This window comes from Jaculus jaculus, chromosome 3 (assembly GCF_020740685.1).
Source record: "Jaculus jaculus isolate mJacJac1 chromosome 3, mJacJac1.mat.Y.cur, whole genome shotgun sequence".
In the NCBI taxonomy this organism is placed as follows: domain Eukaryota; kingdom Metazoa; phylum Chordata; class Mammalia; order Rodentia; family Dipodidae; genus Jaculus; species Jaculus jaculus.
This window is the reverse complement of record NC_059104.1, coordinates 93,848,170-94,077,635: the sequence shown is the minus strand read 5'-3', so window position 1 is coordinate 94,077,635 and position 229,466 is coordinate 93,848,170. Positions and strand designations below refer to the sequence as shown.

Here is a 229,466-nt window from a genome sequence, read left to right as displayed (position 1 = left end):
AGGCCACCCTGAGATTACCTAGTGAATTCCAGGTCAGCCTGGACTAGAGTGAAACCCTACCTCAAGAAACAACAACAACAACAACAACAACAAAGCAGAGATCAGTGAAATGGGGGGAAAAAATGAGAGAAATAGAAAAGTTCAAGAAAACCCAAACTCGTTCTTTGGAAAGAGTTTCTTCCTGGCAGTATTTCAGTTGTCTCCTGTCCTCCCAGATGGAGGGATTCCTGGGGTAAGGCTGAGTGGCTAAATACACAAAACCCACCTCTGGGTAGATGAGATTCCAGCAGTTTGTCAGTCACAGGTATTAACAGGCAGGGGCAGGAGGGCATAATGAATTAGATAGAAGCACTGTACTTAGACACACAGATGAACACCATGTGGGGAGGTGGCACTTGGCGACGGAGTTAACAACCAAAGGTTGTGAGTGACTGTGCCTAGAAGATGCGGTGCCCGTGGTCCCTGCAAGAGGATATGTCTAGATTTGGGTGTAGTGGTGCAAACCTTTAGTCCCAGCACTCAGGAGGCAGAAGTAGGGAGCTAGGAGGATCGCCATAAGTTCAAGGCCACCCTGAGACTACAGAGTGAATTCCAAGTCAGCCCGGGCTAAAGCAAGACCCTACCTAACCAAAAAAAAAAAAAAAAAAAAAAAAGAGGGTATGACTGGCTTGTTTAAATAATTCCATGGCTTGGCATGATACTAAAATTTGCTCTTCATAAACACACAAGAACTGCACCTGGTCATCTTTGGAGAATGGAATTGTCCTGGAGTCGAGGATCACAGGAGCAAGGAGAGGAAGGGTTAAGATATACAAGGCTCTCTTGGTTTCACCAGATACCAAGGCAGCACATAATACTGGACTTAATCTTGGGCCTTACACAATAGGAAGATTAATGTCATTGATAATATTCTGACCCAACTTATCAAAAAGAAGAGAGAGGAATGGCACAGGATATCAATATCAGGGATGAAACAGAGCATGCCACTATGGACTCACAGCCAGGGAAGAAACCTGCAGGAGCATCATGAACAAGTACATGCCAATACACCCCTCAACTTAACTGACACAGATAAACCTGCCAAAAGAAGTAAATGACTGGGATATGCTATAGCTGTGAAAATAATTAAATTCATAATTACAAAGAAAACAATCTTCCTGTGAAGAAAATTCTAAGGTCAGCTGGCTTCACTAGTGCATGTTTTACACTTGAATCCTGGAGGAAAAGTTCCACGTGCTGTGGCATTTTCCAATTCCCACAGTGTAACTATATTCCCGTCTTAGTAAAGTTCAGAGGACCAGTATGATGCCACTGGCCATGGAGTTAGGAAGAGATATAATAGAAGGCTAGGTTCATGAAACAGTCTTGAATATCCCAACATCACTGATATTAATATAATGTAGCAAAAAAAATTTAAGAAGTGGTTATACAGTATTTATATTTTTTGTTTTAAAGATAAGTTTTAAAATTTAAACATTATTTTTGGTACTGGACATCAAGCCCAGCACCTTGTGACTGCTAGGCAAATTAGCTACCACTAAAAATTTCCTTTTTAGGTGTATCTAAAAGTTCTGTTAGGGTATTTTTTATATTATTCATTTCTCTCTTCGTGTGCTTATGGGTCACTCTGTTCTTTACTCTATGAAGCTTATTCGTAATTCTCTTAACATTCTTTGTTGCTGATTTTATGAGATCTGTTTTTCTATTGGTTGATTTAGCTACTTATTAGGAGTCATATTTTCCTAATTTTTAAAAAATTGTTTCTTTCTACATATTATTTGTGCATGGACATATGTCCACTGTGCACGTGGGTGCACACACAAAGGTTTCTTGTCACTGCAAAAACCAGATGCATGCATCACTTCGTTTTAGAAAGAGGGAGAGAGAGAGAGAGAATGGGCACACCAGGGCCTTCAGCCACTAAGACCAAACTCCAGACGTGTGTGCCCCCTTGTGGCACGTATGGAACATTGCATGCTTGCATCACTTTGCATCTGGCTATGTGGGACCTGGAGATTTGAACATGAGTTCTTAGGCTTCACAGGCAAGCGCCTTAACTGCTAAGCCATCTCTCCAGCCTGTATGCATCACTTTTGCATCTAGCTTTATATGGGTGCTGGAGAATTGAAGCCAGGCCACAGACTTTGCAAGCAAATGCCTTTAGCTGTTAAGCCATTGCCCCAGTTCTTTCCTGATTTTTTTAATACAGGATTTTTTTTATTATAAGCTAGCCACTGCAAACTTTATGTCATTTGTGATATAGTCCTTTTGGTAGTATTGACCTTTATTTTGCACATGTTAAATTGGATCCTTCCAGCACTGTGTTTTACAGTAGGCCCAGAACAGCCTTTCCCCTAGAATTTGTTTAGCCCTACTCCCAAGGTAATACTTTTCTGAGCATTCTATCTGGTACCCCATCTCTCTACCCTCCAGCTGGCAGAAACATAGGTTCAAAATTCTGTGTGAGCTATGAATCTCAGGACTTCTCTTTGGTCCTCTCCCCTGCAAGTTCCAGCAGCTTGGCTTCCAATCTTCCACTCACCTTCCCAGCTCAATGAGACCACCAGGGGTGCTTTGTTGCTCTTCTCCTGATGTGACCTAGAAACTTCTCCAGGAAGTGCCTCTTTCCATTCTCTCAAGGATCATAGCCCAGCACTGGCTGTTGTTTAATACCTGAAAACTTCATTTCATTCCTGATGTCCAGTTTTCTAGTTTTTAAAATGGCAAGGTAATACTTTTCTGATCTTTCTGTCCAATGCCCCATAAATTGTAAGTTCTCCATCCTCCAGCTGGCAGGAACACAGGCTCAAAATTCAAAAATATGTTCCTATACTTGTTTTGTAAAACTTTCTAATTTTGCCAAGCATGGTGGCACATGCCTTTAATCCCAGCACTCAGGAGGCAGAGGTAGGAGGATTGCTGAGAGTTCAAGGGCACCCTGAGACTGCATAGTGAATTCCAGGTCAGCCTGAGCTACAGTGAGACCTACCTTGAAAAACAAAACAAAACACAAAAGAAAACTTTATAATTTAGGCTGCTGTGTTCTAATTTTACAACACAACACTAATTTTTTGAAATATGGTAGTAGGGTTTGGAGACCCAAGTTTCTTTTTTTCTTTTGAGACACAAATTTATGTATCCAAGGCTAGCCTTAAACTCTCTTTATAGTCTGAGATGACCCTGACCACCTGATCCTCCTGCCTTCATCTCCTCCAGTACTTGGATTACACACATGTGCCCTATACCTGGTATATGTGGTACTGGAGATCAAATCCAGGATGCTACGTGCTAGGCTGGGCAAGCATTCTACCAACTCTAGCTTCCTGCCTTTCTTCCTTCCTTCCTTCCTTCCTTTCTTTCTTTCTTTCTTTCTTTCTTTATTTATTTATTTATTTATTTATTTATTTATTTATTTTATTTTTTTCATTTGAGAGAGAGAGAAGCTAGCCTGGAATTTGTAGCAATCTTTCTGTCTCGCCTTCCCAAATACTGAGTTTATAGGTGTGAGCCACCATACCCAGCCAAGTTTTATTTTTATTTTTTATTTCTTATTTTTTGAGGCAGGGTCACGCTTTAGGCCAGGCTGACCTGGAACTCACTCTGTAGCTCCAGCCTATCCTCCAACTCACGTGATCCTCCTACCTCTGCCTCCCAAGTGCTGGGGTTAAAGGCATGCACCACCATACCTCTGCCAAGTTTTATTTTTATCTGTATAAAAATGTTAAGTTATTTCTGAGGCACTTGTTGAAAGATTTTCTTTTCTCCACAGAAGTGCTTTGACACCTCTGTTCAAAATCAATTAACTGTGTTTAGTGTGAGCCTGTTTCTAGAATCTCTATTGTGTTTCATTGATCTGCTTGTCTATCCATATGCCGATACAACACCATCTTAATTGCTGTAGCTTTGTAGTAAAATCTGAAAGCAATTGGGTACAAATTCCTCAGATCTGTTTTTCTTTCGCAGGATTATTTCAGGATGAGCTTATAAAATGCTACCAGAAAAACTTGTGGGATTATGACTAGAATTAAAGGTAAGTTTGGCAAAAGGTTATCTAATCAAGGTTGTGTCTTCCCACTTAGAAGTATAGTATAGCTCTCCAGTTACTTAGATCATCTTCAAAATCACTCAGCAAGTTTTATAAATTTTTTGGCATGTGTGTATGTAATGTAGTATGTATGTACATGTACATTATATGCGCATATATGTATAGATGCATGCACCCCTTGCAACACAAACAGAGGTCAAAGGAGAACGTGAGGTATGCCCCTCTATCCTCTGTGTTTCGTTAAGGCAGTCTCACAGTTTCTAGAGCTGCATCTTGGGGCAGACTGGCTAACCAGCAAGCTCTACACATCCCACAGAACTGGGATTATAGGTGTTCATGGCCACACCCAGCTTTTTCCATGGGTGCTGGGGATCAAACCTAGGCTGTCTCAGGCCCTTGGGCTTGCACAGCAGGAGCTCTTACCCACTAAGACATTTCCCTAGCCTCGGTTTTGTAATTTTTTTACTGACAGCTTCTATACTTATAGACAATAAACCATAATAATTCCTCCCCTCCCCTGCTTTCCCCTTCACAAATCCACACTCTATCATATACTCTCCCCCATTTTCCATCAGTCTCTCTTTAATTTTAATGTCATCATCTTTTTCTCCTATTATGAGGGTCTTGTGATGGTATTGCTAGGCATTGTGAGGTCCTAGAGTTCAACGCCAGTTTCTGTCTGTACGGTTGCATTGTGATCAGTCCTACCCTTCCTTCGGCTCTTACATTCCTTCTGCCACTTCTTCAGCAATGGATCTGAGCCGGGGAAGGTGTAATAGAGATATTTCAGTGCTGAACATCCCTCCATCATGCATTCTCAGCACTATGGTGCCTTTTGAAAGACATATCTTTTGTTACAGACCTTCCTGAGTATTTGCTATTTAAAATGCTATTGTAATTGAAATGTTTCTTTTCCAATTGCTTTTCCACTTGCTGGCATGCAGACATAATTTAACTTATTAGTTCTAGAGAGATTTTTATCCACATAAACTATCACATCATCTCTAAATACATACCATTTTAAATTTTTTTTCATTTTACTTTTCCTTTCAAATATTTATGTTGCCTATTTCTTTTTCTTGCCTTGTTGTAGTGGCTATGATCTCTAGTACTGTCTTCACCTGCAGTAGTGAAAGTAAACATCTGGACCCTTTGCTCTGATCTAAGGAGGAAGTGTTCAGCCTTTCACAAGTAAGGACAACTTTAGCTATATTTTCTTCACAGATGCCCTTTAGTCAGACTGAGAAAGTCTTTCATTTCTCTAGCTTTCTGAAAGTTTTGTTTGGTTTTTTGTTGTTGTTGTTGTTTGGTTTTTTTTTTTGTTTTGTTTTGTTTTTTTAATTTTTATTTATTTATTTATTTGAGAGTGACAGACACAGAGAAAAGGACAGATGGAGGGAGAGAGAGAGAATGGGCGCGCCAGGGCTTCCAGCCTCTGCAAACGAACTCCAGACGCATGCGCCCCCTTGTGCATCTGGCTAACGTGGGACCTGGGGAACCGAGCCTCGAACCGGGGTCCTTAGGCATCACAGGCAAGCGCTTAACCACTAAGCCATCTCTCCAGCCCTTGTTTGTTTGGATAGAAATTTTTCAAATGAGTTTTGGGCACATACTAATATAATAATGTTAGGATCCAGCTTAACCTGACTACAGCTATCTTGGTTGCAACTACAATTGTGCCTGCCAATAACCTTGGCATCCATTTCAAATGCTGTAAGATTAACAAAGTCATTAAGATAAGCATTTTCTGCCATGCCTAGATTGTTTCTTAACTGATGTGTGACATAGTAATAGCTTCTGAGAAAGCCTAGGCATATTTCAGTTGGCTGAGGTCCTACTTTGTCCCTCTCAGTATACAAACCCCTGCCTGATCTCTTGAGATGCAGGAGCCCTATTGTTTGCTATCACTCAAGACACTTCAATCGTGTGTCCATAAGTCCCTAATGGGTTGTGTTTGCAGAATCCTGGATTTGTCCACTCTTTCTTCACTCTCTCAAAGCCATCTGCCTTTGATACCTGGTTCTTATATACAGTTTTTCCAAAACAAATAATAATAAGAATGTCTGCCTTTGTTCTGGAAGAGATATGAATTATAACAAGTGATTTATAAATATGAAGTGGATAAACCCCATTTAGTCAGATGTGTGATTTTTTTAAATATACAGATAATCCCCTATGTATGAAGGTTTGACTTGTGTTTTTGTTTGGGGGGGTGTAGTAGTGTGTGTGTGTGTGTGTGTGTGTGTGTGTGTGTGTATGATGTATGTACATATAGTATATGCACCTGTGTGCAGATGTGTCCACACTACATGAGGAGGATATCAGATGTCCTCCTCTGTCCCTCTTCCATGTTACTTCTTTTCTGAGGTGGACTCTCTCACTGAACTTGGATCTGCCATTTTTTGGTCAGACTGGCTGACCAGTGAGGCCCAGCAATCCTCCCATCTCTGCCCTCCATAGGATTGGAGGTACAGGCATGTGAGACCAAACCTAGCTTTCTACGTGGGTGCTAAGGACTAAACTTTAGGCCATCCTTCTTGTGTGGCAAGTGTTTTTACTCATGGACCCATTTACTCAGACCGCCTCATGATTTTTTTTTAAATATTTTTACTTATTTGTGAACAGAGAGAGGTAGAGAGAAGGGAGACAGACAGAGAAAATGGGGGCACTAGGGCCTCAAGCTGTTGTAAACAAACCCCTGATGCATGTGCCACTTTGTGCATCTGGCTTTACATGGGTACTGGGGAATCAAACTCAGGTTGTTAGACTTTGCAAGCAAGTGCCTTAACCACTGAGCCATCTCACCAGCCCCAGACTTGAGCTTTTTATATATATATGATAATGATAGCAAAGTGATACACATGAGAAACCATATTTCTTACTTTGAATGCTGGTCTTTTCCTGAGCTAACAGTGTGTAATACAATACTCTCCCATGCTGATGGGCAGTAGTCACAAGCCACGCTTCTCCATCAGCCACAAGATCACAAGGATCAGTAATCAATGTTCTAACACGCATGTACTGTGTTATGGAGCCACAGTGGTCAGCAGGTTAGTGGTATCAAATTCATTTTTGCTTGGCTTGATTTTGGTGCTTTTTTAAGGGGGGCGGGGGGCTTGTTTTTCAATGCTAGGAATTGAGGTTAGGGCCTCAAGTTTGCTAGGTAAATGCTCTACCACTAAGCCCAGCTCAAATGCACTTTTGATTTATGGTGTTTCCAAGTATTCACGGCTTTATTGGACAACGCTCTATTGTAAATTGAGAACCATCTGTATAATGTTGAATTTAGCTGGAAGTTAAGCAATACAGCTTCAAATAGCTCAGGAAGCAAATAGCTCATTAGTCAAATACTAAGACAAATTTTAAATTATTTTTAACTAAAGAATGAAAATATAGCATCAAAATTTTCTAATATCTTATAGACCTCTAGTTAATTCAATTTTAGTCAGTAAACACAATCTATAATAATTCAATCTTTTGAGAGGTTTTGTTGAATTTTGATTTGGTTTTGGGATTTTAGATAGGGTCTCTGTAACTCAGGCTGGCCCCAAGATCAAGGCAATCCCCTTATCTCAGCACACACATACTCTGAGTGCTAGGATTATAGATGTGGGCCACATGCCCGGCTGGTGCTTCAATCTGTTGAAATTTGTTGAGACTTTGTATTTTACCTGACAGATTACTCATCATGGTGAGTGTTCCAGGTACACTGGGGGAAGAGGAGTCATCAGCACTTGTATGTATTTCTAGAAATGTCAATTCAGTCAAGAAAGCTGGTAGTACTATTCAGGTCTTCTGTATTCTGACTGAAGTTTTGTCCAATTATACCATCAATTACGGAGAGAAGTGAGATGAAATCTGCAGCTGTGGGTTGTAAGTTCTTCTGTTCTGCTCTTTGTTCTATCAGGTTTTGCTTCATGTATTTTGCAGCTCTGTTATTAGATTCAGTATGGATTATAATAATTATTGCTACTAGACTTCAGAACACATTTATAATTATGATGATTCCTTAATGTATTGACCCTTTTATCATTATGAAATATCACTTTCATTTCTGGTAACATTCTGTGTCTTAAAATCTATTTTGTCTGATATGAATGTGGTAACTGTAGCCTTTTGATGAATTGTGTTTAAGTGGTTTATCAGAGTACCTCCAAAAAAGGGATGTATTTATTTACAAAAGTGTGTGTGTGTATGTGTGTGTGTGTGTGAGAGAGAGAGAGAGAGAAGGAGGGAGGGAAGGAGGGAGGGAGGGAGAGAGAGAGAGGGAGAGAGAGTTTTAAGGAAGTGGCTAGTATGACAAGGAGGGCAAGCTACTATCATCCACAGGCAGAATTTCTTTTTTTTCTTTTTCTTTTTTTTTTTAAATTTATTTATTTATTTGAGAGCGACAGACACAGAGAGAAAGACAGATAGAGGGAGAGAGAGAGAATGGGCACGCCAGGGCTTCCAGCCTCTGCAAACAAACTCCAGACGCGTGCGCCCCCTTGTGCATCTGGATAACGTGGGACCTGGGGAACCGAGCCTCGAACCGGGGTCCTTAGGCTTCACAGGCAAGCGCTTAACCTCTAAGCCATCTCTCCAGCCCCAGAATTTCTTATTTCTAGAAAATCTGTTAGCTTTTTCAGGCCTTTTAACTGATTAGGTGAGATCCGCCCAGACTGTGGATGCCCTCTGCGACTTAAAGTCAAGCTAGTATATTCGTCACATCTGTATTTGTCATCAGGCTTGGCATCACTGTGAGGAACACTTGAGAGGAACAATGTAAGGGGAGAAGGATTTATTTGGTTCACAGTTTGGGAGGTTGCAGGCTGTGGCCTTGGCTCCATTGATTCAGGGCCCATGGGGAACACAGTGGCAGAGCAGCAGGAATGAGGAGGAGGCTGTTTGCCTTGGGGCGGGCAGGAAGCGGGTAGTATCTGCACTAACAGGCTTTCTCCTTTTCTCTATTTTACTCTACCTGGTATAGGAGTTGGTGTCACCCTCATTCAAGGCAGGTCTTCCTCCTTTAGCTCAGCCTTTTTGGAAATGGCCTCACGGACCCACCCAGAGGTGTGCTTTATTAATCCCCTTTACTAATCTCAGTGCAATCAAGCTGAAATCCATGACTAACCATCATGACTTCTACAGTATGTTTTCACAGGACCACACATTAATGTCTACTTGGGTAATTGAGTACTATAGCCCAGCCAAGTAGACATATTAACAAATATACATTGTATGAAATCTTCCAACCTTTAGCTTTCAAATTGTTTTTGTAGTCAAGTATATCTCTTAAAGTCAGTACATATTTAATATTGCTTCTAACTCCAGCCAGATAATCCATATCTTTTAAAGTGTCTAATCCATCCATTTTGTAGCACCAAACTTAATTTGACGTTGTTATTGATAAACTTGCACTGACGTCTGCTGTTTCCTACTTGTTTACTGAGATTTTATGGTTGTTGGTTTGTTGTCTGTTTTCTGGCTTGTTTTGAGGCAGGGTTTAATGTAGCCCAGGCTGGTCTCTTGCAGCTCACAACATAGCTGAAGATGGCTTTGAATTTCTGAATCGCTTGTGCCTGCCCTCCAAGTGCTGAGATTATAGACATATGTCACCACACCCAATGTGTACTACACGGGGGTCAAACCCAGAACTGTGTACAATAGCAAGCTTTGCACCAACTGAGTCGTATCTCCAGCCCTGCCCTGAACTCTTGGCATTTGAAAGGTGTTGCTCAGTTGTGTGGTTGCTGCCATCAGTTCTTGTAAGCAAGAAGTGCATCCTTTTCATTTGAAGTTCAGCAGTTTGGCCATCAGCTGCGTAGGTCTGATTTCCTGGTGTTTATCTAGGTTGCTGAGCTGCTTGGACCTGAAACCTGGTGTCCTTCAACAACTTTATGAATGTTTTGGCATTATTTCTTTTTTTTTTTTTTTTAATTTTTTATTTATTTATTTGAGAGCAACAGACACAGAGAGAAAGACAGAGGGAGAGAGAGAGAATGGGCGCGCCAGGGCTTCCAGCCTCTGCAAACGAACTCCAGACGCGTGCGCCCCCTTGTGCATCTGGTTAACGTGGGATGTGGGGAACCGAGCCTAGAACCAGGGTCCTTAGGCTTCACAGGCAAGCGCTTAACCGCTAATCCATCTCTCCAGCCCTGGCATTATTTCTTTAAACATTTGTCTTGTTTACCTCCTCTTTCTCCTTTCCTTAGCTCCAGTTGCGCTCATCTGAGACTGTTTGGTATTATCCATGGATCTCCAAAGTGACCTCCACATTTCTTTAATAGTTTTCTCTTTGCCCTTTGTATATAATCATTGCTAATGGTCTGTCTACAATTTGACTAGGTCTGTCGCCTGATACCTCCAATCTGTTATTAAGCTTGTCCACTGGAGGTTTGATTTCATTTTTTCTTCAGTTAATTTTAGATCTAGAATTTCCATTTGTTTCTCTTAGATAGTCTTTGTTTTTCTGACAAGATACCTAAATGTTCATTCATAAGCCACGTCTTTTTCTTTAAGTTCTCCAATAGGTAGCCCAGACTGGCCTCAAACTCAGACATCCAGCCTCAGCATTCAGCTGGGATTACAGGTGTGTGTACCATGCACAGCTCCCAGACATGTTTTAACAGCTGTCTTACAATCTTTATCTGCTAACAACAACAAGCAGGTATCTCAGGAATGAGGTCAACTCTGTCTTCCCTGTGTTGAGCAGCACGTGAAATCTTGGTGCCGTTCCTTTAGCTTCCTCCTGCCATGTGTGTGTATGTGTGTGCATGCGTGTGGGGGGAGGGGTGTGTATGCATGTGTGTGTGTGTGTGTGTGTGTATGTGCATGCGTGTGGGGGGGTGTGGGTATCTGTCTGTCTGCCTGGGGTCTTCCTCATGCTTAATAGTTTAGCTAAATAACTTAGTAGACAGCCAAGGACCGCAGCCATTTTTTTTTTACAGGTTTTATCTTTATTTTAGGGTTCACTCCTTTCCTTTCAACCCACTCCCCAGTTTTCTGATCATTCTGTCTTACCACCCCAAAACTAGAAGGCGCCATTTGTGGCTGAGCCCACCTTTCAAGCCGTTTAAACTCAGCACGGCAGTAGCTGATGGCCTTGGCACAGGTTGCTCTGACCCAGGTGTGCCTGCCACATGTCCCCGTAACTGGGACCATATTCCACAACAACTCTGTAAGAACTTTATAAATTCTGCTTTTGTTACACAGTTGATTATAAATTATGCTTTCTTTTATTATTATTGCTATTGTGTGTGTGCCACAGCACATATGTGAGGTCAGGAGACACCCTTGGGGTATTGAACCTTGGGGTGTTGGTCTTCTCCTCCCACCTTATTTAAGATAGGGTCTTGACAGGCATGATGGCGCACACCTTTAATCCTCGCACTCAGGAGGCAGAGGTAGGAGGGTTGCTGTGCGTTTGAAGCCAGCCTGGGACCACTGAGTAAGGAGGGTCTCTCTTGTTTAGCCATTGAGAAGGCTAAACTAACTGGACCACAAGCTTCAATTCTCCTCACTCTCCCTCCCATTGCCTTAGATGCATTGGGATTACAGACTTTGGGCTAATTTGCATCTATTTTCACATGGGTGCTGGAGGTCCAAATTCTAGTCAGCAGGCTTGCAAAGCAAGTGCCTATAACCACTGGTCCATCTCCCCAGCCCACATTATGCCATCTTGTTCGGGCTTCTAGAGTTGTGTGAATTATGAAGAAGTTTTCCGGGGATGGACTACCTCTGACTCTGCCTCAAATTCAAAAAGTAAGAGACATATTACAAGTTGTGATTACCTTGCCCCCTATCTGCATATTAAGTGTGTTAGCCCTTTGGGGACCTGACATGGGGGCCTTATAGGCACCCAGTTGTGAGCTTGGTGAGCAGGGTTGCGATCCTAGCTTAGTACAGCAATTTGGACACAGTCTCAGGACAGGCATACATCTGGGGTTGGGGAAGGGCCCTCTGGCAGGGAAGCGAGGATTTGTGGTGTCTTCTGGGAATGAGGAGTGGCTTCAATGAAGCCTGACTCCCACAAACATGTGTGATCTTTGGTTTCTTTGTTGGGTTGGTTGTGCTTTGTTTTATTTTTCTCCCATGGACCCAACTGTGGTAAGCGTAGGGGGTGGGGGATGGGGGGATGGTAAGGGCTCTCACCAAGCAGAGAAGACAGCTCCGTGTCTGGTGCATGGGAACAACCTTGAAGCCCAGTGTGAGGTGATGAAGTGGAAACGGGAGAAAAAGGAAACAAGGAGCGTGTGCCGCAGGCTGATCAGCGTCCTGCAGCCTCCCCTTGGAACCTGGTCCTGTGCAGACACAGAAACAACCTTAGTCGTGTCTTCCAAATATCATCATTATTAGTGAATGTTGTTCTTTGCTATAAAAAGTGTGAAAAAGCCAGGTGTGGTGGTGAACATCTTTAATCCCCTTAATCACTCGGGAGGCACAGATAGGAGGATTGCCGAGAGTTCAAGGCTGCCCTGAGACTACATAGTGAATTCCAGGTCAGCCTGAGCTAGTGTGAGATCTTACCTCAAAAAACAAAACAAGAAAAAAGTGTGGAAAGCCTTGGCTTGGGCTCATGTCTTCTAGGGGTTACTCCGCTTGCATCTTAGCTGGTTAATAAAATGTTTTCTTGTTCTCTCGGTGCCTTGGTCTTTACTCTCTTTCTCTACAGACTTTTTTTTTTTTAATTTTTATTTATTTATTTGAGAGCGACAGACATAGAGAGAAAGACAGATAGAGGGAGAGAGAGAATGGGCACGCCAGGGCTTCCAGCCTCTGCAAACGAACTCCAGACGCGTGCGCCCCCTTGTGCATCTGGCTAACGTGGGACCTGGGGAACCGAGCCTCGAACCGGGGTCCTTAGGCTTCACAGGCAAGCGCTTAACCGCTAAGCCATCTCTCCAGCCCCAGACTTTTATTTAATGACAGTAGAAAATGGTCAGATCTGAAGCAAAAGAGAAAGAAAACTCCAGAACTTACATGAACCTTCAGTCTTGGACTAAGAATACAGGCATGTCAAGCTAGTGTTTGGGTGGAGTGGGGGAGGGTGCTGTTGTTTGGGGGCGTTGAGATAGGGTCTTGCTATGTAGCCCAGGCTAACCTTGAACTTTAGTGATCCTCTTGCCTTAGTCTCCCGAATACTGGGATAACCAGCACGCCCAGATTAACCCACTGGATTCAGCTTGAGTGTGACCCTATCACCATCACCTCTGTGACCTCTCCAGCCTTGGCTCTTCTCCTCACATCCATTCTGGTGCATTCGGATCCTTCTCCACAAGCAGCCAGAGGAATGGATCAGAAACAAATCTGCTGTGTCCTCTACCTTCCTCCAGCTTCCTACTGCTCTCAGGATGCAGACTCACATCCCTAAGACGTCCAAAGCCCAGCAAAGCGGGGCCTGCCATGGCACCCTCAGAGCTTATCACTGGGTTGCTTGGCACTTAGTGAATGGGTGAAGCCCAGTGACTTGGCTCTCAACCGCATCCTTGGGCCTCCTAAGTTGCAGATCAACCGAAGTGAGAATGTTCACGAAAGCTGCAGAGCACTGGCGTCTTTCTCCCTAAGGGGCAGACAGGTAGGATAGAGGTTTCTTTCTTTTTTTCTTTTCTTCTGGTTTTTTGAGGTAGAGTCTCACTCTAGGTCAGGCTGACCTGGAGTTCACTATGTAGTCTCAGGGTGGCCTCGAACTCGTGGCGATCCTCCTACCTGTGCCTCTTCCCGAGTGCTGGGGTTAAATACGAGCGCCACCAGGGCCAGCGGGTGGAGATTTTAAAGAGCAAAGGGGGGTTGGAGGGGCTGAGGGGCGCGGAAGGACGGGCGCCCCCGTGCGGCAGGACCCGGCGCTGCGGCTCAGCGGCAGCCTCCTGTCCGGTCCCGGGAGCGGTGGGAAGCCAGCGGCGCCCGGGCTCCCAGCGCAGCCTGGCCTGCCCCGGCTCGCTCAGCTTTGATGACGGCTCCCGCCACCCCCCACCACCACCACCCACAAAGGCCTGTTTCACGGCCAGCTCCGGGATGCGCTTTATGACCGCCCTCTGTGCCCTGTAACCGACAGAAGGCTGCTCTCCAATCCACTGTCCGGCCAAGTCACTGGTGGTTCTTGTCCTAAAAGGAAGTCCGTCGTGTGTACGAGCTGGGATGGAGCTTCGCCCTGGGCTCTGCTCTGAGCTTTCCTCCCGCGGCATCGCGGTTTCGGTCACTAGATCTGTGTCCGCCCCTTAGAGAGGAGGCCCCCTCCTCTGTTTCAGTAGGTTGCATTCATTCATTTCCTGTCACTTAACACCTGCAGTGTCTGCGGCAAACAGGCAGCAAAGGCGGTGAACGGGCACAAGAACTAGTTTACTGCCACCAAGTGCCCTCTGGGTGGACGATTATCCATCTCATCAGCCTGGTGAGGACCCTAGGGCCAGGGAGGTCACCTGCCTAGGGTCCAGCAGCTTGCGAGGAAGCAGGTGCAGGGTTGATAAATAACCACAGTGAGTTCCTCACACGTGATAGACACCCTGAGCTAAGGGGTCTTCAGAGTGAACACCCCCACAGCCGGGCCTGGTCTACCCACAGAGCTCCAGAGCAATGGCTGGCCTGTGCCTGACACCCTTGGGTGGTGGCATCTGCTACACTTGGTACCTAACACACTGAGTGACACTTTCCAGTGACCCCCCCCCACACACACACACACACACACTTCTCTAAGGAAAACCTTCCTGACCTTATCAGACAGAGAAACAGTAGTCCATGACACACAGAGCAAGGTGATGGGCTACTCTCTGCGAAGGAGGATGGGGACCTGTGGGCCACTGTAGGACTGACAAAACAGTCTGTCTTGACTATGGACTTTTATAACCTTGGTCGTGGTCGTGCATGTACCATGCCCCGAGCAGGACTCTGCTCTTTGGAAGCAGAACTTACAGCCTCTGGTCAGGAGCTCTTAGCTCCACATCAATGCTGGTTCGCCTTTCCTCTCTCTCTAAGCCCCCACCTCCCACCAGGACCTGGAGTCCCCTTCCCTTTCCCAGTTGTCCCTCCACTGAGCCCATAGCCCCACTTTCCATTAAGGTCAACCAGGCAGACCATCATATGCAGGGGTGATAAGTACGGGCCCTGGACTCAATGGGCCTGGGTTCACATTTCACCTCTATCATTCTTGGTTATTCAGGGGCCTTCCAGTTGGCCTTTTCTCAAGGATAAGGAGTCTGGCACCCATGTGGATGCCTGTATTTCAGACTGATCAGCCCTCGATGTGAGCAATCGAGGTTGGTGGTCTGACACACAGTGGCCATGTCTGTACTCCTTTGCCCATCGCAGATGAACATAAACACTAGACAAGCCCTGCCAATATCAGCCTGCAGAGTCCCAGGCCCGGGAGGCGGTGGGGCAGGGAGGTAGCTGGAATCTGAGATCTAAGACATTGGCCCGGAGGCCTGGGTTCCTAGGGATGACTCTGGACTGTTCCAAGGAGAGGTCCACCCTGGTTCTAGAGAGGATCCCAGCCCAGGAGGCCCCCCTACCCCTAGGCACCTTAATAATGCTAGGACACATCCAGTGACCACTCAATCTGCTCAGCTCATTCCTCGCCTCTGTGGTCCTTTTAGGCAGGGATAAAGGGAGGAAATGAGGGCTTGTGGTAGGGCCAGCTCTCCTGCTGGAGTGCCGTAGCAGGGCCACAGATGCACAAGACCACTCCTGTCCTCTTTTCTCCAACAATTTCCTTGTGATCTTCCTTGAAGAGCCAAGACTGTGGGAAAAGAAAGCCACCCATAAACCCCCAGTCTCCCGCAGGAGACAGGGAGGAAGAGCCTCAAAGGAGTGAAAGTGACTGGCACGGTGTTGGCTGTTTGGCAATAGGGCACTTTGTGCAGTTTGGGAGCTTTCGTCTCACAGCTCCAGCTCAGTTCTTCCTGTGCCGTTCACCTTGCCCTGGCTCCTGGCATCACCAAAGCTCACAATCTCCTCTTCAGAAGGGAAGGAAACAGTCTGTCTCCACCCTGGGTGCCAGGTCCTGCAGGAATGTAGGGAACAGAGCCACCAGGAAGGAAACTGAGAGAGGTACCTTCACCTCTTGCCATCTGCCACAAATCCTGCTCCCTCATTGGCTGAAAACCAGGCGTGGCCAATCAGTTCTTCTACTACGCCTGAGATGGGATGTATCTCCCTTCATCGCAAGAACCAGTGTGGCCTCGTGGTTCAAACCTTGCTTTCTGCGGGGCAGAGCCGATTTCTTACTGGAGATGTCTCCTCTCTAACAATGGCCAACCTTCCTTTGGCTTTTGTTCCATACCAGACACTGGGCCTAGCACCTGCCTTCTCCCCTACAACAACCAACCCCGTGGAGCGTCCCATAACATGGGTGAGAAAAGGGAGCTAGGCTGCTGGTGGAGCTGGCCTGTGTCACTGCTGTACCCCAGGAGGCCTTCATCTGTAGAGCTCCCAGAGCCACGGCGAGGCTCCCTACCAGGCTCCTGTTCTAACCACACGGTGGCTCCACACCACTGCTCAGCCAGGCACCCAGGGCGGCTCCCCCAGCCTTCTCTCGGTCCTGGGTCTGACAGCTACTGTAAGGCAGACTGCCACACAGCCCTGCTTTGTTGGAGACCCTTGAATGGCCTGCAACAGAACTGTTGTCTTTCCTTGTGGGCCACCACCCAAGTTCCCCTGGCCTTTTTGTGTGTGTCTTGCTGTAAGTCTCAGATAAAACTGAAGTCCTCAAAAGTTGTTGTAAGAGAACTTCAAAGCAAGCTGGTAGCTCATACCTGTAATCCCAGCACTAGGGAGGCAGAGGCCAAAGGGGTTCATGAGTTCAAGGCCAGTCAAGGATATATAGTGAGCTCGCTCCAGGAGAGCCTGGGCTACAGAGGGAACTGTGTCTCAGAAAACTGAAACAAAAAAGGGAAAAGAAGGGCTGGAGAGATGGCTTAGCGGTTGAGCGCTTGCCTGTGAAGCCTAAAGACCCCAGTTCAAGGCTCGATTCCCCAGGACCCACGTTAGCCAGATGCACAAGGGAGCGCATGCTTCTGGAGTTCATTTGTAGTGGCTAGAAGCCCTGGCGTGTCCACTCTCCTCTCTCTCTTTCTGCCTCTCTCTCTCTCTGTCTCTCACTCTCAAATAAATAAATAAATAAATATTTTAAAAAAGGGGGGGCAGAAAAGAGGAGAAGCCAGGCAGGGAAGCTCAAACCCATAATACTGGCTCATGGGAGGCTAAGGCAGAAGGATTGCCCAGCATTCAAGGCCAGCCAAGGCTATATAGCAAGACTCTGTCTTTAAAAGGAAAAGAAAGAAAAAAGAAAGAGAAGGAGAGGAAGGAAGAAGAAAAGAAAGGGAGGGGGCAAGAGAAAGAAAGAGCTTAAAGCCTGATGCAATAGTTTATGCCTGTAAACCCAGAATTTGAAAGCTACGTGGAAACTTGCCTCAAAAAAAAAAAAAAAATCAAACAAAAATAAATACAAAAGAAAGTAAAATAAATTTCCAGCTGTGGGTGTAGCTCAGTGGGAGAGTGCTTGCCTAGCATCTGCCGGGTCCTGGGCTCCCTCTTTGGTGGTGGCGGGGGTTGGGGGGGGACACAGTTCTATGCCTTATATGCATCTCTTGTCTTTCTTTTGGGCCATAAACAGGAACATGTTCTATACACTCTCTCATCTGTATATGGCCATCCTTACTCTTAATATATCTTAGCCGGGAGCTGCGGTGCACGCCTTTAATCCCAGCACACGGGAGGCAGAGGTAGGCTGATCACAGTGAGTTCGAGGCCACCCTGAGAATACAAAGTGAATTCCAGGTCAGCCTGGGCTAGAGTGAGACCCTATCTCGGAAAACAAACAAACAAACAACCATCTTAGAGCTCATCATGTAATGGTACTTTATTTACATACACAAACTCATTTATATACGCATTCAAATGGACCTCATTTTTTGCCGCGTAGTATAGAACATGAGTGCTTTAGTCTAGATCCTTCTCCACTTAATGACAGGCCAGCCTTCCTTAAATGGAGAGGGAGCTCACCTGTGTGCTTTCCAGGAGAGGAACTGTGCCACAGGGATGTGCCTTAAGATGGATAGGCTTAAGGTGTCTTCTGACAAGCCAACACTGTACCAGAAGTGGTGGGGGATTGTTTGGTGATCCTCCCTCCCTGCTCCCTCGATGATGCCTGCACCCCCACCCCGCCAAGATGTGAAGCAACAGAGTGAGTAATTTCCTCCCACCCTGGAAGATTGCAAATCATTTCTGTGAGTCTTTGGGATACATGAAAAGAGAGATGTCTTGCAGAATAATTCATCCTTTTAACAATGTTAAGATGTTTGCTCAGCACCGTTTGCATGTTTGCTCTGGCTGGGCCCAGTTTGTATCCCTGAGCAGAGCTTCTGGCCCGCTCCCGAGGAACTCTGTGGGCTTCCCGCTCTGATACGCTGAGGCCTCGATCACTTGAATTGTAGGTTTAATTTTTCAAAGTCTTTTGCAACCAATACTTTATTCTATTGCAGCTGTGAGGGAGGCCAAACAGCTGTTGTTGTTTAGATAAGGAAACCAAGACTTGGAGAGACTGTGTGATGAAGGGCTGTGGTTATGAGAAAGTATAGCCCAAAAGTTAGGAGTCTAGGGCTCAACTTCAGCAAAGAGTTCAGTTAGCTCTATAGCCCTGAGCTTCTGGGCAAGTATTTGGTCAGGAATATCACCAAGCCCCTTACCATTAAGAATGTGGCTTGTTTTGCATGTGAATATGTATTGTGGGGGGCAGAAGATGACATTGAGTGTCTTCCTTGATTACTCTCCTCTTTATTTTACTGACACTGTCTCTCCGTTGAGCCTAGAGCTTGTTGATTCACATAGCCTCTACACTTGCATGCAAAATGCTTTATACTGAGCCCTCTCCCCAGCCAAACTGCTGCCGTGAGATTGGGTTCTTATGAGACAATCCATGCTTAACTGGCTGGCTGTTCTCATGATTCAATAGCCAGGTTTTTGTTAGGCCATTGTAGGATGGCTCCCAGCTCATTTGATCGTCTTGACATGGCTCTTGTTGAGATAGTAGAGGATCAGTCTCTCCTTGGAGTGATGAGCTATCCTTCTCTCATATTCCAGAGGTGGTTTTGGTGAGGTGATTCCGCTGGTTGGGAAGTACGGTGGTGGTTAGGACCAATGGGATTGGTCCAGGCTGCTAGGGAAGAAGTCCCCTACTACAACCATTTCAGCGGCCCTCCTCTGCCCATGAAAGGCCCTATAATTCATGCCATCTGTCCCCCGTGAAACCAACCAACCTCCAGAGTCAGATTCTCCAGATGGCCTTGGGGGACTAATCAAAGCCAGTCCTCTTCCTGGCTTCCTTTTCCAGTACTGGCCTCTCAGTAGCCTTCAGCCACCCTGCCTCCAGGCCCCCTTAACCCCTGCATCCCTGGCTTGTCTGCCTCTCCACAGCCTCATAGCCACAGACTTCTTAATGCCCTGAGAAGGTCCTACAGAGCAGGCCATCCCAAAGCCAAGTGTGATCTCTTAGCAGAATGATTGGAATCGGGAGGCCTGGGCCTTTTTCCTAGGGCCATCACTGATTTGCTGTGTGGCTTTGGGAGAGCTATTCAACCTATCAGGACCTCAGTTTCCCTGTTTTTGACAATCACATTTATATTGCAATAAAGAGCTTATGAAATGTTTTTCATTTATATAGCCTCATTGAATCTTCCAAAAGGAGCTAATTATGCCTCTTGTGAGTACATCACAGGGGGCCGATCAGGAGAACGTGGGTTGAGAAAGCAGGAAGAGTACAGAAGGACAGTTGTTACTATGCTAAGTGGGAAGGGCCCTTGGGCAGGGGCCTGAGCCTGTCTCCAGGCTGACCATGGCTCCTCTTTGAGGTCTAGGATTTCTTGAAGCTCTTTCTTCCCTTATTCCTCATGTCTTTTCCTCTTCCCTTTCCCCTCGCTCCCTCCCCTACTTTTCCCTCTTTCCAGGATCTTAGGTAGGCTAGGCTGGTCTCGAACTTATTCTTATAACAGAGTCTAGCCTTGAACTCCTGTAGCTACCTTCAAAGTACTGGATCACAGATACATGCCAACATAGGCGATTTTTTTTTGGGGGGGGGTTATGTTTTGAAACAGGGTCTCTGTATGTAGCACAGGCTTGCCTCAAACTCATAGCAATCTGTTGCAATCAGGTTCACGTTGCTGGCAGAAAAATACCTGACCAAGAGCAGCTTGTGGGAGAAAAAAGGTTTTTGGGTTTTTTTTTTGTTTGTTTGTTTTGTTTTTTTTGGCTTACAGACTCGAACCTCCATGATGGCAGAGTAAAATGATAGTATGAGCAGAGGGTGGACATCATCTCCTGGCCAAAATTAGGTGGACAACAGCAACAGCAGAGTGTGCCAAACACTGGCAAAGGGAAGCTGGCTATAACACCCATAATCCCACCCCCCCCCAACAATACACTGCCTCCAGGAGGATTCAATTCCCAAATCTCCATCAGCTGGGAACCTAGTATTCAGAACATCTAGGTTTATGGGGGAACCTGAAGCAAACCACCACGTAATCCTCCTACCTCATCCTTCTAAATGCTGTGATGACAGGCACGTACCACCAAAGCTGACTAGAAATAGTTCAGGAATGCTGTCCACAGTGTAGCCTGCAGTTGGGAGATGGATGGCCTGCAGTAAAGGGGCGTTTCCTTTTCATTATATTCCCACTCCAGCGTGTGAATGGATGTTACTTGTAGCCGAGTACCAGAAGAGGGGGAAGAAGGGGCAGAACCAGAGAAATAATTGCTAGAAGCTGGAGAGATGGCTCAGCAGTTAAAGGCACTTGCTTGCAAAGCCTGATGGCCCTAGTTCAAATCCCCAGTACCCACGTAAAGCCTGGTGCACAAAATGGTGCCTGCATCTGGAATGTGTTTGCAGAGGAATTCTCATTTCCTTTCATTCTCTTTCAATCTCTTTATCCTTGTAAATAAGTAATTTTTTTTTAAAGACAAGAAAAATAACCACACGTGCTTAACCACATTTCTCAGGGCCATCCACCTCCCAACTTCCAAACCTTTCTCCAGCTGTGACCCACTCTAGCCTGTAAGACTTTTTCCACCCCAACTTTAACCCCTGGGGGTAGCTCCTCTCGGTTCTGGAAGACCAAAGCCTCCCTTTCATGCCCAGCCACAGCAGCATCAATGGTCCCCACAGGAGAACCTCAATGCGTGTCAGGAGGAGGAGGAGGCCCAGGTGGAGCCCTGTGAGCAAGCCCAGGGGCTTGGGTTCCCATTAAGTGAGTGGAAGGAGTGGCAGTTTAAGACCAAGCTTCAAAGAGTGTAGCATTTTCAAAAATCGCTTTTGGGGAATATGCAGCTTTTATTGGAGGTGTGAGCCGTTAATGAGGGTTCTGGATCTTTCCCAGCCTATGAGTGCCCTCACCCTCTCCTTCCGCCCCCACTCATTCTAACATCCAGCCAACCCCCCCCCTTTGATGAGTCAAGAGAGGGAGAGAGTTCAAGGGCCATCCCTCTTCCTCTCCTCAGCCCACCTCCTCCTCCTCGCTTCAGAAGCTGAGAGGACCCCAAGGGAGGCAGTGGCAACGCAAGAAGAGGGCTGGGTTCAAACAGGGTGACGTGGCCTGGCCTACTACCTGATGCTCTACAGAGCTTTCATGGTAACGAGTTAGGAATTTTGGGGTCTGCCTTTTGCCAGTAGGGATATCACACTCAGCATGCGGTTGCTTCTCTGGGAAATGATCATATTCTTGGGTATGCTCACATCTGTGTGCAGGAGCTGGAGACTATGCTGTCCAAAGACATCATTACAAAAGAGAGGGTCTCGTCAGGTGTGGTGTTGCTGATTATAATCCCAGCATGAGGGAGGCTGAGGCAGGAGGCTCACATGAGTTTCAGTCCAGCCTGAGCTATATAAAAAAGAAAACCCTGACCCCCTCCCCACCAAAAAAGTTTTTGTTTTGTTTTGAGACACAATCCAGCTATGTAGTCCAGGCTGACCTTGAACTTGTGATCCTCTTGTTTAATTTCCCAAGTGCTGAGCCTGCAGATGCATGCCACCATATTCAGTTCAAATAAGGTTTTGTTTTAGTTTTATTTGTTTCTTTCATAGTTATGGTGGAGTTGGTGTTATTAGTGATGGTGGTGATGATGATGGTAGTGATGGTGATGGTGGTGATGGTGGTGATAGTGGTGATGATGATGGTGGTGATGGTGTTATTAGTGATGGTGGTGCTGGTGATGGTGGTGAAGATAATGGTGGCGATGGTGTTATTAGTGATGGTGGTGAAGATGACGGTAGTGATGGTGGTGGTGGTGATGGTGGTGAAGATGATGGTGGTGATGATGATGGTAGTGGTGGTGGTGGTGGTGGTGGTGATGGTGGTGAAGATGATGGTGGTGATGATGATGGTAGTGGTGGTGGTGGTGGTGGTGGTGATGGTGGTGAAGATGATGGTGGTGATGATGATGGTAGTGGTGGTGGTGGTGGTGGTGGTGATGGTGGTGAAGATGATGGTGGTGATGATGATGGTAGTGGTGGTGGTGGTGGTGGTGGTGGTGATGATGATGGTAGTGATGGTGGTGGTGGTGGTGAAGATGATGGTGGTGATGATGATGGTAGTGGTGGTGGTGGTGGTGGTGGTGGTGATGGTGGTGAAGATGATGGTGGTGATGATGATGGTAGTGGTGGTGGTGGTGGTGGTGGTGGTGGTGGTGAAGATGATGGTGGTGATGATGATGGTAGTGGTGGTGGTGGTGGTGGTGGTGGTGGTGAAGATGATGGTGGTGGTGGTGGTGGTGGTGGTGGTGGTGAAGATGATGGTGGTGATGATGATGGTAGTGGTGGTGGTGGTGGTGGTGGTGATGGTGGTGAAGATGATGGTGGTGATGATGATGGTAGTGGTGGTGGTGATGGTAGTGGTGGTGGTGGTGGTGGTGGTGATGGTGGTGAAGATGGTGGTGAACATGATGGTGGTGATGATGATGGTGGTGGTGGTGGTGGTGGTGGTGGTGGTGATGGTAGTGGTGGTGGTGATGGTGGTGAAGATGGTGGTGAACATGATGGTGGTGATGATGATGGTGGTGGTGGTGGTGGTGGTGGTGGTGGTGATGGTGGTGAACATGATGGTGGTGATGATGATGGTGGTGGTGGTGGTGGTGGTGGTGATGGTGGTGAACATGATGGTGGTAGCACACAGTAGTGGAGAAGGGATTGGTGAGTAATGGATGAATTCACTCTCTAGGCCACAGTAGAAAGAAACCAAGTCTATTTGATACGCTTCAAGAGGCTGTGCAATAACTGCTACTTGTGCTTTTTATTGTTGTTGTCACTTTTTTTTGTTGTTGTTGTTGAGGCAGGGTCTCACTCTAGCCCAGGCTGACCTAGAACTCACTCTGCAGCCCTGACTGGCCTTGAACTCAAAGCAATCCTTCTACCTCAGCACCCTGGAATTAGAGTGCTGGAATTACAGGCATGCGCCGCCATACCTGGCTCTTAGTTGTTTTTAAAAACATTTTTAGAGGGACTGAAGAAATGGCTTAGTGGTTAAGCCCTTGCCTGTGAAGCCTAACAACACTGGTTCGTGCCTCAATTCCCCAGGTGCCATGTAAGCCAGAAGCACAAGGTGGCGCATGTATCTGGAGTTATTTGCAGTGGCTGGAGACCCTGGTGCACCCATTCTCTCTCTCTCTGCCTCTTTCTCTCTCTGTCTGTCACTCTCAAATAAATAAATAAAAACAAACAATTTTTTTTAAAAAAAAGAACATTTTTAGAGCTAGAGAGATGGCTCAGTAGTTAAGGCACTTGCCTGAAAAGCCTAAGGACACAAGTTCAAGTTCCCAGTATCCACATAAGCCAGATGCACAAGGTGTGGCATATGCATCTGGAGTTTGTTTGCAGTGGTTAGAGGTCTTGGTGCACCATTCTCTCTCTGCCTCTTTCTCTTAAATAAATAAATTTTAAAACCTCATTTTTAATGATGGTGCATTTTCCAGTGGATTTTAAAAGTCAACTAAGAGTCAGATGTGGTGGCTCACACCTCTGAGCCCAGCACTCAGGGGGCTGCCGATACCCTCCAGACCTCATTTTCTGTCTCATCCTTTGATTTTGATTTGTATTTATTTGCAAGCAGAGAGAGAATGTGGGCACATCAGGGCCTCTTCCCTCTGCAAACAAACTCCAAGCACCACTTTGTGCATCCAGTTTTACATGGGCACTGAGGAATCGAACCTGGGTCATTAGGTTTTGCAGACAAGTGCCTTAACCACTGAGCAATCTTTCCAGTCCTTTATCCTTTGATTTCTTACCCTTTTCCTTAAGTTTCTTGTTCCCAACTTCCCGTCCCAGTGTCCTTGCCAACCCCTTCCTAACAGAGCCCCTTCTCTCTGGCCCAGAAGTTGTCCAGTTGCCCATGGAGACATCCTTGGCAGCACCTGCTGACTCAGAAGAACAGTGATAGCACCCTCAAGCCCATGGGCTCCTGCCGGAGATCAGTGGCCGGTGAACAACATTCCTTCACCAGCCCAGTAACAAGTGTGTCTCTAACCATGATGAGTTCTAGTGCTTTTTGCCCCTGGGCCAACAGTCTGGTTCTCATCAGAAGGCTTAACTAAGCTTTGAGTTGGCCTCTTATAAAGCAATAACCCAGGATATTTCCCTTAAGGAGCATCACCCATCCCTGAGCTTCCTTATAGTAGCAGAGGCACCAAGTTCATCATGTAGTGTCCTTAGCATTTGGAAGGACTAATTCAGTTCCAACTAATTCCCGAAATGCCCTTGATGCGAGGTCGGGAGGAGGCTACCATGAGAAGTGTCTGTGAGAATGGTCCCTGAGATCGCACCCTCCCAAGAGAGAGAGATGACGATACTGTCCTCATGCAGTCCTGGTGAAAGCTAGTGGGGAGTATATCCAAACCTCCCTGCTTCCACAGTGGACATCTGTGAGTGGCTTGACCCTGTAGTCTACCAAGGATGTTCCTGTCCTTTATGTCTTCTAACCCAATCCCTGGGAGGTCAATAACATTTTCCCATTAAGGAAACTGAAATCCAGACAGATGTGCCCAAGGTCTCATAAGTAAGCGGAAAAAAAGTCAAGCCAAATCGCAGGCTCCCTGACCCACTTCTTTCTTCACTTCATGTTTCTAAAACCCATTTATAATGTCACTTAGAAGCCACCTGGATGCCGTGACTGCTAGGATGCCAGGTGAGGATTTTGAAGCTGGTTTCCTCCACCCAGTCAGGGTTCACTGTGAACAGCCACAGGGGCATCCAGAAACGGGGGTCCTGAGGCTGCAGAAGAAGGACTAGTGTTTCAGATCTTCTAAGCAAAGCAAGAAAAATAAAAAACATCATGAACGAAGAGAGCCTAGTGTATGATCTAGGGGCAGAGAGAGAAGAGGAATGGGAAGGAAGAAAAAGAGAGAAAGGAGGCAAGTAGAAGAAAAGGGCAGGGAAGAGAGACACTTGTGCACACACACACACACACACACACTTGCACACTTGTACAAACATAAGCTTCCGTGTGTCCGAAGGACCAGCTTGGTTTCCCAGCTAACATCACTGGCTGTAAGGAAATCACCAGATCTCTGAGTCTCCATTTTTTCATCTGCAAAATGAGGGACTTAACACTCATCTGAAGACCTCAAAAAGCTCAAGAAAAATACTGAGCCAGAGGCAGGAGGAAACAATTGGAAAATGCGAGCCCTGAGAAGCAGAGGAAGTGTCTGGGAACCTCTGGCAATGATCTGTGAAACCAGAACGAAGAGATGGTTCTCTAGGATCCAAACTCCCGAGAAAATTCAACTTCTTTTCTCCTTACGATCTGGATGGTGAGCCCAGTTTCCCTCCCTCTGAAGAGTACTCCCCATCCATCTCCACCCTAATGTGCCTTCCAGACTTGACCAGAAGATGCTCCCAGATCCTCTGTCAGGCCAGGCTTCCTAGTCTCCCTATGTGGGCTCCTGCGCCTGAATCAAGCAGCCACCCACCTTCAGGCAGACTGAAGACAGACTACACCTTCTGGGCCTGGGAAGGACACACTGCAGCTGAGGAAAATCAGCACTTCCAGAGGCAAGTGGAGGATTGGAAGGTTCAATCCAGAACTAAGATTTTTTTTTTTTTTTATAAAGATCCAGGATGGAGAGAGGACCAGGCCCCTGGCACACACTTTGCTGAGCTATGCGAAGGGATCAGGAAACACTGAAAGTCAGATGCAGAAGTTGGGGGAACAGATAAGCTTAACTGAGTTGATAGCCAAAGGGAAAAAGATGGGGGTGTTGAGATGTGAAAGCCACCAAGGGCCACAGAGAAGCCTAGGGTTAATGAGATGGGCAGTCTGCGGCCACAGGCGCCCCTGGACATCAATGCAGTGGACTGAGTCAGCCACCCAAGCTGGAGGCGTGAGGAACAAACTGGGCTGGAACCAGCCTCTTCAGAAAGGAGCGGGGGTGGTAAGTTGGGCATGAGGGAAACCCAGACAGCAGCCCCCGCGAGAAGCTAAGCATTCGCAGGGCCAGCACTGGTACTTGTTCCCAGGGCCGGGCCGGACAGCCTAGGCAGACTTTGATCTTGCAGCAGCAGCAGCAGCAACATGGGGGCAGGCTGCCCTGGGTCCTCTCAGGCACCTCCTCCTCCGTAGCTCTTCCTGGTGCAACATCCAGAACTTTCTTTGGTCCCCTTCCCCAGGACCAGGGCACCTCCCTTGCACACCGCCTCTCCCATTGCAGCCCCCTGAGATCAAGAGCTCAGCCTCTCTGTCCTCTGAGGCAGGAAGGCTGCCTTGCCCGGAAAGACAGGGACACACTCCCCTGAAGAACTCAGTCCCTCCCTGGCTGCATGGCCCAAGTGTGTCAAGTTTACTTCTCTGTCCCCAGTTCTCTGGGAAGTGGAGGCCTCGCATGGGGTACTAGTAAGAGCATTCTCTTGCCATCTAGACTCTGAGCCAAAGAGGTTTTGAGGCAGATGAAGTTCAGAGAGGTTGACTGTGCAGCCACGCAGTGCCCAAGCCAGCACTCTGCTGTTTGCCCCAGGTGGGGTACCCCTAGCCCTAATGATGTTCCGGGATGGACTCCCTGGGCCTGGCTAGGTGTCCTTCCAGACTCAGCTTCCTGCCCTTCTCTCTCTGCACTGTATAGTTCCTCACTAGCAACAACAATTAGGGTGAAGAGAGGGGACCCACTGAGCTGCCCTGTGAGAAATCCCAGCACACAAATGCCCCTTCCCATGCTCGGGGAGGACCTTGAACTGCCTTCGTGGACGCGGGGCAGCAGCGCAGCCTGCTCCCCCTCTTCCCAGCAGCAGGCCCCGCGGAACGAGGTGCGAGGTGCGGTGCGGGAGCCTTGGCCGTGGGGAGATCCTGGCCGCCCCCCCCCCCCCCGCACCAGCCTTCAGGCGGAATTCCAAGGAAAGAAGGAAAGTGGCTCCCACCACCAGCCGGGGCCCCAGCTTTCTCCAGTTAATTGAGATAATGACACAACTCTCAGGGCCGCTTCCAGCTTGAAAGGGGCTTTGAGATGCTGGGATGAAAGGAACCGGGCTGAGAACAAAGGGCAGGGCAAGCTTTCCAGGGAGCGAGCGGGGAGGCTGCTGCGGGGCCTCCCCCAGCCCGGTGCTGAGTCACTTCCTCCCTCCTAGCAGCTTTTCGCCTAGCAATCCCTCCACACAACTCTCCCTTCAGGATGCTTAGGCTTCTGAAAGCCTGTAGTGCCCCGGTCCCGGCTACCAGAGGTCCCCCACCTAAGGAGGGGGAGGGAAGTGGAGCTGGCCTTGATTGCGGCAGGGACTTTGTCTAGCACTTATGGCTTCACAGCTCTCCTCTCTTGCCATGTTTGGGAGAGCAAGACAGCTCAGCTATGAGCACCCTTTGTTACCCTTGAAAAAGAGGAGGAACAAAGAGGTGAGGCGACCAGAGAGCACATCAGAGGGGCAGATCTAAGCCTTTGGGATCCTTCCCTAGGGCAGGCCGACTTCAGGCTACTTGCTCACTTAAGGGCTCTCTGCTGTGAGTATCAGCACTGCACTGTGGTTACTAAGGGTGTGACAAAAGCATAGATGTGGTCTTGGCCTTTAAGGAATGTATCTCTTTCGTACTTAGAAGGATCAGTAGATATTTCAGACTTTGAGAAAAGAAACTGGGGTTTGAGGATGGCAATGAGGTCTTCAAGAGGTCAAAGGTGAGTGCTGCCAAGGACAGGGTCCTGCTGCCCATGGACTAGAATTACAACTTCCCAAAACCAGGCTCCTGGAAGTGTCTTGACCGGAGGGAGGGCCTCAAATCTTCCACCGCCCAAGGAACTAGGGTCCCGTACATTTAGCATTCAAACATTAAGTTAATAGCAACTCAGAGCCTACTTTGGGACAGGACCTATACTGTAGACAAAATCCATCCAGGTCCCTGCCCTTTGGGGAGAGAGGGCTCAAGTGCAGCAGACCGGGCAGAAGATGACACGTGCTGACAAGGAAGCTTGCTTGCAGAGCACTGAAGGCTGCCTGCTTGTGCTTTGGAATTGACACCTTTCCCCTTTCTGGTTTTCAGGCATCTGTCCCCAGTTCAAGGTTTGCTCTGTCATCCCATAAACCAGCCAGTTCCTTCTACTAGGGGCTACCTCACCCCTGGGAACCCACAAAGTGAGGGTGACTAGTGTGGGGAGCAAACACGCACCCATGAAGAAGTCTTTGAGGTATTTGTTGCTTCCTTCCTGGTACTTGCAAATCCATGTTTACTAGAAAGCAATGGAAGGCTTGATGTGAACCATCAAGAACGCGCCACAGCAGGGGTGGTTAAACCCCAGAACCGCAGCTCAAGGAGATTGTGTAACATCTTTAAAACGGAGATGATGCTGGCTGCTCAGCTGTTTGAGGTGGCTAGGTGGAGTCTGGCCTGCAGGCAGGGGGCTGGCCGCAGTGACCTAGCTGGTTAACTTTGGGCTTGGGCAGATCTGAAGGGGTAGGGGTGTGAGCAGCTCACGGGGGTTGTTTTTCCTATTTTTTTGGGCCAGGGGGCTCCCTCCTCCTGGCACTGGTCCGTGCTGGGGCGCCTGGCTCTAGCTTGTTAGTTTTAACTGGTGTAATTTCCTTTGAACTCAGCTTGAATTAGCATCACCATGGTGATGGATCAGGGTTTTCACAAGTCGACCTGGTCTTCACCTCTTAAGCAATTAGTTGGATAGAGAAAAAGAGGAGGAGGAGGAGGAAAAGGAGAGAAGGCAAAAGGTAGGGGGAGAAAATGAAGAAGAAGAAAATAAAGGAAGGGGAGAGAAAGAGGAGTGGGAAAGGAGCCAGAAAGTAATAGAGTAATAAAGGGTTATGAAAGATGGGGGTGTGGGATGTGAGAAGACTGGAGACGAAGGGAGGAAGGTGTGGAGGGAGGAGGGAGAAGACATAGTAGTGAAAGAGGAGCATCAAGCAAGACCAGGATCCTCGACTACCCCAGTCTACTCTCTCAGCCCTTCCCTTGGGCCCGCCTATTGGGAGAATGGAGAAAAGCAACAAAGAGTGGGATATTTAACCTGGTAAGCAGGGACAAGGTACAATGGTTTTTCTCTCTTTCTATAAGAAGAATTATATCGGAATGGTGTTTTGCTTTTGCTTCTTGAGAAAGAGGTTCTCTGTGTAGCCCAGGCTGCCCTCAAACTTATGATCCTCTTATCTCAGCCTCCTGAACGCTAGAATCATGGGACTGTACCACACATCCAGCTAACACTGGAGTTTTGATAGGGATGCATAAGTCTGCAGACTGCTTTCAGCATTATAGACACTTTCGTGTTAATTCTTCTACTCCATGAACATGGTATATCTTTCCAATTATTCGTGTCTCCTTCAATTCCTTTATCTATGTTTTATAATTTTCAGAGTTCCAGTCTCTCACTTCCTTGGTTAAACGTGTTCCTAAATATATTTTCTCTTTCTTTTAATTTTTTTTGTTCATTTTTTATTTATTTATTTGAGAGCGACAGACATAGAGAGAAAGACAGATAGAGGGAGAGAGAGAGAATGGGCGCGCCAGGGCTTCCAGCCTCTGCAAACGAACTCCAGACGCGTGCGCCCCCTTGTGCTTCTGGCTAACGTGGGACCTGGGGAACCGAGCCTCGAACCGGGGTCCTTAGGCTTCACAGGCAAGTGCTTAACTGCTAAGCCATCTCTCCAGCCCCTAAATATATTTTCTTTGTAGCTATTGTAAATGGTGGTGTTCTCTTAACAGCTCTGCATTTCTTTTTTTACATAATTCATTATCAGCATACAGAAGCACTACTGATTGTGTATGTGTGTGTGTACACACGTGCATCTGTGGTGGCAGTAATCAAATACAGGGCCAAGTGCTCTCCCACTGAGCTAGCTATAGCCTCAACCCCTGGATTTTGGAAACGGGGTGTTGCTACGTAGCCCAGGCTAGCTGTGAGCTCACCATCGTCCTGCTTCAGCCTCTCTAGAGCTGTGGTCATAAACAGGAGCTACCATGTCTGGACGTTATGGATTTTTGTATGTAGAGCTTATATCCTAAACTTGACTATTCTTTTATTACTTCAAGCAATTTTTTTTTATGAGTTCCTTAGGGTTTCCTATATGTAAGGTCTTGCCATCAGTGGCGATAATTCCCTTCTTCCTTCCCTATTTGTGTACTTTTCATTTCTGTCTCTTGCTAATTGTCCACTATTGAGGCAGTGACAGTATCTTCAATTACTTTCTTCTGCTAAAAGCAGGCATGTAAGAGAAGAAGGCAGAATACTGAGAATGAAGAGAGCTCTTGCTCCCCTTGTGTACTTGTCCTTTGACCTTGGGCAAGCCACCTGCCTCTACAAAATGTACCAGAGTTGGCCTCTCCTCCTCCGGTTCAGGGAGCCAGTCTCTTTGGGGTCACTGTTTGCCTACTCATCATCTCTCGTTTGTTCTGGGGGTTGCAGTAAGGCAGCAAAAAGGTCTTGTGTAATCCCTTTGTAACTGTGCAATTCCTAAGCAGTGTCTGGCACATGGTGCACAGGACAATAGGTATTTTTCAAGTGAGTGAATGAATGAATGACACTCATTTTTCCCAAAACTGCATTAACAGTGGAGAAAGAGGGATGGTAAATCAGAAATCTGCAAAATGTGATGGACGGCACATCACTCCTTCTTTCTTTAAGACTTAGTCTATCTCCACCTCCTCCACAGAACTCTTCAGGACTCACCACTCCCCCCACACATGCACCCCAGGCTGTTCACAGCAGGCTGCTCTGGGTGGTGTCCTTCCCTCTGCTCTGCCACGCCTGCAGTCATCCAAACCTCCACGCAGTGGACTCCTTGCTCGGCTCATCCATCGCCCCAGCGCCGTCAGGGTCTATGACAGCAGCGTCCGGCCTCTAGAGAGGCAGGTGAATGCGTGAGCCTTGATTGTCCAGCTCTGCCCCACTAAGACAGGCAGTTCCTGGGACTCAAAAGCAATGCAGTAAGCTGAGTGGAAGACGGGCTGTGAGAGGAGGAGCACAGGAACAGGGCCTACAGAGAGCCTCGTATGGCTACTCCCAGTCCAAAAGCAGAGAGGTGAGGGATGAAGAGATGGCTTAGTGGTCAAGGCACTTGCCTACAAAGCCAAAAGACCCAGGTTCAGTTTCCCCAGTACCCACATAAAGCCTGCTACGCAAGGTGGCACATACGTCTGGAGTTCGTTTATAGCAGCTGGAGGCCCTGGTGTGCCCATCCTCTATATATATCTGCCTCTTTCTCTCTCAAATAAATAAATAAAGTATTTTTAATTTTTTTTTATTTTGTAGACAAGGAGGTTGAAGCTGAACAAAAGAAGTTTCACAGCAAATCAAGAATCTTTTTATATTTTATTTTTATTTATTGGAGAGAGAGAAAGAGGCAGAGAGAGAGAACGGGTGTGCCAGGGCCTCCAGGCACTGCAAACAACTCCAGACACATGTGTCACTTTGTGTATCTGGCTTTATATGGGTACTGGGGAATTAAACTTGGGTCCTTTGGCTTTGCAGGCGAGCACCTTAATCACTAAGCCATCCCTCAAGTCCAAATAAAATATTTTTCAAAAGACAGAGAGGTGGGCTGGAGAGATAGCTTAGCTGTTAAGGCATTTGCCTGCAAAGCCAAAGGACCCAGGTTCAATTCCCCAGGGCCCCCATTAGCCAGATGCACAAGGGGGCACACAAGTCTGGAGTTCGTTTGCAGTAGCTGGAAGCCCTGGTGTGACTATTCTCTCTCCCTCTCTCTCTCTCCCTCTTTCTCTATCAGGTAAATAAAAATAAAATATTTTTAAAAAAACAGAGAGGTTAGGCTTCTCCTGGGTTGCTAACCAGCCCTGTGGCTACAGAAGACATAGGACATTAAGGAAAACCAGCTTTTCTATTCTCACAAAGTGTCAGCTGCTGTCAGTAATGGCTCTGGGCTGAAGGGAGATCAAGTATCCTACCATCTAAGCAAATCTCAAAGGCAAGACCTAGGTTTGGCGCTATAGCTAGGAAACATTACTGTCCCCAAAGCAACGTCTCCTCTTGGCATTCTCCGCTGTTGGATGCTTTTGTGATTTCCTTTGGTCTTGCCTACCAGCATGATGAGCCAAGACAGGAGACCTACGAGCGAGCTCAACACCAGCTCACACTTCTCAGCTCTCAGTGGCTGGTATCCTGTTCGGGGTCAGCAGAAGCCCGAGCTTCTGCATGCATCTCAAGATCTGTGCCGTGTGATAGTCCTTGCCCTCACGTGGCTGTTGTGATGATTAAATTAGGTCCTGTTGCAAAGACTTAACATCAAGGTGACAGATAGTCTGCATTAGCTGTTACCATCTGCATCCTCTATCCAATCAGAGTGTTCCCACATGTAAAATGGAAGAAAAACAAACAGCAGGGAAGAGGTAGGCACATAATCCCAGCTGGTCTGCAGGCTGAGGCAGGAGGTTCTAAAGTTCAAGGCCATCATGGTCTACAGAGTGAGTTCAAACCCAGCCTGGGCAATCTTATGAGACCCTGTCTGAAAAATAAACTGTAAAAAGAGGGCTTGAGGATGTAACTCAATGGCAGAGTACTTGCCTAGCATGTAGAAAAGAAAAAAATTAGGGAAATAAAATTCTTTATTGGTGCCTCCATTTGTTTCATTTATTATTAACACTGAGGATCGAACCCAGTATGTTAATATGTTAGGTTAAACCCTCTACCACTGAGGCACACCCCAGCCCTCTTTTTATTGATTGATTCATTTATTTTGTTTGTTTTCACTTTTGGACAAGGTCTCATAAGCTGCCCTGGCTAGCCTGGATTGCATTTGGTATGTAGCTGGAGCAGGGCTTAAACTTGCTATCCTCCTGCCTCAGCCTACCATGTACCTGAGCTTATGGGCCTGTACCACCAAGTCCAGCTTCATCTCCTTCCATCTACCCCTCCACATAAGTGCGTAACATTTCTCTCCCAAATATCTCCACACATGTGACCCCACTAGCTCCATGTGTCCTAGAATCCCCGGCCTTTCCCTCTCTGGCTCTTTTCCCATGTCTCCTTTTGCTCTTATTACTGCTCTTTCCAGCCCTTACCCCTGCCCCTGCCTCTTTTCCTCAGTCCAGCTTTTGGACGCTCTGTCTGTCCCCCTCTCTCCTTTCCTCCTCCACTGCTCATTATAAAAAAGAAATCTTTTTAAATACGCCAAAAATGCACTCATCCCCAAGAACCCTGCTGCAGCACAAAGAGCTGGTTCTTTGGGGCTGTTCTGTGGCCTCCTCCTTGCCCACTGCCTTTGAATCGCGGCCTCATTCGCATGACTGGAAGGGCTAAGAGGATATTTTCCCACCCTGGCTGGGTGGGGTGGAAGGCTGGGGAAGTGGGTGAGCTGGATGGCGAGACAAGCAGCTTAGTATCTTCTCAAATACTGGCTCATCCGCAGGCGGCAAAACAAACTGCTGGCTCAATATCATGAGTAATTCCTTGGAACCTGAAGGATTCTATTAGATTTATGGGAAAGATTCAGATTAGACATTAGGAAGGCATGTAGACCAGAGGGACAGCCACCAAGTGCAAGGGCGGGTCTCAAGGCCACCAACATTTGCCTCCTTCTAGGGAGGGCTGAGATCTCACAGGTATGGAAGGGCAGGAGGGGCTTCATGACCCCTGGGAGCTGGGAGCATTCTTGCTGAAGTGCAGGGCCCCCAACCTCCATGCCCCTGCTCGGCGCACTCCCGCCAAGTCTCTGATCTAGAAGCGCTGACCAACTGCATGTGGAGCTCCTCCCCAGATGACCTTGCTCCCGCTGTGTCCAGCAGAAAACACCCTCTGACGCACCATCCCAGCGCTTGGCTGGAGGGAGGGAGCTGGGACAGAGGAGGGGTTCTCCCGTGGCCGTGAAGTCCCAAAAAGACTCCCACCTCCACACAGAGGGTGAGGAATAAGGGGTGGAGCCAGCCCAGGCCTCCGGACAGCTCTGCCTCTCTGCTGTGGAGTCTCCCAGGTAGAGCAAGGCCATCTCAGAAGGCCTTGACCTCAGCATTCACCTACCCTCTTATCTTCATGTTCTGCATTGCTCAGCCTCTCTCTTGCATTGCATTTTCAACAACCAGACTCCCTTTCCCACCCCACCCCACCCCACAGCAGCTGGGCCTCTGGAAGCCTGTAGTGTTGTGGTGTTTCCAAGTTAATCAAAAACTCCTGCACTTTGCTCTCGAGTTGAAGCCATCATTCCTTTGTGCTGGGGCAATGGGGTCAATTTGTTCTTTCCTAGCTCAAAGTCGTATTCAGTAGAGTTAAAAGGGAAAAGTGGGGGAAGGAAAAGGGAATTCGCATCTAGCATTATCTAGCAAGGGCCCCTGATAAGTGACTGGGCCCTGGGCAGACGCTGGCTGTCACACTCCCAGCTATTCCAGTGGCTGGACTCTTCCATTTAGCATCAGGAGATTGAGGTGCTGCTTAGAAACAATGTGCCCCTAGTATTATACATAGGAAATGAAGGACAGAGAAAGCTTTGAGGCTTCCGGTGAAATGTGAAGATGTTCCTACGCCCGGATCGGGTTAGACAATCCCACAGCCATCACAGAATATGAACAGAACTTGGAGAAAAGCCACGATGGTTCTGCCTGGAAAGAGGCGGTGGGAAGGGTTGCGGGATGCAGGGTCTGTCGTGGCCTGCTTGCCAGAAGGAGTGCCCCAGGAGGACTGGGAATGCCTGAGAGAGTGGAAGCTCCTTTGGCCTAGAGGCCATCACCAGACAGGCCAGTGTAAGGACAGAGGGGGTTAGAAGAGGAGGCCCAGAACTGGGGTCCTGGGGAATCCTGGCATGGACTGGGAAGATTGGGAGTTTGGGATGCATTGCTGGAGAGGACAAAGAACTTGTCATTATGTGGGCTAAGTGTAACCTTTGTGGGTTCCCAGCAAAGCAACAAAGGTCTATATAGCACAGATCTCCTCCTGCCCCCCTAAAACCTGTTCCCCCTGGCCTCCCACAAACTGGGTCTCAGACAGTGATGTTCAAAGTCAACTTCCTTCCCCTCTGTATCTCTCCCTCTCCTGTTTCCTTTTCCTCTCCGTGGCTCAGCCTGCCCCTCCTCCAGATGCCCTAAACAGCAAATTCCTCGCCTGCTTTGCTGGAATCCGGGAGGCCTGAGACTGAAGAAGGGGCCCATGGAATGAGACAGAGGCAAAAGAAGGGTCACTGTGGGAACCAAAAGAGAAGTTAAGTCCTGGCCAGTGGGGGTAAGGATAACACCAGTAAGATGAGCGGCCCCAGAACCTTTGAATCTTCAGAAAATATGTGGGGGGCAGATTAAAAGGGGAAGAGGCAGATAAGAATTGCAATGTCCTCAAGTGCCCTGTCCTCCCTTATCCTACAGAGGTACACCAGGTAGCACTGAGGGCAGCCTTTGTTAGGAAAAGGGCACAGTGGGGAAGACCAGGGAGATTTCCAGTCTGGGGAGTACCCAAGTCTCCCAGGGGAGGGCAGGCCTTACCTGATATTGGACATCAGGGCATGGCTTGGGTGGGTTTCTGTGGGTGGCTGGAAGTGATTCATACCATTTTGTGTGTTGTATGTTTATGTGTGGGTGTGCTGAGTCAGCATGTGCTGTCCTGCGTTTCTGGGACTGGATGTGTTACATGTGGGTGACTGGTCCAGGGGATTACTCTTGTGCCCCCTACGGGGCTCCTAGAGCACAGGAGTCATGCATGTGCTTGCTATTCAAAGGTGGCGGCGTGCCAGTGTGCTGGGTACCCATCCTTCTGGGTATCTCTGTATGCCCTACTGAAACCAAGTGTGGGCAGGAGTGTGTCTGCACATGCTGGGGTGTGCCCCCAGGGGCAGTCAGGGGTTATCTGTAGAAACCCAATCCAGCTGGTATGACAATCCTGCCGACAGGGAAGGAAGCACTTTTGGGGAGGGGCGGGTACTGTGGGTGCCAGAGTGCTCCAAATTCCCACAAACTCCAGTTCCTGGGTTTCCAGCTCTCCCAGCTAAACGTGCACAGATGTGTGGTGCTTTGCTCCAGCCATAAACAGACCTCCCAGGATTTTTCCAAAGGAAATGCACAAGTCTTTTGGTGTCTGCTCTGGGCAGTAGGAAAGGGAGTGGGGATGGGGCTTAACCTGAGGAAGCTGAGGAGGCAAAACCTTCTCCCAGTGACCGGAGCGGGCAGGGTTCTGATGGCTGCCAGCTACAGGGCCTCACTGAGGCCCCAGCTACCAGCCAGGAGAGAAAAGACCCAGCTGCCAGGGCAGGGCTGCTGCCTCCATCCCCACAATCTGCGACGCATGGTTCTGCCTTCCCCTGCCCGCCCCTTGCACACCACAGACCGCACATATTGGCACGCACCACGTGAACACAAGCATCCCAGCCGCCAATGCACAACACTCACGCTGAACACACTGCCAACCCCACATGCGTTTCGTCGCTACCACGTTCACATACGTGTACATGCACACACACACACACACACTCACTCCAGTTCAGCCTTTATGCCTCCAGTTCAGAACGGCGGTCACAGTCGCTGCACGCCCCCCCACATGCTCCAAACCGTGGCTCATGTCACCATCACCACATCCCCCCCCACCCACCCCCACACCGCATCCAAGGACAGACTCCTTTCATACAGTTCCAGGCTGGGTTAAGCTAAGACATGGGCATGGGATTGTGCTCAGACAACTCATCAAACCAGTATTTAAAGGTTTAAACGAATTTGACACTTACCTATGCTAGTTTATGTAGGTTAGCTTCATCTACTCATCACGAGGAGTGGAGGGGGGAGTTTTCCCAGGCCTCTGTACCCCTTCCTCAAGGCTCGCCAGACCCAGAACAGTTCTTTCTTATAAATGGCCCTGGGCTCCGTCCCAGTTGCACTCTAACCCTAGAGGTAGGAAGTTTGCAGTTTCCCAACAAGCGCTCTTTCTTTTTTAATATTTTTTTTAAATTATTTGTTTATTTATTTGAGAGCGACAGACACAGAGAGAAAGACAGATACAGGGAGAGAGAGAGAGAATGGGCGCGCCAGGGCTTCCAGCCTCTGCAAACGAACTCCAGACGTGTGCGCCCCCCTGTGCATCTGGCTAACGTGGGACCTGGGGAACCGAGCCTCGAACCGGGGTCCTTTGGCTTCACAGGCAAGCGCTTAACCGCTAAGCCATCTCTCCAGCCCAAGCTCTCTTTCTTATATGGGGTCTCTCTAGGTAGGCCAGACTTACCTCAAATTTGTAATCCTCCTGTCTCAGCCTTTCAAGGGCTTGGATCATGGGCATGTGTTGCAACGTTGCTCTGCAAACTCTTGTTGACCAGTTATTCTCTGGGACGCATGGGCTGAAGAGATCTTTTTCCAGACCTGACAGCTTACAGCTCAGCTATGCCCTTCCTTCCCAGGAAGTTAGAAAAAAAGTTCTAGGAGGTCCAGTGCTAAGAGGGAACCCTGCCAGCCCTAGAAGTGAAGTGCATGGGATTCCCTGAGGAGGTGACAGGGGGCCTTGACCAATGGACATCACTTACCTGCACAGGTCATGCAATAGGGGGAACTGGATATGTCTCCCACCCCACAGAACACTCTAGCACATCAGCCTGTTTTATTGTATTTGCAACATATCTGAATTCATGGTGTTTATCTGGAGATGTTTTTACCCGGCTCTGCCCCTAGGAAAAAAAAAAAAAAAGCAAAGGCCTTGTATGTCCTGTCTGTTGCACTTAGTGGCTGTCCCCAGCTCTTAAAATTGTGTCAAGGGCTCTGCCAGTGGAAGGCATGAATGAATAGCTGGCTGGGGCTCTTTTGCTCTGCCTGGCTAGAAATTTCAGAGATTACAGAGCTTTGGGCTTGGCTTCCAAACCAAAAGCTTTTAGCTCTAAGCCCTGAGAACCAGAGACTATAGACTGTCAAAGCCAGAGGTTGACTGCTCCAGGTATTCAAGGCCCTTGCTGCTTTTGTCGTCAGCATAGAGTGTCAACACTCAGCAGCCAGAGTTACAGCTCCTGAACTTTGGGTGGCAGGACCCTCAGCTATTCATTCCTCGGTAGCTCTCTTCTCTCAAACTCTCCTAGAAACCAGGACTTGCAGCCCTCGAAGCCTTGGCTCCTGCCTTCAGCTTGTCAAAGCCTCTTACCTGTCATGCTTTCAGCTTCTCTGCCATCTCACACCTTTCCAATACTCCAGCTATCCTTAGAACTCTAGCCTCCGCTTCTGGTTGCGCTCTAGAATACTTCAGCCATCTCTGAGCATGACAGCTCTGAGCGTCAGGTGTCGGAGCCCTTAGCTCTTGGAAGCTCTCTGGAATTCTCAGCCATCTTTCTGTGTTCTGGGTATGAGAACACTTAGTTCCTGGTGTCGCTCTGTCATTCTCGTTCACTTCCTCCCTGACACTATTGTTACTGTTAGAAGTACTCAATTTTTTTCCTGCTCTTCATGCAACCAGCACAGCTTGCTCTACCAGTGATAAAGACCACAGTAAGTGTGGCAGTCGGGTTTGCACTGGTGGCAGAAATCACCCAACCAAGAACAGTTTGTGGGGGGGGAAATGGTTTATTTTGGTTTACAGACTCGAGGGGAAGCTCCATGATGGCAGGGGAACATGATGGCATGAGCAGAGGGTGGACATCACCTTCTAGCCAACATCAGGTGGACACCAGGAACTGGAGAGTGTGCCAAACACTGGCAAGAGGAAGCTGGCTATGATACACTGCTTCCAGGAGGCATTAATTCCCAAATCTCCATCAGCTGGGAACCTAGCATTCAGAATACCCAAGTTTATGGGAATATCTGAATCAAACCACCACAGTAAGCAAAAGACCATTCAAAAGAAGCCTTATGTTGCAATAATACCAAGGGGCCAGTGAGAAAGAGAGAAGCTTTCTAGACTACCCTGAAAAGAGTAGAAATGGCCTACTTACGTAGCCAGAAGAAGGATATGGCATGCTTGCATAAAGACTGTAATTGCCTCGGGAGGCAGAGGTAGGTGGATCACTGTGAGTTCGAGGCCACCCTGAGACTCCATAGTGAATTCCAGTTCAGCCTGGGCCAGAAGTGAGACCCTACTTCAAAAAAAAACAAAAAAAAAAACAAAAAAAAAAGATTGTAATTGCAGGGGCTAGAGATATGGCTTAGTGGTTAAGGCTAAGGTTCAGTTCCCCAGAACCCATGTTAGCCAGATACACAAGGCGGCACATGCATCTGGAGTTCGTTTGCAGTGGCTGGAGGTCCTGGGGTGCCCATTTTCTCTCTCTCTCTCTATCTATCCATCTATCTATCCATCTATCTATCTATCTATCTATCTATCTATCTATCTATCAGCCTCTCTCTCTCTTTCTCTCTCAAGTAAATAAATAAAAATTGAAAAATAAAAATGACCGTAATTCCACCAATCACAGGCTTGCATATACACAGCTTCCAATTCCACCAATCACAAGCCTTACGTAAGGATCAAGCACGGGCTTTTTGCTGAGTCTCTGGGGAGATGCTCCCCTCCTGTCCTGAGTGAGAACTGCTGCAGGGCCATGTGGCTCACCCAGGCTTATCTTGCCAGAGTCTTCCAAAGCCTGTGCAAGTTGCCTGAAGTGGTCATGACTGGAACAAGGCCTCCAGAAGCACAAGTCGTGGCTTCCGCAGCACTGGGTTTCAGGGCTGCTTGCAGATGGAGTGCAATGTTCTCAGAGCATCTGTGAAATGCCCAAAGTAGCCAGGACGCCATGATGACAGTCCAGCCAGTCACCAAAGGACAAGCTGTTTGGTTGACAGCTCCCACCTACCAGGCAGCAAAGAATGAGGGAAGAGTCTCTCAGCTATAATTCAAGGGCCAAGCGACCCACTCCTGACAGCTTTGTTCATTCATAGGAAGAAAATCAATTCAAGAGTGCTTACAATAAAGACCTGGAAAATTAATATGCTTAACAATATTTAAGAATATCTTGGGCTGGAGAGATGGCTTAGCGGTTAAGGCGCTTGCCTGCAAAGCAAAAGGACCTCAGTTCGATTCCCCAGGACCCACGTAAGCCAGATGCACAAGGTGGTACATTGGAGTTCATTTGCAGTGGCTGGAGGCCCTGGCGTGCCCATTCTCTCTCTGTGTCTGACTCTTTCTCTTTTTCTGCCTTGTTCTCTCTCTCAAATAAATAAATAAAAATAAAATATTAAAAAAGAATATCTTGCCAGGCATGGTGTCACATGCCTTTAGTCCCAGCACTCAGGAGGCAGAGGCAGGAGGATTGCCATGAGTTGGAGGCCACTTTGACTCCATAGTGAATTCCAGGTCAGCCTGGGCTAGAGTGAGACCCTACCTCAAAAAAAAAAAAAAAAAAAGAATATCTTAACCAAATATCTTTAGGAAAGGGGGAGGTACAAAGAGAGGGAAGGAGGAAGAGAGGGATGGAGAAAGAGGGAGAAAACTTCCAACGTATAGGGGGAGTTGGGGGTAATTCTGGCAGGTCTTGAAGGTCAGGCTGAGGAATGGCAGGCAACACTGAGCAATTGGGAGCTATTGTGATGCACACAAACCAATGGGTCTTGGCCTAGAGATTAGAGTGTAAAATCTCTATAATAAGAGGACTCATCTGTATGACTTGGAGCATTGACACTATGTGATTTACAACCAGTGGGAACTCATGAAATTACAAAGCTTTTGTACAGCAAAGGACACTGTGAATAGAGCAAAGAGGCAACCTACAGGATGGGAGAATATCTTTGCCAGCTATATATCTGACAGAGGATTAATATGCAGCATATACAAAGAACTCAATAAACTAAATAATAAGAAATCAAACAACCCAATTAAAAAATGGGCTACAGAATGAAATAGAGAGTTCTCAAAGGAAAAAATACAGGTGACATATAAGCATCTAAAAAAAAAAATGTTCTACAACCTTAGCCATCAGGGAAATGCAAATTAAAACTACTCTGAGATTCCATCTCACTCCTGTCAGAATGGCTATCATCAAGAAAACAAATGACCATAAATGCTGACAAGGATATGGGAAAAAAGAACATGCCTACACTGTTGACAGGAATGTAAACTGGTCCAGCCATTGTGAAAATCAGTGTGGAGGTCCCTGAGTCAGCTAACAATAGATTCACCATATGATCCAGCTACATCACTCCAGGCATCTATCCTAAGGACGCTTCTCACTACCTTAGAGATACTTGCACATCCATGTTTATTGCCGCTCTATTCACAGTAGCTAGGAAATGGAACCAGCCTAGATGTCCCTCAACTGATGAAAATGAAGATGTGGTAACTTTATGCAATTAAATTCTATTCAACAATACAGAAATATGAAATTTGCAGGGAAATGGATGTATCTGGAAAGGATTATAGTATGTGAGGTAACCCAGGCCCTGAAAGACAAATGTCACATGTTCTGTCATAGGTGGGTCCTAGCTACAAATGTTTAGACTTCTGTGTGAGTTGGAGTAAAAATCAGTAGCAGAGGCTAAATGTGTGTACAATGCTTAACAAACTGCCCAGTAAGCACTTCTGTTTATGTTCATACCCTTATATTAATGCTACTCTCACTTTTGGTTGAGAATCTTCTCTTTTCAGATGGCAGTGACCTTGGGACAACTCAGAAGGTATCATGGTGATACCTTCAGTACTGCAATATCTCTATCACACCTTCCAAGGCTCAGGGTCTAATGCAGAAGATGTGGCAGAAAAAATGTAAGAGCCAAAGGAAGGGCAGGACTCCATACAACATGCTCCCTCCAGACACAAAATGGCCTGGATATCCATGACCTCACAGTGCCTGACACAACCTGCATAAGACCATCGTAAGAGGAGGAAAAAATCATGACATCAAAAGTAAAAGAGAGGGCTGCAGAGATGGCTTAGCGGTTAAGCGCTTGCCTGTGAAGCCTAAGGACCCCGGTTTGAGGCTCGATTCCCCAGGACCCACGTTAGCCAGATGCACAAGGGGGCGCACACATCTGGAGTTCATTTGCAGTGGCTGGAGGCCCCATTCTCTCTCTCTCTCTCTCTCTCTCTCTCTCTCTGTCTGTTGCTCTCAAATAAATAAATAAATATTTAAAAAGGAGTACTTTAAAAAAAAAAGTAAAAGAGAGACTGATTGAGATGGGGAGGGGGTATGATGGAGAAGAGTTTCAAAGGGAAAAGTGGGGGAAGGGAGGGTGTTACCATGGGGTATTTTTTATAATCATGGAAGTTGTTAATAAAATAATAATAATAATAATAATGCTGTTCAATAGAAAGTCACACAAAAAATTGGCAGCAGAGGCCGGTAAGCTTGAAAGGGGGCTATAAGGGAGGGAGGAGAGGGAAGGACTTAAGGAGATGGTATTGTATATATGTAAGTAGATGAACAGATTACTGGGGGTGCAATGGCCTAAGTGAGGTCAGGGGAAGAAAGTGAGTAAAAGAAGGGTGGGGGAGGGCTAAGCAAAATTTGAGATGTTATGAATAAGCCATAGGGAAACCTACTTTTTTGGATAATGGCACACACAGAAGCCATAGATTGTTACTAGAAAAAATGCCAGGAATGGAATACCTTCCAATGAGTTGTTGGCCAGGGAGGTCCCTGATGCCCCCAGAACATTACAGGCCATTGTTGCCAAGGCTCTTGGTTTCCCACCAGAAATAGAAGGTAAGACCCTATTGCTGAAGACTCCACATGCTTTGGTTGCAAGCTCACTGAGCAATCAAGCTGGAGCTGAGCTCGAAACCTCCTCCCTATTGACCAGCTGACAGAAAGCTGGGAAAAGCTATGCTGCATGCAGCCCTATGGGAGAGAGAAGTCACCAGTGGTGAGAAACAACAGTGGACACTGCAAACTTTAAGTTTGGCCAGCCAGGCCAAATGAGCCAATGAGTGCAATAGTGGCATGTCTGTTGGGGTGGGGGGGGACAACAGTTCTCTAATTGGACTGGAGGCCTGCTTCACAGGAGGGACTATATGCCTGGTAATGAAAACCTAATCAAAAGCCTATGGTGGGGTGGTCATGAGCCTTAGGAGTGTAACATCTGCCCTTATCTAGCTAAATGTATATATTATGCCCACCAAACTGCCCTGTACATACTTAATGCTCATACCCACATATTAATGCTCTCACTTTTGGTTAGAGAAGCTTCTCTTTACAGATGGTGATGACCAGTGGGATGACTCAAAAGGCACCATTGTGCTGAGAAAAGTGACAGAGGAGGATTCAGCACTGAAATATTTCTATCACACCTTCCAAGGCTCAGGGTCCACTGCAGAAGAGATGGCAGAAAGAATGTCAGAGCCAAAGGATGGGTAGGACTGCTTACAATGCAATCATTGAGGAACAAATTGGCCTCAATACCTGTAACCTTGCAGCACCTGGCACTGCTTACCCAAGACCTTCATAACAGGAGGAAAAGAAGATGACATCAAAATAAAAGAAACACTGATTGAGAGAGGAAGGGGATATGGTTGAAAGAAGATTTGTGAAGGGGAGAGTGAGGGAGGGGATGGAATTACGGTTTATTGTCTATAATTATGGAAGTTGTCATATAAAAGAAGTTTACAAAAAAGAAACTATGTGATTTCTATGTGAATCTATTATGGCATTATAGCTTAGAGCATAGGGGCAGGGACAGATAAAAAAAAGATGTTCAGGAAAACAGGATAGATATACCTTCTTTTCTTAGCTTCACCCTCAGATTAGCAAATGACAACCGGTCCTAAGTGGAGAGATACAGGGACAGGCGTAAATGAGGCGTGGATTCAGCCCCAGCTGCACTCTAGCTTAAAGGTAGGAAGGATCCTTCCACAATTTCTCAACAAACTCTCTTCTTGGGTAGGTTCTCACTTTGAGCCCAGGCTGGCCTCCAAGTGGAGAAGACACACTGATAGGAAACAGGAGCAGGCAGTAATTCTGTCTTTATGTAAAGTACTCTGGGGGCTGGAGAGATAGCTTAGCGGTTAAGGCGCTTGCTTGCAAAGCCACAGGACCTAGGTTTGATTCCCCAGGACCTACGTAAGCCAGATGCACAAGGTGGTGCATTTGTCTGGAGTTCCTTTGCAGCTGCTGGAGGCCCTGACATGCTCATTCTCTCTCTACTTTTTTTTTCTGTTTCTCTCAAATAAATAAATAAAAATAAAGTACACTGGAAGGGTGAGGATTCAAATGTATGTGGGAAGTACCTTGACCACCAGTCTTTTCCTAGTATCATCATTTACCCCTGGGTGTTTCACCCTTTCTAGAGAGTTGCTCACTTTGCCTTTAGGGTCACAGAACTGGTGGTTTTGATGGAGCCAGGCAGGGATGAATGAACCTGTTTTTTTTTTAATTATTTATTTATTTATTTGAGAGTGACAGACACAGAGAGAAAGACAGATAGAGGGAGAGAGAGGGAATGGGCACGCCAGGGCTTCCAGCCTCTGCAAACGAACTCTGGCTAACGTGGGACCTGGGGAATCGAGCCTCGAACCGGGGTCCTTAGGCTGAATGAACCTGTTTTCTATGAACTAGGCAGGAAGAATGCTGTGGAGAGGCTTCATTTTAAACTTTCCCAGCTGGAGGAGAGCTTTTACCTTAGCAGACACATATGGGAAGACCCAGAGGTCCCTGGTCAGAAGCTCCAGGGTGTATGTTGGACTTTTAGCAGGACTGTCCTGTATGTGCTAAACTGATAAAGCCCATTTGAAATTTCCCAACCCAAAGTGTGAGGCCCCCACAGAAAGGCTACCCTGTCTGCAGAGGCCTGGCCTGGGCAGAGAGGGGCCCAGGGCTCTGGTCTTCGCCCACTGACACTCTCTGGGGCAGGAACTGTTGGGGTCAGACACCTCAGGATCCCGGAGAAGGCACAGAGCAGCAGAAGACTCTGGCTGGATAGCACATGGTAGGTGGCGGATGAACCCTGCCCTCAGACCTGTAGCAGGACCCAGGCATTGTGGTACATGGGTGTAATCCCAGCATGTGGTGGGTGGAAATTGGAGGAGCCTCAGCTATGTAGTAAGACCCTGAATCAAGCAAATAAAACACAGGGCTGGGGAATGTGGCTCAGAGAGCACAGTGCCTGCACAGCATGCAGGGCACCCCTGGATTGGAGCCCCTGAACTTCATAACCTGGGCATGGAAGTGCACATCTGGAATCCCAACACTCAGAAGGCAGGGAGATCAGAAGATCAAAATCCCCCTCAGCTACTTGATAAGTTTGAGGCCTGCCTGCTTGGGCTACACAAAACCTGTCTTAACATAAATAAATGAATAAATACATTAAAAAAATAAAAATTAGGACTGGAGAGATGGCTTAGCAGTTAAACGCTTGCCTGTGAAGCCCAAAGACCCCGGTTCAAGGCTCGATTCCCCAAGACCCACGTTAACCAGATGCACAAGGGGGCTCACACGTCTGGAGTGCAGTGGTTAGAGGCCCTGGCGCGCCCATTCTCTCTCTATCTGCCTCTTTCTCTCTCTGTCTGTCGCTCTCAAATTAATAAATAAAATTAAAAAATAAGCCAGGCGTGGTGGCGAACACCTTTAATCCCAGCACTCGGAAGGCAGGAGGATTGCCATGCGTTCAAGGCCAACCTGAGACTACATTGTGAATTCCAGGTCAGCCTGAGCTAGAGTGAGACTCTACCTCAAAAAAAGCAAAAATAAATTTAAAAATAAGAAAAGAACTGCAGCCTGAACTCAGCCACTGGATGGCTCTGGCAGCTTGAGGACAACTAAGTGCCACATTTTGCGCCACTTGCTCATCTGCAAAACGGAGAACCTGTGAGCCACTCTCCTGCTCCAAAGGGCTGTTTTGGGATCACATAAGCACGGAGAAGGAAGCCGCCAGTGTTGCACAGATGGGGACAACGAGGCCACTCCCTCCTCACTGTGGCAACCAGTGTGGCAGCCAAAGGGACTAAAGAGGTCCCGAGTCAGAATTAAGAGGTTCCTACTTCTCAACAGCCAAAGCCTGAGTCCCATCTCTTCCGTTCTCCATGGAGGTGACGATGAATCAGCTGCGGGGCCTTTTCCGCCTTCTTCGAACTGGGAGGAGAGGGGAGAGGGGACCCCACTCAGTGACTGCTAAGGTGCTAGTCCTCTGCATGGGCTCCACCGGGTCTCTCCCTTTGCCCGTGGCGACAAAGGATGGGGCTCGTGAAGCGACAGGAATAGCAAAGGTCCAACCTGCATGTACAAGGCGCCCTACGTGAAAGGGCAAGAGATGATGCCAGGGTGCAAAGGGGAGCCTAAGCGGAGCCCAAGCCCCCAGGTGTACCTGTTTTTATGCAGTTCTCCGTTTTCATTCATTCATTCACCTGTGTAGCCAGAAAACCCTCAGACAGCGACGGCTGCATGCCAGACGCCGTCCTGGGTGTTGGGAATGCAGGCCGGGGCGCCTTCACAGCCTCCTGGGCGATCACAGCCGGTTCCCACACTGGGGAGAAGGGCTGGGGCGCATCCACGCCGAGGGGGGCGGAGGTGGGACCGCTCGCTCCTTAGCCGCTGCAGGCAGCTCGCCGAGACCGGGGGAAAACACAGAAATTGCTTGGTACCCCATGGCTTAGGGGTGGTAAGAACAAAATACCCAACAGAAAGGTTGCCGGGTGGGATAATTAATGTTTTGCTAAGGCGTAAAATATGAGTGTGTGCTGCTCAGCATGCAAACACCTCTCCAACTAACAAAAGGCTCAGAGAAAACAAGGGGCACTGTGGCATTCTTCTCACAGGGATTAAAAAAAGAAGAAGACAGAAGAAAAGATAGCAGTCGTAAGCACACTTTCTCTGTGGCCCAAAGAACACTCCCAACCAGGTGCAACAAGCAAAGTCGTGCCCAGGAAGGGGGCTCGCTGTAACATCTGCGCTGGCACACAGACCCGGCCCCTACTGTACCAAAGGGAACCCAAGGGTCTCATTGGTCCTGGACAAGCACTCTTCCACTGAGCCATGCCACATCCCCACACCAGCTCCAAGACGAGGCTTCCAATTAACTAAGGCCCATTCAGTAGCTGTCACTCAAGACATCTTGGTCTCATCTTCTCAAGGAAGGCTGCATGTCTCCAAGTCATGTCCCCAGTTGGAAGCTCCATGATGAGGGAAAAGGGGTTATTTTGAACTAGGAATGTAGTTCAATTGGTAGAGAGCTTGCCTAGCATGCATGAAGCCCTGGGTTCAATCCCCAACACGCATAAACTGGGCATGGTGGCTTATATCTGTAGTCTCAGCACTTGGGACTACTGAAGGCTACATTAGTGAACTCAAGGCTAGCCTGGGTTACATGAGCCCATATCTGAAAAAAGAGGGTATAGGGGGCTGGGGACACGGCTCAGCAGTTAAAATGTTGGCTTGCAAAGCCTAATGGGCCAGGTTTGATTTCCCCAGTACCCACATAAAGCCAGATGCACAAAGAGGCACATGCATCTGGAGTTCATTTACACTGGCAGGATTGCCACAAGTTTGAGGTCAGCCTGGCCCTACAGAGTGTCACACCATTCTGAGAGGTGTGGCTGGGAGCCTTCCCAGGCATCACCACGCAGCTCAGGCAGTGGCCGTCTTCATTGTGAAGAACATGCTAGATCAGGTATCCAGGCACCTGCTACACCCTTTCCTCTGCCTTCCTCAAACCCAAACCTAATACCAGTTTCCAAGAAGTGAGCTAAACTGGCGTGAACAGAGAAGCCAAATAAAAAGATGAGCATTCCAATTAGGGCCCAAACTCTTGGTTTAGATGTGTGGATTTGGACAAGTCTTTCACTTAATGTGACCCTCAGCTTGCCCATTTTTTGTTGTTATGTTTTGTTTGGTTGGTTTGAGGGTTTTTTTTTTTCTTTCAAATATTTAACTTTATTTATTTGAAAGAGAGAGGGAGAGGCAAATAGAGAATGGGCACACCAGGGCCTCCAGATGCTGCAAATGAACTCCAGATGCATGTGCCACCTTGTGCATCTGGCTTACATGGATCCTGGGGAACTGAATGTGGGTCCTTTGGCTTTGTAGGCAAACGTCTTAACCACTAAGCCATCCCTCCAGCCCTGGTTTGAGGTTATTTATTTATTTTTTGCTTTGGTTTGGGTCTCCTGTGGCCCAGACTGGCCTCAAATTCATGACAATCCTCCTCCTTCAACCTTCTGAGTTCTGGGGTTACTAGCATGTTACTAGCTTAACCTAATAAGGTCTTCATTTCCTTTTTATGCTGTAGAGAGAGTAAAATCCGTGATGCGAATTGTGAAGAACCTGGAACCCTGCCACATGATTAAAACAGGAAAGCCATATGTATGTAATGTGGACACGCCTGGTCCCCTAGCCTGGGCAGGATGCTGCCCTTGAGAACAACTGGGCTCAGATCTGGCCTTTACAAGAGATAGCGAGTATTGAGCGCTAAGGGAGGGGGCAGACCAGACATCCTAGAGTGATCCCTTCAAGTGTCTCATCTGACGGCTCGCCTTGGCCCGATGGGAAAGTAGCTGGCCCTCTGGCCGGCTTTCCTTCCCCCTCAGCTCTGCCCCGGGAAATCACAAGTGCCACATTCATCCCTGAGCGAGCCTGAGTGTCCTTTAAGTTGGCAGAGCTGCCTCCAGCCACATGTGCATCTATCTGGCCCACCCCAGACACCCCATCTTCCTCTGAACCCCCAGCTTCCTGGACACCATCTCTGGGTATTCCCGTGCCCACTTTCATTGCTTCCTTTCAGTTGGCTGTGCTGGGTCCCTCAATCTGGACCATCTCATCCAGATTAAATCCTGCTTCCTCCTCCTCCTCCTCCTCATCTTCCTGTTCCCTCTAAGCCTCTTTGGTGGCAGGAGAAAGAGGGACACTGAGAGAAAACAGTTTCACTTATTAAATACTGGGCTAGCTTCAAACTTGCTAAGTAGGTGAGGAAGGCTTTCAACTCCTGATTCTCCTGCCCATACCTGAGATTACAGGCTTATGCTGCCACACCCAAGTTCATGTAGTGCTAGAGATGGAACCAGGGCTGTGTTCATCCTAGCTAAGTTCTACAAACTACATCCCCAGCCCAGAAACTGAGTTTTAATACCAAAATCCCTCTATGGTAGAGGCTTCCAAAGAGGGGTGCTGGGGAATCACCTGGGAAGCTTGGTAAACATGCAGGTGACCATGCTCACCCTGGGAATTCATGTTTCGCCCCAGCTCTGCACACCTGTAGATGAACGAGGCCCCAGAGGGTCCCACTGACTTGTGTTCTGCACGCCAGCATCCTGGAGTGGGCCAGAGCCAAGAGAGTGCTGCAGAGGCAGGTCTGTGATGGAGGAGGACAGCGAGCCTGGATCCCGGGGGTCCCTCTAGGGCAGTGGTCCTCAGTGTGGCCTGGAGTCAGCTGTGTCGTCATTGCCTGGGAACTTAGCAGACCTTCACCTCCTCAGACCTCTCTCAAGCTTTCTGAAGCCGGGCTCTGGCAGTGGGGCTCAGCCTCACGAGACTTCGATTGCCCAGCTGACCCTCGCACTCTGAAGCCGAGCCAGCTTCCCTCCCCCAGCCCACGTGGCTCCATCTTTCTCACCTCAGGACATCATAGTTGGTCATGACCCTTCCTCAGAATGGGGTAGCCTCAGAGGCACAGAGCAAAAGTAGGAGGAAGGAATCCAAAATGCTCTCAAGGAAATGTTCTAGAATACAGGCTGCCTTGAGTTCACAGGGCTGTTATACAGTCCCCCCAGACAAAGGAATGGTGTTGCCAGGAGCATAGGCTCCTCCACCCTTAAGTCAGCCTCCAACAATTGCTCTATTTTTCAAAAACCCAAACAGCGACAACATTGGAAAGTTAAGTGACTTGTCCAAGGTCTATAGCAAATTTGTGGCTGACCCCAAACTCAGATAAAACAAAGTTGATCTAAAAAGAAATCTCAGCCTAGAATTAGAAAGGCTGGGGCTTGGAGGTTCTTTTAGTCATTTTACAAAAGGCACCTGCTACCTGCCAGACTCTACCTGGTGTCTGACCCTGTGGGTTGCGTGGCAGGGATAAACCCTTCCCTCCCTCATACTGTGGCTTAAACTCAGAGCCTTGCACTTTCTCTTTTTTTTAATTTTTTTGTTCATTTTTATTTATTTATTTGAGAGTGACAGACAGAAAGAGAATGGACGTGCCAGGGCCTCCAGCCACTGCAAACGAACTCCAGATGTGTGCGCCCCTTGTGCATCTGGCTAACATGGATTCTGGGGAATCGAGCCTCGAACCGGGGTCCTTAGGCTTCACAGGCAAGCGCTTAACCGCTAAGCCATCTCTCTAGCCCCTGCACTTTCTTTTAAAATTTTTTTTATTGACAACTTCCATAACTATAGACAGTAAACCATAATTCCCTTCTCTCCCCTACTTTTCCCTTCTCAAATGCACTCTCCATCATATCCCCTCCCTCTCTCAATTAGCAGCTTTTTAATTTTAATATCTTTATCTTTTCCTCCTATTATAAAGGTCTTATGCAGGTAGTGCTAGGCACTGGGAGGTCATGGATATTGAGGCCAATTTGCTCCTCAACGATTGCATTGTAAACAACCCTACCCTTCCTTTGGCTCTGACATTCTTCCTACCATCTCTTCTACAATGGACCCTGAGCCTTGGAAGGTGTGATAGAGATGTCTCAGTGCAGAACCCTCCTTTGTCACTTCTTCTCAGCACCATGGTGCCTTCTGCATCATCCCACTGGTCACTGCCATCTGAAAAGAGAAGCTTCTCTAACCAAAAGTGAGAGTAGCATTAACACATGGGTATGCATGTCAAGAAAAGTGCTTACAGAGCAGTTTGCTGAGCATAATATATGACTTAGCCAGACACCAGCAGGCGTTACAGTACTAGAGCACCTGACCTCCCCCACCATAGGCTTTTTATTAGGTTTTCAGTACCAGGCAGGTATTTCCTTCTGTGCAGTGGGCCTCTGGTCCAATCAGAGAGCAGCTGGTTTCCCCCACAACAGACATGCCACTATTGCACTCATTGGTTCATTTGGCCTGGCTAGCCACACTTAAGGCTTGCAGTAGCCACTGTTATTTCTCACCACTGGTGACTTCTCTCTCCCATGGGGCTGCATGCAGCATAGCTTTTCCCAGATTTCTGTCAGCTGGTCCATAGGGAGGAGGTTTTGAGCTCAGCTCCAGCTTGATTGCTCAGTGAGCTTGCAACCAAAGCATGTGGAGTCTTCAGCAATAGAGTCTTACCTTCTATTTCTGGTGGGAAACCAAGAGCCTTGGCAACAATGGCCTGTAATGTTCTGGGGGCATCAGGGACCTCCCTGGCCAACAACTCATTGGAAGGTATCCCATTCCTGGCATTGAAATTTTTCTAGTAACAATCTATGGCTTCTGTGTGTGCCATTATCCAAAAAAGTAGGTTTCCATTATGGCTTATTCATAACATCTCAAATTTTGCCTAGCCCTCCCCCACCCTTCTTTTACTCAAACTCTTCCCCTGACCTCACTTAGGCTATTGCACCCCCAGTAATCTGTTCATCTACTTACATATATACAATCCCATCTTCTTTAGTCCTCCACTTTCCCCCCTCCCTTATAGCCCCTTTCAAGCTTACAGGCCTCTGCTGCCGATTTTTACTCCAACTTACATACAAGTCTAAACATTTGTAGCTAGGATTGCACTCTCTAGGCAAATCTGCCACAACTGAGCCCCTTTTACTTTTTATTTTAAGACAAGGTCCCGCTAAATTGTCAAGATTGACTCTGAGGTTGCTCTGTAGCCTAGGCAAGCCATGAACCCATTATCCTCCTGCCTCAGCCTTCTGTAATTTGTAGGTGTGTGTCACAAGGTCCCGCTCCTTTCCTCCCTCTGCTAGAAGAAAACTAAAGGTTTCTAAGGCAAAACTATTCTCCCAAAGTCAATAGCTTGGAAGCAAGATGCAGAGTCAGAATTTTATTTATTTTTAATTTTTTGTTTATTTTTATTTATTTATTTGAGAATGGCAGACAGACAGAGAAAGAGGCAGAGAGAGAGAGAGAGAGAGAGAGAGAGAGAGAATGGACGCACCAGGGCCTCCAGCCACTGCAAATGAACTCCAGACACATGCGCCCCCTTGTGCATCTGACTAACGTAATGTGGGTCCTGGGGAATCGAGCCTCGAACCGGGATCCTTAGGCTTTACAGGCAAGTGTTTAACCACCAAGCCATCTCTCCAGCCCACAGTCAGAATTTTAACCCCTATAGGAGCTGAGCATGGTGGCATATGTCTATAATCTCAGCACTTGGGAAGCAGAGGCAGAAGGATCAGAAGTTCAAGGCCATCCTCAGCCATGTAAGTAGTTTAAGAACAGCATGGGCTATGTTAGACCCTGTCGAACAACAACAAAAAATAAATAAAACAGGACCCAGATGGCCAGCCAGCCATCAGCCTACAATTTGGCTCATAGCTGATTTCTCCCAGAAAAACTGACAAAATCCTAATAGCCAAAGCCAACAGCTCCTCTTGTTGCTGAAAAAGCCACGTTTCCAACTGTCCCCCTAGGGACACAAGCCAATTTTGCTCAGCCCAAGAGAATGTGCAAAAAGGACATAGGACTATGGTGGGGGGGGCTCAGGCTGTACCCCTTTAGTGCACTGGGCCCTGAGCCTGGCTGGAACCCGTCCCTGAGGCCTCTCTAACTCCCTCCCACTGCTGTTCAGCATGGCCTTGGGCAGGGAGGGCCCCACCATTAGTTCCAGACACCACGTCTCCTCTATTTAAGAGTTTTTTCTCTGCTTCTGCGGTTCTCCCTGGATGAATGCCCCCTTTCCCTGGATTTACAGCATCCTCCCACCGTGGGGTTGATGTCACTTTAATGAGAGTTACAGCTGCCTTCCACTGTGACTGCTGCATTCCAATTTATGGCCTGGCCTCTGGGAGCCCAGTGGGGCTTCTCCTCGGCAGGGAGGGGAGGCTGGACTCATAAGCCTTGGATCCAGAGGAGGGGCCACAACTGCAGTCTGTCCCTCCAGCCAGAGACACCCCACACCAGCTCTGACCTGGAGCTCAGATGTTCTGGTGGATGGGGAGCAACAGGGTTTTCTGAAAATCAAGAGAAGAGGCGGGGAGGGGTTTGGGAAAAGAGATCTTGAGCTTTTGGCTCCCCCTCCAACCCAACTTAATCCTCCCCTAGCCCACCACCCACCCCGTGAGAATCAACTTTCTGAAAAGCAGAAAAGGGGGGACATTCACAGAAAGGCTGTTGTTCCCTAGTTGAATCCAGATGTGGTGGCTGGAGAAGTTTGAGAGGGTGCAAAGGAGGGGGGTTGGAGGGAGGAAGGGAGGGGAGGAGGGGAACTGGGAAAACAGGACTCCCAGAATGAGCCACAGAGATCCCCTCAATCCTTTCTGTATTTCAGTGACCTCGTCTTGAGAGCACAAAGTAATGTCCCAAATTGCTCTCAGTTATCAGTGGTCAAGAAAAAAAAAAATCACCATGGAGGGCTGGCGAGATGGCTCAGCAGTTAAGGTGCTTGCCTGCAAAGCCTAATGAGCTGGGTTCAATTCCCCGGGACGCAAGTAAAGCCAGATGCACAAAGTGGTGCATGCATCTGGAGCTTGTTTTCAGTGGCTAGAGGCCCTAGTACACCAATTCCCTAAATAAGTAAATTTTTTACAATCCTATGCAATATTGCCAATGGAGCAAACGTGACTGGCAGTGTTGTGTTATTTCCAGAACGTTTTCCAGGCATGCTTGCTCTGCAGCCAAGCTATATGAACCTTTCTCTCCACCACAGGCCCAACTTTGGAAACTCATTGAGGCCCTGGCCAAGAGCTAGAGCTGCAAGACAGGAAACCTGGGATGCTGAACATGGTACCTTAGTTAATTCTCTCCATAACCCAAAGGCTACAATCATCACTTCCATTTCACCGACAATAATGTCAGGTGTGATGGCCGATGCCTGTAATCTCTCCCATGAGCAATAGACAGAGGAGCATCAGGGGTTCAAGGTAATTCTCATTTCAGGCCAGCCTGAACAACATGAGACCCTGTATCAAGAAACCAAATACAAACATTTTACCGACAATAGAACAGAAGCTTTAAGTCTTAGAGGTTTGTTAAATCACTGTTCCAAAGCCACCCAGCTGGAAAACGGCAACCACAGTTGAGCATTGGCCTGTGTCATTCCCCAGCTCTGACACATGCCCATTTTAGAACACTGGTACTCGACTGTCTATCTCTCTTTACAAAGACACCTGGAATTGGAGAAGGTTGACTGGTACCATCAGTGGCCTGAGGTCCAAAAATACAATTCAGTTCCTAAGAATCTGTTCTGATGTTTTTTTTGGGGGGGGGGGCAGGGGTGTTTGTTTGTTTTGAGACAGGGTCTCATACCCCAGGCTTTTATGACCCAGACGGGTCTGGAACTCATGACAATCTCCCTGCCTCAGCCTCTACAGTGCTGGGATAACAGTGGTGAGATGACAGATACGTGCCACCAAGCCCAGCCCCTAGAAATCTGCGTAGCTCCACAGCCATGCTGGAGAGAGGCCCCAGTGGCCCAGCCCAGCCCAGCCAACCCCCCCCACCCCCCACCCCCACCCCCCCACCCCCCCCCCGTGCCCTTGGAAGAATGTCCATGATGAAGAGCGCCCTGTGCGGGAGGGTGCAGGGGAGAAGGCTCTCCCAGAGGCTGAGAACACCCACACTGGAGAGGCAAGGCCCTTGCCCTGTCCCATGGTTTTAGCTCAGTGAGGACCAGGAAGTCCACAGTGAGAGAGAAATTCAAGGAGGGCTGCAGCCACGTGAACCCTGATGCTTCCAGCAGTTCTGTGGCACCCCATCTGGAGGCTAAAACCTGGGGACCCTGGGCAGTTTGGCGCAGCAGGCTCTGGATAGTAGAAATAGAAACTCAGCATTGGGAGTTAGGCGGCCTGGTGTGGCCTTTATTCTGTCAGAGTCACAGGTAACTGGCTTAAAGCCTAAAAGGGAGGAAATAGTGGTCCCACTTCCTGAAGCTTGCTGAGAATGATATGCCTTTCTTTGGGCATTCAGTCCAGTATCTACCATGAAGGAAATGCCAGCTATTGTTTCTCATTCCATTTTTTTTCTTTTTTTTGATTTTTGAGGTAGGGCCTCACCCTAGCCCAGGCTGACCTGGAATTCACTATGTAGTCTCAGGCTGGCCTCGAACTCACAGCAATCATCTTACCTCTACCTCCCGAGTGCTGGGATTAGAGGCCAGCACCACCACACCCAACTTTTTTTTTTTAAATATTTTATTTTATTTGCAAGCACACAGACAGAAAGAGATCGAGAAGAGAGATAGAGAGAGAATGGGCGCACCAGGGCCTCCAGCCACTGCAAACGAACTCCAGATGCGTGCGCCCCCTTGTGCATCTGGCTAACGTGGGTCCTGGGGAGTTGAGCCTCAAACCGGCGTCCTTTGGCTTCACAGGCAAGCACTTAACCGCTAAACCATCTCTCCAGGCCCACACCCAACTTTTTATTCCAGTTCTATCCCTGCTTATTCCAGGCCTCAGTCTCCTTATGTGTACTCTGGAAGGAAGAGCCTTTTGGATGAAACCATACAGTTCTCCCAAGTCTCCCAGACCTCTCATTCTAGGGACTCAAGGGACTATAGAGGTATTAATTAGCAAAGCCTCAAGACAGGTCCGGACGGAGAGGGAGCCTCGTTAACGATAATTGGTACCATCAAATCTTTGCCCAGTTAGGAGAGAGCAGTGCATGCTGGGACAGACTCTCTGCCCTGGGGGTTCACAATCTGCCCCATACTACAACCAGAGTGGCTGCAGTAGAGTGGACAGGCAGCCCCTCCCTTCTGCCCCTCACATGATTGGGGAGTCGAGAGAGGAGGAGGATAGAGTGCCATCTCCCATGGGAGGGAAGTGACCGTGTTCTTGTACCCCAGCACAACCGTGACGTGGGCACTCTGCTATACGTGGGAGTGCCAGTGCCGAGGAAGGGGTGCCAGCCTATCAGTGGCGCTCGGACTAAGTTAATGAGCCTGAGAACCTGTTTAAGATGCACAGTCTTGGGCTTGGTTCTATAGAATTTGAGTGAAGGATTCTGCCTTTTCCTTGGGCCTGATGGTGCACACCTATAATCCAAGCTGCTATGGGAACTGAGGCAAGGGGATTTTAAGTTCAAGGCCAGCCTGGACAACCTAATGAGAAATGGCCTCAATAAAAAAAAATAATAATAAAAAAAAAAAAACAGAAAAGGAAAGATGGTGTTGGGCATGGTGGTTTATGCCTATAATCCCTCTCTAGAGACTGAGGAGGGTCTCTATGAGTTCAAATCCAGCCTGGGCTACAGAGTGAGTTCTGGGTCAGCCTAGGCTATAGTGAGACCCTGTCTCAAAAGACAGAGAGAGAGAGAGAGCTGGGGTAGGGAGATGGCTCAGTGGATAGAGTGCTTGGCACACATGAGTACCTGGTTCAGATCCCCAGACTCCATGTTAAAATGGGAAGCTGTGTTTGGGCTGGAGAGATGGCTTAGCGGTTAAGCGCTTGCCTGTGAAGCCTAAGGACCCCGGTTCGAGGCTCGGTTCCCCAGGTCCCACGTTAGCCAGATGCACAAGGGGGCGCACGCGTCTGGAGTTCGTTTGCAGAGGCTGGAAGCCCTGGCGTGCCCATTCTCTCTCTCCCTCTGTCTTTCTCTCTGTGTCTGTCACTATCAAATAAATTAATTAATTAATTTAAACAAAAATTTAAATGGGAAGCTGTGGAATGGGTTTCTGTAGTCCCGGTTCCTGTACTCTCAGCTTCTGTAATGCCTAAGTCGAGATGAGTGGTGGGAAAGGGGAATTTCCTAGAAGCTAGTGGACCACACAGCCAGGTGAATGGAGTGATGGCCTGGATGGAGCTGTGAACAAGGAGAGACCTTGCTTCAACCGAGGAAGAAGGCAAGGACCCACACCTGAAAGGTGTCCTCTGACTTCCACACGTGTGACATGGCATGACCACAGCCACACTCACACACGTGAATGCACAGACACACACTTCATGCGTGCGCACTCACACTCACACGTGCACAAGCGCAAAGCGAGCTGGGCATGGCTCTGTGGTCGAGTCCTTGCCTAGCATTTGGGAGGTCCTAGGTTCAAGTGCTGAGAACAAAACAAAGCAAAACTTGCTTTCTCCCAGGAGGTCCCCTGAAGGACAAGGCAAGCCCTTCCTCCGTGGTGCTCTCGCTTGGGTGCTTGAGGGTGGATTTTTGTATTGCAGTTGCAAGTTTCCCGTCTAAGTTCCGAGAAAAGATCAGGTCCCTGCGAAACCCACAGACTTGCTCCCCACTTCCCATCTATCTGAGGACAGGGAACCCCTGAGAACTCTATTTGCAGAAAAATGCAAATAAATCCAAAGGTTTGCATCTGGTCGCTAGAGTTCTGGGCCCGGTAGCTCCCCATGGCCAAGGATGGTCCCTGAGCCCTTTGGTCTGTGAGTCACTGGGAGTAGCAGGGAGCTGGGCAAAGGTGAGGGGAAGCATGGAAGTGGGTGGGAGGATCTGTGTACAAGGGAAGGGCTGCCCAGGCTTTGCCCCAGGGGCAGTGAGCAAAGGTTGGCCTCACCCAAGGTTTGGGGTTTGAAAGTCTTTCTGGTCTCTGCATTTTTTTCAAGAGCAGCTGTGGCAACTGCTAGCATTCAAGAGGGACTCTAAAGGTTTCCACCTTTAAGGAGGAAACACGAAACTTTAAAAATAAAAACTTGGAGAGCTTGACTCCGCGTGGATAAGACATTAGGGAGGAAGGGCGTAGCAGTCAGAGCCTGAAGCCAAAAACCTTGGCGCTAGCCTGATGAGGTGATGCACTCCTCTAATCCCAGAATTTGGGAGGCAGAGGTAGGAGGATTGCTGTGAGTTTGAGGCCAGTCTGGGACTCCATAGTGAGTTCCAGGTCAGTCTAGGCCAGAGCAAGACCCTTCCTCAAAAATCCAAAGCAAACAAAAACCTGGCGTTAGACTTGGATTCAAGGTCAAGCCTTACCATTTGTGGGATGATATTGGGCAAGTCCTCTCACATCTCTGAGCTGCTGTACCCTAACCTGCCAAACACATCACAGAACCTGCACCTGAGCTTTATATGAATGAACAAAGTAAACGAGTCGAGAGTTTCCAGGCTCACAGTAAGCAATGGCTAAATATTAAAGTGATTTCTCACCATGTTGTTTTAAAATCATTAGGGTCTTTAGGGGGAGTAATTTAAAATTCCAAATAGGAGATACACACACACACACACACACACTTTCTTTCTTTCTTTTCAGTGCTGGGACTGAATCCAAGGCCTTGGACACACTAGGCAAGCACTCTACCTCAGAGCTATATACACCCTACCCTTTTATTTGTTTTGGGCCCTTTTATTTGTTTATTTATTTTGAAACAGGGTCTTCTCACTCACTTGCTTAGGCTGGCCTTTCACTCACTCTGTAATCCGAGCACTTGTGAGGCTGAAGTAGGAGGATCTCCACAAGTTCAAAGCCAGCTTGGGCTACAGAGTGAGTGAAAGGCCAGCCTAAGCAAGTGAGTGAGAAGCCCTTGGGCTATATAGTAAGTTCCTAGTAAGCCTAAGTAATGATAGTATGATACTTTATCTCCAAATAATAATTTTTAAAACTCTCTTAAAAGAAATAAATATTTAATTTTTTTCCTTCTTGGGATATTAACTGGAAATGCACTAAATATGTTTTTAATCAGATTTTTCTCCCATCAATAAATATGGTATACCTTTTCACTTGCTTAGAAAAACAAATCTTTTATTTTTTTATTCTTTTATTTTTTGAGGTAGAGCCTCACTCTAACCCAGGCTGATCTGGAACTCACTCTGCAGTCTCAGTCTAGACTCGAACTCACAGGATCCTCCGACCTCTGCCTCCCAAATTCTGGGATTAAAGGCACACACCAGTATGCCCAGCCAAATTTTTTTTTTAAGGAAAGATAACAACAGTAATTCTCAGATCCTGGTTTGGGAGAAGAAGTGGTTCCCTTTTTTAGGAGATAATGGAAGTAGACCCTGACACACACACCTGGGTAATGCCAGGCCCTAGACTCTTCCCTAACCCGATGATACCATTCACCAGATAGCCAGAGATTCTGAAATGCTAAGGAGACCCACGGAAACTGTGGCAGGAAGGAGACAAGCTGGTGGCTGTAGGCAGAAGTGGCCCCACTTTGGACCTGGCGTGCTCACACTCAGCTCTCTGATGAAGATGGGACCTCTTGTCCCAAGCACTAACACGTATATCCATCCATTTTGTAAGAGCAGCAAGCACTAAGCTAAAGATCCATTTAAAAAAAAAGTGATGAGGGCTGGAGAGATGGCTTAGCGGTTAAGCGCTTGCCTGTGAAGCCTAAGGATCCCGGTTCGAGGCTCGGTTCCCCAGGTCCCACGTTAGCCAGATGCACAAGGGGGCGCACGCGTCTGGAGTTCGTTTGCAGAGGCTGGAAGCCCTGGCACGCCCATTCTCTCTCTCTCCCTCTATCTGTCTTTCTCTCTGTGTCTGTCGCTCTCAAATAAATAAATAAATAAAATTTAAAAAAAAAGTGATGAATCTGCTCAGGACTTTGCATAAAGCATATTTATCTATTCAAAATATGACACAAGGTGCACACACCTTGCCAGGTCCACCCCCTCACCGCATGCAGCCTGTCCAAGGGCTCTGCTGGCACTGAGTGGTGACTCTGCTGAGCAGGGGGCAAGGCCTCTTCTCCTCTGAGGCCTCTGAGCATCCTGGTAACGGGATTGTCAGCGAGTGAGAGATGGGGTACCATCAGGGAGACACTTGTGTACACTGTGATCAGTAGGATAGTCTACATTTCTCGGGGACAGGAGGAACACTACAATCTGACAAAAGCCCAGAGTCTCCTGTTATGATGAGTCAGCCTAAGCTGTCATGGGAGGGCCCTAGTACCCAAGGACCTCATATTCAACAAGGTCATCAAGGGCAGACGTAGGGCCTTAGCTTCTTTCTCCCAAGCACAGTGCCAGTTCACTAGGAAAGGTACCCTGCATCACCTAGTATCCTCCAAAGAGGCCGCCATGCTGAACAGGATTGGGACAGGAAGAGGAGCCACATGTGGGATGCAGACCCTTCAAAGGAAGGGGAAGGAGGGGAAACAGAGCGGCTCAGAGGAGACTAGGCCTGGGTACAGGGTGGCACGCATCTGAGCAGTGCCACCAGCAGCTGGCCTCTGTTGTTGCGTACCCTCTGATTTCATACCCACAGGCTGTGGTGGTGTGACTATAGAAAGCAAGGGGTGATTAGTACCTTCAGAAATTCCAGCAACTTCAGGGCTCCTGCTGCCAGAGGGTCTCCCGAATGCCTGAGCCAGAACCAGCTGCTGTCCTTGACCCTTTCTTCTTATTTCTTTGTTGTTATTGTTGTTTTATTTTGTTTTTCGAGGTAGGGTCTCACTCTAGCCCAGGCTGACCTGGAATTCACTGTGTAGTCTCAGGGTGGCCTCAAACTCACAGCGATCCTCCTGCCTCTGCCTCCCGAGTGCTGGGATTAAAGGTGTGCGCCACCACACCCGGCCCTTCTTCTTATTGATAACTACATCCAAGGCTGAAGCCTGACACCTCTCCACACCCCTTGCTACCAACATGGCCCTGCCCATCACCACCTTCCATCTGGATGGCTACAGTCCATCTCCCAGAGATGTTCTACATCACAAGTCCAATCATGTCACCTCCTTGCTTCACGCCTTCCCATGACTTCCCACTGCTCTTAGGAGAACAAACCTGAGGCTAGCTATTGGCATTGCCTACAAGGCCTAGCACTTCTTTTCCCTGCAAAACTCCTCTGCATTAATCTGAGCAACTCTTCTCTCTCATCCTGCCTTAGCTATGTGACCAGATGTCTGAAAGCCCGGCAGACCCAAGGCCCATATACAAGTTGAGTTTCTGTCAAACATGGTAGCACTCATCTGTAATCCTAGCAGTGGAAAGAAGTACCACAAGTTCAAGACCAACCTGGTCCACATCGCCAGCTCCAGGCCAGCCAAGGCTACACAGCAAGGTCATATCTTAAGAAACACAAAAATTGAAAGAGGGGCTGGAGAGATGGCTTAGCGGTTAAGGCGTTTGCCTGCAAAGCCAAAGGATCCCTATTCGATTCCCCAGGACCCCTGTAAGCCAGATACACAAGGGGGCGCACGCATCTGGAGTTCGTTTGCAGTGGCTGGAGGCCCTGGCACACCCATTCTCTCTCTCTCTCTCTCTCTCTCTCTCTCTCTCTCTCTTCCTCTCTCCCTCCTCCCTCCCTCTTTCTCTCTCTCTCAAATAAATAAATAAAATATATATATATATTTTAATTGAAAGAAAAAAAGTTGAGTTGCTCACTTTATCTGAAGCATCATTTTTGCCCATCATCCCTAATTATTTTTTAAAATTGTATGTATTTATTTATTTGAGAGCCTGTGAGAGAATGGGAGAGAGAGAGAGAACGGGCATACCAGGGCTTCTAGCCATCACAATGCATGTACCACCTTGTGCATTTGGCTTATGTGGATATTGGGGAATCAAATCTGAGTCTGTAAGCTTCACTGGCCAGTGCCTTAACCGTTAAGCCATCTCTTCAGCAGCCCCTCCAAAAATTTTTTTTGGTTATGGTTGTTTTTTCAAAGTAGGGTCTTGCTCTAACCCAAGCTGACCTGAAATTCAGTCTCATGCTGACCTTAAACTCCCAGCAATCCTCCTACCTCAGCCTCCCAAGTCCTGGAATTAAAGGCGTAAACAACCATGTCCAGCCTAATTCTCCTTTTCTGTTTAAAGTATGGGCAAATTCCCAGCAAAGCCTTCCACAAAGGCCTCCCAGTGTAGGCCAGAATCTCCTTTTATTCTCCATGATAGCAGTTATGACAGTTAAAGATTTGTTTTGCTATAATTTTTTTAGATGCCTCTCGCAGCTGTAGGTTCGAGTCTCTGCACCTGCCTCAATCCCGTGCTGTCCTAGCTGCTAGTGGCACAGTGACTCACTCTGCACCAAGTGCCTGGCAGAGGAAGGAGCGAATAGGGAGACTGGCATGGATAGAGAGGCAGCTAAGTTGGGGACCTTCAAGAGTCCAGGGCCAACATCAATGAGCTGAGATCTGCCTTCCTTTGTAGCTGGGATCTTTCAGATCACCTTTTCCATGCACAAAGCCATAGATTCAGTTCAACTCCCTCTAAACCTCCTCTCTGCCTGGCTTTCCACCTGGGGACAACAGCTGTCCCATCCTGCATCCCCCTGCTCCCCATTGCCCCTCCCCCTCCCCATTCAGTCCTCTGTCCCTTTTCCACTCACCATTCTGCTGTTTCTCAGCCCTTTCCCACCACACCCTTTGTGAATGGAACAGTAATCAGGTGATGCCATAAACCCAATTTGCACTTCCGCCCAGGCAGTGGAGTCTCACTTGGCCTTGAGACGCAGAGGAGGGATTGCCCCACCCGGTCCTGGGCTTTCCCTCAGACTCAAGGCACAAGTGGCCAGCCAGATCTGCAAGGGCCAGGAGCAGAGGCTGCAATGCAATCCAAAGCCAACCACACAGGAAAGGAGGCTGGGAGAAAAGTCCTTCCATGTCACATGGACAAGCTCCCTTTCCCACTCTCTCCACTTAGAGGTCTTTGGTTCAGCTCCCCTTCACTGCCCCTCACCCTGGTGGCATCCGTTTACTGGTCACAGGCCAAGACTGCAACCACATGGCATTTCTCGTCATATCAGACCAGGTACAGACCCCACTCAGACCACAAGCAAAAGGAGGCGCCTGCCAGGGTCGTGATGCTCACTTCTTAGCTTCAAAGCTCTCGAGCAGTATGACATGAAAAAGATCTAAACGTGTTACAGATTAATACTGCTGAGTACCCAGGTGACCGTGTAGGTATGAGGCTGGGAGTCATGTACAGACAAACAGATTTAGCATTTGATACAATGAGAAAGCACACGCAGTATTAAACAATAATAATAATAACTACCTTTTAGTGGGCCTGTGCTATGCCAAACATATTGTGAGCTGTTTTGTACAGGGTTTGTCATTTAATTCTCAAAACAACACACTGAGCAAAGCATGTATGTACCCATTTCCCAGATGAAGAAAGAGGCTCATTGAATCACACAGCTCATATCATGAATGAGCTCTGAGAGCCTGATACCCTTGCTTTGAGTCGCTACTGAGGGCTTGGACACTGCTTTTCTTGGGCAGCAGATGAGAAAAGGATGAAGGGCGGAAATCTGTGCATGACACAGGGCTTGAGAGGAGACATAAAGAACTTTCCGACAATGGAGGCTGTTTGGTTGTAGTCAGGGTAATTAGGGTTGTAAGAGCTTCTCCTCCCCAGGGCCTTTGCATTTAAGATGAATGGATGCCTCTCTGCCTGGGTGGTTTGTGGAAAGCACTCTGTTCCCAGCACGAGGCTAGCCTGTTTGAACTAACTGACAGATTCTTGCCCACACAAACCGTTAGATAACAGGAAAAGATAGCACAGAGCATATGCTCAAATGGGATTGCAAGTAAGCAAGCGTTAAGACAGGCAGATGCTACTGTGGTTATAAGCAAGGGCTTTGTGGTCAGGCTGGCTTGTTTGAGTCCCTGCTAGCTCTACTGCCTGTGTGACCTTGGGTATATTACTTAACCTCTCTAAGCCCTGGTTTCTTAGTCAGTAAAATGAGACTAAGAATAGACTGTATTTCCATCCTTGTGCTTTGGAAGCTTATGCTGAAAATTAAATAGATGATCTTAGCACAGAACCTGGACATAAGACTCTAATGGAGCTAAGCATGGTGATATACACTAAGGTAGAAGGATCAGGAGTCCTGGGCTACATAGCAAGACCCTGTCTCCAAAAAAGAGAGAGAGAGAGAGGGAGAGGGAGAGAGAGAAAGGCCTACAATGAATAATTAGCTACTAAAATAATTACAGCTGTTGTTAGAATACACCGAGGGAAGCAAGACAGTATAGGTGCTACAGGTCAGTATGCAGTTCAAAAAAATCAAGTTGGGGGGCTGGAGAGATGGCGTAGCGGTTAAGCGCTTGCCCGTGAAGCCTAAGACCCGGGTTCGAGGCTCGGTTCCCCAGGTCCCACGTTAGCCAGATGCACAAGGGGGCGCACGCGTCTGGAGTTTGTTTGCAGAGGCTGGAAGCCCTGGCGTGCCCATTCCCTCTCTCTCCCTCTATCTGTCTTTCTCTCTGTGTCTGTCGCTCTCAAATAAATTAAAAAAAAAAAATTCAAGTTGGGAAACCTGGGTTTTGTCCTAATCTTAAAGAACTGGTCAGGTTCAGTGACCAGGAAGGACCAGGGACAGAATAAGGCAGGGTTCACAGAACAGAGATTTCAAACTGTTTATCAGGTTAAAAGGTCTAATTTGCTCCGTGGTAGAAGTCGAGGACAGAATAGATGACGATGGAAAGATGTGAGGAAAGAGCTGAGGGTTTTCATTCTTGTTTCCTAACCTGATGTTTGAATAGGTACATCCAGGGCTTCTTCGGTTACTTCGGGGTTCTTGTTGGGGTGGGAGTGGGAGATCAAGGGTGAGAACATGTCTGAGAAGAACCAGTGATGGATGGGATCTGAAACAGGGAAGTTAGGAAACGTGGGTGAGGCCCCTAATGACTGTGGAGCTCACTCCTGAGGGCAGACCTAGCTCTAAGGCTTCCTTGACACCTAGCATCCTGTTAGGCAGCTTTGAGACCCTGGAGATTTCTAATCTAATTTCTAAGCTCAGGCTGCAAGCCCCTAGAGAAACAATCCGGTTACTCTCAGTACTCTTCCACGACTCCCCAGGGTGAAGCTATCCTTAGGGTCCAGGTGACTCCCCAGGAAAGATGCTGTTCATTCTAAATCCTCTATGCCCAACCCTTTTCCAAGTACCCACTCCTTGCTCTGTGTCAAGCACCACATGGACCTGTTACCCAGGCTAGCTTCCTGTTTATTTGCCCTAGAGTCTGAATCAGTGGGGTTAAGAACCCAAGAAGGTGGGGGTTTTGTTTTTAAATATTTTATTTCTTAATTTCCAAGAAGAGAGAGAGAGAGAAAAAAAATGAAATGTGAGTGTGCCAGGGCCTCTTGCCCCTACAATGTAATTCCAGATGTATGAGACACTTTGTGCATGTGGCTTTCTGTAGATATCGGGGTATCAAGCCCAGGCTGTGAGGCTTTAAGTAAGCACTTTTTTTTTAAACCTCTGAGCCATCTCTCCAGCCTCTATCGTTTGTTTTTCTAAGCAAACATCCAGGTGATTTTTGAGATAAGGTAAATTTGGAAAACCCCAAGTTAGATAAATCTTGAGCTCAATATAGCAGAAAGATCCCATATTGATAGCAAGAGGTGGGTTTTGTGATGAGAACACTCTAGACTGGAAGGAGGTGCAAAGCCTGGAGGAGTTTCCACCAAGACCTCAGCGAGGACCGGGCACCTAGAGCAAACACAAGTGGGGGCTGGTATGAGCTGCCGGGTTCTGAGCATCTCCGTGGGCCCGTCTCTTGAATGGTCCTAGCAGCTCTCTCTGTACACCAGGGGACACTTAGGCACAAAGAACTTTTAAAACATGCCCAGATGGCACCGAGGACGCAACTCGCAGGAATCCAGACCTTCCAGTCTTCTTCACACAGTTAGTTCTTCGGTGAGCCTGACGGGGTAGGCGTGTCTTCTTGTGGCTTGCTGGACACGGGAGAACCGTGCACCTTATCCGGTGTCCAGAGTGGTCTGGAAGCTAACATTCCCCTGGATGTACTCGGGGGATTACTGGAAAGGGCGGGGGGCGGGGAGGCTGCGAAGAAGACCGAACTGGGAAAAGTGGGTGAAGGAGACCGGACTGGGAAGGAAAGCGCTAGAGGCACTCACGACGTGCCTGCGCCAGGAGGGTCGCGGGGAGATCGCTGGCCTGGCTTATCAAGCTTCCCCACCTGGGATGGGGGGGCGGGGACCAAGAACCCCAGCTCTGCTCGCAGACCTAGGAAAAGGCAGAAGGAGGCGAGGCGAGGTCTGAGTTTTGCAGACGCTCTTGAGAACTTCGCCGCGTCAGAGAAACTGAAAGACCAAACAAAACCCCTAAAAATCCAAGCCCGATTATTTCATCCACGTGGCACATGAACAAGCCAAAAAACGGAAAGAAAAGTGGGGGTGGGGGTGGGGGAAGGCAGAGTCACCCGTCCCGCCCCTGCGGAGGGGGACAGAGAGGGAGGGAGGCAGGGATTTGGCCGCAGCGCAGACGCGGGACGGCTCGGCGCGGACGGGCGCGGCGGGAGGGCGGCGGGAGGGCGGGACCGGGAGCCGGCCCTTTCCCACAAAGCCGCTGAGCAGCGGTCCCCGCTCCCCGCCCCGCCCCCGCCCGGGCCGCCGCGGGCCCTTTAAGGGCCGAGAGGTGCGCGGTCTCTTTAAGGCAGGTCCCGGAGGAAGTGACGGGGGGGTGGGATTGAATGAAAAGTGCCGCGCGGAGTCCCGAGCGCCGGAGTCGCGGCCGCCGGGTCCGCGGCGGGGCTGGCAGGGGGGACGGGCCCCGGGAGCGCCGTCTGCGACCCGCGAGCGTCGGCGACTGAGCCCGCCGCGTGCCCCCCTCCCCCGCCCCCGGGAGCCGCTGCCCCGCGCCCCGGACCCGCCCCCAACCTCGGGCCAACTTGGCCGGCGCCCCTCCCCCACGCGGCGCGGCGTGGCGTGTTCCCGGGGATGCGGCCCCCGGGGATGCGCCGCGACGTCCCCACGGCGCGCCCCGCGCTGCTGCTGCTGCTGCTGCTGCCGCTGCTGGGGGCGCCGCTCGGCTCGGGCACCGGCACCGGCACGCCCGCGGAGCTGCGGGTCCGCGTTCGGCTGCCCGACGGCCAGGTGACCGAGGAGAGCCTGCAGGCGGACAGCGACGCCGACAGCATCAGCCTCGAGCTGCGCAAGCCCGACGGGACCCTGGTCTCCTTTACAGCCGACTTCAAGAAGGTGAGGGACCCTCGCTCGCGGGGTCACCCCGCACCATCAAGCTCATGGACCAGCGCCCGGAAGGGGGGATGCGACTAGGCAGGCTCCTCACTACACCTCGCTGCCCCGGTGCCCTGACCTCGGTCCTCCGCCCTCGGGGGAACTGTCCCTTCCAGCCTTCCGCCCGCTTGCCTCTGGGTTCTCAAGGCCTCTTCTCGCATCCTCGCTAGCTCATGTCCTGTCTGCTGACTCAACCTTCCAAAAAGTTGGTGTTAATACCGGCCTCCCTTCTTGCAGTAGTAATTTGCCAGTGAGTAGAAGGGGAAATCCACAGGTGGTAACAGAGACAGGCTAAGGGTGTGGATCAAGTTCCCTTCCTTTTCTAATCAGGGCACCGGAGAGGGAGGTGGCTTCAAAGGTCTCCTACTCTGAAGCATCATTTCCCCATCACTTTCCCTAGTGGAAAACCGTGCCCCCTGTTACCCCCCAAGCCAAGGAGCAGGTCTGGTGTGTGGCCTGGAGGGCCAGGAAAGCTTGCGGCAGGGGGACCTGGAAGAGGCCCCAGATGTACCCCCTCTCCCCCGGAAAAGGTGCTGGTGTTTATTCTGCCTCACAGGGGGTTGACCAACTCCACGTGTTGGTCCAGATGGGAGGTGGGCCTCAGAGGAGTCTTTATGTGTGTATGTGGGGAGTGGGGAGGAGAGATCCGGCCTTGTGTGTGTCAGAGTGAGCCTGCACTACTCATTTAACCCAGGCCCACAACGTGTCACTGACACAGAACTAAGTTGGAGGGAGCAGTCCCTTCTCAACCCTGTAGGCCCAAGCTAGGTTCTCACATAATGGTAAGGGGAATGAGCCTGTGTGAAGAAAGGGAAGCTAGGCGCCCAGAACACCCCTGGCTGCCCATCTGAACTTGAGGCATTTTATCAACGGTGTTCTGGGCTTGGAAAAGCTACTTTAGTAACTGCATCCATCCAGAGTCAGGGATCTAATCTCTCCTCTAAGCCCTTTGACCTTAAAATGCAGCCATAGACAAGACTGTGAGTGTGGCACCCTCCTGCCCACTGGCCCTGTGCCATGGCTGCCCTGGAGCCCTAGAGGGAGACTTTGCTCATTCCTGGGCCAAACTGTCCTGACCAAAAAGCCCGGGTTAGACAGGGCGAGGTATGAAAGGCAGTGGACAAGGCTGAGCTCTTCTAGCCTCTGGGTATAGTGGGAAGGTTTTTATTGCTCTGCCTTGAGAGGAAAAGCCCACCCCACCCCCCCCCCCCACCCAGAAGGCAGCAGACTGGTGGTGGTAGCCGGTCCTGGAGGTGGGAGACTGGGGTTGGGCTGAGCATATGGAGGTGGGGACATCTGTCTGCCCAGTTAGAGGGAAATTTAGACCTGATGGCAGCCGCCTCACTTTAATCCCTATAGGAGCTCAAACCTCGCCTAGGTTTCCAAAGTCTGCTTTTCAGGTTAGCCACTGACCCAGAGCTGGCATTTCACACCCACCCCTGGCATCTCCAATTTCATCGGCAGGGGGTGGGGGAAATTGGGAGTGGAGAGCAGAGAAAGGGAACCAGCTCTCCAAGGTCGCTCTGACTCCCAAGTCTCCCAGTCTGTCAGGAAGGTGGAGCTGGGGTGCAGAGCAGCGGGCTCCTCAGTATAATGCCTCCATAGACCAGAGCAACTCTGAGGCTCCATTTCCAAAAAGTCCCCTGTTGCTCACTTCTCAAGGAGTCCTGCCTTGAAGCCTTTGGCAGATTTCCACCAGAAAGTTCTGCCTAGAAGTAATGATTTTTTTCCTGTAAAAAAAAAAAAAAAAAAAAAAGGCCTGGAAGTTATATGTGTGTTAGGGGAGGGGGAAGCCAGATCCCTCAGCAATGGGATTATATGCCAGATCCATTTAGGGCTGATTTGGGAAAAGTCCTGAATCCACTTGGGAATAGTAGTGTTTGCCATGTGATCACTGTTGGGGAGACAGTCCAGAAGCTGGTTAACCCTCGGCCAACTATTTGATCTTGGGGTCTTCATTTCTGTGAGTCGGGTAATAGTGCCTGTCCTGAGGTCAGGGAGAGAGAAGGACATGGAAGCAAAGCCTGTGTGGAATGTACCATGCCAAGAGCTAGGGAAAGCAATAAAGAAGGTCTTAACTTTAAAGGTCCAGGGCTGGAGAGATAGCTTGGTGGAAGGCATCTGCCTGCAAAACCAAGGGACCCAGATTTGAATCCCCAGGACACACATGAGCCAGCTGCAAAAGGTGGCATGTGTGTCTGGGGTTCATTTGCAGTGGCTGGAGGCCCTGGTGCACCCACTCTTTTTCTATCTGCCTTTTTCTCTCAAATAAATAAATAAAATATTATATATATATATATATATATATATATATATATATATATGTATTAAAGATGATGGTTCACACAGAATCTCAGCCAGCAACCTCCTGGTCATCTTACATTCCAAGAGGTTGAATGGTAGACAGGAAATCACTAAGAAAAGGCAACATTGGACTGGAGAGATGGCTTAGTGGTTAAGGCACTTGCCTGCAAAGCCAAAGGACCCAGATTCAATTCCCCAGGGCCCTCATAAGCTAGATGCACTTGGCACATGCATCTGGAGTTCATTTGCAGTGCTGGATGCCCTGGTATGCCCATTCTCTCTCTTCTTTCTCTCCCTCTCCCCCTCTCTCAAATAAATAATTTTTTTTTTTTTTTAAAAGAAAAGGTAACATCAAGCCTGGAGAAGCCTTGTGTCTGTCACTGTCACTTCTCAACTTCTTTCTTTTCTTTCTTTCTTTCTTTTTTTCTTTGAGACAGGGTCTTGATAGATAGCCTAGGCTAGCCTTGAACTTGAACTCACTATATAGCCCAGTCTAGCCTGGACCTCTTGGTCCTCTTGCCTCAGCCTCCCAAGTGCTGGGATCATAGCCACTCCATTCAGTTGTCACCTCCAGGAAGCTGCCAAATTGACAGCCAGCCAGCCCCCTGGGAGTCCTTGAACTGACCAAACGCAGGACCTCAGTGACTTACCCTGGGCTGGATGTGTCACAGCCCCTTCTCTCCTGCCCTTCCCACCCTCCCAGGTCACATTGAGCACCCACCTATTCTCCAGTCTCCCACTGTGGCCCTTCCCTAAAACCAGCCAGTCAGTCATCAGTGCACCATGGGACACTGAAGCCCAGGCTTGGCTGGCAAGATCCCATGAGCAGTGTGGAATGTCACATGGCTGTCCTTCCTTGCTTGGAGCCCTTGCTCATGCTGACACCCGCCCGGCTGACTGGGCTGTAGCTCTGAAAGAATGCCGGAAGGCCACGGCTCAGCGGCTCTATACAGTTTCCTGGGGAGCTCTACAGGCTCCCCACGCCAGGACTGACCACCATCCACACTGAACCAGGACTTCTGAGCACGGGAGCCACACAGAAGGCTCTTTAGATTGTGCCATGTAAGCAGTTGAGGAGATGGTTCACTGAGTATGAAGACCTGAGTTTGATCCCCACCACCACGTAAAAAGCAAGAGTGGCCACACATGCCTGCAATCCCAGTGCTAAGGGGAAAGAGAGAAGAGCATCACTGGGGCTCCCTCATCAGCCAGTCTGACTGACAAACAAGGAGCTCAGTGTTCTGTGAGCTCAGGAAAATCAGGCAAAAGAGTAATAGAGAAAACACTGATGCCTTCCTGTGCCTCTGCAGTCATGCACACAGGTACATACGTGAATTGCACACTTACACACGCATGTGTACACCATACGCACACGCCGAGCCAGTGTGGCACATGCCTGTAATCCCAGCATTTGAGGGGTGGAGGAGTTCAAATTCATCCTCAGACCGCGTGTGGTGTGCACACCTTTAATCCCGGCACTCAGGAGGCAGACATAGGAGGATCGCTACCCTGAGACTACATAGTGAAATCCAGGTCAGCCTCAAAAAAAACAAACAAAAATCATCCTCAGGATCCCACAGTAAATCCCATAATCCCACTGGCCCCAGGAAAACAGGAACAGGGGAGAGAGAATAAAAGAGTATAATCTGTTAATAAATAAATCATCCTTGATTACACAGTAAGTCTGAGGTCAACCTGGACGACATGAAACCCTACATCAAAGGAAGGAAGGGAGGGAGGGAAGAAGGGAGAAAAAGAGGGAGGGGGGAAAGAAGGAACAGAAATCTGTAATTGGTTTGGGTTTGGAATTGGTGCTGGAGACTGAACCCAGACCCTCATGTGTGCTGCCACTGAGTCACACCCTAGCCTCCCCTTCAGTGTGCTGTAAGAAGTGTTTATACTTTGTACTATGGTAGTATTTACATGTGTCCTCCGCACAAGAACTCTAATTTCTAATACTCACACTGAGCAATATTCCTTATTATCCAGACCTCATAGACGTAATTAGACGTGCACATTCATAACCACTGGGCATGGTAATAACAGACTTGCAGTGCTGCTTCCCCTGGCTGCCTGTCTGACAGCTCTCTTGGCCCCCCTCTTCCATGCTGGTGTCCCTGTTTGGGTTCTTTTCCCCTGTCCCCCCAGTCTGATGTCTAAAAGCTGGAGAAGGGATGAATCATGTTGCAGGCAGCCTGGTTTGGGGCTGGCTGGCTGGCCATGGTAGAGCCAGGAGATATAAAGAAAGTCATGTGTGATACATCAGGGCAGTGGGGACATGGGAGAGGGAGTCCCCCTTTAAAAGTACAGAAGGAAGGGATCATAGAGACCCTGGGGCTAAAACCATAGAGGGAATGACAAGCATCAAGAGCCACATAGGCTGTGGGTCAGCTTAGGATCACTACAAAAGAACAACAGCCCAGGGAAATTGGAAGTTTGTGCCCTGTCCTGGGTACCAACAGGTAAATGGGAAACACAGGAAGGAACTCTCCAGAGTTTCAGAGTCTCTGACCTGGCTCTGGGAATAGAGAGAGTCACAGGGCCCATGAGATGTAGTCAGTGAGGACAGGCAGTGGCAATGGCCACTGTCCCAAGGAATTGTCATATCACATAGATGTGGAACAGGAGATTTTAGGGTCCAGTGCCCCCACCATTTGTTAGGTCCCTCTATGATTTGGCATAGAGGCATGTGATGAGTTAGACGTCTTGGGTAGTAGAAGGCAATAGAAATACTCTCTCTTTTATTTATTTGAGAAAGAGAGATAGAAAGAATGGGCTTTAGCTACCAGAAAGGAACTCCAGATGCATGTGCCACCTTGTGCATCTGTCCACCTGGGAATGGAACCTGGGTCCTTAGGCTTCATAGGCAAGCCCTCTAATCGCTATGCCATCACTCCAGCCCCAGAAATACTTCTATGAAGGGGCTCAGGACATAAGAAGTACCCACTTCAGTTAAGGCAGCTGGACAAGGCCCTCTGTGCCACCTCTCCATTCCCATGCTGCTACGCATGTAATTCCATCTGCTCTGTTCTCTCTGTGGACTGAAACTTCATTAAGAGCCACTGTCCTTTTCAGTCTGCAAATGTTTAAGTGCTGCCATTGGGGATTGGGATAAAGAGCAGGGGACGCGGGAGGCAGCGGGCTGGGGTCTATGTGAGAGAGAAGCATGGAGCCCCATGGCAGGAGCCCTGAGTCAGCGGGACAGTGGGGTGCAGCTGATCCACATAAAGCCTCACATTGTTCCCTAGGGCAGTCGGGACAGTGGTGACCTTTGGGATTTGGCTGACAGGGCACAAGGAGATCTAGAGAGGGCTGGGGGCTGGCTATTAAGAGGGGACACCAGTCTTGGCTAGTGATTGCACTAACCCTGTAACAAGAAGCCTCTGTCCAAGCCTAGCCCCGAGGGTATATATCTTCTCAGGGTAGGGACCGTCTAAGTCTCTGGGCACTGGACTGCTCCTGGGTTGAGCCCATCCACCCTAATTTCTGCACCACAAGAGTTTGAGCCAGGTTGCTGGGGGGGGGGGGCTCCTGTGTCTGCCAGGGTCTGGGAAGGCAATGGCTCTCCAGTCCCCCTCCCTAGCACTGGAAAGCTTCCCCCCTCTCCAGGCATGAAGCAGTCCCCGCCAGGAACAGAGGAATAAATATTTAGATTGGCTCAGCCTGGGCCCCAGAGTCACGCGCTCTGGTGATGGAAAGGAGCCGGGGATGGCAGAGGACATTCAGAGACAGTGAGCCCTAGTGGGGCAGGGGTGCTGTTCCGGGTAGGCTCTGGAGCCCTAGGTAACGACCTGTGGCCTGGGCTGTGACCCACTGTGCAGTGGTGGACTGGAAGCAAAGCTCTGCCAGTGCCTTTAGGTTTTGGCTGCCCTGGGGTGGAAGGTGGAGTGGCAGCCCTGTCCCGAGAGGTTTTCTCGGGAAGGCACGGACAGACAGCCCCGTGACAGCATCAGGAAGCTGGGAGACGAGAACTAGAAGGGCTAGATGTGAGCCAGGGAGGGGCTGGAGCTGGAGAGAGGGGGGTTGAGAGAGCGTGTAAGACAGTTTGGGGGCTGTGAGTGAGCCAGGCCACGTGTGAGCCCAAGCCAGAGACACGGCATGAAACTTGAGGGCATTTGGAGAGGAAGGAGGGCACAGAAAACCGAGGAAAGTTGCATGAAGTGAGGCACAGGGTGTGGGGGAGAGAATGAGAGAAAGGCTAAGATGTCAGCTTCGTACTGCTGCAGACTGAGGAGGGTGGGAGAGAGCACAAGTGAGCGTGTGTGTGTGTGTGTGTGTGTGTGTGTGTGTGTGTGTGTGACGAGCGCCACAGAGTAGGGCACTGGGAGCCACTGTGTGAGAAAGGGAGATGGAGGAAACAGGTCTGTTTGAACAGTGATGGGCCTGTGGCTTGAGGGTGTGTATCAGCTAGGATTATACTTGGCTGTAACATAAAACCCCAAGTAACAGTGACCTGAGCAAAGCAATGTGTTACCCTCTTCTCCCATTAAGTCTGAGAGGCGGACACGGAGGGACATGCAGGTCCTGTCACGTCCTGTCATGGTTAAGGACGCCTTCTGCAGTGTTGCTTCCGCCCCAGCAGAAAGTTCTCCTGGAAGGCAACCTTGAGGGCCTGCACATGTGTCTGCTGTCATGGGTACTTTCCCAGGTCTACCATCTCCTCCGTACTCCTGTGGAGCTCCAGCATAGCTCAACCAAAGCACCCTTCTCTCCAGGAGCCACGGTGGGGCTCAGAAGGATGGAGCAGCAGGGGGAGAGTGTAGAGAGAAACCGAGTATCTGGATGGGATGGAGAGCTTGAAGAGGAAGCAGGCCTGGGGACTGAGAGCTGGCGGTCTGTGCCCGCTCTTGGCACTGGCCCTGCTGACATAGGACCCACGAGGGCCCTTCTCCCTCTGAACATACTGGCTGTGGACCTCACGATCTCCTAAGCCTTTCCCTATTTTCTATCTAGTTATTTTGTTTTTAAATCAGGGTCTCACTCTAGCCCAGGTTATCCTAGAACTCAATATGTAGCCTAGGTTGGCCTTGAACTCATGGTGATCCTCTAGTACAGCCTCCCAAGTGCTGGGATTAAAGATGTGTGCCACCCCTCCTGGCTTCTGTAAACCTTGTAGAAGGCAAAATTGCCACTGAGGCCAGCAGCCTGCAGGAGCACAGCTATAGATCAGGAAAGAAGGCCTGGGGATTGAGAAGACCCTGGAGCATCCATCTGCCCAACTAGTGAGTGTCAAGCTCTCGCTGGCCAGGGCATAAATAGGCTGGGCCTACAGCCAGGGCCAGATCTCACAGGGCCTAGGTGACTCGTTGCTCAGGCAGTAGATGTGGCATTGAGTTCAGAGACCTTTAAATCCGATGCACATTCGCTTGGACACAGCCTCAGGTTGAGTCAGAGTCAGCCCTTGACCACGAGTTCCTTTATGCCAGTCCCAGTCCCCAAAGCCACCAATGACTTCCAGAGACCTGAAAGTTTAGGCTCAAGGTTAGCTAGGCCTGAGACCCTGGGTCCTGCCCTTCTTTCTAGCATCCTCTTCAGCCCTGGTACATTACCTGTGAGGTTCTAGGGGGCGAGGATACAATGCAAAGAAGATGTGCTCCCAGCCCGGAGGAGGGAGTCTGGAAGGGAGGGATGCAGACAGTCCTCCTGTAGAGCTGGTCATGAGTGTGGCACCCAAGCATGTGGTGCCTGGGAGCTGAGGCCTTAGGAGGGTGAACACAGGGCCCAGGGATCCTTGAAGAGGGTGGGCTCACAGGAAGACCCAAGGGGCCACAGGACACTGATCAGTCTGAGAACTGCAAGCTCTTGGTCCAGTGTACAGGAAACATAGGAGTTACTATGGGAAGGAACCCGGGAGGCTGGCCTCTGGGAACACGTTTTGTAGCAAGGACAGTGGGAACCCTTGAAGGGGACTAGGTAGCATGAGTGACAGTAGCCTGGCAGGATGGGTGGGTGAGGGTGTCCCCTTCTCCAGTAAACACTTTCTCCTCTTTGCTGGAAACTCCTCTCTCTCTCACCAGTCCGGGACCAGTGTACAGCCACCCTCACTTTGGGTGCTCTGCCCACCCTTCTTCCACCCCGGACTCATCCTCACAAAAGGACAAGTGCTCCCTCGTCTATCCTTTGCCTTGGTGGCACTCAGCATAAACTTTGACACTAGGTCAAAGTCAACCTGTCCCATAATCCTCTAGAGATGGGCTTTGGTCTTGGCATTAGCTCTTTCTCTGTCTAGCCTGGTACTTGTCCAAGTTCCACCCCGGGCAATGCCAGACAATGCTGATCAGTCCTCTCTGCATCATTGCTGTCAGCAGTGAAGCAGTGTAGGGAAGGAAGGAGTTGATTCTGGTTTACCGATTTATTTTAATTTAATTTATTTGAGAGAGAGAGAGGCAGAGAGAGAGAGGCAGAGCGAGAGAGAGAGAGAGAGAGAGAGAGAGAGAGAGAGAGAATGGGCGCACCAGGGACTCCACCCACTGCAAATGAACTCCAGACGCCAGACGCAAGCACCACCTTGTGCGTCTGGCTTACATGGGTCCTGAGTAACCTCCAAGCCATCTCTCCAGCCCTGGCTTAGAGTTTCAAGGGGAAGGTCCATCAAGATGGGGAAGGCAAGGCAGGAGCTGGAAGCAGGAGTCACATTATTAGGCAAGAAGCAGAGAACAGGAAATGGAGCCAGACTGCAAACCCTCATGTCCCACCCACCAGCAACCCATTTTCTTCAGCAAGGCTCCACCTCCTAAAGGTTTCATAACCTTCCCAAACCACACGACCAGCACACATGAGCCTTTGCATTTTACATTCAAACCACTACATGGCAGCCCCTTGAAACAGCAGCCTTGGCTATTCCTCTGTCCAGCCTAGTTTCCGTGAAAGCTCCGCCCCTGGTAATGCTAATCAGTGCTCTCCCACTGATTTGCTGATTGCAAGCCACACAGGAGTCATCTGACCTGCGTGGGCCTCAAGTGCATCTGAAGAACAGTCTTGACTATTTTTCAGGCCTGACATGTCATCAAGACCAGTGCAGGGTGAGGGGTTGCAGCCACAGGAGAGAAATGTGTTCTGAGACCTTTTGCTCATTTATTCTGTCCAGCAGTCTCTGGAGGCAGGGATTCTGCTGTCGCTTTACTTACTTTGTGAGCAGAAACAAAGGGACAGAGAACTTATGGGGACACCGCCCCCCTCCCCCAAGGACATTGGCTAGCAGCAATGAGGCCAGGGTCCCAACAGAGTCCTGGCCTCAGAGCCGTGGTTCTTTACTGCGCAGTGTTCAAGGCCATCTCGTCCTCCCAGCTACCGGCAGGGCTTTGGCAGAACTCATCATCACGGCGGCGCACCCTTTGCTTAGTCTGGGTTCTGGCTGGCTGACTGTACACTCCGATTCTGCCTAGTGGGCTGGTGGTTACTCAGAGAGGGGCCTTATAGAGTCCCCCAGCCCCTGCCATGGGCTTTTGCCCAGTTTACCATTTGCCAGGCTTTTGGCCACATCTGAGTGAATCACCTCCGGGCCTCCGGGCAAGGAGAAAGTTGGGAGGCAGGACATAGCATCTATCCAGGCGTCTGTGAGGAGGCCTGCTACCCTTCCACCTGTTCTAGAGCAGAGGGGCCCAGGAGCTTTGCTGGTGGGCCGGGTGGAAGGGAAAGAGGTCTAGATAATGGAGCCTTGTCACCACAGAGTGAGGTCCCGAGGCCAGTCTGCTCCCTCCCTCCCTGGAGCCAGCAAGGGACATTCACCTTCAGGGGGAAAGTGGACCAAGAATATAGAAAATTTGAAGCACATAAAGGAGTTCACGGTGCTGTCAGGTGCATAGAAGGTACTCCTGCCCAGCTCGCACTGTTTGCTAGGCACACGCAGGGTGAGCAGGAGCTGCTGCGTTCCCATGCACATGAACGGGGAGTTAGGGTTATAGCCAGAGGAGCATGATGGGAAGAGAAAGCCCAGTTCCAATTCTGCATATGCCTCTCACTGGCTCCAAGGTCAGTGGAAGAGCATACTACTTCTGCGGGCCCTCACCGCAGTTTCTTTCTTTTTTCCTTTTGAGGCAAGGTCTTGCTCTGTGGCCCCAGGCTGGCCTCAGACTCGCACTTCTCCTGCCTCTGCCTTCTGAGTGTTGATGTGTTTGCCCAGCCTCAGTGTTCTTAATTGCCTATCAAAGAAATTAGACTAGTTGACTTTGGAGGCAACTGAGCATTCTAGTTAAGAGAGCTCAACTCTGGGATCAGCCTACATTTCCCCTTAGCCCATGACCTTGAGCATGTTACCCAATCCGAACTCAGTCATAATCAGAATTCTGCCTTCTGTTGTTACAAAGTCTTTAAATAGAGTGATGCGTCTTGTCTGACCCATAGCAATCGTTTCTCCTTCCCAGTTATAAACTCCAGCACATCTTTGTCCTACACAAACACACAGAGCACATCCTCCGTCTAATGAAAGTGCTTTCCTTTGCATCCAAGCTCATCCTGCTAACATTCGGTACTTGCCTTTACCATTACTTAATACAGAAACAAGGAAGCTCAGACAGGTGTCTTCCAGCCTCTGAGCTAGTCTAAAAGTTCAAATTCCAGGCTGGGAAGATAGCTCAGTCAGCAAAGTACTTGTCTCACATGCATGAGAACCCAAGTTCAATGCCCAGTTCCCACATAAAACAGGCATGGTGGCACACACCTGTCATCCCTGAACCCCAGAGACAGAGACAGGAGGATCCCTGGGGCTGCTGAACAACCAGTCTAGCCTACTAAGTGAGCTCCGGGCCAATGAGAGACTCATCTCAACAGAGTTGGATGATGTTCCTGAGGGACAGCACCCACGGTTGTCCTCTGGCCTCCACATGCACTCACCTGCACGTGTACCCCCATACACATGCACGTGCACACACATGCATTTAAAAAAGAAAACAATTTAAAAGTTCAGGTCCCTTCTGCTGCTAGTCATGGGCAGGTGATGTCACCTAACAATAGGACCCTCAATAGGACTATAGGATATACCACACACAAACCATGCAGAAGACAAGAATAGAGTATTCCAAAAAGGGTCAAAGTTGAGGATACCAGTGAGGTGGACTTTGGTTCCTGCCTGAGGATCCTTCCAGGCATGTCCACCTCGCTCAGGTTCCCAGAGAGGAAGTCTGGTATCCGGTCTCCCCTGGCAGCCACTAGCCTCCAGTGGCCCCTCAGCCAACCTGAATGGAAGATCAGATGTCCCATGCTGGCAGGACAAGGAGATGCCAGCCCAGTGACCCAAGAAGAGACTTCCTGTCAAGAGGAAGTGGGAGTTAAACAGAACTCTGACTCACTTTCCTCCCAAGTCTCTAGGAGTCTCATGAAACCTTTCTCACCAGCTGGGCTCCGGTTTCCCTTTCCTGGAAAACGACCCTCCACATTGCCACACCCAATTGTTGAAGAAGTCACAGTAAAGGAAGCAAGAGAGACTCTATAGTTACAAAATTGCTGGGCTGGAGAGATCGCTTCATGGTTAAGGCACTTGCCTATGAAGCCTTTGCACCCAGATTCAATTCCCCAGGTCCCACGTAAGCCAGATGCACAAGGTGGTGCATGCAGCTGGAGTTCATTTGCAGCAGCTGGAGGCCCTGGCATGCCTCTCTTTCTCCCCCCGCCCCACCTCTGTCTTTTGCATAAAGAAAAAAGGTCAGTATGCTGGGCTTGCCAAAAAAAAAAAAAAAAAAAAAAATTGGAAAACAAAAGATTGCAAAAACCCAGAGGGACTTAGGAGATGCCAGCTAGATCACCTGTGATATTTGCTGTACAAATGTGACATTATCGCTACAGTGATGCCAGTGACCATGGCACGGTGCTGAGCACCCCTCCCTTCAGATTACATGCATAGTCCACTGTCACAGTGAAGCTGGCAAACTTGGGAAAAGCCTAGCGCACAAGGACAGTACATACAGCTTTGGAGTGAAACCATGGGTGATTCCCACCTGTATGCAGAATCCTAGGAGCTGGGGAATACTTGGACCCTCTACAGTGTACAGTAAGCACTCAGTGCAAGAGACTCTGGATGGAACATCCCAAGGTACAAGCCCTGAGCTACAGATAGCCCTCCAGGACTACACAGCCTGTGTGTTGGGGCAGAGCCACAGGCATGGGAGCCAAAGGGCTTCCCAGCTAGAGTCATTTAGGCCAGGGCGCCTCCATGGCAGGAGGACTCTTCACAGATGCTGACTTTTCCCAGGGAACAGTTAACAGAGGCAAAAATGGATGAGAATGAGGGCAGGGGGGCGGAGCAGAGGCTGGGAAAGATGGCCCAAGCTACTCTGGGACTCTTCACCCTCCTCCTGCTCCAGCCTCCCTCATGCATGAAGTGAGTCAGGAGCAGGAAGGGGCTCTTGATGTGCTGGTCATGCCATGACTACCCCACCGAGGAAAGAGGAAGGGGAAAAGTGAGGCAGACACCACAGCCTTACAGTAATTAGAGACACCAGGGGCACTTTGAGGCATCTCTCCAAACCTAAGTAAGAATATCAGAGAAAGCTTTCAAATGCATGTGCTTGTGAAAAGTACACGCGGATCCCCATGGTGCCCTGGTCTCAGGCCCCCCACCTTTATGATCAGGGTGATGGGGCAGGGGCCCTCTGTTCCTAGGGGAGCAGCAACAAGATTCTGCCAGTCTTCAGGTGAAGTTCTGTATGTTCAGATGACCCTTTTTTTTTTTTTTTTTTTTTTTTTTGCAAACCTCTGCAGAAGGGCCTGGGGAAATGGCTCAGCAGTTAAAAACACTTGCTTGCAAAGTCTGCTGGCCCAGGTTCAGTTCCCCAGCCACCCCTGTAAAACCAGATGCAAAGAAATGGTTTGTGTTCATCTGCCCCAGCAAGAAACCCTGTGTGCACACACGTTTAGATAAAATGATAATGCAAAGAAAACCTCCACAGTGGTTCATTTTGTCAGTGTTCTGCGAAGCTGTGGAACATCCGGGGTGTGATCTTGGAAGACAGGGGCATAAATGGAAAAGACAAGCGGTTCCAGGACAGGGCAGGGAGCTTCTCCAGGCCTGCCCCAGGGCCCGCCCCGCAGCTGGTCTCCATCCTGCTGCCTTCTCCCTCAGGACGTGAAGATCTTCCGAGCCCTGATCCTGGGGGAGCTGGAGAAGGGCCAGAGCCAGTTCCAAGCCCTCTGCTTTGTCACCCAGCTGCACCACAATGAGATCATCCCCAGTGAGGCCATGGCCAAGCTCCGGCAGGTAGGTGAAGCCAGCCTCCAGCCTCCCACCCAGCACCTCCTCATGCTCCCCAACATTCCAGTCACCCCAGATTCTGCCACAGGCCAAACTGACCCCAGACTCACAGATCATACTGAACCCCAGCTCCCAGACGAACCCAGACCCTGCCCTTTTGTGATGGAGATTAGTGGCGTGGGCTCTGAAGTCTAATCAGACATACCTCTTCTTCCATCCCACATTAATGGTGACGTTGGGCAAATAGCGCCTGAGTCCTACTGAGAAAGTGGCATATAAGAGGAAGCACAGCAAGGAAGGTGTCTGGTGCTGAGTGCAGCGTTTCCAGCCCTTCAACCTGCTCACCTGCTCTGGCCCCTCCCTAGAGCCCCAGCCTCGCACATCTCAGCTCCCTGCCCTGGAGTGTCCTCCCTCGCCATCCCTCCCGTTTGCTGGCCCTTTCCAGAAAGACTCAGTCCACTGGATGTGGAAAGTCCTTGACTTCTGGGTTCATAGCCCCTCGTCTGCACATCTCTTCCTCCTAGCTACACCTGAGCCGGCCATCGGGCCCTAGAGAGGTCCTGAGGACAGTCCACTCGGGGTGGAAGATGGCACATAGGCTATCAGTTTTTTGGGGGATGGGGTTAGATGCCTCTTGATTGCCCTTGCTGGGGTTCAGGGGAGGATGGCATGGGCACTGTGAGGCCTGGTAGGAGTGTCTCCTGCCTCACACATGCAGAAAAATCCCCGCGCAGTACGGCAGGCGGAAGAAGTACGGGGCCTGGAGCAGCTGCACATGGACATGACTGTGAACTTCAGCCAGGGGGCCCTGCTGAGCCCCCATCTCCACAACGTGTGTGCTGAGGCTGCTGATGCCATCTATGCCCGCCAAGAGGATGTCCGGGTCTGGCTGGACAGAGGTTAGTTGTGTTCTGGGTGCTGTCTGCCACAGGGAGGAGGAAGAGGGAGGAGACACACAGAGGTAGGAGAGGGAAGAGGCATCATGGCTGCGTGGCACTCCCATGTGCCACTCAGGACTCATTCACTGAGCTGCTGCAGGGATGGGCCACACAAGCTGGGCAGTGGGGACACCCTGGTTGCTGAGGTGGGGCCAGGGCATAGATTTATGAAGCATTGGTTATAAAAGAGTTCATTAATAAGTGATTGGCATTTGGGAGAGGCAAGACCCAAGCCAGGCTATGATATGTTTGTTAGAAAGGCTTCCTAGAGGAGGTAATACCTGGGTAGCGAGGATGAGAGAAACCACCAAGATCACAAGTGGGATACAGTGGGCTGGAGAGAAGGCTTAGTGGTTAAGGTGCTTGCTTGTGAAGCCTAAAGACCTAGATTCAACTCCCCAGAACCCGGGTAAGCCAAATGCACATAGTGGCATATGCATTTGGAGTTCATTTGCAGTGGCTAGAAGCCCTAGTGTGCCCATTCTCCCCCTGCTCTCTCCTCCCCCCTCCTTCTCTCATATAAATAAGTGGAATATAGCCTACCAGGCCCTCTGTAGGAAGACCCCCTGCTCATAGGGAGGACACGGATGTTCCTGCAGTCCTGAGAGGGGACACGAGCGCCCTTTTCCCACCCACTTCTGCTGCCACCTCTCAGAACTTAGCCTCTCACCTTCGCTGGTCCCATCTCCCCCAGAATACTCAGGACCTCCTCCCAGCTCTGCAGGCCCCGTATGACTGGGCTGACTCCTTCCCTACTTCCTTTTCTAGGACTAACGTCAGGTCCTCTGTGTAGAAAGGACAGGGAGGTACCACTCCAGCTGTAACCCCCTGGGCCTTCCACCCAGCCAGCCAAGCAGACATGCCAGCCCCTCCTTGGGTGGGGCTGGACTTAGTGCCTTTGCTGGGAACACACCTGCTCCTGCTGGGCCGTACCTCACACCAGCCTGACAGCAGCACCCCGCCCCCTAGAAACTGTGCCTTCTCAGGAACATCTGGCAGAGCCCCAGCCGGGACCCTGACACTTCCCTCAGCACCCCTTACATGGACACTTTGCTGTGTTTGTCCCCTCTGTGGACATTTGTGCTGCCCTTTCTGTGCCCCAGCCCACTCAAATGCCACCTCCTTTAAAAAGCCTTCCTGGGGCTGGAGAGATGGCTCAGCGGTTAAGGCGTTTGCCTGCAAAGGCAAAGGACCTCCATCGATTCCCCAGGACCCATGTAAGGCAGATTCACGAGGGGGTGCACACATCTAGAGTTCGTTTGCAGCGGCTGGAGGCCCCGACACGCCCGCTCTCTCTCTCACTCTGCCTCTTTCCCTCTCTTAAATAAGTAAAAATAAAATATTTTAGAAGAAGAACAGCCTTCCTGACTCCTGCTCAGTCCCTCCTGCTGCTGAGGACAGTGGTGGCACAGTTTTGAGTGGCAGCATGGCCCCGTGCAGGGCACGGGTCAGACAGCTGGTTTCAGTCCTGGCTCTCTCCTACTTCATGGCCCAGCCAATCATTCACTTCTGGGCTGTATTCTCCAGAGATGGCACGACTTAGCTCATGGGATGGTGAAAGGAGTTACTGCACGCAGAACCCCTGGCATACGGTCGGTACTCAGTAGTTGAGCATGGTGTGCTTTAACGTGGCTCATGAACCTCGCCTCACGTCCAGGCCTCACCTCTGCATCCCCAAGGCAGCCTTAGGAGGGGGTGACAGAAAAGATTACTGGGCTATGGATGCCCCTACCCGTCTTCATTCGTGCCTTTCTTCCCCAGGTGTGGACAGTTCTGTGTTCGAGGCTCTACCCAAGACCTCGGAGCAGGCAGAGCTGCCTCGCTGCAGTCAGGTGGGGGATCCGGGGAAGCCCTGTGCCTGCCGCTACGGCCTCAGCCTAGCCTGGTACCCCTGCATGCTCAAGTACTGCCACAGCCGGGACCGGCCAGCGCCCTACAAGTGTGGCATCCGCAGCTGCCGGAAGACCTACAGCTTCGACTTCTATGTGCCCCTGAAACAGCTGTGCCTGTGGGATGAGGACCCCTAGCAGCTGGGAGAGGGCCGGGGACGGCTGCTCTTGGCCCCACAGGTCCTCCACTGCCACCAGAGGCCGTGGAAACCCCACCTGAGGCCTTAATTCTCTTCCCGCGCCCTGGGGCCCAGAAGCCATGAAGTCCACAGGACGGCCATCCAGCCTGTGACTATGTGGGGGTGCACAGGACCAGTCTTCAGACTTGCACCTCCACCCTCGCAGGTTCCCTGGAATGGTCACAAACAACTGAAATGTGACAGCCCAGCATCTTCTGTGGGCATGTTAAAGAGTAACTCAAAGGTATCAGAGCCGCCGTGCTTCTCACTCAGACATCCGCAAGGCGCTCATTCTGCCCTAACCTGCTCCCGGCCAATGAGGGGGCCATCAGAGTTGGTCTGCTGGGGACCCCAGCTCGAGCCCCTGTACCAGAGTTAAGCACACTTCTTCTGCCCACCCCCAAGCCCCCGCCAAGTTGGTAGGGGTCAAGGGAAACTGACTGCCACCCCCCCAAGACCATGTGTGCCTTTCCCCAGACCTGGACTTCGCTGCTAAAGCCGGCACCAGTTCTTCCTCCCTCTAAACGGAAATCGTCTTGCAAGGTTCTGGGGCAGGGAGGGAGCATGAAGTATAAGGAAAACTTGAATTCCAGATTTTTAATACAAAATATTTATCATTTGTACCAGGAATAAAGGTTTTAAGTTTTTACTTGCCTGACAGCGCTTGACTGGGAGTCCTGAGATAACTTTTGTCCAATACTGCCACCTGGTGTCAGATATGCCAGAACCCGATCTGTTGCTGTCTGGGGATGCCAACTGCTAAAGCTCCTGGGTGTGTTCAGGTTGGCGGTGGAGCTGTTACTCCTCTGCCCTGGAGATGATGAGGCAGAGACTGGGGGAGTAGCCCGGTGACAGAGCATTTGCTCTCACAGTGCAGTATCCCACCTGGCTGGAAGAAAGAAAGAGAGAGAGAGAGAGAGAGAAACTGCACTAAGTCAATCAATAATGACCAAAGAAAAGGCAAGACGCAGAAGTTAGTCTTTGTTGTTGCTTTCAATATTTTTAAATTAATTCTTTTTTTATCTAAAAGAGAGAAAGAAAAAGTCAGATAGAGATAATGGGTGTACCAGGTGCTCCAGACACCACAAACAAACTCCAAACACGTGTGCCACCTTGTGCATCTGGCCTAAATCGGTCCTGGGGAATTGAACCTGGATCCTTTGGCTTTGCAGGCAAGTTACTTAACCACTAACCCATCTCTCCAGCCTGTTTTAAAATATTTGCTTATTTGTGAAAGAGAGAGAGAAAGACAATGAGGGGCACAGATGGACTCCAGATGCATGCGTCACTTTGTGCATCTGGTTTTACATGGGTACTGAGGAATCGAACTTGGGTCTTTTGGCTTTGTTGGCAAGCTCCTTAACCACTGGGCAATACCTTCTTTGTTTGTTTGTTCTTGTTTTTGTTGTTATTGTTCGAGATAGGCTCTCACTCTAGCCCAGGCTGACCTGGAACTCAGTCTATAGTCCCAGGTTGGCCTTCAACTCACAGCAGTCCTCCTACCTCTGCCTCCCAAGTTCTGGGATTAAAGTCATGTGCCACCATGCCCGGCAGGAGTTAGTCTTTGGAACCAGACATCCAACGTTCAAATCTAGACCCTCACCAGGATTGGTGGCTCACACTTGTAATCCCAGCACTCAGTGAGGAGAGGCAGGAGGAGTTCAAAGCTAGAATGATCTATATAGTGAGTCCCAATCCAGCCAGGGCTATAAAGGAAGACTGCGTTTCAAAAACAGAAACAGATAAATCAGACCCTTGCTACTTATTTACTGTGTACTTAACATGAAATTATTCTGCCTGTCTGTTTCACCTACAACACGAGCTTAATTTGTGAGTTCATGCACACCATGTGCCTAGCATTGGTGCACGGCCACTGTGTCTGCTGTTACACTATCATTTCTGTTAGTGAAAAAAGCAGATAGTGCTTCATCTATAAGCCTGAGACTACCAAGCCAGACATCTGGAAGGCTCTGCAAATTGAGAGTAACTTCAGGTAAAAGAGACCGTGGTGGGGAGGGTGGGCAGAGCGTTGGAGGCATCAGAAGGAGGGCTCGGCAACAGTACTTATTTGGTAAGGCTTCTTGGGAGAAGTGGATGTGGACTGAAACTGAAGGATGGCTACAGTTTGGAAAGAAGGAAGCAGAAGGCTTTCAAAGGTAGGAAACTTTTGAGGGTTCCACAGGGGACCAAGCCCTTAGGTCCTTCCTCAAAGGTTTTGGGGAGAAGACTGGGTTGCCAGAATGTCTTGTTTACTGTGCCTCAAGCCCCCCAGAGCAGACCTTATGCAAGCCAAAGGGTGTGGTGGAAGCCAGGCTTGCTAGACTATGGTTAACTTTGTGGGTGGGTAAGGGAGGACACACCCCACCCTTCTCTTTCTTCCTGCCCAATCAGGACCTCAGTTCTGAGCCCCAGTTACTGCTGTGGGTGCAGGAGGGGATGTTTGGGGAAGGTCCACCCCCCCCCCGTATGCTGCCATCACAAGGGGGGGAGTCCCCAACTCCCTAAATTTTCCCTACCAGCTTTCATGTGTTCAGGAATAATGCATTTTGGGACTGGAGAGATGGCTTAGTGGTTAAGCACTTGCCTGTGAAGCCTAAGGACCCTGCTTTGAGGCTCAATTCTCCAGGGCCCACAGAAGCCAGATGCACAAGGGGGCTCTTGCATCTGGAGTTTGTTTGCAGTGGCAGGAGGCCCTGGCACGCCCATTCTCTCTCTATCTGCCTCTTTCTCTCTCTGTCTGTTGCTCTCAAATAAATAGAGAAGATAAAGTTTCATAATGTATTTTTGTTTTGGAGTTTTGTTGTTGTTGTTTGAGGCAGGGTCTCACTCTAGCCCAAGCTGACCCGGAAGTCTGCAGCCCAGGCGGGCCTTGAAATCTTGGCAGTCCTCCTACCTAAGCCTCCCAAGTGATGGGATTGAAGGCATGAGCCACCATGCCCAGCTCAGAAATAATGCACTTTTTTGTATCTTTTTTATGAGATGGAGAGAGAGAGAGGATTGGCCCGCCAGGGCCTCCAGTCACTGTAGTCGAACTCCAGACACATGCACAGTCTCATGCACATGTGTAACTTGTGTACTTGCATCACCTGTGTATCTGGCTTACATGGGATCTAGAGAGTTGAACATGAGTCCTTAGGTTTCACAGGCAAGCACCTTAATCGTTAAGGCATCTCTCCAGCCCAATAACACTCAATAAGTGAGTGTTCTGCCAGGAATGATGGCTTACGTCTATGATCCTAGGATTTAGGAGGCTGAGATAGGACAGCCTGGGCTATATGAGACCCTGTCTCAAAAAACCAAAGCAAAGCTGGGCATGGTTGCACACACCTTTAATCCCAGCACTCAGGAGGCAGAGGTAGGAGGATTGCTGTGAGTACAAGGCCACCCTGAGATTACATAATGAATTTCAGGTCAACCTGGGCTACTGTGAAACCCTACCCCAAAAATAAAAACAAAAAAGCAAAGGGCTGGAGAGATAGCTCAATGATTAAAGATAAGGGACTTGCTTGCAAAGTCTGAAAGCCTTGGTTCTGTTCCTCAGTACCCACCCATGCAAAGCCAAATGCACAAAGTGACACGTGTACCAGGGGCAAGAGGCCCTGGTGCACCTATTTCTTTTTCATGCTCCCCATTCTCTCCCAAAAATAAATAATAAATAGCATTTTTTATTTATTTGCAAGCAGAGAGAGAGAAAATGGGCACATCAAAGCTTCCATCCACTGCAAACAGACTCCATATTCATGCACCACTGGCTCCTTGTGGATACTAGGGAATTAACTCCAGTCCTTAGGCTCTGAAGGCAAGCACCTTACCCACTGAGCCATCACTCCAGCCCATAAATAACAGTTTTTAAAGAAATAAACCAAAGCAGAGCTGAAGAGATGGCTTAGCAGTTAAGGTGCCTGCCTGCAAAGCCTAAAACCCAGGTTCAATTCCCCAGGACCCACATAAGCCAGATGAACAATGTGGTGCACGCATCTGGAGTTTGCAGCTGATAGTGGCCCTGGCACACCCATTCTCTCTCTCTCTCTCTCTCTCTCTCTCTCTCTCTCTTTTGCTCTTTCTCTCTCAAATAAAGAAATAATTATTTTTTAAAAAGAAATAAATCAGATTAAAAAACTGGGGGTGCAGGGAGGGGGAGAATGTTTCATCTGGCCATAATGGCACATTCCTATAATCCTAGCACTCAGGAGGCTGAGGCAGAAGGACAAGAGAAGTACCAGAGGTTCCAAGGTTCTAGACTAGCCTGGACTATACAGAAAAACCTTGTCTCAAGAACAAAATAAAGCTGGGTGTGATGGGTTATACCTTTAATCCCAATTCTTGAGAGACCAAGGTAGGACTACTGTGAAGTTCAGGCCAGCCTGTACTACAGAATGAATTCTAGGTTAGCCTGGCTAGAGTGTGACCCCTCTAAAAATCACCAGAAAATGGGGTTGGAGAGATGGCTTAGTGGTTAAGGCACTTGCTTTCAAAGCCTAATGACCTAGGTTCAATTCCCCAGTACCCTCTTAAGCCAGATGATGGTGCATTATTTGGAGTTTGTTTGCAGTGGCTGGAGGCCCTGGCATGCCCATCCCCTCACCAGGCTGGGCTCGAGCTACAGGAAAATCCAGGTGAGGGGAGCTTCCACTCACACCGGAGCTCTCAACTTGAAGGGAGAACGACAGTGAACACCGGAGGAGCAGATCACAAGGTAGAAGAACTCCCCCACCGCCTGTGCCCAGCTCAAGCAAACAGAGCAGCGGTCCCAGGACCCGGCCACACCAACATGAGCTGACAGCGGGACCCAAGCAGGAGCAGAGTCCAGCAGCAACACCAGCGGCTCCAGCACCAGCACCAGTGGCCCCAGCAATGGCGGATCCAGCAATGGCAGCTTTAGCAGCAGCGGCAACAGATCCAACAGCAGCAGCTTCAGCAGCAGCAGTAGTGGTTCCAGCAGCGGGGGTGCTGATCTTCAGGGCCACAGTGTCCAAGCTGAGTTTGCCCCACAGGAAAAGCCAGTGACCAGCTCCAGAAATCAGAACGGTGGCCCAACGACAAACTTGACTGAGTCCAAATTCATCCAAAAAGGTAACTGGGATTGCACCAGGGAAGGGTCTCACTTGGTCACAAGCTGACTTGGATCCCTCAACAGACCAGAAATCTTAACCTCTTTATTGATAGTGGATCTGGTTGTTATAATACCTACTCTTACATAAATACTCAGTGCTGTTTTTGATTGAATGCATATAGTTAAATTTTAGTATCTACCTGTATTTTATTCCACTCAGCCTACTTGAATACTTCCATAGCAGGCAAACTCAACCCCTAGGAACACCTTTGTAGATACTCTGAGAGTCTTAAAAGCCACACCTAACACCTTAAGCTCCTACCCTGAAGATATATAACATCAGATCAATTGATACAGCTAAAAATACCCAGCTAGCTAGAAAATCCAAGCATTAAATTAATCCAAGATGCAAAAATATACACATTATAACACAAGAAACACTAAAAAGCCAGACAATATAAATCCACCTAACAGTATTAATGCATCAGAAATAACCTCCAGTGAGAATGAGTTACAAGAAATGCCTGAGAAAGATTTCAAAAGAATGATTGTAAATATGTTCAAAGAAGTCAAAGAACAAATCGAAGGAGTCAAAGAGGAAATCAAAGGAATCAAAGAAGACGCAGGACACCAATTTCATGAAATAAAGAAGGCAATACAAGACATAAATAAGGAAATAGAAATAATAAAGAAAAACCAGTCAGAATTACTAGCAATGAAGAACACAGTTAATGAAATAAAAAACTCTATAGAAAATCTCACCAGTAGAATGGACGAAGGAGAGGACAGAATATCTAAACTAGAAGACCAGGTGGCAGATCAAATACAGTCCAACAAAGAGAAAGACAAACTAATAGAAAAGTATGAATGGGAATTTCAAGATACTCAGGACACTATGAAAAGATCAAATGTAAGAATTCAGGGCATAGTAGAAGGAGAACAATTTCACTCCAAAGGCATAGTAGGCATCTTCAACAAAATCATAGAAGAAAACTTCCCCCAAATTGGAAAAGAGGTGCCAATGCAGATACAGGAAGCCTTTAGAACCCCAGCCAGACAAAACCTGGAAAGAACCTCTCCTCACCATATTATAATCAAACTACCAAACACACAAACCAAGGAAAAAATATTGAAAGCAGTTAGAGAGAAAAATCAAGTTACCTACAAAGGCAAGCCCATCAGGATTACAGCAGATTATTCAACACAAACTTTAAAAGCCAGAAGGGCTTGGAGTGATGTATTCCAAATTCTGAAAGATAACAACTGTCAACCAATGTTACTTTATCCTGCAAAGCTATCCACTCAAATAGACGGAGAAATAAGGACATTCCATGACAAAAGCAGGTCAAAGGAATATTTAAAGACAAAACCAGCTCTACATAAAATGCTAGAAAGAATCCTCCATGCTGAAGAAAAGGAAAAGCAAACATATAAGGAACCTAGAAAAAAACAAGCAATACTCCAATACTAGTTAACACAAGAGAGCAAAGGTAGAACCAGACCACAAAAAAATTGCAAACATAAATACACACCTTTCAATAATATCTTTTAATATCAACGGTCTCATTTCCCCAACCAAAAGACATAGGTTTGCAGACTGGGTTATAAAGCAGGATCCTACAATTTGTTGTCTCCAAGAAACTCACCTTTCTACAAAGGATAGACATTATCTTAGGGTGAAGGGTTGGAAAACGGTGTTTCAAACAAATGGGCCTAGAAAACAAGCCGGGGCTGCTATCCTAATATCTGACAAGGTAGACTTCAGTCCAATGTTAGTCAAGAAAGATAAGGAAGGACACTTTATATTGATTAAGGGCACACTCCAACAGGAGGACATTACAATCCTAAACATATATGCACCTAACATGGGGGCTCCCAAATTCATCAAACAAACACTATTCAAACTAAGGTCACAGATAACACCAAACACAGTGGTGGTAGATGACTTTAACACCCCACTCTCATCAATTGACAGGTCATCCTGGGAAAAAATAAACAGAGAGGCATCTGGACTAAATGAGGTCATAGAAGGAATGGACCTAACAGATATATACAGGACATTTCATCCAAATAGTGCAGAATATACATTCTTTTCAGCAGCACATGGAACATTCTCTAAAATAGATCATATATTAGGACACAAAGCAAATCTTAACAAATTCAGGAAAATTGAAATAATTCCTTGCATTCCATCTGACTACAATGGAATTAAACTACAAATCAATAGCAAGAAAGGCTATAGAGCATACACAAAATCATGGAAACTAAACAATACACTACTAAATGATGAATGGGTCAATGAAGAAATCAAGATGGAAATCAAAAAATTTATAGAGTCAAATGATAGTGAGAACACAACATACCAAAATCTCTGGGACATAATGAAGGCAGTTCTAAGAGGTAAATTTATAGCTTTAAGTGCCTATATTAAGAAATTAGATAGGTCTCAAGTAAACGACCTAATGCTTCACCTTAAAGCCTTGGAAAAAGAAGAACAAGGCAAACCAAAAATCAATAGACGGAAAGAAATAATAAAGATTAGGGCAGAAATTAATGAAATAGAAACAAAAAAAAATCCAAAGAATCAATGAAACAAAGAGTTGGTTCTTTGAAAGGATAAACAAGATTGATAAACCCTTAGCAAATCTGACCAAAAGAAAGAGAGAAGAGACACAAATTAATAAAATTAGAGATGAAAAAGGTAACATTACAACAGATTTCAGAGAAATTCAAAAAATCATAGGGACATACTATAAAAGCGTATACTCCACAAAGTATGAAAATATGAAAGAAATGGATGAGTTCCTTGATTTATATGACCTACCTAAATTAAATCAAGATGAGATCAATCACTTAAATAGACCTATAACAAGCATGGAGATCCGAACAGTTATCAATAATCTCTCAACTAAAAAAGCCCAGGTCCAGATGGATTCACTGCTGAATTTTACCAGACCTTCAAGGAAGAGCTAACACCATTGCTTCTTAAGCTTTTCCAGGAAATAGAAAAAGAAGGAATTCTACCAAATTCCTTTTATGAAGCCAGTATCACCCTGATACCAAAACCAGGCAAAGATAAAACAAAAAAATAAAATTACAGACCAATCTCCCTCATGAACATAGATGCAAAAATTCTCTACAAAATATTTGCAAACAAAATACAAGAATATATCAGAAAGATCATTCATCCTGACCAAGTAGGCTTTATCCCAGAGATGTAGGGATGATTCAATATATGTAAATCTATAAATGTAATACATTATATAATGGATTGAAGGACAAAAATCACATGATCATCTCATTAGATGCAGAGAAAGCATTCGACAAAATCCAACATCCCTTCATGATAAAAGTCCTACAGAGACTGGGAATAGAAGGAACATATCTCAATATAATAAGAGCTATTTATGACAAGCCTACAGCCAACATATTACTACATAAGGAAAAACTGGAAGCTTTTCCACTAAAATCAGGAACAAGACAAGGGTGTCCACTGTCCCCACTTTTATTTAATATAGTTCTGGAAGTCTTAGCCATAGCAATAAGGCAAGAGTCACACATAAAAGGGATACAAATTGGAAAGGAAGAAATCAAGTTATCATTATTTGCAGATGACATGATTCTATACATAAAGAACCCTAAAGACTCTACTAGCAAACTGTTAGAGCTGATTAAAACCTACAGCCATGTAGCAGGATACAAAATAAATACACAGAAATCAGTAGCCTTCATATATGCTAACAACAAACACACAGAGGATGAAATCAGAGAATCACTCCCATTCACAATTGCATCAAAAAAAAAATAAATAAATAAAGTACCTTGGAATAAACCTAACCAAAGAAGTAAAGAATCTCTACAATGAGAACTTTAAAATTCTCAAGCACGAAATTGCAGAAGACACTAGAAAGTGGAAAAACAACCATTGTTCCTGGATTGGAAGAATCAATATTGTGAAATGGCAATCTTGCCAAAAGTAATCTACACATTTAATGCAACCCCTATCAAAATTCCAATGACACTCTTCATGGAAATAGAAAAAACAATCCAAAAATTCATTTGGAATCACAAAAAACCTCGAATATCTAAAATAATACTGAGCAACAAAAATCAGGCTGGTGGTATCACCATACCTGATTTTAACCTATACTACAGAGCCATAGTAACAAAAACAGCGTGGTACTGGCACAAAAACAGACATGTAGATCAATGGAACAGAATAGAGGACCCAGATGTAAGCCCAAGTAGCTATAGCCACCTGATATTCGATAAAAATGCCAAAAACACTCATTGGAGAAAAGACAGCCTCTTCAGCAAATGATGTTGGGAAAACTGGATATATATCTGTAGAAGGATGAAAATAGATTCTTCTCTTTCTCCATGCACAAGAATTAAGTCCAAATGGATTAAAGACCTTAACATCAGACATGAAACTCTAAAACTGCTAGAGGAAAAAGTAGGGGAAACCCTTCAACATATTGGTCTTGGCAAAGACTTTCTGAATACAACCCCAATTGCTCAGGCAATAAAACCACAGATTAATCACGGGGACCTCATGAAATTACAAAGATTTTGCACTGCAAAGGACACAGTGAAAAAAGCAAAGAGGCAACCTACAGAATAGGAAAAAATCTTCGCCAGCTATATATCTGATAGAGGATTCATATCTAGGATATACAAAGAACTCAAAAAGTTAAATAATAAGGAATCAAACAAGCCAATCAAAAAATGGGCTATGGAGCTAAATAGAGAGTTCTCAAAGGAAGAAATACGAATGGCATATAAGCATCTAAAAAGATGTTCTACGTCACTAGTCATCAGGGAAATGCAGATTAAAACTACATTGAGATTCCATCTCACTCCTGTCAGACTGGCCACCATCATGAAAACAAATGATCGTAAGTGTTGGCGGGGATGTGGAAAAAAAGGAACCCTTCTACACTGCTGGTGGGAATGCAATCTGGTCCAGCCATTGTGGAAATCAGTGTGGAGGTTCCTAAAACAGCTAAAGATTGATCTACCATATGACCCAGCTATAGCACTCCTAGGCATATATCCTAAGGACTCATCTCATTTCATTAGAGGTACGTGCTCAACCATGTTTATTGCTGCTCAATTTATAATAGCTGGGAAATGGAACCAGCCTAGATGTCCCTCAACTGATGAGTGGATAATGAAGATGTGGCACATTTATACAATGGAGTCCTACTCAGCAGTAAAGAAAAATGAAGTTATGGAATTTGCAGAAAAATGGATGGACCTGGAAAGGATTATACTAAGTGAGGTAACCCAGGCCCAGAAAGCCAAGCGCCACATGTTCTCCCTCATATGTGGATCCTAGCTACAGATGATTGGGCTTCTTCGTGAGGAGGAAAATACTTAGTAGCAGAGGCCAGTAAGTTAAAAACAGACATAAAGGGAAGAGAAAGGAAGGGAGGAGGATACTTAATAGGTTGATATTGTATATATGTAATTACAATGATTGTAATGGGGAGGTAATATGATGGAGAATGGAATTTCAAATGGGAAAGTGTGGGCGTGGGGAGGGAGGGAATTACCATGGGATATATTTTGTAATCATGGCAAATGTTAATAAAAATTTAAAAAAAAATAAATTTAAAAAAAGTTAAATAATAAGGAATCAAATAAGCCAATCAAAAACTGGGCTATGGAGCTAAACAGAGCATTCTCAAAGGAAGAAATACGAATGGCATATAAGCATCTAAAAAAATGTTCTATGTCACTAGTCATCAGGGAAATGCAGATTAAAACTACATTGAGATTCCATCTCACTCCTGTCAGATTGGCCACCATCATGAAAACAAAGGATCATAAATGTTGGCGGGGATGTGGAAAAAGAGGAACCCTTCTACACTGCTGGTGGGAATGCAATCTGGTCTAGCCATTGTGGAAATCAATGTGGAGGTTCCTAAAACAGCTAAAGATTGATCTACCATATGACCCAGCTATAGCACTCCTAGGCATATATCCTAAGGACTCATCTCATTTCCTTAGAAGTACGTGCTCAACCATGTTTATTGCTGCTCAATTTATAATAGCTGGGAAATGGAACCAGCCTAGATGTCCCTCAACTGATGAGTGGATAATGAAGATGTGGCACATTTATACAATGGAGTCCTACTCAGCGGTAAAGAAAAATGAAGTTATGGAATTTGCAGAAAAATGGATGGATCTGGAAAGGATTATGCTAAGTGAGGTAACCCAGGCCCAGAAAGCCAAGCACCACATGTTCTCCCTCATATGTGGATCCTAGCTACAGATGATTGGGCTTCTGCATGAGAAGGAAAATAACTTAGTGGCAGAAGCCAGTAAGTTAAAAAGGAGACATAAACGGTAGAGAAAGGAAGCGAGGAGGGTACTTAATAGGTTGGTATTGTATATATGTAAGTACAATGATTGAGATGGGGAGGTAATATGATGGAGAATGGAATTTCAAAGAGGAAAATGCGGGGTGGGGGAGGGTTTTACCATGGAAAATTTTTTATAATCATGGAAAATATTAATAAAAATTGTGAAAAGATAAAAAAAAAGGTTATGGCCTTCCAGTGGCCCCCTCCCTTGATTTGAACTTTGGTGTGTGTGGTCGGGGGAGGTCTCTCTGGAATCCTCTCATTGCTGCTTGCATACACATGAGTGGCTTCCCCTTTCACACAGCCTGGCTTGTCTTGTTCTGGATGGTTTTTCTGCTTGCCTCTGCTTTATAGCTTTGGGGTAACTTCTCATTTTGATTACATACATGATTTTCCTCTGGTCTCTGATCTACCACACGGGTGCTCTCACTAACTCCAGGCCTGCTACCTGTGTAATTTCCTTAAACTCAGGGTAATCATGAGTGTAATTCTCTTCATTACTTGTTTCTCCTCTGAATCTCTGGGTCTCTGCTTTAGTATTTTCCCTCTTTAGGAAAGCACGTGGCAGATGCCGTGTGTATTCTTTCCCTACATAGACATGTAAGTTCTGCCCTCCACAGGCTTGTGGCTCTACTCGTTTTCCCCCCAGAAACCTCAGTTTCTCTTAAGTGAACTTTAAAAACTATGCAATGTTTCCATATGAGAGCATGTTTCCTAAATCCCACAACTTGTAATTTCTCCCTTAAATAAACCCCATGGTTGGTGATTTCCCTCTAAATAAACTTAACAATTCATCGCTTATCCTTCTTGAGTCCATCTTTATTGATTCTTTATTAATGGTAGGACAGAATCAAAACTCAGAATTCATCAATTCTGGGAGATCCCTCCTGAATCCTGCATCATAAGTAGGACGCATCATCACGAAAGGTGAGCTCTGTTGATCCCGATTCTTTCTGGTGACCACAGCCTCAGCCAGGGACCTTGGAGGATGGCCAAGGAAGGGAAGAGGATGGAGTGGAAGGGAAACAGGATCACAAGGCAGGGACACTGTGGAAACCTTCTGGTTGGATGAGAGACAGACCTCAGGCACTGCCATTTGAACTTCGGTAGGTCACAAGCCAGAACTCAGGTTCAGCAGAGCAGGACCATGACCTCTGCCTTCCAGGTATGGTGTCCTCATCTCAGGAAGTGACCGTCACATCATCTCTGTCCTGGCTTCTGCTGCATGGCAGGCCTTTAAAGCCAGGAAGAGAAAGCTGCAGGCCTTTAATCCCAGTACTCAGCACTCCGGGGGCAGACGTAGGAGGAGCACCATGAGTTCAAGGCCAGCCTGAGACTACAAAGTGAATTGCAGGTCAGCCTGGAGTAGAGAGAGACTCTGCCTCGCAAGACCTAAATAATAAATAAATAACTAATAAAACACCAGGAAGAGAGCCTGGCATGGTGGTGCTCACTTTAGTTCCAGCACTCTGGAAGCTGAGATAAGAGGCAGAGGTAGAAGGATTGCTGTGAGTTTGAGGCCAGCCTGGGGCTACAGAGTGAGTTCTAGGTAAGTGGGCTAGAGTGGGAGCCTACCTTGGAAAACAAGCATACAAAACAAACAGAAAACAGGGAGAGGCAGGGGGTTGTCTTGTCACTCTTGGTTTCCTCCTGCAATGGGAAAAGCGTCCCTGCTCCTTCCTCCTCCTCACACTCTGAATCCCAGCCCTCCCTCCTTCCTCAGAGGCCTCCCTCCCTGGGTCAAATGATCCCTTGCTTCATCTTTCACCTCTCTCTTTCCTGCTTCCTGCCTAACTTGTTGCTTCAATAATCAGACTTTTTTTTCCCTTTGAGGCAGGGTCTCCTTGTAGTCCAGGCTAACTTAGAACTCACTGTGTAGCTCAGGCTAGCCTCAAACGCACAGCAATCTTCCAACCTCAGCTTCCCAAGCGCTGACACCTGACTAGAGCCTGTGGCTTCTCTAGCCCAGGCTGATCTGAAATTCACCTAGCAGTTCAAGCTGGCCTCAAACTCAAACCAGCCCTTCTGCCTCAGCCTCCCAAGCGGTGTGCTTACAGGTGGATATCACCACAGCCAGTACAGGACAATTTCTGGCTAGCACCCTCCTCCCCAGCAGTTCCCAACCTGGACACTCGGGCTGTGATGCAATCGGCTGTGCTGTGCGTCACTCACCGTCAGTGAAACCGGCCAGCCCTCTCCGCCTGTCTAGGTAAGACGGATTCGTCATCCTCCCTCCAGTCGTTGCCCCACGCCCTGGTGCTTCTCCATCTCCTGTGATCCGTCCCCATCCATATTTCTCAGGGAGCCAAACCTTCCATGCGCTCTCTTGCCATATGCTTTTTGTTTCCTGGGTTTCCAGAGGGCAGGGACGGTGTCTGTGACCCCTCTAGCTCCTAGTGTGTGGTCTCAGTTGGTACTGGATGGATGGGAGCGTGGCTACTGTCTTCTATGTGTGTGGCTGCTGAAAAGGCATAGAGCCTGGCAGCTTTAAAGGACAGTGAGGGAGGAAACACATTTTTTGTTGTTGTTGATTTTTGAGGTAGGGTCTCACTTTAGCTCAGGCTGACCTGGAATTCTCTATGTAGTCTCAGGGTGGCCTCGAGCTCTCGGTGATCCTCCTACCTCTGCCTCCTGAGTGCTGGGATTAAAGGCATGCGCCACCACGCCCGGCGGAAACACATTTTAACACACAGACATTTAGCAGGAAGGACAGCCTCTTGTCAAGCAGGAACAAGGAGGCCACACAGAACCCACATCTCCGCTTGCCAGGAACTGGGGCCCTGAGCTGGGCTTCCTCTGCCCACAGCCAGTACTCTGGGAGTCCTCAGAATCAGCAGCGGTCACACACCCAACTCCCACAAGAGGGCGCGCTGGGGCTAGACATGCCAGAGAGCGGCAGCGGACTGAAGATACCCTGGTCTGAAGAGGTCGGGGAGGGCCAGGAAAAGGCTGGTTGAAACAGGGCTCTGTGGAAAGTATGATTAGAGAGGCTTACCTCAGGCCCAACACAAGCTTTAAGGTCCAAAAACTTGGGTGGGGGCTGGAGAGATGGCTTAGCAGTTAAGGATGCTTGCCTGCAAAGCCTGATGGCCTGGGTTTGATTCCCTAGTATCTACTTAAAGCGGATGCACAAAGTGGCGCATCCTCTGGAGTTTGTTGGCACTGGCTGAAGGCCCTGGCATACCCATTCTCTCTTCTATTTCTCTCTGCTTGTAAATAAACAAATAAAATATTTAAAAGAGAAAAAAGTTGGTCGGAATACAGTTGCTATGATGCTGTTCTTCAATTAAATACGTATTTTTCCATCTATCATTCGAAACCTCGCATGGCAAAATGGGCTATGAACTTGTGTGTACCCCCACAGTTAACATGGGTGAGGGGTGGATGTCGGCATGGGCTTGGGGGAGAGACCAGAAAGAGGGCTTGGGAGGACATAGCTCTGTGCCCTCGCTCCGTGTCCTTTGCTATTTGTTCCCTAGACACAACTGCCCGATCCAGGTTCCCAGAACGCCTCTCGCTTTGTCACCCTGGCACTGTCCCCTCCACCCACCTGCAACATGCCTCCTGGCAATGATGCCATCAAGTTTACTCAGAGGTGTGATTCAAAACAGACCTGGAAGTCCTTCTGTGTTTTTTTTTTTTTTTCCTGAGGGGGAGGGAGACTGAGCTTGGATTCATTGGCTTTGATGACCCTAAGGCAAGGAGTGACCCCCCCCAACCTGCACCCCCACACTCTGGGCCCGGCAGCCCATCTGGCAGGAGGAAGGAGCTAGAAGAGACTTGTTGCTTGGTAGCCTTCCAGGACGCCTTGCTCTCCACCCTTCTCCCAGCCCTGACAACTCAATCCAGCTGACGGGACAGGAAACGGGAGTGCAGCAGGCTGACAGCCAAAAGGGCCATTTCCCCCTCTGGGGAGAAAATAGGTCTGGGGGCAGCCACACCTAGCACCCCCATCCGCCAGAGCTGCAGGCCACTTCCCAGCCCACGCGTTAGGAAGGTGGGCTTGACTCTGATGGCCTTTGACCTTGGTGTGAGAGAAACTGATCAAGTCCGGAGGGAGCCAGCAGGAGCTAGTGTGGGGCCTCAGCCCAGGGGTGTGCGGGTCAGATGTCACAGCAGGAGGACCCAGGAAGAGGTCAGAGTGATCACCATTTCAGACCAACGCATCCTAAAGGAAGGCTCTGGCTCTTTCTAAAAAAAGAACCCTTCAGCTGTTGAGTGAATGAGAGGTAATTTGCATTGTATTTACATTTCATTTGCATATCACTCTTTTGATGTCCAAAGGCACTGAAATTTCCTGCCTTTGCTTCTTTTTCCCTATCTTTCCCGCACCCATGGCAGCCTCCTCTCTCTGCCTCTTCCCCATGGTTTTTCCTCTCTCCTGCTAACTGAGGTAGGAGTCCCAGGCCTGGGACCTTTCCTCCCAAGCCTGAACTACGAATACTGGACATGGGATAGGATCTCAATCCAGTTCATCTAGTTGAAATAATTATCAAGCAAACTAGAGGGCCAGGGCATAGGATTGTCTAGCCCTCCTCCTTACATCCACCCAGGAAGGTTCTAGACTGGCAAGCCTGAGTCTAAACCCAAATGCCACCCTCTACTGGCTATGTTAATCTCCCTGGACCTCATTTTCTCCATAGATTGTACTTTTCATCTAAAGAAATAGTGACTTAAAAATTTTTTATTATTGTTATTTATTTGTTTTTGAGGAAGGAGGGGAAAGAAATTGAGAAAGAGAGAGAGTGAGTGAGTGAGTATGGGCACTCCAGGGCCCCTGCCACTGCAAATGAACTCCAGACGTATGCACCACTTTGTACATCTGGCTTTACATGGGTACTGGGGGATCAAAGCCAGGCCATCAGGCTTTGCAAGCAAGTCCTTTTAACTGCTGAACCATCTTCTCAGCCCAGTGGTAACTTTAAAACATTTTTTAAATTTTTTATTAGATATGGACATATTTAGTATGTAAACAACACATGTTGGTACCATCCTTTCCCTCCTCCCTGCCCCTTTTCTGAGGAGGTCTTCCTCTTTGGGGATGCAGGTCAACCCCATGGCAATTGTGAGTCATGTATCATAGGGGAGAAGAGGCAATGTCTTTGTGCAAAATGTCCCAACTTGTGGCTCTAACAATCCTTCTGCCCTCTCTTCCACAGAATTTCCTGAGCCATGCTGGGAGCATTTTAAGTGTACTTCAGTGATGGGCACTTAGGTGACTCTGGATCTCTGCGTTAGTAGGTGTTGAGTGTTCTTAGTATCTTTCTCCATCACCCTTGTGCTGATATCAGATTCACTAAGAGAGCAATATTCTTGCTCATTTCCCCAGTTCCTCTGTGGTTTCAGCTGGGGCCAGGCTGGAGTGCACTGGGTCATTTATCTCCTCAGGACCTGTTCCCATCTGAAAAAGAGAAGCAGATTCTCCAATGAAGAGTGAAGTCAGTGCCAGTTAAATGGGATAACCATTATTAATTTAGAGAGAACTTAAAGGGTGTAGACCCTTATAGTCCAACATTAGCGGGAGCTTGACAACAGAAAGCAGAATAATTATCTGGATATGATTCTGACTTGTTTTCCAGTTCCAGATATGGTTTCCTTTCCACTGAGCAGATCTGTTAGCCAATCCAAGAGCAGTTGGTTACCCACCATGGCTGAGTGTCATTATTGCACTTGTGTGAGCATCATGTCAGGCTGTTTGCTTCTGAGTCGCTTAGATTTTGAATTGCTTGGCTTAGTGGTTAAGGCGCTTGCCAGTGACGCCTAAGGCCCTGAGTTTGATTCTCCAGATCCCACATAAGCCAGATGCATGTGGTAGTGGCACATGTATCTGGAGTTTGTTTGCAGTGGCTAGAGGCCCTGATGTACCCATTTTCTCCCACTCTCCCTCTCTCTCTCTTTCTCTCATAAATAAATAAAAATAAAATATAAAAAAATTGCCAGTAGTAACTTTTAAAAAATGGCTTGTGTTCAGCCATTTTTGTTCATTTTTTGTTCATTTGTGTTCAGTGAAGGAAGGAACAACAGGTCATATTCACCAACCTCTCCGCGCCCCACTCCATCCACCTCCCTCCTTCACATCCCACGTTTGAAGCCCAAAGCTTTGCTTCCAACTATGAACTTCCCCTTCTTAGTGTCTTCCTCTCCAAGGCTGCCCCCATATCCAAGTGGCTTTTGGGCATCACATACAAACTTTTCTTGCTTCTGGAAAACTCAAGCCCTGAGAAATCAAGGTGACTTTGCACACACACACAAAAAAAAGTGTAACACGTCCTAGATCAGATGGTCAGAGAACCAGACCCTGCGTGCACATGACCATGCAAATATATGCAAATAGAGATATGAAAATCACAAGCACACGGGGGTATATAGTCTTTGTGCAGGCCTTTCTCTAGGATAATGGCAGCTGAGTGCAGTTGAAGATAAGAAATAGAGCTCAGGGATAAGCCAGTCCAGGAGTGGGAGAGGAGAGGAAAAGAACAAATGCAAGGAAAAGAGGGGACAGATTGAGAGTGTCGTGACAGGGACTCCTGGGGTCACTTAGGTCTCTCAAAGCCTTTGCTGGTCGCTTTCCCAGACCCGAAGAAACAAAACACAGTCCTTTCTTGCCAAGAGAGGGAGGTGGCTATGGCTGGGGGCGGGCAGTTTGCCTGGCACTGAAGATGCACTTAAGCCCTTCTTACTCCTCCACTTGGCACCCACTGAACCCCTTACACCTTCAGATGCCTGCTGTGCCCAGCCCTGCTCTAGGCCCTGGAGGCAACAGAATGAAGCAGCCAGAGAGTAAACAACCAGGAGGTAGGCTAAGAACAGGTCCACTTAACCCACCACAAAGGCTGTTAGGAACGTTGAAGGGTGGTAGCAGTTCAGCGAAGCACAGATCACATCACGTCCACCTTTTTTTCCCTGCTAGAGATCAAGCCCAGGGTTTTACTGCTGGGGTAGGGATAGAGTTCAGTGGTAGAGCCTTTGTGTAGCACACATGAGTCCCAAAGTTCAGCACCCAGTGCCAAAAGAAAGAGAGAAAGAAAGAGAGAAAGGAAGAAAGGAAGAAGGAAAGAAAAGGAGTGGATGGGGGGAAGCTTTACCACTGAAACATACCCCCAGCACCAAATCACTTCACATAAAATGAGGGTTCATTTGAACTGCACATTAGAGGGAACAGAGAGCAGCACTTTGGAATAAGAGGTCAGATACTTGACAGTGGCTGCTTAATTTGGCAAGTTAAACATCTCAAGCCTCAATTTTCCCATCTGTGAAATGAAAATAATGGTACTAGTTACAAGTTTGTATATCCATTACGTGCAGGAGGATCAAGAGTTCAAGGCCTGGGCCACATAAGGAGACATTGCTACAAAGACAGAAGAGGAGCCTACGGAGACAGCTCTGTCAGGAAAGTGCTTGAGCACAGGAAATGTCAGGTGTGGTGGTGCATGCCTGTGATCCCAGAGCTGGGAAGGTGGGCACACAGGAATCACTGAGGCTCTCTGGCCAGCCAGACTAGCCTCCTTTCTGAGCGTCCTGCCAAGGAGAGACCCTGTCTCAAAGGAGGTAGACAGTGCTCCTGAGGATGACACCTAAGCTTACCCTCTAGCCTCCACATACACACCCACATGCACACATTAAAAATTGCAGTGGGGTAGGACCAGAGAAATTGCTCAGTGGTTAAGGTGCTTGCCTGCAAAGCCTAATGACCCAGGTCTCCAGTATCCAACATAAAGCCAGATGCACAAAGTGGTGCATGTGTCTGGAGTTTGTTTGCAGTCACTGGAGACCCTGGCAGATCCATTCTCTCTCTTTCTCTTTCTCTGCTTGCAAATAAATAATATATGTTCTTTTTTTTTTTTAATTGTAAAGGATTTGGGAGATGCTCAGTGCCTAAAAGTGCTTGCTGCATAAGCTCAACAACTGGGATTTGGATCTTCAGCACCCATGGAAAGCCTGACATGTCTATAGCAACAGAAGGCAGAGTTAGGAGAATCCCAGAGCTCAAGGGCCAGCTTGACTGGCATCTGCTAAGACAAACAAGAAGGACCCTGTCCCAAATAAGGTGGAAGGTGAGGACCCATACCCATACTGTCCTCCACATGTGTGTTATGGCACACACACACACACCCACACACACCCCAAATTTTTTTATTTATTTATTTATTTATTTATTTATTTTGATTATTAGATATGGACATATTTCACACCAAATATTTTTAGAGCAGAGGGGGCTCAATGGTTAGAGACCTATCCTTGCAAGTGTGAGGCCTTAGTTTTGTTCTCACAGCACAGCAAAACAAACAATAACAGTAGTAATGGCATTAAAGATGCGTTTCATAAAGTTGATCATTCAGCTCCTTGCCTGGTCCCATAGTGAAAACATCCTCAGTGCTAGATATTATGGGGTGGGTATTCCAGCTGGAACAAGACCTAGAGGCAGAAAAGCCCAGGACCTGTCCTGCGGCCAGGAAAATTGGACTTGGGGGCACGTGGTGACAGATTGACAGAAGCTCTGCCCTCCTGTGTGCCCGGGGCTGGCAACGTGTGTATGCAGGAGGTCCTGGGGCCTCAGCATCCACCTGGAGAGGAAAGGAGTCCCTCCCGGTGCTCGGGGAAGCATTAGGATGGGAGTCCCGAGACCAGGCCTCAGCCAGGCTCCACCCCTGGGAAGTTGTGGACTTTCGAACAGGTCACTTCCCAGCTCTGGACGCTGTCTCTCACAAGTTCTGGCGCTGGTAAATAATCCTATCTCCATCTCTCTATGGAGCCGGCAGCAATCCGGGATTCCCAGTTGCTCTGGAAAATGTGGGAAGAAACTGGGGTCGCCTAGGCTCCCCACACTGTTGAGATCAAGCCACAGGGGCTAGGAGAGCTCCGTCACTTCCTTAGCCCAGACAGATGCCAGTTATTAGCACCTGCCCCGTTTTACAGATTCGTAAACTGAGGTCAGGGAGGTGAAGAACGTCCTTGCAGCCACAAGGCTGGTAAACGGTTGAGAGGTAGGATTCCAAGGCTTCTGAAAACACTCCCAGCTCTCTGCGAGGCTGCTTCTCCCGGGAGCCCATCCAGGCGGATGCCAGGGGTTCTCCACAAAGGGCAAACTGCCCCATGAGTCTGGGGCGCAGAGGGTGTGGTGGGGAGGGGCCCCCAGGCAGAGTCCCGACAGCAGACAGGTGTTCCGCAGGGTCGGGCCCCGCCCCGGCAGCACCAAGACCCCCTCGCGGGCCCCCAGCTCCACGTATGCAAATCGCTGTTTTGCATGGGCCCGGGGCCAGGCGCGGGGGCCCTGCCAGGGGGCGTGGCCGGGGCCCCCGCCCGGTGCCGCGTGCTCACCTGGGGAGTGTGGCAATCCTGGCCGCCGAGTGTGGCCCGGGCCGGCCGGAGCAGCGGAGCGCGCGACCCAGGCGGTGACGGCTCCTGCAGCGGCTCCGTCCCGCGGCGGCGGCGGCCGGGGGGTCCGAGGAAGGAGACCCTGGCTTCCCCGGGGACCCGGCTGGGGCAGACGCGCGGGGGCTGGGGGGGCGCTGGCTTTGGCCCCGCCTGGGGCAGGATGGTGAATCTGGAGCCCATGCACACAGGTGAGGGCCGGAGGGCGGGAGGTGACAGGTGGCACTGCTCGCGGGACCGGGCCCAAGAGGGGGACGCGGCGGCGGCTGGGGCGAGGGGCTCGTTTTGCCAGTGGCCAGGAGAGGGCGGTGTGGATAGCGGGTCGTCGAGAGCCGGCGTGGGGGCTTGACGGAAGAAGTTTGGGATTAGGGAATTTGGGAGGAGGGAGGAAGGGATCGTGGGGCTCCCGGAGCCCCGGATCTGGGGAGGAGTGGGCAGGTGCGTGGGTCTTGGGTGTGCGGTAGCGCCGGGAGTCCCATGAGGTTGCAGGAGATGGGTGGTTTGCTCACTCAGCCAGGGTGTGTACCTGGGCGTGCATACGTGTACCCACATGCTGCATGTTTGGTGCCGGGGCATCTGTGTGACATGTAGGCAAAGTGGGCACTGGGGGAAGGGGGCTTAGGAGAAGTGGATGTGGCGGGGCCAGCGCAGAGCACACCTGGGTCAGATGCCATGCCACACGTGCATTGATGAGGGCCTGCGCCGGCATGTGTCTGCGTGTCAGGAGTGTCTGCCTGTCCCGGGGGGTGTTGGGAGAGGAGGTGGAGCAGAGACCCCATGGGGGACTGAGAGTACCTGCACCACGTGTGTTCCAGATGTGTTTGAGTACGTGGGAGGCGTGTCCATTCCCGTCCTCCCCTCTCCCGGAGTATTCTGTGGGCTCAGTGCATGGTGGGTCTGTGTCTGGAAGGAGGTAGTGACAGGCACATCCTCTGAGTCCTGTACCCCGTAACCTCCTTCCTGAGGAACAGGTACCCTGAGGCGGAAAAGCATGGTCAAGTTGGCTTCCTCAACAGGGACGAAAGAGAAGTGGTGTGGAGTGACCCATGTCCTCCAGTCGCCCTGCTGATCCCTCTATCCACAGCGGGGCTAGGGCAGGAAGTACTGGGTTTGGTGATGGAGTGAGGGTTGATGTTCTGCTAAGCTGTCTGAGGACCTGCTCAAAAAAACAGACTCAAGGTGGTGGTGGTGGGGGCAACAAAACTGCACCTAGCCCAGTGTGGTGGTCTTTAATCCCAGCACTCAGGAGGCACAGGTAGGAGGACTGCCATGAGTTCGAGGCCAGCCTGAGACTATATAGTGAATTCCAGGTCAGCCTGGGCTACAGCGAGACCTTACTTTGGTGAGGGGTGTGGGGACTTTCCTAGACAGCCCCCCAGTCATCACCTTGCCTCTTCCAGTTTGCAGCACCCAGTCATCTTTCTTTAGGGTTTCAAGGTTTCCCAGGGGGTTCTGCTGCTTCCTCTAGAAGATCAGGGAGAGCACAGAGAGGGAGGACATGGTGGTGGGGAAGAAGAAGGAGGAAGAGGAGGAGGAGGAGACAGCTCTCCTGACCTATGCCGAGGAGCAGAGCAGGTTGACTCTTCCTGCTCTTACCAATTCTGGAAACAGCACAGGGACGCCAGGGTGCCTAGTTCCACCAACGCCCTTTCCCAACAGGGCTGAATGCAAGGTTGGCTACCTGACTGGTGCTGGTGCCCAGCGCCTGGCTCCCCAGCACATTCCAGGAAGGGCTAGGTGAGGCCAAAGGAACCATCCAACTGGGTGTCATCCAGTGTCTTAAGGAAAAGTCTGTTTCCAGATCTGTGGCACCAGTGTGGAACTGGGAATGCCTGGTTTAGGTCCCCTGGTGGTCTTTCTTCCCATCAGGAAGGCTGTTGTTGAGATGGGAATGAATCTTCTCCAGAGGTGGCCGAGCAGAGGGTAGGAAGTTCTCAAAGAACAAGAGCAGGGATTTCCTGGGGGGTTTCCACCTCCCTGTCTACTGGAGGCTTCTGCTCAGACAAGTGGTAGGAGATAGGACAGCTGGTCCTGGCAGAGCTTCAGGCTAAGAGCTGGAGACATCTGATAGAGAACGGGAGAGGGGTGAGGCTGGGGGAAAAAAAACAAAACACAAAGGTCCAGGCACACACTACTCTCCCATGCCAGCCCTCGCTAATGCTCCTCAGAAGGCTGAACAACTCCTGCACCCTGCGTCAGTGGTGGAAGCTGAGGTGGGGTGTTCCTTGGGGCGGGAGCTCATGCACTTTCATGGGAATTACTTGATTCACCTCTCCAGATGCCTTGCCCCCCTCTCAGGTGTGTTTGTTTGTTTGTTTGTTTGGCTTTTTTTTTAACAATTTTTTTTTTTATTTTTAAATTTGAGAGCGACAGACACAGAGAGAAAGACAGATAGAGGGAGAGAGAGAGAATGGGCGCGCCAGGGCTTCCAGCCTCGGCAAACGAACTCCAGACGCGTGCGCCCCCTTGTGCATCTGGCTAACGTGGGACCTGGGGAACCGAGGTCCTTAGGCTTCACAGGCAAGCGCTTAACCGCTAAGCCATCTCTCCAGCCCTTGGTTGGCTTTTTTTTTAGCCAGCTTCCCTCAGGAACATGGAGCCTCCTTCCAGGTCTCGGAGTCTTGACTGCTCTGTGGTGTCGGCTTGCCTTCAGTGACACACGCAGGGTCTCTCGGTTTGGGACTCTCTGCTGTGCTGCCTTTTCAGTTTGAGGTCTCCTCTGGTGTTACTTGGTTTTGTTTGTTTGTTTGTTTGTTTGTTTTGATATATAGTCTTGCTACATAATCCACACTGACCTCAGACTTGAAGGAATCCTGCCGAGCCTCCCCTGTGTTGGGATTGGGGTTACAAGCCACCGTGCCTGGTTTTCAAGGTCTTCTTTGTGGGGTCTTTCAGAATGAGCCTTGCGTACTGAAATGTAGGGCTCACACTGAAATGTCAGGGAGGGAGGGGAGTTCCCTCTTTCCTCTATAATATTGTCTGATTACAAATCTCTTGGATTCTCTTATGGAAATTTGATCTGAGTTCCACACTGGGTGACTTAAGTAATCACATCTCCCGCTTATTCTCAAAGACCAGAGCTTCTCTTGGGAATTCCCAGTTCTGTGCCCTTGGGGATATGCCTCCCTTGTTTCCTGGAACAGTTTGGGTACAGAAGGAGGACAGGACCCATGCTTGCTTGCTCCTGGATCCCCGCTCAAGCCACCTCATGCAGCTGCTGAGCCAGTGGCATCCCTATACCCTGATGACTGGTGTACTAGCCATGATTCGGGTCTGCCACAGCCTCCACACTGATACTTATGGAACCTCCCTCGCTCCAGAACAAGCCCAAGGCCTTGGGTTTCCCAGCCAGAGTTCCCCACTCCCAGGCTCAAAACAGGCCTGCAAAAGTCAAGAGCTAGAGCCGGCATGGTGGCGCATGCCTTTAATCCCAGCACTCGGGAGGCAGAGGTAGGAGGATCGCCATGAGTTCAAGGCCACCCTGGGACTACAGAGTGAATTCCAGGTCACCCTGAGCTGGAGTGAAACCCTACCTCGAAAACAAACAAACCAACCAAAAAAAAAAAAAAGTCAAGAGCTAGTCAAGCAAATAGGCAGGAAAAGAAGACACAGAGCAAACAGTGTGAAGCCAGCTAGAGGGGGCACCTGGACGACTCCAGGTCCTTTTCTACGTGTTTCTCACTGTTCACTGTTCCCCACTAGGGTTGGAAGAAGGGGCGACTGAGTGTCCCACGCCTGAGTCAGCTGGGACTCAGGAATGCCATTTGGATTGAAAGGCCTGATGGGGGGAAGGAGAAGCGGACAAGAAAAGTCCGTTTCTGGAGAGTTAGGTGTTGGCTAGCTCATAAGTGGGACTGATGGGTCCTGGGAAGTCCCCCTTATGAAAGTGCTCCCCAAAGGCACTTACATGAGAAAAGAATCCAGAGGCAAGGACAAGACAGGAGGAGAAAGGAGGTGGGACCTCTGTTCTCCTAGAGTACCCTAAACTCAATTGAACATCTAGCCTGCTTGAGAAGGAGGCACACTGCTTTAGGGTACTAGTGTTCCAAATGTTACGGGGGTACCAGGAGTACCAGGCCAGCTTCGGGCCACGATGGTGCCAAGTAAGGCAGGTGAGGGTCTGTGTGTGTGGCATCTGCACTCTTAACCTGCACAGCTGAGCCTCCCCAGGGAAGGGAGGGTGGCTGAGAAGGCCAACTCAGACAGGCTGAGATAAGAACACCGTGAGCCTGCCCCACCCTCCGTCTGTTTCTCTCACCCCTGCAAGAAGTGTTGTCCGACAGGTGAGGGGTTACAGCCAGCGTCTCAGCGAGTTTCGGTGTTGACCCACATTTAGGCTGAGACCCAAGTGCTTGTTCCACCCATCACCCTCAGACTCGCACCCAGCAAGAACAGGTTCCCGGTATCTGAGCATCCTGGAGAGTGAGGGAAGTTTGCAGCTGCTCTCAGCTTCCACTCCCTGCCCAAGCCTGGAGAGTTTTGCTGTTGCCAGGGCATGGCAGCGTGGGCAGCGTCGTATGTCTTCAGAAGTGACTTTCGACAGGCTGAAGACTTCTCCACAAGTTCATTGAAAGGATGTGCGAGATGGTTGCTGGGTACACTTGAAGTGATGGAGGGAAGGGGTGAATGGAGGAACATTTGGGAGACAGGAAGCATTAAGCCTGGCCTTGTGTGCAGGCCTATACTCCAGCTACTCCTGGAAGGCTGAGGCAAGAGGATCACAAAGTCCAGGCCTGCACCGCCAGACTCTGGTTGGCACCTTAGCTTGGCACCATCTCTCAAGCTTTTCCTGTCCCTGTGACTGCTTTGCCACAGCTGCCTGTGGTGATGGAGAGCCATGATGAGGATGAGGTGGGGGTGGACACTCATATTTAAGCCCGTGCATATAGTAGGTGTCCACCTTATTTTCGTTCATTACTTCATTTATTCTTCATATTGACTGAAGGAGGTGATTGTTATTTCTGGTTTTAGATGAAAAAAATCCACATACACATATATGGCAAGCGTGATGGCCTGAATTAAACTGGGACTCACCTACTGCCAAAACCCATGCTCTGAATTCCAGTTCTACTGTAGTAGGTTCATACCACTCGAGGGATAGAACTTCTGCCCAGCTCCTTCCCTGCAGGCTCTGACTGGAGCTTTTCTGGGCACCATGGAGGAATTCCTGTGGTGAAGTGTCCCTAGGCTCAGCTGTTGAGCACAGCCCAGCACCATACTGGGACAAAGCAAAGCCTACTTCTGCCATGGCATGAAGTAAGCAAGGGCCCATATGTTAGTTCAGCATACAGCAAGGCAGGCTCTTCAGGAAGGTCCAAACTACAGCAGGAAGGGCTGAGAGTCAAGAAACACCTCCTAAACCGGGTGTGGTAGTTCATGTCTTTAATCCCAGCACTTGGGAGGCAGAGGTAGGAGTATAGCCATGAGTTCGAGGCCACCCTGAGACTACATATGAATTCCAGGTCAACCTGAGCTAGAGTGAGACCCTACCTCGAAAAACCAAAAAAAAAAAAAAAAAAAAAAAAGATCTATATGCATAGTTGAGGGGGAAGGGCATCAGGTGTGGTCTTGGGTATTCTTGAGTGTTTTCAAAATAAATGCCCTTACCCTGTCCCCTACCTCTGGTATCCTCATCTCTGCCTTGCTTGGTACTGCAGTCACTATACTCAGAGGTGTCAATCTCTGTACATCAGTGTCCTAAAAAGAAAACTGGGGCTTTTTTCCTCCCTTCTTTTCCTGGAGCAGAGGTCCACCCCTTTCTTTCCCTCATTCTGAACATCCCCAGACCTAGGATGTCCACCTTGCCAACTGCCTGATTATCTGATGCAAATTAAAACTGCCTCCTTGACAGGGATTGGCTGGGGAACCTCATATGCAAATGAATTTACCAAGACTATCTGGCTTAAAAGAGTTTAAGTGCTGCTCTAGAGAAGAGGGTGGAATGAGGGGGGTCCGCATGATTTGAATAAAATATTATCTGTCTTTAATTTGGGATTTGGGTGGTTCAATAAGGAGAGAAGCCCGGAAGGAGAGAGAGTGAGTTCAGAGTTGCCTCTTTCCTTCCTTCTGCTGACAGAGAGGAGGCTTGGGGCCTGCTAGGTGGTAGCAGCTGCCTGTGAGAGATAAATGTTTAGGTTCTGCAATGAAGCAGGGTGAAGAGGCCAGAGTGGCAGCGTTGGGGCCAGAGCATCCAAGCAGTAGAATATTTATAAGCTTGGGGGGGTCACAAATTCCCCTCTTCTTTGGCCTACCAAGACTCCTTGACTCTCTTTCCCCTTCTCTTTGTACTGGAGGGTGGCATGGGGCCTAGGGTAGGTCTCAGCAGGCCACCTCTTTCTCACTGAGCAAGGGAGAGGAGTAGGGGTGAAGGGGGAAAGCCTCAAAGGACAGAGGGCGACAAGGGAGTTTAAGGTTGATCCCCAGACAGTGCAATGACCCCTGAGAACCAGGCAGAACTAGGGACAAAAGGTGAGAAGAGCAAACTTTGAATAAAGGTCACTTTTACCTCCTAGGGTAGAATTGTGTAGAGTAGGAAGGGAAAGAAGGATCTTTCTTATGCTACTTGATTTTTATTTATTACTTGTTATTTTTTGAGTGAGGATCGCCCTCTCTGTGCAGCCCAGGCTGACCTTAACCTCATGACTCTCACGCCTTACCTCCTGATTGCTAGGATTACAGGCATATGCCACCACACCCCACTTTCTGTGCAAGTATAAGGAAATAAAATAAATTCTTCCAATCCCAAAAGAAATGAAGGTTTGGGATAGGAAGGGTCCCCCAGTTGGCCCCAAGGCACTTCCCTTTGTTAAATTGTATCAACTGAGTCTCAGTAATAGCAGGAGGTAGTAATGAATAATAATAATTTTTTTCAAAAAAGGCGAGAGACACTTCAGCAGCAGTGAGAAAGGGGAAAAGAGAGGCAAGGAGCCTAGGCAAGCCCAAGAGGAGGGGCTTCATGCCCCCCGAGCTTATAAATATTCTAATGGCTGTGTGCTCTGGAACCAGGAATTTGAAAGTCTGCTGGTTGATGTAATTACACATTCATCTTTGCTCTTTAGTTCAAGCCACATATGTCATAGCAAGAAAAACTGTGACCTGTTATTAAGATCAGTTGTATCTTCCCTGCAGAGATCAAGATGAGCGGGGGCGTAGCAGATTCTACGGATGCTGCTCGTGGCACTTTCAGCCAGGTGGAGCCAGGTGAGGTGTTCTCTTCGTTGGGGGTATGGACAGGCAAGCAGGGGGCGGCGGGCAGGTCTGGAAACTGCTCAGCAATGTGGTATCTCTTCTTACGTGGTTATTCAGCCAGGCAGACCCCAAAACTAGCTCTTAGGACGTGAGGGGCTTCTCTAGAGATGTGCTGTGTGACTCTGGAGCTTTGCAATAGTAAATATTGGTCTCCACAGGCCAAGCCCCTGGAACTAGGCCAGGAAGGAGTCAGATCATTAGAAACAAACCAAAAATGGAAGTCACAGGGGCCATGCCCACTTACAGTGCCTTCTGCCTCTGAGTCTCGTAACTCCCTTTCCTTCTCCTCCCTCATCTCCCTCCCCCTCCTCTTCCTCTTTGTATTAGGAATTGAACACAGAGCCCTTAGGATGCTAGGTAAAGGCTCTACCATTGAACCACATATTAGCCCTTCATTTTATTTGAAGGCAGGCTTATGCTAAATTGCCCAGACTGGACTTAAACTCACTCTGCAACCTAGGCTGTCTTCAGGCTGGAGATCCTCCTGCCTCAGCTTCCTAGGCAGTGGGGTTTACAGGTGTGTGACTCACTTCTTAATGCCAACAACCCTAGAAGAAGAAGCAGATTGTGTTGCTAGCCACTGATAGGGTAGATGGGACCAGGGTCTTTTCACCCCAGATTTTCAACAGTCCTTCTGTGGAGATTAAGAAAACAGGCCTGCTTGTAAGTGTCAAGCTCTTGATTATTGGGTATGTGGCTGGTAGATACGCTCAGAGAGGAAGGGATTGGTGTTTAAACATGACTTTGCTTTGGAAATTGAAAAGTTTCACTGCTCTTTCTTGTTACCACCATAGCCCAAACCTTGTTCTGAAACTCTATGTAATTAAAAAGAACTTAAAGAAAGATAAGTAGAAATCATCACACCACCAGATAGCTTTAATAGCATTCCAACAAGGCCTCAATTAGGCTTTCATCTGGATCATTAGAGACACAGAAATTAGAAAGGAAAGGAATCGATGTCCCCTAGAACTAAAATTTTTTGTTTTCAAATCTTCTGTAGCATTCTAGTTTCAGTCTTTTTCCCCCCTTTTGAGATAGGGTCTAGCCAAGGCCGGCCTGAATCTCACACTGTAGTCCCAGGCTGGCTTCAAACTCATAGCCATCCTGCTGCTGCCTCTGCCTCCTGTGTGCTGGGATTAAAGTGTAGGACACCACACCCGGCTCTGGTTTCATTCTTAAAGCTAAACGAGCGAAGGTCAGGCATAAGACAGTAGGGAGGATCTGTGTGCTCATCTGCAGGACACACTTGCCACAAACTTTTCTGCTTCCCAGTTTACTGTTGAAGCAATGTCTAGTTGCATGGGTAGCAATAAACATAGACCGAAAGCCCTTACATTTCACTGTGTGCGAAGGCAGAGCTGGACAGTGCAGGCTGTGGACCAGTTGCACCCCCTTTTCAGGGTCCTTTCCACCCCTGGTACTGAAGACTGAGCCCAGAGACATGCACATGCCAACCAAGCATCCTTGGCCTATTACTATTAAGTCCAGGCTTTGCCAAGTTTTCAAACTGGCCTCGAGCTCTCCCTGTAGCCCAGGCAGACCTTTGACTTGCAGTCCCCCTGCCTCAGCCTCCCAAGTAGCAAGCATCACACACCTGCTCCAGCCGCCCCAGCTTTAGTTGTTGTATTTAGTCGTTGTTTAGTTGTTGGTTGTATTTTTTTTTTTTAAATTTTATTTATTTATTTGAGAGCGACAGAGACAGAGAGAAAGACAGAGGGAGAGAGAGAGAGAGAGAGAATGGGCGTGCCAGGGCTTCCAGCCACTGCAAACGAACTCCAGACACGTGCGCCCCCTTGTGCATCTGGCTAACGTGGGACCTGGGGAACCGAGCCTCGAACCGGGGTCCTTAGGCTTCACAGGCAAGCGCTTAACCGCTAAGCCATCTCTCCAGCCCTGTTGGTTGTATTTGTGTGACTGAGGTCTGCGGAGGAGGGCCTCTGTTCTTAATTGAAAAGAAACTTCCCTTCAATCATCAGAAGGTGGGATGAGCTAGCTGGAGGGTACTGGGTGCCCACACTAATGCTCTTCTCTGGAGAAGAATCCAGCACCGGGGTCCTGGACAGGTTGAGCTGTCCATTCTTGGAAGCAAGTTTGTTCACCTGGACCCTATGGACAGGACACAACTGGGCAGTGTCCACCTGGATAACAAGCATTCTTAGCAATGGCCCTGGGGCTTTCAGGGGAGCAGTGTGTGGAGTGAGAATGAACCACGCAGAACCCTGACAGTGGACAAGAGGGGAGCTGCAATCATGGTAGAATGCCAGAAAAACTAATGTTTTATGGGCAGTCTGAGCAAATACTAAACACTTATCTAGGCCTGTGGGAGCTACATCCAGTGCAGATTAAGGAAGAGAGAAACCAGAGATAAGCGAGGACCTTCAGAATCTGACATCCAGGGATACAGCCAACAGACTACGTGACCATACCCAGTCATGTTGCCTCCTTAGGAGGCAGAATTTTTTTTTTTCTTGGTTTTTCGAGGTAGGGTCTTGCTCTAGCTCAGGCTGACCTGGAATTCGCTATGTAGTCTCAGGGTGGCCTTGAACTCATGGCGATACTCCTACCTCTGCCTCCCAAGTGCTGTGATTAAAGGCGTGTGCCACCATGCTTGGCAGGAGGTAGGATTTTGAAGAACATGGATTTGAATCAGACCTGAGATAAAAGCTTACAAAGAAGTCAGGTATAGTGGTGTATGCCTGTAATAGCAACACTTAGGAAGCTGAGGTAGGAGGATTGCTGCTGTGAGTTGAGAGTTCAAGCCCAGCCTAGGCCACAGAAAGATTTCCAGACCAATATGGGCTATGTACTGAGACCTTGCCTACTTCCCTAAAAAAAAAAAAAAAAAAAAGCTTTCGGGCTGGAGAAATGGCTTAGCGGTTAAGCGGTTAAGTGCTTGCCTGTGAAGCCTAAGGACCCCAGTTCAAGGCTCGATTCCCCAGGACCCACGTTAGCCAGATGCACAAGGGGGCGCACGCATCTGGAATTCGTCTACAGTGGCTGGAAGCCCTGGCGTGCCCATTCTCTCTCTCTCTCTGCCTCTTTCTCTGTCGCTCTCAAATTAAAAAAAAAAAAAAAAAAAAAAAAAAAAAAAGCTTTCAAACAGACCTGCTTCCTGGCTTTATGACCAGGTCATTTATGTTAGTTCTGTGCTGAAGAAAATGGATGCATTCTCAGAGGGTGGTTTGAGGATTAGCTACAACGTCATTTACAGCCCATAGCACAGCTCAGTGCAACTTCACTACCTCTGATGGCGTTCTTCAGATTCTGTGGCTCTGTAACATGCAGAACGGACATCGCTGCTAGCTTGTGGACCACAGCTGGCTGGAGTGTTCTTTTCTCTTTCACCTGAGCTCGTGGCTCTCTGGAGGTTGGCTTTGCTCTGCTCTCCGATCAGGAAAGGATTCTGTGCGGCTTCTCCATGTCCAGGAGATAGTGATGTCTTTAACCTCTGGAACTTTACCACTCCTACGCTGCCCTTGGGGGCTCAGCTCCATGGCCCATAGCATCAATGCCTAGGTGATCCTCAAATTACTGCATACTTTTAAGGGGAAGAAAAAAGAAGTAGCTAATTAAAGTAGCCAAACTTCCTGGAAAGTCATTCTGACTCATTTTTTTTTTTTTTTAATACTGTGGAAGGCTTATTACCAGTTACAATGGTTACCAACTTGGTTTAATGGCGTCCTTTGAATTTTTAAAAGACATATTTACCTCCTCAGCAGGGTATGAATTAATGGGTGGTTTGTCTTGGGTTTTAAAGGAGCTATAAACAAAGATGACCTTAGAAAGCCCCTGCTCTGGAGAGCACCCTTGGTATTGTGTGAAATCCCCAAGGGCACTAGGGATGGGAGCTGGAAAAGGAAAGTGAGCTCTCCCAGGGCCCTCCAGGTCTCCCAGATAGTGGAGACCTAGCTGGGCTGCTCATCTTTCCCTTTCCCAAGACCTCAGAATGTCTTCTTGGCAATGGGAGGCACCAGAAGAAGGCTCTGGAACCCCCAGTCTGTACCCTTCCCCTACACACACCCCTCGACCACACACCCCAGAACACCACGTTCTTTTTCTCCTGATGAGCTTCTGGCTGCTGAGTAGGTCCCATGACCTCTCTCCCTGTTGTTACTAGCTCTTCACTCTTTATATTCACAATGTTGGGGATTGAACCTAGGGCCTCAGGTATAATAGGCAAGGACTCTACCACTGAACTATATCCCCATCCCTGTTTGTTTCTTAAGACAGGGTCTCAGTCTATAGCTCAAGTTGGCCTGGAATCACTATGTTGCTCAGACTGACCTTGAGCTCATGACAGTCTTTCTGCCTCAGCCCCCATCTTTTTCTATTCTCAATTAAGTGGTTGATAATATTGCCTTCTTCACCTATTTTTTTTTTTTTTTTTGTTTGTTTTCAAGGTAGGATCTCACTCTAGCCCAGGCTGACCTAGAATTTACTTTGGAGCTTCAGGGTGGCCTCAAACCCACCACAATCCTCCTCCCTCTGCCTTCCACGTGCTAGGATTAAAGGCATGCTCCACCACACCCAGTTCATTCACCTCTTAGGAGCCCCCCAGGCTGTAACTAACAGCCCCAACACTGGTGTAGCTGACCTGTGTGGTTTGGGATTATGCTGGTCATGTGTGACGTCAAACACAAAGGAAGAACAACCAGAGGTTTCAGAAGGAAGTAGGGGAGAGCTAGCAATGCTCCCTCAGCCCTGACACCCAGGTACATATGGCAGCATTGTGGACATTATCTCATTTCATCTGTACAAAGAGTATAGACATGGGCTGGAGAGATGGCTTAGCGGTTAAGCGCTTGCCTGTGAAGCCTAAGGACCCTGGCTCGAGGCTCAGTTCCCCAGGACCCACATTAGCCAGATACACAAAGGGGCGCATGTGTCTGGAGTTCGTTTGCAGAGGCTGGAAGCCCTGTCATGCCCATTCTCTCTCTCTCTCTCTCTCTCACTCTCTGCCTCTTACTCTCTCTGTCTGTCACTGTCAAATAAATAAATAAAAATAAACAACAAAAAAAGAGCATAGACATGATTAGCTCTGTTTTTGTAATGGGCTTCTCTCATTTTAACTGATGAGGAAATTGTAGCCAAGAGGAAGAAATGAACTTGTTTAGAACGAGGAGTCTAGCTCGCAAACGTGTGGCTCCTCAGGCTCTTGTCTTGTTTCGGCTCTGACCTCCCTGCATGTTTGGTTAGCATTTCGCTATGTGCGTTGTTATTTGCTTCTCTACAAAGGAGGGCTTTGGCTACCCAGTCTCACAGGTTCAAGTGCAAATTCTGCTCCCGCATCTGTCCCATCTGTTCAACATCCTGCAGGTGTGCCGAGGCTTCCCTGGCTAAGCTCTGGGCTAGCCCTTCCCCCAGCCCCTCCCAGTCCCTTGTCCCCAGGTTCCTGTTCAGCATTGTCTTCCAGGGCCTTCCCATCTTGCTCTGCATGGGCTCCAGTAGGTCCTTTTCTTAGAGCTAGCTAGTGGTATCATGCCCAGCATGTAGGAGCACAACTTTGCTGCATATATTGGGCTCAGGAATTAAGGAGTCCCTGTCCCCACAGCAGTGCAGCGATTCATGCTGGTGCAGATAGGGACAACAACTGTAAGCTAGTCATAAATGCATTCTGGAACACTCACATTAACAGTAAATGTCACCCCACTTTGCAGATGGGGAAACTGAGGCTGGCCATTGAAAAGAATGTTAACTTGGGCTGGAGAGATGGCTTAGCGGTTAAGCGCTTGCCTGTGAAGCCTAAGGACCCCGGTTTGAGGCTCAGTTCCCCAGGTCCCACGTTAGCCAGATGCACAAGGGGGCGCACGCGTCTGGAGTTCGTTTGCAGAGGCTGGAAGCCCTGGCGCGCCCATTCTCTCTCTCTCCCTCTATCTGTCTGTCTCTCTGTGTCTGTCACTCTCAAATAAATAAATAAAAAATTTTAAAAAAAAAGAAAAGAATGTTAACTGATATTCCCAAGGTCTCGCACCTAGCACATGACGTATTGAAGCTTGGATCTTTCTAGTGGCTTTCTACCTAAAGACGGTGGTGGGAAGACTGAGGGCCATCAGGGCAGAGGACACAAGAGAGTGACGGCATCAGAGTGGATGCCAGAATCATGAAAGGTGGCTTGGCAGAACTAGAGGGGTGTCTGGACCCAGTAGGAGGACTGGTCTAGCCTAAGACATGCCCCATGAGTCCAAGGCTTGCTGGTCAGGAGAGGAAGGTCAGAAATCAACTGCTGCTGATGGTGAACAGTGGAGGTGGCGGGGCTGACCTGGGAGAAAACTTCCTCCCCGTCCTTGAAGATCTACTGTCCATCAAGCTCTTTACACCCCCTTCTCCCAACCCATCTGGTCCTAGCTCAGGCTGACCTGGAATTCACTCTGTAGTCTCAGGGTGGCCTCAAACTCACGGCGATCCTCCTACCTCTGCCTCCCGAGTGCTGGGATTAAAGGCATGTGCCAGCACATCCGGCCCCCAGCCCTTTTTTTTTTTTTAATCTGGCCAGCAGGCTTTTCAGGCAAGCACCTTTAATCACTGAGCCATCTCCCTAACCCCCAGCTCGGTTGTAACTTGACCGAGGACATGGGTAAAGTTCTAAACCCAAATGATCACAGAGCCAGTGCCTTGGCACTCTTGCCTCACTCAGAAATCTAGAAGAACCAACTCTAGGAGGTGAGTCCAGGAGGAAAAAGGGGGACACTAGAAGTGAGAGAGAGTGCTGAACTTCTGTTGTTCATCCCTCTCCATCATGTCCTGTCTGTGAGACAGAAATACTAACATCTTGGGCTGGGGAGATGGCTTAGTGGTTAAGGCGCTTGCCTGCAAAACCAAAGGACCCAGGTTCCATTGCCCAGGGCCCATGTAAGCCAGATGAACAAGGCGGCACATGAGTCTGGGGTTTGTTTGTTGGAGGCACTTGTGTGCCCATTCCCTCTCTCTCTCTCTGTCTGTGTCACTCTTGCTCTCTCAAATAAATACATAAATAAAAATAAAAATATATAGAAAGAGAAAGACTAACAAGTTGTTCCCAGACTAGAAAGACAATGTAGCAGGCCGGATCTCTGAGGACTCCTTGTAGAAGTTCTCCACACTTGGCCTCAGCAACTCCCAATATGGCTTTCAACAGGGCGGGTGTGTGGATAAGGGAGGAACACTGAAGCTTAGAGAGGTCAGTGGGTCTTCTTAGACCTCAGAGGAAGAGTGGCGATGGCTCAGGACCAACCCCTTCTCCAACAAGAGTCTGCATATGTCTGGCCTCGTGCCCATCTCCATCCTCCTAAGTGCCCAAGGAACTTAGCTGAGAACTGTGGTCAAGAAGAGAGGTTCCAGACAGGACAAGGCACAAGGCTGTTGGGGATGAGAGTGGCTAGCAGGGTACCTAATAAAATGGTCCCACGGTGGCTGGGAGGACAGAAGAAATGCGGAAGTACTTGGAGGTGATGTTTCAGGAAGGTGCGGTAAAGATGCTCAGCTTGACACCTATTTCTAGCGAGCCTCCTGTGTGTGAGCATGCGTACACACAGCATTTCTGCCTGCGCTTGCATGGGAGAGGAGGGGCTGCATATGTAGCTCAGTGGTAGAACATTTGCCTGGCATACACAATACCCAGTTCTGCTCTCACCTCCACACCCTGCACCTCACCCCCAAAAGACAGTAGAATGGTTACATGAGAGTGGGTGTGAGAACATTTTGGAAAGAGCCCACCACCACATAAACCACTCATCACTACGTCATTACTAGTGGAAACACACTGTCATTGAGAGGCACAGGAAAAATGCCACGGATTTGTGTTTCCTTATAGAGGTGAGAGGTGGGGAGCTGCAGAAATCAGGCGAAGAGAAGGGCTGTGTGGTCCCGAAGCCTCAGCCTCAGTTTGTCCCTGTTTGATCTCCTCACATCGATGGAAGAACAGACTGAAGTCATGACCCTGCACAGGTCGCTGGGCACCTGGGACACAGTTCTGACGCTATGAAGATTCTGAGAGGACATCTACTCTGAGCTTCCCTTTTCCTTTGGAAACGTTTCAAAACCTTCCTTGGGAAATGAATGTATTAATGGAGAGAGTTTATGCTTCTTGGAAAATGATTTCTCCTCATTTATCTCTCTTATCCCTGAGGAAAACCAGCCCCGTAACTTCTCTTGGCTATCTATCCTTCTAGGTTATAATCCACAGTGCCTGGAAGTCCTTTCTTATCCCTTACCCACATCCCTCACAGTGTAAGTTGGACACTGCAAAATTTGCTGCTGCTTGTTCTAGCTATGTAACAATCAGAGTGGCTTCCATCTGGTCAGCTTCAGACTTTCATCTGTACATTGGAGGTCCCAGAGAGTGGCTTATTGGTACCTGAAATTGTCTTCTTGCCCCCAGTACTCGGGAAGATGATCACAAATAAAGCTGCCATAGTGATGGCTCACAGGGGTGCCATGACTTCCAGCCACAGCACTTGCTCATCCATGGATCACCACAAGCCCGACCCTCAGGGCAGCCAGGGCAGAGTCACACTGCCCAAATGAGTCGTGGGTGGCCAGCAATCCTACCCACACCACTGTCTCTTCCTCTTTGGGGGTATCTTTGAGGAAATGGCCCCTGAAGCCTCAGATCTGTCTGTACAGTCCTCAGAAGAACAGGGACTCCCTTTCTGCTTAACCTAAGAAGTGACATACTGGGGGAGCCACATAGAGGTTCTGCATGAGCCATCGTTGTCACCTAACCTCCATTCTGTGCCTTGGTGTGCACTCCTGCTTCTCGAACAATGTCAGGTGAAAAGCCATCCATTTGTTTCTCCGGCCCTGCTGTGTGTGACGGTAGCAAGGTCTGACCATTGGCACTGACTTTCAGTGGCGCCCACACAGCTCTCTACCCAGGACAACAGAAGCCCCAGCTGATCACTGCTCAGATGGGCTATTGCCATTCCTAAGATCTTCTCTGAGTATTTGTGTACATCTGACTGTGGACCTTAACACAAGTTCGCAAGCCATTCCTGACTGATAGGCCACACTTTTAAGGTGCACTGCCTTGGAGACTTTGTAGGGTCTGTAGACTGTCCCTTGACTTTGGTATCCAGAGGGACTGGTTACGTGGGAGCCTAGGTCTCCCTGGCCTCTCTTCTACTCACACTCGAGAGATGGAAGTGGTTGGTGGTGGGGTTCCAGCAGGAGATGGAGGTCCCACTATGTGCATGGGATGCATGGCGCCCTCCCCCCAGAACACTGGAAGTTAGGACACTGAGCAGCGTCCACACCCCAGGCCACTACAGCATCCTAAGCCTTTTCCCCACAAGTCCCCCACCCCGCATTACACACACCCCAAGGTAGGAGTAAATGCTTCTAACAATCCTGGGTTCATCCTCCTGCTCCAGACACAATAGAGCAAAGAAGCCACGGGAGGAGAAGGCACGGAGCAAGCGCAAAGAGAAATTACAGAGAAAGAGACTACCAGATTGGAGAAAGTCTTCCTGGGGCCTGAGGAACCACCCAGACCTAGCACCTGAACTGCAGGTGCGCTCTGCCCTGCCACACACGCCTGCACACATGCACACACAGACCAGCTCACAAACACTCACAAAAGCCTGCACACATGCACACGTGCACACACACACAACATCACACTCACAAAAGCCCCTCTGTGGAATGGGGGCACCCTTCCTTTCTTTTTTTAAAAAAAATGTTTTTGTTTTATTTATTTGAGAGCTACAGACAGAAAGAGAAAGAGAGAGAGAGAGAGAGAGAGAATGGGCGCACCAGGGCCTCCAGCCTCTGCAAATAAACTCTAGACACATGCGCCCCCTTGTGCATCTGGCTAACGTGGGTCCTGGAGAATTGAGCCTTGAACCAGGGTCCTTAGGCTTCACAGGCAAGCGCTCAACCGCTAAGCCATCTCTCCAGCTCCACCCTTCCTTTCTGTTTCTGTTCCTGATAACTACAAGACAGCAATAGAAGCCGAGTCTCAGGCCAGCATCAGCAGCAGGCCTCTTACGTCTGACCTCCCTCCGGTGTGTAAGCCAGTTCCTGTAAAAGGGCTCGCTGCCGCTGCCCTCCTCCCCCCACCCCCACCGGGCACTGCCAAGATGGAGAATAGCAGAAAGGAACAAGGAGGCTCCGTTTCCATCTCATCCCCATTGCCCACTCCTCTGGTTTGGGAGCACAGAGGCAGACTCAGAGCCAGTTGCACTTAGATTAAAGGGGAGCTCCCTTTTCCTCACACAAGGCCAGGCCAGGGCAGGGCAAGGGAAGAGAGAGGAGTTAGGGGATGACCAGAGCTCTCTAAGGTGACCACCAGCACTCCAGAGCACCGGCCTGAGTTCTCCTGGGACCAGTGAGCCCACTGGTGGGGGGATCCTGAGGTAACATCAAGGGGGGAAGGTCTTTGAGCCAAGGCAGACACCTGGGAAAATAGGCTGCAGACATCCCCCCAAAAAGCACCAGGGCAGCTCCGTTGTTGACTCAAGCAATAGTGGATGTTCATTTGCATGGTATTTTACATACAGGTTCCTTGCAGCCCTCTCATCTTGATCATTGGCTCCCTGGAGCCCCCCACATCACCCCCTCTCTTGAGGCCACCTCTGAGGGCTACACTGTGTCCTTCAGACTCCTGGATACCCTCCCCCCACACCCACACAACTAGCCCATCCCAGAGAAAACAGCAGTTAGCAGAAGTGATCTAGCAGGGGCCCTTAAGTAGGGACATCAGTTCCAACAAGGCCTCAGGCAGTGGTGTGGGGGGGGGGGGTTTACCCCCAGGCTGAGAAAGGAATGGAAAACTCTAAAGGAGGAGCCCTGAGAGGTATAGAAAGAAAAGAAAACAAGGCAGTTGCTATGACAATAGAGTCCTGCTCATCATTTGCATAGGGTGATGATTTCCATACTGCTGGATGAATTTTCATATCCCTGCCTCAAAGCCTGCTGGGGTAGGGAGGGGGAGAGGGGAGAGGTCATTTGAAATTCAAATGAGGGTGATTAAGGTTTTCTTGAGGAGGGAAGCATGGATAAAAGGGGTTAAACTGGCTGGCAAATGTTTACTGTAGGGCTCAAAGTTATCTAAGAGGTGTGCCTCATGCTGGTTCCCAGCATCCCATGAACCCGTTTCTCCACACCCTTGGAGATCTGCCTATGGTCCAGGCTCTAAGGTGGGTGTTATGACCTCCAGGTCATAAGACAGACAAGGTCTCTGTCCCTTTCTGCACCTGGGTTGGGTGTACCCTCTGGGTATCCTAAGGGTATCAGAATTCATGGATAAGGACCACTGAGTGAATTCTAGTTGTGGTTTCAAATCTGTCTTCTTCCGGTGACCACAGACTGGTCATCTCCAGCTTTGGGTTTTTTTCTTTTCTTTTTTTTTTTTTTTTTTTTGACACTATTGCCAGTGGATACAGTTTCTTTTCTTTTTATTTTAAATATATTTTTTTTATTTATTTAAGAGAGAGAGAGAAAATGGGCATGCCAGGGCTTCCAGTCACTGCAACCGAACTCCAGATACATGTATCCTCTTGTGCATCTGCCTTATGTGGGTTCTGGGGAATTGAACCAGGGTCCTTTCGCTTTGAAGGAAAATACCTTAGCCACTGAGCAACCTCTCCAGCCTTGGATAAACAGTTTCTATACTTTGTCTGAGGAAGTGAGATGGATTCTGTACTTAACCTACACCACCCTTTGACCTTAGACAGGCCATACCCTTCTTTGAGCCTGAGTTTGTCATCAGATGAAGAGTGGGAAATTGAGTGCCTCTGAGACCATGTTCAGCCCTGACTGGCTATGATGCTGTGCACATACCAGGCAGCGTTTGTGAAGCATTTTGAATAATATGAATGGCTTAGGAAGGGCTCCCCAGGCCCCTTTCCCGATTCTGACCTTGGGGGTCATTAGTTAAAAGCTTACTGCCCTGCTCATTGCTCATTATTTAAAGGCTCTGCTTGGTTTTCTCATCTATAAAATGGGGTTAATAATAGTATCTACCTCAGAGGTCTTCTGAGGATCAAAGTGCATTTGTAAGTACTTAGAACATACCTGCCAGCTAATAGTACTATTTGGTATTATTTATTCCTGAAGGACAAAGTGACCATTCCATGTTGTGGGTGTAGTGACCCAGCGGCCAACCCAGAGGACTGTTGTTGGGAGCATGGGCTATCTTCTGAGCAGGCTGGCCTATGCATTTTCTTCTGGTTGGCACAATGCTATGTCTACATGTGTCCAGAGCTCTCGAATTGGAAGCAAGCTTTAGTGACTGGCCCTACCAAGCCTGAGTGGTCACCCCACAAGGATCGCTCCCAGGAGACGTATCTGTCACATCAACTCCCCTGGGCTTCCTGTGTTGGTCCCAGCTCAAGTGTGTCTTAGTGTCTCAGGAAGTCGTGGTAGGAGCAGGAAGAAGGGAGGTAGCTCTTCGACAGAGCTCTCCTCCTAGAATCCAGTACTGAGCCATGGGACAGAGTCAACAAGACTCTTTAGACGGCGTTTGTAATTCTGGAAAATCTAAAGGTCCTTTCTTTTTCTCACTTGGGTTTCTGTAGATACTATGACATAGTATGGACAGCCAGTCATTTGTCTCTCTGAGACTTAAGTTTCCTCTATAAATGGCAGTCTCTTGACTGAGTCTCCATGGTCCCCTCAGACTGCAAAGAAAGATGACAATTGTGTTTCGTTGAGATGCATGTACTGAATGTGACAAAAATAGAGCTCTTACTTAACAGAGCTTACTTAAGCTCCTCTGAAGGTGGACTTCATTGTTTTTCCAGGGTTAGGGGACTATGAGTGGAGATTTTGAAGAAGACCTTGAATCTTCTTGCAGCAGTGGCCTCAAGTCCCTATTCTGTTTACCCAAGATGCTAATCCCTCTTAGCCGTGACCATACTGTCCACCCTGGCACTCCATGGTAATGACTTCAGTATCTGTGCATCTCCAGCAGGAGATGAGATGCAGGGGCAATGCATGGAAAAAGAATAGGGATTCCACTTTCTAGCAAATTGAAAGAGCTGGTGAGAAGTATTGCCTCCATTGAAGAAATACGTGAAAGGCTGGAGAGATGGTTCAACATTAAGGCCCTTGCTTGCAAAGCCTAAGGACCCAGGGTTTATTCCCCAGGACCCATGTAAAGCCAGATGCACAGAGTGTACACACATGTGGAGTTCACTTGCAGTGGCTGGAGGTTCTGGTGTGCCCATTCTCTCCCTCTCTCTCTTCACTGACTCTCTGTGTGTGTGTGTGTGTGTGTGTGTGTGTGCAAATAAATAATTAATAAGATTGACTAATAAGAAAGCCTTCCCACAGCGGGAACCCAGCAGGCTCCTGGGCCTCCACTCAGGGAGGAGTTACACAGTGTTTTTGCTGCTGTGGCAGGGCCCTGTGCTCTTGACATTTGGGAGAAGGGACTGAAGAGCAAGTTTTGGAGTTTTATATTGTTTTTGTTTATTCTGAGACAGGATTTCATGAAGCTAAGGCCAACCCTGAACTCTTGATCCTCCTGAGTGCTGGGGTTATGGGCATGTGCCACCAGACACAGCAAGCCTCAGGTTCGACTTCACGAACACGCGTGCTGAGGCTGGACGGCAGGTCGCTCAACAGGCCACGCTCCTATCACAAGGAAGCTTTTGAACTCTTCTCTCTCCCTTGGGCTAGCAAAAATGAAGCTTTAAACCATTAAAACCCCCCAAGTCTTTAGGCTGAAAATCAGAGGAAATCTGAGAGACCATACAGTCCTACAAAAATGAATGGGTGTCTTTAAGAGAGTTAGTTCTGTCTGCTCAATGGCTGTTGCATGGCATTGAGTTTCGGAAAAGGGTGCTAAGACCCATTGGTGATGTCTGCCCAGGCACAGGGTGCATGCATCCAGGCATGCATAGAACTTTGAATAACTATCTGCATTCTGACTGGACCAGGGATATCAGCTGGTGGAGAACTGAAACTCAGACCTCCCAACTCCTAAGCCAAGTTCTCGTCCCAAAATCCATCGTGGGTCCTACTGGACATTCCTTCCTAGAGAGGAGGTGCTATCAACATGGATAGAAACTTTCCTTTCATTAAAATTTATTTTATATATTAATTTATTTATTTGAGAGAGAGAGAGAGAGAACGAGCATGCTAGGCCCTCCAGCCACTACAAACGAACTCCAGATGTGTGCATCCCCTTGTGTATCTGGCTTACATGGGTCCTAGAGAATTGAACTGGGATCCTTTGGCTTGGCAGGCAAACGCCTTAATTGCTAAGCTGTCTCTCCAGCCCTGAAACTTTGTGCTTTCACAGTTAAGGGAAATTGAAGTCTAGGGAGATGAGCATTTGCCCTCAGTCCAATGTGAAACATCCTCAGAAACTGCCCTAGAGGCTAGTTTCTGACACATTCTTTCAACAGAACTCTCATCATTGGACCACACTTCTTAGGAATCTTTTTTTTTAATATTTTTTTTTAATTTTATTTATTTATTTGAGAGCGACAGACACAGAGAGAAAGACAGGTAGAGGGAGAGAGAGAGAATGGGCGCGCCAGGGCTTCCAGCCTCTGCAAACGAACTCCAGACGCGTGCGCCCCCTTGTGCATCTGGCTAACGTGGGACCTGGGGAACCAAGCCTCGAACTGGGGTCCTTAGGCTTCACAGGCAAGCGCTTAACCACTATGCCATCTCTCCAGCCCTTAGGAATCTTAAGTACCAAAAAAGGTAGGCATAGTGGCTGGGCCAGGGGGCAGGGTCCGCTGCAATGGTTGGCGTTTCCGGAGTGTCTCCTGCAATGACTGGTCCCTTGGGAGTGTGTCCAAGGACCTACCTTGACCATGGTTACCTCAGGAAGTGCCAGAAAATTATCAAGTGGCTCTAAAGTGTCACTGGCTGTCTTACTAGGTTATACTGGGGAGCAGAGCTGCTGAGAACAGTCCAGAGATGGGAGAGGCCGAGTCTCATTGTTGAGGACTCCCTGTGTTGTTTATCAGGCAGGAGTGAAAAATCCTGCCGGAACAGTTCTTGGTTCATGCTTCTAGCTCCCTCACCCAGAGAACTGCTCCCCAGGCAAAAATCACATCCCAGTGCTGCCAAAGTCATGCAAAGCAGGAGGCCTGCCAGGCCGAGCTGTTGGCTCAGTGCAGAAGTGGGAAAGTAGATAGTCTTCCTGGTGGGGCAGGGGGCAGGGGGTGTCCATGTCCAGATCCTGGCATTGGGGATGCCTGGTCAGGCAGTGCAGGTCAGTACTGGTCTAGTGTCCACCAGGTGCCGGGGGAGAAGAGCTGGAGGTAGAAGGTGATCTCGAACAGACATCGCCGGCATGCTGACCCTTCGGTTTCTCATCATTCCACTGAGTATCATGACTGTCCTGCCTAAGGGGATTCTGCCCAGAACCCTGCGTCTCCCCAAGAATTCAATGTACTTTTTGCCCTCTTCTGATCACTTAATCCCGACTTCTCTATGCTAGGATGATGGTTTCATATTTAAATTTTTTTAAATTTATTTATTTGAGAGCGTCAGACACAGAGAGAAAGACAGATAGAGAGAGAGAGAATGGGCGCACCAGGGCTTCCAGCCTCTGCAAACGAACTCCAGACGCGTGCGCCCCCTTGTGCATCTGGCTAACGTGGGACCTGGGGAACCGAGCCTCGAACCGGGGTCCTTAGGCTTCACAGGCAAGCACTTAACCGCTAAGCCATCTCTCCAGCCCTGATGGTTTCATATTAAACCTAATTGCCTCCAAGTGCAGCCTCTAACCCCTTTTATTGAGGGCGTCTTAGTAGGGATAAAGTTCTGGATACTGGGTGGGACCAGGACAGTGATGGAGTTTCGGGAACCCTGGCTGAATCCTCAGGTATTCTAGAGCGTGAGCTGCTGACAAGAGGGTCACACTAAAGCGGATGTCGAGCTGAGCTGGGGTTGGAGGCATGGAAGCTTTGCTCTTCCCTGGGAATCATTCCCAACACACCATATTTTAAAACCTCTGTCTTTGCGGGTACAGTGACCCAATAACAAATTTAGGGGACTTCCATTGGGAACGGGGACCGTCTCCTGAACAGGCTAGTCTGTGAGTTCACATGTGTTCAGCACACTCTTACGTTACACAGGTCAAGGACTCTAGGGCTGAAAGCATGGGATGGTCAAGACTCAGTTTCCTATTCTGTATATTGAGGTAAATACACGATCTTATCTTTCCCAAAGCTTAGAATCTGCCTGGGTCATACCCCTCCACCCAACCCCTGCCTCAGTTCCCAACAGGCTAGTGTTCCAAGTTGTTTCCCCTACCCTTGTTTTCTATCTGGGAAGGCCTCCTAGCCCAGCAACTCCCAGACAGCCATAGAAACTAAACCGGGCTTGAAGAGAACATAGCGGGTGACCTAGGTCAGCATAGGTCTTACCCATTTATCCCTAAGGTCTCCAGATAGGAAATTCTGAAGGTGGCTTTGGGGTCTTTGCTGCCCTGCTCCTTCCCCTCTGCATGGTCCATGTGAAATAGGTGGACAGTTCCACTTTTGACAGATTCCCCTTTACTCTAAGATGAAGTCTGGGTCCCCACAACCCCACCACGGGCCCTAATTCCGCTCTCTGGAGTTGCAGGCTAAACCTGCTTCTCTTTCACATCAAACTTTTGGTAGGAAAGAGAAGGACACTGTTTAGTTCAGTAGTCATTGCATATAAGGCACTGTTCTAGGTGCTTTCAAATGACCTCTCATTGCAGGTTTTCAACGTTTATCTAAAAAATTTTGTCATATGAATAAGAGAAAAATCGTTTAAAAATTACCATCTTGACACCTGTTTTTTGCCAGTTGATGTGTAGCATTGTGATGTGGGGGCATGTGTGCATGTGTGTGTGTGTGCAGATGTGCACACATGGAGGCCAGAGGAGAACATTGGCTATTCATACAGAATTTCCTCAAGCCAGAATCTCTCTCTGAGCCTGGAGCTGCAGTTTTCCTGAGCCCCAGTGATTTCTGTCCTCCGTTTCCCACAGGACTGGAAGTACAGGCACAGCTGGCCGCACGTAACTATTCACATGGGTGCTAGGGAACTGAATTCAGATACTCTCAGGAAGTCGTTGGTCCTCCCCGGCTCCCATGCTTGTGCAGCAAAACTCAACTTAACTGCTCAGCCATCTCCTCAACCCCTCCTTTTAAAAGTAATTTTTATAGGGCTGGAGAGATGGCTTAATGGTTAAGGTGCTTGCCTGCAAAGTCAAAGGACCCAGATTCGACTCCCCAGGACCCACGTAAGCACAAGGGGGCGCACACATCTGGAGTTCATTTGCAGTAGCTGGAGGCCCTGATGTGCCTATTCTCATTCTCTCTCTCCCTCTTTCTCTCTCTCTCTCTCACACACACACACACTCCCTGCCTCTTTGTCTCTCTCTCTCAAATAAATGAAATAAATTAATAAACTTAACTTTTAAGTATTTTTTTATTTGCAAGCAGAGAGAAATAGAGAGAAGAGAGACAGAAAGAATGGGTACATCAGAGCCTCCAGCCACTGTAAATGAATTCCAAGTGCATGCACCACTTTGTGCATCTGGCTTTATGTGGGTACTGGGGAATTGAACCCAGGTCATTAGTTTTTTCAGGCATGTGCCTTAACCACTGAGCAAGCTCTCTAACCCATCAACCCCTCCTTCTAAATTTTGTTTAAAAATCATTTATTGGGGGGACTGGAGAGATGGCTTAGTGGTTAAGCACTTGCCTATGAAGCCTAAGGACCCTGGTTCAAGGCTTGATTCCCCAGGACCCACATAAGACAGGTGCACAAGGTAGCGCATGCATCTGGAGTTCGTTTGCAGTGGCTGGAGCCCCTGGCGCGCCCATTCTCGATCTAGCTGCCTCTTTCTCTCTCTGTTGCTCTGTCTGTCACTCTCAAATAAATAAATAAAAAGAAACAAATTTTTAAAAAATCATTTATTAAAGGGAAGAGAAAGGAAGGGAGGAGGATACTTAGTAGGTTGATATTGTATATATGTAATTACAATGATTGTAATGGGGAGGTAATATGATGGAGAATGGAATTTCAAAGGGGAAAGTGTGGGGGTGGGGAGGGAGGGAATTACCATGGGATTTTTTTTATAATCATGGAAAATGTTAATAAAAATTTTTAAAAAATCATTTATTGGGGCTGGAGAAATGGCAGTTAAAAGCACTTGCTTGCAAAGCCTGATGGCCTGAATTCAATTCCCCAATATACAGTTAAAGCCAGATGCACAAAATGGCACATGTGTCTGGAGTTCATTTGCGATGGCACAAGGGCCCTATGTGCCCATTCTCTCCCTCCCTCCCTCTTTCTCTCTTTCTCTGAGCTAGTAAATAAATAAATTTATTTATTTAAAAAACACCAAAATAAAAAAAAACATGGGGCTGGAGAGATGGCTTAGCGGTTAAGCGCTTGCCTGTGAAGCCTAAGGACCCCGGTTCGAGGCTCGGTTCCCCAGGTCCCACGTTAGCCAGATGCACAAGGGGGCGCACGCGTCTGGAGTTCGTTTGCAGAGGCTGGAAGCCCTGGCGCGCCCATTCTCTCTCTCTCCCTCTATCTGTGTCTCCTCTCTGTGTCTGTCATTCTCAAATAAAAAATTTAAAAAAAAAATTTTAAAAAAAAACATGTATTTATTTTTACTTGAGCATGTGCATGCACACACATGCCAGGGTCTTGCCAGTGCAAATGAATACCTGTGTGGCTGTACATAAGTGGCTGGAAAATTGAACCTTGGGTCAGCAGGCTTTGCAAGCAAGTACCTTTAACCACTGAGTCATCTCCCTAGCACCTAATTTTAAGAAATTAATTTAATTTACTTATTTGGGCATATGTGTGTGTACAAGTGGGTTCTATGAAATCCAGACCACCAGGGTATGCAAGCCAGCATCTTTAACCCCTGAGCCATCTTCCAAGCCCATTTTGGTTTTTCTTGAGACAAAAATCTCACATGGCCCAGGTTGGCCTTGAACTTGCTATTTAGGTGAAGATTATCTTGAACTCCTGATCCTCCTGCCCCTACCTCCCAAGTGCTAGGATTACAGACATGTCCCACTATGCCCAACTCACCTGTGTTTTTTTCACTTTTGTGTTATTTTACTTAATGAATGTACTTATTGAGACAGGGCCTCGAAGCTGAAATTAGAAGTGTGCCACCACACCAGGTTCATCTAGTTCTAGGGGCCAAACCCAGGGCTTCATGTGTGCTAAGCAAGTGCTCTATCAAGCCATGTCCCTTGCCTTCATCTACATTTTTTTTAAAGACAGAATTGGTATTTTATGAATCGGTGCTTAAACTAGCCAAACTGGTATTGACATATCCCAAAGCAGTCGTCTATGAAACACCTTCTTACAAATATTAATAAGCAAAGCAGGGGTCATAATGAAACACTGAGCCAAAGGGGTAGAGGAAAGTGATGAAACACATCGCAGCTTAACCTTGTTACGTCTGAACGACTGGCTTTTCTTCAACAGGTCAAGTCCTCCCACTAGCCAAAAATAGGAATAATTCTCCATTATGCATCTTTGAGCCAAGCATAGTGGCGCATGCCTATAATCCCACTTGGGAGCCTGAGGCAGAAGGATTGCCACGAGTTCCAGGCCAGCGGGAACCACATAGCAAGATCCTATCTCCAGTGACAACAACAATTTAAAAAAAAGTTTTTCCTTCCTATACTTGAGGCTAGATTCTATATCCTAAAGATACACAGACTTGCATTAGACCTATCTACTGATCCGTAGCCAGTGACATCCTGTCTGGAGTAGTCAAGGTTATTGAAAGCTCCTTGATGAAACTCTGATTATGCCCTGTTCCCCAAATTGACACACCGGGCACAGTACAATCCAGGGTATTCAGGAAGACAAAACTAGGGGTACACCTGCAAGGCCCTTGGTCAATTTCCTCATCTGGATTTAATGACTATTGTTGTGCCATATTTGCTTCATCCATTGTTATTGTAGCGTGTGTGTGTGTGTGTGTGTGTGTGTGTGTGTGTGTGTGTGTGTGTGTCACGGTGCATGTGTAGAGATCAGAGTGTTGTTGGCCCTCAGGTATTAATCCTCACCTGCAACCTTCTTTGAGAGAGGGTGTCTTACTCACTGCTGCATTCACCAGGCTAGCTGGCCCACAAGCTTCAGGGGACGGTCCTGTGTGTGCCTCCCACCTCACCGTGGAGCACTGGGGTCACAGCTACTTCTGCCATCAGGTCCAGTTTTATGTGGCTTCTGGGAATCCAAACTCAGGTCCTCAGGCTTCCACACTGCAAGCACTCTATCAACTGAGCCATCTCCAGCCTCCTCTTTTTGCAATACTTCATTGATAGTTTAGTTATTCTTTGTCACTTTTTATGGTAGAGATTTTGAAACATATAGAAGTAGAAGCTACCCGGCGTGGTGGCGCACACTTTTAATCACAGCACTTGGGAGGCAGAGGTAGGAGGATTGCTGTGAGTTCGAGACCACCCTGAGACTACATGGTGAATTCCAGGTCAGCCTGAGCTAGAGCAAGACCCCACCTTGAAAAACAAGCTAAAATAATGAGCCCCTATATACTCAGCACTCATTCTCAACAACCATGAAATTCCTGCCAGTCTGGACTATTTTCTTATACATTATGGACATTTTCCAGGCGTGGTGGCACACACCTTTAATCCCAGCACTTGGGAGGCAGAGGTAGGAGGATCGCTGAGAGTTTGAGGCCACCCTGAGACTACATAGTAAATTCCAGGTCAGCCTGAGCTAGACTGAGACCCTACTTCGGAAAACCAAAAAGAAAAAAAAAAATTATGAACATTTATAACATTCAGCCCTAAGTGTGGGAATATGCATCTCTGAAACATAAAGACATTTTCCCTTTTGCAAGCAACCACCTTTATAAAGTTGCTGAGCCACTTCCCAGCCTGACATTTTCATTTTTAAACATGCTGTTGCCATACTTAACTAATCTCTCATTTTAATTCTCATAGTGATTTTGGTGGTCAAGTATCTTAAGTTATACCATTTGAAGTTTCAGTTGCTGTGTGAACTAACTGTGATTATCTCTATCCCTGGCTCCAATTTGATGTTGGTTATTGGAATTGCTACTAAGTCTTTGTCAGGCTTTGCATTGTTTCAGTCTTAAAAGTGGGCATATCTTTGTGTAATTTGACTATACTATGAATTAAGAAAGTAGATTTCCAAGTTATTTGTTAAAACAATTCCCTAATAAAAATGAGTCTTTTGGGGTTGGAGAGATGGCTTAGCAGTTAAGGCCTTGCCTGCAAAGCCTAAGGACCCAGCCCCAGAGCTCACATAAGCCAGATGCACATGGCAGAGCACACGTCTGGAGTTCGTTTGCAGTGGCTAGAGGCCCTGGTAATTCATTCTTCCCCCCCGCCCTCCCATAAATAAATAAATAATAAAATATTTTTTAAATGGATCTTTGACTTAATATTTTTTAAATTGAGAACTTTATTAGATGAACATATTGTCTAACCATCCTATTCCCATGGGTGTACACTCTTATGTTCATTTTCCCCACCCCTGTTCCTAGAAAGACCTCCTCAGTAGGGTCACACTGTTTACTGGGGGTCATGAATGCACCAGTCAACCTCTGTGAGGGGGACAATACTTCAGAACACTTCTTCCCACTCTGTAGCTCGAACATTCTCCCCTCCCCTGTCCCTACCACTGCCACCTTCTCCAGTGCTTGCTGAGCCCTTGGGGGCATGTTATAAGTCTCCTTTACTGCCAAGCTCTCAGCAGCCTCTGATTTTCTGCTTTGATGAGTTTTGAGTCTCCTCAGTGTCCACCGCCATCTCCCTGGAGGAGGATCTCAGGCTAGCAGTGAGAGGAGCACTCATGTTTAATCCACCATTATTTTCTTTATTGTGGAAAAATGTATAAAATGGGCTAGAAAGTTAGCTTAGTTAATGATATTCTTGCTTTGCACTCATGAAGACCAAGTTCAACTCCCAGAACTGATGTGAAAAACGCCAGGTGTGGTGGCATGCATTTGTAATCCCAGCTCTCGGGAGATGGCGACAGGCAGACGTCTCGGCCTTACTGACCAGTCAGTGTAGCCTAATTAAGTGAGTTCCAGGCCAGTGAAAGACTCTGTCTCAAAAATATATATAAATGGGGCTGGAGAGATGGCTTAGCGGTTAAGCGCTTGCCTGTGAAGCCTAAGGGCCCCGGTTCGAGGCTCGGTTCCCCAGGTCCCACGTTAGCCAGATGCACAAGGGGGCGCACGCGTCTGGAGTTCGTTTGCAGAGGCTGGAAGCCCTGGCGCGCCCATTCTCTCTCTCTCCCTCTATCTGTCTTTCTCTCTGTGTGTCTGTCTCTCTCAAATAAATAAATTAAAAAAAATTTTTTTTTAAATATATATATAAATGGAAGCTGGGTAGATGGCTCAGTAGTAAGAAGAGTTTTTGCCTAAGCATGAAGGCCTCTTAGGCTGGAAACCACCAGATTTGACTGCTCAGAACCTACATAAAAATATGAACATGACTATGCGTGTCTGTAACCCCAGTTGATGTGGGGGGCAGAGACCAGAGAATCACTGGGGCTCTCTTACAGACAACAGCTCTGGCTGAGGGAGAGACCCCATTTCAAGAGAAGAAAGACGTGGATGAGTGATAAGAGAAGGACGCTTGTTCTGCTCTGGCCTCCACATGCAGGCACAGGAAACACACACTTACCCATCTACCCTGTTATACTTAACCATACTGGTTAGGGCCTTTTATTATAGCCTACCATAATAATTCCTATTGTCAGTTCTTCCTCCCAATTTTTAAAAAATTACTTTAAAAATATTATTTATTTGTTTGCAAGCAGAGAGAGAAGAGAGACAACAGAATGGGCACACCAGGGCCTCCAGCTGCAGCAAATGAACTCCAGATGCATGTGCCACATTGTGCATCTGGATTTATGTGGGCACTGGGGAATCGAACCCGGGTCTTTTGGCTTTGCAGGCAAGCAACTTAACCGCTAAACTATCTCTCCAGTCCTCATTTCCAAATCAGATCAGCATCTGTCTAAACTGGGTTTTGTTCTTTTCTCTCTCTCTCTTTCTCTCTCTCTCTCTCTTTTTGGGGGGGGGTTTCAAGGTAGGGTCTCGCTCTAGCCCAGGCTGACCTAGAATTCACTCTGTAGTCACAGGGTGGCCTTGAACTCACTGTGATCCTCCTACCTCTGACTCTGCTGGGATTAAAGGTATGCGCCACCACGCCTAGCTCATGGTTTGGTTTTTTTTGAGGTAGGATCTTGCTTTAACCCAGGCTGACCTGGAATTCATTCACTATGTATTATGAGGGTGGCCTCGAACTCATGGCAACCTTTCTACCTCTGCCTCTCGAGTTCTGGAATTAAAGGCCTATGCCACTCTGCCCAGCTTAGACTGTTGACTAAAGTTTAATGCTCATACTTGTTGTATCTAACACTGTGTTTTGTGGACTTATTGAGAAAATTGCATGGGTTCAGGAGTTAGTTACATTATGAAGAATGCAAAACTCTTGCCCTGGTTCATGTTCTCTGAGGCTGTGTGACCTTAGGAAGAGTTTTCCTTCCTAAGGCTGGACATTAGTGTAGGTGCTAAAAAGAATATTCCTGGCCACATGTGCTCTGTCGTCTGTTTGTTTTTTCTGCAAGCAGCAGAAGAGGCTTCCCAAGGGAGCTAGAACTTGGAAATGTAAATGTTCAGATGGCTGTGGGGTAGCGATGCCTGGGGGTCCACAGGTCTGGGTGGGTCAGTTTGTACAGCCGTTTCTCAGTAACTCACATTAGCTGGACACAGTCATCTAACACATGCCACATGCCAGGTTCTATGTGAGACATCCAACATGCAAAGGTGAAGATAATAACAGACCTTTCTTCTAAGGGCTCACAATCTCATGAGGGAAACTGAGGCAAAACCCACTAACTCTAAAAAATATAATGTAGCTGGGTATAATCGTATAGACTTGCATTCCCAACACTTGGGAGGCTGAGGTGGGAGGAACGCAAGTTCAAGGACAGCCTGAACTCCATGGCAAAATTCTATCTCAAAAAATAAGCTGGGAGTGGTGGTGCATACCTTTCCCAGCACTCAGGAAGTTGAGGTAGGAGGATAACAGAATTTGAGGCCAGCCTGGTCTACAGTGCGACCCTGCTCAAAAAGACCCCCAAATTAATAAAAATTTAAAAATACAGGGCTGGAGAGATGGCTTAGCAGTTAAGGCATTTGCCTAAAAAGCCAAAGGACCCAGGTTTGATTCCCCAGGACCCACGTAAGCCAGATGCACAAGTGAGTACATGCATCTGGAGTTCATTTGCAGTGGCTGGAGGCCACTTTGCTTTGGGAAAGCTTCATGGAGGATGAGAAGTTTGAGTTGGGTATTGGAGCACAAGTAGGTATTTTCTAGGTAGAGATGGGGAAGATAAGGGTATGCTAGCCACAGGAAATAGCATGTTCAAAGTCCTAACACAGGGGCTGGAGAGATGGCTTAGTGGTTAAGTGCTTGCTTGTGAAGCCTAAGGACCCCGGTTCGAGGCTCGATTCCCCAGGACCCACTTTAGCCAGATGCACAAGGGACCACACACATCTGGAGTTCGTTTGCAGTGGCTGGAGGCCCTGGTGTGCACATTATCTCTCTCTCTCTCTTTTCCTCTGCCTCTTTCTTTCTCTGTCTGTCACTCTCAAATAAATAAATAAAAATAAACTTTTTTTTTAAAAAGTCCTAACACAGGACCAGGTACCACCTAGGGTGGATGGCCCAGGATGTCTGGAGCCCAGCAAGCAAACTAGCACTTTCCAATGGGCAAAGCGTGGTCCCAAGCTTTGTCTTGCCTGTCTGTGTCCCTGGGAAGGACAAGGAATAGCAATACATCCTTGCTTTACCATGGAGAAGCCCAAGGCTTCAGACGCCCGGCCGCTTTGTCTAAGATCTCAGCCTGTGGGTAGTAAGGCCCAAGTGGGAACCACAGTCCTCTGATGGCAAGCCCAGGACTCCTTCCCAGTATTTCTTGTTGTGCCCCACACCTTGAAGGAGTGACATTATCATAAGGGGTAGGAGGACTTTCCTGGTGACTCTGGACAAGTACTTAGCATATCCACTGCCTGCCATCCTTTCTCGGCTTCCTCGCTGGTCTGGAAGTGGCTTACCTGTCACCCGAATCTGGAGCACTGGGGCACCAACTGAGTCAGTGAGCCAGGGCAGAGTTCACAATGCCCAGATGCCACCTCTCAGACATTCCTGGTGTCCAGGGGAACAGTGGGAGAGGTATCAGGAAGGACAAGTCCAAGGAAATACTGGGAAGAAGCTGGAACGGCAGCAAAATGCATGCTGTGGAGGCTTCCTCGCCCGGATCTGAGGTGACCCACAGCGTCACTGTCATCAGATGATGCCTCTAGTAGGTAATGACAGTGCCTCTCCTCTTCTACCCTCGCAGCTCCAAGCGCCTTCTTGGTGAGGGCCAGAAACCACACGTTCTCTGCATGATAGGGGAATGAGAATAGGAACATGCCAAGACATAAAGTACTAGCTATGCGTGCACGAAGATCTTAGTTCCATCTCTAGAACCCATGTAGTATCCTGGGCATGGTAACCCACCGCTGCAATCCTAGCGCTAGGGAGGCAGAGACAGGCAGATCCCTGGGGCTCACTGGCCAGCTAATCAAGCCTAATTGGTGAGCTCTAGGCCACTGAGAGCTTGCGTCACAAGGATGGACAGTCCTCCTGAGGATAACACCTGAGTTTGTCCTACATGCCTACATGCAAACATGCATGTGTACATAGCACATAGACATAAGGAACAGGACTAGGGATCACTCAGGGCAAGTGAGTTTAGGGACTGAGCTCTGTCTGCATTCGCTTCTGGAGCAGGGAGGCTCCGGAAGGCCCTGTCTGGCCCTGGCATCTCCACACCAGCCATTCAGTCAGCCCTGGAAACAAGAGACACACACTGGACAGAGATTCCTACATGAACTGATACGAAGGAAAACTTCTCCGGGCTCAGGGCACACGATGCAGGTGCATTCTCCTGGTCAGTCACCTATTCAGGGGGCATTCTGGAAACTTCTACAGGGAAAGAGAGACAGTGTTGCTTTTATTGGCTGGTGAATTCTAAGTTATCTCAGAAATGTGTTTGCTCGCCTTTTCTTATTTTGTTGTTTAGTGCTCACAGCCACATTCTTAACTTTCCTCCTCTCTCCATCCCTTTTCCTCCCCTTCTCTCCCTCCCGTTCTTTTCTTCCTTTTCATTTCTCTTCCCCTAGTACGGGGGAGCTGGGAAAGAGCTCCCTCTGGGTCAAGCCCCAACCCAACCCTTCACCAGCCACATTACAGGATTTCAAATTATCCACAAACCTGATACTATCACTACGTCAAATGGATTTTTGCTCCCCTGGTGTTTTTATTGCTTTCTAGGACTTATTCATGGAGATATGACTGCCTGCTTCTGCAAACATCTTCTCTTGCCTTCCAACATGCCTGTCTGCCTGTGCTCCTTCCACTTGAGTTCCTCCTCTTCTCAAGGTCATCGACTAGCCTTTCCTTTTTTTTCTAGGTCAGATGTTGCTGTAGCTCAGGGTGACCTTGAACTCATAGCAATTCTCCTCCCTCTGCCTCCTGAGTGCTGGGATTGAAAACATGCATCACCGTGCCAGGCTAGCCTTTCCTTCTTATCCCAACTTGACCCTTTTTTGTCCCATTTGGCTCAGTTCCTTTGTGACCTGCAGCTTTTCATATGCTACCTAAAAGCTGATTACCACTGCTTATATTTTTGCTTTAAATTATTTATTTATTTATTTATTTGAGAGAGAGAGTGAGACCGAGAGAGAAAGAGGCAGACAGACAGAGAAAATGAATTTGCCAGCACCTTCAGTCCCTGCAAACAAACTCCAAATGCATGTGCCACCTTGTGCATCTGGCTTATGTGGGTCCCGGGGAATCAAATCTGGGTGCTTTGACTTTTCAGTCAACTGCCTTAACTGCTAAGCCATCTCTCCAGCCCTCTTTTTATATTTCTGACCCAACACTTCTCAGTCAAAACTCATTTTCCCACTTCTACTTGATATCTAATTTGCATTTCAAGCTCAACCTGCCCAAAATGTAACCTTTTTGTTGTTGTTGTGTGGTTTGGTTTAGTTGCTTGCTTGGTTTTATTTATTTTTATTTATTTATTGTGGTAGGATCTCACTCTAGCCCAGGCTGACCTGGAATTCACTATGTAATCTCAGGCTGGCATTGAATGCACACCAATCCTCCTACTTCTGCCTCCCAAGTGCTAGGATTAAAGGCATGTGTCACCATGCCCAGCATTAGTTTTTTTTTTTCATTGTTGTTGTTGTTTCTTTGTTTGTTTGAGAGAGACAGAAAAAAAGACGGGCACTCCGAGACCTTCAGCTGCTGCAAACATACTCCAGTCGCATGTGCCTCTTGTGTCTGTGCGTCTGGTTTACATGGGACCTGGAGATTCGAACATGAGTTCTTAGGCTTCTCAGGCAAGCCCCTTAACTGCTAAGCCATCTCTCGAGCCCATTTTTTTAAAGACAAAGTCTCACTCGGTAGCTCAAGCTGTCCCCAAACCCAAGACAATGTTCCTGCCTCAGCCTCTGAGTGTTGAAATTATACATGAGAGCCACTGCAACTGGCTCAAAATATAACTTCATTTTCTGCCGCCTAGGAATTCTACGCTGGGAATCACTGGACTCCCCTTTGCTACCGTACTGCTCCCCAGCCTGTTCACGCATCAGCCAGTCCTTGGCCGCACACTCGGCGCATCCTGAGCTCAGCCCTTTCCTGGTCACTACTGCCGTCCCCTGGCCGCATCTCACTGGAGCACTGCAGCAGCCTCCCGGTGTCCTGCTGTTGTGCTCCCCAGCTCATCACTGCAGGATCAAACACTGCAGTCAGACCTTAGGCTACTCCCTTGCAGTCTGCAGCATGACCTGACACCAGATCCTATCTGCGTCCCTAATTGTGTGTCTGTACCTTCCCCTAACCGCACTGCCTCTGTCCAGCCACATTGACCCCATTACTGTTCTGAGGTACGTGAGCCCGTTCGTACCTCACGACCCTCCTTCCATCCAGAATGATCTTCCCCAGACTTCTAAAAGGCTTCAATTGGTTTTTTTAAAAATGTCACTTCCCTTAAGTGCCCTTCCAAAACCATCCTGCTTCCTTGTGGCTTTGTTTTCTCTTGGTGCTGAGGCTAGAACCTCGGGCCTCTGTTATACATGGCGATTGCTGAGTCCTACCTCAGCGCTCTACCTGCTCCTGAACAGCTCGGGGCACCGGTTCCCTCTCCTGCGTCTTATTGGAACCGTCCTATGGAGTTGTTTACTTGTACTATTGCAACGAGAAAATCTGTGTGCTGGACCTGGTGTCCCACACTTGTAACCCCAGCACTACTTGGGAAGTAGAGGCAGGAAGATCAGGAGTTCAAGGCCAGCCTAGGCTACATGAAACCTTGCCTTAAAAAAAAAAAAAAAAAAAAAAAGAGCAAGTTCTGGGAGGCAATGCCCTCTGCCCCTCCATCATGGAGCTCTGTCCAGATTGCCATGCCTGAGCCTACAGGGTGCTCAGTAAGTACTTGTTGAATAATTTTTTTTTTTTTGGCTTTTTGAGGGAGGGTCTCTCACTGTAGCCCAGGCTGACCTGGAATTCACTATGTAATCTCAGGGTGGCCTCAAACTCATGGTGATCCTCCTATCTCTGCCTCCCAAGTGCTGGGATTAAAAGTATGCACCACCACGCTCTGCTTTTTTTTTTTTTTAATCTTTATTTAGGCCACTTTTACAATATCATTAAAGGATTTTGTTTAAAAGCAATTTTACCTTTTAGCCTACTTCCACAAGCACAGCAGTTAGGGTGCTGGCTCTTCTCCCCTCATGGGGTATTGTCCTCTGTGCTGAGCATCTGGGAGCCACCCTTCTCTGGACCCTAGGGTCCTTCATTTTCTGCTCTATCCTGCTACCAGGATGTTCTCAGAGATGTCTGACAAGCATGTGAGGCGGGGCCACCCCCTCATCTGGGAATGGCAGAGGAAAGGGGTTCCATATAGTTCTAGATGATTCTTTTAGGTCCTTTTCTGTCACTTCTCAGCTACTCCTTGGACTTCTGATTTGTGTTAAGTCTGGTGGCTACTGAGAACATAGAAATGGATGCCACTGTCCAGTTCTCAAGGCATTTACAGAAAAGCATGGGGAGTTACACAGTGTTTGTCGTGTGGCCAGTAGAGAGGGCTCCTGGATTCTCAGGGGGAGAGGAATGGACACTTCAAGAACATGTGGTAACTTGTGGACATGTCTGAGTATTCTGTGTGGCCCAAGCTTAGGGTACCGAGGAGAGAAGGAGAGAGAAAGGAAAGAAGAGAGACATGCTGGGCATGGTGGCGCACACCTTTAATCCCAGCACTCAGAGACAGAGGTAGGAGGATCATGTGAGTTGGAGGCCATCCTGAGACTACATAATGAATTCCAGGTCAGCCTGAACCAGAGTGAGACCCTACCTTGAACCCCCCACCCCTGAAAAAAAAAGCAGAGAGAGATAGGGAGGAAGGGATAGAGGAAGAAAAGGAGATAAAAGGGAAAGAGGGAGGTAGGACCTTGAGCAACAGAAAGCCATGTGGGAACAGCCACAACAGAAAGGGGGGTAAGTGGGGAATTCTGTGCCATGCTAAGGAATTTGGATTTTTTTTTCCTTTTGGTTTTTTGAGGCAGGGTCTCACTCTAGCTCAGGCTGACCTGGAACTCACTATGTAGTCTCAGGGTGGCCTCGAACTCACGGTGATCCTTCTACCTCTGCCTCCCAAATGCTGGGATTGAAGCTGTGTGCCACCACGCCCAGCCTAGGAATTTGGATTTTGTTCAAAAGCTACTATGAGAGTTCTGAATTCACTCACTCATTAATTAACTAATTTATTCATTCATCCAATCAGTGTATTTTGAGCTCTATTATATTTAGGCACAGTGCCAGGCTATCAGTGTACAGTGCTTAATAGCCAGTCATTTCCCTGCACTTACAAAGCCAATAATCTACAGAGCCCAGAGGACAGTTGTATGGCAGCTCTTACCCTCAATAGCCATTTGAATAGGAGACTATTATTATTACAAAGTATGGAAATAATTCCTCCAGCAATAGGTACTTGCTTAAGCAAGTCATGATACATCCATATAATAGAATATTATGTAGCCATTAAAATGTAGTTTACAAGCATAGGAGAAATAGTTATATTCTAAATAGCATAATAAAGCCAGGTGTGGTGGTTCACACCTGTAATCCCAACACTTAGGAAACTGAGACAGGTGAGACCCTATCGCAAAAAACAAAAACAAACCAACAAAAGAAAAGCACCCATCTGGGCTTTGTGTCACAAGCCTTTAATCCCAGACTCTGAGGTAGGAGGATCACTGTGAATTTGAGGATAGCCTGGGCTGTAGAGTGAGTTCCAGGCCAGCCTGGGTTAAAGTGCTGGAATTAAAGGCATGCTCCGCCACACCAAGCAAATAAAATATTAAAAAAAAAAAAAAGCTAAGGAGGCTGGAGAGATGGCTTAGTAGTTAAGGCACTTGCCTGCAAAGCCAAAGGACCCAGATTCGATTCCCTAGAACCCACGTTAGCCAGCTGCACAAGGTGGCACATACATCTGGAGTTTGTTTGCAGCAGCTAAAGGCCCTGGTGTGCCCATTCTCTTTCTTTCTCTCTCAAATAAATTTAAAAAATAAAATAGTTTTTCAAAAGCTAAGAGGAAAAGTGGGAGAGGGGCAGAGGAGGTCAGACACCTATGTGTCTGGACAATGGGGCTAGAAGGAAGACATCTTGCCATGGGGCATCTCAGTTAGTGCCCTTGGCTGCCTCTTTTCGCTTCTCTGTAAGAGCTGTGACACCTTCTGCCTGGGGCATGAGCATGGGCTCGTGTGGCACGGAACAAGCACGGTACGACAGGCTCTGCTCCCAGAGGAATCACCCTGCCTTACTGTGTGACCTTGGGCAAGCCCGCTGCTGTGGAAGATGACTCTGCCCTGGCTGCTCACTCCCCTGGAGGCTTTCCCAAGACATTCCAGAAAAGAGGATGAGGGAAGGACTCTGGTTCTACAGGAAGCAGGTGTCCAGGTTTTAAAGCAGACAAGCTCCCAGGACACCCTGTTTCCCTCTTGTCACCCCACCCCCTTCGGATCCAATTAGCGACTAATATGTACCTATGTTATTTCTTCCAGGAAATGAGCGCGACAGCCTTGACTTCAACAGGCAGGTAAGAACTTGGGTCAAAAGAAAACGTTTATGCTATGGGTCCTGTGGCTGCTGGGTATGGGGAATACACATTTTGGAGATGATTATTCACAAACATCTAGACCCCAGCCGTGACCCAGAGCTGGAGATCTCCTTTTCAGAATAGCGTCCAGGGGGTTCTGACCTATAGGGCATGTTTTTGTAGAACCACATGGTGCATGAAGTCTGGACATGGACTGGTGCCTCAGTGCTTCCTTGATTGCCTGGCTGTGAGTCCCTGGGGTGGACTGACCGTGGAGTCACAAGGGACAAGGTGCCCAGGCTTCCTCAGGATACTCCTGGTGGAAAGCAGGTTGATAGGGACCAGGGCAGGGGAAGAGGAGGAGCTCAGAAAGGATCACTTCGAGGCTGGGGCAGCAGCTCAGCGGGGAGGGTACCTGCCTAACATGCAGGGCCTCTGAGTACCATTCTAAGAACCACATAAACCCAATATGGCAGTGCCCACTTGTAATCCCAGCATTTGGAAGGTAGTGTCAGAAGTTCAAAGCCAGCCTGGGACACACAAGACCCTGTCTTAAAACAAAGAAAAAAGCACACAATCAGGGACAATGTAGATCCAAGGCTGGTGGAAGGTACGAGAGATGAGTGAAGTTAGACTTAGCTGGGGAGGCTTTGCACGGGGCCAGGTGGAGTGGAACGATGACAGGAAGGATGTGGATGTGAGAGAAGATGGCATACTCCTCAGGGTGACAGGTCGATGGGCAATCTGGGGGTGGGGGCACTTTGGGGTGTGATGGTGGAGAGTTTGTGGTGGCAGAACATCTCGGCAATGACTGGCCAGGGATGAGGCAGAAAGCCTGGAGTTTTGCTCTCATCTCTGCTACTTGCTACCTGATTAGCCTTGGTTCAATATCTTTAGCCTTAGTTTTCTTAGTAAAGAACTAATTCCATGGGCTGGAGAGATGGCTTAGTGCTTAAGGCGCTTGCCTGCCCAGATTCGATTCCCCAGGACCCACATAAGCCAGATGCACAAGGTAGTGCATGTATCTGGAGTTCGTTTGCAGTGGCTGGAGGCCCTAGCTACCCCCACCTCCTCTCTCTCTCTCTCTCTCTCTCTCTCTCTCTCTCTTGCCCTCTCCCTTTCTCTGCCTCTTTCTCTCAAAATAAATAAATAAGCTGGGCATGGTGGCACACGCCTTTAATCCCAGCACTTGGAAGGCAGAGGTAGGAGGATCATTGTTTGTGAGTTCAAGGCCACCCTGAGACTACATAGTGAATTCCAGGTCAGCCTGGGCTAGAGTGAGACCCTACCTTGAAAAAAAAATTTAAAAAGAAAATTAAAATTAGAAATAAATAAAATATTTTTTAAATAATTCATTTCATAAACAATTTGGGGGCACCTCCATTGTATCTCATATGGAAACACAGAATTGAGATGGTTTCTGGGCTAAGAGGTTGGAGTATGAGGAACGGGCAGGAGGAGCTGTATGGGGGGCAGGTCAGGGGAGGCTGCTGAGAGACTAAATGAATGATTATCATCCAGTCTCCTTCGTACTTCACTGGAGATGTGTAGAAAGCATGGTTTCCAGTAGAAATAGAGCAGGTGGCCTTCCTGGCAGCTCAGGGTGGGCTTCAAGGAGGAGGTGGTGGTGGAGGACGGCGTGGTTAGGGACGTTAGGAGCATAACGTGATAGTGAAAGTAAAGCCGGGGCAGTCAATCCCAAGGTGGCCACGATATGCAAAGCAGCCAACCTCAAGGTGGTTATCAGCGGCACGTCATGTGACTGGGCCACAACCACATAGCAGCCAGGAGTTCCAGATGCTGTCACTTGTCACAGTGTGGATACCCGCCCCAGGAATTCTGAGCAGCCAGCCAGAACCCCAGGAGATCACCCTTCCTCATGGGACTCAGCTCACTGACCAAGTGTCTCCTCAGGTGAGCTGCCTCGGGATGAGGACAGGAATAGGAGGAGAATAGGTAGAGGAGGAATGATTGGTTCTGCAAATGTCAAGTGTTAAGAGTGTGAATAAACCAGGCGTGGTGGCACACGCTTTTAATCCCAGCACTTGGGAGGCAGAGGTAGGAGGATCGCCATGAGTTCCAGGCCACCTTGAGCCAGGTCAGCCTGGGCTAGAGTGAGACCCTATCTCAAAAACAAACAAACAAAAAAGAGTGTGAATAAATGATTTCGGCATGATTACGGACTCAGTCCTGATTGCTCACAACAGGGAAGAAGACAGCAGCAATAGAAAGGGGAGAATTCCCAATGTGAGGGTGCCTCAGACCATAATATAAAGCTCTCTCCTTATATTTTGACTCTCTGAATGCAGACTGGAAGTCTGGAATGGAGCTGGGGACCCTAAGGGATATGTGGGCCACAGTTGTGGCTCAGTTGGCAGAGTGCCTGCCTTGCATGCATGAAGCCCTGGGTTGGATCATCTGCACCATGTAAACCAGGTGTGGTGCCTGTAATCCCAGCACTTGGGAAGCGGAGATAGAAGGATCAGAAGTTCAAGGTTCTCCTAGGCTTTATAGTGTGTTTGAGGTCAGCCTGGGATACACAGAACCCTGTCTAAAATAAAATAAAATAGCAGACACAGATGGGGAAAGGGCTCAGTGGTTAAAGGTGCTTGCCCCACAAGCCTGTTGACCAGAGTCAACTCACAGCACCTTCACAAAGCAACTAGAGGCTGACTTAGGAAAATCCTGAAGCTCACCAGCCAGCTAGAATGGCCTCCCCAGAGGCAAAAAAAAAAAAAAAGATATATATATATAGAGAGAGAGAGACTGCTCAAGTAAGACGGAAGGAGAGAACACCCGAGGTTGACCTCTGACCTCCACACACATGCTGTGGCACATGTGTGCCATACACAAGCACACACCAATAATAATAATAATAATAAAGACATGTGTTGCATACATTTTTCTAACTTTATCCTCAGAGTGATCAAGGTGATACTAACATTTCCTAGCAAATGCCTTTAACTGCTGAGCCAACTCTCCTGCCCATACTAACCTTTCCTAAAAGGCTGTTCTTTCTGCACGCACCCTGCACAGTCACAGCGTCCCAATCCAAGAGCTCTAAGGTAGGTAGCTCTTGTGATTTCGGTCATCAGGAAGGCTCGGAAACATGCCCACAAATGACGGCCAACTGCTCTCCGTCTCCCTGGAGACCAAGGCTCCATTCAAGAGAGACTTGGGTGAGCTGTGAGGAAGGACTTCCAGCCAATGCAGTCTATTAAACTCTGGAAGAGCTAACCGAGGGAGCAAAACGATAGAATCAGCTTTGTGCCCAAGGTCGTTAAATAGGAGACAGATTCTTATCTAAGAGAAAGTTCCAGCCAGGCAGGCGTGGTGGCTTCCATCTGCAATCCCAGTGCTCTGGGAGGCTAAGGCAGGAGGATAGAAATGAGATGGAGGCCAGCGTGGCCTACATAGTAAGACTTGTCACAACCCATTACCCAGCCCCCACCCCAGAAGAAAGTTCAGTCTGGTTCCCTCAAGGGTAGAAAGATGGACTATTCTAGGGATTCTGTGACTTTTGCAGGTTGAGTTTTAACAATCCTCAGCCCCGGGGCCACTTTTTAAAATATTTTTTATTTATTTATTTGAGAGAGAGAGAGAGAAAGAAGCAGAGAAGGGGACAGAGAGAATAGGTGAGCCAGGGCCTCCAGTCACTGCAAATGAACTCCAAATGTGTGTACCATCTTGTGCATCTGGTTTATGTGGGTTCTGGGGAATGGAACCTGGGTGCTTTGGCTTTGTAGGCAAGCACCTTAAACATTAAGCCATCACTCCAGACCCCAGGAGCCACTTCTTTTTTTTTTTTTTTTAATGTATTTATTTATTTGAGAGCGAGAAAGAAAGGGAGACAGAGATAGAGAGAATGACTGTGCTGGGTCCTCCAACCACTACAAACGAATTCCAGAAGCATCTGGCTTACATGGGCCCTGGGGAATCGAACCTGGTTGTTTGACTTCACAGGCAAGCCCCTTAATGGCTAAGCCATCTCTCCAGGCCCCTGGCAACCACTTCTAACTGACCAAGTCAGGGAGGTGACCTCACATCACGATGTGGCCACTGTGTGAGCCACCTTTATCCCTTAGCACATGGAGCCACCGGCCAGTGGGTCTGTAGAGTTTGTTTCCCAGGAGGGGTTTGGATTTCTCGTGGCTGCCAGGAAAAGCCCCGTGGTGCTTTCCCCTGGGGAGGGATTTAGAGGGACGCATGCTCAGCCCAGGCATGCTCATTCACACACTTCTGTGGCACTCTGCTCACAATACATACACAGCCCCCCACTCTCTGCCCCTGCCTCTGCTCTTCCCGACACCCACATGCCCCCACTGTCATTCCAGCTCAGCATCAAGTTGCAAGAGGGCACTTAGGTCTCTGCTTGGCATCAGCCCAAGCCCTATCCATGTTTCATGGCAAGAGATGCAGCTCAGAGTCCCTGGCCACTGTGGTCTGGCAAAGTACTATGGACTGTTTGTCTCATGTAATTCCTTCCGTGGTCCAGGAGGACATGTGTGGCTCTCTACTCTACAGGTGAGGAAACTGCCTCCAGGCAACTCCACCTTTTCCAGCAAGGATCTGAGAGATTAAGCAACTTGACAAAGGTCACACAATTGGTCAACTTGCTGGAACAAGATTTGAACCCATGTCTCTGACTCCAGAGCCCATTTGTCCTCTGGTTCTCTTGCTGCATCCTCCTTTGTAATCTGACCATACACACCGTCCTCAGGGAGAGGCCTGGGAGCGGAGGCAGTGTGACCTCATCATGACTAAGCGGGAGGCAACCAGAGGCAGAGGGAGTGGAGAGAAGAGAGGAGAGGAGGAAAGTATGGTTTTACTCAGACACAAACAAGGGGTTGGCAGACGCTGGAGAGCGGAGGAAGAACCGTGGCCCTTGGTGTGCCCTGTGTGGGAAGCCCCAAGCTAGCTGGTGCAATTGGGCCTGGCATTCAGGGGCTGGGTGAACTGCAGTCCTGAAGTTGCACGAGCCAAGGGTGTTGGCTCATCCTGTGTTCATCACACAGCATTGCCGGGCTGGGCCTGTGAACTGCCAGGTCCCAGGAAGACAGCCTGAGCTTAGGGAGAAGATAGTTGTGGGGAGGCCAAAGGTCCCAGAAGCAGAGTTGCCTGTGAACTCCAGGGCAGCTAGATGGAAGCCTCGGAGTCCTGGCTGCCCGTGCCACCTGCCTCTTGCTAGCTGCTGCCCTTACACACAGGTCTTTCTGAGCCTCAGTTTCCTTGTGAATGAAAGGAGATTTAAATACGATGATCACCAGGGCTTTCTACAGTCCATGGCCTGTGGTGCAGCTGTTTTCCTCCACCATGTCTGACGAGTTGGACTCTTGCTTTTATTTACTTATTATTTATTTTAAATATGTGTTTATTTATTTGTAAGCAAAGAGAGAGATAGAGAGAAGAGAGATAGAGAGAATGAGAATAGGTATCCCAGGGCCTCTAGCCACTGCAAAAGAACTCCAGATGCCACTTAGTACATCCAGCTTTACGTGGGTACTGGGGAATTGAACCCAGGTTGTTAGGCTTTGCAGTCAAGTGCCTTAACTGCTAAGCCATCTCTCAGGCCCTGTTTATTTGTTGGTTTCGTTTTTGAGACAGGGTTTCATGTATCGCAGACTGAACTAGAACTCACTATGTAGCTGAGGATGATCTTGAACTCCTGTTCCTCTTGCCTCTGCCTAATGCTGAAACTATGAACATCCATCAGGATATTCAACTTTATTTATTTTCTTAGAAGAGAAATGGAGTCAAGGGTCATGTGAAGCTGAGGATGTGAAGGGAAGTAAATCCCCCAACGCCCTTTTTAGGTTTTAAGATCTTGTATGATCCCGAAAAGAGAATCATTTGCAGTGTTGGGGCAAAGGCAGTACCCAGTAGGTCACACCTGGGGTCATCTATTGATTTCTTGGATATTAGATGATGTTATTGGTAAGAAGATAAATTGCAACATGCACAGTGGGTTCTGTGAGAGATGGGAGAACGCTGAGCCTGCAGTACTGCCTGTCAATCTCTCAGGGAGACAATGTCGGAAGTGGGTGGCAGGAAGGGGTGGCAAGAAGGTCCCAGGCATAGAAGACAGTGAGCATGAGGCCCCATGCTACACAGGCCCCAACTTCGAGAGAACTTGAAAGCATCATCGGGGGATGAGATGGCCGCTGGAAGGTGGGGCAAGAGCTGGACCAAATTACAAACAGCTCTGAAGGGGGCTGGAGAGATGGCTCAGTGATTAAAGATGCTTGCTTGCAATGCCTGCTAGCCTGGGTTCAAGTCCCCCAGTACCCACATAAAGCCAAATGCACAAACTGGTGCATGCATCTGGAGTTTGTTTGCTGTGGCTAGCGGCCCTACAGGCCCGTAAATAAATAAAAATATGTTTTTAAAAAGAAGGAGCTATGTCAGGTGTGGCGGTGCACACCTTTAATCCCCAGCACTCTGGAGGCAGAGGTAGGAGGATTGCTGTGAGTTTGAGGCCACCCTGAGACGACGTAGTAAATTCCAGGTCAACCTGGACTAGAGTGAGACCCTACCTCAAAAAAAAGAAAGAAAGAAGAAGGAACTCTGAAGGCCTCCCAGTGAATTTTGGAATTTCTTCTGCAGGAAGCAGGGAGCCACTGGTCATTTGCAAGCATAACTACTATCTTTCCATGGCAGAGCATTGGAAGGGTGCTGTGGGTGAGGAGGGAGGGGAAGATGATGAAGGACTGATTCAGGAGAGGTCAGATGAGATGCTGTTTTTTAAAAATAAATTTATTTATTTATTTATGAGAGAGACAGAAGCACAGAGAATGAGAGCACCCGAGTCTCTTGCCACTGTGAACACACTCTTGACACATTTGCCACATTATGCATCTGGCTTTATCTGGGTATTGGGGAATTGAATCTGAACAGGCAGATTTTATAAGCACGTGCCTTTAACAGCTGAGACATCTCCCCAGCCTGAGATACTGTTTTAATCAACAGAACAAGACAACTCTTCAGACAGGGAGTATAGAAAAGAAACTAAACATAATCAGAGCCAGTTTGCCTGGGTTCAAATCTTGGCTTTGTGCTGTCTGTCTGTATGACCCTGGGCAAGTTCTTCTACTTCTGCATTCCTCAATATCCTCATCTATAAAATGGGGAGAATAATGACATAGTCACACAGGATTATGAGGATCAAACTAAGATGAGCCTAAGTGTGTACCTGAGTTTTAAACTGTGTTCTAGAAAACGTGCAATGCCAAAGCATTGTCTATGATTACTGTATGGCTGGGAATGGAGAGAAACAGATTGATAGCTCTCTTTTGAGATCCAATCAAGAGGCTTTTGTCAATAGGTTGAATGTCGACAGCAAAAAAACAGGAATAAGGGGCTGGAGAGATGGCTTAGCGGTTAAGGCATTTGCCTGCAAAGCCAAAGGACCCTGGTTCAATTCCCCAGGACCCACGTAAGTCAGATTGCACAAGGGGACTCATGCATCTGGAATGCATTTGCAGTGGCTGGAGGCTCTGGCGTGCCCATTCTTTCTCTCCTGCTCTCTGCCTCTTTCTCTAACTCTCTTTCTCAAATAAATAAGTAATTGAATAAAAGAAAAAGAAGGATGAGTCCAGTGTGATTCTGAGACTTCTGGCTTGGGGTCCTGAGCATTATTGGGACTACAATACAATCAAGGGGACAGCAGATAGAGCAAACTCCTCCAGTGGTAGGAAGAGGGGCAAGGACAGATAGGGAGCTGTACGTGAGCAACGTGTGCTAAGAAATTTGGGTCGGGAAACCCAGGAGATGAGTCACGACTGAAGCCACATACCTGGAGTAGCCACTGGCTCAGGCCGTGCCACGGTGAAGGGAGTCTAGCTAGCGAGCATGCGCAGAGTTGGGGACAGGCTGAGGACTGGGTATCTGCAGACGAGACTAAGAAGTGTTGACGGAAGGGGCAGGAGGAGAACCACAACCACAAAGGAGTGGTTTTGTGATGGGTAGGTGAGCCATCAGAGCACGCAGAGATGCTGGGAGGCCCCGAGTGTGACGGTGGGCTCGGAGCTTGGGCTGCAGGGGAACAGTGATGGCCTTGCCATCGCGTCTGTGGGGTGCTTGATACGAGCAGGTGCCACGAAGCTGCACTTGGGTGCTGAGTGGGAATTAAAGAAATGATGAGGTTTAGATTAAAGAATTCTCTTCCGAGGAAGGATGGTGGAGGTGTTGGTCTGAAAAGGAGCGTGTGAAGAGATGGCTTTAGGGGCTGAGGAAGATGTGATGGGGAGAGGGGGGGTGCAGCACAGAAATGGAAGGACAAAGAGGTGGTAGTGAGGACACTCGATGGAGGGTTTAGCCTAGAAGAGGAGCAGAGCTCTTCTGAAGGGGAAGAAGGTGGCATTAGGTATTGAGAGGTTTTCTGTTTGGTTTTGTGTTTGTTTTCATGTTTGTTTCATTTGTGTTTTTTTTTTAATTTATTTTTATTTGTTCATTTGAGAGAGAGAAAGAGGCAGATGAGAGAGGGAGGGAGGGAGAGAGGGAAGGAAGGAGAGAAGCCACCACAAATAAACTCCAGACACATGCACCACCTTATGCATCAGGTTTACCTGGGTCCTGGGGAATGGAACCCAGGTCTTTTGACTTTGCAGGCAGGTGCCTTAACCACTAAGCCATCTCTCCAGCCCTTATTTGGTTTTCTTAGAGACAGTGTCTCATGTAATTCAGACCAGCCTCATACTCACTATGTAACCCAGGTTGGCCTTGAAATCCTGATCCTCCTTCCTCCACCTCCCAAGTGTTGGGTTTATATAAATGTGCACCACCATGTCCAGCTGTCTGAGTGTTGTCTCCCTTTGAAAGGTCCCCCCAAACTTCGGTGAGTCTTCCTGAGAGTTCAAAGCAAGTTGACAAGTGTCTTCACCCTTAAGTTTCCTGTCCTTCAAACAGATACAGTCACTTGGAGTTTCCTGTCAGACCCAGACTTGGTGTAGTGTTTGGGGCTCATCTCCACCATCCATGGATTTTCTGTGTCTTTCTGGTGTGGGGGGCATGCCTTCTCATGCAGGAAGTTGCTTTGCTGTGTCTCCAAATAACATTTAGTTTTTGTGGGGATTTTTGTTTGTTTGTTTTTTGAGATAAGGTCTTGCTCTAGCCCAGGCTGACCTGGAATTCACTTCATAGTCTCAGGCTGGCCTTGAACTCATGGTGATCCTCCTACCTCTGCCTCTGGGGTGCTGGGATTAAAAGTGTATGTACCATACTCAGCTTCAATGGTTAGTTTTTTTTGTTGTTGTTGTTGTTGTTTTTAATTTTTATTTATTTATTTGAGAGTGACAGAGAGAGAAAGAGGGAGAGAGAGAGAAAGAGAAAGAATGGGCTCACCAGGGCTTCCAGCCACTGCAAACGAACTCCAGATGCATGCGCCCCCTTGTGCATCTGGCTAACATGGGTCCTGGGGAATCGAGCCTCGAACCAAGGTCCTTAGGCTTCACAGGCAAGCGCTTAACCGCTAAGCCATCTCTCCAGCCCTAGTTTTTTGTTTTTTTTTTAAGATTTTATATTTATTTATTTATTTGAGACAGAGAGAGAGAGTGAGAATGGGCATGCCAGGGCCTCTAGCCATTGCAAACGAACTCCAGATGCATGTGCCACCATGTGCATCTGGCTTATGTGGGACTTGGAGAATTGAACCTGGGTCCTTAGGCTTCACAGATATATGCCTTAACCGCTAAGTCATCTCTCCACATTTAGTTTTAAAACATTGGGGGGGGGGGAGCTGGAGAAATGGTTCAGTAGTTAAGATGCTTACCTTCAGACCTAAGCAACTGTGCTTCAGTTGCCAGTACCCATGTAAAGCCAGATGCACAAAGAACAAAGTAGAACATGCCTCTGGTTTGCAGCGGCTAGAGGCCCTGGAGCACCCACTCCCTCTCTGTTCTTCTCTCTCCCGGCAAATAAATGAGTAATTTGTAAGTGGCATTTTTCTTTCTTGTGCTCTTGAACATGACAGCCAGCAGCTCCTGTAGTCATTGGCTGCTCGGGATACACATGAGCTTGTAGGGTTTAATTATTTGGCTATATGAGGTGACTTCTTTACTATTAGCAAGACTCGGTCTAAGGAAAGGTCTCTGGGGATCCAGCAGGATGGAGTATCTCCTCTGGGAGGCCCAGGAGGAAGACATATGCTGTCCAGCTGCCATGGGAGTGTCTGGGGTGGCAGAATAAGCCTTTCCTGTAGGCACACTCAGGCACAACAAAATACGAGTTGCTGAGCTCATGGAGCAAAGGAAGGAACCAAATGACTATGTTTGGTTACTTAGTTACACAAACCTATGCTTGACTGGGTGCTACAGAGTGAGAGAGAAGGATAGCATGGTCCTGCCCACGGGAGATCCTCGCCCAGTGGGGAAGAAAATAGATGTCAGGTGGGTGGGGATTGCTTCATGCTGTAATGTCAATGGGGACCCATGAACAGGCTTTGTCAAGAGTCCCATAGGTAGATAAAGCCCCCCAGGCAGTGGGCCCAACATGCTTGAGGGTGTCTTAGAACTTCCTGTAAAGTCCTGGGAAGCGAAGAGTTAAGGATGGAGACTCCTGGGTTCCCATGAGGATGGTTTCCTTCTGCCACGGGATCCAGCCTCCAGAACCATATTTCTAGGTGGAAGCAGGATTATTGGGTTGGAGGTTCAAGACAAAAGAAAGCAAATGTGGGCCTGGGGCTCAGGCCTATAAAGCCAACTACCAGGAAGCTGAGGCATGAAGATCAATAGTTCAAGGCCAACCTGGGCCAACTAAGTGAGTTCAAGGCCACCCTAGGTAACTTAGTGAGACCCTGCCTCAAAAAATGAAGTAGAAAGAGGGCACGTGCTGTTGTTGAGCTGGTACAGTGTTTACGTAGTACACACAGAACTCTAGTTTGCTCTCATCACCACATTAACCAGGCATGGTGGCACACATCTGTAATCTCAGCACTAGGGGAGTAAAAACAGGGAGATCACAAGTTCAAGACCAACCTGGACTACAAAGAGGGCTAGGATTATAGCTCAGTGGTAAAGTGTGTGCCTAGCATGCATAATAAGATCCTGGGGTTCAATTCTTTTTTTTTGTTTTTTGTTTTTTGTTTTTCAAGGTAGGATCTCACTGTAGCCCAGGTTGACGTAGAAATCACTAAGTCATCTCAGGGTAGCCTTGAACTCCCAGCATTCCTCCTACCTCTGCCTCCCAAGTCCTGGGATTAAAGGTATGCACCCCTATGCCTGGCTATGGGTTCAATTCTTAGCATGTACTTGGGGTATGGAGGAGAGAATGAGGAGCAACTAACTATGCTTTGTCCACTGGATGCAGTTTCATGGATTTTAGGATATCTGAGCATAGCATCTCTCTGCCTGACAGAGCTGTGCTGGAAATGGGGCCGGGATGAATGGCCACCCATGAGCTTTCTAAGATCCCACTTCAGAACTCCATGCATCCACCAGTCACAGAGAACAAGACCATCAAGTTCCCTCCTAATCAACAAGTAGGTCTGAGGAGAGGACCCAGAAGAGATCAAGTCACAAACGCACACACCTATCCCTGTCCTCCTTATCATACCCATGTGACAAGGACTTGGAAAAGTCCCTTTAATATCTTAAAATGAAATTGATGGAAAATATAAAAATGAGTAAGATGCTCTAATTTGAAGGAAAAGGAGAAAGCTGGGCTAGAGAGCTGGCTCAGGGGGTGAAGTGAGGGGTAAGCACCTGAGTTCAGATCCCCAGAATCCATATAAAATGCTGGGCATAATGTAATCCCAGCACTTGGGAGACAGAGATAGGGAATCCCTTGGGCTCGCTGGTTAGGTAGACTAGCCCATGATGTGGTAGTTTGATTCAGGTAGCCCCGTAAACTTATATGTTCTGAATGCTAGGTCCCCAGCTGGTAACAATTTGGGAATTGGATCCTCCTGGGAGCAGTGCATTGTTGGGGGCGGACTTATGAATGTTAGAGCCAGTTTCCCCTTGCCAGTGTTTGGCACACTCTCCTGCTGTTGTTGTCCACCTGATGTTGGCCGGGGGGTGATGTCCACCCTCTGCTCATGTCATCATTTCCCCACCATCATGGAGCTTCCCCTTGAGCTTATAAACCAAAATAAACTCCTTCCTTCCACATGCTGCTCTTGCTCAGGTGTCTTCTGCCAACAGCATGACGCTAACTGCAGCCCTTGGTGAGCGCCAGTTTCAGTGAGAGACCCTGTCTCAGAGAGTAGAGTGGAGATTGAGGAAGACACTTGATGTCGACACATGCACATACATGCACATGCCCACATGCACCCACATAATCTAAACACATATACACACATGCATACCACACACACATACACATGCAAAAAAAAAAAAATAAAGACAAAAGCGAAACAATTTACGATGTTAAAAATGTGCTTTAAAGCCGGGCGTGGTGGCACACGCCTTTAATCATCTCAGTAATTGGGAGGCAGAGGTAGGACGATCACGATCACTGTGAGTTCGAGGCTACCCTGAGACTACACAGTGAATTTCAGGTCAGTCTGGGCTAGACTGAGACCCTACTTTGAAAAAAAAAAAAGTGTTTCAGCAAGCAAATCCTTAGACTTATTTCCCTTGAAGGATTAATGAGGTAATGGTATTCCTAGGCCTCTGTAATTATTAAGACAGTGATTAGTTCACTCCACTGATAGCTATGGCTTTCAAAAGTGTTAAGCAACTCTTGTTAAAACTCCAAGTAACATGAAGTAAAAATCTCTTCAATTAACATAGAAAGTGGAGTTGAGTATGGCGGTGCATATCTGTTGTTCCCAGCATGCAGAAGGATCCAAAGGCTGGTTGAGGTGGGTGGATTACCTTGTGCTCAAGGCAAGGCTTAGGCTACTTAAGTGAGATCTTGTCTCAAAAAAATAAATAAATAAATAAAATGCTGGCACTTCAATACTAGAGTGCTTTAATCCCAGCACTCAGGAGGCAGAGCTGGAGGATCGCTATGAGTTCAAGGCTAGCCTGGGACTACAGAGTGAGTTCCAGGTTAGTCTGAGTTAGAGTGAGATCTTACCTCAAAAAAAAGAACAAAATTCTTTGTGTTTGCACTAAGGATGGAATTGGGCTGTACATTTCTATGACTTATGGTAAGCTATTCACCAGCACATATGTGAAGTTGGGCCTTTAAAGACAATGCAAAAGCTTAAAACTCAAACAAAGGGTTTTGTTTGTTTGTTTGACGCTGGCCTCTGCATCAGGGACACATCTAGAATGCAGACTTTCTGCCTGAAGACGTACAGGCAGCAGGACATGGGGCTCCTGGGCCCTAGAAATAGACTCTCCAGAAATAAAACCTTCGCCTCCTAGAACTCAGCTGGCTGTCCAGCCTCAACTGTCAGAGGGAGGGCCCAGCGCAGTGTACACTTACCGTTCCAGCTTGGAAAGTGAGGGCAGAAGGATTAGGAGTTCAAGGCCACCCTCAGCTACATAATGAGTTCAAGGCCAATGTAGGCTAGCTACATGAGACCCTGTCTCAAAAGACAATAAATAAAGTCAGAGTACAGAGTTTGTAAACCAGGGCTGCCTCTGCAGGGAATCAGCTGCCTGGACTGGGTGACTAGGGAGGGGTGGAGCAGAATTTTCAGGCTGGAGATAATTGGCAAGATTAAAGGGCTCCCTTTTCTACAGTGATTTCCCTATTGCAGTTGTGTGTGTGTGTGTGTGTGTGTGTGTGTGTGTGTGTGTGTGTGTGTGTTGGCATTTGACTGTGTTCCAGGCACTGAGTAAAAAAAGTTTTACATACATTATTTCTTTTCATACTTGTAGCAATCCTCATAGGTAACTGGCATCATCTCCAGTCTATAGGTGAGGAAACTGAGGCATGAGAAAGTAAGGGAATTTTCCATGATCACATTATCCATGAACCAAATTCTGGATTGAAAGCGGACCTGCCAGCCTCCAGCTTCATGGTTCTGCCAACCCACCCTCTGCCCTGCTTGTCTTGCGGGAGGCTGTGTGATGCAGGGTGTGACCCTGTTGACCAACTGCTGCCTCAGTGTCCTCACATAAACATGAGAACACTAACGTTCTTAGGCTGTTGTAAGAATGAAGATAATTTAGATCTGTAGAGTACTTTAGAGTATAGCAAGCAGTAATCTACTAGTAAATATTAGCTCTTTCCGATGAATGGGATTTCAGCGTTTTCTCTTCTCTCCCTCAGTGGCTTCTTGGCCAGGCTTGCAGCAGCTTACTTAGGCTGCAAACACTTTCAGTAAGGTCATCCCTGCCCACCCTGGGATCCATCATCTTCTGATTTGAGCCTACCACCTTCCCAGAGCTTGGATGAGGAAGCAATGATAGATGCAGTTGCTTTGGGAGAGGTGAAAATTTGTTCTCTTTTGCCAGTCATACTCAGTGGTCAGGCTTGAGGCTTGCTGTCAGCTGCTTCTTGTCTGTGGCCTGGGTGGTGGCCTTAGTACTCAGTGGACCAAGCCTTGCAGAGAGCAGGCAACAGCAGGAGCCACTATATGGGTTCTCCAATGTCTCCAGTGCTATGAGCCTGTGAGTCCATTCTAGAATGGTCCTCTGGGCCCAGGTATGGGATAGAGAGCAGTGAGAATGAAGGCAGGCATTAAAAAGTGGGCTCTTTGGTGGGAGAGATGGCTTAGTAGTTAAGAGCTTGCATGTGAAGCCTAAGGACCTGGGTTTGAGGCTCAATTCCCCAGGACCCACGTAAACCAGATGCACAAGGGGGCGCATGCATCTGGAATTTGTTTGCAGTGGCTGGAAGCCCTGGAGTGCCCATTCTCTCTTTCTTTCTCTCTGTATCTGCCTCTTTCTCTCTCTGTTTGTCACTCTCAAATAAATAAATAAAAATAAACAAAAAAAGTGGGCTCTTGGCCTGGAGAGCTGGTCCAGTAGTTAAGGCATTTGCCTACTAAACCTAATGACCTAGGTTTGATTTCCTAGTACCCACATAAAGCCAGATGCACAAAGTAGCCTATGTATCTGGAGATCATTTGCAGTGGCTAGGGACCCTGGTGCACACATTCTCTCATTATCCCCCTCTGTCTCCCTCCCCTATCATATCTCTCTGTAAACAAAAGGAGATTTTTTTTTTTAAGTGGGTTCTCTTTGGAGATGTCAGTGAGTTGCCTTGGGCACATGAAGATGGGAGTCTACAAGCAAGGCCAGCCTTCCCAGTCCCACAAGTATGTGTGGAGCAGGAATCTTGACAGAGAAACTAGATTTGGTGCCAAGCAATATCAAGAGAAGTCAATACCCTTTACTGAGCCTTTAGTTTCTAGCAGGCACTGGGCTGCACACGCTGCGCTCATCAAAACCAAATGAGACTGACAGTCATAGCTGAGTGACAGAATGCTTATCTAGCAAGTGCCAGGCCCTGGGTCCAAAAGAAAGAAAGGAAGGGAAGGGAGGGAGGGAGGGAGGGAGGGAGGAAAGGAAAGAAGGAAAAAAAAAACTCACCATGTAACAACCCAGAAAAGCAGATTACATGTCAATTTCCATTTTACAGGTGAGGAAAGTGACTTGCTGAGAGCCTGGACTCCAGCCTGGGTTCTGCGCTGAGCCCTTTACTTAGGTTCTACTTTATTTGAGATTACCTAATCCTTAAAACAGCCCAGTGAGGTAATTCCCATTATAGAGCTGAGGAAACTACAGCTTAGAGAGGTTCAGTAACTTGCCTGAGGAGGAGCTCAGGAGTCAGACGGGCCTGTCTGACTCCCTACCACACCAGGCTGGTGTGCGAATGAGAACGGGGTGGGGAGCAAGATAAGGAGGCTCCTGCAAGTAAGACATGACCGAATGTGACCCAGAGCCCCTCTCTTGATGGCCTAGCCCATACTTTTCCATGTTTCCCAAACCTTCTTGCTCCTACCAACCCTTGCACACCTCTCCGGGCCGGGACTTGCCGTTGGGAAAAGCAGAGATAGTATCTGAGGCTCATGGAGGGTTGCCAGGTGAAGGGTGGGGTACAGAAGCGTTCCCACCCAGAGAGGGTTCCCCTGGCTCTGGAAGCCACCACCCTCCTGGGCTGTGCGTGAGAAGGTTGCAGGGAGAAGAGCCGTGTTTGCATGTGTGTGCCCGCAGGGCAGGGCGGGGCCTGGCTTCTGACTGCCCTGAGGCAGAGGGCTGCCAGGGGAGGCAGCTCAAGGATCTCACCAAAGCGTGTACATTAGCTTCAACGGAAAGGAAACTTCTCCCACCTCACCTGCCCTGAGTCTTGCCCTCCATGCCTGTGGCTTTGGAGGCTGTCCAGTGGACTCTCAGGCACTTTCTATGTTTCTGCTCTCCACCAGAGTCCCGGTCACCTCACACTGTGTGTCCCTCTGCTTGACAACTTACTGAGGACTACTTTAAACCAATAGATCCCCTCCCCGCCCCCCCCACACACCATGGAAAGAACTGGGTGAAAGCTGCCCTCATGCCTGTAATCCTGGCACTTGGGAAACTGAGGCAGGAGGATCACTAAGAATTTGAGGCCAATCTGACCTACATAGTGAGTTCCAGACCAACCTGGGCTACAGAGTGAGACCAGTCAATCAATCAATCAATAAACAAACAAGCTATATCAATGTGAATTGATATTCTTATTGATAGGTAGGCCAACAGAGGCACAAAATGGCAAAGTGGCTTGGCCCTTCACTTGGCACCTAGTGGTCACAGGCACCATGGTCAGTGTTGAAGCCTTGTCATCTACTGAAAGTTCATCTACCAGGGCTGGAGAGATGGCTTAGTGGTTCAGGCACTTGACTACCAAGCCTAAGGACCCAGGTTCAGTTCCCCAGGACCCATGTAAGCCAGATGCACAAGGTAGCACATGCATCTGGAGTTCGTTTGCAATGGCTAGAGGCCCTGGTTGTGCCCATTCTCTCTCTATTTGCCCCTCTCTCAAATAAATAAAATATTTTCTTTAAAAAAAAAGTCCTTCTGCCAGTGGCTACTACCCTCATTGCCCCAGTAAACCCTGGGCCTCTGCTACTATGTCATGATCAAGCATGGAGACCCCCCCTCCAGGTGCCCCAACACCTGAGAGTCTGTAATCATGTCCTGTTTTGCTTGTCTTTATGGGCAGTCTGTACCCTGTCCTGGCATTTTCTGTGTCTCTTGTGTATTCTTGGTTACATGGGCTACTGTGCCATAGGGTGTCCTGGTCCAGCTCTGCAGAACATAGTGTGGTAGTCACAGGACCAGCTGCATGGCAATCTCCGCTCTACCAACAGGGGCATGCCACCTGCTCACTCATGAGCTCCAAGCCTCTGTAAGACAGTTAGAAATAAGAACATCAAACTTCTCATGTTGTTAGAAGAATAAACTGAGCTCAAATATAAAGTATCTGGACACGGTGAATGTTCAGTAAATGTGTGCTATTGTTACTGCTTCCAATCTGTATCAGTTAGTTCCAGTTATACCATTTCATATCAGTTAGTGCCTTCCTTTCAACCTCGCCCTTGAGATGCCCAGAGCCCAATGGCTGGTCTTCTTAGTGTCCTCACCTATGCCTTTGTCCTGACCCTACCCATTGATAGAGCAAGAGTGAGAGAGATGCATCCGACTTGATCTATGCCAGGTAAACACGGGCATGCCTCACTGACCCTGAGAGGGCGATGTACCTTATGCTTGCCTAGTGTGCATGAGGCCCTAGGTTCAGTCACCACTACTGCCCCCAAAATAAATGAATAAAAAGAAAAGGAAGAAAGAGATATAGATTTACAGAAGTCATTTTGGCAAATTATACCTGACTTGTCCTCACCAAGTAGCTTGCATGTAAAGAAATACTACAAACTTATAACCTCAGCACTTGGGAGGTAGACACAAGAAGATCAGGTCATCTTCAGCTTTATAGCAAGTTCCAGGCCAGCCTGGGTTATATGATCCCCTGTCTCAAAAAATAAAATGAAAGAAATACTAGGCTGGGAGCTAGGAAGATAGTTCAGTCCATACAGTGCCTGCTTGCTTTGTAAGCATGATGTGGAGGTTTGGATTAGGTGTCTCCATAAACTCGTGTGTGTGCCCAGATGAGCTGATGGCAGCTCAGGAGCTGGAGCCTCCTGGAGGCAGTGCATTGTGGGGGGTAGGCTTATGGGTGTTAGAACCAGCTTGTCCTTGCCCGGTGTTTGTCACAGTCCCCTGTTGCTGTTGTCCACCTGATGTTGGCCAGAAGGTGATGTCCACCCTCTGCTCATGTCATATTTCCTTCTGCCATCATGGAGCTTCTTGAGTTTGTAAACCAAAATACACAACTTTCTTCCCATCAGCTGCTTTTGGTCAGGTGCTTTCTGCCAGCAACGTGAAGGTGGCAGCAACACAGGGGTTCAAATCCCTGTACCCACATAAAAATTCTAGGTACAATGGGGTTCGCTTACAACCTCAGTGCTGAGGAGGACGAGGAAATAGGAGGAAACCTGGGGCTCACTGCCAACCCGTCAAGCCTAATTGCAAGCTCCAGCCAACGCATGATTGATTCCGTCTCAAACAAAGGTGGAGGATGTTTCTTTTCTTTAAGATTTATTTATTTGAGAGAGAGAAAAAGAAGAAGGAGAGAGAGAATGGGCACACCAGGGCCTCTAGCCACTGCAAACAGACTATTTACAGATGCAGGCAACACTTTGTCCATCTGGTTTACATAGGTCCTGGGTCCTTTGGCTTCGCAGACAAATGCCTTAATCACTAAGCCATCTCTCCAGCCCTGGATGATGTTTCTAAATAGTGACACCAAGGTTGTCCTCTGGTCTTCACATGCATGCACATACAGGTATCTCCACACATGCATGAACACACATACATGCATGCCCAAACACATACAGAAGGTACTAGGCTGAATCTTTTCAGAGAACAAAAGAATGCCTCTTTATGATCAGCTAGAACCAAACCTCACACTTAAAGTTAGTTATATGACAGCATCACTTTAGTAACATTAACCTCAATGACATCTCAATGAAAGTGCTGTAATCCTAACAGGAAATTCTTGTTATTGATTATTTTTGGGTTTTTTGTTTGTTTATTTGAGGTAGGCTCTCATTCTAGCTTAGGCTGGCCTGGAATTCACTGTGTCGTCTCAGGGTAACCTTGAACTCTTGGCAATCATCCTACCTCTGCCTCCTGAGTGCTGGGATTAAAGGCATGCATCACCACGCCCAGATCATTTTTGGGTTTTTTTGAGATCTCATATAGCCCAGACTGGCATCAAACTTGCTATGTAGCCAAGTCTGGCCTTAAACTCCTAATCCTAATGTCACCACCTCCCAAATGTTGTAATTGCAGGTGTGTGCCACCATGTCTGGCTCCTAATAAGAAACTGAACAACTTAGGCTGGGTGTGCCTTCACTCAGAGGCAGAGGTAGGAGGATCACTGTGAGTTCAAGGCCACCCTGAGATGCCATAGTGAATTCCAGGTCAGTCTGGGCTAGAGTGAGACCCTACCTTGAAAAAAAGAAAAAGAAAAGGAAATTTAAAACTCACCCTAGGCTATTGCTATAAATGAACTTATTGAGGACTTAAAAGTGGGTTTTACAGGTCACATATGTAAACTGAGGCCCACGAAGATATAGTTTCCCACTTCCCAATAAATATGGGTTCCTTCAGAGGCTGATAGTGGAGAGGTTCTGTGCTCTGGGTCAGGACCTTACTGCAAAGAGGAATAAACACATTGAACTTGGTCTCTAAGATGAGGACTGGCAGGCCAGAAAGGAAAAACCCCCATCTGTCCTGGAAGGGAGGCAGTGAAAGGGCCCAGGGGCAAAGAGGCTCTTCCTGGTCTCTGACATGAAACAGAACTCAGCTCCTTCCTAAGGAGTTGATGCTTGTCCCTGTGGCCAAAGGCAGCCTCCTGATTGGAAGGGCATCTCCATTGCTGGCCAAGTGGTTGTTGGGTGCTGGGGCCTCCCTCTGGGGACCCAGGGTGTGTATAGGACTCTGGCCAATATAGCATGAGGTTGGTCATTCAGCTAACATACTAAGTTGGAAGAGAACCATTTATAAAGGTCCCTTATAAAGTCATGGAGTCTGCTGGCTTCCCCTGTCCTTGCTATTGTAATAGAAATAATATGATGGGGTGGGTCAGTGGTGATATCAGTTATCACATAATTTTATTATCACGTTATCACTTAATTTTATTTTTCATAAACTATGGAGACACATTTGGGTTGAACCCCAACCCTGAGGTACAATCACACAGACTCGTGTCCTCAAGGACTCCATTCCATATTCCCAACAGAGCTCCCTGTTGTGCTATGGGGGACTTTCTTCTACCTGTCCTTTGTATTTGTTCTTTGTTTTGTTGTTGTTTTGTTTTGTTTTGTTTTGTTTTGCTTTGCTTTGCTTTGTTTTGTTTTTAAGGTAGGGTCTCACTCTAGCCCAGGATGACTTGGAACTCACACTGTCATCCTCTGGCTGGCCTCAAACTCACAGTGATCCTCCTACCTCAGCCTCCAGAGTGCTGGGATTAAAGGTGTGTGCCACCACCCCCAGCTTACCTGTCTTATTTATTTATTTATGAGAAAGAGAGAGAGAGGCAGATAGAGAGAGAGAGAGAATGGGCACATCAGAGCCTTCAGCCGCTGCAAACAAACTCCAGAAGCATGAGCTGCCTTGTGTATCTGGCTTCCACGGGTCCTGGGGAATCGAACCTGGGTCCTTTGTCTTTGCAGGTAAATGCCTTAACCACTAAACAATCCCTCCAGCCCATACCTGCCGTTTATCCTAAACCTTGGTATGTTTATTTATTTGTAATATAATATCTCATGACTCAGTTTTCACACTTTGAAATTCAAATAGAAAACACAGCAAAGTTTTAGAAGGCTGCTGTAGTCAGCTTCATGCTGCTGGGATGAACTTCCACACAGACACAGTTTATGGGAGGAAGAGTTTATTTCAGTTTACAGATCCACAGCCAGGCCTGGTGGTGCACGCCTTTAATCCCAGCACTCAGGAGGAGGAGGTAGGAGGATCACTGTGAGTTCAAGGCCACCTTGAGACTACATAGTGCATTCCAGGTCAGCCTGGACTAAAGAGAGACCCTACCTCAAAAAAAAAGAAAGAAATGTTTACAGATCGGTGGCGGAAGAAGCTGACTCCCGTTCATAAACCCAGGCACGGAGACACCGCCACCCAAACAGCCAGCACCACAAGCGGGCATGACAAGGACCCCTAGCAAGCGATGGGACCCTGCAGAGCTCAGACGGTTCTCCACAGCTTTCTGCCCTGGGATTCACACCCACCCCAGTAACACCTTGAGGCTGGATCCCAGGATTCACCCACTGTGGCACCTCCTCCAGCCACGTGGTTGGAAAACCAAGTTACAAGTGTTAATAAAATATCTGCGAGGCTGGAGAGATGCCTTAGGGGTTAAGGTGCTTGCCTGCGAAGCCTAAGGACCCAGGTTCAATTCCCCAGGTCCCATGTAAGCCAGATGCACAATGGTGGCACATGCATTTGGAGCTTGTTTGCAGTGGCTAGAAGCCCTGGCACATCCATTCTCTCACTCCCTCTCTCTGTCTCTAATTAATAAATAAAAATTCTTTAAAAAAAACAAAAATAAAGCCAGGTGTGGTGGCACACGCCTTTAATCCCAGCATTCGAGAGGTAGAAGTAGGAGGATCACCGTGAGTTCGAGGCCACCCTGAGACTCTGTTGTGAATTCCAGGCCAGCCTGCGCTAGAGTGAAACCCTACCTTGAAAAACCAAAACAATAAAAATAAAATAAAATAAAATATCTGTGTCTGAGGACATGCATTCAAACTACCACAGAGGCTAAATATATTCTAATCTTGCAAATTTCAATTTTGCTTTTTTGGTATTAAAATGTTTATTATATATAATGAAATGATGGTGAGAGTAGGTGATATTAGTTACTTTAACATTCTTTTTTGGTAAAAATAAGCCAATCCAATTTTTTTTTTTTTTGAGGTAAGGTCTTACCTGTAGCTCAGGCTGACCTGACACTCACTATGTAGTCACAGAATGACCTCGGACTCACAGTGATCCTCCTACCTCTGCCTCTCAAGTGCTGGGATTAAAGACATGCACCACCATGCCCAGCTATCCAAATTCTTAAAAAGAAAAAAAAAGCATTCAGTAGTCATAAAAGTCATAACCCTCAAAGGTCAAAGGTCAAAGGTCAAAGGTCTGGGGTCTTAGCTCTGCCAGCCCGCACTCGGTCCTCCACCACACCCCTATCCCGTGACCTGCGGCACCACGGCTCTTCCAGACACTTCCAGCTCACTTTGTGAAAATCGGCCAACTCCTGGGCCAGGGGATAAAATGCCCAGGCCTGGCCACCGTCACCTTCAGTGCCAGGCCAGAATGGAGCCCCTTCTTGGGACAGCACTTCGGTGTTCCAGAGGAGTCATCGCCCGCCATCTTCCCATGGGGGCATTCTGAGATCAGTGACCCGATGCCGCGTGTCCTGCTTCCAGCTGGCAGTCAGATGCGTAAAACACAAGTACTTTCTCATTGTAGAAAATGTTGCCATGGGGCTGGAGAGATGGCTTAGCGGTTAAGCGCTTGCCTGTGACGCCTAAGTACCCCAGTTCAAGGCTTGATTCCCCAAGACCCACATTAGCCAGATACACAAGGAGGTGCACACATCTGGAGTTCATTTGCAGTGGCTAGAAGCCCTGGCGTGCCCATTCTCTCTCTCTCTCTCTCTCTCTCTGTCACTCTCAAATAAATAAAAATAAAAACAAAAAAATAATTAAGGTAGAGAGTGATTAAGGAAGACACTTTGGCCTACACACATATGAATATATATGCATACTATACATATGCAAAAATAAAAAAATAAGGTAGTACATAGTTTTGATTTTCATTAATCTTTGCACAATGTCCCATTATTTTAATGCAATTTAATGTGTTTGTTTGTTTGTTTTGAGGCAGGATCTCACTGTAGCCCAGGCTGACCTGGAACTCAACCTATAACCCAGGCTGGCCTTGAACTCACTGGCAGTGGCATTCCTCCTGCCTCAGCCTCCTGAATCCTGGCATTATATAGAGGCAATGAGCCATTACACTCAGCTTTGTAATTTGATTTTTCTATTTCCCTATAGTTGACTGTTAGATTGGCTTCAAAAACATTTGTTTTCATGTCTGTGGATGCATGTATATATGTATGTATGTATGTGTGTACAAGTGGGGGGGGTGCTCATACACATGCGTGTGGATGCCAAGGTCAATGTAGGGTATTTTCTGCAATTGCTTTGCACAGTATGTTTTGAAACAGGGTCTCTCACTGAACCTAGAGTTCACTGATTAAGCTAGACCAGGTGGCCAGCAAGCCCAAGGGATCTTCCTATCTCTGCCTCTCCAGTGCTGGGATTACAGGGACACACTACCGTTTCCTGCTTTTAGGAGGGTGCTGCAGATCTGAACTCAGGACCTCATGCTTGTGGGCATGAACTTTACCTACTGAGCCATCCTTCAGACTCAAAAAAAAAAAAAGTTTATATCACAATCCTTTGATTCTTGAACTCTTGGATTCATTTATGTCTTATCTTCATAAATTATATATGTGCTTCAGTTTGCCACTTGCTGTCTAAGTATGACATCCACACAGTGCTCAGAGGAGAGCCATCTAGACCAGAGCATACTGTGACCATTTATTCATCCATCTATCAATAAGTCAGTCAACGTATCTTTACTGAGAGAGTAACACTTACTTACTTATGGTATTCTGATTTCAATTCATGCCAACTATAAATAAGACAGCAATGACGGTTGGAGAGATGGCTTAGCAGCTAAGGCACTTGCCTGTGAAGCCCAAAGGCCCAGGTTCAATTTCCTAGTTCCCACGTAAATGGCTAGAGGCCCTGGAGCACCTATTCTCCCTCTCTCTCTGTCTCTCTTTCCAAGGTAGGGTCTCACTCTAGCCCAGGCTGACCTGGAACTCACTATGTGGTCTCAGGGTGGCCTAGAATTCACAGCAACCCTCCTACCTCTGCCTCCTGAGTGCTGGGAGTAAAGGCATGCGCCACCACACCCAGTTTTTCTCTCACTTTCTCTACCTGCCTCTTTCTCTCTCTCTAATAAATAAATAAATAATTTTTTAAAAAGACAGCAATAGGACCTATTCTTTTTTTAATATTTTTATTTATTTATTTGAGAGAGAGGCTGATAGAGACATAGAGAGAGAATGAGTGTGCCAGGGCCTCCAGCCACTGCAAACAAACTCCAGACTCATGCGCCACCTTGTGCATCTGGCTTTCGTGGGTCCTGGGGAATATGCCTGGGTCCTTTGGCTTTGCAGGCAAGCACCTTGACTGCCAAGCCATCTCTTCAGCCCCAGCATATTCTTTTCTTATTTCTTTCTTTCCTTCTTTCTTTCTTTCTTTCTTTCTTTCTCTCTTTCCTTTTTTTTTTTTTTTTAATTTGAGACTGCTGACAGAGAGAGAAAGAGGCAGATAGATAGAGAATGGGTGCACTAGGGTCTCCAGTTACTGAAAACAAACTCCAGATGCATGTGCCACCTTGTGCATCTGGCCTATGTGGGTCCTGGGGAATCAAACCTCAAACTAGGGTTCTTAGGCTTCACAGGCAAGCGCTTAACCACTAAGCCATCTCTCCAGCCCAGAACCTATTCTTTAAAAAAAAAACAAAAAAAACTTTTATTTATTTATTTGCAAACACAGAGAGAAAGAACACATGGGCATGCTGGAGCCTCTTGCTGCTACAAACTGGCTTTATGTGGGACTGGAGAATTGAACCCAGACCAATAGGCTTTGAAAGCAGGTACCTTGAACCACTGAACGATCTCCTCAGCCTGGAATATTCTTGTGGCACAAACTTAATCAAGTAGAAAGCTTCCTTTGACTCAGACACTATCTCCTTCTATCCTACACATTTTCAGAGCTCATTAGTCAGACTGCCAGTGTGCATGCACTTTGACTACACCACTGACTCTTACTCTTTTTCTACCGGACACTGCTCTCTCACCTTGTGCAGTTCATCTCCACGTTCCGAGTAAAGGCTCTTTACATGTGCATCTATGTTTTAGCTTGCTGCTTCCTTGCAGATGTTTAAGCGCTCTCTTGAGTCATAATGCCTTTGTACAAAGTGCGAGCAGGCCCTGCTCCTCACAGAGACTGAGTAGTATCCATGCTTTATCCAAGTGACTGTGGACACACGTAAGGACCAAACTATAAGCAGAGCTGGTGGCATGTCATTGGATGGCATCAGATGCCATCCTGGGTGGCAGTGATCCTTGATTTTATTTATTTGTTCGTTTTTTTGAGGCAAGAGATCAGGGCTTTGTGCATGCTTAGCTATACCCACTTAGCCACATCTCCAGATGGGGGCTGTTTTGTTTTTTGTTTTTCCCTTTCCCTCTCTTTCTCTTCTTCTTTTTTGAAAATGTATTTATTTAGTTATTTGACAGAGAGAGAGAGAAAGAGGCAGATCGAAAAAGAGAGAGAAGCAGGACATTGTGGCACATGCCTCAATCCCAGCACTGGGAGAATTGCTGTGAGTTCGAGGCTACCCTGAGACTACATAATGAATTCCAGGTCAACCTGGGCTATCGTGAAACCCTATCTTGAAAAAAAAAAAAAAGAAAAGAAAAGAAAAAGAAAGAGAGAGGAAGAATGGGTGCACCAGGGCCTTTAGCCTCTGCAAACGAACTCCAGATTCATGTACCACTTTGTGCATCTGGCTTACGTGGGTCCTGGGGAATCAAACCTGGGTCCTTTGGCCACACTGAGACTATGTAGTGAATTCCAGGTCAGAGTGGGCTAGAGCGAGACCCTATCTCAAAAAATAAAAAATAAAAATAATAAAAGTAGATGGCATTCTAATGACACCTGAAGTTGTCCTCTGACTTTCACGAGCACACACAACAAGTGCACAGACACGCACTCGTCCGTGTACACATGCACTCCCTATACTTGGACATGAAGTCCACATCTACTTGAGTGACGAGCAGCATACTCTGTGCTGCTCAGGCCATAAGCACGCTGGGCCTCCCATGAAGCCTCTGTGCAGAATCACCGTCACATGTGATTTGGGTGATAAAAGCAAGAAAAGCCCTTCCTGGAATAGCTTATCTTTGGTTTTGTTTTTGTGTGTGTGTGTGTGTGTGTGTGTGTGTTTGTTTGTTTTTCTTTTGGGGGGTAGGGTCTCACCCTAGCCCAAGCTGGCCTGGAATTCACTATGTAGTCTCAGGGTGGCCTTGAACTCACAGCGATCCTCCTGCCTCTGCCTCCTGAGTGTTAGGATTAAAGGCGTGCGCCACCACATGTGGCTGGAATGGGTTTCACAGACACGTCCTCACTCATAAGGGAAGTATGCAGATTATTTCCCTTTGTAAACAGGAAACTGGACAGCAAGTTGAGTGTTTCACCAACGTGACACCCCCAACTAGGAATGTCCACACTTAACCTCTGTGGTAGGTCACAGACTAAATGTAGATGCACTGGAAACATTGTATCATTGGATACCTTCAGTCTATGTGTTAGGTGCATATGAAACAAAGGAATCTTGAGTTAAGACTTGGGTACCAAGTTATTTCAGTATGTGTATGCAAATATTCCAAAATCCAAGAAGATTCTCCATCTGGAACACTTCTGTTCCCAAGTATTTCAGATAAGGGACAATTGCTCAACCTGTGTACCCTGAAGAAAGTCCCTGGGCTCATGTTTACTCAGCCTCTTAGTAACCAATTTGGTAGCTGCTCCCCAGCCTCAGGGAATTTAGCTTCCTAAATCAATGTCAATGGTATGGGGTTCAACCAACCCTTGTGCCTAGAGACCTGTCCCAGGCTAATATGGGTAAGAAGAAAGGCCTATGCAGAGTAAAAATAAAACTAAACAGAGGGAAGCCCAGTATTCAGTGGATAGCATAAGGGTGTGTGTTGCTTCAATTATCCAGAGAGCTGCCAGGCTCACTTACGTAGAACCCAGCACGGAGTCAGGAGGCAACAATGTGAAACCTCAAACCAAGCCCTTCCTCGGAACCTCAAGCTTTTGTTTACAAACCAAGCCATCGCTCAGGTACGGTAGCCCACACCTTTAATCCTAGCACTAGAAAAACTGGGATAGGAGGACCAGAGCCAGAGCCTGGGCTGCTTAGTGAGACCGTGCATCTAAAAATGGAGACTGGGGCCATAGAGATGGTTCCATTAGCAAGAGCATTTGCTGTGCATATGTGAACACCCATTAGGATCTCCAACACCCATGTCAATGCTAGGAGGAGTAATGGTGCTTGCTTGTAATCCCAGTGCTCGGGAGGGGAGAGGCAGGTTACCCATGGAGCCAATTAGTTAGCTAGAGTAGCTGGATCTGCAAGCTCCAGGTTCAGTGAGAGACCCTGTCTCAATAAATAAGGCGACTAGCAATAGAACGAGGCATTTGAGGGCTGGAAAGCTGGCTTAGTGGTTAAGCGCTTGCCTGTGAAGACCAAGGACCCCTGTCCGAGGCTGGATTCCCCATTACCCACGTAAGCCAGTTGCATCTGGAGTTCGCTTGTAATGGCTAGAGGCCCTGGCAAGTGCTCTCTCTCCCTCTCTCTGTGTATCTGCCTCTTTCTCTCTCGGTCTGTCTGTCGCTCTCAAATAAATAAATAAATAAATAAATAAATAAATAACAAACAAAAAATACTAAAAGAATAACCGGGCTTAGTAGCGTTCGCCTTTAATCCCAGCACATGGGAGGCAGAGGTAGGAGGATCGCCATGAGTTTGAGGCCACCCTGAGAATACAGAGTGAATTCCAGGTCAGCCTGGGCTACAGTGAGACCCTACCTCAAAAAAAAAAAAAAAACAAGAAAAAAATATTTTATAAAAAAGAAGAAAGAGCCACCTGATGTTGACTCCTGGCCTTTATACATACATGTATATGTACTCCCCCACACACCCATGGATTCATGCCTACACGCATGATCACACACACACACACACACACACACACACACACATACATAGAAGGAACAATTTGGGGTTTTTTTGTTTTTTTTGCTCTTTTGAGGTAGGGTCTCACTCTAGCCCAGGCTGACCTGGACTTCACTATGGAGTCTCAGTGCCACCACTCCTGGCTCGATTTTGGTTTTCAATTAATGTTCTGGTTGTCCCAGCCCTTTACAAAGGGAACTTGGAAATTTTAATTGGTTTAGGAGCTGCTGGCAGCAAGCATACAAACAATAGCAGACAGAAGCTTACTTGAAAGGAAACATAAAAATCCTGGAAAAGCAGAGCTCCAAGCTGATAAAAAAAAAGCAATGTCAGGCTATATGTCACACTGGCTAACACCAGCCAAAGCCCTCAGGATCCCTGAAGGGATGTTTGCTCTCCAGAGGCATTTGGAATTATGGCTCTGAGTCATTGGCCAAATTAGCTTTCCAGTGCTCTTCAAAGGAATATAAGGATGTACACAATTCCTTCTAGCAAGATCTAATCAAAGAGAAACCAATAAATATCTCTCCAGAACTGAAGAGGTACTGGAGTTTTGAGGGATAGATACCAGTGACTTTGAAACTTTATTTGGGAAGGTTTCCTCAGGCAAGCCTGGCTGTCTGCAAGGTCCTGGGTTTGGTTTCACAGCTCTCTTGCTAGCTAGCTGCATAGTTTGGATAAATCTGTTACCTTCTTGTTGTCCTCAACCATACAGTGGGAATAGCACATTCATTCCCAGCCTTTTCAGTATCTTGGGAATATTCTGAAAGCCGTCAGAAATAATAGGTTTAAGAGTGTGTTGTACACTGTGGAACATTGTGGAAATGCACCAATGGGTCTACAGCCACTGTCCCAATGTTCATATTATTGCTTTAAATATGTATGTATGTGGGTGCTATCTGTAACACATATATGCACATGCAGAAACATGCACATCTATTTATTTATATATGTCTGTAAACATCTCAAGACTTTTTTACATGAGAAAAAAGAAGATACTCTGTAGTTAAGTTTAACGCCTGGTAAGCAATAATGTCTTGTAAAGTTATATAACATTTTTAAAATGTTTTATTGACAACTTCCATCAATATAGACATGATCATAATCCCTTCCCATCACTCCCCCTTTTCCCTCTCCCAAATGCCCCCTCCACTGAATCCCTGCTTCTTTCCAACTTCTATTTTGATGACATCCTTTTTTCCCCTCCTGCTATGTATGCAGGTCTTATGCAGATAGTATCAGCCACTGTGAGGTCTTGAATATCAGGTCCATTTTGTTTCTGGAAGGTATTATTGTAAGCACTCCTCCCCTCCCTTTGGCTCTTAATTTCTTTTCCTCTTCTCTTCTTTCTTTCTTTTTTTGACTCTTTACCTGAACCTTGGAAGGCATGATAGAGATGTCTCACTTAGTGATGAATATTCCATTGTCACTTCTCAGCATTTTGGTGACTTTTGAGTCACCACAGTGGTCACCACCATCAGAAAAGGGAAGTTTCTTTAACCCAAAGTGAAAATATCATTAATATATGGGCATATATTTCGAGGGCAGTTTGGTGAGTATAATATGTCCATTTAGGCAAACAGCAACAGTAGTTTCCCCCAGCCGCAGGCTTTTGACTAGGTTTTCAGTACCAGGCAAAAATTCCCTCCCACGAAGCAGGCCTCAAGTCCAATCAGAAAACAGCTGGCTTTCTCCTCAATCATGCCGCCATTGCACCCACTGGTGCGCTTTGCCTAGCTGGCCAGTTATAAGGCTTGCAGGGTTTACCGCTGGCTAAGACCGTTGATGACTGTTCTCCCCCAAGAGGCTATGCAGTTCTTCCCAGCATTCTGACAGCTCATCAACAGGGAGGAGTGTTCCAGCTCAGCTCCAGCTTGATTTCTCAGTGACCCACAGCCCAAGCATGCGACGTCTTCAGCAGTAGGGTCTTGCCATCTTGTTCTGATGGGCTATCAAGAGTCTTGGCAATAGCCTAGAAATTTAATTTCTTTGGGACCCTTTCACCCCTTATATTTTATCCTTCACCTGGCCTGTGAAGTCTCCCCTCCTCCCATCCTTCCCTATCTCTACTTTCTCCTAGACTCATTCCATACTCCTGAAATTTTGGGGGGAGAAATTAAAATAAAAAAAATATATATGTATGTGTATATATATATATATATATTACAAAATATTAAAGCTGGGCTGGGGAGATGGCTTAGCAGTTATGGAGCTTGCCTGCAAAGCCAAAGGACCCACATTCAATTCCCCAGGACCCATGTAAGTCAGATGTACAAGGTGGTACATGCTTCTGGAGTAGCTGGAAGCCCTGGTGTGTCCATTCTCTCTTTCTCTCTCTCAACTAAATAAATAAAAATAAAATTTTTAAAAAGATTAAGCCAGGTGTGGTGACACATGCCTTTAATCCCAGCACTTGGGAGGCAGAGGTAGGAGGATCGCCGTGAGTTCAAGGCCAGTCTGACACTACATAGTAAATTCCAGGTCAGCCTGAGCTACAGTGAAACCCCTACCTCAAAAAACAAAAAAATACAAACAAACAAAAAAGATTAAGGGTTGGAAAGATGGCTTAACAGTTAAGGCACTTGCCTGCAATGCCAAAGAACCCAGGTTCGATTCTCCAGGACCCACGTAAGCCAGGTGCCCATAGTGGCACCTGCATCCGGAGTTTGTTTGCAGCAGCTGGAGGCCCTGGACTGCCCATTTTCTCCCTCTCTCTCTCTCTCTCTCTCTCTCTCTCTCTCTCTCTCTCTCTCACACACACACACACACACACACACACACAATAAATAAATAAAAATAAAATATTTTCTAAAATATTAAAGTTGTCAAGGTGAAAACACATTTTATCTCCTAAAAGCACTTGTTGCTGGCTACTCTCTCTTCCTTGCATGACTGTGGCTTGGCCTTCGGAGCACCTTCGTCAGCTCTATTTATTCTTTGGTTTTTTTGAGGTAGGGTCTCACTCTGGCCCAGGCTGACCTGAAATTCACCATGTAGTCTCAGGGTGGCCTCGAACACACAGTGATCTTACCTCTGCCTGCCAAGTGCTGGGATTAAGGCATGTGCTGCCACACCTGGCTCTTCATCAGTTCTAGCTTAGACTCTTCCAAGGAAGAACTGGGTACCAGCTGCCTGCTCACGCTGTCCACCTGTCCTCCCTCAGAACACCTGCACTCACGGGTCTCATGCAGTGAGCAGACATGTGCTAAAATCAGAATCTCACCTCCCCACTCCCTTTACTGCAGACACACCTGGGAGCCCCCAAAAGCCCCAGTCTCATGTCTCGGGCCCGGCCAATTACTCCCCCACCCCAGAGATGCAGGGTTGCTAGAAGCTCCTGAACAAGAAGGAGCTGGAGAGGTGGTTTGGCTGTTCAGGCACTTGCCTGCCAAGCCTAAGGACATGGGTTCATTTCCCCCAGTACCCACGTAAGCCAGATGCACAATATGGCGAATGCATCTTGGAGTTCATTTGCAGTGGCTAGAGGCCCTATAGCCTATGAAACCCTTCTTTGTAAAGTCTTCCTCATCCTTCAGGGCTGCTCAGAGGAATTTCTTCTCTAAGTGTTCCCTGTCTCATCTCATTCTTCCCTTTCTTTTCCTCCTACCCCCTCCTTCTTTTCTTCCTTTTTATTTATTTATTTCTCCTCCCTCTCCTCCTCTCTTCTTCCTTTCCTCTCTTCTTTTGCTGGAGAGTGTAGGCTTGTGATAGGATCTCACTGTAGAGCCCAGACTGGCCTGGAACTCCCCACCCTGTGGCTTCTGCCTCCTAAGTGCTGGGATCACAGGTATGTGCCTCCACACCCAGTTTCAGTCCCTTTTTTTCTCAAGCTCTGGTGGTGTGTGATCACGTACATGGAATCCTAGTGTTGTGAGGACCAGTCACCAGAGAATTGCTGGGCTTGTGAAAAAGTGGTAAACTGCAGAATGGGTGAAGAGATTCCATCTCGAGGACACAAGCAGATGAGCAAAGGAGGGCAGCTCCAGACTTTTCTCTTCTGGCCTCTTACAATAAATGCACATGGGATGCCACATTGCACACATACATGAATACACTGTACATATGACATCATACCTACTACACACTCACACACACATACATACACACACACAAATATATCAATAATTATAATCTATAGCTAGGTATGGTGGTGCATGCCTTTAATCCCAGCACTCAGGAAACTGAGGTAGAAGGATTGCTGTGAGTTTGAGGCCAGCATGAGACTACATAGTGAATTCCAGGTCAACCTAGGCTAAAGTGAGATCCTACCTTGAAAAACCAATAAAATAGAATAAAATGAATTTTTTTTTTTTTTTTTTTTTTGAGGCAGGGTCTTACTCTAGCACAGACTGACCTGGAATTCAGTGTGTATTCTCAGGGTGGCCTCGAACTCATGGTGATCCTCCTACCTCTGCCTCAAATCCCTCAAGTACTGGGATTAAAGGTGTGCATCACCACTCCTGGCTTAAAGTAAATTTTTTAAAAAATGTGTATAGCCAGGTGTAGTGGCGCATGCCTTTAATCCCAGTACTTGGGAGACAGAGGTAGGAGGATCACCGTGAGTTCAAGGCCATCCTGAGACTACATAGTGAATACCAGGTCAGCTTAGACTAGAATGAGACTCTGCCTTGAAAAAACAAAAACCAAAAACAATATGTATAAATAGTAAGCTGAGAGTTAACGATCACATTTCAATGCCTTTTAGGGGCCCAGAGAATCTGGGTGGGAGACCCAATGGAACTGCTCACAGCATGATAAGGAGGGGAGAGGTTGGTGTGGAGACCAAGGATCTAGTAGACAGCCCTTTCTAGCTGTGTGACCATAGGCTTATGTTTATTAAGCCTTAGTTTCCAAAGCTGTAACGACATGAAATAAGGTTACTTACCTTCATTAATTTGTTTTGAAGAATAACTGTTGATCACTTTTGAAAGTATTTTTAAAGTTCTTTAAAAATAGTATTCTAGAGCCAGGCATGGTGGCACACAGCTTTAATCCCAGCACTCGGGAGGCAGAGGTAGGAGGATCACCATGAGTTCGAGGTCACCCTGAGACTACATAGTGAATTCCAGGTCAGTGTGGACTAGAGTGAAACCCTACCTCAAAAAAAAAAAAAAAAAAAAAAAATCTTCTGTGTTGAATGCATGCACAAAAGGAGTCTGTGCTGTACTGCTTGTGAGTGCGTCCCGTAGACAGGACACGCGCCTGGCCTTTGTTCATTTTGTCTGGAAGCCCATAGTAGGCTGGATGGAGAGCCAGTGGCTGACTAGAACCTTCTTTTTCTCTTCCCCATGGTGCAGGAGAGAAAGAGAAATACCAAACCCTCGGAGTTCATTTACATATCAGAGTCAGGAAATGCAGAACTCTGGTCCCCCAAACACTGTCAATTAGGGGTATGTATTACCTGCAAGGGCACCTCACTCTGCAGACTAATCCAGAGCTGACTGGGCTCTTTCCTTGACTGGCACTAGGATCATGGGAGCTCCCCTCAGTTACTGCAGGAGCCAGTGGAAGCGGCAGGTGTGGGCAGAGCTATAGCAACAGACAGAGCCGAGCGGCGAGGTGAGCCGCCCCGTGCGGGGGAGTCAGGAGGCCTGCCCATGCTGGGTTGTCATGGCACATGTATCTCCCCGAGCACCTTCCTTCCTCTCTCTGGACATTAGAAGCCATGTCTAGCTAATGAACCATGTCTCTGTTTCCTTCTCAACCCAATGGGGAGAAATTAAAAAAACAATTATCAGGTTCCTATCATGCACCTGGAACAGCCCGTACCCCACTGCCTTAAAAAAATCTATAACTCAGTGACTCCATCACACACAGTGAGCCAAGATGATGGAGAAGAGAAGAGCTATGGAGTTAGGGAGGCTTGGGGTGAAATCTCAGCTACACTATTTGCCAGCAATGTGACTTTAAGCAAGTTACTTAACACGGGGCCTCAGTCTTTTCATTTGTAAATGGGTCTAGTGATAGCATAAACATGCTCACAAGCTTATAAGTGTATTCCTACTCTCTTTTCCACATTATTATTATTATTTTTGTTTTGCTTTTTATATTTTACTTTTAAAAAGGTTATACTCTCATATCCCTTCTCCCCCTCCTCCATTTCCACTGAGGGCTGTCCTCAGTGGGTTTATTAGTATTCACTGTGGGGTCATACAGGCCTCGGTCAGTCTCTGTGGAGGGGCATGTCTTGGGCTAATTCTACCCACCCCGTGGCTCTTACAGTCTTTCTACCCCTTCTTCCACAATGTCTCTTGAACCTTGGCGGGTATGTTAGAAGTCTGATTTGATGTTGAGTTCTCTGTTGCCTCTGGATTTCTGCTTTGATGAGTTTGGAATGATCACTTTGTTTGTCATCATCTCCCTGAAGCTGGATGTCAGGCGAGCAATGGAAGCAGTATCAGAGCTGCCACTTCCTTTGCCATGTCTCCTGGCCCTGGCAGACATGATGGAAGTGACGCATCTCTAGGTAGGCAGTCGGCTATCTTTTCTTGTTATATTGATGGATCTTGGTTCTTCCCAGTATTTTCTGCCATCTGTAAAATAAAATAGAACCTACAATCACAACTCAGAGCAGCTTAGATTAAAAGGGATCAACATAGTTAGAAGGTGTGATACATACACACAGTGGAATTCTACTCAACAATACAGAAAAAATAAAATAATGAAGTTCATAGGAAAAATGGATGGACTTGAAAAAAATCATTCTAAGTGAGGTCACACAGATTCAGAAAGACAAGCACTGCATGTCCTCTCTCCATGTGGTTCCTAACTTGGATCAGCTAGAGTGGGTGTGAATGGCAGTAAACATCAGGAGTATGGGTATAGAACTGGAATGAGTCTAGGAGAAAGTAGAGATAGGGAAGGATGGGAGGAGGGGAGACTTCACAGGCCAGGTGAAGGATAAAATATAAGGGGTGAAAGGGTCTTGGGGCCAAGGAGGTAGGGCAGTGGGAGGGAAATTACACAAAACTAAAGACAATCAGTACCATAAAAAGCTTCCTCCTGGGTAGCATTCCACTAGATACAATAATAAGAGAAGGGGGAGATGGTCTGGTCAGAAGTACCCTGTAGAAACAAGAAAACTCTCAGGTTGATAAATCCCAGTGCCCAAAATGGGTTACCCATCTCTAGTGAGCTCTTGCTCAGGGGGACCCATGAGGTCTTCAAAACAATGCAGACCATTGCCAAAGCACTTGGTTACACACTTGAGCTGAAAGATAAGACTCTATTAGTGAAGACATCATAAGCTGAGAGGAAAGCCAGTTCCCTCCCGACTAGCCCCCACAATGCTGGAAATTGCTGTGGGAGCTGCTGGGAGATACTGGTCACCAAGAGTGTGAATACGCAGAGGATCCTGCAAGCTGCAAAGGCAATTAGCAGGACGAGAAGTATGCACCTGTGCAATAGTGGCACACAGCCTATGTGGGTAACCAGCTGCTCTCAGCCTGGCTATGAGACCCACGCAATGGGACAGAATCCATACCTGGAACTAAGTACCAAGTCAGAATCCTATGGATAGACAACACATGGACTCCAGAGAGAAGCTACCACTGCTCTTTGGCTAAGAAGAGAGGACACGCCCATCAAAAAGTCTCTCAAATAACACTGTAATTTTTTCAGTTTTGTTTTTTTGAGGTAGGGTCTCACTTTAGCCCAGGCTGACCTGGAATTCACTCGGTATTATCAGGGTAGCCTTGAACTCACAGTGATCCTCCTACCTTGGCCTCCCAAGTGCTGGGATTAAAGGCATGTGCCACCATGCCTGACCAACACTATAATTTTTAAGTAGCTTGCTTCCAAGTCTATTTCCCTCCTTTTATAGAGAAATAATTTTGGACAAGAAAGATGAATGAAGCTGGGTGTGGTCCCAGCATTGGAGAGACTGAGGTACAAAAAAAAATAAAAAAGTATTGAGAATTGAAGGTGATTTGGGTGACTACATAAAAGAAAAGGAAAAATGGAAGAAGACAGAGGGCCAGGTGTGGTACCTTAGTTGTGTGATCCCAGCACTTGGGAGTCTGAGACAGGTGCCATGAGTTAAAGGGTAGACTTGCCTACATAGTGAGATCCTGTTTCACAAAATAAAATAAAAGTTTACAGTATACCATCTTAAACACACCTGATCTCATGTGATCTCAGCAGAGGAAGGAAAAAAGAGAAGGAGGGGAAAAGGAAGGGCAAGGGAAGGGGGGAGGGGAAAGCTTGCATGGTGGTGCGTGCCTATAATGCCCAGACATAGGAAGCTGAGGCAGGAGAAGTGCCACAAATTTCTACATAGAAAGTTCCAGCCCAGCTACATAGAGAGCCCCTGTCCCAGGAAGGAAGGAAGAAAAGGAGAGAGGAAGGAAGGGAAGGAAGGAGAGAGGAAAGGAGGGAGGAAAGAAGGCAGAGGAAGGGAGGGAGAGAGGAAGGGAGGGAGGGAGGAAGAAGGGTGGCATCCCCTGGTTGATTCTGAGCCTTGTGCTTATTGCCTTGGTGCCTTTTTTTTTTTTTTTTAATAATCCCTAGCTCTGAAAAAGATAGCGAAGTCCTTGCTTGTGTGATAAGCAGCTTGGAAATATCGAGAGAACTCCATCTGACTGTGAGCTTCATTCCCACACCAACCCCCGGCATGTGCCACGGGGCTCAGAAACAGTTCTGAGTGAGGCGCTCAGTGTTTCTTCCCCAGCCCTCTGTGCGAGCCATCCAAAAGCTACCTGTGGCCATCCCCCTTGAACAAAGACCTGGAGTGGCCTTGGTGCCCTCTCTTCTGCCAGGCTGGCTCCCAGGAGAACCAGGAGACTGGCTCAAAGCAGGTCATGGCCCTAGAGAGAACTCCTATGGGCGCAGCTCCCTGCAGAGGTGTCCCAGGAGGGCCAAGCAGCAGTGCGCTGCTCAAAATTGTTCACATCCTGGGCACCAGGAGATATTGGTGGGGAAGGGGTCTCCTCCCAGGGCACAGCCCCTTCCTGGAGGCTTCAAACCTGAACTCCCAGGATATATCCAGAGAGAGAAGAAAACCTTCCGTGGCTCCAGCTGATGGGGTTCTCAAACTCGTATGTGTTAGCATGAGCATTGCTGAGTCCTGAACCCGGGGTTCCAGAGCACCACTGATGAGCTGCTTGCCTTTGCCGAGGAGATTCAAGCAGGAAACTCCAGGACCTCTCTTTGGAACTGCCAAGTGGCTCCTACTATAAGAACATGTGTTTAAGCCCCCCACCCCGGGTGTGTCCACTCTTCCAGCACTCTGTTGATTTTCACAGGGACAAGGGCTCAGTTTGCACAGGGGAAGGAGACACAGCCAGGCCCCTCTGGAATAGGTTAGACTCAGACCGAACACTGAATGAGGCCATCTCTGCAGGCAGACAGCTCTTGGATCCATCCAAGGGGACAGGAGCCTTGGGCTGTTGGGGAGCAGCTAGGAGCCTAGGAGAGAGGTTTGTCTAGCAGAAACAACCATGGTGGGGATATGGCTCAGTGGTTGAGCACTTGCATAGCATGTAGGGAACCCTAAGTTCAAAATCTCAGCACAAAAAAAAAAAAAAGCACAGCCAACATCTGTCTGAATAGGGACCTTTCAGCCCTGTTCACCTGAGATGTGTTATCTGCCTGTTCCATTCCCCACTTGGATTATATTTTTAGAATGTTTTCCCAAGAAGCACCCTTGCCAGCTCTTTACAGATCAGTTACAAAACAGAAACTCTTCCTTACTGCTAAGGAGAAGCATAGAAAAGGGGAGTAGGAAAGAGAGAGAGAGAGAGAGAGAGGGAAAGGGAAAAAAAAAACTACCTTGTCTGTAATTGAAGGCAGGTTGGGAGATGTCCTTGCTTTGAAATACTCCTTCTTGTGAAATGTTTATGAAACACTTTCCACAAACGAGTTATGCAACTCAAACAACAGCTTTGATCATTTTCATCACCAGTGATATATTCATTAGTGTTGGATTGTTTTCCCCTACGGAGGGTCATATGAAAATGTCCTGGGGGTGGTGCTAAAGAAAAGGACCCCAGCCCCACTGTTCACCTATCCATGGGGGGAGGCTTATGTGTACGTCTGGGCCTGAGTACCACCTTTTCCGTCATTTATTGTCTATTCTCACTCCTATTTCTGGGACATTTTAAATATTTTTTACTGTTCTTAAATTGTATTTGTTTATTTACAAACAAGAGAGAGAGAGAGAGAAAGAAAATGTATGAGAATGAGAGGCCTCTTGCCACTGCAAATGAACTCTAGATGCATGAGCCACTTTGTGCATCTGGCTTTACATGGGTACCGGGGAATTGAATCTGGGCCAGCAGGCTTTGCAAGCAAGGGCCTTTGACAGCTGAGCCATTTCTTTAGCCCATTAAAATATGTGTGTGTGTGTGTGTGTGTGTGTGTGTGTGTGTGTATGGGTTTTTTTGGTGAAAGGAACAGAAGGGTCAGGAGATCATGGCCTTTGAGGTTTTATAGTAACTTACTGCCTATCTTTTTGCATCCCCCCCCCCCCCACTGGAAGCTCTCTTGGATTCTGTGAGATGGGCGAGGGGGCTGAGTAAGCCCACATCCACAACAGCCAGGCTGAAGAAGAGTCCAGCAGGCCACTCACTTACAAAGGGCTCCCACCTCCTCAACAGGGCCCCCTCCTTTCAGAAGGAGGCTACCGCTTTCTAAAGCAGGTGAAGTCAGGGAGTTCACTTGGATTAGAGAAGATAATCACTCGTGATAGCTTTTTACCTCCCTGGTCACTGCCCAAGACTCAGTGTAATACCTTTGCAAGGCACAGTGGGTGGAGGAGATCCTAGAGTAATAAACTTAGTTGGAATGCGATGCTGCATGTCTGGAGCTGAGCAAGAGGATACTGTGGTGGCCCCTAACCCCAAGGACCAGACATCCCAAGTGGAACCTGGAAAAATATTTCTATTTGCGTGAGAACTGCCAAAGACACCCAGAAATCTTCATCATTCCAGGCAGGTTGTGGGTTTCACTGGGTTTTCACAAGTATGGGGGAAATTGGGTCTTCATCCAATTTGCCTCGGGATCTCCTCTTAGAAGTCAACGGGATCCAACAGGAGTCTCTATCGCATCTTGCAGACCACAGCCAACACCTAGTTGCCTGGAAAGGTTCCAGCCCTTTCCACTCGACAGCTGTGAAAAGGGATTTTTTTAGATTAGTGAGGATTTTAATTTTTAGTTTCTTAGCTCCTACGATTGTTCAAAAAACATTACAGGCAGTAGGAATTATATTATCTCTGCTCCTTTCTTTTTCTTTTTCTTTTCTTTTTTTTTTTTTTTTGTTTGTTTTTCGAGGTAGGGTCTCACTCTAGCCCAGGCTGACCTGAAATTCACTATGTAGTCTCAGGCTGGCCTCGAACTCACAGCGATTCACCTACTCCTGCATCCCAAGCACTGGGATGCCCAGCTAGGATTGTCTTCTTTGGAAGTGATTTTCATGTCTCTTACACAGGATGTGACATTAATGAATAAAAAGGTTGGTGAATCAAAACGAAACAAGACAAATCCCAGCTAGGTAATACAGAAAGTTGCCAGTAAGTCACAGCCTATACCCACAGGAGGTGTCTACCATCAGGTACTTTGCTGAACTGGGAGATGGGGGTGCCCCCCCAAGAAGAGTGTGGGGGCACATGATCTAGGAAGCAGATGAAAGGGTGTGTTTTCTTTTATGGTGGCGCTGGTTTCTGAACTTCAGCATTGCAGGGAGACCTGGCAAGAATCCTAACAGATAGCACCAGGTTGGAGGCAAAGCACATGTTTCCGGGCTCTGTCATAGCCACACCCCCTTATCTCTCCTTGGCGCATAATGAGTCTGGAAAGGACTGCCACTTGCCTCTGAGCTGGAGCCGTACCAGGCTGCCTGGGGTGGTTCCCCGTGTGATTTCTCCTCCAGGTTTGTATGTTCTCCCTCTGTCCCCCTTCCTCAGTCCTGTCTCCCCCCACCGGTGTAGGATAACATTGTCTAGGGACAGGAGGAGGACAGACTGGGGACAGGCAGGCTAAAGGGCCTTAACTATGTAGAGCCCCTCTCAGAGCAATCCTGAAAGTTGTTTTTAGAGGTGGCGGTTTTGAAAGAAGTCATTGGTGGTCTACTTCTAGTTTTTAAAAATCTGCAAGAAATCTGTTTATGGAATGTAGGATGTGGAAGGATACTGGGTTCTGGGAGTGGAAGCCGAGCGTTAGTGCTGCTGGGCCCGCTTTACTTTTGTTGAGGGAGGGAGGGAGATCATGGAGTTTCACACATACTAGGCAAGCACAGCTCCGGCCAGTCATCAGCACTGCTCAGGTTGAGGTGACAACCAAGAGTGTGATAAGCAAAGCTAAAGGAACATGGGGTAGGGGCTTGCTGGAGACCACCCAATGCCCCGTGCCTATTAAGTGTTTGGAATCACTGCTTGTTTGTTTGTTTGTTTTTCAAAGCTCAGGATCATCTGGAATTCACTATGTAGAATCAGGCTGACTTCAAATTCATGATGATCCTCTTTCCTCAGCCTCCCAAGTGCTGGGATTAAAGGCATGCACCACCATACCTGGCTGGAACCACTTTTTGTCCCTTTAGTGCTAGTCCCATTTTACTTTCTTTTTTTTAAAAAGCATTTTATTTTTATTTATTTATTTGTTTGAGAAGGAGAGGGAGGGAGAGAGAGAGAGAGAAAGAGGCAGAGAGAGAGAATGGGCACATCAGGGCCTCTAGCTGCTGCAAATGAATTCCAGACGCATGCACCACCTTGTGCATCTGGCTTACCTGGGTCCTGGGGAGTTGAACCTGGGTCCTTTGGCTTTTCAGGCAAGTGCCTTAACCGCTAAGCCATCTCTCCAGCCCTCATTTTTCTTTTTTCCTCCTCTTTTCCTTCAAGGCTCCAGATTGACCTCTTTAAGTGAGAAAACCAATTTATGAAGTGTGCCCAAAAAAGCCACCTCCTTATATCGATCTCTGTGTGCCCGGACAGGGCCTCCCTTGTGTTCTTTTGCATCAGCTTCCTCTGAGAGCTTCGTAGTATCCGGACTAGCATGGCAAGTCTGCCAGCTGTACACAGGATTGGAGTTGGCTGTTGCATTTTGGCACTGAGAGGACGAATAACCACACAGGATCATGTAACAGGTGGAGAAACTAAGTTCTAGGAGGCTGAGTGATCACTCACAATGACATAAGTCAGAGTCAGCCAGGCGTGGTGATGCACGACTTTAATCCCTCGGGGAGGCAGAGGTAGGAGGATCGCCATGAGTTCAAGGCCAGCCTGAGACTACATAGTGAATTCCACGTCAGCCTGGGCCAGAGCGAGACCCATCTCACAAAACCGAAAGAAAGAAAGAAAGAAAGAAAGAAAGAAAGAAAGAAAGAAAGAAAGAAAGAAAGAAAGAGAGAAAGGAAGGAGAGAAAAAGCAGAGTCAGAGTTCAGATGGGCAACAGTTATCAGCCTTGTTCCCTGTCCAGTGTTTCCCTCGTGGCCTTGTTGGTGACTCTGCAGAAGTAGGCTGTGTTTATATTTCCTAATCAATTAACATCGCTTGGGTTCCCACTTGTGTGAGGCATCACATGTTGCATATTAGGTTCTTCTGCTGTCAGGTCAATGGAATATCTTCCTTAGTGACCATTTCTCCATACGGATTGAGCACAGGTGTTAGTCTCAGCTTTTTTTTTTTTTTAAATCCTTCTGCCTCTACCTCCCTAGTGCTAAGATTGCAGGTGTGGACCACTATGCCTGGTTTTATGTGGTCCTAGGGATCAAACCCATAGCTTTGTACATGTTAGGCAAGTACTCTTAATAACTGTAGCCTCAACTTTTTTTTTTCTATTTTATTATTTATTTGTAGATTATATGTTTATAAATGTACTTGTGAAGGTCGGAACACAACATTGGGTGCTTCCTCATTTCCTTCCACCATTTTTTGTGTGTGTGCGTGTATATGTGTATGTGTGTAGATGTATGCGTATGTGGACGTGGTGTATACCCATGTATGTGTTCATGTGCCATCCCACATGCTTGCTTGCAATGGGGTGCCCTTGCCCGAGGTAGCTGGAGTGAGACCTCGGGAGTGCTGCTCCGTCACTTTTTTGCCCATCTTACTTGAATAGGTGATTTCTGATCCTGGGGCTTGCTGTTTTTTGAAGGGGAACTCTGGTGATCCTTGCGTCTCTGCTGCCCAAAGGGATGGAGGTTACAGATGGGTGTGTCCATGCCCAGCTGTTTATGTGGGTCCTGGGGGCTGAACTTGAGTTGTCCTCTCAGGCCTTCGTGGGTGCACAGGAAGTGCTCTTGCATGTGCCACCTTGTACATCTGGCTTACATGGGACCTGGAGAATCAAACCTGGATCCTTAGGCTTTGCAGGCAAGCACCTTAACCGCTAAGCCATCCTTCCAGGCCCCCTTTTCCATCTTCTTGAGACCAAGTCTCTCTTACTGCTACTGTTTTGAGCTTCTAGATTCTTCTGGCTCTGCCTCCCATTGTCACAGGTACACAGGAACTGCAGATGAGTGTTTATGTGGCTACTGAGGAGGAATCTCAAGACATCAGGAGGCTTACAAGCAAGCACCTTGAACTATTGAGCTATCTCCCTAGCCCCATTTGTTTTTTGTTTGTTTTTTGAGACAGGATCTCCTCCTTAGCCCAGGCTGTCCTTGAACTCTAGATCTTTGATCTCATCCTCTAGAGTTCTGGGATTACTGGTGTGTACCACCACACCTGGCTCTTACTCTCAACTTTTAGCCTGGTTTAGACAAATACCCAACAGGAGAGATTCCAGGATGTCAGTCATATTCCCAGTATAGGCCAGATAGTAGTTTAAACTGGAATGCCTATGGCCACAAGTTTCTATCTGGGGAGGGACCAACCAGATGGAGTATTTTAAAGGGTCCAACCAGTCTTTCTCAAGGGCCGGCCTGGATTCTGTGCTATATGGATTCAAAGTCACTTGGCTCACCTCCCAATAGAGGGGCTTGTTGTCCTGGGGTGGGTAAAAGGGTGGGCATGGGTAGTACTTCCTGCCTGCTCAGAGATTCTTGAGAAATGGGTAATTCATGTCACTGAAGGCTGGTGGAGACTAGAGAGAACTGAAAATCACCACAGGCCCCTTTGGTGTGACTGAAGCTGTGGCTGTAAGGGAGACATGTCTCTGCCTGTATACAGACAGGCAGAGATTGTTGCCAGAGCCACTCTGGCTAACAGGTCCACAGAAGAGGAAGCTTGGCGTAGGAAAGGGGGAATAGAGGGATAGAGGGGAAGAGAGTCCCCCAGATCAGCAGCTTTCAGGCTTCTCAGTTTCACAGACAGAGTTCATGCAGGGAAATGAGAGACAGACTTTGGGGAGATCAATGAAGAATTGCCGGCTGGAGAGATTGCTTAGCGGTTAGGGCGCATGCCTGTGAAGCCTAAGGACCCATTTTTGATCTCTCTCCAGATCCCACATAAGCCAGATGCACAAAGGTGACACAAGCCCAAAGTCACATATGTTCAATAGGTGATGCAAGCACCTGGAGTTTGATTGTAGTGGCTGAGGCCCTGGCACACCAATTCTCTCTTTCCAAAAAAAAAGAAAGAAAGAGAGAGAGGGAGGGAGGAAAGAAAGGAAGGAAGGAAAGAAAGGGAAAAAGAAAGAAAGAATTGCCTTTGAGGTGGGTGGGAAACTAAAGATACCATTTCAAATCATCATTGGCTTATAAGAAACTCTTAACACCTCTAGTGCCTTAGGAAAAAGAGCATTGCCTCAGAATCTAAAAGAACTTAATCCATTAAGCTTCCATTTCTTGTTTGTTTGGTTGGTTGTATCAAGACATAATTTTAGGCTGACCTCAGATTTATAATCCTTCTGCCTCAGCCTCCTGGATTAAAGGAATCACCCAGCTTAGTTTTCTTTTTCTTCTTCCTTCCTTCCTTTCTTTTTTTCTTTTTGGTTTTTCGAGGTAGGGTCTCACTCTAGCCCAGGCTGACCTGGAATTCACTATGTATTCTCAAGGTGGCCTTGAACTCATGGCGATCCTCCTACCTCCCAAATGCTGGGATTAAAGGCATGCACTATCATGCTCAGCTTTTCTTTTTCTTTCTTTTTTTTTTTTTTAATTTGAACTAGGGTCTCACTCTAGCCCAGCCTGACCTGGAATTCACTATGTAGTCTCAGGGTAGCCACGAACTCTCAGTGATCCTCCTACCTCTGCCTCCCAAGTACTGGGATTAAAGGTGTGTGCCACCATATCTGGGAGTTTGTTTTCTTTCTTTCTTCCTTTCTTCCTTCCTTTCTTCCTTCCTTCCTTCCTTCCTTCCTTCCTTCCTTCCTTCCTTTCTTTCTTTCTTTCTTCCTTCCCTCTTGTTTTTATGAAGCAGAATCTCACTCTAGCCCAGGCTAACCTAAAGCTCACTGCAGCTCCAGCTGGCTTCACACTCACAACAATCCTCCTACTTCAACCTCCCCAGTACCAGGCTTGTTAGGTATGAACCACCATGCCCAGCTCCTACTCATTTTAGAAGTCACCACAGGGCTGGAGAGATGGCTTAGTGGTTAAGCGCTTGCCTGTGAAGCCTAAGAACCCCAGTTCGAGGCTCGATTCCCCAGGACCCACATTAGCCAGATGCACAAGGGGGTGCACGCATCTGGTGTTTGTTTGCAGTGGTTGGAGACCCTGGTGTGCCCGTTCTGTCTCTCTCTCTCTCTCTCTCTCTCTGTCTGTTGCTCTCAAATAAATAAATAAAACCAAAAAACAATTAGAAGTCACCACACTCTTCTTACTTCTCATTTCAGCATGGAGGAGCACCAACCACACTAGATTTGGCTGTCCAGCAGGCAGACGGGTCCTCCAGTGTCCCACGTGGTGTCCATCCATTCCCGTGGCTTGGGCTAGCTCTTTTCTCTCCACGCTTGTCACTCATCCCTGACCTGGGTCTTCACACTTCTGTTCCTGGGAGGCCCAGGACTAATGTTTGCCTTCTGCCTCCATTTACAGATTAAGACAGAGGACCTTGGTGACTCCCTGCAGCAGAACCTCTCCCCACGGCAATGCCACCTGAGCCAAGGACCTTCCATGATGTCTGGAAACCAAATGTCTGGGGTAAGTGCCAGCCCATGTCAGGGACCCTGCTATACTCAGTAAGTCATTGACTTAAATTCAATCTCAGGGTTGGAGAGATGGCTTAGCAGTTAAGGCACTTGCCTGCAAAACCAAAGAACCCAGGTTCAACTCCCTCTCTGAAAAATGCTAGACTTCCATGTTGGGTACCCTGTGAATTGCCTATTGGTCTAATGGGCACCCTGAAAACAAAGACCTGAGGAGGGGGTGTGACTCCTACACTTGTAGAGATAAAGTCTGCTAGGGACAGGAGAGGACAGAGCACTACCTCTGTGAGACAAAAAAGGAGCCAGTTTTGCTAAAACAAAGGACATAGCCATTTTGCTGGAATGATCCTGAAGACATGCTGTGATGACAGTGATGCCGAGCCTTTCTTTTCCCAGGGGACCTGTCATTCACCCTCTAGAATGGAAGGCTAGTGTGGGGTGAGAGTGGTGTCCCCAGGCAGCAAGTGCAGAAATCTCCAAGGGCTCGGTGTGGGTCACCGAGGAAGAAATAACCACTTTCCAGCCATACATGCAGCCACTCCTCCACATCCTCATCCAGTGAGATTTCTCCTGCCTGAGGGTCTGGATCCTAGAAGGCTACTGAGAGGGCTGGAGAGATGGCTTAGCAATTAAGGCATTTGCCTGTGAAACCTCAGGATCCAGGCTCGATTTTCTAGCACCTACATAAGCCAGATAGATAAGGTGGCACATGTGTTTGGAGTTTGCTTGCAGTGGCTGAAGGCCCTGCGGTGCCCATTCTCTGTCTCTCTCTCTCTCCCTCTTTCTCTCATAAGTTAAAAAAAAATATATTTTTAATAAAAGACTTCTAGGGGCTCCAGATGTTGGGGTTACTATTTCCAACTCTTGAGCTGGTAAGAGAAGCCCAGGATAGATGGACTTTCTATTAATCAAATTCTGTGTATATTGTACATGCATGCATGTATGCATGTTCACATATATGTGGACACAGAGGTGTTCATGGAGACCAGAGGTTGGCATCAAATATCTTTTTTTTTTTTTTTTTTTTTTTTTTTTGGTGTTTTGAGGTAGGGTCTCACTCTAGCTCAGGCTGACCTGGAATTCACTCTGTAGTCTCAGGCTGGCCTTGAACTCATGGCAATCCTCCTACCTCTGCCTCCCAAGTGCTGGGACTAAAGGCGTGCACCACCAAGCCTGGCTCCATATATCTTCTTCAGTCACTCTCCACTTTATTGTACTGAGGCAGGCTCTCTTACTTGATCCCAGAGCTTACCAATTCAGCTTGCTAGCCAATTTGCCTCACGGATCCCCCACTTTACCTTCCAAGCACTGAGATTACAGGCAGGCTTCCACGCCCAACTGGCATTTATGTGGGTGCTAGGGATCCAAACTCTAGTCTGTCAAGTGCTTTATCCATGAACCAGCTCCCCAACCCCGAGTTTTATTGATAACTAATACGCCAAGCACGGTGGTGCACAGTTGTAATCCAAGCACTTGGGATACTGAGACAGAAGGAATCCCACTAGTCCAAGGCCAGCCTGGACTACATCATGAGTTCCAGGTTAAATCCTATTTCAAATAAAACAAAACCAGGGCTGAAGAAATGGCTTAGCAGTTAAGTCACTTGCCTGAAAAGCCCAAGGACCCAGGTTTGATTCCCCAGGACCCACGTAAGTCAGATGCACAAGGTGGTATATGCACTTGGAGTTCGTTTGCAATGGCTGGAGGCCCTGGTGTGCCCATTCTCTCTATCTGCCTCTCTCCCTTATGCGCTCTCTCTTTCTCTCTCTCAAATAAATAAATAAATAAAAAGGTTATTTTTTAAAAGCAGAAAGCAAAACCAACAGCAAAACAACTAATAGTTTTCCCCACCCCCAGCTCCCGCTCTGGTACCCTTCAGAAAGACTCAGGCAACTGGGTATGGTGGCACATGCCTTTCGTCCCAGTACTCAGGAAGCAGAGGTAGGATTTCTGTTTCAGGTCAGCCTAGGCTAGAGAGAGGCCCTACCTTGAAAAAAGCAAAAACAAAACAAAACAAACAACAACAAAAACCAGAAAGACTCAGGCCCAGGAAATGACTTTTTTTTTTTTTTTTTTTTTTTTGAGGTAGGGTCTCACTCTAGCCCAGGCTGACCTGGAATTCACTATGGAGTCTCAGGGTGGCTTCGAACTCATGGCAATCCTCCTACCTCTGCCTCCCGAGTGCTGGGGTTAAAGGCGTGCACCACCACACCTGGCAGGAAATGACTTTTAAGCATTATCCAGTGACATATTTTTTTAATTAATGGATAATTTGCATTGCTGCTATGTCTAGGATACAAATTTGACACTGACATATGGGTAAAATCCTGTTCCTGGCATGTATAGTACAGAATTGGAATACACAGAAAAATGAAGTCATGAGACCAGAGTTAAGAAACTGTATGCTGGCCAGGGGTGGTGTCGCACGCCTTTAATCCCAGCACTCAGGAGGCAGTGGTAGGAGAATTGCCGTGAGTTCGAAGCCACCCTGAGACTACATAGTGAATTCCAGGTTAGCCTGGGCTAGAGTGAAACCATACCTGTAAAAAAAGAAAAAGAAAAAGAAAAAGAAACTGTATGCTGCAGGAACTGGTTGGCTAAGTGCAAGAGCCATCGAAACACATTAACGGTACCGTGTGCCGTGTGCTGGGGACACACAGTGACATGTGGCAAGGACACTGCCCACAAACTCTCAAAATCTGGAGCCCCCCCAGGGACTGGATGGGCCTCAGGCCAGTCCAGACAGGGTCCTCAGGTTGGACACTGTGTGATGCCTGTGTCTTCCCACACGCAGGACATGGCTTCTCTCCATCCACTCCAGCAGCTTGTGCTGGTTCCGGGCCACTTACAGTCCGTATCCCAGTTCCTGCTTTCCCAGACCCCACCTGGGCAGCAAGGTAAGAAACGGGGTTTGCACATCGCCTGAATCCAGCAAAAGCTGCTGCTGCTGCTGAGTGTAGGGTATGGCTCAGGAGCTGCTAACCCCTCTGGTTTTAAGACTGGTTTGGGGCCGAGAATGCAGCTCCATCGGTAGAGCCCATGCTTAGCATGCATGAAGCCCTGGGTTCCATCCCAGCACTGCATGACCCTGGTGTAGTAGCAGTGTGCACTCATAATCATTCCCACCACTGGGGAGGTAGAATTTCAGAATTTCAGGGTCATCCTTGGCTAGTAATTGAGTTTGAAACCAGCCTGAGCTACATAACACCCTGTCTCAAAAACAAAACAAACAGCCAGGCGTGGTGGTGCACTCCTTTAATCCCAGCACCCGGGAGGCAGAGGTAGGAGGATCGCCGTGAGCTTGAGGCCACCCTGAGGCTACATAGTGAATTCCAGGTCAGCCTGGGCTAGAGTGAGACCCTACCTCGAACCCCCTCCCAAAAAAACCAACAACACATGCTTGTCCTCTTGCCTGGACCCGGGAAAGTCCCCTGCAGGTTTTCTCGAGGTTTCATCCCCTTCCCTGCTCCCCTTCCCTCCCCGCCTTCCGCTAGGACTTCACATGCTTGTGAGTGGAGGAGGGTGGTGGTCTAGGACAGGGACCCAGGCAACAGAGTACAAGTGAGTCTCGGTTTTTTTTAGGAAGTCTGTCCTAGACCTGGAGAGAGCTTTCCACCTTCTGGAAGCCTCACTGGTTCTGTTTAAGTGGAGCCACAGTGCCTCCCACAGGCCGTAGAAGCACTTTCGTAGGAGCAGTGCAGTCTCTGGCAGAGAAGTTCTTCCCAAGCTCTTCACCTGGCTCGGAGCAAACAGATCAAGCCCATAATAACACTAGATAATATTATTGCTCGATGCACTACGGGCTCTGCCCAGTTCTTTTCCTGGCGTATTCCTCGGAGTAACCTTTTACAGCAGGTAGTCACTTTATGCATCTGGTCACCTACTAGAAAATTCCACACCAGTCTGGGTGAGAACACGCTTTTAACCATCACCCTCCACCACCTCCTCACTCATCTCTGCCAAGTAGGGCTGAAAGTGTTGGAAGAAATATAAACTTTCAACGGCTACACAAATTCCCAGCAGTGGATTTGGAAATCCAGAATCTAAGTAAAAGTGACTGTGCTCCATCCTTAGCAGTTACCCAACTCACAGCCCTTCTATTTAGCTCCCAAGGCATGTCAGACTATCACTAGAATGAATGGGAACATATTTGAGTCTTTGAGTGTTTATTTTGGCTAAACAATGCACACCATACTCCCAGAATAGGAAAGAGAAGATAAGAGTTAGTTCAGTTTATTTTCAGAAGACTGCAGAGCGATATGGAAATGGCTGCGTGAGGAATGCCTGAGCTCAGTATATGACGGAAAGGAGAGAAAAATCATTTAAAATTTAAATTCAGAAACACTCACTGGCTTACAAAAAGAATGTATATATATATATGTAAACTGTCTATCTTTAGAAAACACCTGATGTCTCCAAACTTCCATTTCTTCCTCCATAAAAATGAGATGATAGTAAAACTGCAGCACAAGGTTACTTATTGAGAATTACTTGAGATAGAAGAGAAAAGGCTTTGTACAGCTCAGAATGCAGTATAAACGCATTAGGATAGCAATTAGTACTCAAGCCTCCAGATCCCCAGCCCAGGGTCCCTTCAAAGAGCTTTCTTGAGCCGGGCGTGATGGCGCACGCCTTTAATCCCACCACGCGGGAGGCAGAGGTAGGAGGATCACTGTGAGTTTGAGGCCACTCTGAGACTACGGTGTGAATTCCAGGTCAGCCTGGGCTAGAGTGTGACCCTAACTTGAAAAACCAAAAAAAAAAAAAAAAAAAAAAAAAAAAAGAGCTCTCTTACCTATTTATTTTACTAAGGGAAAACTATACTCTGACTTTTGGAGACTACCGAGCAGATGCCATACTTGAGTGAGCAGAGCAGCCTAGAGACAGCACACACTCCTAGGGGCTTGTCTGTGCTGGGTGATTGAGCTGATCTGTCCCCATGACTTGCTTGGCGATTAGGTGACCTCAGTCCTGTTGTGGGAGTAAGACGTATGGACTGCAGCTCTCAGGGGGGCAGGGGGTGGCTGCCTGTCACAGCTGCTAACCAGGCAGAATCCTTTCTGAACAGTTCTTGGACAAGGAAAAGTTCCCAGGCAGAGTATCACACAAGGATAGTCCAGACTACCCAAGGGAGTTTCCAGGCTGTCTCTCTCAGCCTTCCCTCCCAAATTATACAGTGGCGTGTCACCAGGAGCCTCTAACCAATGGCCCAGTGCCCTTCCAAGTGGCAGCATGGCACCATCTGCTCGCTCTGACCTTCTTGCCGATTCGGCGGGGCCTCAACATCCCAGCTGCTTCCCCTGCAGGCAAACTGAAATCCTCCACTCTCGCTGGGGCTCTCATAGTCACCCCTGTGTCCCTTCCCCTCTGGGCTCCTCAGCCTGCTAATCAGATCTCAGGTAGGGTGTCTTGACCCTCCTCAGCCCTTGTGCCTCTCCAGGCAGGCAGACAAGCCGAAGGACTGGTTTGGGGACAGCTGTTTACATCTGTTTATCCTGGTGTCTGGTTTGCCTCCACCTGTATGTGGCAATGTCTGGCAGTGCCAACGGGGCCTCTCCACAGGGCTTGAGGTGGGTTGTGGGACCTGATTAGGTTGCAGAGGGGAGGGGACAGTTAGTATGGTTCCAGTGTTAAGCTTGTTTTGCAGATGGCCTGGATTTTTTTTTTTTTTTTTTTGTCTGTTTGTTTTGTTCCTTTGTCCCTCCCCTGTCACCCAGGTCTGCAGCCGAGTCTTCTCTCCTTTCCACAGCAACAAAGCAGCCTCCTCCTGCCACAGACAGGGCCGGGCCTGGCCTCACAGGTAAGTGCCACACAGCACCTATTTCCTGTAGGCTTGTCTGCTCTGAGCAGACTTCTGCTCTTTGCCCCCCCCCACCCCCACACACACCCCTTTAGCAGGATACTTGTTCCTCTGGAAATAGCAAACAGCCAGAGAGTCTTTCTGTTGGCACCTGGGGAAAAGCAAGCTACAACCAGAGTAGGTGATTTGCCCGTTGTTGTCACAAGAATGACAGCAGGCTAGCCTGCTGCCTGCTCGGAACGCCTGACTCCAGTTCCTCTTTTCTCTCGCTCTCTCTCTCTCTCTCTTTTTTTTTTTTTTTTTTTTTTTTTTTTTGGTTTTTTGAAGTAGGGTCTCACTCTAGCCCAAGCTGACCTGGAATTCACTATGGAGTCTCAGGGTGGCCTCGAACTCACTGAAGTCCTCCTACCTCTGCCTCTCGAGTGCTGGGCTTAAAGGCATGCGCCACCACGCCCGGCTTGACTCCAGTTCTCTCGAGCATTGGCTTCACCTGTCTGAGATCCAGGACTCAGCCAGCTTCCCAGGGATGCCAACATGCCCCCCAATTCAGCCTAGAGAGCAGAGCAACATAACCAGTGTCTCACCTCAGGGCCACCCTTGCAGACTGTGTTCTGTAATGGGCTCATGAGGGGACAGGTGAACTGAGGCCCGGCAGACAGAGGGGACCCATGTGCGGAAATGCACGGATCACACATGACCTGTTTGCCAGCTGCAGCTTTGTATCAGGGTGTGGGGATTAAAGATAATAGCACAGGCTGCGTCTTAGCTACTCCTTCCCTCAGCCAGGCGCCCCTGGAAAGTTAATCACATGCACAGCTGCATGACTTGGTTCTACACGGAATGACCAGAAATGACCACAGAGACCTGTAGCGTCCTTTCTCTGGGCTATGATCCCCAGGGCTCGCTCACCAAAGGCTGGGGCTTCTCCGCATAGGAGGGGAAGCTCCACCTAGTGGTTGAAAGAAACAATGACACCCGCCTGACTGAGTTTGACCTGCAGCCTACTGCTTCCCAAGCCATCTGAGTCATAAACCCGGACCATGAGGGCCGAGAGCAGACCCAGTGTCTCTCTCACATCCAGGCTAAGGGCACATAGCCGGGTGACGGAGAGACATGCGAAGCCGATCCAGATCCTCCTAGCCGGGGTGCAGTGGTTGTGTCTATAGTCCCAGTTCCCCGTGAGGCACGGGTTACTTGTGCTCACGAGCTTGAGATCAGCCTGGGCAATGTGGAGAGGACCTTTCTCTTAAACAAACACACACACACACACACACACGCATGCATGCATACATACGCTCATATACACATTACACATACATTCATAAACAATCATCCTGGGGAATTTTAACAAGGGACAGTCACAGACACAAGAGCAGCTGGAATGAATGACGTCTAGGAAGTCAAGTCCATCCAGTTAGACAGTGGAATGGATGTGCACAGGGAGGAAGAAGACCTAGCAAAGAACTCAGAAAGTGTTTGGCAAAAGAATAAGTGAATGAACGAAAAGGAAGTTAAAGGAAGCTAAGAGTTTGCCCCGAGGCAAAGCCCCGAGGTCCGGGTTTCCTTTCCCCACCCCACTCCGTGTCCTTGTTAAATAGGACTCACTTGTGATGTCTGAAGCCACGCAGTTCTAAAAGACTCCTCCTGAGTCTTTCCTTAACTCGGCTGTCACCCCTTTGTGTTCTTCTTGTTCATTGTTGTCTCAATGGCAACCCCAAATACCTTGGGAAAGAGGAGTTAACTCTAAGAGAAAAGCTAAGAGGAAGGCGAGAGCAAACGGTTTCCCCATTATCTTCATGGGCAGTGGTCTCTGAAAATGGTGTTTGGGCCCCAAGGTCTGGACTGCTCTCCAACTTTGTGGAATAACTGATATCTCAAGATTAGATACATTCCTAACCCCAAATTGGCACAGCATGATTCTAGGTTGAAGGGTACATTTTTCTATGAAAACAGAAAGGAAAAGTTACCCCACAACCACAAACAAGATAGCACCTTGGGGCTGGAGAGATGGCTTAGCAGTTAAGGCACTTGCCTGTGAAGCCTAAGGACCCAAGTTTGATTCCCCAGTACCACGTAAACCAGATGCACATGGTGGCACATGCGCCTAAAGTTTGTTTGCGGTGGCTAGAGGCCCTGGCATGCCCTCTCTCTCTCTCTCTCTAATAAATAAATAAAACAATTTTTTTAACATTTTATTTATTTATTTATTTGAGAGCGACAGACACAGAGAGAAAGACAGATAGAGGGAGAGAGAAAGAATGGGCGCGCCAGGGCTTCCAGCCTCTGCAAACGAACTCCAGACGTGTGCGCCCCCTTGTGCATCTGGCTAACGTGGGACCTGGGGAGCCGAGCCTTGAACCGGGAGTCCTTAGGCTTCACAGGCAAGTGCTTAACCACTAAGCCATCTCTCCAGCCCAAATAAAACAATTTTTTAAAACACCTTGGGCAGGTATGGTGGTAGCAAATGCCTTTAATCCCAGCACTTGGGTGGCAGAGGTATGAGATTGCTATGAGTTCAAAGCCAACCTGAAACTACAGAGTGACTTCCAGGTCAGCCTGGACTAGAGTGAGTCCCTACTTAGGGGGAAAAAAAAAAAAAGATAGCACCTTGATTAAAATACTCTTTTTATTTTCAAAACTAGGGTCTTGCTCTAGCCCCGGCTGGCTTAGAATTCACTATGTAGTCTCAGGCTGGCCTCAAACTCACAATCCTCCTACCTCTGCTTCCCAAGTGTGAGATTAAAGGTCTGTGCCACCATCCCCAACACAGAAAGAGAGAATGAGTGGGTGTGCCAGGGCCTCTTGCCACTACAAATGAACTTCAGACACATGTGCCACTTGGTGCGTCTGGCTTTTACATGGATACTGGGGAATCACTCAGGCCTTTAGACTTTACGGGCAAGCACCTCAATCACTGAGCCATCTCTTCGGCCCTAGAATACTTTTGATTAAAATCACAACACTTGCGGTGGTGCATGCCTTTAATCCCAGCACTCGGGAGGCAGAGGTAGGAGGATTACCGACAGTTCAAGGCCACCCTGAGACTACATTGTTAATTCCAGGTCAGCCTAGAGCAAAGTGAGACCCTACCTTGAAAAAAAAAAAACATCACAACACTCTTTATACATGGGGGCTCATACCTGTGAACACAGCACTCAGGCAGCTGAGGCAAAAGGACCATGAGGTTCAAACCAGCCTACCTAACACATAGCAGGACCTCTCTCTTTTGCTTGCTCACTTGCTCTGTGTGTGTGCAAAATAAATTCACGACACTCTTATGAAGGAAAATCATGTTGCAGGACTCATAAGAGTTTGACATTGGACAGGACTTCTGTTAGCATCTTGAGTTCCTGAATGCTTTCTGTTATTTTCAGTCAGCCAGTACCTCTGTCCCCTTGCTCTGTAGAAAACAGCAGGCAGGGGAAATAACCTTTTGCTTGTCCCATGCTGAGCTCCCTGGACATAGTCCTGCCAGCTCCTTTTATGGTGGAAAGCTGTCAGGAGGAAATAATCTGGCCAGAGTTTATGAGTCACAGACAAAACCCTGAGAGGCCACCCTCCTGCCCTGCTCCCTGACATTGCTACCCCAGGTGTCTCAGCTATTTCCTCCTGCTTCATAGAAACTCCAACCTCTACCTCCACCCACCCCCACTGCAAAATAAATAGGATTTGGTGTCTGGAAAGACCCACCACCCTCTAAGGGGACCTATTAGTAACAAACACCATGGACCACTGCTGGGATTGTTCAATCTTTGTGGCTCAGTTTGGCATGTGTTCCCCAACAGGCAGTCGGGCGCCCCGGGCTGCCGGGATCCTCTTTAGAACCCCATCTGGAAGTATCACAGCATCTCCCGGTGCCTAAGCATCTACCAGGGCCTGGAGGGACGGATGAGCCCAGTGACCTGGAGGAGCTCGAGAAGTTTGCCAAGACCTTCAAGCAAAGGCGCATTAAGCTGGGCTTCACACAGGTTTGCTTTGAGGGAAGGAGATCAAAGTCCAGTTGCATGAGGAGGACTGGACTTCCCAAGTACAGCTTCTGAGAGCATCCCAAGGCTTGTTTGTAGTAAACCCATCACGTTCACGTTCCCTGTGACTCGGGTACAGTTGCCAGTGCAAATGAAACTGACAGCAATGTGATGGAAGAAGAAGGAAGGTCAGGCAAGGACACACACAGTCTATCCAGAGTATATGGAGAGAGACAAACTAGGTCTCCACCCTAGAGGAAAAAGACCTGGGAAGGTGCTAAGGCCATGCCAGGTGCTCGGGGTTCTGACTGTCTAGGGTGGTGGGGAGTATGAGAAAAATGGAGACATCTGTCTCATCTTCCTCTCTCTCTCTCTCTCTCAATATCCTGCACAGGGAGATGTGGGATTGGCTATGGGAAAGCTGTATGGCAACGACTTCAGCCAGACTACCATCTCACGATTTGAGGCCCTTAACCTGAGCTTCAAGAACATGTGCAAACTCAAGCCACTGCTGGAGAAGTGGCTGAACGATGCAGGTGGGTGATGGGTAAATGAGAAATGAACTTGGAAGCTGGCAAAAAGGATCCCCCAGGGCAGATTTGAAGGGCTTGTCTGTGGTGGGGCCTCATGGGGACAAATTATAATAACCTTTTTTTTTTTTTTCATCCCAAGTCTGATATGAACTGAGAAATAATACACATGAGGCAAGTAAGCAAAATTGAAAATGTTAGCTTCATTACTGAAGGAGCTCTTTGGGAGAATGTGGCTTCAGGTCTTTGGCCATGACAACTTTGCCCCTACACCTGACCCAACATTACATTTCCTGCTCCAGATGCTTATACCTCAGAACAACGCCTTGCAGACCAAGTTGCATTACTCTTTTTATTATTTTTATTTATTGATTTGGTAGAGAGAGAGAGGGAGGAAGATAATGGGCATGCCAGGACCTCCAGCCACTGCAAACGAACTCCAGATGCATGTGCCACCTTGTGCAGCTGGCTTACGTGGGTCCTGGGGAATCAAACCTGGATCCTTTAACTTTGCAGGCAAGCACCTTAACAGCTAAGCCATCGTTCCAGACAAAGTTGCTGTTATTCTAATTGCTATGTAGGATAGTTCTAGGTCAAGGGCCAGGGCAGAAGGTCCTGTGGGCTCTCACTAGGACAAAGAAGGAGCAGGCCAGGCACCAGGTAGGTCTTTACCTGGCTGCTCTGGAGCAGGTGTCAGCTGACCGGCAGTTGGCTCCAATCATCCAATCAGAGCTGGTCGGGAAAGTCTGACAGCAGGACAGGCTCATGCGGATCGAGGCTTGTCAGGAGGTCAGGGGTGTAAAACAAGGGAGGGGGAGGTGTTTACAGCCATGAGTGGGAGCAGAGGAGAGCGCAGGGCAGATTTCCTGACATCCGGGTCAGGTGATTCTTTGTTTGCCAGGGGTGGGGGGCTGGCCTTCCCTTACAGGAGAATCATCAGCACCCCTGGTCTCTACCCAGAAGCTGCCAGTAGCACCTGCCCTACCTCCCCAGTTGAGACACCTCAGAATATTTCTAGACATTGCCAAGTGTGTCCAGGGAGTGGGGGTGCTGCAGAATGGCCCTCCATTGAGAACCCTGGCCCAGGTGGAGAAGCAGCCTTGCAGTCAGGTTAGCACCGCTGGCAGAAAACACCTGACCAAGAGCAGTTTGTGGGGAACAAAAAGGTTTATTTTGGCTTACACACTTGAGGGGAAGCTCCATGATGGCAGGGAAAAGGATGGCATGAGCAGAGGGTAGATAGCACCTCCTGGCCAACATCAGATGGGCAACAGCAACAGGAGAGTGTGCCAAACAATGGCAAGGGGAAACCGGCTATAACACCCATAAGCCCATCCCCCAACAATACACTGCCTCCAGAAGGCTTCAATTCCCAAATTGCCACCAGCTGAGGACCTAGAATTCAGAACACATAAGTTTATGGGGGACACCTGAATCAACCACCACAAGAAGGGAAGGAGCCCATCTCCAGAGACAGGCTCTGTTCAGTGAATATAGGGGTTAGTGGTCACCCCTGTGGAAAGAGCAGGAGGGGCAGGTGGATAGCCAGGACTCTGATCCTCATGGAAGCTGCCAATCCCCCTCCCCCGACACACACAGAGCATGTGAGCGAGCAAAAGGAAGTCCCCTCCACACCACATTATCCCTGTGACAGCTTTTTATTTATTTATGTTTTATTTATTTATTTATTTATTTATTTTTGGGTTTTCGAGGCAGGGTCTCACTGTGGCCCAGGCTGACCTGGAATTCGTTATGTAGTCTCAGGGTGGCCTCAAACTAATGGCGATCCTCCTTTCTCTCCCTCCTGAGTGCTGGGATGAAAGGCATGCGCCACCACGCCCAGCTGCAACAGCTTTTTTTAAATTTGGAAAGAGAAAGAAGGAAAATGGGCATGCCAGAGTCTCCAGCCACTGCAAACGAACTTCAGATGCTTATGTCACCTTGTGTATCTGGCTTTTACATGGGTACTGGGGAATGGAACCTGAGTCCTTTGGCTTTGCAGGCAAGCACCTTAACCACTAAGCCATCTCTCCAGCCCATGAGACAGCTTTCTTCGAAGCATCCAAGTAGAACACTTATCAGTACCTCCTAGAATTGTTGGGAAAAGACTTTGCAGGTTATTTTCAGTGTTGCTCCTCCTGGCTCCATGCTTGATTCCTCTCTGAGGTGTATCCCCTTCCCCCCACCCCAAGCCCTGGCTCCATCCGGATACTCATAGGCAAATGACTTCAACACTAGCATTCTGCCACCAAGTGCCAGAGCTTTGCACTTAAAGTGCAGATGCCATTTGACTCAGTATTCACATGCCTGCTTATCTATAAAACAGGCCAGTAAGTATGACTCATACAAACTCTGCCTGTGCCACTCACCCACACAGGCCTCCAATGTCTGGGCATCTCTGAGCCATGACTGCAAACACTGGAGATTCTGTGATGGGAGGTTCAGAGGACCTTTGCTCTGAGAAAACAGGGAGAAAGTAGGACGCAGTCTGACCTAGGTTCTCTGATGGGGTCAGGGTGAGGACTGGTCCTTGAACATGCCCCTGCAGAATGCATGCGACCTCAGCTCTTTTCTGGGCAGTGGGCTCAGCAGAGTCTGAGTTTCCTTTGTTTCTTCACGTCCCTCAGAGTCCTCCCCATCAGACCCCTCAGCAAGCACGCCCAGCTCCTATCCCACCCTCAGCGAAGTGTTTGGCAGGAAGAGGAAGAAGCGGACCAGCATTGAGACCAACATCCGCCTGACTCTGGAGAAGAGATTTCAAGATGTGAGCAGCTTTCTTGGGTGGAAGCGGTTGGGCCAGCTTGTATAGGGGGGCCAGGGGCCAGTGCAGGCTCCTGGGCACCACTTCCAGCTTTCACCTATCTGAGAAATGTTACACAGAAGGGAAATTGCCAACTCCAGTCACCTAGGTATTTTAATGGAAGGCTGCCATTCATCCAGAAGTCTAGAAAATTCTCTTCATCAAACCTTCTCCCTCTGACATTTATCTGGGGCTCATTGTTGCTCTCATTGAGAGATACAAGCAAAGAATGTAGGGTCCCAGAAAAGAATATATTTTTGTATATAGTTGTGGTGCAGGATAAAAGCAAAGATGTTGTATACAGGTTATCTTCTTAGAAGTAAATCTTGATTTTCAAGTTAAAAATGTAATAAATGTTTCCAGGCATGGTGCCACACACCTTGAATCCAAGCTCTTGGGAGGCAGAGGTTGTAGGCTCACTGTGAGTTCGAGGCCATTCTGGGACTACAAAGTGAGTGTCATGTCAGCCTGGGCTACAGTGAGACCCTACCTTGGAAAATTCAACAACAAAGCCGGGTGTGGTGGCGCATGCCTTTAATCCCAGCACTCAGGAGGCAGAGATAGGAGGATCGCTGCCGTGAGTTCAAGGCCACCCTGAGAATACAGAGTGAATTCCAGGTCAGCCTGGGCCAGAGTGAGACCCTACCTTAAAAAGCAAAAAAAAAAAAAAAAAGAAAGAAAGAAACAATAACAACAAAAAAGATAATAAATATTCACTGTAAACAATTTAGAAAACAAGGAGAGGGAAATAAAAAGAAAATAGAGTCTATCCCCAATATCTCTTTTTGGGTGAGTTTTTGCTTGTTTGTTTGTTTTGGGTTTTGGGAATCAAGTCTAGGGCTCTTCCACTGAGCGACACCCCAAGCCCTTTGTTTTGCTTTGCTTCTTAAGACAGGGTCTCCCACTGTAGCTCTGGAGAGCCTGTATATACTTCAGTATGTAGCCCAGTCTGGCCTCAAACTCACAGTAATCCTCCCGCCTCAACCTCACAAATGCACCACATCTAGATTCCCATTGCCTTCTGAATGCATTTTCTTTTTCCTTTTATTGCATGCACGTGTAAACGCTTGTGACTGTATTGTGCATATTTCTGCACTTACAACAAAAGTATAGTCTTGGGTTGGAGAGATGCTTGAGTGGCTAAGGCTCTTGTCTGCAAAGCCACAGAACCCAGGTTCGACTCCCCAGGACCCATGTAAGCCAGATGTTCAAGGTGGCACATGCTTCTAGATTTCATTTCCAGTGGCAAGAGGCCCTGTCATGTCTGGTTCCCTCCCTGCCCCGTTTCTGTGTCTTTAGTATGGTGCTGAGCTAGTATGTGGAAGCAATGAGCCCCTGTGGGATCTAGGGTTAAGAAGAGGGAAACAGAGATGAGGGCTGATGCTTCTGAATGGGCTCCTCAGGTTCCAGCCCCCAGGGCCTCTCGGTACCACACAGTGCTGAGTGCAGCCCCGCAAACCCCAGCTTCCAAGAGTGCTGCCCTCCAGCAGATCCTGCAGGGTTGACAGGCTCACTGGCTTGATGGCTGCATCCTGCTCCCAGCAGAATATAAGCTGAGGTCCCTTTCTTTTGTTCTTTCTTTCTTTCTTTAAAAAAAGTGATCAAGCCGGGCATGGTGGCGCATGCCTTTAATTCCAGCACTTGGGAGGCAGAGGTAGGAGGATCGCTGAGAGTTCAAGGCCACCCTGAGACTACATAGTGAATTCCAGGTCAGCCTGAGCCAGAGTGAGACCCTACCTCGAAAAAAAAAAAAAAGTGATCAAACCATTTTATTTTTATTTATTTATTTATTAGAGTGAGAAGAGAAAAAATGGGCCACACCAAGGCCTCTAGCCAATGCAGCCACTGCAGCCATGTGCACCATGTGCATCTGGCTTAAGTGAGTTCTGAAGGATCAAACCTAGGTCCTTAGGCTTCACAGGCCAACACCTTAGCTGCTAAACCATCTCTCCAGCCCAGTCCCTTTCTTTTTTAGGGTTCTTAGAGCAGCACAGTTAAGGGAGAGTTTTTGAAGTGAGGAGAAATGGAGCTCAAGCCACAGACCAGGAAAGAGGTCAGAAGGAAAGAGTGATGACCTCATATTAAGTACAGCTATCCTGCAGACTTAAAGTCTGAGAATTTTAGCTTCCTCATTTCCTAAGAAGAGATGTCAAGGGAAAAGGTTATACAGAAGGACTCAGAGAGGATTTTGTATCCTCAGGAGCCTACCTATACCCCACAACTCACCTTTGGAACCTTCCTTGTAGAAGTGTCCCTGAGGGAAAGAGTGTGGGGACAGGCTTATCTTTAGGGCACTTCTTAATCTGTGTCAGCCCTGTGCTTGGCAATACACGTACTTTTTCATGTAGCCCTCACCACTGAACTACATGGTAGGCACTTGGACTCATTTCATAGACAGTAAGACTGAGGGGGTGAGGTACTGTCCTAAGGGCGCACAGTGTATAGATGTGAGAAAGCCACAGTGTGCCACCCTGGCTCTGCCCTTAAAGCTCTTGATACAAATATTCAATCCAATGTGTTTGGAATATCTAATCTTCACCCTTAATTCCTGACCACATTGTTCCTTTGTCCTATAGAACCCCAAACCCAGCTCAGAAGAGATTTCCATGATTGCAGAACAGCTTTCCATGGAGAAGGAGGTGGTGAGGGTCTGGTTCTGCAACCGAAGGCAAAAGGAGAAGCGAATCAATTGCCCAGTGACCACACCCATCAAGTCACCCATCTACAACTCTCGGCTGGTAAGTGGCCAGGGGTCAGACTGCCTACCAAGCACAGAGGGGGACATGATGCCTGGGGGGACAGAGTCTCCTGCATACTAGAAGATGGTGGTTAGGAGTGGAAGGAATGTAGTACACGAATAAGCAAAAAAAAAAAATATATATATATATATATATATATGCAGCATATAAAAATATATAATTAACATAATGAAGAGTAAAGGGACAGAAAGTGATGAAGGCATATTTTTTTAAACAGGGAGGTCTGAGAGCCCCTCTCAGATTATAGAGCACTGGAGTGGAAATCTAAAAGTTGTAAGGGAATGGGATACATGAATATCCAGGGGAAAGGGTATTGGAGGCAGAGGGACCATGTTGCAGTCAGGTTGCATTGCTGACAGAAATCGCTTGACCAAGAGCAACTTTTGGGAAAAAGGGGTTTATTTTAGCTGACAGACTCGAGGGAAAGCTCCATGATGGCAGGGGGAAATGAAGGCATGAGCAGAGGGTGGACATCACCTCCTCACCAACATCAGGTGTATAACAGCAACAGGAGAGTGTGCCAAACACTGGCAAGGGGAAACTGGCTATAATACCCATTAGTGTGTCCCAACAACACACTGTCTCCAGGAGGTGTTAATTCCCAAATCTCCATCAGCTGGGAACCTAGCATTCAGAACACCTAAGTTTATGGGGGACACCTGAATCAAACCACCACAGATCACTTGGAAGCACATAGAAGCAACAGGAAGCAGAAGAAGTGAGAGAAGTAACATGCAGTAGACCCCCCATTGTCTTGGAGTCCATTGAAAAGACCTTGGATGTCAGATGACTAAAGTCAGAAGGTACTACAAAGACCTAGGCAAAGGAAGTCCTAGCTAATTGACATGGATGACTGTATGGACAATAACTGGTGGAAAGCCGGAGACCAGCTAGGAGACTTACAACTATGAAGCTGAAAGTGGAGGAGGCTTGGACTGGCAAAGAAAGGGAGATGTCATTGGATTCCGGATATATTTCAATTATGGAGCCAATGAGATATGCTAATTGCTCAGGTATCAAATTTTAGGAAAGAAGTAAGGTAGACTGAAAAGGTTTGGGAAACTAAGCAACTAGCTCGAAGGCTCTGCCATTTTATTTTTGGTTTTCCTAGTGTTTTGTTTTGTTTTCAAAAAAAAAAAACAGGTTCTCATCTGGAGACATGGCTTAGTGATTAAAGTACTTGCCTACAAAGCCTCATGACCTGTGCTTACTTCCCCAATGCCCAAGTGAAGCCAGATGCACAAAGTAGCACATGAATTTGGAGTTTGTTTGCAGTGGCTAGGGGCCCTAGCATGCAATTTCTCCACCCCTCCACCCTCCCCCCCCCCCCCCGTTTGCAAATTTTTTTTTTTTTTTTAAAGAAACAGGCTCTGGATTAGCAGTTAAGGCACTTGCCTGCAAAGCCAAAGGACCCAGGCTCAATTCCCCAGGACTCATATCATATAGGCCACATGCACAAGGTGGCACACGCATCTGGAGTTTGTTTGCAGCAGTCCATTCTTTTCCTCTCTCTCTCAAGGAAATAAAATAAAATTTTTAAAAAAAGAAACAGGTTTTCTTGTAGCTCAGGCTGGCCTCTAATTTAATATGTAGCTGATGATAACCTAGAACTTTAAAAAATATATTTTATTTATTTATTTGAAAGCAGAGAGATACAGAGAGAGAGAGAGAATGAATGTTCTAGGGCTTCCAGCTGCTGCAAACAAACTCCAGATGCATGCTCCACTTTGTGCAGCTGGCTTACATGGGTCCTGGGCAATCGAACCAGGTCAGCACCTTAACCACTGAGCGATCTCTCCAGCCTGATAACCTAGAACTTTTCGTTTTTTGTTTTTTCTTTTTTTTTGTAATTAAGTAGAAATTTTGTATGGACACATCATGTGCTGGTACCGTCAATTCCCTCCTCCTTTCCCCCATTCCACTGAGGGCCCTTCTCGGTGGGATTGCTGGTGTTCACCATGGGGTTGTTGGTTATGTGTTGTTAGAGCAGCGCCTAGGACTTCTGATCCTCCTGGTGCTATCTCCCAACTTCTAGGACTGTAGGCTTGTACTCCTGGTATATGTGGTACTGAGGATTAACCCAGCACTTCATGCACTCTCCCAACTGAACTAAACCTCCAGCCCTGTTTTTCTTTTTTTGTGGTTGTATATATATTTTTCTCCCCCTTCCCCTTCCTGCATATACATATATGTATGTGTGTATGTATATATGTGTATGTATATATATATGTATGTATATATATTATATATATATATATATATATATATATATATATATATATATATATATATATACACACTTTGAGACAGGATATATGTAGCCCAGGCTAGCCTTAGTCTCTCAATATAATCCTTATGCTCCTGATCCTTCTACCTTAGCTTCCTGAATTTTGAGATTATAGCCATGTACAATCATGTCTGGTGACTTGTTTTGTTTTGTTTCTTGAGGTAGGGTCTCACTCTAGCCCAGGCTGACCTGGAATTCACTATGTAGTCTCAGGGTAGCCTCAGTGATCTTCCTACCTCTGCCTCCCAAGTGCTGGGATTAAAGACATGAGCCACCATACCCAGACATTTTTTTTTCCTCAAGGCAGTGTCTCAAGTTAGCCCAGGCTAACTTGGATCTCACTCTGTACTTCAAGTCTGACCTTGAACGCACAGTGATCCTCCCACCTCTGCCTCCAGAGTGCCGGGATTAAAGACATGTGTCACCACACCCAGCTGGCACTGACATTTTTTTATGATGTGAAGACAGCATGAAGAGCAGGCTTGAGGGACAAAAGAGTTGAGAATTGGGGCTGGTCATATCAAGTGACACATACCTACTAGCCATCCAAGAGGCATGCCAAGTAGGGAGTAAATCTTTGACTCTGGTGTTCCAGGAAGAAGCCAGGGCTGGGACTAATTTGAGGTTCTAAGCAGACATGGAGGTTTGAGGATTAGGAAGTGTCATCTCCATCCAAGGAGCAATGGAACCAGAAGGGTGAGAGGGACGAGGTTCTTTTCCATCTTTGGGGACAGTGATGGCTAAAGGACAAGGAAGCAGGGGATGCTGGTTCCCTGGAGTCTTCTAGCGCTCTGGGGTGTTTGCAGGGCACAGCAGTTACATAAACCCCCATGTTGATTTTTCACCCAACATTCACTGACATCTATATACTGGCCTCTGTGCCCAGTGCTGGAGATACAAAGATACACACCATTCATCCCCCCACCCCAAGGCCCTCACTGCCTAGCAGAGAAGACGTACAAGTAAACAATGATAAACAACAGGATCATTTCTCTATGAGACCTTCAGAGCAGCAGCTAGTACACCTTGGGAGGGGGTGGCTGGGAAGGTTTCCCCAAGGAGGTCATTAAGACCTGAGCTGAGTCTGTAAGGATGAGAAGTGGGAGGCTGGAAAGTGTGTGAAGAAGCTCTCTCCAGGGGAAGTGCGAGAATGGTGGCTGGCATGTGGAAAAATACATGGCTCATTCACGGAACTGGAGGGGATTCCGCATAGAAGGATGCCAAGAGGCAAGGCTGGAACAGAACAGCATGGCATACTAATACAGTAAAGGATTGTGGGAATCACTGAAGGATTTTTGTTTCGTTTTGTTTTGTTTTGTTTTTTGTTTTTCAAGGTAGGGTTTCGCTCTAGCTCAGCCTGGCCTGGAATTCACTAGGTAGTCTCAGGGTGGCCTCGAACTCATGACTATCCTCCTACCTCTGCCTCCCGAGTGCTGGGATTTTATGCAGGGCGCTGGCATGGTCACATTTGCTGCAGGATCAAGCGTGGCTTGAGTAGCACACTATTGCAGACATTACTTCTCTCTGGTATCCAGTAGAGAAACAATGAGGACAAAGCAAGCCCATGTGCTAAGAGAGCAGAGGAGAGTGAGGGAATTCTGTTAGTGAGTGAGAATGGATGGAGGGAAGGGAGAAGGGAGAGTGGTGAAGGAAGGAGCGTCCCAGGGGTAACTCTGAGGGTTCACACTGGGCTGGCTGATGAGATGGGAGTACTGCCACAGGTGCCACAAACGAATGGGAGGAGCTGGTCTGAGAGCAGGGCAAAGGGACCCTCCATTTCTCTGTCTCATGATGACGTAAGGTGAGGCCTGAGGGACCATCCCTAGGAACTTGGAATTCTGGGTATGGTGGTCAGAAGAAGAGCTGGGATGGATTAGCAGGCTCACAAGAACACAGGTGGCAGTGGAACTCTTGATTGAGGAGGAGTTCTGGTATGGATGAAACAAAGAGGGAAAGCCTACTTCCAAACCCAGGGGATACCAGAAACTGAGAAGGAAAAGCCAGAGAAGAAAAGAAACTGCAACCAAGTACATGCCAGAGGTCTAGACAGGCATGAGCCCCACAGGAGCATTATGGGAATACAAAGGAAAGATAACCAAGTCAAAACAGGGGCCACGAGGGTGGAGCTCCTAATTTGTTGGAAGAACACACTAGAAATTAGCAAAGAGTAGCTCACCAGGCAGACAGAATAGCCTATGAGAAGGCATTTAATTATAAAACATCAAGCCGCCTTTGGAGAATCCCACACACTTCAGTCTGGCTGGAGCCGTGAGTTTGGGATAAGAAATGAGAGACAATGATGACAACTGGATCATGACAGACATGGGTGCTACATCACCCTAAAAGCTATGAAGAGCTATGGGATAGTCTAGGCAGGAGACAACATGGTAGCCATTCATTGTGGGTCCTTTAAACAGTCACTGTATATTTAGTTCTGGGGGGCTATTGTCTTTACAACATGTATGTGATCCCTGCCTACAGTCTAGCAAGGAAAGGAGACACTGAATACATGCTGTCTGTGTATCTTCAGTAAAGATGTATGGGGATTTGAGGCACCTAACCTAGTACAGAGTGCTAAAAGCTCCTCTAATAAGTGATGTTTAGGGCTGGAGAGATGGCTTAACAGTTAAGGCACTTGCCTGCAAAGCCTAAGAACTCATGTTTGAAACTCCAGGTCCCATGTAAGCCAGATGCAAAATGATACAAACGTGCAATGTCATACATGCACACAAGGAAATGATGTTGAGAGCCAGGCATGGTTGGTGCACACCTTTAATCCCAGCACTGGAGAAGCAGAGGTAGGAAGGCCGTGGTGAGTTTGAGACTACATAGTGATTTCCAGGTCAGCCTGGGCTAGCATGAGACCCTACCTTGATAAACCAAAATAAAATTAAAAAACAAAGAAATGATGTTTAAACTGACCCCAGAATAGTGAATGTCACCACCAACATGAATGGGGGAAGCAAGGGCAGAGTGGGAAAGCAGTGTAGGGCAGAACATTTTAGGAAAGGGAAAGAGTATGCAGAGGTGCTGAGGGGTGGGGATGGGGGAGAAGGAACAGAAGGACTGGGATGGGTGGAAACTGGGGAGGTTGCAATGGTAGGAAGGGCTGGGTCAAGGAGGGTATTGCAGGATCTCAGGAGGAGCTTTATTCATGCCAGGAGAGCCATGAGATCTTTAGTGCTTTGGTTTGAGCAGATAGGAAGCAAGTTCTTATGCTGGTTTATTCCCCCCAGAGACAACATGGGAACAGATGGGGAAAAGCCTTTCTGGTCATCAGTCTTCCTTTAGCATGTGTGTTCTGGGCACCTGTCAACATATGGGTCCTCTAGAAGGCATTAGGGATACAGCAGGCATCACCCCGCTCTCATGAAGCCTGCAGCTGGGTAGTGAGGAAGAGAAAGACATGAACTAAACAGACATACTATGACTTGTGATGTTGCATGACTTTCCCTGGGAAGACATAAACACATCGGTTCACCCTCAGACAAACTAAAGAAATAGGAGACCAAAGAGATGATCCTACATAGTAAGTTTAACCAGGGTTACTTACAGAAGCAAGGGCACTTTATGGGTAGCTTTGCCACCAAAAAGAGTCTCTCACCCACCTGCAGCAATTGTTAACTGCTTATTTAACCAACCCCTGAAGAGGAGAAGGGCCCATGGACCAACTTCTGAGTCTCCTCATGAGTCTACTCCCACATCCATGAGGGAAAGTTAGTGGGCTCAATCTTGTGAGGGTCTTGGGAGGGTAATCACAGCTGCTGTGATTTCAAGATGATGTCATGAAGGAAGATGATAAAGAACATTTTCTGGGGGCTGGAGAGATGGCTTAGCAGTTAAGGCACTTGTCTGTGAAGCCTAAGGACCATATCCGATTCTCCAGATCCCACGTAAGCCAGACACACAAAGGTGAGGCAAGGGCAAGGTCATACATGCCCACTAGGTGGTGCAAGTGTATGGAGTTCAATTTCAGTGGCTGAGGCCCTGGCACACCAATTCCCCCCCACCCTCTCTCAATCAAAAATTAAAAAAGAATCTCATCTTTTCCTCCAGTCTCAATAAGATGAGGATGGGTATGTTAGGTTTCTGATATGAAGTAATCTCCAAGACAGGTAGTTATTTTAGAAAAATTTAAGAGATAGAGCCAGGTGTGGTGGGGCATGCCTTTAGTCCCAGCACTCAGGAGGCAAAGGTAGGGGTAGAAGGATCACCGTGAGTTCAAGGCCACCCTGAGACTACATAGTGAATTTCAGGTCCGCCTAGACTAGAGTGGACTCTACCTTGAAAAATCAAAAAAAGAAAAGAAAAGAAAACTTTAAGAGACAGAAATTTGACACAGCATGGGTCTCGAATGCTCAAGAACCTGGGTTCAATCCCCAGCATTGTGGGGGGAGCACAATGGTACTGACCCGTGTAGACAGCGTTTTTTTTTTTTATTTTTTATTTTTTTTAGCGTTTTGATAGCATATTTATAACAAACTAAAAAGGCAGGGCACTGTGTTGATATGTATGTGTGTTTACAAATGCACCTCCTATCTTCAGAAGGAAATGGAAGGAGCTGGTCACAATGACTACATGCCTTATTATTTCTTTGAAAACAACAAATTTCTTGGGTGTGGCAGCTGGGAGGGAAAGTAGAGGTGACTGATAACATCTCTCAGCGCTCCTCCCAAACTGTCCCACGCCTGCCTCCACCCTTCATGGGCCCTTGGCCCACTGAGGAGGCTCATTGTAAAAGGAAAGATAAGTGGAAGCAGGAGAACCACTGCAGCTTCATTAGGAAGTGAGGACAAAGTGCATCCTGTCAGGAGGCCACAGTCCTTCCCAATGGAGGAAGGAGGACTGTCAAGTCATAGATATCTGAGCAGGGCCTCTAAGTCAGGATCCTTTGAAAATCATGGGCAGAGCTTCCCCTGTTAACCTAAGAAAAGTAAGGGGAATAGAAACAGGCAAAACTTCAGGTCAAAAGAAGAGTTAAAAAGCATTTAGAAGCCGGGCGTGGTGGTGCACGCCTTTAATCCCAGCACTCAGGAGGCAGAGGTGAGAGAATCACTGTGAGTTCGAGGCTACCCTGAGACTACATAGTGAATTCCAGGTCAGCCTGGGCTTCAGTGAGATCCTACTTCAAAAAATAAAATAATTGTGATGGGGAGGTAATATGATGGAGAATGGACTTTCAAAGGGGAAAGTGGGGGGGGGGAGGGAGGAAATTACCACGGGAATTTTTTTTATAATCATGGAAAATGCTAATAAAAATGAAAAAAAAATAAAATAAAATAGCATTCAGCGCTGAAAGGCAGTCTGTAGCCTTTTCCTTCAGGAAGCAAGGGAGCCACACTTAACAAGATGGCATGCTTTGCTAGCTGCTCGGTGGGAAGCTTTACTGTCATTATCTCCATCACTCTTAATTAAAAGAACTATCAGGGAGGTGTCGCTATTTTACAGATGAGAAAACCACGGGGTTGGGTAACTGGTCATAGTCATGAAGATGGTGAATGATGGAGACAGGTCTCACACCTACATCTGTCCACTCTTGTTAGGAACACCTTGCTCTAAGAGAGTCTTTGTGAGGTCTTTGTGAAAGTGCCTAAACTGCATGGGCAGTTAAACGCTGTTATTTCAAGTCCCTCCCTCCCTCTGTCCCTTCCTTCCTTCCTTCCTTTCTTTGTTTTATAGGTTTTGTTTTGTTTTGTTTTGTTGGAGACAGAATCTTGCTATGTATCCTGGCCTGAAACTCACCATGTAGCCCAAACTGGCCTCAAACTTTCAGTAGTCCTCCTGTCTCAGCCTCCAAAATTCTGGGATTATAGGTGTATGCCACCACAGGCTTCTTAAATTCCTTTCTTACTCAGAGCTGATGGGCAAAATGAGAAGCTCCAGAGACTTGTTCAGCGCCCCCACTGCCTCCGGAGAGGACTTGCAATGAAAGTCCATCCTCAGGGGAGGCCTGAAGCAGGGTTGCTAGTGTTAACATTCTGCTGCCCAAAGCCCAATGTTGTTTGAGAAAGAAGAAATGACTGGAAGTGGGTTAGTCTGCAGGAGCAGGTCCTCAGAGGCTTGCTCCTCTCGCCACCAAGGCAATCGGGAAAGGCGGCTTTCAGCCTGGCGGTACCAGAGAAACCTTGCCAGGAGCCCAGCCCCAGCGGGGGGTGGGGAGAGTGTCCGCACCAGGGAACATCTGGAGCCAAGCGGAAGTGGAGCTGGATGGCGGTACATGATTCAGAGACCTTCCTGCGAAGCAGAGAATGGGAGTGGAGGTCACTGGGTAGGAGATCATCCAGGAAGCCAAACCTGACCTCTGCCCTGTGCGGCACAATGTCCTAGGAGAAGGCCAGAGGCCAGAGAAGGGAGCAGGACTGGGTATTTGAAAGCCTCTCTTGCTTTTTCAGGTCTCTCCCTCGGGATCTCTGGGCCCCCTGTCTGTCCCTCCTGTCCACAGCACCGTGCCTGGAACCGGTAAGCTTTCCAGTGAGGCTTCTGGATACCAGCCCCAGAATTCATTTATGGTACAGATAAAAAGACTGAAAAGCAGCAGCGTTCACTAGCTGTATCTTGAAGGCCATTAAAGTCTGTGCTGGGAAACTCGGGGTTCCATGATCACGTAAGTTTGGGAAATACTGGGTTAGCAAAATTTAAACAAGCAAGTGTTTGTTTTCATTGTAAGCACAGTACTTCTCAGCGCTCCAGGGCATGATGCGTTTCAACGGTGCGCTGCGCCAAAAGCCCGAGGACTTAGGCAGGGATTTCCAAACTGATTTTTCTACAGAACTGTGTTTTACAGTACCTGCAGCATTTCAACGAACTAAATAGGGTGACTGTATGTCCAGGTGCCCCCACAGCCGCCCCAGTGGCTACCTCAGATGCTAGTATGATTACCAATATGCTGGCTTATCTGTTGTTTTTAAATCTTAGTCTGATCAAATACGTGCCATTCTATTCATGGACATGGTTTGAGAACCGAAAACCTAAGCATTCTATTCAGTCCACATCTACCATTACAGAGGAATGGAAGGAGGTTTGCAGAAGTGCAGCCAGCTGGAACAGGCCTCAGTGGCCTGGGATCAAGAGGAGGCTTGAGTCTCCATAGTCCCTGGCCAGTATGTTTTCACAGGGACCACACGCTGCCTTTACTTGGTAGCTTCAGAGAGCTAGAGTCTGGCAGTCACAATGCTCCCAAGTTTGCTGCTTCTCCTGCCTCACATTCTTCTCCCCTCCTGCCTCTTGGTCTGAGCTACATCTGCCCAGCCCAGGGTGTGTCCTGGAGTAGGATGATTTTGGCATCTGTCCTCCTAGCATTTGGCAAGTTTTGGACTTGCAGAACCAGCCCCACTGCTCTGAGAGCCTGGGCTGCAGAGAGCACTTGCAATGAAAGCCTCTCTGGGGGTGGGCAGGCAGGTGGCCGTAGATGTTGACAGAGCAGGAGGTGGGCAGATGGGTGGAGGTATAGAGAGGGTGAGTACCCTTTGGGGATCCACCAGGAAATCGAGTGTCAGAAGGGCCATGTCATAAGGTCCTCGGGTCCAGGAGCATTGTTTTGACTTTGTTTTTGCCTCTCTTTGTCCTCAGTAACGTCATCCTGTTCCCCTGGGAACACCAGCAGGCCTTCGTCTCCTGGCTCAGGACTCCATGCCAGCAGCCCCACAGCATCTCAAAATAACTCCAAAGCACCAATGAACTCCTCCTCCAGCTTTAACTCCTCAGGGTAAGTGGTGGGGGGAGGGAGGCGGAGTGGAGAGCCAGACTGGACTGCGTCCCTAGGGAATGCGGATTTGAAAAGAAGCTACAGCCAGTGAGTCCTGGCAAGGGGTTGATGTCAACAAAAGCCAAAATTTCCATCCTTGCTTTGATGGTGGAAATTTCCAAACGTTCCTGTCAGAAAGGACCAGGTCCTTTGCTGGGCTTAGGAGTGCTCCGCTCCATGACAGGAACTCATGTCACGGGGGTGTTCTGCCGAGAGCCTAGAGCTGAGGCATAAAGCACCCCTTGCACTTCAGGTATGGCTGGTATAGGGAGACAGAAAAGAGGTGCCCAGGTCTGTCTTCCACTCCCTTCTGGAGCACAGCAGAGCAGGCAGCCTCCCGAGCTGAAGAAGCTGGTGTGAAAGTGCTGTTAGAACGGACGACTTGAGAGGCCGCCCTGCTCCAGAACAGAGCAGGGGTTTGACAGTGGGACAGAGTTGGAGGCCTCGTGGGCTACATAGTGAGACCCTGTCTCAAAGCAGCCTGGCATGGTGGCGCACGCCTTTAATCCCAGCACTAGGGAGACAGAGGTAGGAGTATCACAGTGAGTACAAGGCCATGCTGAAACTACATAGCGAATTCCAGATCAGCCTGAGCTAGAGTGAGACCCTACCTCAAAAAAACAAAAAAAAAAGCCCGTCGTGGTGGCGCACACCTTTAATCCCAGCACTTGGGAGGCAGAGGTAGGAGGATCGCCGTGAGTTCAAGGCCACCCTGAGACTACAGAGTTAATTCCAGGTCAGCCTGCACCAGAGTGAGACCCTACCTCAAAAAACCAAAACCAAAAACAACAACAACAACAAAAAAAAAAAAACCAAAAAACATGCAAACCAAATAGCTAACACACTTGAAGACTTATATATGGGAAGAGATGAATCCATGTAACCAACTCTAGGCAATTCAGCATGATACCAGTTTCTACTGGGCAGATATCACATAGCCCAGAAAGTTAGAATTTCCATGGTAGAGGGAAGAATAGGGAAAAGGGGCAAGGAAGACCCTAATACTAGTAGTTTTTAAAAATGTTTAGAAATGACATCAAAATAAGAGGGACTAGTTGGAAAGAGCCAGAGGTTCAGTTGAGGTGCGGGTGGTAGGACACATTGCGTGTATATGTGGAGGTTATCAATAAAAAATTAAAGAATGTGCCAGGTTTGGTGGTATACACCTTTAGTCCCAGGGATTTAATACCCAAGGAGGCTGAGGTAGGAGGATCACTGTGAGTTTGAGGCCAACCTGACTATATAGAGAATTCCAGGTCAGCCTGGCCTAGAGAGAGAACCCACCTCAGAAAGAAGGGGGGGAGGGCTGGAGAGATGGCTTAGCAGTTAAGCGCTTGCCTGTGAAGCCTAAGGACCTCGGTTCAAGGCTCGATTCTCCAGGACCCACATAAGCCAGATGTACAAGGTAACACATGCATCTGGAGTTTGTTTGCAGTGGCTGGAGGCCCTGGTGTGCCCATTCTCTATATATTTGCCTCTCTCTCTCTCTCTCTCTCTATCTATCTATCTCTCTATCTCTCTTGCTCTTAAATAAAAATGAACAAAAATTTTTTTATTATTATTACTTATTTATTTGAGAGCGACAGACATAGAAAGAGGCAGATACAGAGAGACAGAGAATGGGCGTGCCAGGGCCTCCAACCACTGCAAACGAACTCCAGACGTGAGCGCCCCTGTACATCTGGCTAGCATGGGTCCTGGAGGATTGAGCCTCGAACCGGGGTCCTTAAGCTTCACAGGCAAGCGCACTTAACCACTAAGCCATCTCTCCAGCACCCCCCAATTTTTTTTAAAGTTAAAGAATGTTTTGTGAATATTTCATGTGCCATAAAATTCACCATTTTACAGTGTATAATTCTGTGGTTTTTGTGTGTTCACAAAGTTGTGCAGCCATTAGCATCATCTAATTCCAAATGCTTTCATCACCCCCTAAAGAACTCTTCTGCCTGTCTGTCAGTAGTGACTCCTCACTCCCAGCCTTGCCTGCCCCGTTAGTAACTTTGGGCTTGGCCTTTCCTTTCTTCCTTCTAGATCTTGGTACCGCTGGAATCATCCCACCTACCTCCACTGAGACCAAAATGTTCCTCCTACTCTGCCTGGCCCCAGGTCCCCACTGGGAGGAAGAAAGTCATGGCTTCTGGGTATGGACAGACTACATTCAGAAGAGTGGAAGAAAAGCCCCCTGTGGATGAGTGAACCCACACTCTTGCTTTCGGCAGGAGCGAGGGCCTTGGAGAGCCACGCTGTGATGGAAGCCGCTGCTGACTGCTCAGGCTCTTGACGGCGCCCCTGCCAGGAGTCCGCCAGCCTCACCTTCCTCGCCTGCAGCCTGCCTTCTCACCCCAAAGGTTTTGGTCCTCAGGGCCACTTAGTCTCTCAGAGAAAAAAAGACATCCTGCCGCTATTCTTCAACTCACCTTTGGCCTGGGGACAGCCATTTACCTGGTGGCCAAACTACCGAAAGGAAGATAAAGGTTTTTGATTCTGACCTCAACGACATTCCCCAACTGACCCCCAAATCCATAGAAAGATGGGAGGCAGATGTTTCCATCAAAGCCTTGTTTTCTCTGACCCGCAAAGATTTCCCACTGTCTCTCCATTTTTTTGTCCATTTTTTTTCTTTTGAGACTCACTTTCTTTTCTACAACCAGATCCCTTCATTCTTGCGTCCTGAGTTCCTTCCTCTTTGCAGATTGCTGAGCCACGCTCTGGGTGGGTCGCTCCACTCCCTGGTGCTCTCATTTTGTCTACATCTACCCCCGAATTCAAGAACATCTGTTCTTTCTCCCTGTGTTTCTCCTTACTCCCTCCTTTCTCCTGGCTGCAAAAAAGGGAAGAATCCAAGAGCAAACCCATAGGGATGAGATTGGCCACATATTTGTACATAGCCTTTTTTTGTTTTTGTTTTTCATTATGATCTTTTCTCCTTAATGTGTAACTTTCTACCAAAATGCTTAACTCAGGTGTGAATTTTGAAGACGTCTCTGTAATATTTTATCAACTTAAAAAAGGGAAAAATACCAAAGTATGAAATACTTCCACAGAGTTCCCACATGAGCTGAGACTGATAACTTTTGGGGGAACATTTTCGGTAGAGTTTCCTTTGTGGGCCAGTGTGTAGACTGTAACGAGAAGCCATCCCAGCATGGTAACATTTAAAAAGAAAAAAAAAAAAATCAACAGGAAACGGTTGAGATTCAAAGGACTATATTTCTAAATAAATTTGTATAGTGATGATATTACTTATTCCACTCATAGTAAGAGAAGGATTTGTTACTAGGGGGTGGAATGTAAGTTGTATACAATGGAATGGGTTGGATAAAATGATTCCACTTGGAACATGAAACATATCACCTCTTAACTGGATACTAAAAATGACATATATTAATACTGATTTCAGAACAGCTTAGCTTTCTTACTCTTTTGTAAATTTTTTTTGTTTATTTTTATTTATTTATTTGAAAGCAGCAGACAGAGAGAGGAAGAGGCAGATAGAGAGATTGGGTGCGCCAGGGCTTCCAGCCACTGCAAACGAACTCCAGATGTGTGCGCCCTCTGGTGCATCTGGATAATGTGGATCCTGGGAAACTGAACCTCGAACTGGGTTCATTTGGCTTCACAGGCAAGTGCTTAACCGCTAAGCCATCTCTCTAGCCCAGCTTTCTTACTCTTGAGAGCAGGACAAGAAAGTGTTCCTTATTCTATAGGCAAGAGAAAGATGATTTTTTAAATTTTTTTAAAAAATATTCATTTTTATTTATTTGAGAGAGAAAAATAGGCAGAGAGAGAGAGAGAATAGGCACACCAGTACCTCCAACCACTGCAAACAAACTTGAGATGCGTGCGCCCCCTTGTACATCTGGCTTACATGGGTCCTGGGGAATTGAACCTGGGTCCTTTGGCTTTGCAGGCAAGCACCTGAACCTCTAAACCATCTCTCAAGCCCATTTTTTTAATTGACAACTTCTATAATTGTAGACAAAAATCCATGGTAATTCCCCCAACCCCCACTTTCTCCTTTGCAATTCCACTCTCCATCAAACACCTTCCCCCCCTCAATCAATCTCTCTGTTATTTTTCTGTCATCTTTTTCACCATTATAATGGTTTGGTGCAGGAAGTATCAGGCACTGAGGTCATGGAAGCCAGGCTATTTTGTGTCTGGAGGAGCATGTTGTAAGGAGTCCTACCCTTACTTTGGCTCTTACATTCTTTCTGTCACCCCTTCCACAATGGATCCTGAGCCTTGAGAAGTGTGATAGAGATATTGCAGTGTTGAGCACTCCACTGTTACTCCTTCTCAGCTCTGTGGTGCCTTTTGGGTCATCCCAAGGTCACCACCATCGGTGAAGAGAAACTTCTCTAACTAAAAGTGAGAGTAGCATTAATATATGGGTATGAACATTAAGAGAAGTGCTTACAGGGAAGTTTGGTGAGCATAGTATATATATTTAGCCAGATGCCAGCAAACATTACACTCTTAGGGTTCATGACTACTCCTGTTGTAGGTTTTCAGTATCAGGGATATATTCCCTCCCATGGAATGGGCCTCCAGTCCAATTAGAGAGCGGTTGGTTTCTCCCATAACAGACATGCCGCTATTGTAGCTATTGGCTCAGTTGGCCTGGCTGGCCAAATTTAAGGCTTGCAGTGTCCATTTTTTAGTATCTCCACTGGTGATTTTTCCGTCTCCCATTAAAATGCATCCACTGTAGCTTTTACCAGCTGTCAGCTAGTCTCCATGAAGGAGGTTTTTAGCACAGCTCCAACAGGATTTCGCAGTGAACTTTCAGGCCAAGGATGTGGAGTCTTCAGCAATAGGGTCTTACCATTTATTCCTGGTGGGAAACCAAGAGCCTCGGCAATGACCTGTAATGTTGTAGGGGCATCAGTGACCTCCCTAGCGCTGAAAATTTTCTAGTAACAATGTATGGCTTCTGGGTGTTCCACTGTCCAAAACAGTAGGTTTCCATATGAGTTATTTATATCCTCTTAGATTTTCATTAGCCTTCCTCTACCTTTCCTTTACTCAATCTCTTCCCCTGACCTCACTTAGGCCTTTTCACCCCCATTAATCTGTTCTTCTACTTACATATCAACAATACCATCCTACTAAGTGCCCCCACCCTCCCTTTCTATCCACTTTCTAGCTTAATGGCCTCTGCTACTGCATGTTATTCCAACTCACATAAAAGTCCAATCATTTGTAGCTAGGACCCACATATAAGAGAGAACATGTGACATTTGGCTTTCTGGGCCTAGGTTACCTCACTAATTATAATCCTTTCCAGATTCATCCATTTTCCTGCAAATTTCATAATTTCATTTTTCTTTACTGCTAAGTAGAACTCCATTATATAAATGTGCCACATCTGTATCATCTACTCATCAGTTGAAGGACATCTAGACTATTTCCTAGCTATTGTGAATAGAGTAGCAATAAACATAGTTGAGCAAGTATCTCTAAGATAGTGAGACTAATCCTTAGGATATATGCCTAGCAGTTGTATAGCTGGGTCATATGGTAGATCTATTTTTAGCCGTCTTAGGAACCTCCACACTGATTGCATTCCCAACAACAGTGTAGCAGGGTTCTACTTTTTCCACCCCCTCACCAGCATTATGGTCATTTGTTTTCATGATGGTGGCCATTCTGACAGCAGTGAGATGGAATCTCAATGTAGGGTTTTATTTTTGTTTGTTTTGTTTCTTGAGGTAGGGTCTCACTCTAGCGCAAGCTGACCTGAAATTCACTATATAGTCTCAGGATGGTCTTGAACTCATGGTGATCCTCCTACCTCTGCCTCTCAAGTTCTGGGATTAAAGGCATGCGCCATTATTTCCCTGAGGGCTAGGGAAGAAGAACATTGTTTAAGATTTTTTTAGATATTTTATATGCCATCTGTATTTCTTCTTTTGAAAACTCTCTATTTAGTTCCATAGCCCATTTTTTTAATTGGGTTGTTTGATTTCTTATTATTTAGTTTTTTGAGTTCTTTGTATATTTTGGATATTAATCCTCTGTCAGATGTATAGCTGGCAAAGATTTTCTCCCATTCTGTAGATTACCTCTTTGCTCTATTCATAGTGACCTTTTGCTGTACAAAAGCATTGTAATGTCATGAGGTCCTACTGGTTGATCCATGGTTTTATTTCCTGAGCAATTGAAGTTATGTTCAGAAAGTCTTTGCCAAGACCAATATGTTGAAGGGTTTCCCTACTTTTTCCACTACCAGTGTCTCAGTTTTGGGTCTGATAGTAAGGTCTTTGATCCATTTGGTCTTAATTCTTGTGCATGGAGAGAGATAAGAATCTATTTTCAAGGCCAGGCATGGTGGTGCATGCCTTTAATCCCAGCACTTGGGAGACAGATGTAGGAGGATCGCTGTGAGTTCAAGGCTACCCTGAGACTACATACTGAATTCCAAGTCAGCCTGGGCTAGAGTGAGACTTTACCTTGAAAAACCAAAAAACCAAAATAAAAAGAATCTATTTTCATCCTTCTATAGATACATATCCAGTTTTCCCAGTACCATTTTCTGAAGAGGCTGTCTTTTCTCTAATGAGTATTTTTGGCATTTTGTCATGGATCAGGTGGCTATCACTACCCAGAGTTACAGCTGAGTCCTCTCTTCTGTTCCATTGATCTACATGTCTGTTTTTGTGCCAGTACCATGCTGTTTTTGTTACTATGGTTCTGTAATATAGGTTAAAATCAGGTACGGTGTTACCACAAGCCTTATTTTTGTTGCTAGAAATTGTTTTAGACATTTAAGGTTGTTTTGTGCTTCTAAATGAATTTTTGGATTTTTTTTTCTATTTCCGTGAAGAATGTCATTGGAATTTTGGTGGGGATTGCACTAAATGTGTAGATTGCTTTTGGTAAGATTGCCATTTTCACAATATTGATTCTTCCAATCCAAGAACAAGAGATGTCTTTGCATTTCCTAGTGTCTTTAGCAATTTCTTGCTTGAGTGTTTTAAAGTTTTCATTGTAGAGATCCTTCACTTCCTTGGTTAGGTTTGTTCCAAGGGACTTTATTTTTTTGTGATACAATTGTGAATGGGAATGATTCTCTGATTTCATCCTCTTTGTGTTTATTATTTGCATATAGGAAGACCACTGATTTCTATGTGCTTATTTTGTAACCTGCTACCTTGCTGGAAGTGTTTATCAGCTCTAATAGTTTACTGGTAGAGTCTTTAGGGTCCTTTATATATAGAATCATATCATCTGCAAATAATGATAACTTGATCTCTTCCTTTACAGTTTATATCCCTTTTTTATGTGTCTCTTGCCTTATTGCTATGGCTAAGATTTCTAGTACTATGTTAAATAAAAGTGGGGACAGTGGACTACCTTGTCTTGTTCCTGATTTTAGTGGAAAAGCTTCAAGATTTTCTCCATTTAGTATTTTGTTCGCTGTATGTTTTTCATAAATAGCCTTTATTATGTAGATATATATTCCTTCTATTCCCAGTTTCTGTAGGACTTTTATATGAAGGGATGTTGGATTTTGTCAAATGCTTTTTCTGCATCTAATGAGATGATCATGTGATTTTTGTCCTTCAGTCCATTTATATAATGTGTTACATTTATCAATTTGCATATGTTGAACCATCCCTGCATCTCTGGGATAAAGACTACTTGGTTGAGGTGAATGATCTTTCTGATATATTCTTGTATTCTGTTTTCCAATATTTTGTTGAGAATTTTGGCACCTATGTTCATGAGAGAAATTGGTCTATGATTTTCTTTTTTTGTTCTATCTTTGTCTGGTTTTGGTATCAGGGTGATACTGGCTTTGTAGAAGGAGTTTGGTAGCTGTGGTGGTTTGATTCAGGTGTCCCCCATAAACTTAGGTGTTCTGAATGTAAGGTTCTCCAGCTGATGTCAATAGGAAATTAAAGCCTCCTGGAGGCAGTGTATTGTTGGGGGCAGGCTTATATGTATTATAGCCAGTGTCCCCTTGCCAGTGTTTGACACACTCTCCTATTCCTGTTGCCTACCTGAAGTTGGCCAGGAGGTGATGTCTACCCTCTGCTCATGTCATTGTTATCCTCTGCCATGATGGAGTTTCCCTCAAGTCTGTAAGCCAAAATAAATCTCCCCACCCAAAAGAAAAGTTGCTCTTGGTTGGGTGATTTCTGCCAGCAATGCAAACCTGACTGCAACAGTAGGATTCCTTCCTTTTCTATTTTATGGAAAAGTTTGAGAAGCATTAGTGTTAATTCTTCCATGAATGTCTGGTAAAAATCACCAGTAAATCGATCTGGGATTCACTGAACTTGTTTTAGTTGGAAGATTTTTGATAACTGCTTGGATCTCCATACTTGTTATAGGTCTATTTAAGTGGCTAATCTCATCTTGATTTAAATTTGATAGGTCATATATATTAAGGAAATCATCCATTTCTTTCAGATTTTCAAACTTAGTGGAGCCTATGTTCTTATAGTATGCCCCTATACTTTTTAATTTTTTTCTGTTATCAGTTGTGATGGTACCTTTTTCATCTCTAATTTTATTAATTTGTGTCTCTTCTCTCTTTGTTTTGGTCAGATTTGCTAAGGATTTATCAATTTTATTTATCATTTCAAAGAACCAACTCTTTGTTTCATTGATTCTTTGGATTTGGGGGGGGGTTCTATTTCATTGAGTTCTGTACTAATCTTTATTATTTCTTCCTGTCTACTGATTTTTGGTTTGCTTTGTTGTTTTTCCAAGGCTTTAAGGTGAAGCACTAAGTTGTTTACTTGAGACTTTTCTAATTTCTTAACATAGGCACTTAAAGCTATAAATTTCCCTCTTAGGACTGCCTTCATTGTGTCCCAAAGATTTTGGTATGTTGTATTATCACTTGATTCTATGAATTTTTTGATTTCCTTCATGATTTCTTCATTGACCCATTCATCATTTAGTAGTGTATTGTTTAGTTTCCATGATTTTGTGTATGTTCTGTAACTTTTCTTGCTGTTGATTTGTAGTCTGATCCCATTGTGATCAGATAGAATGCAAGGAATTATTTCAGTTTTCCTCTATTTGTTAAGATTTTCTTTGAGTCCTAATATATGGTCTATTTTAGAGAATGTTCCATGTGCTGCTGAAAAGAATGCATATTCTTCAGCATTTGGATGAAATGTTCTGTAGATATCTATTAGGTACATTTAATACAGATGCATCTCTGTGTATTTTTTTCCCAGGATGGCCTGTCAATTGATGAGAGCAGGGTGTTGAAGTCACCCACTACAACTGTGTTTGGTGTTATCTGTGACCTTAGTTCTAATAGTGTTTGTTTAATGAAATGGGGTGTCCCCATGTAGGTGCATTTATGTTTAGGATTGCAATGTCCTCCCATTGGAGTTCCTTTAATCAATACAAAGTGACCTTCCTTATCTTTCCTAACTAATGTTGGTCTGAAGTCTACCCTCTCAAGATATTAGGTTAGTGACACCTGCTTGTTTTCTAGGCCCATTTGCTTGAAACACTGTTTACCAAAGTTTCACCCTAAGATAGTGTCCATCTTTCGTGGAAAGGTGAGTCCTTGGAGGCAACAAATTGAAGATCCTGCTTCTTAACCCAGTCTACAGACCTGTGTCTTTTGGTTGGGGCATTGAGGCCATTGATATTAAGAGTTATTATTGAAAGGTATATATTTATTTTTGCCATTATTCTTGTTTTATAGTTTTTCCAGTTTGACTTTTGCTGTCTTGTATCAACTAGTATTTGAGTATGGTTTGTTTTTTTCCAGGTTCCTTATATGTGTGCTTTTTTTTCTCTTCAACATGGAGGAACCTTTCAAGTATTTTCTGTAGAGCTGGTTTTGTCTTTAAATATTCCTCTAGCCTGCTTTTGTTGTGGAATGTCCTTATTTCTCCATCCATTTGAATGGATAGCTTTGTAGGATAAAATAATCTTGGTTGACAGTTGTTATCTTTCAGAATTTGGAACACATCATTCCAAGCCATTCTGGCTTTTAAAAGTTGTGTTGAGCCAGGCGTGGTGGCACATGCCTTTAATTCCAAAACTTTGGAGGCAGAGGTAGGAGGAATACCATCAGTTCGAGGCCACCCTGAGACAACATAGTGAATTCCAGGTCAGCCTGGACTAGAGTGAGACCCTTCCTAAGAAAAAAAGAAATTGTGTTGAGTAATCTGCTGTGATCCTGATGGGCTTGCCTTTGTATGGGACTTGATTTTTCTCTCTAACTGCTTTCAATATATTTTCTTTGCTTTGTCTGTTTTGTAGTTTAATTATAATATAACACTGAAAGGTTCTTTCCTGATTTTGTCTGTTTGGCATCTGTATTGGCATCACTTTCCCTACTTGGGGAATGCTTCTTCTACAGTTTTTTTTTTTGTTTTTTTTTTTAATTTATTTATTTGAGAGCGACAGACACAGAGAGAAAGACAGGTAGAGGGAGAGAGAGAGAATGAGCGCGCCAGGGCTTCCAGCCTCTGCAAATGAACTCCAGACGCGTGCGCCCCCTTGTGCATCTGGCTAACGTGGGACCTGGGGAACCGAGCCTCGAACCAGGGTCCTTAGGCTTCACAGGCAAGCGCTTAACCGCTAAGCCATCTCTCCAGCCCTTCTTCTACAGTTTTGTTGAAAATACCTGTCATGCCTTTAGAGTGAAATTCTTCTCCTTCTACTACCTGAATTCTTATGTTTGACCTCTTCATAGTGTCCTGAATGTCTTGAAATTCCCATTCATGCCTTCCTATTAGTTTGTCTTTCTCTTTGTTGGACTGTATTAGATCTGCCACCTGGTCTTCTAGTTTAGATATGCTGTCCTCTCCTTGAACCATTCTACTGGTAAGACTTTCTATAGAGTTTTCTATTTGACTTACTGTTTTTCATTTCTCATATTTCTGATTGATATTGTTTCATTATTTTTATTTCCTTACTCGTGTTTTGTATTGACCTACTGATTTCATTAAGTTGGTTTCTTGTGTTTTCTTAGGATTCCTTCAGGAGTTGGTTTTCTTCTCTGATTTCTTTGAACATAGATATGATCATTTTTCTGAAATTTTTGTCAGGAATTTTATCTAAAGCAGTCTCACTGGAGGTAATTTCTGATGGATTTGTAATTGTTGGTGTGTTTGTATTTTCTTGATTTTTTTGTGTTTATTGTACTATAATGTAGAGGTTTTTGCATCTTGAATTTGATGCTTGGGTTTTCTAATTATCTATAGTGTTCTTAGCCATGTAAATCTAACTTTATCTTCTGTGTAGGAGTTTAAGGTGCCAGATGTAGCTCTTATACTCCAAGAGAAACAGCAGAAGTGACCCTAGGTATTGAGTTTGTCTGCTCTTCAAGTATTATAGTAGACTGGGTGAAGCAAAATACTGGCAAATTCTAAAATCCAACTGAGCCATGTAGACATTCAATCAAAACCAGCACAGAGTATTTATACAAGCATGGGGATTAAACTAAATAGATAATCTAGTAAAGTCAAAGTCCCTAAGGGTGTGTGTTGCCCCACACCCTAATCCTGTCAACTAGGAGGTTGAAATTTCTAGTCTGAAACAGGTTCCAAGTCAGCCTGGGGCCAGTCAGTCCCTGCCCACAATAATGACTTAAGAAAAAGACAAAGGCCCTAGAAATCAGAAAACATCAAAGGCAACAACAGTCAACACTAAAATACAGCTTATTTGAGAAGGGTAAAGCCAACCAAGAATATGTCATTCAAATGTAATACATAACCTTTCCGGACATGGAAAGTGAGATAAGCACTTCCGGTGCAGGCCTGCATATGACTTCGTATGACTTTGTATGAGTAGACCCTACTACCTTTTAGGATGGCTTCCAGTCTCATCAATGCTGAGTGCCCACCTTGATCCCTCGCAGTGCTGGGTGGCCAGGGGTGAATGAGTTCTCCAGACGTTCATGGCCCTGACGTGTGGGGGATGGGAGACTTTGCAGGATGCCTGGAGTCCTATCGGAAGTGCTTGGTTGGTTCCATTTGTATTGTCCTTCGGCAGCTGCTCAGCTGTTCTCTGCTATCTTCCCTTTCAGATGTCTTCCCTCTGCAGGGAGGCTCATGTGAGCAGAAAATCCCCTCACTTTGCTTCTGATCCTGCCGCTCTGCCTCCAGGCAGGCGGGCTTGCGGATCAGGGTGCTGGCACCTCGACAGGATTCTGGCCAGTTTCTTCCTTTCTGGAAGATCTTGGTTTCTCCAGCTTCTCTGTTGTGGTTGATAATAACTTCTACACCTTTGCTTTTCAGTAGAAGAGTGTATGTTGCTGTGTTTCTGTTTATTTCCCTCCCTAGGCTGCTTTGGTGTGGCTAGCTTATCCAAAAGTCCACATTCTTTTCTTTTGTCTCCTCTTCTCCATCACCTTTCCATTGAACTTCTTTTTTCCAACGAGTCTCTGTCTTGGTTTTTTGTTTGTTTGTTTTTGTTTTTTCAAGGTATGGTCTCATTCTAGTACAGGCTGACTTGGAATTCACTATGTAGTGTCATGGTGGCCTCGAACTTTTAGTGATCCTCCCACCTCTACCTCCCAAGTGCTAGGATTAAAGGCATGTGCCACCACACCCGGCTTCCCTGTCTTGTTTTGATGTCATTTTTGTTTGGCTTCTTTCACCCCCTATGATAACATGTTGATTGACCAAATATTGGGCAGATCTTGTGTTAGTAATGATAGCCACTATGAGGTCATGAACAAAACTACCACCCCTTTGTGTCTGGAAGACAGTATTCCAAAGCCTTCCTCCCCATCCTTTGGCTCTTACATTCTTTTCACTGCCTATTCTGCCATGATCCCTGAGCCTTGGAGAGTGTTACAGAGATACCTCATTTACTGGTGATCACACAGCTGTCATTTCTACTTAGCACATTGGTGAGTTTTGACTCTCTCCAGTGGTCGCCACCATCTGAAAGGAAGAGCTTCTCTAACCAAAAACAAGAATAGTACTAATATATAAGCCTAAACATAAATATTTGGAAGGAAATTTGGTAGGGAAAATATATCCATTTAGCTAAACAACAGTAGTAGCTTCCTCACTAGGGTTAAGACCTTCCCAGCCATGGGCTCTTTTAACTAGGTCTTTCCTTTTAAAAACAAAATATTTTATTTATTTTCAAACAGAGAGAGCCAAAGACAGAGAGAGAGAATGGGTGTGCCAGAGCCCCTAGCCACTACAGATGAGCTCCAGATACATGTACCCTTTTGTGCATCTGGCTTTATGTGGGTACTGGAGAATCGAACTCAGGTTGTTGGGTTTTGAAGACAGGCCTCTTAAATCACTGGGCCATCTGTTCAGCCTAATTGACTAGGTTTTTTAAAAATTATTTTAAGGGCTGGAGAGATGGCTTTGTGGTTAAGCGCTTGCCTGTGAAGCCTAAGGACTTCAGTTCGAGGCTTGATTCCCCAGGACCCACGTTAGCCAGATGTACAAGGGGCGCACGCATCTGGAGTTTGTTTGCAGTGGCAGGAAGCCCTGGCGTGCCCATTCTCTCTCTGTGTCTGCCTCTTTTTCTCTTTCGCTCTCAAATAAATAAATAAATTTTTAAAAAATTATTTTAAAATATTTAATTAATTTATTTATTTGAGGGAGAAGGGGTGTGCCAGGTCCTCTAGCCACTGCAAATGAACTCCATATGCATGTCCTGCCTTGTGCATCCAGCATACATGGGTACTGGGGAATTGAACCTGGGTCCTTAGGTTTCAGAGGCAAGCATCTTAATTGCAAAATCATCTCTCCAGTCCTTGACTAGTTTTGTTTTGTTTTTTTTTTTGAAGTAGGGTCTTATTCTAGCTTAGGCTGACCTACAATGGAGTCTCAGGGTGGCCCTGAACTCATAGAGATCCCCCTACCTCTGCCTCCTGAGTGCTAGGATTAAAGGTGTATGCCACCATGCTTGGCTTTGGACTAGCTTTTTTTCTTAATTTGAGAGTGACAAACACAGAGAGAAAGACAGGGGGAGAGTGAGAGAGAGAATGGGCACACCAGGGCTTCCTACCACTGCAAACGAACTCCAGACGCGTGGACCCCCTTGTGCATCTGGCTAACATGGGTCCTGGGGAGTCGAGCCTCAAACCAGGGTCCTTAGGCTTCTCAGGCAAGCTCTTAACCGCTAAGCCATCTCTCCAGCCCCTGGACTAGATTTTTAACACGAGGTATGAATTCCTTCTCATTAGACCTCAACTCCAACCAGAAAGCAGTTGGTGACTCCCAAAACAGGTATGCCACTATTGTACTAGTGGACACATCTTGCCTGGCTAGCCAGTTGTGTACCTTGCTGATTAAGAAGACTTTACTACTTTTCTCAATCCCAGCAGGCTACATAACACTTTTCAGCATTATGCTAGCTAATCATCAAGGAGGAAGCTTCCAGGTCAGCTCCAGCTTGATTTCTGTGTCCTGCAACTAAAGCATGTAGATTTTTCAGCAATAAGGTGAACATCTGGTTCTGGTGGGCACCAAGAGCGTTGGAAATAGCCTGTATTGTTTTTGTGGGAGGGACCTCAGGAGCCTCCCTGACCAACAACTCACTGGAAGATATCCCATCCTTGACACTGGGATTTTCCTGTAACAATCTTTGGCTTCTGGGTGCAGCATTGTCCAACTCTACAGGGTACTTCTGCATGAATTGTTTAAATATATATATATATATATATATATATATATATATATATATATATATATATGTAATTTAATATATAATGATTATTTATAAGAAGAGAGAGAGCTAGAGATTGAGAAAGGGTACACCAGTGCCTCTTGCTGCTGCAAATGTACTCTAAATATATGCTCCACATGGGTACTAGGAAATTAAGCCCAAGTCAGCGGGCTTTGCAAGCTAACACCTTTAACTGCTGCGCAATCTCTCCAGTCCCTAAAATGATATATTTCAGCTAGAGAACCAAGAAGTAGGGTAATGAACTCCTAATTTTTCTGCTGCTACTAGCCATGTGCTGACATCATAGGTGTAAGCCACCACGGTGGGCCACTTTCTGTTGTGTTTTGATTTTGGAGCCCAGGCTTACCTGGAACTCACCAAGTATTCCAGGCTGGCCTCAGACTGTGACATTACTCCTGCCTCAGCCTCTTGATGGCTGAGATCACATGAGTGAGCCACCACACCCAGAGGAATAAAAAGGTTACCATTCCTGAGATAAACAAGGCAGTGGTAAAGAAAGTCCTTCAGTGTAGCCGACAGAGAGACTAAGGCTGGGACTTGTATTAGTTACTTCCGTATAGCTGTGCCCCACATACCTGGCAAAAGTCCCTTAAGAGGAAGAAGGATTTATTTTATCTCATGATTTCAAAGGTGTCAGTCCGTCGCTGCAGGAAGAGCAATCCCAGTCCTGGTACACAGGAAACAGAGGAAAAGGAACCCAGCAAGGAGCCAAAATAGAGCCCCAAAGTTATGCTCCCAAGTCACCTACTTCTTCCAGTGAAGCTTCATTTCCTATTGTGCCATCATATTATGAATTCATCAAGAGAGCTGTGTGAGGGTGCACACCTTTAATCCCAGCACTTGAGAGGCAGAGGTGGGAGGATCACCATGAGTTTGAGGCTAGCCTGAGACTGCGTACTGAATTCCAGGTCAGCCTGGGCTAGAGCGAGACCCTACCTTGAAAAAACAAACACAAAGGAATTCACCAAGAGATTAATCTAACAGCTGAAATAGTTCCGTTGGGAGAGCCTTAGACTGAAGAGATTAATCCATCTGACCATGGTGACTCATACCTGTAATCCCAGCACCTGAGAGGCTGAGGCAACAGGATCAGGAGTTCAAGGCCCGTCTGGGCTACATAGTATAGTGAGTTTCCAACCAATCTGGGCTACCTGAGACTCCAAAAACAAAACAAGGATTTAACCCATTCATTAGGCCATAACCCTCATGACCTACTCATCACGGAAACATCACCATAGACACTCCCAGAAATACTCTTTAC

The 229,466-nt window shown here is 47.5% G+C and overlaps 2 protein-coding genes across 2 annotated transcripts; both read left to right on the top strand.

Annotated features, from left to right (window-relative positions):
• Positions 1-66,853: 66,853 nt before the first annotated feature.
• Oaf (out at first homolog) lies at positions 66,854-84,308 on the top strand. Its single transcript, XM_004667319.2, has 4 exons — positions 66,854-67,127; positions 80,527-80,661; positions 81,374-81,554; positions 83,355-84,308. The coding sequence occupies exons 1-4, from the start codon at positions 66,867-66,869 to the stop codon at positions 83,618-83,620; spliced, it is 843 nt and encodes a 280-aa protein (XP_004667376.2). The 5' UTR covers positions 66,854-66,866; the 3' UTR covers positions 83,621-84,308.
• A 21,647-nt stretch (positions 84,309-105,955) lies between these two features.
• On the top strand, positions 105,956-216,746 carry Pou2f3 (POU class 2 homeobox 3). The gene is made up of 13 exons (XM_045146059.1): positions 105,956-106,151; positions 111,586-111,657; positions 142,781-142,815; positions 187,562-187,666; positions 190,466-190,568; positions 193,389-193,471; positions 197,257-197,439; positions 197,831-197,972; positions 200,594-200,730; positions 203,343-203,504; positions 212,205-212,271; positions 213,382-213,517; positions 215,588-216,746. The coding sequence occupies exons 1-13, from the start codon at positions 105,956-105,958 to the stop codon at positions 215,625-215,627; spliced, it is 1,461 nt and encodes a 486-aa protein (XP_045001994.1). The 3' UTR covers positions 215,628-216,746.
• Positions 216,747-229,466: the final 12,720 nt, after the last annotated feature.

Excerpts from the sequence above, each read along its gene's own strand:
- Oaf (XM_004667319.2), top strand. The coding sequence starts at position 66,867 with ATGCGGCCCCCGGGGATGCGCCGCGACGTCCCCACGGCGCGCCCCGCG. Across the intron at positions 67,128-80,526 it reads TTACAGCCGACTTCAAGAAG|GACGTGAAGATCTTCCGAGC; the intron begins GTGAGGGACCCT and ends CTTCTCCCTCAG. Across the intron at positions 80,662-81,373 it reads CCATGGCCAAGCTCCGGCAG|AAAAATCCCCGCGCAGTACG; the intron begins GTAGGTGAAGCC and ends TCACACATGCAG.
- Pou2f3 (XM_045146059.1), top strand. The coding sequence starts at position 105,956 with ATGGTGGTGGGGAAGAAGAAGGAGGAAGAGGAGGAGGAGGAGACAGCT. Across the intron at positions 187,667-190,465 it reads CTGGAAACCAAATGTCTGGG|GACATGGCTTCTCTCCATCC; the intron begins GTAAGTGCCAGC and ends TCCCACACGCAG. Across the intron at positions 212,272-213,381 it reads CAGCACCGTGCCTGGAACCG|TAACGTCATCCTGTTCCCCT; the intron begins GTAAGCTTTCCA and ends CTTTGTCCTCAG.